Here is a 288,358-nt window from a genome sequence, read left to right as displayed (position 1 = left end):
GTCATTAACTATGGTAAGGAATACTGGAGTAAAACCGGAATGAAAGGCAGTAAGTTAGAAGTGACAGTTGAAGTCTCTTGGAAACATCCAGGAGGAAGCAATGAGAAAGCAATATACACGCAATTAAGAATTGTGGAGAAGCAAACTAGACTGGAGATGTAAGTTTTGAAGTGTTTAGCTGGCAATTGAGGGACGTAAAAATCAAAGAGATCACTTACCCTGAGAGCATGGGTAGTGATGAACATCCAAGAAATTCCAACATGGAATGATGGGACAGAGAAGAAAGAGTTTTCCAGAGAAACAGAGAAGGAATCCTCAGATACCTTGAGAAAATCTTGGAGAGTGAGGCCCTATAGTCAAGAAAAGAAAGTATTAGGAACAACAAAAAAAAAAGAATCCATGTGTCAAATGATTTGACATATCAAATGAGATGAGGACTAAAAAGAGTTTTTTAGATTTGTGATGTAGAGTTCAATAATGAATTGATGTAGGGCGCCTGGGTGGCTCAGTCGTTAAGCGTCTGCCTTCGGCTCAGGTCATGATCCCAGGGTCCTGGGATCGAGTCCCGCATCGGGCTCCCTGCTCCGCGGGAAGCCTGCTTCTCCCTCTCCCACTCCTGCTGCTTGTGTTCCCTCTCTCGCTGTATCTCTCTCTGTCAAATAAATAAAAAAAATCTTTAAAAAAAAAATAATGAATTGATGTAGAATTTCCGTGAAGTAATTTTATTTTTGTGTGTGAAATATGAACACGTGACATAGCACAGATTTTGGGAAAGTGAGTGCATGACAAAACAGAAGACCCAGATGAGGATTGAGATTATTATTTAAAATGATTCCTTTCTGCTCAATATTTTCCAGCAGTGATCACAGCCAGGGGAAATAAACAAGATGAGCAACTGGAGCAGCGCAAAATCCAGCCTCCATGTCTCTCTGGGTCACCCACTCAGAACTTCCCCATCATTGTGTAACAATTCATCATTATTACTAATTCCAGAAGCAATTACACTGCAATTCTACCAAGAAAAGGCTACTTCCCATTCTTTCTATCCCACGTTTTTTTGAAACAGCCCATTGCATAAATAATCTCTAGTCCCTGTGAAGACATTCTAAAGAAATGCTAGAGAGGACAAGTTCTTGTCTCACTCTTAACTGGCCACTGCAATTTCCAGCAACATGCACAGTGTTGCTGAAAGGAGACTCAAGGGTTAGTGGTTTCAGAAACGGGAACAGTATATATGTCTTGAAGAAATGTCAAAAAGTTCAACTTGTGTGGTCTCAGTTACAGGGAAGGTAATTTTTAACTTCTCATCAGACAAGTGGGGAGAAAAACCACCACCTGGAGCAGATGAAAGGCCCCACATAGTTGCACTGATTTGGGCCCTAAGACCAGAGCATGTGTAGAACTCCAATGGGACCTTGTAGAAATGAGAAAAGGTTTACAGATTTAACCAGGGCCCTTTGCTGAGACGTAAATTAAATCACCATGAACAGGAGTTTGAATTCTTTGTCTGCTAGGTTGAACTGGTAAGAGGAGGAAGGAGAAGCGTTGAGTTCTGTTATTTGCCACAGTCCTGGAAGATCATTCAAGCCATTTGCATCCTAAAAAGACACCTTTAAAATCTGCATGCATATTTGAGGTTTATATTTAGCTCTATGGCACTCTATATCTTACTTCTTAGCATATAAAAACATTATATTTTAGAATCTTTTGCCTGTCTACTATTTTTAATTTAGAAAAATAGTTCCACAGATTTTTTATTTTCTTTTTCTCTTCTTTGACCCCCTTTCAAAAGTTGTCCAAGCAAACATGACTTTTACCTTCTAGTCACTTTTTTACCAAAAGATTCCTACAACTTTACTCTGTGTTTATATTTTTTTAAAAGTTGGATGGAACTAGAGGGTATTATGCTAAGCAAAATTAAGTCAGTCAGAGAAAGACAATTATCATATGATCTCACTCATATGTGGAATTTAAGAAACAAAACAGAGGAGCATAGGGGAAGGGAGGGGAAAAATAAAACAAGATGAAATCAGAGAGGGAGACAAACCATAAGAGACTTAATCATAGGGAACAAACTATAGGTTTGCTGGAGGGGAGGAGGGGTAGAGGGAAAGTGTAACTGAGTGATGGGCATTAAGGAGGGCACTTGATATAATGAGCACTGGGTGTTATATACAACTGATGAATCACTGAACTTACCTCTGAAATTAATAATACACTATATATTAATTAATTGAATTAAAAAATTTTTTAAAGGTCCTTGGGGGCTTGTTTTGTTGAGGAAAAAATAAAATAATATAAAAAAATTAAAAAGTCAATAGTTTTTACTAGGATACTTTCAGATAAAAACTTCACCTTTGGGTGAGAAGATATTTATAACAGTTAACCATCTGGATAAAACAATTTTTGAAATACGTGTCAAATTTTACCTTTTCATACATAATGTATACAAAGCACAAAGTACAAAGCAATTTTACCTGGGGAAAAACTTTATCTGAATCAGGAAATATTATGGGGAAAAAGGTAATGAGCTGATTCTGAGATAAAAATACAAATACTATGTCACAGAGTAGTAACATATAAACTTATTAGTATCTATTAATAATCTAACAGAAGTTTCTTTACCAAATAAGTAGCTAATAGCAAGTGAAACTCAGGGAAGGTAAAGAAAAGCTCAGTTCTAAAAAAGTCAAGATTCTGGAATAAAATTCAGAGGAAGGTAGAAATCTGTCATCAAGATCTGTAAGGAAAATTGTGAGAGATAGAAAATATCAATAGAGGGCGCGTGGGTGGCTCAGTTGGTTAAGCGACTGCCTTCCGCTCAGGTCATGATCCTGGAGTCCCTGGATCGAGTCCCGCATCGGGCTCCCTGCTTGGCAGGGAGTCTGCTTCTCCCTCTGACCCTAACCCCTCTCATGTGCTCTCTCTCATTCTCTCTCTCTCAAATAAATAAATAAAATCTTAAAAAAAAAAGAAAATATCAATAGACATGTAGAATGTAAACCCCAGAACAAAATTATCAAAAACAAAATTTAGGGGCGCCTGGGTGGCTCAGTCGGTTAAGCTTCGGACTCTGGGTTTCAGCCCAGGTCATGATCTCAGGGTTGTGAGATCCAGCCCTAAGTCTAGCTCCATGCTCAGCAGTGAGTCTGCTTGAGATTCTCTCTCTCTTCCTCTGCCCCTCCCCCTGTGCGCTCATGCATGTGCTCTCTCTCTCTCAAATAAATAAATCTTTAAAAAACAATTTAGTTCAATGAGATCTTGCCATTTGCAACGACGTGGATGGAACTGGAGGGTATTATGTTGAGCGAAATAAGTCAAACAGAGAAAGACATGTATCATATGATCTCACTGATATGAGGAATTCTTAACTGCAGGAAACAAACTGAGGGTTGCTGGAGTGGGGGGTGGGGTGGGACGGATAGGGTGACTGGGTGATAGACAGTGGGGAGGGTATGTGCTCTGGTAAGCGCTGTGAATTGTGCAAGACTGTTGAATCTCAGATCTGTACCTATGAAACAAATAATGCAATATATGTTAAGAAAAAAAAAAAGAAGAAGAAGAAGAAGAAGGTAGCAGGAGGGGAAGAATGAAGCGGGGGAAATCGGGAGGGGTAGATGAACCATGAGAGACGATGGACTCTGAAAAACAAACTGAGGGTTCTAGAGGGGAGGGGGTGGGAGGATGGATTAGCCTGGTGGTGGATATTGAGGAGGGCACATTCTGCATGGAGCACTGGGTGTTATGCACAAACAACGAATCATGGAACACTACATCTAAAACTAATGATGTAATGTAGGGGATTAACATAAGAATAAAAAAAAAACAATTTAGTTCTACAAAACTAGTCACAGGATAGAGTTAAGAACCACTCATGTATCAGTAATTTGTTTGAGCCTGGCACATGATATTAAGCACTACATGAAAATATGTTTGCTGAATAAATTAATAAAAGAATATATTTTAGTTTCAAAGTATTTTGTTTAACATTTTTTTATACAATCTCTCATTTGAGTCTTGTTCTAAGATAAGGTCTGAGTATCCATGGAGAAAATTTTCATTTAATGGATCTGTTAGCACATTCATTCCATAACTCAGTTAATGCAGCTTGGTCTATGCCAGCAGGTGTGGTAAGTGCAAGGAATAAAATAAGCATGATCCCTACCCTGAAAGAACTTACAGTCTAATCTAGAGCTTAGCCAATTACAATGTCCTAAGATTTATTTTTTTATTTTTTTAAAGAAGTATTTATTTATTTTAGAGAGGGGGAGAAAGAATCTCAAGCAGACTCCCTGCAGAGTGTGGAGGACAACATGGGGCTGGATCCCACACCCCTGACCTCATGACCTGAGCCAAAATCAAGAGTCAGCTGTTCAGGTGCCTGGGTGGCTCAGTCGGTTAAGTGGCTGCCGTCGGCTCAGGTCATGATCCCAGGGCCCTGGGATCGAGTCCCGCATTGGGCTCCTGCTTCTCCCTCTCCCTCTGCCTACTTGTGTTCTCTATCTCTCTGTCAAATAAATAAATAAAATCTTTAAAAAAAAAAAAAGGGTCGGCTGCTCAACTGATGGAGCCACCCAGGCACCCCACAATGTCATAAGATTTATATACAAAATCGTAAGAGAGCATTTTTTAAAAAAGAAGAATCTATTAACTCTGCTCTTGGTAGTTAAGACTTCAAAACAAATTCTGGTTCAATAACGTGAGATAACCCTATTTTAAATAAAGATGTGAGTAAATAAGTAATAAAATGAAAGAAAACTAGAAAACATTTAGGTTGAGGATATTATTACATTAGAAGTTGCTCCCGGAGACCGTCCCAAATGGTGGAGTTTCACTGCATTTCCAAACGTGTCTTGAGCTTGATGCTTTGGCTTTTCAGCTGTATTATTTCATGGCCAAACTTGCACACAATAATAAGTTAATTTTCAATGCAGGCACCTATGATTTAAAGTTAAAAGGAAAAAAAAGCAGAATATAAAGTAAGTCATTTTAAAATTAGGTCCAGTAAGTAGTGAAGGAGCAGGAATGACTAAATGGGGGAAAATAGCAGTCTGACCAAGTAAGAGAGAGCACTTAGGACATAGGTCAGAGCGTGTTCCTTTGAGTATTAACACCAGAAACATAGAATCTGAGGCGGGGTAGAAGCCAGTTGTAACCATCCATCAGGCAAGACTGCAGGAATGAGGGCACTTCCCTTGGTTCATCAAAATATGCTGATGCTATACATATGCGAGAAAGCAGGATTGCCAGTTTGAGTGGGTTATAGAATAGGATATCCAGAAGAGAAAACAGACATTGCAGAAGTCTTTTTACTTCCTGAAAAATGATAAGGTCTGGAAAATGGGTATCAAAATTGGAAAGAATTAGACCTTTTCTTTTAAAATTAAGAAAAAGTCACTTTAAAAATTAGATTTTGAGGTGCTCCTGGGTGGTGCAATCAATTAAGCTGCCAACTCTAGGTTTTGGCTCAGGTCATGATCTCAGGGTCATGAAATCGAGCCCTGTATCAGGCTTCACGTTCAGCTGGTCGTCTGCTTGAGATTCTCTCTCTCCCTCTTCCTTTGCCCCTCCCAATTGTGCATGCACGCATGTGCGCTCTCTCTAAAATAAGCAAATAAATCTTTAAAAAAAAATCAGATACTGAACATGAGGAAGCAAAACATTCCCGGGGACAAAGGGGAATAGTAAATACTGAATTCTGATGTGTAACAAAGAGAAGGAAACTAAGGTTTAGTGACAATCAAGCCAATCTTGTCTGCTAATAATTGCAGACGACCCATTCTTCACTCAGGTGATGTGTTGTACAGTTGCAGGTGGGTTGCCTCATTTAATCTTGCCATTTAATTTCTTCATCTTGCAGGTAAGAATACCAAGGCTTATAAATTAAATGGCTTACCCAACTTGGTTATTGTGCAGAAGAATAAGGATTGAAACTGACATTTTGACTCCAAGCCCATTTTACTTTCCATTTAAATATATTGTCCTCAGAGTTAAAACACCTTTTTAACTCTATAAAAAATATCCCCAGGGGCGGCTGGGTGGCTCAGTCAGTTAAGCATCTGCCTTCGGCTCAGGTCGTGATCCCAGGGTCCTGGGATCGAGCCCCGCATCGGGCTCCCTGCTCAGAGGAAAGCCTGCTTCTCTCTCTCCCTCTGCCTGCCACTCTGCCTACTTGTGCTCTCTATCTCTCTGTCAAATAAATATATAAAAATCTTTTAAAAAGTTAAAATAAAAAATTTTTTAAATTAAAAAGATTCCCAAATCCTTAAAGCAAGGGGAAAGCAAATCGCACAATGACTTTCCATCATGAAGAACACAGTTCCAAAGACCAGAAACTTTCATTTAGGCTGAAAGAGTTGGAAAGGAGGGAAAATCTCCATCCCTAGCAAAACTTAAATCCTCAGGAAAGTGCCAGTATAAATGGGCAGATTATAACAAGGTGGGGTTCTGAGGCATTCGGTTTTTTTTCTTATTGTTAGTGTTCTTGGTATAAGGATGTTGTTACTTATTTTTGGTAAGACAAATCTTTTCTCTAATTCTCTCTAGAAAAGAAAAGAGCAATAAATTGAGTACCACATTAGTCTTCCTACTGAATTCCAACAGTGGTATATGAGCTCTATGTTCACCCTTGTACAATTGCCTTATATTTTGTCAGCACAGAGTTGAATGTTTTCATAAATGGATTTTTTTAGGAGTGTAATGTTCTTCCCTTTTTGAAAGCAGCTGTTTGTGAAAACCAGGAACATCACACCCAGTTATTTGCTGAAAACCTCAGCCTTTTATTCCATAATAAGAATTGGGTGAAAAAGGTACACAACACAGACATACCCCCTCCCCATGTGTTTACTATTAAATCCTTAAGTCCAAGAAATTTAAGATTTCACCTACAGACGTAGATTTTAAGGAAGCAAGTGGGTAAATACGCCAATATAAATATTCAGAGTTATTTAGCACAGCGAAACTTTGAAACAAGCATGTTTCCAGTAAGAAGAGAAAGTTGTCAGCAAAATTTAGGACATCTAGAGGTGCCTGGGTGGCTCAGCTGGTTATGCGTCCAACTCTTGATTTTGGCTCAGGTCATGATCTCGGGGTTGTGGGACTGAGCCCTGTGTCAGGCTCTGTGCTTAGTATGGAGCCTTCTTGAGATTCTCTCTCTTTCTCCCTCTGCACCTCCCTGCTCACACTCTCTAAGGAAAAAAAAAAATTAGAACATCCACTCAGTGGAATACTATGCAGCTGTTAAGAATAATATGGCACATTTTTATGTACAGACTTGCAAAATCCATGCTCTTTTATAAGTGAGAAAATCAGGATACAGAATATTATAGTATGATTACATTTTACAAATGTCTGAAAATATTTGCACACACATCTATGCATATACTAAAAGTTCTGCAGTAATCAAACAAAAATTGAATTGTCCTTTATTTATGACTCATATATATTTTATTTGTATATTAAAAGTAAAGGAGTATCTTTTAAAAATAATATGTGGCTCCCTAATTTATTTATCTCTTCAATCACTTACTTAGGAAATAGTTACTAATCATCTAGTAGATGCTAGTCCCTGAGATAGATGGTACAAATTCATAGATGAACAAGGTGCCATAAACAAGAAAATCAACAACTTCAACAGTGTGGCATAGGTTTGGGTGGTCAGTGTGTATGGGTACTTTAAGAGCATGGATAAGCATCTCTTAACATCAAAGGGGTCAAGAAAGCTCTGTCTTCTGTTAAATGCATCAATAGTAGTCATGCAGATAAGGGAGCCTGCTTGGGATTCTCTCGCTCCCTTGCCCTCTGCCCCTCCCCCCCTCACATGTACATGCTCTATCTCTTAGGGAAAAAGTTGATAAAAAGTAAAAATATGATATGTCATTTGTAGATATGTCAAATACCATATGGTTTCATTCATATGTGGCATGTAAGAAACAAAGCAAACAAGGAAAGAAAAAAAAAAAAAAGAGTGAGAGAGAGGCAAACCAAGAAACAGACTTGTACCTATAGAGAACAAACTGATGGTTACCGGAGGGGAGGTTGGTGGGAGGATGGGTGAAATAGGTGATGAGGATTAAGGAGGGCACTCATTGTCAGGAGCAGTGGAGGCTTTACAGAAGTGTGGAATGACTATATTGTAAACCTGAAACTAATATTACACTGCATGTTTACTAACTGGAATTTAAATAAAAATTCTAAAAAAAGAAAAAAATGTGTTGGAAAGATTAAAGAGACTTTACGTTGAACAAAAGTAAATCATTGTAATTATTCTGTGACAGCTTTTCTTTCTTTTTTTTTTTAAAGATTTTATTTATTTATTTGAGAGAGAGAGAGTACATGAGGTAGGGAGGGTCAGAGGGAGAAGCAGACTCCCCAGTGAGCAGGGAGCCTGATGCGGAACTCGATCCCAGGACTCTAGGATCATCACCTGAGCCAAAGGCAGCCGCTTAACTGACTGAGCCACACAGGCACCCCAGGGTGACAGCTTTTCTGATCAAGATAAATGACATCCATTACGTTGACTACCAAATAAAGAATTTGACTTAGATGTTAGAAAAGAATTGCTAGAGAACCAGCATGAACAGCCATTTAGGAAATGTGCCAATGAACTGCTGTGTAAGTCTGAATGGAGTATTTCTTGGAGCTGGTTCTGATTCAGATTCAAACTCAGTTCTAAACCTTTGTGCATAGCTCACTCCATAAAGGAAATTAAAAGAACAATCTGAAATAGGCATTGTGATCTTTCAGTTGAGCTCTCCTAATCTAAGTATTACTAGGCATTACAGGATGTAAATAGGGGAAATCCATGGGTTACCAATATGGATCCTAAATTTTCACTGTCACATGAAAGGCAGGCCTGTTGATGGCAACACCACCATTTTTCAGTTCTTTTGATAAAAATTCTTGGGGTCACCATTGATTCCTCCCTTTCTCCCACATCACACATCCAATTCTTTGGGAAATCCTATTTGTATCACTTCATTTTATTTTTTTAAAGATTTATTTATTTATTTTAGAGAGAGAGAGAGAGAGAGAGTGAGCAGGGGAGGGGTAGAGGGAGAGAATCTTCAAGCAGACTCCCAGCTGAGCGCAGAGCCCAACATGGAGCTTGATCCCATGAACCATGAGATCACAATCTGAGCCAAAACCAAGGTTGGACGCCTAACTGATTGAGCCACCCAGGTGCCCTTATTGGTATCACTTTAAAAATAGATATACATCTGTTACAATCACCCTGGTCAGAGTCCCCATCATCTCATGACTATCTTGCCTCAGGCTTCTAACTCCCTTCCCTCCTCCCAAGTATCTATTCTCAATGAGAAAACTAGGGTAAATCTTTTAATTTTAAGTCAGATGATAACATTCATTTATTCAAAATTCTCCAAAAGCTCCTTATCTCCCTCAGAGTAAGACCTGAACCACTTACAATGGTCTATAGAGGACTAACCGTCTTCCACCACTGCCACCACTCTCCTTACCTCTCTTAATTGACTTTAACTCTTTCCCTACTCTTTAGTCTCTTCCCATACTGGCCATGCTTCTGTCCCTCAAGCTCACCAAGTGTAGTCCTGCCATGGGGCAGCTGCACCTAATTGTTTCCTTTGTTTACAACATTGAATTCCTTCACCTTCTTCAAATCTCAACTGAGCTTCCTAGTGAGTCTTTCCCATAATGATTTGAAAAAGTAATTCCACTGCTGTATTTATTTTTCTTTTCGTCTATAAAATTTTTACTTTCTGTCATACAATATAATTTATTTATTTATTGGCTTATTTTTTTCCTGGGTATCAGTCTTTCACCTTCCCAACTAGCCATATATGAATATATGCTCTATATGGGGAGGGAATTCATTCTCTGATATATACCAAGCACTTAGTAAACCACTTGGTACAATTTTCGAGGGGACTAATATGAGTCAATTATGACTTTTTCTTAATCAGTTAGTGCCAGGTATTGTAATTAGTATAATTCATAACAGTCTGCCCACTGCATTGAACAACTAATGCTATTCATTGGTACTAACACTTGGTTGGGGGTGACAGGAAGAGCCATGTAGCACTGCACCTTAAACCACTTTTTAGGACATCATCAATTTAATTTTGAAATTAGTGACCTTAATCATATCCCTTTGGACCTCCTTTCAAAAGCATTTACTAAAGAACCATCATTAGTTCAGATATTTTAGGCACTGCACCCTTATAGAAATTGTCCTCCATGTAGTTAAATAAATATTTCACTAATGGATAGAATATGAATTAAATGAAGAATTGTGGGGCACCTGGGTGGCTCAGTCGTTAAGCGTCTGCCTTCGGCTCAGGTCATGATCCCAGGGTCCCGGGATCGAGCCCCGCATCGGGCTCCCTGCTCCGCAGGAAGCCTGCTTCTCCCTCTCGCACTCCCCCTGCTTGTGTTCCCTCTCTCGCTGTCTCTCTCTGTCAAATAAATAAATAAAATCTTTAAAAAAATAAATTAAATAAATGAAGAATTGTTTCTATAAAGATGGAGTATTTGGGGAAAGTGAGTTGCTAATAAGAATTTTAAAAGATTAGCAAAAATCCAGGCAAATCCCACATAAAAATTACTTGAAAAACGTGTTTAAACTGACTCTCTTTGAAATAATCTTAAACTAGTTATCTTAGACAATGCTTTATAGATGTAAGATTATTCAAGAATAAGGAGGCACAACGCCAGTCAGTAAAACCAACAGAAAAAGGAGTGACCTTGGCCTTATCAAAAGATTTGAGAATGAGTGTACATTTACATGTTTTCAATTTTATATACTCTCACACAGTTTTTATTTTCTCAACCATCTGAGAGTTAAGACATGATGTTCATTTTCTCCTAAATGGTTCCTTAAAATAGGCAACTATTTCCTGTTTCTTTGTGTATTCTAAAAATAATGGCATTCTCTTCCATAACCACAGTACAATTATGAAAATCAGGAGAAATTTATAGTGTTAAGACATTAACATGAGAATAATACTCTTATTTAATCTACAAACCTTAATTATATTTTGCTAATTTCCTTAATAATATCTTCTATAGCACAAAAAAGCCCAGATCATGTGTTGCTTTGATCATTTGGTGAAGTGATGTCTACAGGTTTCTCCACTGTATAAATTTATGATTTTTCCTTTTGTGCTTAAGTAATTTGTAGAAAAATCCTTTGAGAATATGTAAATATTCTCTTCTCCTACCTGTACCCCAAATACCACCTGGTCTACTATCCAGTATTATTTTATATAGTTACCATGTCTTTTTGATCTTCTTTAATCTGAAATAGTTCAGCAATGTTTCTCTGTCTTTGACTATATTAATAGTTTTGAAAAGTGCATGACAGTTATTTTAGAAAAGACCTCGCAGTTTGGATTTTTCTGATATTTTATCATTAACACTCAATTATGAATACATGCTATAATTTTTAAAGTCCAATCCATTTAATTGAGAGGCTCTTTCTGATAAAATTGTACTGTTTGTGTTTAATTATTTGCTAAGATTTTATTATGATTATTTTTGTCTTGTTTGTGCACTAATAAAAATTATAATAACAATGAATTCAGAAAAATCAGAGTTAGGCATTTAAAAAATTCTCCTCAGTGCATTATATCTTGGATGAAGAATGTCAATTTGTTCCACTATTGATGAGGTCAACTCTGATCCTTTGGTTAAGGCTTCTGTGTATTCTAGAGTCAAGCAAATGTACTGGGAGACCGATTTTCCACTATGAGAGTAGAGAATTATAAATATGGAATGAGAGCAGTTAGGATGAATCCTGGGCTATTGGATTAGAAATGGAGAGATCAGTATAAATTCATAGTTTTAATAGAAAAAAAGAGACATAGGTATAGGGGAATGAGAGAGAGAGAGAGTGTGTGTGTGTGCATGTGTGTGTGTGTGTGTGTCCATGTGAGTAGCTTTGAGTGTTTAGACAGCCTAAGAACAGTGACATCCTAGAAGCAATAAACTCGTGTTGAGATCTTGGTCTCTAAATACCACTCTCTACATAAAGAACCAGGACACTTTAGATAAATGGCTGATTCCAGCCTGGAGGAGAAAAGTCTGTAACTTTTTTAAAATTCCACTTACAATTTTATTTTAATTTTTATCCAGGTGACAAAAATTATTGTGGATTTAGTTATGATTATAATTTTTATTAGTGTAGAAACAACCAAAACAACATAATTACATTGAACTGTTGGTGTAAAAATTATTAAACATAAAAATACAATTTTATTAAAAACTCTTAATGAAATGAATTAGAGTTTAAAAAATTATAACATGTATTCATAATTAATGTTATATGTTACTGTAATCTATAGGACTCAGCATAAATTCTTTCATAATTTTTATAAATCAAAGTGCTGAGAAATCTTGTTCAGATAAATATGGAAATAGTAATGGAGAAAGTTTTGTTACAGCAATGCCATTTGATTTGTTGAACTCCCTTTGAGTTATGTACCAAAAAATATACAAGGAACTATCAATTATTATTAATGATGACTCAGCTAACCACTCTAATCAATATCCCTTCAATTTTATTGAAAGCAAAAAAATGGAAACATTCTAACTTTCAAATGTATTTGTCACCTATAAGTAGAGTAATTCCCTTTCTTTTTTTAAATTTTTTTTTTAAAGATTTCTATTTATTTTTTAGAGAGCGAGCGAGAAACAGCATGAGAGGGGAGAGGGTCAGAGGGAGAAGCAGGCTCCCCACTGAGCCGGGAGCCCGATGTGGGACTCGATCCCAGGACCCTGGGATCACGACCTGAGCAGAAGGCAGACACTTAACCATCTGAGCCACCCAGGCGCCCAAGTAATTCCCTTTCTAAACAAGTACCAGTATTTCATTTTGTGTTAATTGACACACTGGGGTTTACAATACCCCAGGAAAGTGCATTACAATAAAGTCAAGAGAAAAAAAGATTTTTTATCTTTCTTTTATAGAAAAAAGCAATTATGATGGGGGAGTTTGGAAAAGAGAAGTTTTAGCTAAGTACATATGAAATTGACGATCTAGACAATGATTCCCTTTATGCTATCTTTGTCAGCACAACCTTTGGAAATATCACCAAAGATACAGGTACTCCATTCTGTAAACTACTGAACTCAATCTTACATAAGGTCTTTTTTTATTTCCAACATTTTATGAAATATAAACTGCAGGAAATTTGGAATAGTGCAACTTTTGCCAACCACTGGTTAGCAAATCTCTGGGGTCTGTTACAGAAGTGAAAAAGATTCACATCAGTAAATGAGGTAACAGGATATTTCAATTTCTATTGTTGAAAAAGTTAGTGGATATTATCAAACCATTTTATACTTTAAAGGGAACAGTTTGGAAGCCTTCAAGAAATTGGAGCAAAGGACCTGTGATGGATTTGACCTGGCACATAGTTAACAATGATGAATTATGAATTATTTGGATATGGTCAAAATCATTCTAGATACCAAAAATTTTAAATTATAACCATTAGTGATTGGAAAATTTTAGCTATGGATGGCCCAATATTTTTTATAACTTGATTTAGTTCACATGAATTTAGACAAAGTAACACATGATTTTAAAATATTTCCTGGTGACTAACATAACATAATAAAAATAAATAAATATGTTGAGCACTTTTTCATGTGTCTGTTGGCCATTTGGACATCTTCTTTGGAAAAATGTCTGTTCATGTCTTCTGCCCATTTCTTGATTGGATCATTTGTTCTTTGGGTGTTGAGTTTGATGAGTTCTTTATAGATTTTGGATACTAGCCCTTTATCTGATATGTCATTTGCAAATATCTTCTCCCATTCTGTCAGTTGTCATTTGGTTTTGTTGACTATTTCTTTTGCTGTGCAAAAGCTTTTTATCTTGATGAAGTCCCAATAGTTCATTTTTGCCCTTGCTTCCCTTGCCTTTGTCAATGTTTCTAGGAAGAAGTTGCTGCGGCTGAGGTCGAAGAGGTTGTGTCACCTCACCCAGTCAGAATGGCTCAAATTAACATGTCAGGAAACGACAGATGTTGGCAGGGATGCGGAGAAAGGGGAACCCTCCTACACTGTTGGTGGGAATGCAAGCTGGTGCAGCCACTCTGGAAAACAGTATGGAGGTTCCTCAAAAAAGTTGAAAATAGAGCTGCCCTATGACCAAGTAATTGCACTACTGGGTATTTACCTCAAAGATACAAAGGTAGGGATCCGAAGGGGTATGTGCACCCCGATGTTTACAGAAGCAATGTCCACAATAGCCAAACTGTGGAAAGAGCCAAGATGTCCATCGACAGATGAATGGATAAAGAAGATTGGTATATATATACAATGGAATATTATGCAGCCATCAAAAGGAATGAGATCTTGCCATTTGCAACGATGTGGATGGAACTGGAGGGTGTTATGCTGAGCGAAATAAGTCAATCAGAGAAAGACATGTATCATATGACCTCACTGATATGAGGAATTCTTAATCTCAGGAAACAAACTGAGGGTTGCTGGAGGGGATGGATTGGGAGGGATGGCGTGGCTGGGTGATAGACATTGGGGAGGGTATGTGCTATGGTGAGCACTGTGAATTGTGCAAGACTGTTGAATCACAGATCTGTACCTCTGAAACAAATAATGCAATATATGTTAAGAAAAAAAAAAGGGGGGCGCCCAGGTGGCTCAGTTGGTTAAGCGACTGCCTTCGGCTCAGGTCTAGATCCTGGAGTCCCAGGATCGAGTCCCATATCGGGCTCCCTGCTCGGCAGGGAGTCTGCTTCTCCCTCTGACCCTCCCCCCTCTCATGTGCTTGCTCTCTCTCATTCTCTCTCTCTCAAATAAATAAATGGAATCTTTAAAAAAAAAAAAGAAGAAGATAGCAGGAGGGGAAGAATGAAGGGGGGGAATCAGAGGGGGAGAAGAACCATGAGAGACAATGGACTCTGAAAAACAAACTGAGGGTTCTAGAGGGGAGGGGGTTGGGAGGATGGGTTAGCATGGTGATGGGTATTAAAGAGGGCACGTTCTGCATGGACCACTGGGTGTTATAGGCAAACAATGAATCATGGAACACTACATCAAAAACTAATGATGTAATGTATGGGGATTAACATAACAATAAAATTAAAAATAAATAAATAAATAAAATAAAATAAAATAACAAACAAAAAAATATTTCCTGGAGAAAGGTGGTCAAAAGGTACAAACCTTCAGATATAAAATAAATAAGTACAGGGTGGGAGGATGAGTTAGCCCAGTGATGGGTATTAAGGAGGGCACGTACTGCATGGAGCACTGGGTGTTATACGAAAACAATGGATCGTGGATCACTACATCAAAAACTAATGATGTAATGTATGGTGACTAACTTAACATAATAAAATAAAATTTAAAAATAAATAAATAAATAAATAAGTACAAAGGATGTAGTGTGTGGCATGAAAATGACTGTAGCTCACTTTGCTGTACAATATATGTGAAGGTTGTTAAGAGTCCTAAGAGTTCTTGTCAGAAAGAAAAACAATTTAAAAAATGTTTCTTTTTATTGTATCTATATGAGATAGAGAATGCTAACTAAACTTACTGTGATAATCATTTCACAATATATGTAATTCAAACTATTATGTTGTGCACCTTAAACTTATAAAGTGATGTATGTCAATTATATTTCAATACAGCTGGAAAATAATATAGAAAATAAAAATATTTTCTGGATTATATTAGAAGGAAAATATTAATTTGTGAAAATATTTTATTATTTTTTGAAATCTATCATTAGACAATATTAACATTCACAACTTCTTTTGGTAATCCAAAAAATATATATTATATTAAGTGAATAAGAAATACGTATCTTGAGGCACCTGGGTAGTTCAATCGGTTAAACATCTGACTCTTGATTTTGGCACAGGTCATGATCTCAGGGTCATGAGATCAAGCCCCGTGCCTGCCTCTGTGCTCAGCAGGGAGTCTGCTGAAGATTCTCTCACTCCCTCTTCCTTTGCCCCTCCCCTGCCCTCGAGGGCTCTCTCTCCAATGAATGAATAAATCTTTAAAAAATAAAAAATGAAATATGTATCTTTATAAAGAGAATATAACCTTTGTCAGAAAAGGAGATATAAAAGGTAGTAATGATAGTGAACTACACTGAGCTCACAGTAATTTTCGAGTTTTCTGTTGTTTATAGAGAATGGCTGTCTATACCCGATTATCCTTTGTGATAGAGTGCCAGGACTCCCTTGGTTTCAGATTCTTCTGCTATTGTTTTTTAGCCTTTCTGGAAAGTTCTTCATCCCTCATATCTGATTTCCACCCCCACAAAACCCCAGAGGGCAATGTCTTCTGACTCCTTCATGCTCCTGGCCCTCGCTCAATATTGCCCTCACATTCTCAGATTATTTTCACTTAATATTTTAGCATACTGAGCAGAAATTTAAGCTACATATCTGCAAACTCATCATTTACATCGAACATATAAAGTGTGCATGTTGGCATAATATGATACATGCTTGTTGCATATGAATAATTCATTGTAAGCTTCTTATTGACTAATAGCTGGTTTTGATTCCATCATACTCTGATTTTTTCCCTCAATTCTAGAGTTGGACCTCTGATTTGCTCTGGCCTTGTGACAGACTTTGTCATGTGCCAGTTCCAATCATTTGTTTCATATGCTCTACTTAATGCTTCATTTATACTATCTTGATTACCTCTCCAAATTGTTTAATGCTTCAAGACTAGGAGTCCTTCTTTATAACCAATATGTAGGAGACAGAAGCAAGATATTGTCTTTATACTGTTTTACTATCAGCCAGAGAATGGATATTTTTATCTACTCCATGCATTGCCATGGCTAAACTATCTAATATCAGAGGTTTACAACTGGTCTCATTAGTCCCATATTGAGTCTAAATTCTTTTTCTCAACCAAGTAATATTATTAATGCCCTTACACATTTATGATCCCCCTGAAAATTATTATCCGCTTAACATTTTATTTGCTCTTTAAGCTAGTCAAACACAATCACACTTTATGTAAACAACAGCTAGTGAATTATGTGTTACAGATAATCCCACACTGACCTTTCTCCTGTTCTTGATCTTGGTCTTTCTCCAAATCTTTGCTCCAAATCTGGATGTATTTAATTCCTGGGAGCTTACTCATATTGTACTTGACATCTTCAGCTTTTCATATTTGAGTTTCCCAATGTTCTTCAGCAGAGACTTTCAACTCCTGCTTCTCACTTTTTAGAGTTCTTTGTGAGAAAGCAGTTTATACTCACAATTTGCTTTCCTTTCATCCAACTGAACTTGATACAATATGGTTTCTTTTCCACATTTTGTATTTTTTCCTTTTTAATTAACAATAACTTACCTGGTGGTGTCTAGAAAGAACTAGAAAAAACGTGTATGAACATCACACATCCTTGGTCTCAAGATATTAGAACTGCCTAGATCTATCCAGTGCTTGTAAGTATATTTCTGGTCCCACAAATTATCAAGAAGACATTAGAATAAAGTAAGAGTTTTGAACAATATGTCCAAGAGCAAACATATTAATTTGTGTAAGGGTGACGTAATCAGTTTCCTCTTTTCTCTCTTAATGTTTTTGTTATTTGTCCTGGTGTTGCGAGGTGAAATAAACTGAAAATTAGGAAGAAATTTTTAAAAACGTAGGTACTGGCCAAAGGATTTTACTTATATAAATATCAAGATCCACAGCTCAAGAGGCATCCATGTTGGAGAGGAAGAAGTAAAACTTCTACGTCACTATTTGCAGATGACATAATACTATATGTATAGAATACCCTTAATCACCAAAAAACTAGTAAAACTAATAAATGAACTCAGTAAAGTCACAGGATACAAATTAATATACAGATATGCAGAAGTAAACATGAGTGACACACATTTGTATCTTATATAGTGAATGAACAAAAAAAGTCAGCTTTATGTTATAAAGGGTTATTGGGTAGGACAAGGAGTATCAACATGGAGGAAAAGCAACTCCTGAGAAGTTAGATATTTTGTCATCCTCAGTAGGTTTCCACATGTTGTGGCCTTTATGAGGTATGAACAAACAAACATGGGAATAGAGCATGATGGCATCAAATTATAATAGGAAGAGTTGTAATGACAGCTTGCTGAAGTTAGTGAGGCTTGTAGAACATTGAAAATGTTACATTGTAATTAAAATCTGTATGGCAGGAAGTAAAGAAGGTAATTGACAGTACAGAAAAATAAATTTATAAGAGGAAGCTAAATCTGAGAAACTCTAGTAGACAATTGAGGAGAAGGACAAAAATGGTCTATAGGGGATGGAGAGTAGAAATACAACCTAGGAAATAGAGGTCTTTTCTAAGTATCAATCACAATAGATGGGATAAAAGAAAATATGTATCAAATATGTAATTGGAGTAACAAAAGGTTTCTAAAGAGAGAAAGATAATGAAATATGTAGATTAAAATGGATCATTGCATTTTGGAGAATAAATAATAAAAAGAGAATCACACATATTATTTTAGCAACATGTTTTAACTACAAGGGGAAAGATAGGTAACCTATACACTAAAGGAACAGAACAACACTGACCCTATGCTTATTTTCTGCAACAGGTGGCAATGGATATAAAATAATACACTGTTAAAATAATTATGATCCAATAATTCTACTCAATCAACTCATCTGTCATGTGCGAGGACAGCAAAATGTTTTAATTATTTAATGTCTTAAAAAATGTATACTCACACACAATGCCCAAAATTATTTCAGAAAGAAGCAACAAAAGTGACTAATTAAGAAAGATATGGGAAAGCAGAACAGGAGGAAAACAAGGGGAGACAGAAGAATATGTGTGTCAGCAGGACTACTGGGTAAGTCCTTCTGGAATCAGCGAAACTAAGTGTGAGAGGAAATGCTGAGTTTATTACTTAGGAGAATTTGTGGTTGAATTTTTCACCTCTTGCCATGCTCTTCTTCCTTCCACAGTCCTCCTTCCCTGGCTACTGTCTCTAGGGTTAGCAGGGGAAGGAGAAAGTAAGCATGAAGAGGAAGTAAATTTGGAAGGAATGAGGAAATGTAGTCAATGTGAGGACTATGACCTCTTCCTAAACAGGGAAAGGAAGTAAAAGTGGGCAACTCTGAATTACAGCAATCAAAATGAGGGTTACAGGGTGTTCACAAAGGCTTATATGATTTGGAAGGCTATGACTTTGGGTTAAAGGACTGTTAATTTTCCATGTCAGTTTTCGCTCTTAAGACTATGTTGTGGAACACTATTCAACTGACCTGACTTGAACATTACTGGTCCTTACACAGACATGGCAGAAAAGGGATTGTAGCAAGAGATGTGTAGGACATAGGGCCAAGATTAAGACCTTCAGGCTGTTCCAAGGTCTGAAGACATTATGGTGCTATTTCATATACATACTTCAAAATAAAAATATGTTAAACATTCAAACATGAGTAAGGAAGCCCAACAAGATTCTAGATTATTCCTCAACAATTACTCCTTCAATGGTTTGTTCTATATTTAGAATATGAAAAATTTCCCCCAACTGCATTAATTTGACGGTATGCTAAGCACGTGCTTAGTCTTTCTGTTAGGTAAGACTTTACTGGGATTGTAGTTTAAATACTGTGTGTGTGTGTGTGTGTGTGTGTACCTGTATCTCTCTTTCTTGATTCCTATCAGTGAAATTCACACATCCTTATTTAGCAAAACCCTGTTACTTCTTAACTTTCTTCTCTGTAGGATTTCCTTATTTTCCTAGGTCCTCACTTATGTTACTCTTTTATGTTCCATTTGATGCATCCTTTTGTCTTATGTAGTTCCCATCATCTGTCTCTCTCAAATAGGTCAGATTCCTGTTAGTTCATAACACATCTTGAATTTAGTGTATTCAGCTTGCTTACCTCTTTCTTTACTCTTCTAGACCTACAAAAACTTGATTTACCAGAAAGAGTAACTCGTTTCCTTCCTCCTCTCTCTCTAGCTTTAGACTGTTCCATATCCATGTCTCAATGAGAGAGATGACAATAAGTTGGCCTTATCCCGTATTGATGCCCCTCCATATTATTCCTGCCTTATAGAAATGCTTTTAAGGTTAAAAGAGGCAATTATTATAAAGTGTTTACCACACTAAGACAAATTAAATGAACATTAAATTGTAGCTTTGGTTTGCGACACATGGGTGGCTTAGTGGGTTAAGCGTCTGCCTTCAGTTCAGGTCATGATCCTAGGGTCCTGAGATCGAGTCCCACATTGGGCTCCTTGCTTGGCGAGGAGCCTGCTTCTCCCTCTGCCTCCTTCTCCCCCTGCTTATACTCTCTCTCACTCTCTCTGACAAATAAATAAATAAAATCTTAAAAAAAAAAAAAAGAAAGTGTAGCTTTGGTTGTGTGCCATGGAGTGAGTTGGAAAGATTGGGCTGAATATGAGCATTTTATGCCACTGATTTTGTCTTATGCCCACTGTACACATTGGTCAAATGATAAAAAAGAAAAATGCTACTTCTCTAGGGGAAGGGTTTAAAACTCACTTTTGCAACATCAGTAATGAAAAAATAGTCCAAATATTTTTTTAAAATTGAATATTTTGCTTCCTCTCTTTTCTCTTTACCTTGTTGCATAATTGGTGTCTAAAATAAAAATTTTAGAATCGTATTATTATTGCTGTTATGATCAGTAATTTTTCTTTAGGTTTTCCATTTCTCTTTCAAGGATTATTTATTTCATTGACATAGTTTTATAACCTTAGTTAAAGCAATTCTTCAGACTTAATTCCCATGGTTAGTTGTTTTCATTGCTTCTAATAATCCCTTTAATATTTTTCCTAGATTCTTTAAGATTTTTTCTTTTTTATTGTGGCAAAATATAGATAACATGAGGTGTACCATTTTAATGATTTTTTAAGGGTACAATTCAGTGCACAATTCAGTTAAGTGTCCTCACAGTGTTATGTAACCATCATCTCTATTTTGAAAAACTTTTCATCATTCCAAACAGAAACTCCGCACTATTTAAGCAGTGACTCCCAGCACCCTGCTGCCCGAGTCCCTTATAATTTCCCTTATACTTTGTCTCTATGAATTTGCCTACTCCAGGTACCTTATAGAAGTGAAATCATACAATATTGTTCTTTTATATCTGGCTTATTTTACTTAGCATGATGCTTTCAAGGCTCATCTATATCACAACTTCCTTTTTGTGACTGAATAATATTCCACCGTGTTTATATATTACAGTATTTTGACATACAGGTTTTTTAATTTAGCATTTGGTTGGACAAAGTATATCACTGGGCTTGACTTTACCTATACTTAATCTAAAGATATCATATTCTCTTACTCATATGTCAAATTTGGATTTTCATGTGTCAATCAAAGAGTTTGAGGTATTTCATTATTATGTTCCCCACTAAGTACCTTTTGTCTTGTTGCCACCATCTTTGGCTATAGCTTTGTTTGTACACTTATTTGAATATTTTTAATCAGATTCCTTTTTGTATTTAAAAGTGTAGAAACTGGGAACATTTGATACTATTGTTAAGACATGTAGGTTTCATGAAATTATAATGGAGATATACACATTGATTATACTGAAATAATGACTCTTTAGCCTCAGATGGAGATTTATTGCAATTAAACCACTTGATTCTGTGTTTGTGTGAAAGAAAATAGTTAATTTAAAGGAATTATCCCCCCCTCCCCATTTTCCCTGTTCCTTCCTTAAGAATTCTCTTTAAATAAGACATGAGCCTTGGAGAAGTAACTGTCTTGTAACCATGAGGGCAAGGTCAAGAAAATAGCATAAATTGAAATTAAATGTCTTCACACTACTGAACAACCTCATAATTCTAGATTTGTCCATTTCTACAGCTCCTATTATGTGTGAAAATTAAATGTCCTTATTAATTTAAAAAGGTGAGACAGTAGGGTATCGTGAGGGTAAAGACCACATCATTCCATTACCCCATCATTGTATATGCAGTATCTAACAATAGTAGATGGCAAACAAATATTTCTTGATAAAATGAATATACACAGAATGCTTAACATGTATTATAAAAGAGTCTGTCAAATGGGTAAAGTGTAATTATGAATTTATGAACTATAACATGTAAACTGCACATTGAAGTTTCATATTTATTTTTAAAAAATACATTGTGTAGGGAACATTCCAGTTTATGATCTGATATACAAGAAGCTTAGAAGATATCATTCTTGTCCTTACAATAAGAAAAAATTGGAAAATCAACAACTCTTCTTAAAAGTCATCAGAGAATTGAAGTCACAGGGCAAACTGCTGTCCCCAAACCTGGAGAGTCTGACAGACAGATACAGAGAATCAGAAGCAGAAGTCCAGAATCAAAACCCAGCAGTTGAAGCCAATATTAGTAGAAACACTTTAAACTGTAATTGATAAAATGCTCAAAGCTCAGTATAGACTAGTTTGAGAGTCAAAAAATCTGAGAATCATGTTTTAAAGGTGTTTTCTTGAACTTAAACTTAAGAAACCATGTAGGAATCTTACTTTAAAGATCAAAGAAAAATCATCTTGTGGTCATAGCAGGGGGAGGGCATAGATTTGCACAAAGCTCTCTATTGTCGTTCACGAAGTCTGCTCTTCAAGGGAAACTATTTTACTCAAACCTCATCTATTAGAGTTTTATTAAAGCCCAAGTGGACTAAAGAAAAAGAAATATCCAACTCTACCTCCCTTTGCCTTCCATGCTGGGGAAAGGAAATACTAATTCAAGCTCACTAAAAGACTAAAACCTTGTCATAGGACTATAGAATGCTTCCTTCCTCTCCACACCTCACCAACACATTAATAGGGCCCCTACAGAATAGCTAAAACAACTGCAAGCCTCAGGAAGCCAGGTGGCAGGGTCAGTTAAGTGTCTAACTCTTGGCTTCAGCTCAGGTCATGATCGCAGGGTGATGAGATGGAGCCCCACATCAGGCTACATGCTCAGTGCCGAGTCTGCTTAAGACTCCCCCTTCCCTTCTCCCCTCCCCACCACTATTTCTCTAGAAAGAAAGAAATATATCTTAAAAAAAAAAAACCAAACAACTGCAAGCCTCAGACCCTAGTTTAAAAGTCTAAGAAAACCCAAAGGCAACAGGGAAGACAATGATAAGGACACTAGGGGAAATCTTAGCCTCCAACACTGCACTACAGCAAACAGTAAACATGGCATAACTCCTAGCCAGATAAACTTAAAACTTTACACTAAAGGCCTATCTACTTCAGTTCCTTTTATGTGATATATCTTGTCAAGCTTTCAACAACAACAAAAATTACAAGTCACGTTAAAAAGCAAGAAGTACAGTCTGAGAGACAAAGCAAATTATCAAGCCAGATTCAGCTACGGCAGAAATTTTAGAATCATTAGACTGAGAATTGAAATAACAAGGAAAAATATGAAAGGGCTGTAATGAAAAAGTGGACAACATGCAAGAATACATGTGTAATGTAAGACATGAAAAAAAATAATTTAAGACACAGATGGAAATTCTAAGAAAAACTCAAAAGGGACTGTTAAAAATAAAAAACACTGTGACAGAAATGAAAAATGCCTTTGGTGGGTTCATCAGTACTAGATATGGCCAAGGAAAGAATCCTTGAGCTTGAAAATATGTCAATAAGAACTTCTAAAACTGAAAAAAAGAAAAACATGGAACAAAAATTTTAAAATATCTAAATAAATGGAGATGTATTTCATGTCCATGGATAGGAAAGCTCAATATTATTAAGGTATTGGTTCTTCCAAAATTGATCTATAGATTCAATGCAATCCCAAATGTCATCCCAGCAAGTTACTTTGTGGATATTGACAAACTGATTCTACAGTTTATATGAAAAATCAAAAGATCCAGAATGATCAATACAATAGTGAAGAAGAACAAAGTCAGAAATGTGCAACCTACCAAGACTGAGTTAAGAAGAAATAGACAACCTGAAAGATCAATGACAAATACAAAGATTGAATCAGTAATTAAAACCTCCCAACAACAATAAAAGCCAAGGACAAAAGCAAAAGCTTCACGGGTGAATTTTACCACATATTTAAAGAATTAATACGACTATGTCATAAACCGTTCAAACTTCCAAACTCATTTTATAAGGCCAGCATCACCCTAATACAGACAAAGACACTACAACAAAAGAAGACCACAGGGCAATATCTATAATGAACATATGTAAAAACCCTCAACAAAATACTAGCAAAACAAATTCAACAGCACACTGAAAGGATCATACAACATGACCTAGTAGAATTTATCCATAGGATGCAAGGATGGTTCAACATATGCAGATCAATCAATGTGTTGCACCACAACAACAGAATAAAAGATAAATATCACATGATCATCCTGCCAGATGCCAAAAATGCATTTGACAAAATTTAACACCCTTTTGTGATAAAAACTCCCAACAAATTAGATACAGAAAGAACTTACCTAAAACAATAAAGGTCATATTAAAAAAGCCTATATCTAACATCATAGTCAATGATGAAAAGCTAAATGCCATTAAGATCTGGAATAAAACAAGGATAATCATTCTCACCACTTCAAATCAACATACAAAAATCAGTAGTTTTTTATTCATTGACAATGAACTGTCATTAAAAGAAATTTAAAACTCCAATTTACATTAACATCAAGAAGAATAAAATGCTTAGGAATAAACTTAACAAAGGTGGTGAAAGACATGTACACTTAAAACTATAAAACTTTGATGAAAACAATTTAAACAGGTACAAATAAATGGAAAGATAGCCTGTGTTCATGAATTGGAAGAACTAACATTGTTAAAATGTCCATACTACCCAACGTCATCTACAGATTCAATGTAACCCCTACCAAAATTCCAACGGCAATTTTTACAGAAATGTCAACAAAATCCTAAAATTCATTTCAAACCAAAAAGACTCCAAATAGCCAAACCAATCTTGAGAAAGAAGAACAAAGCTGGAGGCATCATTCTTCCTGGTTTCAAAATATGTTAAAGGTACAATAATCAAAACGGTATGACACTGGCATAAAAATAGACACACAGAGCAATAGGACAGAATAAAGAGCACAGAAATAAATCAACACATTTACAGTCAACTGATTTTTGACAAGGGTGCCAAGAATACACATGGAAAAAGGTATTAGTGGTATTAGGAAATTCAATTATTGGTATAAGGAAAACTAGACATCCACGTGCAAAAGAATAAGATTGGACCCCTATCTTACACCACTCTCAAAAATTAACTCAAAATGGGGGCGGCTGAGTGGATCAGTCAATTAAGCATCTGCCTTTGGCTCAGGTCATGATCCCAAGGTCCTGGGATTGAGCCCCACATTGGGCTCCCTGCTCAGTGGGGAGCCTACTTCTCCCTCTGTCCCTACCCCTGCTCATGCTCTCTCTGTCAAATAAATACATACAATCTTTTTTTAAAAATCAACTCAAAATGAATTAAAGATTTTAAACATAAGGCCCAAACCATAAAAACTCCTGGAAGAAAGCAGAGGAAAAAAATCTTCCTGACTTTGGCCTTGGCAATATGACCAAAAACAGACAACAAAAGCAAAAATGGACAAGTGGAATTACATCAAACTAAAAAGCTTCTGCACTACATCAAAAACTAATGATGTCATGTATGGTGATTAACATAACATAATAAAAATTAATTAATTAATTAATTAAAAAATAAAAAGCTTCTGCACAAAATGAAAAGGCAACCTACACAGTGGGAGAAAACATTTGCAAGGCATATATCTGATAGAGTTATATTCAAAATATATAAGGAAGTCCTACAACTCAAGAGATTTAAAATAGACAAAAGAACTGAATAGACATTTTTCCAAAAAAGACATACAAGTGGCTGAGAGATAAATGAAAAGGTTCCCAACATTACTTATCATCAGAAAAATGCAAATGAAAACCACAATGATCAATTCATACCTGTTAGAGTGGCTATTATCAAAAAACAAAAGATAAAAAGATATGGAGGAAAGGGAACACTTGTGTACTGTTGGTGGGAATATAAATTGGTGCAACCACTGTGGAAAACAATATAAAGTTTTCTCAAAAAACTAAAAATAGAATTACTATATGATCCATTAATCTCACTTCTGGAAATATGCCCAAAAGAAATGAAGCTATCTAAATATCCATTGACCAATGAATGGATAAAGAAAATGTGGTATATTCATACAGTGGAATATTATTCAGCCTTAAATAGAGGAAATTCTATAGCAAATAATATGTTATATACTTAAAAATTTGCTGAGGGTAGATATTAAGTGTCCTTATCACAAGAAAATAATAATAATAATAAATAAAAAGGACAAAGCAAAACTTTTGGAGGGAATGGATATATTTATAGCATAGATTGTAGTGATTTTATGGGTATATGGTGTGCTGCTTTTATGGGTATGGACTTATTTCCAAACACATTAAGTTGTATACAGTAAATATGTACAACTTTTTGTATGTCAGTTGTACCTTAATAAAATGTCTTTTAAAAAGAAAAACAATAGGGCACCTGGGTGGCTCAGTTGGTTAAGCGACTGCCTTCGGCTCAGGTCATGATCCTGGAGTCCCGGGATCGAGTCCCTCATCGGGCTCCCTGCTCGGCGAGGAGCCTTCTTCTCCCTCTGACCCTCCTCCCTGTCATGCTCTCTGTCTCTCATTGTCTCTCTTGCAAATAAATAAAATCTTAAAAAAAAAAAAAAAGAAAAACAATAGATAAAATTAATGAAACAAAAATTTGGTTACTTGAGAATACCAACAAAATTAACAAATGTTCAGCCAAACTAAAGAAAAGAGAGAAGACTCAAATTACTAAAATTAGAAATGAAAGTAGGAATATTACTAATGACCTGATAGGAATAAAAATAATTAAAACAGAATGCTATGAACAACCGTACTGTAGCAAATCATATAACCCAGGTATGTCTGATCACACTAAAATCAGACAAAATTCTAGAAACACACAAACTAACAAAACTGACTAAAAAAATAAACAGAAAATTTGAATAGATTTATAACAAATAAGAGATGTAATCAGTAATCAAAACTTTTCAACAAATAAAAGGCCAAGACTGGTTGACTGCACTGGTGGATTCTATCAAACATTTAAAGAAGAATTAACACAATCTGCAGACTAGTATCTTTTATGAATGTAGATGCAAAGGTCCTTTGTAAAATACTAGCACATTGAATCTAAGAGCGTATTGAAATTATTATACATTATGGCCAAGTGGTGTTTATTCTAGGAATCTACGTGTGCTTCAAAATAAGACAGTAAATTAAAGTAGTGCATCACAACCCTATATGATGTATGACATTGATAGATTACATCTATGTGTCAACAGATGCAGAAAAAACATTTGACAAAATCTGCCACCCTTTCATGATAAAAACACTCAATCAAATATGAATGGAAGATGATGTCCTCCCCTGACAGGGTGTATTTATAAAAATCCCACAGCAAACATCATACTCAGTGGTGAAAGAACGAAAGATTTCCCCCTAAGATCAGGAACAAGTCAAGGATGTCTGCTTTCACCACTTCTATTCAACATTTTACTGGAATTTCTAGCCAGATTAATTACTCAATAAAAAAGAAATAAAGGCATCTAATCCAGAAACGAAAAAGTAAAACTCTCTCTACTTTCAGATATCATGAGTTTATATGTAGAAAATCATAATGAATACACACACACACACACACACACAAACCTGTTTGACCTAAGAAACAAATTTACAGTGTTGCGGGATACAAAATCAGCATACTAAAAGCAGACATACAGATGGCCAACAGACACCTGAACAGGTGCTTAACATTACTGATCATCAAGGAAATACAAATCAAAACTGCAATGAGATATCACCTCATACCTGTCAGAATGGCTAAAATGAATACAAGAAACAACAGGTGTTGGCAAAGATGTGGAGAAAGGGGAACCCTCTTGCACTGTTGGTGAGAATGCAAACTGTTGCAGCCACTCTGGAAAATGTTATGGAGGTTCCTCAAAAAGTTGAAAATAGAACTACCCTATGATCCAGCAATTGCACTACTAGGTATTTACCCAAAGGATATAAAAATATTGATTTGAAGGGACACATGCACCCCAATGTTTATAGCAGCATTATCTACATTAATCAAATTAGGGAAACAGCCTAAATGTCCACTAACTGATGAGTGGATAAAGAAGTTGTTACATATGCACAATGGAATATTACTCAGCCATAAAAAAGAATAAAATCCTGCCATTTGCAGCAACATTGATGGAGCTAGAGAGTATTATGCTGAGAGAAATAAGTCAGCCAGAGAAAGACAAATACCATATGATTTTAGTCACATGTGGAATTTAAGAAACAAAACAAATGAGCAAAGGGGAAAAAAAGAGAGAGAGGCAAACCAAGAAACAGATTCTTAACTATAGAGAACAAATTGATGGTTACCAGAGGGGAGGTGGGGGATGATGGGTGAAATAGGTGATGGGGATTAAGGAGTGCACTTGCTGTGATGAGCACCAGGTAATGTATGGATGTGTTGAGTCACTATATTGTACACCCAAAACTAATATTACACTGCATATTAACTAAATAGAATTTAAATAAAAATGTTTTAAAAAATCTGTTGAGTTTCTGTACATTAATACTGAAAAAATCCAAAAACAAATTAAGTAAACAATGCCATTTACATAACATCAAAAGAATGATTCCTGGAGTCAGCCTACTATAGAAAGAGATCTATTAAGTTTGTCACTTAATCTTAAATTTAATAATTTTCTGTAACTTCTCTCTATCTCCTGAGAAAATGAAAAAAAAAACATAAACAGTTAGGGTTCTTCTTTCTTCTTATTAGTTTATTGAGGAACTTCACCAAACATCTCTAATTGAAACAGTCTCCAAGGTCTTTGAAACTGACAATTATAAAGAAATAAATATACCAGGGACAACCTTAAAATATATGGTAAGATAAAGGGGAAAAAAAGGGCTTGAGATGAAAATACAAAGAAACAATAGCTTACCATTATTGTTATTGACACAAATCCCCAGAATTAGGCAGTGATCAACAATAGGGGAATTAGGATATAAAATAATCATGCCAAAATGCAGAGATTATCTCCTTGTTTTTCACTGGGAAGCTTCTGTATGACTTTCAATAGCAGAAAAATGTTGCTGATCTCCATTTGAAGATGGTGAACTAAGTAGACACTATAGAATCTTCCCTTTTGCATCAGGACTTTCAGAATGACAAGGAAATTATTTTTTAAAAATCTATAACCATGTTCAAATTAAGTGGAAACTCAGTAGACCTAGATTCATATACAATTCTTGGGGAGAGATAACATAAAGAATGATATTAAATAAAGAAATCAATCCCCCATAACATACACTTAATACCATATATAATACTACTGAAACCTATGAGTGGTAGTTCCAAGAATGCTTCAAATTTAGCACAAGAAGAAATCCAAGGGCAAATGGCAGGATAATCACATTCATAACCTAAAGTCAGATTCACAGATGGAAACTCTAGGGTGTCCAAAAGACCTTAACGTGAAAAATTATTTCAGGGTCAAGAAAAACAAAACGTCTGAAGAAACTAAATATTATGAGAGAGAGACAATAAATACAGCAAATGAAACACCTGTACTCAAGGAAACATTTTAAGAAAACATACAAGATATATAAAATAAAATTGGGGCGCCTGGGTGGCTCAGTTGGTTAAGCGACTGCCTTCGGCTCAGGTCACGATCCTGGAGTCCCGGGATCGAGTCCCGCATCGGGCTCCCTGCTCGGCAGGGAGTCTGCTTCTCCCTCTGACCCTCCCCCCTCTCATGCTCTCTCTCTCTATCTCATTCTCTCTCTCAAATAAATAATAAAATCTTTAAAAAAAGAATAAAATAAAATAAAATAACTAAAAGTAAGATATTCTAAGAGACATTAAAGGATATTTCATTAATTAAAAAAAAAACATAGATCATACAAAAATTTGCCTTGTTGAAACAGAAAAATACCTCAAAATAGTACTTGAAGGGCAAAACCAACACCTCAGAATAAAAAATTCTTGACCTGGGAGACATAAATAGATAATTGTCCCAAAGTACAGTAGATAGGGAGATAACAAAGATGAAGAATGTAAAAATAAACATGAGTTATATCCATCTAATAGGATTTATAGAAATATTAAATGAGAGAACAGAAGATAAGCAATAACAGTCATAATGACAACAGATGAGAAGTGTCCAATGAAATACTAAGAAAGCAGCAAAAAAGAACAACTACCTATACATGCTAAGATATATGGATGAATCACAAATGTATTTTGCCCATGAAAAGAAGTGAGATTCACAAGGTTGTATTTTGTATGAATCTACTTCTGTGACATTCTGGAGACAGAAAACAGAAGGCATGGCAGAAAAGGAGTTAATTACAAAGGGGCACAGGGCCATTTTTGTTGTGGTGAAACAGTTCTGTATCTTGATTTTGGTGGGGGTTATACAACTATATGCTTTTGTAAACACTTGCAGAACTATCCACTAGAAAGGGGAGAATTTTACTGTATTTTGCCTTAGTACAAGGTATTAAAAAAAAAAAGGTAAAACAATAAAGTTTTCAATAGAAAAGAGAGCATTTTCATGATATTGGAGTAAGTTGTTTTTTTTTTTTAAGATTTTATTTATTTATTTGACAGAGAGAGACACAGCGAGAGAGGGAACACAAGCAGGGGCAGTGGGAGAGGTAGAAACAGGCTTCCCGCTGAGCAGGGAGCCTGATGTGGGGCTCGATCCCAGAGCCCTGGGATCATGACCTGAGCTGAAGGCAGACGCTTAATGACTGAGCCACCCAGGTGCCCCTGGAGTAAGTTGTTTCTTAAATAGGACACACACACCACTAACTTGAAAGGAAATAAACATAAATTTCCACAATATTAAGATGAAAAACTTCTGTCCATTAAATGATACTATCAAGAGAATGGAAAGGCATCCCTCAGAGTGGGAGAAGATATTTGCAATTCACATATCTATAAAGGACTCATATCCAGAACACATAAAGGACTCCTCTAATTCAAGAAGGAAAAGACACATAACTTATTGGAGAAAAATGGGCAAAAGATTTGAACAAGCACTTCACAAAAGATAATATTCAAATAGTCAATGAGCATCATTGAGGGAAATGCAAACTAAATCTATACGCAATACAATGCTCATCATCAATGAGCATCACCAGGGAAATGCAAACTAAATCCATATGCAACACAACTACAGACCTAACCAGAATAGCTAAAATGAAAAACACCTGACAGTGCCAAGTGTTGACAAATATGCAAAGGAAACAGATTTCTCATGTTGTGGGAGTGTAACTAATATATCAAAATACAGGTACAAAATCATCATAATGGCACCACTTATAAAAGCCCCAACTTGAAAATTACCAACATTAAAATGAATCAATAAAACGTGGTATATTCACACAGAGGAATACTCTATAGCAAAGTGAAGGAAAGAACCACAACTACACTCAACAATACTATAGGTGGATCTCACAAACAATATATAAAACAACAACAAAAAATCCAGGCATGAAAGATTACATACTTTATGACTCATTTATATGCATTTCCAGAGCAAGCAGACTATATTGTTAGATATTCAGATATTGGTTGCACAATGGAGAACGGTAACTGAATGAATGTATGAAAGGGGCTTTTGGGATGTTTGTACTATTCTTTCTTGATCTGAATGACATTTACTTGAGTGTATTCATTCTGTGAAATTCATAGAACTGAATGATGTGACTTGTGTACTTATCTGATGTTAACATGACATTGAAAGTTCTATATACTGTTTGATAACGGTGTGTGCTTTTTGTATACATTTACACTTTAAAAATTAATTCAAAGTGTACTAAAAATCTACTCAAGAAACTAGAAAAATAATTTTAAGTAACCTAGAAATTTAGGGGGGGATGCTGGGAATATTTCAGTCTGAATGCATCCCATCCCCCCTCCACTATTTTTTTATTATTATTATGTTTAGTTAGCCAACATAGAGAATATCATTAGTTTTGATGTAGTGTTCAACAATTCATTAGTTGCGTATAACACCCAGTGCTCATCACAATACATGCCCTCCTTAATACCCATCACCCGGTTACCCCATCCTCCCACCTCATCCCTTCTGTTACCCTCAGTTTGTTTCCCAGAGTCCCCCTCTACTTTTAATTTCAACACGTTCCCTTCCCCTGACTCGAGCAGTAGCCAGCACCAACAATTCAGCAGGTCCTTCGCAGAACAGGGATGGCATCAGTCTCAGTGGTAATCCCCATAGGGGAAACTGACGCAAGCCTGTCACTTCTCCATGTTAGAATTTTTTCAGAGTCCCAGGGCAAGGATTAAACATAGTGTTTTCTACAGAAGGCTTGGCTTTCCAGTAACTGTGACCCCACGGATGAAGAAAAGCCCTACTGTCTGTATGGCTTGTCTCTCGGGTTCCCAAAATCTGAAGAGGAATATTGTTGGTTGGCTTTTCCAGAAGCAGATGTTGAGACAGAGTTGAGGGTGGAAAATATTTATTAAGGATTAATGTCTCTGAAAAGAAGCCGAGTGTCAGGGGTGTGAAAAACAAGATGGAATAAAGGAAGAAGTTAAACGATGATGCAGCCCCCCCAAAATCTCAGCCATCTTGGTAGGGAAGGCTGGAGCAAGTGTGGACTATTCGAGTATTGTAATAATAATTTGTTTTGAAAATGTCTTCATAGGTGGGATAGTGAATTACAGAAACCACGGAGGTCACAATAAACTTATCGGAAGAAAAGCATTCTTCACACCATCAGAATTTTATTTATTAAAGTAATTTTTATTTTTAGCATTAAAGTATATACTCAATATCACTAATCACCAAGGAAATGCAAATCAGATCAGTAATTAAAGGCAAGAACTACCTCATTCGTTTTTCTATACTCAAAATTATGTTTGATGCTCAAAATATCTGTGAATCAATAAAAATTTCAAGTGAGCAGCAGAATATAATGCAAATAAGAAATATAAGCTGCTCTCCCAGGAAAAAGGCAATCCATGCATCTTGACTAGTTAATCAGAAACCGATTTTGAAATTGGTAATGGACTTGGGAAAGTTGGCCTCAGGAAGAGCCTAAGATGGCACTAGTGAATTCAGTTAATCCAGCAGATAGGTACATCTCAGGGAGAAGTGATAAAGACTTACCTTTAAGCACTTAAATGCAGAGAGCTATGGGAGTCCTATGACAGTTGGAACTGTACTGTTGGCAGTTGGTACATAGATTATAAAAAGAAGTAAATGCCACAGAGTTTATAATGAGAGCAAACAGGATAGCTATACAGAGGATTTAATAAACTGTGAGAAGAGGTTGGGAAATGCAATGGGGTTGAGAAGAGAGATTGGTAAGGAAAAATGAGATGTTAGCAAATGAAAGAACAGGAAATATTAGTAAGTGAGTATATTTATTTTGAACACTCTTTCTTTGGAGTTGTCCAGTCACCTAAGACCATTGAGTCTCACAGAGAGCACCTAATAAGAGAACAGCAGAGATTGTATGAAAGGGCTAAAACACAGCCACTCCTTCCCCCTGATGCAACTTTGTTTTTGTCTTCCTAGATTCCAAGATGGCCGAGAGTACTAAATTTTGGGGTATGGCACCTATCATACTGAAGATGAGCAAAGACCCCCCCAACGTCTACATAGGGCGAGCACTGTGGTTCAGCATTACTTTTCTTTATATTTCAGTTGTGTATGTAGTGCAAAACACCTGGCTTGATCTGGATCAAGACTTCCAGTGCCATGGAAACATCTCCAAAGCTTGTCTGGCAGAATGCTGTGAGAATCACTTCACTAGGCCTGTGTTAGGAGTTTGGTATGTGGTTGGCTTTGCCTTTTCCTCCATCTTTCTTGTGATGGAGTTTTTTGTCTCTCAGCGTGTGCATAAACAAATCAAGATATTTAAGAAGGAATCTTCGAAAAAGGAACCCAGTGACACTGACAGCAACGCAGACCAGGTAGAGACAAAGGAAGAGGAGATTTTTGACTTGTCCCAGGAAAAGCCCCTCTTGGCAACGTATCTTGTCTACTTTCTCACACAGTTGTCCGTACAGGTGATCTTCTTCGTCATTCTCATTCACTATCACCTACCACTGATTAAAAAACCCATCCGGTGCCGTGCCCACATGTGTCATGGACCTTATGCATGTGTGCTGTTGGGGACACAGGAAAAGATGATGTCCATCATACTTCTGGCTACACTCTCAGTGGTTATCATGATGTTTTGTATTATGTTCTTCCTGTATACCATTAACACATACCTAGTCATGGGACGTAAATCTGCCTGAGAAATACAGAGGCTCTATAAAATCCTGACAGTAGCCCTGATGATCAGCACTGATGACAAAACATGGAATGATTGCAGAGGAGGCCTGTAGCAGTCTGATACCAAAAACCAAAAACAAAAAACCATACTTGATCCTTATTTCACATTCCCAGAACATTCTTATCTTAGAAAAATAAACTTGGAGATGGGCTAAGCCTGCTTCGTTCTCATCTGGGTAATCAATTTCTTTCCCAAAGGTTAAAATTGGAATAGATTTCAGGATATTTCAAAGGGAGGAATGTGAGGGCATTTCACCCTAGCTGTTTTGATATCCTGTCCACAGTGAAATTTTAAGGACTATTCTTTTCCATTTTGTTGATTAGTAATTTCAGATTAAGGTTAAGAGAATTTACATAGCAGAATTTTAGAGGGAGGGACAAAGTGCAAAATGACAGATAATCAAACATCATAGCTTCTTTAATATATTAGAATAGTAGCTACTATGGACAGTGTTCTTAATATCTTGCAGGGTTTCCTACTTGAGTGAACTTCAATGCAGATGTTTCAAGGAGGTTCATACCAAATATTTTGCCTAAGTAGAAAATATAAATGAATATGAAAAAAGGGAAATAGTATGTTCTCAGAGCTTCAAAGTAAATGATTTCGTTTCAGACACGTATTAAGGACAGGGAGAGAAAGAGAGAAAGAAAAGAAAAGCAGCAAATATATATTTTTTTCTTTTAAAAAAATTTTTTTATTAACATATAATGTATTATTTGTTTCAGAGGTACAGGTCTGTGATGCATCAGTCTTACACAATTCACAGCGCTCACCATAGCACATACCCTCCCCAATGTCCATCACCCAGCCACCCCATTCCTCCCACCCCCCTCCATTCCAGCAACCTTCAGTTTGTTTCCTGAGATTGAATCTCTTTTTTTTTTTTCTTTTTTATTTTTGAGATGAAGAGTCTCTTACGGTTTGTCTCCCTCTCTGGTTTCACCTTGTTTCATTTTTCCCTCCCTTCCCCTATGATCCTCTGTCTTGTTTCTCAAATTCTGCATATCAGTGAGATCATATGATACTAATCTTTCTCTGAGTGACTTATTTCACTTAGCATAATACCCTCTAGTTCCATCCACGTCATTGCAAATGGCAAGATTTCATTTTTTGATGGCTGCATAATATTCCATTGTAAAAATATATTTCTGTACTTGCTCAGTATCTTTTTCCCTTTGGTACTTTATTTCATTATTACCAACTACTGGCTTAGTTTCAGCAAACTGAACGAAGGTATGTAGGAGTGATAAATTTGGGGCACCGGTGGCTCAGTCGTTTAAGGATTTGCCTTGGCAAATGGAATGGGGAGTCCCCATTTGGGCTCCTTGCTCAGTGGGGAGTCTGCTTCTCCCTCTGCCTGCCACTCCCCCTGCTTGTGCACTCTCTCTCTCTCTAACAAATAAATAAATAAAATCTTTAAAAAAAAAGAAGTGATTAAATTTGAGAAGCAAATTCTTTATAGAACCATTGAAGATTCTCCATTGACAGAAGACTTAAGTAGTAAATGCAGCCACAGCATTGCTGCTAGTGGTGTATGGATACATTTGGGGGCCAGGGAAATATATGGACTTCCAATGAGTAAGGCGAATGGTTCCTGATGAACCGAGGTGGCTCACCACAAAATAAACAGCAACTTAGAAGATGAGATTAGATGATGTTGTGTGGATATATGTATTCATAGAGTCAGGCATTGACGTGTGGTACTAGGATGGCAGCCTAAGAATCCCTTTTAACATGTCTTGAACCCCATCCAGAGTCAATGAAGTGAATCGGCAGGGTTCATGTCTGGTGATTGGTGTGCCCCCTCCCCTCAAGCTCCTGTCATGATACTTATAGATTATGCTTTAGATGAGCCCAGAGGTCTATAATTTGTGACCTAGCAATACAAGACACAAGGTAAATGATCTGAATGGCCCATTTGAGATAGATCTAGAGCACATTTCTCCATAGAAATTAAAGATCTATGAAGCTATTAATTTGCTATGTATAGGCAAATTCTCCTCAGGTCTAGTATCTGTCCAATCTTCTTCATCATCACTCTCACTTTTTACTCTTACAGGATGATATCCCATTTAGATCTCAATAATAGCTGTCTAATGTTGACCCTCTCCCATTCTCCACACTGTTGCCACTTCCACGCTTTGGTTCCTCATTGTCCTAAAAAAAAGTTTAAACTCTTTGAAAATTTTTTACAAAATTCTACTTTGTTAGCTTCCTATTTAGCAATCCAATGTCATTTTTGACCACTACCTCCCAACACATCCACACTTCATGCTCCACCCAACTGTTAGAGTGCCTTATAAGGCAATGCTGTTTTTGACCTCTGAGCCTTCACACAAGCTTTACTCTCCAACTGTGATCATTTTCACAGAACTCCCATTCTCTTTGTTTACCTAACTTCCACTAATGACCTGGTTCAGTTTAGATGTCACTCCCTGCAGGAGGACTTCCTTGCTCTTCCATGTCTGAATTAAGAGATCTCATTTGCGATTCTGTGTTCTTACCTAATCATGGCACTTGTGACAATGCATTACTATTTGCCTTTATCATCGACTAAGATACAACCTTTTTGCAAGAGGGAATATGTCTAATTTCCTTTCTAATTTATACGTAAGGCTAAGACACACTGTATATGTTGAATAACTATTTGCTGATAAAATTCTTAAATGAAATATAACTGTTGTCCATATAATAAAAATAGCTTTAGAAATACTAGTATAATATGGCCACTCTGGAAAACAGTATGGAGGTTCTTCAAGAAGTTAAAAATAGAGCTACCCTATGACCCAGCAATTGCACTACTGGGTATTTACCCCAAAGATACAGATGTAGTGAAAAGAAGGGGCACATGCACCCCAATGTTCATAGCAGCAATGTCCACAATAGCCAAACTGTGGAAGGAGCCGAGATGCCCTTCAACAGATGAATGGATAAAGAAGATGTGATATATATATATATATATATACACACACACACACAATGAAATATTACTCAGCCATCAGAAAGGATGAATACCTAACATTTACATCGACATGGATGGAACTGGAGGGGATTATGCTAAGTGAAACAAGTCAATCAGGAAAAGATAATTATCATATGGTCTCACTCATATGTGGAATATAAGGAATAGTGCAGAGGACCATAGGGGAAGGGAGAGAAAACTGAATGAGAAGAAATCAGAGAGGGAGACAAACCATGAGAGACTCTGGACTCTGGGAAACAAACTAAAGGTTGTGGAAAGGGAGGTGGGTGGAGGGATGGGGTAACTGGGTGATGGGCATTAAGGAGGGCACGTGATGTGATGAGCACTTGGTGTTATACACAACTAATGAATCATTAAACACTACTTCAGAAACTAATGATGTACTATACAGTGGCTAACTGAACATAATTTAAAAAAGACTAGTTGTTATCAAAAAAATATATTTTGGAAAATCTCAAATAAAAAGAGAGATAAACCAATTTCTAGAAAATGTTATTAAAGCAAAACTTCTATTACTTTTATCAGAAAAAAAAAATGGAGGACAGCAGCCTTCCCTTATATCTCTCTGTTTGGGGAAAGGAGAATTTCCAGAATGTTCAGACTGTCCAGAATTTCCACCAGCAGGTCTTTCCCCCTTTGTGTCTTTCCTGAGAGACAGTACTGTGCTCACTAAGAGCAGAGACTACAGTTATACTGTCTGAGAACAAATCCTGACTCTGGCACTAACTGTGCGACCAGGGAAAGTTACTTAGCTTCTCCATGTCTTAGTTTTTCACCTGTAAAATCGAAACAGTAATATTCACATTGAAAGTTGGCATGAGGATTAAATTGTGTAGCATATGTAAAGACCTTAGAACAGTGTCAGACATGTAGAAGGTGTATGTAAGTGTTAATTCTTATGATACACTGTCACATGCTTATTCATACCTATAAGGGAGGCTGTGAATGGAAGTATCTGGCCTTTTTACCCACTTTCTTAGAAGGCCCATTGTTCCAGGAAAAAAAAAAAAAAAAGAAATGGGAATGACAAGCATTACAAATCTATGACATCCCAGCTCTTACATTCCTAGGAAAGATTGCTTTTAAATACTCACAGGATCAAAACTTTCTGTCTCAACCAACATGTCTGAGGGAATTACAGCCTACCATTAAAACCACTTATTTGGGCCTTCAAGCCCTCTCTAAAATACAACAGCAGAAAATATAAAAAGGAAGTCCTTGTTAATTTATAACAAAGCCATATGAACTTATGGAAGCAGAATTAGGCAGGGAGGACAGATGTGATACAGATACAAGAAACAGATATGCCTTAAGGTGACCTAACAGTGGTGATCAACCAGAGGTACTAGGGGGTGTCTAGCATGATATGGTTGAGGATATGGAATGAAACATCAGGTAAGGATGAGCAGAAAAATGACAGGGGCAGGTGTTGCTGTAACAAACTTTGGTAACGTGGTAATTGTGCTGAGCACGCTCCTGTTGCCATACTGAGACCTGGCACCCAAGATAGCATCTTCTAAAGGGGTTCCTGTTTCTATTGCTCTGATGAGAAGCTGGAGTCCATTCACTAGCGCTGTTCTCACTTTTCTCTTCTTTCACTCTCAACCAGAAATTAGGGTCCTTGAGAGGTTAATGGCCTCTGGTTCTGCACCTGCCTCCAATTATTACCGAGACAATAGGTGAAAAATATCTTTGGAATCATGCAAACCTCCAGGGGCAGGTGGACATCCTCATTAAGCCTGAGCCTTCAGAAGAGTTCTGAGCTGCGAAATTGCACTCTCTGTTGAATTATCAACAAAACCAAGGCCCCTGGCAGTACAGATTATGGCCTGGCCCAAGAGGCTGAATAAATTAGGAAAGTTAAAAAGAAGTAAAAAGTAACTCTAACAAGTTACTGCAAACAAGAAAGCTTTGCAAGGTCACTAATGTAACAAACTGAGTTCAATTAAGAGCAATAAAGATGAAAATCAAACTACAGATTTCCCAGAATATTTTATTCTAAAAGTCTTAATGATAGGCTTTTTTATTTTTTTTAAAGATTTATTTATTTATTTATTTGACAGAGAGAGACACAGCGAAAGAGGGAACACAAGCAGGGGAGTGGGAGAGGGGGAAGCAGGCTTCCCGCCAAGCAGGGAGCCTGATGCGGGGCTCGATTCCAGGACCCTGGGATCATGACCTGAGCCGAAGGCAGACGCTTAACGACTGAGCCACCCAGGCGCCCCAATTTAGGCTTTTTAAAAAAGTAACTATAGACTTTTTTTTTTTAATTTTATTCTTATGTTAATCCCCATACATTACATCATTAGTTTTAGATGAAGTGTTCCATGATTCATTGTTTGTGCACAACACCCAGTGCTCCATGCAGAATGTGCCCCCCTCAATACCCACCACCAGGCTAACCCATCCTCCCACCCCCCGCCCCTCTAGAACCCTCAGTTTGCTTCTCAGAGTCTATCGTCTCTCATGGTTCATCTACCCCTCCGATTTCCCCCGCTTCATTCTTCCCCTCCCGCTACCTTCTTCTTCTTCTTCTTTTTTTTTTTTCTTAAGATATATTGCATTATTTGTTTCAGAGGTACAGATCTGAGATTCAACAGTCTTGCACAGTTCACAGCGCTTACCAGAGCACACACCCTCCCCAGTGTCCATCACCCAGTCACCCCATCCCTCCCACCCCACCCCCCACTCCAACAACACTCAGTTTGTTTCCTGCGATTAAGAATTCCTCATATCAGTGAGATCATATGATACATGTCTTTCTCTTTTTGACTTATTTCACTCAACATAATACCCTCCAGTTCCATCCACGTCGTTGCAAATGGCAAGATCTCATTCCTTTTGATGGCTGCATAATATTCCATTGTATATATATACCACCTCTTCTTTATCCATTCATCTGTCGATGGACATCTTGGCTCTTTCCACAGTTTGGCTATTGTGGACATTGCTGCTATAAACATCGGGGTGCACGTAGCCCTTCGGATCCCTACTTCTGTATCTTTGGGGTAAATACCCAGTAGTGCAATTGCTGGATCATATGGTAGCTCTATTTTCAACTTTTTGAGGAACCTCCATACAGTTTTCCAGAGTGGCTGCACCAGCTTGCATTCCCACCAACAGTGGAGGAGGGTTCCCCTTTCTCCGTATCCCCGCCAACATCTGTCGTTTCCTGACTTGTTAATTTTAGCCATTCTGACTGGTGTGAGGTGGTATCTCATTGAGGTTTTGATTTGGATTTCCCTGATGCTGAGCGATATTGAGCACTTTTTCATGTGTCTGTTGGCCATTTGGATGTCTTCTTTGGAAAAATGTCTGTTCATGTCTTCTGCCCATTTCTTGAATGGATTCTTTGTTCTTTGGGTGTTGAGTTTGATGAGTTCTTTATAGATTTTGGATACTAGCCCTTTATCTGATATGTCATTTGCAAATATCTTCTCCCATTCTGTCAGTTGTCTTTTGGTTTTGTTGACTGTTTCCTTTGCTTTGCAAAAGCTTTTTATCTTGATGAAGTCCCAATAGTTCATTTTTGCCCTTGCTTCCCTTGTCTTTGGCGATGTTTCTAGGAAGAAGTTGCTTCGGCTGAGGTCAAAGAGGTTGCTGCCTGTGTTCTCCTTTAGGATTTTGATGGACTCCTGTCTCACATTGAGGTCTTTCAACCATTTTGAGTCTATTTTTGTGTGTGGTGTAAGGAAATGGTCCAGTTTCATTCTTCTGCATGTGGCTATCCAATTTTCCCAACACCATTTGTTGAAGAGACTGTCTTTGTTCCATTGGACATTCTTTCCTGCTTTGTCGAAGATTAGTTGACCATAGAGTTGAGGGTCCATTTCTGGGCTCTCTATTCTGTTCCATTGATCTATGTGTCTGTTTTTGTGCCAGTACCATGCTGTCTTGATGATGACAGCTTTGTAATAGAGCTTGAAGTCCGGAATTGTGATGCCGCCAGCTTTGCTTTTCTTTTTCAATATTCCTCTGGCTATGCGGGGTCTTTTCTGGTTCCATACAGATTTTAGGATTATTTGTTCCATTTCTTTGAAAAAAGTGGATGGTATTTTGATGGGGATTGCATTGAATGTGTAGATTGCTCTAGGTAGCATAGACATCTTCACAATATTTGTTCTTCCAATCCATGAGCATGGAACGTTTTTCCATTTCTTTGTGTCTTCCTCAATTTCTTTCATGAGTATTTTATAGTTTTCTGAGTACAGATCCTTTGCCTCTTGGGTTAGATTTATTCCTAGGTATCTTATGGTTTGGGGTGCCATTGTAAATGGGATCGACTCCTTAATTTCTCTTTCTTCTGTCTTGTTGTTGGTGTATAGGAATGCCACTGACTTCTGTGCATTGATTTTATATCCTGCCACTTTACTGAATTCCTGTATGAGTTCTAGCAGTTTTGGGGTGGAGTCTTTTGGATTTTCCACAGGAAGTATCATATCATCTGCAAAGAGTGAGAGTTTGACTTCTTCTTTGCCAATTTGGATGCCTTTGATTTCTTTTTGTTGTCTGATTGCTGTGGCTAGGACTTCCAATACTATGTTGAATAGCAGTGGTGATAGTGGACATCCCTGCCGCGTTCCTGACCTTAGGGGGAAAGCTCTCAGGTTTTCCCCATTGAGAATAATATTTGCTGTAGGTTTTTCATAGATGGCTTTTATAATATTGAGGTATGTACCCTCTATGCCTATACTCTGAAGACTTTTGATCAAGAAAGGATGCTGTACTTTGTCAAAAGCTTTTTCTGCATCTATTGAGAGGATCATATGATTCTTGTTCTTTCTTTTGTTAATGTATTGTATCACATTGATTGATTTGCGGATGTTGAACCAACCTTGCAGCCCAGGGATAAATCCCACTTGGTCATGGTGAATAATCCTTTTAATGTACTGTTGGATCCTATTGGCTAGTATTTTGGTGAGAATTTTTGCATCCATGTTCATCAGGGATATTGGTCTGTAATTCTCCTTTTTGATGGGGTCTTTGTCTGGTTTTGGGATCAAGGTAATGCTGGCCTCATAAAATGAGTTTGGAAGTTTTCCTTCCGTTTCTATTTTTTGGAACAGTTTCAGAAGAATAGGTATTAATTCTTCTTGAAATGTTTGGTAGAATTCCCCTGGGAAGCCATCTGGCCCTGGGCTTTTGTTTTTTGGGAGATTTTTGATGACTCCTTCAATTTCCTTAGTGGTTATAGGTCTGTTCAGGTTTTCTATTTCATCCTGGTTCAGTTTTGGTAGTTGATACATCTCTAGGAATGCATTCATCTCTTCCAGGTTATCTAATTTGCTGGCATAGAGTTGCTCATAATATGTTCTTATAATTATTTGTATTTCTTTGGTGTTGGTTGTGATCTCTCCTCTTTCATTCATGATTTTGTTGATTTGGGTCATTTCTCTTCTCTTTTTGATAAGTCTGGCCAGGGGTTTATCAATCTTGTTAATTCTTTCAAAGAACCAGCTCCTAGTTTCGTTGATCTGTTCTACTGTTCTTTTAGTTTCTATTTCATTGATTTCTGCTCTGATCTTTATTATTTCTCTTCTCCTGCTGGATTTAGGCTTTATTTGCTGTTCTTTCTCCAGCTCCTTTAGGTGTAGGGTTAGGTTGTGTACTTGAGACCTTTCTTGTTTCTTGAGAAAGGCTTGTATTGCTATATACTGTCCTCTTAGGACTGCCTTTGCTGCATCCCAAAGATTTTGAATAGTTGTGTTTTCATTTTCATTGGTTTCCATGTATTTTTTTAATTCTTCTTTAATTTCCTGGTTGACCCATTCATTTTTCAGTAGGATGCTCTTTAGCCTCCATGTATTTGAGTTCTTTCCGACTTTCCTCTTGTGATTGAGTTCTAGTTTCAAAGCATTGTGGTCTGAAAATAGGCAGGGAATGATCCCAATCTTTTGGTACCGGTTGAGACCTGATTTATGACCTAGGATGTGATCTATTCTGGAGAATGTTCCATGGACACTAGAGAAGAATGTATATTCCGTTGCTTTGGGGTGGAATGTTCTGAATATGTCTCTGAAGTCCATTTGGTCCAGTGTGTCATTTAAAGTCTTTATTTCCTTGTTGATCTTTTGCTTAGACGATCTGTCCATTTCAGTGAGGGGGGTGTTAAAGTCCCCCACTATTATTGTATTGTTGTCGATGTGTTTCTTTGCTTTTGTTATTAATTGCCTTATATAACTGGCTGCTCCCATGTTAGGGGCATAGATATTTACAATTGTTAGATCTTCTTGTTGTATAGATCCTTTAAGTATGATATAGTGTCCTTCCTCATCTCTTATTACAGTCTTTGGTTTAAAATCTAATTTGTCTGATATAAGGATTGCCACCCCAGCTTTCTTTTGGTGTCCATTAGCATGGTAAATGGTTTTCCACCCCCTCACTTTCAATCTGGGGGTGTCTTTGGTTCTAAAATGAGTCTCTTGCAGACAGCATATCGATGGGTCTTGTTTTTTAATCCAGTCTGTTAGCCTGCGTCTTTTGATTGGGGCATTTAGCCCATTTACATTCGGGGTAACTATTGAAAGATAGGAATTTAGTGCCATTGTATTGCCTGTAAGGTGACTGTTACCGTATATTGTCTGTGTTCCTTTCTGGTCTATGTTGCTTTTAGGCTCTCTCTTTGCTTAAAGGACCCCTATCAAGATTTCCTGTAGGGCTGGTTTTGTGTTTGCAAATTCCTTTAGTTTTTGTTTGTCCTGGAAGCTTTTTATCTCTCCTTCAATTTTCAATGACAGCCTAGCCGGATAGAGTATTCTTGGCTGCATATTTTTCTCATTTAGTGCTCTGAATATATCCTGCCAGTCCTTTCTGGCCTGCCAGGTCTCTGTGGATAGGTCTGTTGCCAATCTAATGTTTCTACCCTTGTAGGTTACATATTTCTTCTCCCGAGCTGCTTTCAGGATTTTCTCTTTGTCTCTGAGACTCGTAAGTTTTACTATTAGATGTCGGGGAGTTGACCTATTTTTATTGATTTTGAGAGGGGTTCTCTGTGCTTCCTGGATTTTCATCCCTGTTTCTTTCCCCAAATTAGGGAAGTTCTCTGCTATAATTTGCTCCATTATACCTTCTGGCCCTCTCTCTCTTTCTTCTTCTTCTGGGATCCCAATTATTCTAATGTTGTTTCGTCTTATGGTATCGCTTATCTCTCGAATTCTGCCCTTGTGATCCAGTAGTTGTTTATCTCTCTTTTTCTCAGCTTCTTTATTTTCCATCATTTCATCTTCTATATTACTGATTCTCTCTTCTGCCTCATTTATCCTAGCAGTTAGCGCCCCCATTTTTTATTGCACCTCATTAATAGCCTTTTTGATTTCTACGTGGTTGGATTTTAGCTCTTTTACTTCTCCAACAAGGGTTTCTCTAATAACTTCCATATTTTTTTCAAGCCCAGCTAGTATCTTTAAAGTGATGATTCTGAACTCTAGATCTGACATCGTACTAATGTCCGTATTGAGTAGGTCCCTGGCAGTCGGTACTACCTCTTGTTCTTTTTGTTGAGGTGATTTTTTCCATCTCGTCATTTTGTGCAGAGGAGAATAGATTAATGAGAGAACAAAATGCTAGCAGAGTAACCACGTCCCCAGAAAATATACTCTAAACAAATCAGAAAAGACCTGAAGCAGTGGGATAAGAAAGGGAAAGAGAGAAAAAAGAAAAAGAAAAAGATAAAGATAAAAACAAAAACAAACAAAACAAAACAACAACAACAAAAGAAAAACCAGAATGTGATCAAATATGATCTATATGGTATATAGATCAGTGCCACACACTAGATTTGGGGTGTATTTTGGTCTTTTAGAAGAAAGTACCTCCCAAAATTTTAAAGAAAGAAAAACTTATATATGTACAAAAATAAGGGTTGATATGATGAAGGGATGGAATATGACTGTAAAAATGGAAATTATAAAAAATTTTATAAAAGGAATTGATAAGAAGTTGTTTGAAAAAAGAAAGAAGAGGATTTAAAAAAAGAAAAAAGAAAAAGAGAAAAAAAAAGGGAGAGGATGTGATCAGGCAGGGGAATAGAAAACACCATATACTAGAGATTTAGGGTATATTTTAATCTGTTAGAAGAAACTATCTCAAAATTTTAAAGAGAGAACAACTTATATATATAAGCTAAAAATATGGGTAACTACTATGAAGGAATAGAATATGACCCTAAAAATGAAAAATAAAAATGTTTTTTTTTTAAAAAGGGATTGATAAGTTGTTGGTTGAAAAAGGGAAAAAGAAAAATTCAAAAAGAAATAAAAAGACAAAAAAGACAGTTAAAAAACATTAACTTTAAAAGACTAAAGAATCATGGTAAAAAAGCCGTGAATTCTATGTGCATTATTCCCCTGGCGCTGGAGTTCTGCCGTTCTCATTGATCGGTAAACTTGGTCTTGGCCGGCTGTTCTCGCTGATCTTCTGGGGAGGGGCCTGTTGCCGTGGTTCCCAAATGTCTCTGCCGGAGGCGGAATAGCCCCGCCCTTGCCCCCTCCCGGCTAAGTAATCTGCTCGGGTTTGCTCTCCGGGGCTTTTGTTCCCTGCGAGCTTTCCGTACAGCTTTGGAGGCGGAGAGTGAAAATGGCGGCCTCCCAATCTCCGCCCCGGAGGAGGAGAACTCGGGGCCCGCTCCTCAGTGAGCCCCCAGAGAAAAGCCGTCAGTCACTCCCGTCTCCCCGGTCTCCGGCCGCACTCCGTGCTCGCCCGGCCTGTGACGGCGCGTTTCTATCTCTGGCACCCGACCCCGGGTGGAGTCTCCAAACCCAGCAGATCCCTGCGGTGCACTCCCGCGCGGCTCCTCCCGGGGGAGGAAGGTGAGTCTCCCCGGATCTGCCGCTTGTTGGGTCCCTGCTGGAGGAGCAGGGGCCCAACTGTGCCGCGGATCACAGTTTATGGCCACCCCGAGCTGAGAGCCCGCGCCTGGGCTCCGCCTCTGCAGCCGGCTTCCCTGCTCCGTTACCTGGGAGCTCTGCCGCCCTCAGGCACCCCCAGTCTTTCTGTGACCCCGAGGGTCCTGAGACCACACTGTCCCGGAGGGTTCCACCCCCCGCTTAGCCACCAGAGTGACGTCCCTCAGCGGAGCAGACTTTTAAAAGTTCCCATTTTGTGCTCCGTGGTTCTATCACTTGCCAGAAGTGGCCAATGGAGGCCCCTCCCCCGCCGTCTATCCTCCCGAATATCGCGTCGGATTCACTTCTCCACACGTCCTACCTTCCAGAAAGTGGTCGCTTTTCTGATGAGAGAGTTGTTGCTCTTCTTTTCTTCGATCTCCTGTTGAGTTTGTAGGTGTTCAGAATGGTTTGATCCCTATCCAGCTGAATTCCTGAGAGGAGACGAAATCCAGGTCTCCTACTCCTCCGCCATCTTCACGCTGTGATACTATAGACTTTTTAAAGTAACATGTGAAAACAGCACAGCATTCCCATATAACCCTTTCCCAACTTTCACTGTGTTAATATCTTACACAACCATCAAATATTTATCAAAAGAAATGATGGTACATTATAATATTGGTACAATACTATCAACTAAATTCAAAACTTGAATTTCACCAGTTTTTCCATTCCTTTCTGTTTTAGGACCCAATCCAGGATTGCACCTTGGATTTAGTTTTGTCCTGTCTCTTTAGTTTCTTCTAGCCTCTAACAATTCCTAAGTTTTTCCTTGTCTCTACAATTCTCACACTTTGGAAGGGTGCCCATCCATTATTTTGTACAATGTGCCTCAGGGTGGGCTTATCTGGTGATTTCTCATTATGAGATGGAGGTTCAGCCTGTTAGGGGGGATGCCAAAAAGGCAATGTGCTTCTCAGTGCACCATATCAAGGGGCACTTGGTGCTGCTATGTATTACTGGTGATATTAACCTTAATCACTCTGCTAAGGTCAATGGCAAGCTTTTTAATCATCCTTTTTTTATAGGTGAAAAAGGAGAGGCTTACTGAGAAAAACAAGTTAGATTACACAGCATAAATGTAGGGTCTGACTCCAAAGTTTATGGACTTTCCAAAATTTATCACATTGTCCCTCTTCAGTTGGAACTATAGTGAAAATTCTCTTTTTTTTTTTACTTCTCTTCTAAGATCCCTAGGTGAGTAAAGTTGACTAAAACTCTTGCCTATTATGTGTTTCTTTTTTTTTTTTTTAAGATTTTATTTATTTATTTGACAGAGAGAGACACAGCGAGAGAGGGAACACAAGCAGGGAGAGTGGGAGAGGGAGAAGCAGGCTCTCCGTAGAGCAGGGAGCCCGATGTGGCACTCGATCCCAGGACCCTGGGATCATGACCTGAGCTGAAGGCAGTCGCTTAACCAACTGAGCCACCCAGGCGCCCCCGTTATGGGTTTCTATGTACTTTCAGAGTTCTAAAAGAAGTGAAAATATAATTCAAATAAAAACATTAGAAAATTAACATTTGTGGTCTCTCAGTGAAAAAGGATATTAAACATCAGGGTCTTGTCCTTTCTCCTGAGCCAGATTTATGTTTTCTGAAGTTCCTGGGCAAACATAATTTTGTATATTGGGCAGCAAAAACAAACAAACCAAAACAATGCTGTTGAATGTGAGTATTAATATTTTCATCACAGGAAGATTTAGACATAGGCTGAGAACAGAAGTAAACAGTTTTGAAGGAAATTTTCTTCAGAAAATCAGTAATAGTAGTAACAATGACTATATTTGACCCCAAGATTGGAAAAATAAGAATAGATTTTCCTTACTTTACCTTACTCCCATGTCTTCCCACATCAATTATATACCCGAAATAATCACTGTACCTGCTCTTAGAAATGTATCACATAGATTAGGTAAATTACTTATTCTCTTTGACTTCATATTCTATTGGAAGGAATTCTAGCCAGTGGAATTAAAATTTTATACAAAAAACTAAATGAACATATTATAGCAGGTAAACGTAAAATTGTTTTCAATTAATTTATATCTGTTTTTATATTTTCTCCTAGCCAGAATATATTTCTTACATTGAAACAAATTAATACATGATACATCATCTCACATGAAGCTTCAAACTGCTCATTGGACAAAGCTATCCGTGAGTCACTGAGTATGGGCTTTATTATGGGAAAAAAAGACTGACTAATCTCTCTCCAGAGTGTCCTGATGGTGAGAACTTGAAACTACAAAGGATATGAAAGAATGTAGCCAGTTCATTCATTAAGCCACAAATATTTTTCAAATTAATATAACAGAGTGATCATAAGCACTGAAGCCAGACTACCTGAGTTCAAACCTGGGCTTAATTTATTAGATTATTTATATTTAAAGCTATAGATTTATAGATTATTTAAATCTAATTTATTAGATTATTATATGAATTATTTAGTCTTTAGGAGGCGCCTGGGTGGCTCAGTCAGTTAAGCATCGGACTCTTGATTTTGGCTCAGGTCATGATCTTAGGGTCGTAAGACCCGCCTTGGGCTCCTCGCTCAGCGGGGAGTCTGCTTGAGATTCTCTTCCTCTGCCCCTACGCCCTCTAAAAAATTATTTAGTCTTTCTACTTCACAGTTTCCTCATTGGTAAAATGGAGATAATGGTGGTCTATATCTCATCTGTAAGTTGGGGATAACAACAGTGATCCCCTCAAGTGTTGTAATGAAGAGCAAATGAGGAAATACAAGTAAAACACACACATAGGTTATGTAGAACAGTTACAGAGTAACTGTGAATCCTACTCTGCCTAGGACACTCTTGATTATTCTTGTTGTCCTAGCATAATTATTGATAAGGCCTCCCGTTCAATCTAAAAAGAGTTCCAGGGGCGCCTGGGTGGCTCAGTTGGTTAAGCGACTGCCTTTGGCTCAGGTCATGATCCTGGAGTCCCGGGATCAAGTCCCGCATCAGGCTCCCTGCTCTGCGGGGAGTCTGCTTCTCCCTCTGACCTTCCCCCCTCTCATGTGCTCTCTTTCTCTCACTCTCTCAAATAAATGAATAAATAAAATATTTAAAAAATAAAAAAATAATAAAAAGAGTTCCAGTTTGGAAAATAAATTACATAGCCATCCTAGTTACAAAGCACATAATAAATACCATATAACAGTTATTATCAAAACTTTGTTCTGAGCGTTGGGGATGCTTAGTAGTGAACAACAACAACAATGACACAATAATTTCTGTCCTCCTGTTTTTATTCTAGTCAGGACACATAACTAACTGTCAGAATCAATAAAATAATGTTAGACGGTGATAAATGTAATGGCATTCAACAGCAACTAAACTTCTGGAAACTCCATTTAGCCCATCTTCCCAAATGTATCAGTAGGATTTTGTTTTTAAGATTTTATTTATTTTATTTTTAGAGAGAGATAGAGAGAGTGTGTGAATTGGGGGAGGGGCAGAGTGAGAGGGAGAGAATCCCAAGCAGACTCCACACTGAGTGCAGAGCCCGGCGTGAGGCTCAATCCCACAACCCTGAGATCATGACCTGAGTGGAAACCAAGATTTACATGCTTAACCAACTGCACCACCCAGGTGCCCCTATCAGTAGGATTTTTAAACTTGTCTGAATAAAGAAATATTAACTCAAAATGGGTTAAAGACTTAAATATCAGACCAGAAACCATAAAACTCCTCTAAGAAAACATAGGAGAAAAACTCCTTGACATGGGCCTTAGCTATTTTTTGGGGGGGGAAATGACACCTAAAGTGCAAACTACAAGATAAAAAATGAACAAGTGGGACACATCAAACTAAAAAGCTTCTGCACAGCAAAAGAAACAATAAAAATGAAAAGACAACCTAAGGAATGGGAAAAAAATATTTGCAAGTAATATATCTGGTAAAGGGGTTAATATCCAAAATATATAAAGAACTCATACAACTCAAGTAAAAAGAACTAATCCAGTTTAAAATGGGCAAAAGACCTGAATAGACATAAAGATATATGACCTAAAAGATATATGAGTGGCCATGAAAAAGTGTTCATGAGCACATGAAAAAGTGCTCATTGTTGCTAATCATTAGGGAAATGCAAATCCAAAGCACGGTATCACCTCTTGTCCATTAGAATGGCTGTTGTTGGGGAGGCGGGGGAGATGGTGGAGTAGGGGACCCTATTTCAGCTAGTTCCCAGAATTGAGCTGGATATCTACCAGACCACTCTGAGCACCCATGAAACCAGCCTGAGATGTAAGAAGATCTGGATCTCTACAAGCAGAATATTGCAGGCGGTTGGTTTTGAGGTATGAAGCGGGGAGCCATGATTCTGCGGGCAGATATCAGAGGATAAACAGCAGCGGGAGGGTGCCTAGCCATGGGGATCCTACACCGCCGGTGAGTGACAGCCTCATGCGCTGGGGATGGGCACAGACTCACAGACCGGTAGCGGCGGAGAAAGGACCTTAGGGCAGCCCCCCCCGGGGTGGAAACCTGGAGCGGTGGGGTCACGGGTGCAAACTGGGTGCGGCTGGCAGTTTTAGAAGTACAAAGGGCAGAGACGTGCCCCGACCTGGAGGCAGGACTGGGAGCGCTGTGGAGGGGTGCACAACCCAGGCCACTGCAGTTTATAGCAGCAGGGACAGAAATGGAGACGGTGTGGCCTGAAGGGCTCACTAAAGAACAGACTGCAGTCTCTCTGCTCTGAGGCAGAGGGTTGGAAACGGTCTCTTCTGCTCTGACTCACAGAAGAAACATGGAAAGCCGCCAGAGAAAGGCGCCAGAGAACAAAAGCCCCAAAAAACCAGTTTTCAAATGAATCATGGAACACTTCATCTAGAACTAATGATGTAATGTATGGGGATTAATATAAGAATAAAAAAAAAAAAGAAAAAAAAAAAAAACAGTTTTCACTGAGCCCTCCCCCCCCCCCACAGGGGGCAGGGCAACTCTGCCCAAACAGGGTTGCCTGAGTAACAGTGTGGCAGGCCCCTCCTGCAGAAGACAGGCTGGGAAAACAAGAGGCCAGCAACCCTAAGGTCCCTAGAAAACAGGTGCATCTTGCTTGGGTTCTGGTCAATAATTTGGATTCTATACATTCCCTCAAACACCCATCAACAGAATGACTAGGAGGAGGAGACCCCTAAATAGAAAAGACTCAGATTATGACTTATGCTGCAGATTTACAAATGGATGCAGATATAACCAAGATGTCAGAGATGGAATTCAGGCTAGCAATTGTGAAGACAATGGCTAGAATGGAGAAATCAATTAATGGCAACATAGAGTCTCTAAGGGCAGAAATAAAAGGTGAATTGGCAGAACTTAAAAATGCTATCAATGAGATCCAATCCAATCTAGATAATCTAACAGCTAGGGTAACTGAGGCAGAAGAGCGAATAAGCGACCTGGAAGATAATATAATAGATAAAAAGGGAAAAGAGGAGGCCAGGGAAAAACAACTCAGAGTCCATGAAAATAGAATCAGAGAAATAAGTGACACCATGAAGCATTCCAATGTCAGAATAATTGGAATCCTGGAGGGAGTAGAGAGAGAGAGAGGACTAGAAGATGTAATTGAGCAAATCGTAGCTGAGAACTTCCCTAATCTGGAGAATGAAACAAACATTCGAGTCCTAGAGGCAGAGAAGACCCCTCCTAAGATCAAGGAAAACAGGCCAACACCCTGGCATGTAATAGTAAAATTTGCAAATCTTAGAACCAAGGAAACCATCTTAAGGGCAGTTAGGGGGAAGAAATTCCTTACGTACAGAGGTAGGAACATCAGAATAACGTCAGACCTATCCGTAGAGACCTGGTAAGCCAGAAAGGCCTGGCAAGACATATTCAGGTACTAAATGAGAAGAACATGCAGCCAAGAATACTTTATCCGGCAAGGCTTTCATTTAGAATGGATGGAGAGATGCAGAGCTTCCACGACCGGCAGAAACTGAAAGAATATGTGACCACTAAGCTGGCCATGCAAAAAATATTAAGGGGGGTTCTATAAAAAGAGAAAGACCCCAAGAGTGATAAACAACAGAAATTTACAGGGACAATCTATAAAAACAACGTCTTCACAGGCAACATGATGACAATTAATTCATATCTTTCAATAATCACTCTCAACGTGAACTACCTAAATGCTCCCATAAAATGGCACAGGGTTGCAGATTGGATAAAAGGACAGGACCCATCCATATGCTGTCCACAAGAGACTCATTTTGAACCTAAAGATACATCCAGACTGAAAATGAAGGGACGGAGATCCATCTTCCATGCCAGTGGACCTCAAAAGAATGCTGGGGTAGCAATTCTTATATCAGACAAATTAGATTTTAAACTAAAGTCTGTAATAAGAGACACAGAAGGACACTCTATCATTCTTAAAGGGTCTATCCAACAAGAAGATCTAACAATTGTAAATATCTATGCCCCCAACATGGGAGCAGCCATCTACATAAGCCAACTGTTAACCAAAATAAAGAGTCATATTGAAAGCAGTACGTTAACTGTAGGAGATCTCAATACTCCACTCTCAGCAATGGACAGATCATCTAAGCAGAAAATCAACAAGGAAACAAGAGCTTTGAATGATACATTGGACCAGATGGGATTTGCATTTCCCTAATGATTACAGATATTTACAGAACATTCCACCCTAAAACAACAAAATACTCATTCTTCTGGAGCGCACATGGAACCTTCTCCAGAATAGATCATATACTGGGTCACAAATCAGGTCTCAACTGATATTAAAAGATTGAGATTATTCCCTGCATATTCTCAGACCACAATGCTCTAAAACTGGAACTCAATCACAAGAAAAAATTTGGCAGAAATTCAAACACTTGGAAGCTAAAGACCACTCTGCTCAAGAACGTTTGGGTCAACCAAGAATCAAAGAAGAACTTAAACAATTCATGGAAATCAATGAGAACGAAAACACATCAGTCTAAAACCTATGGGATACTGCAAAGGCGGTCCTAAGAGGGAAATACATAGCCATTCAAGCCTCACTCAAAAAAATAGAAAAATCCTGAATTCACCAACTAACTCTACACCTTAAAGAACTAGAGAAAAAGCAACAAACGATGCCTAAGCCACTCATTAGAAGAGAAATAATTAAAATTAGAGCAGAAATCAATGAATTAGAAACCAGAAACACAGTAGATCAGATCAACGAAACTAGAAGTTGGTTCTTTGAAAGAATTAATAAGATCGATAAACCACTGGCCAGACTTATCCAAAAGAAGAGAGAAAGGACCCAAATTAATAAAATTATGAATGAAAGGGGAGAGATCACGGCTAACACCAAGGAATTAGAAACAATTATTAAAAATTATTATCAACAACTATATGCCAATAAACTGAGCAATGTGGATGAAATGGAGGCCTTCCTGGAAACCTATAAGCTGCCAAGACTGAAACAGGAAGAAATGGACAACCTGAATAGGCAAATAACCAGTAACAAGATTGAAGCAGTGATCAAAAACCTCCCAAAAAACAAGAGTCCAGGGCCTGATGGATTCCCTGGGGAATTCTACCAAACATTCAAAGAAGAAATAATACCTATTCTACTGAAGCTGTTTCAAAAAATAGAAACAGAAGGAAAACTTCCAAACTCATTCTATGAGGCCAGCATTACCTTAATCCCCAAACCAGGCAAAGACCCCATCAAAAAGGAGAATTTCAGACCAATATCCCTGATGAATATGGATTCCAAAATCCTCAACAAAATCCTAGCTAATAGGATCCAACAATACATTAAAAGGATCATCCACCACGACCAAGTGGGATTTATCCCCGGGATGCAAGGGTAGTTCAACATTCACAAATCAATCAATGTGATAGAACACATTAATAAGAGGAGGGAGAAGAACCATATGGTCCTCTCAATTAATGCAGAAAAAGCATATGACAAAATACAGCATCCTTTCCTGATTAAAACTCTTCAGAGTATAGGGATAGAGGGAACATTCCTCAAGTTCATAAAATCCATCTATGAAAAACCCACAGCAAATATCATCCTCAATGGGGAAAAGCTGAGAGCCTTTCCCTTAAGATCAGGAACACGTCAAGGATGCCCACTCTCACCACTATTGTTCAACATAGTACTAGAAGTCCTAGCAAGAGCAAAAAGACAACAAAAAGAAATAAAAGGTATTCAAATTGGCAAAGAAGAAGTTAAACTCTCTCTTTTCGCAGACGACATAATACTTTATGTGGAAAACCCAAAAGACTCCACCCTCAAATTACTGGAAATCATCCAGCAATTCAGTAATGTGGCAGGATACAAAATCAATGCACAGAAATCGGTTGCTTTCTTATACACTAACAATGCAACTGTAGAAAGAGAAATTAGAGAAATGATTCCATTTACAATAGCACCAAAAACCATAAGATACCTCGGAATAAACCTAACCAAAGAAGTAAAGGATCTATACTCTAGGAACTACAAAACACTCATGAAAGAAATCGAAGAAGACACAAAAAGATGGGAAAATACTCCATGCTCATGGATCAGAAGAGTAAACATTGTTAAAATATCTATGCTAACCAGAGCAATCTATACCTTCAATGCCATCCCAATCAAAATTCCAATGACATTTTTCAAAGTGCTGGAACAAACAATCCTAAAATTTGTATGGAATCAGAAAAGACCCCAAATCACCAAGGAAATGTTGAAAAAGAAAAACAAAGCTGGGGGCATCACGTTGCCCGATTTCAATCTATATTACAAAGCTGTGATCACCAAGACAGCATGGTACTGGCACAAAAACAGACATATAGACCAATGGAACTGAATAGAGAACCCAGATATGGACCCTCAACTCTATGGTCAAATAATCTTTGACAAAGCAGGATAAAATATGCAATGGGAAAAAAAACAGTCTCTTCAATAAATGGTGCTGGGAAAATTGGACAGCCACATGCAGAAGAATGAAACTCGACCATTCTCTAACACCATTCAGAAAGATAAACTCAAAGTGGATGAAAGACCTCAATGTGAGACAGGAATCCATCAAAATCTTAGAGGAGAACATAGGCAGTAACCTCTTTGACATCAGCCACAGCAACTTCTTTCAAGATACATTTCCAAAAGCTAGTGAAACAAAAGCAAAAATGAACTTTTGGGACTTCATCAAGATAAAAAGCTTCTGCACAGCAAAGGAAACAGTCAACAAAACAAAGAGGCAACCCACAGAATGGGAGAAGATATTTGAAAATGACACTACAGATAAAGGGCTGGTATCCAAGATCTATAAAGAACTTCTCAAACTCAACACCCAAAAAACAAATAAAGTCAAAAAGTGGGCAGAAGGTATGAAAAGACACTTCTCTGAAGAAGACATACAAATGGCTTACAGACACATGAAAAAATGTTCATCATCACTAGCCATCAGGGAAATCCAAATCAAAACCACATTGAGATACCACCTTACACCAGTTAGAATGGCAAAAATGGATAGGGAAAGAAACAACAAATGTTGGAGAGGTTGTGGAGAAAGGGGAACCCTCTTACACTGTTGGAGGAATGCAAGTTGGTACAGCCACTTTGGAAAACAATGTGGAGGTGCCTCAAAAATTTAAAAATAGAGCTATCCTATGACCCAGCAATTGCACTACTGGGTATTTACCCCAAAGACACAGATGTAGTGAAAAGAAGGGCCATATGCACCCCAATGTTCAAAGCAGCAATGTCCACAATAGCCAAACTGTGGAAAGAGCTGAGATGCCCTTCAACAGATGAATGGATAAGGAAGATGTGGTCCATATATATATACAATGGAATATTACTCAGCCATCAGAAAGGATGAATACCCAACTTTTACATCAGCATGGATGGGACTGGAGGAGATTATGCTAAGTGAAATAAGTCAAGCAGAGAAAGTCAATTATCATATGGTTTCACTTATTTGTGGAACATAAGGAATAGCATGGAGGACATTAGGAGAAGGAAGGGAAAAATGGGGGGCTGGGGAATTGGAGGGAGAGATGAACCATGAGAGACTATGGACTCTGAGAAACAAACAGGGTTTTAGAGGGGAGGGGGGAGGGGGGATTGGTTAGCCCGATGATGGCTATTAAGGAGGGCACGTACTGCGTGGAGCACTGGGTGTTATACGAAAACAATGGATCGTGGATCAGTACATCAAAAACTAATGAGGTATTGTATGGTGACTAACATAACATAATAAAATTTAAAAAAATAGCAAACTTTGGGGGCGCCTGGGTGGCTCAGTTGGTTAAGCGACTGCCTTCAGCTCAGGTCATGATCCTGGAGTCCCTGGATCGAGTCCCGCATCGGGCTCCCTGCTCGGCAGGGAGTCTGCTTCTCCCTCTGACCCTCCTCCCTCTCATGCTCTCTGTCTCTCATTCTCTCTCTCTCAAATAAATAAATAAAATCTTAAAAAAAAAAATAGCAAACTTTGGGAATGTATCTTCACATCTGGCTTCTGTTAACTCTATTATTTATTTAATATGTTTCTTTTTAATAAAACACTCCTGGTTTCAATTAAAAAAAAAGAATGGCTGTTAAGATGTCCATCGACAGATGAATGGATAAAGAAGATGTGGTATATATATACAATGGAATATTATGCAGCCATCAAAAGGAATGAGATCATGCCATTTGCAACGACGTGGATGGAACTGGAGGGTATTATGTTGAGTGAAATAAGTCAAAAAGAGAAAGACATGTATCATATGATCTCACTGATATGAGGAATTCTTAATCGCAGGAAACAAACTGAGTGTTGTTGGAGTGGGGGGTGGGGTGGGAGGGATGGGGTGACTGGATGATAGACACTGGGGAGGGTATGTGCTCTGGTAAGCGCTGTGAATTGTGCAAGACTGTTGAATCTCAGATCTGTACCTCTGAAACAAATAATGCAATATATGTTAAGAAAAAAAAAGGAGAAGAAGAGGAAGAAGGTAGCGGGAGGGGAAGAATGAAGCGGGGGAAATCAGAGGGGTAGACGAACCATGAGAGACGATGGACTCTGAAAAACAAACAGGGTTCTAGAGGGGAGGGGGGTGGGAGGATGGGTTAGCCTGGTGGTGGGTATTGAGGAGGGCACATTCTGCATGGAGCACTGGGTGTTGTGCACAAACAATGAATCATGGAACACTTCATCTAAAACTAATGATGTAATGTATGGGGATTAACATAAGAATAAAAAAAAAAGGGCGCCTGGGTGGCTCAGTTGGTTAAGCGACTGCCTTCGGCTCAGGTCGTGATCCTGGAGTCCCTGGATCGAGTCCCGCATCAGGCTCCCTGCTCTGCAGGGAGTCTGCTCCTCCCTCTGACCCTCCCTCCTCTCATGTGCTCTCTGTCTCTCTCATTCTCTCTGTTTCAAATAAATAAATGAAGTCTAAAAAAAAAAAAAAAAGAATAAAAAAAAAAAGAATGGCTGTTGTCAAAAAGACAAGAGATAACAAATGCTGGCAGGATGTTGAAAAGAAGGAATCTTTGTGCACTGTTGGTGGAAGTGTAAATTGGTGCAGCCACTATGGAAACAGTATGGAGGTTCTTCAAAAAATTAAAAGTAGAACTACCCCATGATCCAGCAATTCAACTTCTGGGTATTTATCTGAAGAAATTAAAACATTAACTTGAAAAGGTATCTGCACCCCTATGTTCACGGCAGCACTATTTACAATAGCCAAGACATGGAAACAACCTAAGTGTCCCTCAAGGGCTAAATGGATAAAAAAAATGTGATACATATTATGTTTATATATATGTGTGTGTGTGTGTGTGTTTATATATGTGTGTGTGTTTATATATATGTGTGTATGTTTATATATATATGTGTGTGTGTATACACATACACTAGAATACTCTTCAGCTATGAAACAGAAGGAATTCTACTTTTTATGACAACATGGATGAACCTTGGGGGCATTATGCTAAGTGAAATAAGTCAGACAGAGAAAGACAAATACTGAATGATCTCACTTATATGTGGAATCTAAAAAGGGGGGGGAAGATATCAGAGATAGAAAAGATATAGAAAGATATAGAAAAAGATAGCAGATTTTTGGTTGTCAGAGGTTGGGGGGGGCAAAGGGGATTGGATGAAGGTGGTCAAAAGGCACAAACCTCCAGTTATAAGATAAAAATTATTAGGAACATAATGTACAACATGATGACTATAGTTAATACTGTTGTATGATATATATACAATTTTAAAAGAGTAAATTCTAAGAGTTCTCACAAGGAGAAAAATATTTTTTCTTTTTCTTTTCTTTTTTTTGTGTATTCATATGAGAAGATGGATGTTAACTGAACTTATTATGGTCATTTCACAATATATGTAAGTCAAATCATTATGCTATACACCTTAAATTTATACACTGTTGTATGTCAATTATACCTCAATAAAACTGTAAAGAAAGAAAAGTAATAGGGTTTGTAATAAGGCAAAAATTTTATTCTAGGACATGACTATTGAGTTAAAAGGAGAAGATTAGAGCAAAAGCCAAAAGTGTTATGAGTAGAGTCAGCTTGAGATCATTGCAGTAAAAGATTCCTTCTAAATGGGAGAGTTCCTGCAGTGTATAATCCAACCCCCTCACCCCAATCATCCTGTGATAGACACAATCCATTCTTCCTTTCTTCCTGACTGTTGGCCACTTAGGTAGAGGCCCCATTTTCTGGTTTCCTTTTTTTTTTTTTTTTTTAAGATTTTTATTTATTTATTTGACAGAGAGAAAGACAGTGAGAGAGGGAACACAAGCAGGGGAAGTGGGAGAGGGAGAAGCAGGCTTCCCACCCAGCAGGGATCCCAATGTGGTGCTCTATCCCAGGACCCTGGAATCACGACCCAAGCCAAAGGCAAAAGCTTAATGACTGAGCCACCCAAGCGTCCCCATTTTCTGGTTTTCTTACCTCTTAAGTGTGACCATGTGATTGACTACTTGACAATACCTGAGTGAAAGAATAAATACAATTTTGACCTTGTTTTCCTGAAAGGAAGTTACTTGTCCTGAACTTCCTTATTTTCCCTTCCTGTGGGCTGGGACCATGAACATGGCAATGACCCAGCTTTGACCATGCAGACAAGAACAATGCACTAGGGCAGGCTTTCTCAACATGGTTCCCAGAGAGTTCCCTAAAGAAAATTATTCGAACGACCATTTTCTCAATTTTCCCAAGCATGGTACGTAGCTAAGACTACTTTATGTGCATAAGAAGTAAGCTAATTAATCACACGAGATGAATGTATGGAGCATTAATTCTCTCCCAGAACAGGATGAGAGGAGATGGTGGAGCTCTGAGGTGGAGGGAACCTGAATCTTCGAATTACCTCATAGAGAAGGGCTACCTGGCCATTCAGACATGCCAAACTGGTACTCTTAAAGAGAAATAAAATTCCTATCTTAATTAGTCCCCTGTATTTATGTGTATCTTTGTTATTTCAGTGTAGAATTTATTCTCACTACCAAATATCCCTTCTCATTTCTTTTAAGAAGAATACATCTCACTGCATTGTAGTATATCGGGCTACAGCAGATTGATTCAACATGAGTTCATAGGTGGTTTGGATACTTAGGTATTTTTACCCTTAATCAATAACTGATGGATTTTGAATGATGGCTGGGGATGGACTCTGAATCTAATCTGTCCCCTAACAAACTACAGCAAGATAGACTGAGTAAATTATTTCTTTCTTTCATCCAATTCTTTCTATGCCATCACTTCCATATTTTCCTCTAATGATAGACCATGATGACACAGTTATGATATCCCAGGAACTGACTACATTCATACAGAAGGATGAAAAGGATAGAAGCCACGTGGAACATAATAGGATAAGATGGAAGGTATGATGAAGGAGTGCTTATGAGAACAGAGAGAAGAGAGAACTAGTAAAAAGAAAAACAAAAAACAGGGAGGCAAAACAGACTAAGTCTCAGAAAACAAGGTAAAAACCTGTAAGAAGATAAACTTCCAGCTTAGTAGCTGTATTCAACAGGTGGATCTATGATGTAGCAACAAAGAACCTCAAAGTGTCAGTGGTTTAAAACCATTTTAAAAATGTATTTCTTGGGGTGCCTGGGTGGCTCAGCCAGTTAAGTGGTGACTCTTGATTTTGGCTAGGGTCATGATCTCAGGGTTGTGAGACTGAGCCTCATGTCACACTCGGCTCTCTGAGGAGATTATCTCTCTTCCTCTCCTTCTGCCCCTCCCCCCTCTAAAATAAATAAATATATAAAATCTTTTTTTAAAATGTATTTCTTGCTCACACTACATACCCAGCAAGGATCAGGGGTAGGAGTAGTACGAAGCTCTACTTCACATAGTTATTCAAGGATTTAGGCTGATGGATGCTCTGTTATTAATTGGTGTCAACATCTCAACAGTGGTTCTCAGATTTTGCTACAGCCAGGTAAGTGAGTATTGAAGGGTCTCACCAGCAACTTAATCACCTTTTCTTGGGTAAATACCTAGAAGTGGAATGGCTGAGTCATTTTAAGTGTATGTCCAACTTTTTAAGAACTTACCAAATGTTTTGCAAAGTGGTTATTATTTTACATTCTCAGCCACAATACATGAAAGTTTCAGTTCCTCTACATCCTTTCCAGTATTAGTATAGTCAAACCTTTAAATTGTACATTCTAAAAGATACATAGTGATATCTCATTAAGGTTTTGATTTGTACTTCTCTAACAACTAATGGTGTAGAGTTTCTTCTCATCTGCTTCTTTACTACTTGTGTATCTTCTTTGGTGAAATACCTAGCTCAAGTCTTTTGCCATTTTTAAAAACTGCATTATAGCCTCAGGCTGGATCCCTTCTCCAGGCACTGACAGGTGGCTGTGCGAAAGACCAAGTCCTGGTCTGCAGAGAACTTTCTTCCAGGTGAACGGCCTTCACTGGATGATATATATATTTTAAAGATTTTTGAGTTCGGGGGAGTCTAGCAGACCTATAAGAACAAAAATTACTCTTCAGGAAAATAAAATAAAACAACGTATCTGCAATGTCCATTGTAGAGTCAGAAATTGCTAGACTTGCAAAGAAACAGGAAAATAGCACCCATAGGGAAATAATTCAGTTGATAAAAACTGACAAGGAGATGGCTCAAGTATTAGATTCAAAATGCAAAGACATGTCAGCAGTTATGCTAATGAAGTTTAAAGGCTTGATGGAAAATCTGGACTTAATGGTTGAAGAGAAAAGGGAATCCCTTAAAAAGGACCTAAAGGAAATTTTAGGAGTAGAAAGTAAAATACCTAAAGTGAAAAATATAAACAACTCCCAGTACCAAAAAGGAATGGCCACAAATAAAAGGTTTAGCCACACAAAAAACAGAGTTGGTAGAGAAAATAGAAGGAGCAAACTCTGAAATAGTTGAAGATACCGAAAATCTGACTTTTAAAAGAAAAGAAATAAGTGAGCTGAGTAGCAAATTAGACAAAGCTGAAAAGTACAGTATGAACCAAGGTAAGGAATTGTCCTGTGATGAATCAAAAAATGACAAAGGCATGGAAAGTGTGGGAGAAGCCATAGCAATATAGACAACACTTGGGGAGATCATAGTATCCATACAGAAGTAACATGAGAGAACCGAGAGATTGGAGAGGATGAACTGGTCAAAGAAAAAAGAGAGGAAAAAACCCCTCAGAATTTAAAGAATAAAGAGAAAATTCTAAAAACCTCCAGAGACGATGAAGGAGCAATACTTATATTGGTGGCAGAGTTTTCATCAGCAACACTGGACATTAGGAAGCAATGGAGTAACATCTTCAACATTCTGAGGGAAAATGATTTGGAACCTAAAGTTCTATGCCAAGTTAAATTAACATTTAAGTGTGATGGTGAAGTAAGGACCTTTTCAGACATGCAAAGTCTCAGCAATTTTATTAGCCAAAAACCATTTATGAATGAATTACTGAAAGATGTACTCCCACAAAAGGAAAAAATAAAGAAAGGAAGAAGGTATGGGTTTCAAGAAAAAGTGGGAAAAACTCTACTAGATTTGAAGCATGGGGCTGAGGGGGAAGCCAGTGATGGCTTGAGCTTTCTATTTGTTAAAGAAGTAAAGTGCTGAGCCAGAGGAGGTGAAGAACTTAGGGACTCAGGAAGAAGAGTCTTCAGAGCTGGAAGAAGAGGGAGAAGAAGCTTCAGAGTTGGATGAGGAAGAAGGGGCTTCAGGCCTGGAGGAGGAGGAAGAAGAGACTTCAGGGCTGGAGGAGGAGGGAGAAGAAGAGGCTTCAGTATTACGTGAGAAACAGGATTCAACCTTTCATCATCACTCTGAGGTAAATACACAATGTGGAGTTGAAGAAAAAACAAATAATGGCTTGGAGATTGTTTTAATTAAAGAGGTAGAAGATTCTGAGCCAGAGGAAGAAAAAGGTTCAGAGTGGGAAATGGAAGTAGTCTTATCATGGGAGGAAGGAGAGGACTCTGAGGTAGAAAATGTAAAGACTGCCTCCCAGATTGAGAAAAAAGAGGCCTCAGATGGACTTAAAGAAATTGCCTATGATTATTTGGCTCAGGACTTTGAGAAGAAAAATTGGTGAAATACCAGATGGTACAAAAAAAAAAACAGAATAAAAAGGAAACAGCTATGCCCAGAAACCAAGGAGTTGGGACAGTCTGTCCAACCTTGCATTTGGCCTCTCCCTCAAAATCACTAGAGATAAGTTCTAATAAGCAGAAAAGGCATTTAAGTACAAATTCAAGTACTCCATCAGGAATCACCAAATTTTTAAGGAAAACTGACAAAAAGTGACACAAAACTCTGCTAACAGATGAGAGAACATCTAAAGAAACAGACTTAGTACAAGAAACTGAAGAAAACTTTAGAAGAAATGTAATTAACAACTTTAGAGAGCTACAGGAGGAGGTTGCAAATATTAAAAATTACCTTCCAGAGGGCTTGGGAATAAAAAACTCAATATGTTCTGAATAGCAGAATAGACACACTTGAAGAGAGATGGACAATCTAGAAGACCAAATTGAAGAATTCTCTAAGGATACAATGCAAATGGCCAAACAGATAATAAATAAAGAAAGGTCAAGAGACATAGAGGATAGATCCAGAAGTTCCAATATCCGTTTGATAAAAATTCCAGAAAAAGATAATGAAGAGAATGGAGCAGAGGAAATAATTAAGGAAATCATTGAAGAAAACTTTCCAGAGCTAAAGGATTCAAGTCCTGAGGTTGTCAGTGCTTACTGAATACCTAGTAAGATTGATGAGAAGAGACTCACTTCTAGATACATCTTGGTGAAATTTGGGAATTCCAGCGATAAAGAAAAAAATCCTAAAGTCTTCCAGAAAAAGAGAAATAACCTACAGAGGAACAAGAATCAGATTGACCACAGACTTATCATTAGATACTCTAGATGCTAGAAATCAGTGGAGCTATGTCATAAAAGTTCTGCAGGCAAAAGGCTTTACACCTAGAATCCTATACCCAGCCAAATAGGCATTTGATTTTGAAGGTAAAACAAAGACATTTTTTGATACCGAAGAATTCACAGTTTGTTTCTTGCATATCCTCTTTGAAAGAACTACTGGAGGATATACTTTAGCAATCTAGGATGACTATAAACATGTACACACAATATATATTACCTTCCTCCCACAGCACGAGTCAGAAAGGAAAACGAAATTAAAATGCCTCATTTCTACCCAGGAGGATGGACTGTGAACAGTATACTTGGGCAGTAGGGGAAAGGAAGGTTACAGATACTACTTAGATGTTGGTGAAGTTAAAGGGTGTGTTAAAATTAGTGTTAATCATTGTAGCTTGTGCAAGAGTAGGCTTTCTAAACTACTGGGGAGAGGGAGAGAATCTGTCAATGTAACCATAGGGAGAGGTGGGGTGAAAGTAATAGAAAAACACAGGGAAAAAGATGACAGAATAAGTTAAATAGGGAAAATATGCAAAAGTTGAACTTTTGTCACAAGAAGGTATTCAATTTTAGATCATTTATCATGATGTGAATCTTGACTCTTTATATTAAACCTTTTTCCTTTGGAAAAAAAAAAAGACTGCATTATATTTTTACTCTTGAGTTCTGAGAGTTCTATGTATATCTAGATATATAAATTCCTTTATCAGAAATGTAATTTGGGGCGCCTGGGTGGCTCAGTCGGTTAAGTGGCTGCCTTCAGCTCAGGTCATGATCCCAGGGTCCCGGGATCGAGTCCCGCATCAGGCTCCCTGCTCTGCGGGGAGCCTGCTTCTCCCTCTCCCTCTGCCTGCTTCTCTGCCTACTTGTGTTCTCTCTCTATCTCTCTGTCAAATAAATAAATAAATAATCTTAAAAAAAAAAAAAAGTGAGCCACGCTAACACCCCCCCTCCCCCAGCCCTCGCAAAAGCTTGGAGCGTCCCAACCCCCGCTGTGTGGTCACTTTAAAAAAAAAAAAAAAGAAATGTAATTTGCAAATATTTTTCCTTAATGTATGCCTTATCTTTCACTTCCTTAATAGTGTCATTTGAAGAGCAAATATTAACTGAAATACTTCTTTGAGGCTGCTGAAATGTTGAGAATGTAAGCAATTTTGGATTGCTTATATGATGACACTAAGGTTCTTCTTAACTTTATACTCCCCTTCTCTCAGGTGATGATTGATGCTTTAATAAAAGTGCTCTTATTGGGGCGCCTGGGTGGCTCAGATGGTTAAGCGTCTGCCTTCGGCTCAGGTCATGATCCCAGGGTCCTGGGATCGAGTCCCGCATCGGGCTCCCTGCTAGGCGGGGAGCCTGCTTCTCCCTCTGCCTCTGCCTCTCTCTCTCTCTCTCTCTCTCTCTCTCTGACTCTCATGAATAAATAAATAGAACATTAAAAAAAAAAGTGCTCTTATTGCATGGACACTTAAAGTGACTTTATTATTGGACCAACCTCATGACATGAAAGAAGCTGTCATGAATCTCCTTGCTCAGGTCCTGCAAATGGGCTTAATGACAGGGTGGAGATTAGAATTATTCAGAATAAAGAGAACAATAAGAATAAAGAAGATGGAAAAATTTTGGGACAAATCAGTTGGATGACAGCATTCAGGTGGTTGATTAAAAATGGCATGAAACACTTAGCACCCAGAACTTTTTTTCTAATACCATTCTCTAACAAAATGTACAAGCGTTCCTCAGGGAAATGGGTGATTCTAGGACTGGAGCAGGACATATACAAGATGAGCACCTTATGGTGCCAGAAAGTAAGAAAATGCTCAAACACAATCATGGGCATCTGTCAAAGGACACAGTAGTCAACTGAAGAGCCCCCAGTGTCTGAAGCTAGAATGTCTTGACCAACAAAATAATGTAACATCAAACTATATCCCAAAGTAGGAAACAAATATCCATGAGTCTATGCTGATACAAATAAATGACTGAATAAATGATTCAATGTGGGAGATTGGAAAAATTTCCTATGCAGAGGAATTCCAAATCATTTATGTAGATACTTCACCTTCAAGGAGATGGAGCATAAATCCCTAAATGTGAGCCAGATATAGTGACTTATTTCCAAAGAGCACAGTATAAAAAGGGAGAAAAGAAAAGAATAACTTCACTGTGAAGAAACCTGACACTCCTCACTCAGGTGTTCAAGGTCAACATCAATAGTGATGTCTTATTGATAGTAGGTACCCTTGATATTGTGTGATGAGAACGACACTTTGCTTTTGTTGTTTTTCTCCCAAAACTCATAAACCTCGTCTCATGATGAGAAAAATATCAATCTGACCCCAATTAAAGAATATTCCACAAAACACCTGACCTGGTCAGTACTTCTCAAAACTGTCAAGGTCATCAAAACCAAGGAAAGTCTGAGAAACTGTCATAGCCAAGGATCCTGAGTGGGATCCTGGAACAGAAAAAGGGCATGAGGCAAAACTAAGAAAATTTGAATAAAGTGTGGGCTTTTGTTAATAATAATGTATCGCTATCGATCCATTACTTTTGACAAATGTGCCATATTAATGTAAGATATTGATAATGGGGGAACTGGATGTGGGACATATGGGAATTATCTATATGATCTTCATAATTCTTCTATACATCTGTATTCAAAAACAAAAAGGGCATTTTAAAAGTTATTTTAAATATCTTTTGAAATGGCATGAGAGAGTAGCTACAAAAATTTTAATGGATCACTATAAAAGATTAGGCGGTTCTCTCACCAAAATACTAGCCAATAGGATCCAACAGTACATTAAAAGGATTATTCACCATGACCAAGTGGGATTTATCCATGGGCTGCAAGGTTGGTTCAATATCCACAAATCAATCAATGTGATACAACACATTAATAAAAGAAAGACCAAGAACCATATGATCCTCTCAATAGATGCAGAAAAAGCATTTGACAAAGTACAGCATCCTTTCTTGATCAAAACTCTTTAAAGTATAGGGATAGAGGGTACATACCTCAATATCATAAAAGCCATCTATGAAAAACCCACAGCAAATATCATTCTCAATGGGGAAAAACTGAGAGCTTTCCCACTAAGGTCAGGAATGCGGCAGGGATGTGCACTATCACATAGTATTAGAAGTCCTAGCCACAGCAATCAGACAACAAAAAGAAATAAAAGGCATCCGAATTGGCAAAGAAGAAGTCAAACTCTCACTCTTTGCAGATGATATGATACTTCCTGTGGAAAATCCAAAAGACTCCACCCCAAAACTGCTAGAACTCATACAGGAATTCAGTCAAGTGGCAGGATATAAAATCAATACACAGAAATCAGTGGCATTCCTATACACCAACAACAAGGCAGAAGAAAGAGAAATTATGTAATCGATCCCATTTATAATTGCACCCAAAACCATAAGATACTTAGGAATAAATCTAACCAAAGAGGCAAAGGATCTGTACTCAGAAAACTATAAAATACTCATGAAAGAAATTGAGGAAGACACAAAGAAATGTTCATGGATTGTAAGAACAAATATTGTGAAGATGTCAATGCTACCTAGAGCAATCTACACATTTAATACAATCCCCATCAAAATACCATCCACTTTTTTCAAAGAAATGGAACAAATAATCCTAAAATTTGTATGGAACCAGAAAAGACCCCAAAGAGCCAGAGGAATGTTGAAATGAATGTTGAAAATGAAAAAGAAAAGCAAAGCTGGTGGCATCACAATCCCGGACTTCAAGGTCTATTACAAAGCTGTCATCATCAAGACAGTATGGTACTGGCACAAAAACGGACACAGAGATCAATGGAACAGAATAGAGAGCCCAGAAATAGACCCTCAACTCTATGGTCAACTAATCTTCGACAAAACAGGAAAGAATGTCCAATGGAAAAAAGTCTCTTCAACAAATGGTGTTGGGAAACTGGACCATTTCCTTACACCACACACAAAAATAGACTCAAAATGGTTGAAAGACCTCAGTGTGAGACAGGAGTCCATCAAAATCCTAAAGGAGAACATGGGCAGCAACCTCTTCGACCTCAGCCGCAGCAACTTCTTCCTAGAAACAGTGCCAAACGCAAGGGAAGCAAGGGCAAAAATGAACTATTGGGACTTCATCAAGATAAAAAGCTTTTGCACAGCAAAAGAAACAGTCAACAAAACCAAAAGACAACCGACAGAATGGGAGAAGATATTTGCAAATGACATATCAGATAAAGGGCTAGTTTCCAAAATTTATAAAGAACTTATCAAACTCAACACCCAAAGAACAAAGAATCCAATCAAGAAATGGGCAGAAGACATGAACAGACATTTTTCCAAAGAAGACATCCAAATGGCCAACAGACACATGAAAAAGTGCTCAACATCGCTCGGCATCAGGGAAATACAAATCAATAACACAATGAGATACCACCTCACACCAGTCAGAATGCCTAAAATTAACAAGTCAGGAAACGACAGATGTTGGTGAGGATGCGGAGAAAGGGGAACCCTCCTACACTGTTGGTGGGAATGCAAGCTGGTGCAGCCACTCTGGAAAACAGTATGGAGGTTCCTCAAAAAAGTTGAAAATAGAGCCGCCATCTGACCCAGCAATTGCACTACTGGTTATTTACCCCAAAGACACAAATGGAGGAATCCAAAGGGGTACTTGCATCCCGATGTTTATAGCAGCAATGTCCACAATAGCCAAACTGTGGAAAGAGCCAAGATGTCCATCGACAGATGAATGCATAAAGAAGATATGGTATATATATATACAATGGAATATTATGCAGCCATCAAAAGGAATGAAATCTTGCCATTTGCAATGATGTGGATGGAACTGGAGAGTATTATGCTGAGCAAAATAAGTCAATCAGAGAAAGATATGTTATCATATGACCTCACTGATATGAGGAATTCTTAATCTCAGGAAACAAACTGAGGGTTGCTGGAGTGGTGAGGGGTGGGAGGGATGGGGTGGCTGGGTGATAGACATTGGGGAGGGTATGTGCTATGGTGAGTGCTGTGAATTGTGTAAGACTGTTGAATCACAGACCTGTACCTCTGAAACAAATAATACATTATATGTTTAAAAAAAAAAAAAAAAGAAGATAGTAGGAAGGGAGAATGAAGGGGGGACATCGGTGGGAGAGACGAATCATGAGAGACTATGGATTCTGAGAAACAAACTGAGGGTTCTAGAGGGGAGGGGGTGGGGGGATGGGTTAGCATGGTGATGGGTATTAAAGAGGGCACGTACTGAAGGGAGCACTGGGTGTTATATGCAAACAATGAATCATGGAACACTACATCAAAAACTAATTATGTAATGTATGGTGATTAACATAATAAAATTTAAAAAAAAAAAGAAAAAAAAGATTAGGTGGTTCAACTGTCCCACCAACTCCCCAAACTGTTAAAAGGACCACAACAGATTTGTTCAATTTATCTTATCCTTGGTTTTAAAATCTAACAATTGGGCGCCTGGGTGGCTCAGTCGTTAAGCGTCTGCCTTCGGCTCAGGTCATGATCCCAGGGTCCTGGGATTGAGCCCCGCATCGGGCTCCCTGCTCTGTGGGATGCCTGCTTCTCCCTCTCCCACTCCCCCTGCTTGTGTTCCCTCTCTGGCTGTGTCTCTCTCTGTCAAATAAATAAATAAAATCTTTAAAAATAATAAAAATAAAAAAATAAAATCTAACAATTGCATGAAAAACAAAGGGGTATATAGTATCTTCAGAGCCCGTGTGAAATACAACAGTTCAAGATAAAGGAGAGGATTATGACTCTAAGTAACAGATGCGGCAGGATCTCCTGGCATGGTCACCAGCAGAAGACATGAGACCATAGGAATTGGTTTGGGTAAAATGGTCTGGGAGTGGTGAAGAAATTTTTTTGGGATTGCTGGACTCTGATGCCTGATGAACTGTCACACCTAAACCTGCCAAGGAAAACAGAAAGGTCACTGTAATTAAATTAAGAAAATAGAGTGGTGCAATTGTAGAAAGTCTGCAGGTGACAGTATGACTGAAAGTGGGAATTTATGAATGAAAGTAATTATGTTTGCTTCATCCCTCCCAGAGTGTGTTATAAAAACGGACGTGATGTCTAAATGGAGGACTTTTTCCTCACCAAACCACTGGGAAAGAGATGTACGAATTTGCTCTTCATCCTGTTTTAATTGGTCCTGCTAGATGTTTTTATTCCATTTTGTGTCTTTTATTCTAGGAAAATCTCTGTAGAAGCAGAAATGTCTACAGGTTTATAGAAAACCAGTTACTGAGAGTCAGCTCACACCCAGTGCAGAGCACATGCAGAAAGGGAAAACTCCGTGTGTATAAGAAGAGATTTTAACAAAAGGTATTTAAATACATATGTGCCAAAACAAGTTTCACCAGAGAAACTTTTTTCTTACCGACCTATGCAGATGACTGACATTCCTATAATTTCTTGAATTAGCATTTTGAGGTCTATACTAAATGGGACATACATATCTCGGTGTGTCTATAAAAGTGAAGGATATTTCAGTTCACTCAGTGGACATAAACCTGGAAAGAACATGGCATGCAATCAACTGGCTCTGATGTAAAAGCTTAGTTTAATTTAGTTTAATGTAATTTAATTCAAAGGCTTGATTTAATGAGTTCTGATTTAAAATAATGTAGAGGACTGGACCATGGAGTGTTGCTCCAAAAGGCAGGGCCTGTGCATCCATGAGGCATTAGAAGAGCATAAAACAAAGTCTCCGTCCAAGGCTAGAAAAACAAGTGCTAACAGAAAGGGAACAGTGACAAAGTGATGTATACTGCTGAAACCAACTTTAGCAACTTCATAATTACGCCTAGGGATCAGCCTCCTCAGAGAATATACTCGAGCACCTTGCTGAACACCAATGCAAGAGTTGGTACCTCCCACAGGGCCTGTTGATTTCCATGATTCTTGATGAAAACTTTTAATCACATCATTTATGTTACTCTTTTTCTTTTCTCCTTTCAACTTCAGATGAAAATTAGTCTTTCAGGAGTTTCTCCCTGTGGCTCTGCACCTGCTTTCAATTAGAATAGAGATAATGGATGAAAAATACGTTTGGGATATTCCAACCCTCTGGAGGCATCTGCCTTTGGCAAGTTGAAGACCGGGAGAGTTGTGAGTGGGAATTCTAGCCTATTCCTTCAAGCTTCAACATGCCTGAAGTTTCACGTTGCTGCCCAGAGGTTGATGCTGAAGGAAGTCAATAGATCATAAAATGCAAGGAGTTAAAAGCTAAAAATTTTGAATCACCAAGCCAAAGCCATGGACTCATGTAGTAAATTGAGTTAAAATGGTCAATCTAATGGGGGCTTAAAAAAAAAAAAAAGTAGGGAGCCTGGGTGGCTCAGATGGTTAAGCGTCTGCCTTCAGCTCAGGTCATGATCCCAGGGTCCTGGGATCGAGTCCCGCATCGGGATCTCTGCTCCTTGGGAGCCTGCTTCTCCCTCTGCCTCTCTCTCTCTCTGTCTCTCATGAATAAATAAATAAAATCTTAAAAAAAAAAAAGTAGGCAAACACTTTTAGACTAAATGATTTCATTTTGTTGACTGGTAAAGTTATTTCAAATAGCAGAACACTCTAGGTACTATTTCTGTTGATCCATTCTGGAAGCACAAGTTGACATAAAACACCAATTCTCTTTCTCTTTGAACAAGAACAAAACTATCACATGAGATAACCTATCTTGTCCCAATCCTCAAACTCTAAGTTTGAGGAAAAGCTTATTGATTGAGATTGATAACTTACTACCTGAAACTAGTAAAAACTCTCTTACACAAAACCAGGCTCGAAGAGAAACCTGTTTAGACATTATTTCTGGGCATGAACTAACTAATATGTCACAGCAAGAACAATATCCAATTGGAAAAGCAAAGCTGAAGTCCTAATGACGAGGTAAGTGCTTGCCTTAGTGATATAAGTGAGCAGCTCCATACTTTTCTCAGTGGCCAAATAACAAACATTTCACTATTAGAAAATTAAGAAAATATCTTTGGAAAGATAATGATTATTCATTTCCACTATGAAAGGAGAAGTCAGGGCATCACAAAATAACTGGACATCTTGAAAAATATTTAAAGGGACTGAAAAGAGAGAAAAAGGAAAAAGTTCACCTACTCTATAAATTGTCCTAAGTCTTTGAAACAGTTTGTGGACAAAAGAATAATTGTCTATTTTGTTATGGAAATTTGGAAATACAACTGACCTTTGAACAACGTGGATTTGAACTGCACAGGTCCACTTATATGTGGATTTCTTAAATAAATACAATACAGTACCATAAGTGTATTTTCTTTATGATTTTCTTAATCACATTCTCTTTTCTCTAGCTTACTTTATTGTAAGAATACAATACACTTATGGTACTGTATTGTATTTATTTAGGATAAAGAAGATGTGGTCCGTATATACAATGGAATATTACTCAGCCATCAGAAAGGATGAATGCCCAAATTTTACATCAACATGGATGGGACTGAAGGAGATTATGCTAAATGAAATAAGTCAAGCAGAGAAAGTCAATTATCATATGGTTTCACTTATTTGTGGAACATAAGGAATAGCATGGAGGACATTAGGAGAAGGAAGGGAAAAATGAAGGGGGGACTGGAATCGGAAGGAGAGACGAACCATGAGAGACTATGGACTCTGAGAAACAAACTGAGGGTTTTAGAGGGGAGGGGGTGGGGGGATACAAACATCTTTGTATTAAGGAGGACACATACTGCATGGAGCATTGGGTATTATATGAAAACAATGAATCTTGGATCACTATGTCAAAAACTAGTGATATATGGTGACTAACATAACATAATAAAATAAAATTAAAAAAAAATACAGTATATTATACATATAACACAAAATATGCGTTAGTGAACTGTTTATGTTACTGGTAAAGTTTTCAATCAATAGTACCCTAGTAGTAGTTAAGATTTGGGGGAGTCAAAATTATACATGGATTTTCCATTGCACAGGGGGTCGCCACCCCAACCCCTACATTGTTCAAGGGTCAACTGTATTGCTCCCATGCTCAGTGAAATTAAACTGTATTCTCAAATTTTAGAATGTGAAAAAAATTCTAGGAAAAAAATTCTGCTGTAAAGGAGTCTTTGAGTTAAAAGTTAGTAGCATTAATTATCATAACCAAAGAAAAAAATTAAAAAACAAAGAATTGTTGCAAAGCCAACTCCTTGGGTTCGAACCTGAATTCTAAGTATGTCAAGTGGAATAATGAGAACACACTTACCAAGGAATCTAGACACTTAGCTTCTTGTTAAAATTTTGCCATTATCCAGTTGACCATCTTTTTTTTTTGATGGCTTCATATATATATGTACATATATATATGATATATAATATTGTGCAAATTTAAGATGTACAACATGTTGCTTTGATACATTTTCTATACTATAATATGATTAGCATTGTGGCCAGAGCACTTCTATCCCATTTGCATAATAATCATTTCTTCTTTGTGGCTAGGACAATTAAGATCTAGACTCTTACCAAGTTTGATGATTATAATATATTATTGTCTATAATCACTGTACTGCATTCTTTTTTTTTTAAATGGGAGATGGTAGCTTTTTAAAAAAAATTTTTATTATGTTAATCATGTATTACATGTATTACATCATTAGTTTTTGATGTAGTGTTCCACGATTCAGTACTGCATTCTTAAATAAATATAATTCAATTTCCATCTTTGTAAAATATATATAATCACACCTCATAGGAATGGCACAAGCATTGAATGGGAAAAGACTTGTGAAAGTACTTAGAAGTTTCAAAATTCCGTAAAAGCATAAGACTATGATATTAGTCTCAACATTAATAATAATAATGAGATATATTGAGGCTTTACACAAATTATTTAATCCTATAGCATCCCAATAAAAAAATGTATCATTAGCCCTTTCAGTTCCTAGAAGGAACTGAGGCTTACAGTCTCTGGGCAAGACAATGTGAAATATATAGCATTATTATTTCAGAAACTAAGATGACATTGAAATATATCTTATAAAGTTATGTTTGTGATAAAGAAAATTTCTGTTCAGGAAATCAATCTAAGGGCCCCTCGGTGGCTCAGTGGGCTAAGCATCCGACTCTTGATTTCAGCCCAGGTCATGATCTCAGGGTCGTGAGATGGAGCCCTGTGTCAGGCTCTGTGCTCAGCGTGGAGGAAGGAAGGAAGGAGGGAGGGAAGGGGGAAGGAAGGAAGGAAAGAAGAAGGGAGGTAGGGAAGGAGGAAGGGAGGAAGGAAGGAAGAGAAAGAAAGAAAAAAAGAAAGAAAGAAAAAGAAAGAAAGAAAGAAAGAAAGAAAGAAAGAAAGAAAGAAAGAAAGAAAGAAAGAAGAAAGGAAGGAAGGAAGGAAGGAAGGAAGGAAGGAAGGAAGAAAGAAAGAATGAATCTCTATGCTTGAAAATAATTTGTTGATTTATTGAGGTTTTCTTGGAGTCACAAAAGTAGTACCTGCCCTTTGTTACAAGTAAAACAATATAAAAGTGAATAAAGGCAGCATTGATGATAAAAATGTTAAAAAATAACATATAGCAGTAAACTGAGGTAAACAGTGTTCTGAGAACTTATGTTAAATGAAGTAATATTCCCAACAAACTGATGAATGATAAGCACTATTTTGTAAGCAAAAATTTTATTTAACTATCAATAGAAACACAAAAAGCTTGTCACGAGGGTACAGACTGATGAATTTTCATGAAATCAACATACCTATGTAACCAATATGCAGGTAAAAACACAAAAATATCACCACCACAGACACCGTCACCATTGTGTCCTCAGATACCTCTCTCTCCCCAGGGTAACCATTTATGCCAACTCTACACTGCAGATTATTTTGGCCTGTTTTGGAATTTTATATACATGCAATCATGCTTGCTATGTAATAGTTTGTGTCTGGACTCCTACTCAACATAATTGTGACAGTCACTTTATGGTGTTTTCTGTAGTTCAAGTTCAGTCATTTTAATTTCTGTATGGTATTCCATTTGTGAATCTACTACTTTTTTTAAATGATTTTATTTATTTATTTATTTGAGAGAGAGACACAAGTCGGGGGAGAGTGACAAGCAAACTCTGCATTGAACGTGGAGCCTGACGTGGGGCTCAATCTCAGGACCCTGAGATCATGACCTGAGCCGAAATCAAGAGTCAGATGCTTCACCAACTGAGCCACCCAGGCACCCTGCTAAGAGTAGTTTTATTTTAGTTTATCCTGTTTGAGGATTTTAGAACTTCTTGAATTTATCCATAAGTTGGTTTACTTCATAATTTGGAGAAAATTCTTAGCTATTTTCTTTACAAAAATTGCTTTTCCCTGGTTTTCTCTCTTTTTCTTTCTGGAACTCGAAAGTAATGCATGTTAGACTTTTCACTATGTCTAACATGTCTCTCAAACTTCTGTTTTCTTCTTTTTTTCTCTCTGTCCTTCATTTTGGATATGTTGTATTGGTGCGGCTTCCAGTTGACTGTCCCATGTTTTCCAGTGTCTAATTTGTTCTTTTTTTTTTTTTAAAGATTTTATTTATTTGAGAGAGAGAGAATGAGAGAGAGAAAGCACATGAGAGGGGGGAGGGTCAGAGGGAGAAGCAGACTCCCCACCGAGCAGGGAGCCCGATGCGGGACTCGATCCTGGGACTCCAGGATCATGACCTGAGCCGAAGGCAGTCGCTTAACCAACTGAGCCACCCAGGCGCCCATCTAATTTGTTCTTAAAACTAGCCCTTGAGTTCCTTGTTTGAGGTATGGTGTTCTTCCAGTACTAGAATTTCTATCTCTCCAGGGAAATGTTTTCAATGTCCCCCTCTTTTCTTCGATTTACTTAACTAGATCATGTGTATTTTATTTTATTTTAAAGATTTTATTTATTTATTTGACAGAGAGAGACACAGCGAGAGAGGGAACACAAGCAGGGGGAGTGGGAGAGGGAGAAGCAGGCCTCCCATGGAGCAGGGAGCCCAATGCGGGGCTCAATCCCAGGACCCTGTGATCATGACCTGAGCAGAAGACAGACACTTAATGACTGAGCCACCCACGCACCCCAATCATGCGTATTTTAAAGTTTTTATCTGTTAATGCCAATATTCTGATCACCTGTGGATTGGCTGTGTTTATTGGACCTTTTATCTTGGTTTGCAGTCATTTCAGTCGTATAAAAACTAGAGAGGCTCCATATCACATCTTTTTCTCTGGTAGGCAGAATAGAGTGAGGTTAGAACACTTCAATCTTAACAAGATGCTGAGCTGAGTGTAGGTTTCATTTTTGCTAAGGAACAGCCTACATCTATTCACCCTGTTCCTGAGATAGTCCTCCAGGGTTTTCAACATAGATTATGTTCTCTAGAGACCTCTTTGGTGGGCTCTAGAATCAAACCTTTGTCTCTTTAACATCACTAGGCTACAAAAACTCTGTTCTGCTTTTCAGAAGTCTTTGGCTTAGTTTACAGTATCTTGCCCTGGCAAGGTTCAGAATTTGCCAAATATTTTAAGGAGGAAACTGGCTGTAGACACAGACACTATTATACTCAGGTTTTTTTTTTGAAAGATCTTATTTATTTTTGAGAGAGAGAGAGAGCACGAGTTGGGGGGCGGGGTTGGGCAGAGGGAGAAACAGACTCCCTGCTGAGCAGGGATCCTGATGCAGGACTTGATCCCAGGACCCTGGGATCAAGACCTGAGCCAAAGGCAGCTGCTTAACTGACTGAGCCACCCAGGCACCCTATTATACTTGTTTTATAGATGGAGATGTTAAGGCACAGAGAGGTTAGGTTACTGGAAAAGTCACACATGTTAGTTAATGGCTGAACTGGGATTCAAATTTAGAGAGTTTGGCTCAAGATATTAATTATTATCCTCTTCCCTATCTTAACCACATAAAATAACAAATATTAACATAAGTTATGAGTGATTCTTTCAATGTGCTAACAGCAACATACTTCTTTTTTTCAAATTTATTACAGTTGAATTATCTTTACCTTCAACTTGCATTTTTTGGAATGAACAATATAGCATGGACATCCATCCTGGCCAATACTCTTCTGAAAGTGTGCAGAGATGAGCTAAACACAATATTTAAGGTATGCTCTTTCTTTCAAAGTAGAGAAGAAGACAATAATCATTTTAATTGGTCCTTTGACTCTTTATGTTTAATAGTAAGATTGTAACTTTTTTGTTTTATTTTATATTGTTTTGTTTGGTAGGGTGAAAAAACCATAGTTATTCTTGAGCTTTTTCCTAACCTCAAATCCCTAAATCTCTCAGAAAGGATCACGTATACAACTGATCTTCATTACTCATGTATATGTAAATTCACTTATTTGCTAAAATGTACTTGCACACTTAAAATCAATACTTTGTGAGACATTCATGGTCCTTCATGGACATGCACAGAGTGACAATTTGAGTTGCCTGAGGCATGTGTTCCCAACAGAGGGCAAGAAAGCCAATGCTCTGCCTTCTTGTTTCCCCTCCCATACACTGAACAAATGTCCTTTTCATGGTACGTTTAGGGCAATGGGTTTTTTGTGTGTGTTTTTGTGCTTTTCTGTTGATGAGGTCACAGTCTAAAATGCTCCCCATAGGGGCACCTGGGTGAAGGGCACCTCAGTCGGTTAAGCAACTGCCTTCAGCTCAGGTCATGATCCCAGAGTCCTGGGATCCAGACCCATGCTGGGCTCCCCGCTTAGCCGGGGAGCCTGCTTCTCTCTCTCCCTCTGCTGCTCCCCCTGCTTGTGCTCTCTCTCTCTCTCCTCTCTCTCTATCTGTCAAATAAATAAATAAAATATTTAAAAATAAAATAATAAAATAAAATAAAATGCTCCCCACATACGGTGCTGATGTTGATGTGCTGTCTATTGTTCATGAGTACAGGAAGGCTGTGATGTGCCTAATGGAGAAAGTACGTGTGTTTGATAAATTTCCTTCAGTCATGAGTTATGGTGCTGTTGGCCGTTAGTGAATCGTATAATGTTAATGAACCAACAAAGTATATTTAATACAGTGTCTTTAAACAGAAAATACATAAAACAGATGTACTGATCAGTTGACAAAAAAAAAAAAAATTGTGACCAGAGGTTCACAGACACCTAACTTATATTTTTCTGAGACCAATGGTTCAATATTCACTGATTCCGTGTTCTTAGTGACTTTACACTATATAAGTACCATGAATAAACTACGCGCACACACACACACACACACACGTTCTATCTCCAAATTAATGATGTTATTTTCCCAACAGAAAGTAAAAAAGCTGGATTAAAGGTAAATTTTTTTCTTGGAAATCTATATCCTAGAATAGAGAGTAAGTTGAAAGTTTACTTAATGTGAATTTCTATGTTATAATTTAATGTTAACATAGAAATATGTCATGGCATTTCCTAATAAGCACCCTGAATTCCAAAGAAATGAAGAAATGATTTGGCAGCAATCTAGAGCCACAAGGGGGCATCATTACCTCAGGAATGAGACTTGATACACCAAATAATTTATAAGAAAATATTTTCCCCGCATTTAGAATTTATCCTCTTCTCATCGTTTACTTTATCCTGTTCAATCACACAGCATTCATAATTCTTAAAACATTAGTTGGCACATGGTAGCCATGCAATAAATACTGACTCAGTGAAAAATTCATCGGTTCAGAATTATATAGAGTTAAAAATATTGAAGCAATGTGAAGAATTACTTTGGTCTATGAAATTTAGATTTCCTATTTCTTGTCTCCATAAGCGGATAAGAAATGCAGCTCAACAAGACAAATGTGAAAGGGAAATGGAGCTATTTCATGACAAATTGGGGCCTTAGTGACCTTGTGAGAAAGGAGATCTCCACTTTAAGACACCACGACCCTATAATACTGGGTTTCATCGACATCATCAGACAGACCCCTGTCCAAAAAAATCACAGCAAAATTTACTCTGGCAGGAAAGCTCATGCAACCAACAAAATCTAGAAAATTGAGAGGTTGCCAGGTTGCATTCATCAGTCAAATTCAATTTTTCATGCCCATTTAACAAGAGTGTGCAAAAGCACATTTTATAGCCAGGGAGGTCGATTTTCTAAATGTTGCCCTGCCAGGGTTTGATCTGGACTGCTAGAGTTATCCTTAACTACTACTTTCCCTGATAATTCATACCAACCCACCAGCACTCCTCCTGGTTTATCCTTCAAAATATATCTGGAATTTTAAGACTTCTGATTATCTTGGGTGCCTGGGTGGCTCAGTTGTTAAGCGTCTGCCTTCGGCTCAGGTCATGATCCCGGGGTCCTGGAATCGAGCCTCACATCGGGCTCCCTGCTCAGCGGGAAACCTGCTTCTCCCTCTCCCACTCCCCTTGCTTGTGTTCCTGCTCTCGCTATCTCTCTCTCTGTCAAATAAATAAATAAAAATCTTTAAAAAAAAAAAAAAAAGACTTCTGATCATCTTTGCCACCTGGGCCGAAGATGCCATCACCTCTCATCAAGATTATAATTATTAGTAGTAATATAACAGATTTCCCTGATTTGTCTTTTTTTCCCCTCAATGCAGTAGCTGAAGTGATCTTGTGAAAAGGTAACTCACAATAAAACACTGCTCTTTGCAAAAGTTCCAGTGGCTTTTTACCTAAGTCAGAGTAACGCCAGAGAGAATCCTTAAAACAGAGGACAAGGCCCTCAGAGATCCTGCCCTCAGTGACCATGACCTTTTTGACCTCATTCCTCGCTGCTCTGCCCCTCACCAGTTCACTTCCTGCCTCTTACTCTTGCTCTAACCTGCTGGATTTGCTCCTGATTTGAGCCTGGTTCTTGTTATTCCCTCTGCCTCTTCCCCAAATACCTTCATGGCTTGCTTTCCCATTTCTTTCAAGTGCTGGTCGATTATCTCCTTCGCAGTGAGGCTTTCCTTGACCTGTTTAAAATCTCAACTCTCTTCTAGAAAGAATTTCCTGTCTCCTTTCCTGCTTTATTTTTCCCCCATATTATTTATCATCTTCTAATATACTACATATTTTACTTAAAATTTTCATGATGCTCTTGTTTCTCCACTTACTAGAAAATATCTACCATACAGGCAAGGATTTTTGTCTGCTTTGTCACTTCAGTATTCCTAGAACCTGGAATAATACCTGGATCAATAAATACTTGTTGAAAGAATAAATGATAACTCTCAGCTGTGTGTGTGTGTGTGTGTGTATTAATGTGGGTAAGAACCCATTTCAGAATCCCTTCGCATATCCCCAATGAAGTCTTTTCTGTTAGAATGTAAACTACATAAGTGTAGGTACTTTATTTTTTCACCCTTAAACTCTCTTATTTTTAAGCAGAATAACACAACAACAAAACTCCACATGTGTTCGGTTGTTTCTGCAACTAAGCCAGGGCAGACTACTGTGGAGTGGTACATCCAGAAAAATACCAGGACCTAGGCACCCATGCGTTTTCAGTGAATAGACAAAAGCTAATATTTAGCAGATGAAACTCATGCTGTGAAAAGTCTGGTTGAAGATAAAAGACCGCAGATGTCCCAGTTTCCTCTTTGTATGAATTTGGGAAACACGGGAAGGACTAGATCATTCTTAGAGGATGTTGACATTTCATAATTATATTGAATAATTGGCTTGAGGTAGGAACCCTGGAGCACCCCTCCCACCATGATGTGTCTCAAGTTCTTCTCCATTTATGAGTCCGCCTACAGAACAAAATAAAAACTATGCTTTTTTTTTTTACCCTAAAGAGTTTATTTTTTTGGTATGTTATCCTTGAACATTAATATGGAACTCAATCCCATTCTATAGTGTTAGTGCTGAGTAAAGATGTTTTCAAAACTCTTAAGGAGGACAGTGTAAGATTTGTATGACTGGGCTGCCAGAGACATGACCAGGGAAGAACCTCCTTTAAAATATAGTGATAAAATAAAAAACTAATGATGTAATGTATGGTGATTAACATAACATAATGAAATAAATAAATAAATAAATAAATTCCTAAAAATAAATAAATAAATAAAATATAGTGATAAGAACTAAAGGAATTATAAAGATGAAAAAGAGTTCAATGTTGGCCCCCCACGCCCCGGGGTAGGTATGAAATAAGACTCATTTTCTAAATTATCAGAGGAAAAATATTTTAACGGAAATAATTTGGAATTATTTATCTATATTATTATTTTCCATTATAGAAGGAGATGGATAGCATAGATATTTATGGTAATAATCTTGTCTCAGAAATATTTAAGGGAGACAATGCCCCTTCATAAAGCCTTGTCAAGTGAAAAGAAAGTGTGATTTGGGTCCAGATGTTTTATTTTTCATGCTAGTAGCAGATTCAGTATTTTCACAGATGTGAGTCTGCGAAACGATCATGATGAAACCATTACACTGTATAATTGTTTAGCTGTTCCAGTTATTTTTCTTCTTCTCTAATGGCCTATCATGTGCTTTCCTCCCAAATAAAATCTGGGCATCTGGGAGAAACCGCAGCATGCTGTGTTTGCTCATGTTTACCTTTGAGATTATTTTTCTTGACCGATTGTGGATTTTCTAAATGTTTTATGTAAACTTAAAATTGGGTAATAAAGTGGTAAAACAAACCAACAACAAAAAACACAACACAGTGGGTTGGACAATTGTTCCACATCAAACATTGAATTGTTGGGTGGCAGTTTGTCGAAACAAAAGACTCAAGTGTTCAGGTCTTGGCGTTACAGAAGAAAAGCAGACGTGCCGTTGGTGTAAAGCAAGTTCATTTACTTTTTAAATTCTGTTCACACCTGAAGATTTAATTTCTGCTCATTCTTAAAATGTTTAAAATATTGTATGATTTTCCCAAATTTATACTTTGCTTTTTATTCTCAGTGTGTGCATATTCACAAATTGTATTTTAAAAAAAAAATGTGTTCTCTGCAATCAACTGCCTGTCTGTGTATTAGACAGGGTCCTCCAGGGAACCCTGAGATTTATTATAAGGAATCGGTTCATGCAGTTATGGAGGCTGAGAAGTCTGACAATCTTCCATCTGCAATCTGGAGACCCAGGAAAGCTGGTGGTGTCCAAGTCCAAAGGTCTGAGAATCAGGGGAGCTGATGGTATTAAGTCTCAGTCAAGGGCAGGAGAAGAACAATGTCTCAGCTCAAGCGATCAGGCAGAAAAGGGCCACCTTCTCCATTCCTCTGCCTTTTGTTCTATTCAAGTCCTCAACAGATTGGATAATGTCCACCCACATTGGCGAAGGCAATCTGCTTTGCTACAACCACTGATTCAAAGTCTAATGTCACTGGGAAAAACTCTCACAGACACACCCAGAAATAATGTTTCGCTAAATATCTGGGTACTCCCTGAGGCAGTCAAGTTGACACATAAAATGAACTATCACACTCTGTTTATACTCACATTTACACAATACTACTATTTAGATTCCTGGTGCTTATGACTGTAATATCATCCTGGCATGTGTCTCTTTTCTCCTTGTCCCCTCCAGACTATTCAGAGAGACTTTTTTTTTTTATTTTTTTATTCTTATATTATCCCCATACATTACATTATTAGTTTTAGATGTAGTGTTCCATGATTCATTGTTTGTGCATAACACCCAGTGCGAGACTTTTTTTTTTAACTTAAGTCAGATTATACCACTTTTTTTGCTCAAAACCCTGTAATTGTTCCTCATTTCGGGGTGACAAAGTCAGTCCTTAAAATTGCCTTCAAGTCTCCAGGCGATCTAGCCACCTAGCTTCCTCCTCTCCTCCCCCACCTTCCCTTACTCTACGCCCCCTCTGTGGCCTCTTTGGTATGATCCATATCCCCCTTACTCCTGCTTACTGTGACCTTTGTTGGTCCCTCTGCTGGTAATGCTCTTCCCAATATATTCACACAGCTGATTTCCCAACAACATTCTCCCATTGATTTCAAAATCCGTTGATGATTCCTGACTGAAACAATTGTTAAAATTAGAGATTGATGCAAAGCCATGATTTGATAATTCTGTCATTTCTTGCATATTTATTACCTGGCATTCTTCCATGAAGAAGAGCCCCCATATTTTGAGTAATGTTATGGACTCTGGATTCTGTTTTTAATTTAATGTTTTATAATTCATTATTGGCTTTTTTTGTGCTTAAATTTCCCCAAATCTGGCCAGTTCAAATCTCTTTGAGTTGATTCCCTTGCCCATTTGTTAAGTCTCCATCAGTTATTGAACACTGCTTTGCTTTCTGCACAAAAAAAAGATGGACTAGGCTTTGCCCTGTACCTTCCCTGTATCAGACCTACAATCATCCATTTCTCCAAGAACCTCCAGTTCACTTAAGTGAGAAATGGTGCCTGCGGGGCGCCTGGGTGGCTCAGTTGGTTGGGCGACTGCCTTCGGCTCGGGTCATGATCCTGGAGTCCCTGGATCGAGTCCCGCATCGGGCTCCCTGCTTGGCAGGGAGTCTGCTTCTCCCTCTGACCCTCCCCCCTCTCATGTGCCCTCTCTCTCTCTCTCTCATTCTCTCTCTCAGATAAATAAATAAAATCTAAAAAAAAAAAAAAAAGAAAGAAATGGTGCCTAAGAGCCACTATCTAAGGTTTAAATGTTCTTGCCGTCGGGTGTCACTGGTTTGTCTTTATTCTTTCTTTTTTAAAAGACTTTATTTATTTATTTGACACAGAGAGAGAGAGAGAGAGAGCACAAGCAGGGGAAGCTGCAGGCAGAGGGAGAAGGAGAAGAAGGCTCCTTGTTGAGTAGGGAGCCTGCCGTGGGGCTCGATCCCAGGACCCTGAGATCATGACCTGAGCTGAAGGCAGATGCTTAACCAACTGAGCCACCCAGGCGCCCCTTTTTTCTTTATTCTTAAAAGCTCTTTATATTAGTTTTATATCTATGCTATATTTTGCAAATATTTCTCTTATTTTCTCATTTGTCTTTTTGTCACTGCATATAATGTTTTTATAGGTTGTGTAGTATCTGGATTTTGAGATGTATTTAGTCACAGTTAAGTTCTCAGACTTGGGTTATATAAAACTTCATCTGTGTATTCTTGTATTTGTATGGTTTTATTTTTTTATATTTAGATTTCTTCTGTATTTGGAAACTATTCTAGTATTTGACATAGGGACCCAATTTCATTATTTTTCCAAATGCCTAGTTAGTTGTTCCCATTTTATTTATTTAAAAGTCCATTTGGGGGGCGCCTGGGTGGCTCAGTTGGTTAAGCGGCTGCCTTCGGCTCAGGTCATGATCCTGGAGTCCCGGGATCGAGTCCCATATCGGGCTCCCTGCTTGACGGGGAGTCTGCTTCTCCCTCTGACCCTCCCCCCTCTCATGCTCTCTGTCTCTCATGCTCTCTCTTGCAAATAAATAAAATCTTAAAAAAAAAAAAAGTCCATTTGGGGATGGTGCTTTTATATTTTTAAGTACTTGTATTAATTTCTGAATTTGTGTTGATTCCATTTGTCTGTGTGTCTCCTTTTGTGCCCATACCACAGTTTTTAAATACGGAGGCTTTATAATGTGCTTTCATATCTGAAGACTATTTCCCATTTATGGCTCTTTTCTTTTCTACTCAGTGTTCTGTACATTTTTTAAATATCATGTGTATTCTAGTATGTTTTTTGCAATACGAATTGCAGAGGTGTTTTTTTTTTTTTGCTTAAAGAAAAAAATTATGCTATTTATGTTGGGACTGTGCTAAATTTCTACGTTAATTTAAGGAAAACTGACATCCGGGTGCCTGGATGTCTCAGTCAGTTAAGAGTCTGGCTTCCACTCAGGTCATGACCTCAAGGTCCTGAGATCAAGCCCTACGTGGGGCTCCCTGCTCAGTGGTGAGTCCGCTTCTCCCTCTCCTTCTGCCCTTCCTGCCTCGACCATAACCCCTGCTTGTGTGCTCTCTCTCAAATAAAGAGATAAAATCTTAAAAAAAAAAACCTCCCTGAAACAAATAATACATTATATGTTAATAAAAAAAATTTTTTTAATTGACATCCACAAACAAGGGATATCATTCCACTTGTTCTCATCCTCTTTCAGAAGTGTGCTAACGTCTTTCTCATATGGTTTTTTCACATATCTCGTTATGTTTATTTCCAGGAATTGTATCTTATCTGTTGCTATTATAAATAGAGTTTTCTCTTCTCCCTGGTTATGTTTGTATACACATTGATTTTGTACGCTCCTTTTCTATTCTACTGTCTTCCTAAACTTATTTCACTGTTTGCATCCTTGATTCTCTTAGATGTTTCAGGTTTATTACCATATCACCTGCCAATAGAGATAGTTTTGCATCTTCTTTTCCATTTACTAGTTTTCCAGTTATTTTCATTTTAAAAAAATTGCACTGGCCCATAGTTCCAATATAATACTAAGTAGTAATGGAAATAAGTGAGCCTTCTTGCCTTGTTCTTGACCTTAGTGGGAATGTCATAGTGTCTCCCCACTAAGTTAGAAGCTGACTTTAGGGATAACCAGGTTATACTTTTCCAAGTGTTTGTATGAAGAATGGATATTAAATTTTGTCAAGATCCTTAAATGCTGAAGGCAATTTATGAAAATAAATAACTTTTCTCTTTAATGAAAAACAGAAAATAGAGTTTAAGGGACATTGAAAAATATAAAATGGAGTTTAAGAGGCATAGAAAAAGACTATTATATATCCGTAAGGGGAGGAGATAGAGACTAGGGGAGACAAAATACTTTTTTAAATGTCTGAGAATTTTCCTAAAATAGTAAAAGTTACTCTACGTATTTAGAAAGACCAGAATATCCCAGACATGATTAAAAAAGAAATCCAACACTTAGTCATGTCATTGTGAAATTGTTGAATTCCAAAGAAAAGTGGAAGTAAAATGACAATTCCATTATGAATCAGGGAATTATAAGATAAGACAAAATGAAATACCACTTCACAATCTCAAAATGACAAAATTAACAGCCTGACAATGACCAAAGGTTGGTAAAAATGTAGAGCAGTAGGAGCTTATGGAAACAGCTGTTGAAAGTTCATATTTAGAATTTAGAAATCGAATTTTAAAAAACAATTTGATATTTCCTAGCAAGGAAATACCCTATGACACAGAAATTCCACTTCTAGAGAAATAGTACCCATACAAACAGATTTGTACAAGAATAGAAGAAACAGCATCATTTGCAATAGAAAAAAAAAGGGAAATAGTCCAAATAGCTGTTTTGAAGAGAATTTACTAGTTTATATTATATTCTTACACAGCGAGATACAATATGCTGCTGGGACAAAAAATGAAATAAAACTATATCACATATGACTAGGTTATAAATCCTTAAAACAGGCTTTTGAAATATAGCAAGTTACAGAAGAATATGTACAATATGATACATTTATATAAAGTTGAAAAGCAGCCAAAATTCAACAAGATATTATTTGGGGATGGAAAGCTATTTTCAAACAAAGCAAGGAAATGATGAACACAAAATTTAGAGTAGAGTTTCCCTCGAGAGAACTGCAGGGGGCAGAATGTGGTCGAGGAAAGAACATCCAGGGACCTTCATAGGTACTGCTAAAACTTCTTTTTTTTTTTTAAGATTTTATTTATGTATTTGAGAGAGGGAGACAGAGAGAGCACAAGTTGCGGGGAGGGGCAGAGGGAGAGGGGGAAGCAGTCTCCCCACTGAGCAAGGAGCCCATGAGGGGCTCGATCCCAGGACCCTGGGATCGTGACCTGGTTTGAAATACGTATTTGATAATGGGAGGCCTGGTTGGCTCAGTGGGTTAAGTGTCTGCCTCAGGCTCAGGTCATGATCCCAGGGTCCTGGGATCAAGGCTCCCTGCTCAGTGGAGAGCCTGCTTCTCCCTCTGCCTGCCACTCTCCCTGCTTGTGTGCTCTCTCTCTCTCTGTCAAATAAATAAATAAAATCTAAAAAAAAGAAAGAAAGAAACACATATTTGATAAATATTCACTTAAACACTTGGTTAGGCTCCTGCAAGACACTCAAATTTATACCATTTATTTATTTATTTATTATGTTATGTTAGTCACCATACAATACATCATTAGTTTTTGATGTACTGATCCACGATCCATTGTTTTCGTATAACACCCAGTGCTCCATGCAGTACATGCCCTCCTTAATACCCATCACCGGGCTAACCAATCCCCCCTCCCCTCTAAAACCCCGTTTGTTTCTCAGAGTCCATAGTCTCTCATGGTTCATCTCTCCCTCCAATCCCCCCCTCCATTTTTCCCTTCTTTCTCCTAATGTCCTCTATGCTATTCCTTATGTTCCACAAATAAGTGAAACCATATGATAATTGACTTTCTCTGCTTGACTTATTTCACTTAGCATAATCTCCTCCAGTCCTATCCATGTTGATGTAAAAGTTGGGTATTCATCCTTTCTGATGGCTGAGTAATATTCCATTGTATATATGGACCACATCCTCTTTATCCATTCATCTATTGAAGGGCATCTTGGCTCTTTCCACAGGTTGGCTATTGCAGACATTGCTGCTTTGAACATTGGGGTGCATATGGCCCTTCTTTTCACTACATCTGTGTCTTTGGGGTAAATACCCAGTAGTGCAATTGCTGGGTCATAGGATAGCTCTATTTTTAAATTTTTTTTTTTTAAAGATTTTATTTATTTATTTGAGACAGAACGAGAGAGAGAAAGAGAGCACATGAGAGGGGGGAGGGTCAGAGGGAGAAGCAGGTTCCCTGCTGAGCAGGGAGCCCGATGCGGGACTCGATCCAGGGACTCCAGGATCATGACCCGAGCCGAAGGCAGTCGCTTAACCAACTGAGCCACCCAGGCGCCCCTATTTTTAAATTTTTGAGGAACCTCCACACTGCTTTCCAAAGTGGCTGTACCAACTTGCATTCCTCCAACAGTGTAAGAGGGTTCCCCTTTCTCCACAACCTCTCCAACATTTGTTGTTTCTTTCCCTGTCCATTTCTGCCATTCTAACTGGTGTAAGGTGGTATCTCAATGTGGTTTTGATTTGGATTTCCCTGATGGCTAGTGATGATGAACATTTTTTCATGTGTCTGTAAGCCATTTGTATGTCTTCTTCAGAGAAGTGTCTTTTCATAACTTCTGCCCACTTTTTGACTTGATTATTTGTTTTTTGGGTGTTGAGTTTGAGAAGTTCTTTACAGATTTTGGATACCAGCCCTTTATCTATAGTGTCATTTGCAAAAATCTTCTCCCATTCTGTGGGTTGCCTCTTTGTTTTGTTGACTGTTTCCTTTGCTGTGCAGAAGCTTTTTAGTTTGATGAAGTCCCAAAAGTTCATTTTTGCTTTTGTTTCACTAGCTTTTGGAGATGTATCTTGAAAGAAGTTGCTGTGGCCGATGTCAAAGAGGTTACTGCCTATGTTCTCCTCTAGGATTTGGATGGATTCCTGTCTCACATTGAGGTCTTTCACCCACTTTGAGTTTATCTTTGTGTATGGTGTTAGAGAATGGTCGAGTTTCATTCTTCTGCATGTGGCTGTCCAATTTTCCCAGCACCATTTATTGAAGAGACTGTCTTTTTTCCATTGCATGTTTTCCCTGCTTTGTCAAAGATTATTTGACCGTAGAGTTGAGGGTCCATATCTGGGTTCTCTATTCTGTTCCATTGGTCTATATGTCTGTTTTTGTGCCAGTACCATGCTGTCTTGGTGATCACTGCTTTGTAATATAGCTTGAAATCGGGCAACGTGATGTCCCCAGCTTTGTTTTTCTTTTTCAACATTTCCTTGGTGATTCGGGGTATTTTCTGATTCCATACAAATTTTAGGATTGTTTGTTCCAGCACTTTGAAAAATGTCATTGGAATTTTGATCGGGATGGCGTTGAAGGTATAGATTGCTCTGGGTAGCATAGATATTTTAACAATGTTTACTCTTCCGATCCATGAGCATGGAATGTTTTTCCATCTTTTTGTGTCTTCTTCAATTTCTTTCATGAGTGTTCTGCAGTTCCTAGAGTATAGATCCTTTACCTTTTTGGTTAAATTTCTACCATTTATATGGAAATGTTCCTGAAGACATTTATTCCTTCTATCAATTCCTTACAATTCAGTGCTTGATATGCAACACCAACACAGAAAGATTTGCTCTAGAAAACGTGGCCTTACATTGTCATAATTGTGATCTTCCATTTTTTTAAAACTAAGCTTATCCCTTTTTAAGCTGTAAGTTCCAGTGAATGGATGCATAATGTAGCTGTAGAAACTTTCCAACACAACTTCTACAACACAATCTTTTCCATTATCATCAGGTAATAAACTGTGAGTATAACTTGCCTTATTCACATCAAAGCAGATTCTAATGGAATATTCCTTCCCTTTCCTACAAATTCATGGCCAAATAGAAGCAACTCAGTTCAATATAGCCAAAATGGTAAACCTATCTTAATTTTAGTTAGAAATCTATTTTGTGGGGCACCTGGTGGCTTAGTCAGTTGAGCATCTGACTCTTGATTTCAGCTCAGGTCATGATCTCAGGATCGTGAGATCAAGACCTGTGCTGAGCTCCCTATTCAGTGGGGAGTTTGCTTGAGATTCTCTCTCTCCCTCTGCCCCCGCCAACACACACTCGCTCTTTCTCTAAAAAATATATCTAAATCTTTTTAAAAAATAAATCTATTTTGTTACAGAAAGAAAAAAGATAGGTGACAATTGAGAATGGAGTCAAGCTAAGAATACCTTTAATTCAAAGTTCCTTACTCTTACAGTTGTACTGTGTTCAATATTTTGTGCCAACACAATTCCTCTCAAGCTCCAGAATTTTGAATGACATATAACTCCCACTCTAAAAAGCAAAACAAAACTAAACAAAAACTAAAGAACTTTTACCTGATGCAGCAATTTCTGAGCATCAGCTATTTCCAATGCTTTTATTACTTGGGGCATGGCTGCCATGCCTCAGCAGGGACCCTGACCACCATAGCAGACTCCAGCTTAAGCTCCTAGAAATCAGGTCTGTGCCAATTGTCTCTATGTACACGCAGATGATGACCTGGCAATTGAGGAGAGCTAAATGAGGAGGACCAGTGTACTCCCTTCCCAGTCCACTTGGCTGTTTGCCTTTAAACACTTGTATGATGGATTGATCTCTTACTGGATAATCAGAAATGGTCTGTGCAGAAGAATTCCCTTGCCAGAAAAAAATAAAAAACTGAAAAACTACATCTCCCAGAGAGAACTGTTCTATAGTTCATCCAGGTGCTTTTAATTACAGTTGTTAATCTTACATTCCTGGATCAAAATCTCATTTCTTGATTCACATCTAACCCCTTACACATCTCACTACTGGAAAATATAGTTTAAGAAATTGTAAGGGATATCAGTGGGGAGGAGAGGAAAGAGAAAATATCTGAAAGTTCTGAGTATATTCAAAAGCAACCCTCTCCCATAAAGGACGATCTGTCTCTCAGTCAGTCAAGTTTCCCCACTTCCATGTTAGTGGGATCACCAATAAGCACTGTTTCCCTCAGTGTTCTCCCTAATCTTGGATCCATATGTCACCTGGGCGTATGGAAGCCATTTAGACTGCTTAAAGCTCAAATTTCATCTTGTTTTGGGTTTATGAATAGTTTAATGAGGGACAACTAGACATCGCTAGCTTTCTACCACCAGAACTTAAAATGCCTTAAAATTGAATTTTTATTGAAATAAAAAGATAGCTAACAGAAAGGAAGCATATTTTTGAGCACCCATTATATTTTCACATGGATGATTTTATTTAATTGTCACCCTAACCGTTGTTCACCTGCTACATGTTGCTTAAAGATGAGAAAAATGTGATTCAAAGAAATGTTAATTGGATATAATGGAAGTCAGAGTCAGCCAGTAGGGGTGTTGAAATTGAATGTTGCTCTCTCTGACCCCAGAGCTTTTTTTGCCATGGCTTGCTGCCCACAGCGATGACAGTGTCACCTGATTAAAAAGCAATTGCCATTGTTTTGATGAAATGCATTTATTTCATGCCACACTTTGGAAACTTTATTTCCATATTATTGTTCATTTTGTGTCAATGGTGCCACTTAAACACTAATTCCTTTTGCTTTGGGGGAGGAAAATATTCAAGTAATGTTTTCCTTGAATTCCTACCTGATCTTAGTAGGATCACATGGCACTTGGGAAGAAATATACAACCCAATAAACCAGCCCTGGAAGCCAAGATTGAAAAGGTTTCCAAGGCCGCCATGACTTTGCGTTTGGTGTTCAGATAGGTGGGTATGAAAGCAATCCACACACTATGGAAAATCAGCATGCTGAATGTGATTGGTTGGGGCTTATTGAAACTGTCTGGTAGCCTTATAGCCAGAAAAGCAATAGTCAAGCTCAGAAGTGCTAGAAAGCCCAAGTTATCCAGAACACAGTAGAAGGCAGTGGTGGATCCCTTGCTACACTGAAGGCTGATTTTACCAAATTGATTGTGTGTCAATGTTAGGGAAAGAGGGAGAAGTTCCCAGCCAGATAATGCAGATATGTACTTGAATGAGGGAGCCACTATAGACTATAGCAATTGAGAATTGGGTCACCAACTATATTTGGAGTGTTTCCTGGTTTTATGGCTTTGAAGGCCACAACCACAATGAAGGTGTTTGCTAAAACAGCAGAAATGACTACAGAAAATATGACTCCAAAGAACGTTTATCTCAAGACAAAGGTGACCAGGAGAGGCCAACCAGTACAAGTCAAAGGCAGAAGAAGCAAAATATTAAGGAAACAATGAGGATAGAACTGAGATTTCAGTTATTTTCTCTGACAATGGGTGTGTCTCCATACTGGATGAACAGTCCTAAAATCAGAGTAGTGAGGACATAAAAACCAATGGCCAGAAGACCAGAACAGCTCCTAGAAGATTTTCATGGGAGGAAAAAAAAAAAGTCATAATTTTGGGGAGACATGATTTCTCTGTTTATTTGGATGTGGGTCTTCAGGACACCTGATACTTCATACACATCTGAAAGGGATGCAGTCTGATTTAATATAGCCAATCAGCCATTCCCCAAATATGTGTACAACAAATATATCTTGAACAGAACCATATTTGAATTCTGAGGTAAATATACCCAATTACATTCATGAGACCATAACACTGAAGGAAAAAAAAAAAAAAAAGACCTTCTTTAACAGGAGAGAAATGATCTATTACATGCTTGAATCCAAAATATCCAGAAAGAGTGAGTTGAATTACACAATAAGAGAGCAAGAATTTAGAAAGTAAAGTGACGTTGAGGGAAAAACACAGACCATATAAAAAAATGTATTTGATAATGTATGAAAGGAAGAGGGAATACGTTCCAAGGATTCTGGGCTTTAATTACAGAAAACCTAGGAAATAAAGAGTACTAATATTCATTGAGTATCTTTACTATGGTACGTGCTTTCTTGAAAGTTGTAATTTGGTTATGATAGCAGTTTTACAACAGATTTACCATGATTTGGTGCTTACAGTAAAAAATAACAATGAGAAGAAGAAACTTTAGAGGTAAATGTTTTGAAGAAATTGCAAAACAAGCATAATAAAGTATGAAGTTTCATCCATTAAGGCTTGACCTCATTCACTCTGAAGAACAATTATATATGGCACAATTTATATTAGAAAAACAATTACAAATTCAAATGCGGGTTTGCACTCCTCAAAAATTTTACCAAAACTATTGAAAAATATTGGTCATTTTTACGCTGTTAATCTCTCTTCCAAAAGAGTGATATAAACCAGTTGTTTTTAGGAACAAGGACTTCTTTATGATCATTATAAAAACTTACTGGGTTTGGCATCCACTTCCACTCATTTTCCTCTTGTTTTTTTTATGTCCTTTTTAAACATGAATACTAAGCACTTGAGATACCAAGAGAAAGAACACAAGCAATCTAACTTCCAGTTAGGGGATTGGAGAAGCAGGAGTATTAACCACGTTATTACAGGTGTATGTGGAAATGTTTTAAAAAGCCTACTGAAATGATAAGCTGCTAATGAACAGCCTGTGGGCTATAATAAGTCTGAACTTCCTTTTAAAAGATGTGTGGAGAGCTCTTGTTGGGCTTAAATTATAGAAATAATATCAGATTTGCATTTTTGTAAGATCTTCATACCACCCCCACTGCTCGTGGGTTATTAAGGAGATGGAATATCCATTCAGTGTCATTTTTTTGCCCAGTCTTACGTATCATGACATTTGAAATGTGACCCCCAATCACTATTCGATGAGACTCAGTTTCTTCAATCCCCTAATGGTAACAGCCTGGTTTGCTTGGCAGCAGAGGGAAGCCTGGGTTAGGCCAGATGCAGTGTCCACACAAACCAGAGCATAGTTAGAACCCTCATTCAGCGGAAGGGGGCCAATATAATCAATTTGCCAGTCCCTCACCAGCTGGGAACACTGGTGAATGACCCCCAGCTTCTTCTGGCAGTTGCCTTGGACCTTGTTTAGAACACACAGGACATGCTGTTACTGCATTAACCAAGTCACTGTCCTTCAAGGGCAGTCCAACACTCCCGGCAATACACCATTCTGGGTGACATGATGGCATTGTGATGGCCGCTCTTTCCGTGCATCCCATCTACTATATCTACTGGAGCATCAGTAGCTGAGGTTCACACCCGAGCTAAGGTCTCAGCTTCCTGACTGCCAGGGGGTGTCAGTGCTTTCTGAGCTGGGATATGAAAAACCGTGAGGGCCACTCGGGCTTTTGCAGATGGACCCAAATGTCTTTCCACATATCCTGACCCCATCAGGGCTTATTCATAATCATTCATGCCTTGGCTTCCCATTGTCCAAGCCATAGGGTTAATCCCTTTAGAGCAGCACAACTATCAGGGAAAAGCGTTAAGAGCCAGAGCACACGGTGATCACCACTGAGACTGCTCTGAGCTCAGCCCATGGGCTGCTACAGTTCGTTCTTGTTTCCATGCAGATAGTGTCCATCATCGGGTTGAATAGTGAGAGCAGTCCACGTGGGCGGACTTCCTGGACTAGACCTGTCTGTATCCCAGTCATGGGCAAGAATTTCCTTTGCCCCCTCTTTGCAGGCTACAGGGGCTGCCATAGAAATGGGGGGGCATCTGGAGGATCAACATACTCCACAAGACCTCATAGCACCCACCTTTCTAGAAACAATGGGCTGGTGGACAGGGTGCTCCTCTACTACAAAGAGACACGTCACTCATTCAAAGCAGGAGTTTAAGCCACGGCTGAGGTGGGTCAATGGAACATATTCTCAACCCACCCCTTAACAGGCAGAGAAGTTCTCACCACGATCTGCTGTTCCCTCGTGAGAGCTCTCCCTGGAGGAACACTGTGTACATCGTTAGGAGCTGCTGCTCCATGCTCCATGGGAGTATGTTGGGTCTCTGCCCCCTTCCAGAGCTGAGACCAAAATCCGAGGGGCACTCTCCCCTTCTGTTGACTCTGCCACAGTGCCTGGCCCATGGCCCCCGGAGTCACAGACACATCTAACTCAAATGCTAGCCCTGCTTGGGAGATGCCCAGAGATTTAACATGCCTCTCTAGCACTTATGCTTTCCCGAAGGCAGTTTATGTCTCCGATTCCCAGTCGCACCTGTGCCCTTTCTTCACCAGGTGACATAAAGGATGGAGGGACTGTGCCAGGTGGGGACTAAAAGTCCTCCATAGCCCCGAAATCCCTACAAAGCCTTGCACCTCTTTCACGTTCTTAGGGGTTGGATAGGCTGACTTTTATCAGTCAGAGCTTCTGGGACAACATGGTGTCACCAGCTGGACCCCAAAACCTGGCCTTTACTGCCCACGTGCTTCTACTCACTGACCGTTGTCCCACATTTTACCTTAAGCTCTTTTTTCCAGTTTATCTCTTCACTCAGGCAAATGGAAACCAAAACCACCCCTCAAGTGAAGTTACTGCCCCAACAAGACATCCAGCCAGCCCAAACCACCCAGACCAGTGACTGCCCACTCATGCCTCGCAGATGGACCACGGAGTGACCTCTGGAATGACTGACAATTACCTTTACTTCATCATAATACTGAAATCTCCACCCAAGGAGGACCACAAGCCTCATTTACATAACATACGTCTGTATAGGCATGTCTCCATAAGGTGCATGCACGGCCTTATGCCCGTCTCTACATACGGTGACAAGGCTTCCCTATCTAAATATTCATCTGAACCCTAAATAAAAGGAACCCATTCACCCTTGCTTAGGGGGCCATGGGTTTGGAAGTTATTCCCTGTGATCTCATTTACTGCAAATAAAGTTTCCTTTGTGCAACAGCTCGCCTGGTGTATCTGTGACTCACCAAGGAGCAAACTCACAATGGTTCGGTTATAATGGGTCTTATACCCAACCAGGAGACCTGCAGAAGCTTTACAGTGGGGCCTGAGCCTTGAATTTTCTGTGGGTTCCCCACCCATACTCTTCCTTGAAGAAAACGCCCCAATTTAAAAATTATTTTAAGTGAAATTCTTGATATTTGACTTTATATACAAATTTAACAGCTTTTTCAAAACCATTATTGTAGCATTTTATTCTTGATAATATATGTAGATTTGTATTTCATCACACTGAAAGAAATTTCAAAAATAAATCATGTAGAGATTTTTAAATTCAATTTATATGTCCGCTGCTTGATTAAACTTAAATATGTAAACATTCACAATGAATCCAAATGCACGCAAAGGTTGTAGTAAAAATTATTTAACTAATATTAAATAGTTATTAAAAAGGTCTTTTTTAAAAAAATTTTTTATGGGCTCAAATTGTGCCTTGATTTCTTATATCTTAATGCATGGAGAAATGTCCTTCAACCTCTCCATCTTGGCTCAATTTACTCATCATTAAAATGAGATTAATAACAAGACCTCATTATTGATTGTTGTGATCATTGAATGAGATTTGTGTAAACAGCTTAACCCAGTGAGTGACATATAGTAAGTAACAAATGATTAGTACTGTTAGATGGTAGCTGTGGAGGTATTTCTTACACCACTGTTCCTTTTTCCTACTTGAATTACTATGATAATACCCTCACAGACAGGTACCTTCTATCCCATCCACATTGCTGATGCTCAGTTAAATATTTGGGAAGATGTTATGTAAGGGTACAAACATGCAGCTAATAGAGAAATAACCCCTGAAGACTTAATGCCAAGCATGGAGATTATAGTCAACCATATTACATTATAAAATAAACTTCCAAGTTGCAAAGAGACCAGATCTTACTTCTATGCAAAAGAAATAATAATTATATGATGTGATAGAGGCGTTAGCTAATGCTACAGTGGTAATCATACTGTAATATGTAACTGTATCAAACCAACGTGTTGTATGCCTTCAATTTATACAATGTTATATGTAAATTATAGCTCAATAAAAAGTTATGAATTGTTTAATTCACACATGAAATTACAAGTATGTAGAGAATGTATGTTTTCCTTTGCTCCACTTTGTAAATTCAGAGAAAAGGCAGTCAAAATTCCATGATTGCTCTTTAAATCCAGGGTTTGTGGCCTTTTTTTTTTTTTTTTTAAGATTTTATTTATTTATTTGACAGAGACAGAGAGAGCAGGAACACAAGCAGGGGGAGTGGGAGAGGGAGAAGCAGGCTTCCTGCTGAGCCGGGAGCCTGATGTGGGACTCGATCCCAGGACCCTGGGATCATGACCTGAGCCGAAGGCAGTTGCTTAACCAACTGAGCCACCCAGGCGCCCGGTTTGTGGCCTTTTGATGGCAGACCTTGTAAAGGCAACTTTATTTTCTCAACTGCCTTTGCGAGAAAACGTACTCGCTAGTAAGGAGGCAGGCAAGAAATAGGAAAAAACAGCACCAACCGCTGATATGAGGATCTGAGTCTTACACCTTGTTCTGCCACTCCATATTACATGATCTCCAGCAAATAATCTCTCCTATTTGGGACACAGTGTCTTGTTTGTGATGAATGTATTAAATTAGATCACTAATACTCTGGTTTCTCTTCAGATCGCATTAAATTAGATCACTGCGTTGAGCTCTAACGTTCTTCTCCATTCCCTTTCTCTTTGCAAATATCATAGAGCTCACAGAGCAAATCTTCTCAAACATTAAAGGCCACTGTTGATTAGAAACTGAGGGAAAAAATGATGATTAAATTCGTGATAGGAAATAACACTTTCCTTTATTGAGATACATGAGAAGCACAAGGGCAGCATTATCAACATATCAAAGGTAGTTCTATGGGGAGGTTCTATTGCCAGAGGAAAGAGATTTGATTTTCAGCTGCCAAAATGCAGTGGGAGCTGACTGAAGCCTAAAGCAGGATTTTTAGAACCAAAAGCAGTAACATCAAATTGGGACGAGCCTGGGTAAAAAGCAGATGAATAACTGGTTCTTGTCCCACAAACAGATTTCATTAGGACTTCAATGAAAGCTGCTTGCTTCCTTCTTGTGCTTTACATGTTATTCCTGGGACTTAGCTCATCTCTGACTGAGTCCTCAATAGACCTGTAGCTCCCTCTTCCCAATCTGCTCCAAACAGATCCGAACTGGAAGGGAGAGGAGGCTACAGCCAAACCTGAGGGCTTAAGACCTGCAAGTCAAGTAATTCCCTAAGGAATGTGCATTCTGATCTAATCATCATCACAGCCACCATTTCAAATGGTTATATCCTTACCATCTCTGTTGTAAAGCTCTCTATTTGTAAATTATAAAAATAAAAAAAATAAATAAATAGGAAAATTGGTAATAACTACAAATATTTTAAAAGAGTGCAGGGGCACTGGGTGGCTTAGTTGGTAAGTGTCTGACTCGGTTATGGCTCAGGTCATGATCTCAGGGTCCTGGGATGGAGCCCCGTGTTGGGCTCTGTGCTCAGCAGGGAGTCTGCTTCATATTCTCTCTCTCCCTCTCCCTGGCCCTCCTGCTCGTGCTATCTCTTTCTCTCTGTCTCTAAAATAAATATATAAATCTCAAAAAAAAAAAAAGTGTACAGTGTCTGGATAGCTTTAATAAAATTATTCACCAAAATTTAAATAATATGCTTCACATACATTTATAAAATTTGAGATAATAATACAAATGTAACAGAAATTAATTATAGCATAATTTTAGTCTTTGCAGAATACCTCTGTTAGATGTAATAAACTTTAAAAAATGAGATAAATCATTTGTTTTGTTATTTAACTTCCATTTAGGCTACAAGGCTTTTAAGTTAAATTCTACATGGGAATTTTTTACATCTTACACAGATGAATTAACAGCAGAATATAAATTTTGCCACCTTGAAACTTCGTAAGGGAGAAAAATTCCAAAATCTTACTTAACAAAATTCATAGAAAATCATATTTGATACAGAAAGAAATTCTTATTGTTGATTAGGAGTAGCAAATAAGAAGGGATTCGAGAAGAGTAAGATATTCAAAAATATCTTGTTCTCTATTCTCCTACAGTGAAGAGGAAATTTGTATCCTATAAAAAAATAGCAGCGTACGGATCACAAGAGTCAGGTACCAGCTGCTCTGTCGAGTAATTAATGCTCCCAAATGTAATGGCGTTGTGTTATACTTCTCTAATAAGGCTTTAATATTTAATTGCAATGAAAATTGCCTTCAGGGGCGCCTGGGTGGCTCAGTTGTTAGGCGTCTGCCTTCCGCTCAGGTCATGATCCCAGGGTCCTGGGATCGAGTCCCGCATCGGGCTCCCTGCTCAGCCGGAAGCCTGCTTCTCCCTCTCCCACTCCCCCTGCTTGTGTTCCCTCCCTCGCTGTGTCTCTCTCTGTCAAATAAATAAATAAAAATCTTTAAAAATATATAAAAAATATAAAAAAAGAAAAAGAAAATTGCCTTCAGACAAAATTTTATATTTATGGTTATAGCCCAGAATGTTATTCTATGATGAAAGCTCAAGCCAAATAATGATTTTTAACATTTGGCATGTATCATTGAGCCAAATAGCGTGCCCCTGTAAATATGTATAAAGGTAGCCATTACCTCATGTGTTAGAGGAAGGAAAAACTAGAAATTATTTGTGCCCGTTTATAAATTGCAGAAAAGTTTAAACAATAGAGTTAAGAAGATAGATACCCGAATACACTGATGAATATAAAAGTAGTTTTTAACACATAAAAGTATTGCAGGTATGATCTTATTTGACTAAAAATGAATAAGCAATATCTTACATAGACTCGACCTACATAAGCTTGGAAAATGTCTCAGGGTATATACAAGAAATCATTAAGCATGGTTGACTTTAAATCTTTTTCTATTATCTATCTGAGTGAGAGAGAGCGAGCACAAGCAGGGGGAATGGCAGGCTCCCCACTGAGCAAGGAGCCTGATGTGGGACTTGTCCTAGGATCATGACCTGAGCTGAAGACAGACACTTAACTGAGCCACCCAAGTGCCCCAAGCATGGTTGACTTTAGAAGAGTGCACTTAGGACAGATGGGAGGGTCTTTTATTTGCCACATTCTTCTCATATTGTTAACCATAAAAATATTACTTTTATAATTTGGTGATAAAATTATAATCACTTACAAAAGTGATAAAACAAAGAATAAAAACCTATACATATTTTGACTGATATTAAGATATTAATTTGTTGGTTACTAATATTAGTTAATTGCATGTTCATAAAATTATTAATATATAATCATTTATTGATATTAGTTATTACTGATTGATCATAGCAAATTATTGACTGTAGTCATTATGATTCATCATTTAATAATTCACTTAACTCATCCACTAGATCATCTCTTTTTACTGGTCAAAAACTAATGCTGATAAGATCCATGTTAGAGATGCAAATATTTTATGATATATACATGTAGAATTTTAAAATTTTGTTTAATAAATCTATATAACTATAAAATAGAGGATGCAGAGGAAATTGAGCAATACATTGAAACAATAAAAAGTCCCATTGAAAACAAGGATATTTTCTAAGATATGAAGTCCGTGAGTCATTGGTGTGGGGATTACCAGGTCATATATATATATATATATATATATATATATATATATATATAACTAATGCCTCCTGTCACTTGTGAATTTTAATCAGTAGAGACCAGTTTGATCTTGTTCTTAAGTACTTTTAAGGAAGGGAGTGGAACACTACTACATCTAACTAACCTTCCAGAGAAACATGATATTTTCATGTCTAACTGAAATTGCTTCTTCTGACATTCAAATTTACTTCTCCTAAAATAGGCCCTAATATAAAACAAAAATCCCTAAATAATTTAGAAGAATAGAATGAAACTACTTGCTGAGTCTCGAAGGCTCCAGAAGCTGTTTTGACATGAGGAATGGAGCTGAATTTCAAAGTAGTCATACCACGTGAGGTTCAACTGGGGCAGACCTGTGAGATTGCTTAGTGTTGAACACTTTGATAGAAGAGATACAAACCCACAATGCAACATGCACAACACGAGAGAAATCCAGAAGGTTCAAGAGAAGCAAGCAAAGGAGGAAGAAAAAAACATAAAATAGGAAAAGGAATTCACATGGCTAAGTTGTAATGCATATACTATATGCCCAGCTCTGCGCCAAGTGTGAAGATTTGGAGTCTGTCCCCTTACCAGTTAACAAATGTGTGGTGGCAAGGACTGAAAGTGAAATTAGAAGTGCAGAGGAGGGCCCCACAAATGTCAAGGGCAGACTGAAGGATGAGTGAGGCCTGGAAGAAAGCAGAGAAATTTTATCCACCAAAATTTTTCCACCAGTATTTTTCAGCCCCTGATGTGTCTGCACGCTCAGCCCATTTCTGTTGATATTTAACCACTTCACCATTTCCCCCATTTAGTTGTTTTGGGAAGTGAGGAGACAGACTTGTCAACTTGTCACCCGGTAAAATCCCTTGTCCTCCTTATGCAAGAAAGGAAACCCTGACTGAAACACAGAGCCACAAGACACATTAATATTATGATGTCTTAGGGTTGCACTTCCTAAAAAAACAGAAAAAGATTCGTTTTCCTTGAATCTTACCAACAAAATACTCCTGGACTCAGAAACTGACAAGAGGAGAGAGAGAGGGAAAGAGGGAGAAAGAGAGAGAGGGAGAGAATGAATTCATCCCAACCATCTACATCACAAGGCACAGGTAACATTTACAATTCTCGCTTTCTTTCATAGATCTTTCTTTTGGGAGACATGATAAATATTTTGAGGGACAGGACAATAGAAAAGTCTCCACTAGAACAAAAGAAGGGAGACAGAGACAGTACACAAGAGAGGAAGCTGAGGCAGTGGTTAGGGACCATATGTTGTACTGAGGATCACTGGGCTGGATTCCAGGGAGGTGAATCAGACTGCTCTGCCAACCCTTTCCCTGTGTCGTGTTGGGCAAATCACCTCACTTCTCTGGAACCCACTTTCCTGTCTGTAAAATGTGTATCAGGAGGGAGGGGGAGAAGAGCTACTAGAGCTTGGCCAACGTTTTATCTGAATTGATTTACAGAGGGTTTGGGAAATGAAACACCGAAAAGAGGAGAGCAGGAGAGAGACAAGAAAAATAGAGGGGGCAAGAGGGAGAGAGGGGAAGACAAAGATAGGAAAAGAAGGGGAAAAACCTGGGAGACTTAGGAAGGAAATATTGCCCATCTGTCTCAGTTCATGAATCTTAAGATTAGCAATGGCTTATTCTAGTGGTTCTGAAAGATGGTTTCCAGACCAACAGCTTCAGCAGCTTCTGGGAACTTGCTGGCTCAGTACCGGGTCTAATGAGTTGTTAACTCTAGAGGTGAGGCGCCATTATCTGTGTTTCAACACACCATCCAAATGATTCTGATGCGTGCTGAAGTTTGAAAATTGCTCTATATAGAACAGTGCAAGTGGGAAGGAAATAAGTGGTTGAATAAGAATTTCTTTTGTATCTTGCTAGGGGAAGATTGACCATGTTTGCGTATTTCTTTCTACAGAGAAAAGATGCTTGTCTTCCCAAGTGCTCTTATGGACTGTTGCTGGGGTCTCCATGCTACTGCTCAGCGCCTGTTTTATCACCAGATGTGTTGGTGAGTTCGAAAGGTCAAGTTTAATCTCCCTGGTGAATATTAGGAGTAAAATCTTTCTTGTTGCCTGTGGGTTGTCTTCCCCCCAAAAGGGTATTTCTGTTCCACTTTCTTCCCTATTTATCTCCAGGTTATTGCTCAACTAGAACCCCAACTAGTACAGAACAGTTAACAAATTTCAGCGACCTCTGACACATTTCTAATGATAGACACTTTTCATCTCCTTGGTGGCCTTGAGCCCTCCCCTTTATACTCCTATCAATAGGGTAAACTTCTCCATGGGATCCTAGCCAGAGGCATGAAAAATCACTTTTTGGAAGAAAGGTAGGGAGGGTTGGCATAAGAGAAAGTGAAAACGCATTTGTTTTCTCTGAGCCTTTGGACCTGAAATAAAGTACATTCATCTTCATAAATCAGGAAAACCATGAAATGTGAATTCCCTCTTCTTTCTTTGAATAAGTAAATCTTGGTGCCTCTCTGTGTAGAAGGACAAATAGAAAAAAAAGAAAGAAAGAAAAGAAAAGAAAAAGAAACCATGATGATTATTGGTACTTTTGTTATAAATACAAAAATGATAAGATTTATTTTTTATCAAGAGTAATGAATATTAACTCTGCCCCTTTCTTTACAGTGACATATCGTGTCTTTCAACTCTGTGATGAGAATAAGTTCCAGCTACATGAGGCGTTCATGGACTTCTCCTGCTCCAATGATGGATCGGGTATAATAGTCCTCAAATTTATACATTTATACATTTATACATCAACAGTTTTTTTTAAAGATTTTATTCATTTATTTCAGAGAGAGAGAGACAGAGAGTGCAAGCATGAACGTCAGGGAGGAGCAGAGGGAGAAGCAGACTTCCCGCTGAGTAGAGAGCCTGATGCGGGGCTCCATCCCAGGACCCTGGGATCATGACCTGAGCCAGAGGCAGATGCTTAAACAACTGAGCCACCCAGAAGCCCTTATATCCACACTTTTTTTTTTTTTTTTTTGGCTTCTAGATTGATTTGGGGACAAGTAAAGTAGTTGGATGATGTTCTGTTTTTCAAAAACGAAATGTAAAATCTTGCCTGTACTATATGAGAATGCTGAGGAATTGGTAAGAAGACAGTTTTAGAACTTTGAAAATGCAATTAGCATTGAGACAGGAAATCTTGGGGACATTATAGAAAACTTTTAGAATAAATTTGAGATATGTCTTAACAGAAAATCTAGAAGTGGAAGGTATTATCTCCAGGAATGCATTTTCTCTCCATTCTTCACTTGCTTCCAAATGAGGTGAAGGAGAAAAAAATATATAGAATAGGGAATTTGGAAATATTTCAGAAATATACTCCCTACGCTCTTCTATATATAGTCTTGTTCCAAGTCTTAGCAAAATGCTACATGATGCTCCTCTGGGCTAGGACACTCATGGAAACTTCTCTCCTCCTAGGTTCAGTCAAAAATTGCTGTCCATCGGACTGGGTACATTTTCAATCTAGCTGCTACTTCTTTTCTACTAACACCATGTCCTGGGCATCAAGTTTAAAAAACTGCTCCAACATGGGAGCCCATCTGGTTGTTATCAACACGCAGGAGGAGCAGGTAGTTGGAGTGCAGCCTCCTCTGGTGTCAATGTGACCTTCTTCACAGGATCTATCCCTTTCTCCATACGTGTATACAGTGTTTGGACCACAGTTACTATTTGTTAAATGAATGTATTGAAACGCATACTGTTCCTACTATTTTTGTAAGTCGATACTTACTCTATTTTCATCACTAGAAGAGCCTTAAAAAAAGGGAATTTTCATGTTCAGTTTCTTTATTAGGAAGACAGGGCAGGGGCAGGGGGAAGGGCTGGGAGTTCATTTTAGAATGGCTATTAGATTGATGAGCATATCACATGATTATGTCAGATATGTCAAAGATGCGTCCACTATCTTTAAGCTGTGATGAATAATGTTTCATGCTGGATATATACAGTAGATTTTGCTACAAATAACAGTAGATAAACTTTGAATGAGTTATTGAGAACCTCCTTGTCTGTTAAAGATTTGATTCTACAGTAGGTATATTTTTACCACAATAAAAAAAAATGAGGAGATAATCCTCCATGATCTTACACTTTCAGAGCCACTTATCTATTATCTGTAGTAAATGTCCTACTTTATCTTTTAATAACAATTACCGTCAACATTTGTTCAAAATTGGAATAATTGATCTCCTTTTTTTTTTTTATCGTGTTGCTTCCATAGGAATTCCTTTACTTTGCGAAACCTAAAAGGAGAGAGTTCTTTATTGGACTGACAGACCAGGTGAATGAGGGTCAGTGGCAATGGGTAGATGGAACACCTTTGTCAGAAACTCTGAGGTAATTTCCTTCTTGCAGGAGAATTTTAACACTGTCTCAAATCCCAGAGTTAGACCATTGTTGCATGGAGTTCTCAGAACCTCCTTCTGTTCCATGAGATATCTTCAGGTCAAACTTTGGTGATAACGACATGCAAGAAGATAGACGAAGGAAGCATGAGGATCTAGTGCTCCCACTTCTGAGACTATTTGATTAAAGGGGAAATAACAGATGAAAAGAAGGAGAGGGTTAGAATTAAAGACTAATTCATTGGAAATGCTGCAGAGACAGAGTGAAATTCAGAGTCTTATGCCCCAAACTAGTAAATGAGACAAAAATAGTGATTTGAAAAGCAGATTTATGGAGTGTCTCTTTTCTCCTTAATAATGACCTTACATCATTAGAGCACAGCACTTCGGAGTTTTCAAAGTTTTTATCTCATTCATTATTTCATTTTACCTAAATTACACCTTTCTGAGATACATTGATATTATTAATCTTCACTTAGCATTTAAGGAAACTAAAGGTCAGGAAGGTTAATGTCAGTTCTAAGAGTACAGGCCAGATGCGCTGAGACTTTAGAAAGTTGCTTCACTACAGCACTGTACCACCACTGAGGTATGTACCTAAGTGAATACAAACTCAGTGTGGAATATAAGGAACCAAACTTAAGATGAGATATGAGTGCAAAGGAAATAGACCCACCGAATATCAATAGCTACTCCTTATGGGTGGACAACCATGAGGGAGCATGACAGAATAGAATGTCAGGAATATCCAGTTCAGCTTCACTCCTCATAAACTCTATGACTTAGACAAATGGTTTAGCTTTTCTGGGATTCCTTTTCCTTATCAATAAAATGGAGATTATAGGGGCGCCTGGGTGGCTCAGTCAGTTAAGTGTCTGCCTTCAGCTCGAGTTGTGATCTCGGGGTCCTGGGATCAGGCTCCAAGTGGGGCTCCCTGCTCAGCAGGGAGTCTGCTTCTCCCTCTCCCTCTGCCTCTCCCCCTGCTTGTGCGCTTCCTCTCTCTCTGCCAAATCAATAAAATCTTTAAAAAAATCAATAAAATAATAAAATAAAATGGAGATTATAATGCCTAACTAACAAAACTGTTGTGAAGTTATACAACACAAATATCATTTGCCTAGCATAGTAGATGACTTGACTTCTTCTAGCTGGGATTTTAAATCTCCTGCATTATTCTCTTTCAGCTTCTGGGATGTCGGGGAGCCCAATAATATAGTGACAGTGGAGGACTGTGCCACCATCCGAGACTCTTCAAATCCCAGGAAAAATTGGAATGATGTGCCTTGTTTCTTCAATATGTTTCGGATTTGTGAACTGCCAGAAATAAATGTCTCAAGCAACAAAAAAATTCTCTAAGAGCAGAAAGCACAACTTAAATGCATAAATATGGAGACACAAGAGCATGAACACAACTCCAACCTGAGAGAACTGTGTGCCGCATTTAATGAGGACTCCATAGGGACTTCGGGAGGACTTTGTTGCTTTCGCTACCAATAAAAATAAGTCGTTTCAAATGTTATAATTTGTGATACTGATTGATGTGCTTGTTTCTCCATATTGGTCTCAGGATTTCTCAAAACTTACCAAGCAATTCTCGAACTAATGCCAGGAAAAGAAAATTATGCTCCTTTGGGCACATTTGCTTCATTTGTGAATACTGATGTGAAAATAGAGGGACATAGAGCAAGTACAGAGCCCAGCAAGAAGAGGATTTTCAAAGTGACTTTGAACAATCCCCTGAATTCAGGCTTTGGTCAATTCTTTTTCTTTCTGCCTCCTGAAAAGCCTGCCTTGTCTTCTTGATTGCTTACCACCCATTTTTACCCCTGCCCGAGCAGGTATCCTCACTATGTTTTCCTGTACAAGAGTAAGAAACGCCCTCAAGTCATGAAACTTATTCCTGCTCCAAAGACATGTGGACTTCCTGGGTAAAGGCCTTGACTGTGTCTCGCTAGGAAAAGGCCATGCTAAGCTTCAGCTCCAAACAGACTATTATTCAGTCCGTTCATCCCAAGAACTCCCTTTCCTCTTTATTCTCTTCCACTGAATAACTGAATCTCACCTGAGTTTGTGGCTATTGTTCAGCTAGGGTCCAACAGTCAAATTGTTCTAGGAGAACATTCAGCTTGACAATTTCCTATCTCAAGCCTATCCACTATTTGCCTGATATTTTTTTCAGTACTGATAAGGTTATTCAAGAATATTTAAATAACATAGCACCTTTAATAACCATGTTTCTTGCACACAGCACCATAAAGAGACCCTCAAAATTCATATATTGGAATGAATGTGTAATCATGAAATGGGAAAATTCAACTGAATAAGTGAATATAATGTATTATCTTTCCCTACAAATGTTTATTCCTCTTAGGTATAAGGGATCACATGTGGTTTTGAAACCAATATGCCTTTAAACCAAAAGTCATTCAACCAAAAAGTAATCCAGTACATATATCTTCTACTTTCTAATTCTCTTTTTTCAAATTATAAACATCAATGAAAGACATATGGAAATGCTTTTGTTCACCATTGTTTCTCTGTTGTTGGCTATAATTTGATATTTTAAATTTTATTTTAATATTGAAAGATATATGAAATTAGTATACATTATCACCATGTATTTATAATTTGTAATGCAATTAACTTTATCTTCAAAGTTTGGCAAGAAAAGAAACAATCACTCAGGGTTTAGTGGTTAAAGATCAACAGAACCCAAGTTATTTATCTGGAAAATTCTGAGGGGTAGATCATCTGGTTGAAACTATCTTAAAATATATTTTACAATAGGACCTACAAAAATACTTAGGCATCAGAAAAGACAGAAAGTTCCAAAAAATAAAAGAGTATAATCATCTGTAGTCCCAAGACTGTATTCCCAAAGTAAACCACTGTTAAGATGTAAATATTACCATTTGGGCCCTAAATATTTTAAAGAAAAACCATTCTAATACATTTGGTGAAAATGATACATGCTCATTATCAAAAGTTTTTATTTGTATGTTATTATGAATATGTAAATATTATTCACAGCTGAATCTTGTACTGTATCATGATTATATATTATATTATATACATTCTTAAACACATTTTGCTTTTTGTATAGCTAATATTGGCAGCATTTTTTATTTATCTAGTTTTCTATGTACTGATTAATAATGCATCCCTTAACTATGCAGAATTGTACATCACATCTCAATGCATTCAAATACATCTTATCAGTCCCATATTTTCAAGAAGAAAAGAAATCCTCTTGGAACTGTCTTCCTTTTCTGATCTGAACTGGGATTGTTCTCACGGTTTCTTTCACAGCCATTATTTTGTTGATTTTTATTATATAAAGGAAATATTTTGTCACTTAAAGGTTATTTCAGATTATGATATACCGATATAATGAAACACTATTTAGTTATTTGGAACAAGGTATAAAACATTTCCCAAACTATATTTTTAAGTAAAAAATGTAAGATGATTACCCCAAAGAACAAATAATCCAATTAAAAAATGGGCAGAAGACATGAACAGACATTACTCCAGAGAAGACATCCAGATGGCCAATAGACACATGAAAAGATGCTCAACATCACTCATCATCAGGGAAACACAAATCAAAACTACAGGGAGATATCACCTCACACCTGCCAGAAAGGCTAAAATCAAAAACACAAAAAACAACAAGTGTTGGCAAGGATGTGAAGAAGGAATCCTCTTGCACTGTTGGTGGGAATGCAAACTGATGCAGCCACTGTGGAAAACAATATGGAGGTTCCTCAAAAGTTAAAAATAGAACTACCATACGATCCAGTAATCACACTACTGGGTATTTACCCAAAGAATACAAAAACACTAATTCAAAGGGATACATGCACCCAGATGTTTATTGCAGCATTACCTACAATAGCTTAACTATGGAAGCAGCCCAAGTGTCCATCAATTGATGAATAGATAAAGAATATGTGCTATATATACAACAGAATATTATTCAGCCATAAAAAAGGATGAAATCTTGCCATTTGCCCAAGTGGATGAAGCTAGAGTGTATTATGCTAAATGAAGTAAGTCACTCAGAGAAAGACAAATACCACATGATTTCACATATGTGGAATACAAGAAACAAAACAAATGAGCAAAGGAAAAAAAGAGAAAGAGAGACAAACCAAGAAACAGACTTTTAATTATAGAGAACAAACTGATGGTTACCAGAGGAGAGGTGGTAGGGAAAGGGGGAAAGAAGGGATGGGGATAAAAGAGTACACTTATGATGAAAAACAGACAAAACCCCTGAGATTCATGGGGGAAAAAATTGCAAGATGTTTAAGACAATGTAGATAATGTTTCTATTAGTGTAAAAAAAGGTAGGTTATATATGTATATACATTTATATAACACATATTTAAACATATACAGAAATACATATAAGAAACGACAATCATATTTTTTCTGAAGAGGCATTCAAGGGACTGGAGTTCAGGGTGGAAGATTTAACTTATACTTTCATTTATATTTTTCCTGTTTGCCTTTTTAACACATATATATCTTACTTTTTCAAAGACAAAACCAGAATTTAAATTTTTTAAGTGTTTCAAACTTCTAGGACTACCACAATGTCCTAATAAATTTTGCAGTTATTTTTATGAAATTACTGTCAGCTGTCTTAAAGAAATTATGAAGAATAGGAGAAGTGCCATGAGAGTTGGGAACAGATTGAAAGGGGCTGAGGGGAGAAACAGGGAGACCAGTCAGAGGCTACTGCAATAATCCAGGTAAGAAAGGTGGTCTGTGGTGGTCACCATAGAGGTAATAAAAAATAATCAGACTGCAAGAAATAGATTAGGGAGTGCCTGGGTGGCTCAGTCGGTTGAGCATCTGACTCTTGATTTCAGCTCAGGTCATGATCTCAGGGTTGTGAGATTGAGCCCCATGTTGGGCCCCATGTCAGGCTCCAGGCTTGGTGGGGAATCTGCTTGAGATTCTCTCTCTCCCTCTGACCCTCCTCCCTCTCTCTCTCTCTCTCTCTCTCAAATAAATAAATAAATCTTAAAAAAAGAAAAAAACACAAACATTTAGAGGGTTTGTCATAACTGGGGCTAAAAGAATGGCATACCACTACCAGTTGGAATACCCTGCGTTTGAATCTTAAGAGCTAAAAATCTGAGCAGAGGAAAACAATGACTAAGAGATTGCATCATTTGAGCCATTGTGTTCGGTATGTAATCGATGCATACCAACCGAAAAAGAAGTACTCTGATATACTGTCGAGAAAGGAAAGTTAATGAAAACGGATTCTCACAGAAAAGATGATTCCTGCCACCATACCACACAAAAACACATTATCTTGAATGAAGAGAACAAAAATAAATAAGGCCATCATAACTGAAAATGTTTTATTTTCTCAGCAGGTTTTCTCTGTCCCAACGGTGTGGGTACATTCTTCCCTAGTCTAATTAGTTCTTCTTTTCTGTCGCCATACAAGGACTCCTTTGGAGGTTTCTAGTTGAATGCTGCTCCAGGTAATTTACAAATCCTTTTTGTCTCAAAGTTACAAGGAAAATCATTCCAGGCCCATTTGCCTTGAACATTAACAAGGACAACACAATTTTCTTCCTGATTGTTCGGTTCACCCTTATGCCATAATCTGAAATGAAAGAAAAAATATATATATATAAATATATATTTATATTTGTGTGTGTGTGCGTGTGTGTGTGTGTGTGTGTGTGTGTGTGTAGGTTGGGGGACATGCAGAGAAAATGCCTCTGGTGAAAAATTTGGAGCTGCATTGTCTAATAGAAGTATCATAGTATATTAGTATAGAGATTACTCAACACATAATGTTCTTTTCTGAGTAAGCATTTCTACATCAGTATATTCCAGCCCAAATGAATTCTGCTTGCTATCTTCTCACCTTTGCCTATAAAGCTCTTTCACCCCAGTCAACATACTCACAAATTATGTGGGTTAAATGGTGTTTTGTCCACCAAGGACCACCGGCCTTCATGGTTCTTAAGTCCCAAGAAATAGGAAAATCGTTGATCCAAAAATTGAATAATAAAATTCTGCATAAAAATGTAAATTTTTATAAGTATATTTGCATTTATCATTTAATAGCTATTATATTAGGAAAAGAGAGAAAAGGTCAGATAGATTATTAGCTAAGCACAAAAGCATTGTCATCAGACAGATCTGCTTTCAAATCCTGCCTCTGCCAAGATTTCTCATCTTCAAAAGGACAACTCTACTACCTCACAGAGTTACTGTGAAGAGTAAGGGAGATCATACTTGCAAATCACTTAGCACAATGTTTAATAGGATCAGATTTTTAAAAACTTTTGTTTTTAAAATTGCCTTCTTTAATTGCATGTGTATTAAATTAAGTTCCATTTTATTCAAAGAGTTGGTGAACCTATAGATTGCAAAGCCATGGGAACAGAATCCTCTGGGAAACCCCTCTAACTAAGAAAAGAGTTGAATATGAGTTATGGTACATATATAGAAGTATATTACATGAGGAAATACATTTGTTTTTAAAGAACCGAATTAAGCTTAAGAATTTTTTTTTACTTAGAATTACAACCGCACAACTGAATTATTTTTCCTATGCTTTCTCCTGAGAAGTTATTTCAGTCCTGCTTAACCATTCATTTATTCACTTAATCACCAAACATTTATCAAGACCTATCCAGTGTGCCTAGCACTATGCAGGACTTTGGAGATGCAAAGATTAGGAGAGCACAGCTGCAGCCCTCTATAAAGCAGAGTCATCGGCAAAGACAGGGCAGTGAACAGATAACCTCACTACAGTGATGTAAGTGCCATGATCACACAGTGCGGAAAATATCATGGGAGTATCTCCAAATTAGAACAGGGAGGCTGGAGTAGGGAAGGTAGTCAGGGTAGTTTTCTGGAGGAAATAACATGTGAATCAAATCTGGAAAGACCAGAAGTGGGCCAGATGAAGAAAAATGAGGGAGGAAGATAAAACAGATGAAGCAAAGGCACAGAGGCAGAGCAGAGCAATTCCTCTTTCTCTGCAAAGAGATTCAAACCAGCAGAGAGATGGATGGGAGCCTCCCAACATACCAACTCAGCTTCTGTGCTGATGGTGGCCAGATGAGCCCCCATGCTCGTGCAGTTCCTTTTGCTCTCAGCCCATGTCTTGTTGTCATTAAGAGGAAAATAGCAGTTGGACTGGAAGGCTCTCCAGCCAAAAGGACAGCAATTCCAGGTGCTCCCTCATGAGAAAATTGAAATGAAAGTCAGTTACAAAGGAGCATTTCATCTGTAACAGATTGCATAGCTATTCTGCTAACTATCCAGTTAACATTTTTTGGAAATAATACCAGGATTACCAAAATCATTCTGTTCCCCTTTTTTAAAAATCCTGAAAATTACATTTCTAAATATTTCTGAGCAAAAGTATCTGAATCACATAGTGACTATACGAAAATTACAAGATATTCTCTCAGAAGACAACATCATTTTTCAATGTCCTTACATGTATTTACTTCCATATTTGAAGTGCTTCTAGGACAAAGCCTTTCGCAGGAAATTTTATCTAAAGGGGGTAGAGAACCTACTAGAACTCTCAAGCATTTCCCCATCCTCCCAAAGGATGGGGGATTTTACAAATTCTAGCTTAATAAGAGACAAAGTCACTTCAGCAAAGCTGTATATTCTAGGAGGAAACAGTCCTTAAGATATGGCTGAATTAAAAGAAAATGGAATTAAATTAATGTTATATTTTGGATGCCAAAAATGGATCCTAAATGTGTTGTTATATTCTCCAGTTATTCAACTGATTACAGTCATGAGAAATCTATTTCTTTTATTGATGTTCACTCTTACACCAGATACTCTTGTTGTTTTAATCTCTCCTGGTTTACTACTGATTACTTTAAATCAGATTATGAACCTAAATGGAAATGGAAGTAAGAAAGAAATTCTCCTATGCCCTTTTCTTTTTTTTTAGATTTTATTTATTTGTGAGACAGAGAATGAGAGACAGAGAGCATGAGAGGGAGGAGGGTCAGAGGGAGAAGCAGACTCCCCGCCGAGCAGGGAGCCCGACGCGGGACTCGATCCCGGGTCTCCAGGATCATGACCTGAGCCAAAGGCAGTCGCCCAACCAACTGAGCCACCCAGGCGCCCCTATGCCCTTTTCTATCTACCTGTCAATTTTGACTTCTCTCTGGTGCATGTCAGCTTCGTGTGGTACTCTGGTAACTTGAACACTCTTGTGTCTCTCCTGCAGCGTAGAATGTTGTGATGAGTCACTGTCAAAAGGGAAAAGAGTTAGTTTTCTTTTCCTATATGATCACTTAATTAGGGAAATAGGAGCTGATCATTCTGGTCCTTCTCTTCCCCTAAGAGTTAAGGTAAGTAACTCCTATTCTTACTACCCAGTTCCTTTGTTCCAGCTCCAGGTGAATAGGTTGAAAAGAGTTGTCAAAAACTAACATTTTTATTATCATATTATCCATTTTGTGCTTTATGGGAGTAGTTCTGCAAACCTTTATGTATATATGCTTTTAAGCATATTTTTCCATCAGAATCTGTGTAAGAGTGGAGATTTTTAGTAAACATTGTGATAGTTCTGCCAAGTTTTATGAGCCATATACATTTATTTATCTTTTAAATATTTTTACTTCGAGGGGCACCTGGGTGGCTCAGTTGGTTGTCTAACTCTTGATTTTGGCTCAGGTCATGGTCTCAGTGTTGTGAGATCAAACCCCATGTTGGGCTCTGCGCTGGGCATTGAGCCTGCTTAAGATATTCTCTCTCTCTCCCCCACTGCCCCTTGCCTACCCCGTTTGCACTCTCTCTCCCCCTTTCTCTCTCTCAAATAAATAAATAAATAAATAAATAAATAAATAAATATTTTTACTTTGAAACATAACCAAGTGCAAAGAAGTGAAAAACACAAATGTACAGTTAATCAAATTATTGTAAAGTGAAAACTCCAGGTAACAACAATCTGGCTTAAGAAACACAACATTGCCAACACCCCAGGTGGCCTTCACATCCCAAATACAACCCACTTCCTCTCTCTTAAAGGTAACTATGCCATGGATTTTGAAGTAATCACTTTGTGCTTTGCTTCACAATTTTACCACTTGATAACATATCCCTATACCATACAGATCAGATTTGCCTGCTTTGAACTTTTATATAAATAGAATGATAAAATATGCATTATTTTGGTTCTGTCTTTTGCTTAGTGTTATTTCTTAATGCACTAAAATGTATTTATATATTTTTCTTCTGGTCGACATTTGTATTGCTTCCAGTGTTTGACTATTATGAACTATACCATTCTGAGCATTTTTGATCATGCATCCTAGAGCACATAAGCATGCATTCTGTAGGCTATATGCCTGAGTGGAATTGCTGGTAATGGAATATACATAGTGCCAACTATGATAGTGGCAAAGTTTTCCAAAGTGGTTGTACTGCTCTATGCTCCCACTAGCAGCAATTCTTTGGAGGTCCAGTTGCTCCACATCATCATCAATATCTAATAGTGCCAGACTTTTTAATTATTGCCATCCTGGTATGTTTGCAATGGTATCTCATTGGGAGTTGAATTTTCATTTCCCTGAAAACTAATGAGCTTGACATTTTTTGTGTGTTCATTAAACATTTCAATTTTTCTTTCCTATAGTGCCTATTCAAAATTTTCCTATTTTCCTGCTGTATTGTCAGGATTTTTTTCCTACTGATTTGAAAGAATTGTTTATATATACCGTACATTAATTTTTTTATCAATTATATGCATTACAAACACCTATGGCTGTTTTCTTTCTTTGTATTTTTGTTGTACACTAATTCTTGCTTTAATATAGTATAATTGGTCAATATTTTCTTCATTGGCTAGCACATTTTATGACTTAAGAAATCATTCCCTGCCTTGAGGATATGAATATATTCTCCATTTATTTTCTAAAAAGCATTATTGATTTGCTTTTCACATTTGGCCAAGAATCCACATCAGGTTGGTTTTGTCTATGATATACAGGAGACTGATTTCATTTTTTGAATAAGGATAATCAGTGGTGCTCTAGCACATTAATTGAACAAAGTTGTCCTTTCCCTGTGACTGCAGTACCCCCTTCTGTTTTATATAAAGAGTTCATACATGCAGGATCTGTAACTAAGCCCTCTATTCCTTTCCTCTGGTCTATTTGTCTGTACTTGCACCTAAACTGTATTACTGTAATTATAATAACTTTATACAAGGTCTTGCTATTAGAAAGAACAAACCTTTCAACTGTTCTTCTTTTCAAAGCCAGACTATGGTCCATCTGAAAGTTGCGTTTTTGCTGGTTATTCTTTACTGATAAGATACAGCCCTTTGTAATCTCAGTCAAAAATGGGGAATGATTTACTACAGCCACCAACCTTCATATGTATAGAAAAGGGTTTAACTTCCATGTGTCATTCCCTGACACAAGACAGCACCATCAAAGAATAGAAGGTTAAAAATGTAGCTCTGGATTTTAAATTCAAGACCCTGAAAAGCAATATGGATTGAAATGTTGGGGGTGGGGGGGATCAAAATAACAAAAAGCTTAGAGGAACTTTATGAATGTTTGGGGAAATTCGTGAGTTCCATTTCAGCTAATAACTTACCCAAACAGTCTGCAATAAAACAAGCACTGAGAAGTGAGATGAAAAAAACAGCAATGGCCCACGGGATCAGCTGGTAATGCTGGCCTCCTACTAGGACAAAAGGAAAGATAAATACATTGTCTTCTCTGCCAGAACAACTAGGGAAGATATTCTACTGAGAAGCAAGCTAAATACGAGATCATCCACAATATTTTAGATCTAGAGGAGAGCTTAAAGATTTCCTCCTGAATAAATCAGTTTTAGAGCTTACAGATAAAAACATACATACATACATACATTAAAATGTAAACTTTTTTTTGAAGGGAAAGGCTTTTTATAAGACAGAAAACCCAAAAATCATAAAAAATTGATAATTTGGGTCCATAAATATTAAAACATCCATATAACACAAATAATGTTAAAACACAAGGGACATATGAAAGAAAATTTTGTCACAATATTAATGTCTAGACTGTACAGAGAATTTCAAAAATCAATTTGAAAACTGAGCAAAAGTTTGACCAGGAAATCTGCTGAAAATTTAGTTTGCTGAAATTATAAATGACCATTAAACAAAAAAGTATGATCAAAGAAATGTAAACTAAAATATTATGGTATAATTTTCACATATGAGCTTTTTAAAAGAAAATAGAAAATATGTAGTATCAGCAAGACTGAGAAGAAATAAACTCTTTTGGTGAGGAAACACATGCATATGCTAAACTATAAATTAGAAAGCCTTTAGACAGACCAAATTAGTAGCACTTATCAATTTTTAAATGCATCACATTTGCCACAACAATTTCAATTCTAGAGTTTTATCATATAGAAATAATTGAACTTATTTATATGGAAGAATATTCATTGCAGTACTTTTGGAAATAGAAAAAAAAACCCACCAGAGATCAATACTTGCATGTGTATTATTAATAGTACAGATTCTAAATGATGGTGAATCTTTATGATGGAATTCTTCACGGCGATTCAAATAATCCTATATATCAGTATGTATTGACAGAAAAAGTCTCCAAGACATATTGTTATATAAAAAGTTGTGTTTCAGGACCAGTGTACATTATGGTCCCATTGAAGTTTGCCATGGTGGAGCGATGAGGTGAAGCAAAACATTAATTTTAAAATTATATTTTACTGCATTTGTTCTATTTCTCAAAAATATTGCTTAATATTCTTGTAATACAAATACATTGTGACCCTTAAGTACAGCATAAAATGGGATAAAGTCAGAGCCTCAGGTAAACTGTGAGCCTTAGTCAGTGTGTTTTGTCTATCTTCCTTCTTCCTCTTGCCTTTAAAAGAAGCTTCCCAAATTACTCTCTTTCTTTCCATCTTATTTTTCTTTTGTATAATTTATCTCTTCTCTTGGCCCAATTTATGTTTCACAAAGAAGTTTCTCTTACCCAACATACTTGAATCTATCTATGACCTTCCTCTTCACCAAAGTCATTGTCATTTCCTTTAACTCCTCATCATCATCATCTTCAATTTTCACAACTGCAACTATCATTAATTCATATTTTTAAATCTTAGTCATAATTACATTTACCTCTTTAAAACTGAGAGGAGAGAATGTACTCACATTTATTTTGAGGTTCTTCTCGCCCCATTGTGGGTTAACTCTCTTGCTGTCCAGTGGTTGGCAGAATGAGAAGCCTCTTCTATTTTTGCCCCAAGTGTGTATTTCCGTGGGTAAGGAGTATACCTTCAGAAATACTTGAGATTGAATATTAATCTTACTTATTCTGGTAAGATCAGAAAGTTCCCCATATAAAAGACAAGTCAAAAGAAGAAGTCTTTTCAAAGACAAGTCTCCTTTGATTCACTCTGGGAGACAGAGCAAAGACAAAAGGAAATTGGGAAAGCAACACCCAAAACAACCAGTAGAAATTTCCATTAAGTACGTTGCAATCACTAGATTAGTGTGTCATGTGAAATTTCTCAATTTGTTTTTATTCATTGAAACAAAAAGTTTAGCAATGCCCTAAAAGAATAATCATTAGGCTTAATAAAAATTTAACAAACATTCCTTCATCTTTCTTCCTTCCTCTTTTTTTTTTTTCTTTTGGATGTTATATTTTCAAAGGCAGTTACATGCTTGAGGTAAATTCTGCCTTAAAAAGTTCTCTGAGCTGACTAAGCTGTGTGCAAGATGGCAAAAGACAATGTGAGCAATGAGCTAAAGCTTTTTTTTTTTTTAAGATTTTATTTATTTATTTGAGAGGGAGAGTGAGAGGGAGAAGCAGACTCCCTGCTGAGCAGGGAGCCCAATGCGGGGCTCGATCCCAGGACCCCAAGATCATGACCTGAGCCGAAGGCAGATGCTTAACTGACTGAGCCAAACACCCCTGAGCTAAAGCTTTTAATGTACACAATGTATGTATATTGTATGTAAAGAAACAATAACTTCTGTTTTGGGGTTGAGAAAGGGATGGTGGAGCTGTTGATTAAATCCTCAAATCTTCCTAGATGAAAGAAAATAAGTTTATTAAGGCAAAGGAAAAGGAAATGTAACATTCTGTGATAAAGACATCATCAGGGTCCCTGACTTCTTTTACAGTGCTATCATGGACTGAATGTTTGTGTCCCCCACCCATGTTGGCATCGTGATCTCAAATGTTCCAACCTCTAGAACTGTGAGATATAAATCCCCGTTGTTTAAGCCACCAATCTATGGTATTTTGTTACAGCAGCCTGAGATCACAAAAACAAGTACCTAGCAGCTTAGAGATCCTTCTTAAATTCTAGCTTCCAAAATATGGCCCTTCACCTGCCTTTTTCCTTAAGCTACAATATTACTTTAAGTATATATACATATACACATATATACATATACACACATATATATACATATATATTTAGTGATCTTGAATGAAATACTACTTTGCTATGTAAAGCTGGAAGTGGGAGGAAGTAAAATTATAAATTTGACAACACATATATTTTTCAACACTGTCACAGTCAAAAGTATTCCCACAGCAATAATAGTCTCTACCCACAAACTCTCAAAGCAACCCTAGAAACTACATCTTTGTCTAAAGTAATATGTGTTCTTTATTAAAAGAATCTAGGAGTCTTAGAGGATATACAAATCCCACCTAGAACAGAAAAAAATAAACCACACCTGGCATATTCTGTGTTCCCAGAAAACAAACATGATTTCAAACACATGAGAGAAACTGTGCTCTAGAAAGTTTCCTGAGCCAAATGAAAAGATGTATCCAAGAGATAGTTAAGATCACAAAAAGACAGGGGCGCCGGGTGGCTCAGTTGGTAAAGTAAGTGTCTGACTCTTGATTTCAGCTCAGGTCATGATTTCAGGGTTGTGGGACTGAGCCCCACACTGGGCTCCATGCCCAGCAGGGAGCCTGCTGAGATTCTCTCTCTCCCTCTGCCTCCATGTGCTTTCTCTCTCTAAAATAAATAAATACATATTTTTAAAAAAATAGCTATAGCTTCAACAACTTGTTAATGGATGGAGACACAATAAAAATGTAAATGTTGACATCAAAAATGTACAAAGAGGGAGAATAAAAGATGGAGTTTTGGCATGCAAGCAAAGTTAAATTTTTATCAGCATAAAATAGAATGTTATATCTACAAGATGTTTTATGTAAACCTCATGGGAATCACAAAGTAGAAATCTAAAATAGATACACTAAGATAAAGAGAAAGGAAACAAAGCATACCACTACAGAAAATCATTGATTGCAAAGGAAGGCATAAAGAAAGCAAAAAAAAAAAAAAAATGGAACCATGAAACGCCAGAAAACAATAAGATGGCGTTAGTAAGTTCTTGCCTATCAATAATTACTCTAATTGTTAATGGATTGAATTCTCTAATCAAAGGCATAGAGTGGCCAGATGGTTAAAAAAAACAAGATCCAACTATACACTGACTACAAGAGACTCACCTCAGCTGTAAACATATACAGAGATTCAAAGTGAAGGGATAGCAAAAGATACTCTATGCAAGCAAAAACAAAACAAAAATCTATCCTAAAATAAGACAATATAAACTTTAAGCCCAAAATGGTAACAAAAGACAAAGATAGTTATTATGTAATGGTAAAAGGTCAATACATCAAGAAAATAAAACAAACAAATATATATGTACACAACATCAGAACATCTATAATATTTCAAGAAAATATAAACAGACCTAAAGAGAGAAATAGAAAATAATACAATAATAGTAGGGGATCTCAATTCTTTGCTTTCAACAACAAATAAATCACTGAGACAGAAAATCAGTAAGGAAACAATGGACTTGAAACAAACTTTAGACCAAATGAACCCAACAGACATATCCAAAACATTCCATCAAACAGCAGTAGAATATACATTCTTAAGTGCAAATGGAATATTTTTCAGGATCAATCACATGATAGTCACAAAACAAGTTTAGCAAATTTAGGAAGACTGAAATAAAAAAAAGAAGAAGACTGAAATCATACCAAGTATGTTTTCCAAACACAATGAAACTAGAAATCAATAACAAGAAGAAAGCTAGAAAAAACATAAATATATGGAGATTAAACAACATGCTCCTGAATGGGTCAACAAAGAAATCAAAAGGGAGGGGCACCTAGGTGGCTCAGTTGATTAAGTGACTCTTGATTTCAGCTCAGGTCATGATCTCAGGCTTATGAGATCGAGCCTGGTGTTAGGTCCCAAGCCGGGAGTGGAACCTGCTTAAGATTCTTTCTCTCCCTCTCCCTCTGCCCACCTACCCAACAAGTTTCATGCACACATGTGTGCACATGCTTTCTCTCTCTCATTCTCTAAAAAAAAAGAGGAAAGAAAAAAATATCTTTAAACCACTGAGAATGAAAGCACAACATATCAAAACATATGGGAGACTGCAAAAGCAGTTCTTTTTTTTAAAGATTTTATTTATTTATTTGAGAGAGAGTGAGAGAGAGAGAGAGAGAGAGCACAAGCAGGGGGAGGGGCAGAGGGAGAAGCAGAATCCCCACTGAGCAGGGAGACCGATGCATGGCTCAATCCCTGGATCTTGGGATCATGACCTGAGCCAAAGGTAGACACTCAACGAACTGAGCTACCCAGGTGCCCCTAAAGGCAGTTCTAGGAGGGAAGTTTATAGTGATTCCAGACTACCTCAAGAAACAAAAAATAGCTCAAATACCTCACTTTACACCTCAAGGAACTGGTAAAAGAACAAACCAAGCCCAAATTAGCAGAAAGGAATTAACAAAGACCAGATAAATACATGAAATAAAAACTGAGCAGGGGCACCTGGGAGACTCAGTAGGTTAAGTCTGACTCTTGATCTCAGCTCAGGTCTTGATCTCAAGGTCATGAGTTTGAGCCCCACATTGGGCTTCATGACCAAAAATATAAAAGGTCATTGAAACTGAGAGCTGACATTTTTAGAAGATTAAAAAAAAAAATCAACAAACTTTTAGCTAGCGTAACACAGAAATGCAGAGAGTACTCAAATAAATGAAACCAGAAATTAAAGAGATGACACTGTAGCCAATACCACAGAAATACAAAGGATCATGAGAGACTACTATGAAAAATATACACCAACAAACCAGATAAACTGGAAGAAATAAATTCCTAGAAACATGGAGTCCACGAAGACTGAAACATGAAGAAATGAGGGCACAGGCATGGCTCAGTCGGTTGGGCATCTGCCTTCGGCTCAGGTCATGATCCCAGGATCCTGGGATTGAGGCCCGCATCGGGCTCCCTGCTCAGCAGGGAGCCTACTTCTTCCTCTACCTCTGCCCCTCCTGTCTGCTCATGCTCTCTCTCTCTCAAATAAATAAAATCTTAAAAAAAAAAAAAAAGAAACATGAAGAAATAGAAAATCTGAACAGACCAATTTCAAGTAAAGAGATTGAATCAGTAATCAAAAATCTCTCAAAATAGAAAAGCCAAGGACCAGATGGTTTCACTGGTGAATTCTTCCAAACATTTAAAGAATTAATGGTAATCCTGAAACTTTTCCAAAAAATTGAAAAGGAGGAAATACTCCCAAACTCATTTTATGAGGATAGCATTACTCTGATACCACAGCCAGATAAGGATACTACAAGAAAAGAAAATTACAGACCATTATCCCTGATGAATATAGATACAAAAATATTCCACAAAATATAGCAAACCAAATTCAACAGCACATTAAAAAAATCATTCACCATGATTAAATGGCAATAATACCTGGGATATAAGGATGGTTCAACATATGCAAATCAATAAATGTAATATACCATATTAATAGGATAAAAGATAAAAATCATATGATCATCTCAATAGATGCAGAAAAAGCATTTGACAAAGTACAACATCCTTTTATTATAAAAATACTCAAAAATTAAGTATAGAAGGAACATTCCTCAACACAATAAAGGCCATATATGACAAAACCACAGCTAACATCATACTCAATGGTGAATAGTTGAAAGTTCTTTCTCTAAGATCAGAAACAAGACAAAGGTGCCCACTCTCACCACTTCTATTCAGCATAGCACTAGAAGCCTTAGCCAGAGCACTCAGGGAAGAAAAAGAAATCAAAGGCATCCAAACAGAAAAGGAAGAGGTAAAATTGCTTTTGTCTGCATATATGATCCCATATACAAAAAATCCTAAGAACTCCATCAAAAAACTTCTAGAACTAATCAACATATTAAATAAAGTTGCAAGATACAATTATCACACAGAAAATCATTTTGTTTCTATAGACCACCAACAAAACATCTGAAAAAGAAATAAAGAAAACAATTCCATTCACAATAGCATCAGAAACACTACAATAATTAGGAATAAATCTAACTAAGGACATAAAATAACTGCACTGAAAACTATAAGACTTTGATAAAAAAATAATAATAAGGAGGACACAAACAAATGGAAAGATACCCTGTATTCAAGGATCAGGAGAATTAGTATTGTTAAAATGTCTATACTACCCAAAACCATCTATAGATTCAACGCAATCCTTATCAAAATCCCAATTATATTTTCCACAAAAATTAAAAAAATAAAATAAAATTTGTATGGCACAACAAAAGACTCTAAATAGCCAAAGCAACACTGAGAAAAAAGAACAAAACTGGAGCATAACACTTCCTGGTTTCAAATTATACTACAAAGCTATAGTAATGAAAACAGTGTGGTACTGCATAAAAATAGACACATAGATCAGTGAAGCAGAATTGGAAGCCCAGAAACTCCTGCATATATGGTCAACTAATATTTGACAAGGGAGCCAAGAATACTCAGTGGACACAGAATAGTCCCTTCAAAATGGTGTTGGGAAAAGTGGATAACCACAAGTGGAAGAATGTGGTTCTTACTCTTATCTTACACCACTAATAAAAATGAACTCATAATGGATTAAAGACTTTAAGACCTGAAACTATAAAACTCCTAGGAAAAAACCTAGAGATAAAACTCCTTGACATTGGTGTCAGCAATGATTTCCTGGGTATGAGAGCAAAAGCACAAGCAGCAAAAGCAAAGATAAATAAGTGGGACTACCTCAAATTTAAAAGCTTTTCTGCTCAGGTGCCTGGGTGGCTCAGTTGGTTAAGCAACTGCCTTCAGCTCAGGTCATGATCCCAGGGTCCTGGGATCAAGTCTTGCATCTGGCTCCCTGCAGGGAGCTGGCTTCTCCCTCTCCCTCTGCCTGCTATTGCCCCTGTTTGTGTTCTGTCAAAATAAATAAATAAAATCTTTAAAAATAATAATAATAATAAAAGCTTTCAACTTTTTTAAAAAACTTTTTTTCCAGATGTGCAAAAACACTTATTAATAAAATGAAAAGGTAACCTACAGAATGGAAGAAAACATTTACAAAACACATATCTGATAAGGAATTAACATCTAAAAAATATAAAGAATTAATACAACTCAATAGCAAAAAAACCCTAACAACTCAATTTAAACAGAGGCAGAGGAACTGAATAATCTCCAAAAACATACAGAGAGCCAAGAGGCACATGAAAAGGTCCTCGACATCACTAATTATCAGGGAAATGCAAATCAAAAGCACAGTGGGAAAAAAAAGCACAATGAGATATCACCTCACACCTGTTAAAATTAAGGTTCTATTAAGAAGAAAAGAGGGGCGCCTGGGTGGCTCAGTTGTTAAGCGTCTGCCTTTGGCTCAGGTCATGATCTCAGGGTCCTGGGATCGAGCCCCACATCAGGCTCTCTGCTCAGCGGGAAGCCTGCTTCTCCCTCTCCCACTCCCCCTGCTTGTGTTCCCTCTCTCGCTGTGTCTCTCTCTGTCGAATAAATAAATAAAATCTTTAAAAAAAAAAAAAAAGAAGAAAAGAGATAGCAACTGTTAACAAGGAGAAAAGGGAACCCTAGTGCACTGTTGGTAAGAATGCAAATTGGTACAGCCCCTATGGAAAAGTGTGGAGGTTCCTCAAAAAATTATAAATAGACCTACCATATGATCCAGTAATACCAATTCTGGTTTCTTATATATTAGAATATTGTAGGGATATCTGCACTACTATATTCATTATTCACAATAGCCGAATGGATAAGGAAGATATGGTATAAGTATACAATGGAATATTATTCAAACATGAGAAAGAAGTAAATCCTGCCATTTGAAACCATTTGGTTGGAAATTGAGGGCATTAAGTTAAGTGAAATAAGTCAGGCAGAGAAAGATAAATACTGTATGATATCACTTATGTGTGGAATCAAAAAATGACAAATTAAGGAAGAGAGAGAGTAGTGGTTACTAAGGGTTGAGGAATGGGGAAAATGGGGACATATTGGTCAAATGGTACAAACTTCCAGGTATGAGATTAACAGTCTAATGTACGGCATGGTGATATTAGCTGATAATATTGTATATACTTGAATGTTCTAAAATATAGATTTTAAACATTTTTGCCACACAAAAGAAATGGCAAATATGTGACAGGATGGAGGTGGTCGCTAATACTACAGTGGTAATCATTTTGCTATTTATAAATGCATCCAATCAATACATTGTATACCTTAAAATTACATAATGTTATATGCCAACTGTATCTCAGTAAAACTGAGTGGAAAATGTTGCATCCATACAACAGAATACTATTTGGCAATAAAAAGGAATGAAATACTGCTAAATGCTACAATATGGATGAATCTCAAAAACATTATGCTAAGTGAAAGGAGTCAATCACAAAAGACCACATATTGTGTGATTCCATTTACATGAAGTGTCCAGAATAGGCAAATTCATAAATATGGAAAGTAGATTAGTGGTTGCCTAGGGCAGGGGGTGGTGGTATAGATTTTGGAGTAATAACTAAGTGGTGTGAGGTGGGTTTTTTTCAGGTAATGATATCGTCTAAAATTGATTGTGATGAAATTTGCACCAATCTGTGAATATGCAAAAAAAAGCCATTGATCTGTGTGCTTTAAGTGACTGAATTATATAGTATGTAAACTATATCTCTCCTAGAGACCTATAAACTACCAAAACTGAACCAGGAAGAAATGGAAAACCTGAACAGACCCATAACCAGTAAAGAAATTGAAGCAGTAATAAAAAATCTCCCAACAGGGGCACCTGGGTGGCTCAGTTGGTTAAGCGACTGCCTTCGGCTCAGGTCATGATCCTGGAGTCCCGGGATCGAGTCCCGCATCGGGCTCCCTGCTCGGCAGGGAGTCTGCTTCTCCCTCTGACCCTCCTCCCTCTCATTCTCTCTCTGTCTCAAATAAATAAATAAAATCTTAAAAAAAAAAAAATCTCCCAACAAACAAGAGCGCAGGGCCAGGTGGCTTCCCAGGGGAATTCTACCAAACATTTAAAGAAGAATTAATACCTATTCTTCTGAAACTGTTCCAAAAAAATAGAAATGGAAGGAAAACTTCCAAACTCGTTTTATGAGGCCAGCATTACCTTGATCCCAAAACCAGACAAAGACCCCATCAAAAAGGAGAATTATATCTCTTGTTGAGTTCGTAGGTGTTCAGGACCCCGAATAGCCAGAGGAATGTTGAAAAAGAAAAGCAAAGCTGGTGGCATCACAATTCTGGACTTCAAGCTCTATTACAAAGCTGTCATCATCAAGACTGTATGGTACTGGTACAAAAACAGACACAGAGATCAATGGAACAGAATAGAGAGCCCAGAAATGGACCCTCAACTCTATGGTCAACTAATCTTTGACAAAGCAGGAAAGAATGTCCAATGGAAAAAAGACAGTCTCTTCAACAAATGGTGTTGGGAAAATTGGATAGCCACATGCAGAAGAAAGAAACTGGACCATTTCCTTACACCACACACAAAAATAGACTCAAAATAGTTGAAAGACCTAAATGTGAGACAGGAATCCATCAAAATTCTTGAGGAGAACACAGGCAGCAACCTCTTCAACCTCAGCTGCAGCAACTTCTTCCTAAACACATCGCCAAAGGCAAGGGAAGCAAGGGCAAAAATGAACTATTGGGACTTCATCAAGATAAAAAGCTTTTGCACAGCAAAAGAAACAGTCAACAAAACCAAAAGACAACTGACAGAATGGGAGAAGATATTTGCAAATGACATATCAGATAAAGGGCTAGTATCCAAAATCTATAAAAAAACTTATCAAACTCAACACCCAAGGAACAAATAATCCAATCAAGAAATGGGCAGAGACATGACCAGACATTTCTGCAAAGAAGACACCCAAATGGCCAACAGACACATGAAAAACTGTTCAACATCACTCAGCATTGGGGAAATACAAATCAAAACCTCAATGAGATACCACCTCACACCAGCCAGAATGGCTAAAATTAACAAGTCAGGAAATGACAGATGTTGGCGAGGATGCGGAGAAAGGGGACCCTCCTACACTGTTGGTGGGAATGCAAGCTGGTGCAGCCACTCTAGAAAACAGTATGGAGGTTCCTCAAAAAGTTGAAAATAGAGCTACCCTATGACCCAGCAATTGCATTACTGGGTATTTACCCTAAAGATACAAATGTAGTGATCTGAAGGGGCCTATTCACCTGGATGTTTATAGCAGCAATGTCCACAATTGCCAAACTATGGAAAGAGCCCAGATGTCCATCAACAGATGAATGGATAAAGAAGATTGGTATATATATACAATGGAATATTATGCAGCCATCAAAGAAAACCTCCCCAAATCTTGCCATTTGCAATGACATGGATGAAACTAGAGGGTATTATGCTAAGCGAAATAAGTCAATCAGAGAAAGATATGTATCATATGACCTCACTGATATGAGGAATTTGAGAAACAAGATAGAGGATCATAGGGGAAGGAAGGAAAAAATGAAACAAGATGAAACCAGAGAGGGAGACAAACCATAAGAGACTCTTAATCTCAGGAAACAAACTGAGGGTTGCTGGAGTGGTAGGGGGTGGGGGGATGGGGTGGCTGGGTGATAGACATTGGGGAGGGTATGTGCTATGGTGAGCACCATGAATTGTGTAAGACTGATGAATTACAGACCTGTACCTCTGAAACAAATAATACATTATATGTTAAAAAAAAAAAAAAGAAGAAGAAGAAGAAGAAGATAGTAGGAAGGGAAAAATGAAGGGGGTGGAAATCAGAGGGGGAGACGAATTCATGCAACCAACATAGGATCACCTAAATATATAAGGCAAATATTAACAGGCCTGGAGGGAGAAATAGACAGCAGTACAATAATAGTAGGAGACTTCAATGCCCCACTTTCAACAACAGATTGATCACCCAGACAGAAGATCAATAAAGAAACATTGGACTTAAACGACACATGGACCTAACACACATGTACCAAACACTCCATCCAAGAGCAGCATGATACACACTCTTCCTAAGTGTACATGGAACATTCTCTAGCAGAGATCACATGTTAGGCTACAAAACAAGTCTTAATAAATTTAAGTAGATTGAAATCATATTAAGCATCTTTTCTGACCACAATGGTATAAATCTAGAAATCAAGTGCAAGAAAAAACCTGAAAAATTCACAAATATATGAGGTTAAACAACATGCTCCTATATGCATACATACTATTCATTGAGTCACTCTATGTCTTTTGATTAGGGAATGTAGTCCATTTCATTTAAAGAAATCTTCAATAATCATATGGTTTCACTTATTTGTGGAACATAAGGAATAGCATGGAGGAAATTAGGAGAAGGAAGGGAAAAACGAAGTGGGGGGAATTGGAGGGGGAGACGAACCATGAGAGACTATGGACTCCAAGAAAAAAACTGAGGGTTTTAGAGGGGTGGGGTGGGGGGATGGGTGAGCCCATACGGTGATGGGTATTAAGGAGGGCATGTACTGCATGGAGCACTGGACGTTATATCCAGTGAGTCATGGAACACTACATCAAAAACTAATGATGTACTGTATGGTGACTAACATAACATAATTAAAAAAAAACCTCACTGATTAAAAAATAAATAAATAAATACCTTTGGGGGAATGTTTAAAAAAAAGGAATCATTATTATTATTTGATTATGGCATACTTCACACACCATAAAATAATATTTTAACCTTGGGTCAAAAAAGAAATTTAAAAAAAGAAATCAAACTAGAAATCAAAATATGTCTTGAACCAAATGAAAATGGAAATATAAAAAGAAATACAACATAGAAAAACTCATGGGATGCAACAAAAGCAGTTTTAATAGAGAAGTTCATAACAATAAACACCTATATGATAAAAAATATTATTTCTTTGAAGTAAAAACAAGAATAAAAAAGGGCAAACATCCTTTAAAAAAGTGGTATGAAGGGGCACATGGGTGGCTCAGTCAGTTGTGTCCAACTCTTGTTTTCAGCTCAGGTCATGATCTCAGGGTCCTGAGATTGAGCCCCATATCCGGCTTTGTGCTTAGCGGGGAGTCTGCTTGGGATTTTCTCTCTCCCTCTCCCTCTGCCCCTCCCCCTGCTTGCACTCTAAATAAATAAATAAATTCTTTTTTTTAAGTGATATGAAAATCAAATCAGGCTACTAAATTCATTAAGATGTTGGTCAGACAACCCTTCCAAATAAGCAAACCATGTGTGGCAACCAGGCCCAGAAATGGAGAGGAGTCTATGGAATGCAAGCCTAAGAGTTTGTTAGAGTGAGGGATCCAGAATAATCTGCTATTCAAAACTTCACAGTGCATTATTGCAAAGCCTGTTAGTTGAGAAAATTCTGAGCTGTGCATTCTTTTGGGTTGTGCAATCCCCTCCACACTATGGGTTTTGGTTTTTGCCATTTTCACTTTAATGGCTTTTGTCAGCCTGTCCCACAGTATCTCACAGATGAATTATTGCTCTAGAGTGAAAGAAACATTTCAACCTCAAATCTTGCATCAAAACTTAGCAAAGAAGTAATTCTTTGCATTCAAAGTGTTTGGACTCATCCTGATGATGGAACCTGAAAAAGATATATAGGAAATAAACATAACAGGGAAATTCCTGATGAAGAAACCAAGGCCAGGAAGGTGATGAAAATAAAAATGAATCAGTTGATTGGTAGCAAATATTTGGAAAGTATCTACTATGTGCTAAGCACTTTGTAGTTTCTGGGAATACAAGAGGGAACATTGTTTTTCACCAATTCCACAGTGTATCTATTATGTACCAGGGACTTTTCTAGGCACTGGGGAAAAGGCCATGGGCAAAATAAATCCAAATTATCCATCCCCCTAATGCTGACACTGTATTAGGGAAAAACAGATTTTCAACAAATGCTTATATATTTAATGAATACTACCCAGAAAGAATTAGTGGATAATAATGAAGAAAAATGGGAGCATACAACCCAGACTGGGGCTGGAGTAGGGTTGCAGAGGAAGGAAAGAAGGCATCTGGAGGAAGGGATGACTTAGAAGATGAGTAAGCATTGTTTGTCCCACCACATCCCACAAGTGCCGGGAGATTTAGGGACAATATGAGGTTGCATAATTAGTAAATGAGTCACTAATTAGATGAAACAGGGTCCCTTTCAAATGTGACAGAGACTCAGTATTTTACAAGAAATTTCTCTCATTTTTTGTTCTAAAATAATGTTATGAAAAGCAAATACATAAAAATGACAAACTAATGCTCATAGCCTCAAAGTATTTTAAAAGATTGAGCATCAAGAAAGGGCCCTAAACTCTTCCAGAGAGAAAAAAATACAGATCTCCTCAAAAGAAAGAAATAAAGTTGATCTTTGATTTTTTACCATTTTAAATGGGTACTAGAAATAAGGAAATTACACCTTCCTAGGTCACCAGGTCTATGTTTTCTCACTTCAGGGAAGGTATGTGGTACAGGGCCAAAAAGAAAAAGTTCCTGGTAATGAACAATATCCCTTTCTCCCCTTTGTTTTTCAGAAGATGGTGATACTTGGAGTGATTCATCTAAAGGGCAAATAAAGAGATAGAAGGGAGATTTCCAAAGACTTAGATGTGAACAGGGACACCTGGGTGGCTCAGATGGTTAAGCATCTGCCTTTGGCTCAGGTCATGATCCCAGGGTCCTGGGATGGAGCCCCACATCGGGCTCTGTGCTCAGCAGGGAGCCTGCTTCTCCCTCTCCCTCTGCCTGCCTGTCTGCCTACTTGTGATCTCTCTCTCTCTGTGTCAAATAAATACATAAAATCTTTAAAAAAAAAAAAAAAGACTTAGATGTGAACAAAAGTTGTCACATTCCAGTAACCTTAAGGAATTGTACTCTGCATCCTGACAGAGATCCCCAAAGTGGATAGACTTCAGAGAAGAAAAGCTTTAGTTCACTGAGAGAAACCGGACTGTTGTCACAGAAAATCTGATGCCATCCGCTACCCAGATCCCACACAGACTTAAACAATGGTACAAGCAGTGGTGACCACAATGCACTGAAGATTAAGAGTCCCTCTCTTTTTTACTGGACAACACATAGGCTTCCTGGATCCTCCTGCAATTGCAGTGAGGGGAGAGGAGCCCCAAGATGACTGAGACTGAGTTTCCTAACCAGCTGGCATACCAGAATTTCAGAATCAGATTTATTTTTACTTAAAAATGTGAAATTATTTGCACATTTAAGTTTGTAGACAAAAAGTTATGCCCACAGCAACAAAGAGAAAGGCACAGTGTATAAGAAACAGTAGATCTGACCAGAAGAGCCAGGAAGGGAAGTCCTTGGATGGCCACTGTGAATAGCAATGGGTCCAGTACAGGGCAGCAGAAGGAGGGTTCTGAGAAAACCAGATTAAAGCTGAATGCCATGTAAGAGGCACACTAATTGGAAGGGTTGAAAAATAAGAGCATAACAGAAGCAGGATATACAAGAAAAAGCAATTAGCAATACCAGGGGAAAAAGCTATATGACAAAGTAGAGTCTAATTAGGAAGCAAATTAAAATGTAACTTGAGTTAAAATAACTTATAGAATCCATTTGACCTTATTGGAAGGAGCAATCTTCTCTAAATAAATCAAAATTGAGACATGGGACCTATACATAATCTTAGCCCATCTTTTGGCCCAAAAGATTCATGATCATGTAAGTTTGTTGACTAGAATTAGCCTCTGTACAAAACATGGACACTTGATCATGACTGTAGTATACAATGTGAATGCCAACAACCTTGACAAGGTAAAATTAAAAATGTGACTGACAGGGGCACCTGTGTGGGTCAGTCGGTTGAATGTCCAACTCTTGGTTTCAGCTCAAATCATGATCTCAGTGTTGTGAGATCAAGCCCCATGACGGGCTCTTGTGCTCAGCAGGGAGTCTGCTTGAGAATCTTTCCCTCTCCTTCTGTGCCTCCCTCCATCCGTGCTCTCTCTCTCTCTCTCAAATAAATAAATAAATAAATAAATAAATAAATAAATAAATCTTTTTTTAAAAAAACTAACCAATAAATTAATAACTGAAAGTAATAATCATCATTCAATCTTCAAAATTTGAAGAAAAAGTGAAAATAGAAGGAAAGTAAAAAAGAATTAGGGGAGCAAGGAGTACTAGATTATAATGTTCAAAAATAGAGATATTTAGAGTCATGGAAAACATCACCAGAAAAGGAAAAAGAAAGAAAGAAAGAAGGAAAGAAAGAAAAGAAAGAAAAGGATACAGCTAAAACAATTTACCTGTGCATAGTAGGGTTAGGGTAGGAAAGGATGATGTGAGAGACTATTGCTTTTCACCATGAACTCTTTTATACTATTTGAATTATCATCTTGCGCATACTTTATTTGACGATAGACCTTTATGATTGCAGAGTTTGCATTCTTTCTGCTATTCCATACTACCCAAATTGGCAAGAGTATATAAGTTAGTTCAAGAGATTAGAGTATTATAATGGCAAAAGCTAACTAACCTCTCTGAGTGCATTAGAGCACAGGAATAAGAATGAGGAATCAGGGGCGCCTGGGTGGCTCAGTTGGTTAAGCGACTGCCTTTGGCTCAGGTCATGATCCTGGAGTCCCGGAATCGAGTCCCGCATCGGGCTCCCTGCTCGGCGGGGAGTCTGCTTCTCCCTCTCCCACTCCCCGTTTGTGTTCCCTCTCTCACTGTGTCTTTCTCTGTCAAATAAATAAAATCTTAAAAAAAAAAAAAAAAAAAAAAGAACGAGGAATCAGTTATACAGTGACCAGAAAGCATGTCTAACTCAGCCATGGTTGCAGATATTGTCAATCTCTGAGGAAGCCAAACTCTGGAGTCATGACTCAGGTGCAAGAGAATGTTCAAGCCAATGGTCGTAGCTGAAATCAGACAAGTATGAGCACTGAGAGTCTTGATAATACATGCTTTTAGGTTTGGAGAACAGTTAGGGGAGAGGGTTAGAAAGGATAAGATTGAGAGTCAATTAAATTTTTAGCTCAGGGCCCAAAATTCAGCAGAAACCCAGAGTCGTGGGCATTAAAAACTGAGGCAGAAACCTAATCATATTTAATGGATCCAAAAAATGGGTGTATTTGCAGAGAGTATGAGGATAGGGTAGAGAATTTCAAAATTCATATACAATGCATGTACCTCGCATAGTATATATCAGGTCTATCAACAGCAAAATTAATTTCAAGCCTACAAATTAGAGGAGTTGATGTCTTTTGTGATTTCTCAGGTTAACTCAAAAACTAAGCAAGACTGTGTGTAGGAGGTTGACATTGGTGGATGCAGCTGGAAAGCCTGGAGAAGAAAGTGGCTGACAAGTATGGATGATGTGTAGACTGATTCCTAACAAGGTGGCTATACAGGTTTTCTTTGATTCATTATCCAGATATTTTGTTGGACCTTTAGTGTGTCCCCCTACCACACCCACACACTTCTGACATAGTATGTCAAAACTTAGAGTTTATAATCCCTAAGGACAAAATTCTAGCTTTTCTTTATCCCATCCTCAATGAGGGGATCATAATAAAATTATGCAAATTATTTTAAGGAACTTTGAAAACTAGCATTGACCATACCAGTGTAAGTTAAATACTGTATGAGTAGTCACCATCATTATTATTACCACGCAGGAAAATAGTTTCTCTTGCACAAATGTTCTTAAACTGAAATCATGCAAATGAGACCAAAAAGCCCTTAATGATTGTAGTAAAGGCAGGATCACTCAAGTTATTGGAAGCAAAAAGCCAAGCAAGAGTAATGTTTGAAATTCATGAATTGAAGTAATGCTATAAAATTTCAAATTAGCAGGTCAATGGCATACTCAAGCCATTGGTCAGCTCTCTATGTCTTCTAGAAAGAAGGAATACACTTCCCACAGATTGGAAAAGAGGTACATATGTACCTCATTGAAAGTAGAGGACAACAGGTGTCCACTACTAACTAATGAGCTTCATTTTAATGACTGTCACTAAAGCAAGCACAAGATATTTTGAAATTAGCTTCTAAAGAGCATTCATCATGATTTAGAAAATGTAAATGAAGGCATCTTAGTATTCGGTTTTGATGAAGATAGCCATTGTAAACACGGGAGTCAAACAAATTTGGCTTGTTTTACAGACTTCGGTTATGACAGCTCAAAAACCATGTGCTTTTCACATTAATGAAGAAGATGAGCTATATCCACAGTTTCCAAAGCTGGAAATACCTCAGGGATTTCTCAAACAATTAAGTATTTTATAAAAACAAAATAATGATTTCGGCTGTTTGAGAAAGGTTTTGAATACTTCATTTAAACATTGGTCAAAAAAAAGCTAATACAAGTAACCCAAGCAATACACCTGGGGGAATATGAGTGCCAGCTACACTAGCTGTAACCTTGGAGCATTATTTAAAACATACATCTAAAGCATCAATAGTTAATACTTGTTGATATGCCGGGCACTCGTCTAAGCACTGAACAGAAATTAACTTGCTTACTCTCCATACAATCAAGTAAGTACTATCATTTCCCCCTTTACAAATAACATATCTAAGTCTTTGAAAAGTTAAAAACTTGCCTGAGCTCCTGCATAGAGTATTCTAGAGCTGGAATTCAGATGTAGGTAATATGGCACTCCAGCCCATACGGTTAACCACTGGGTTATAGTCCTCTGAGAAAAGAAAAACATTCTATCGGATAAAAAGCCACTAACAGAATAAATACTAGCTGACATAATTTTTTAAAAAAGACTAAAAAGAAATAAAAACATGTTTAGTATGAAGAGCAGACTGGAATACACTGGGGAAAAAAAAGAGTCCATGCAAGAGGCAGAGAAAGGAAAGATGTATACCAACAATAATGGTGAAGAAACCAACATGGGCAAACAGGATGGAAAACACAGCAACAATCCAATGACTCAATAGGAACCCACAGCTTCCTCTTTGGTTCAGCAAGTAAAGAGCCCTAATCTGGGAAAATATGTTTCTCAGAGGTCAGACAGGCCAGAACAAACCAGAAATGGTTATGAGTGAATATGTCCAGACCAACATTAAAGCTTTGCTTTTCTTCCCACAAACGCTGTGGACACAATCTCGAGGCCAGACTGTAGTCAAAGACATTAACCAAAGAACTTTCTTCAAGTTGTGTAGACAGCATCCATACTTCCAGGCTACTGACTACTATGTACAGAAGATGAAATCCACAAGAAACAGAGATTAGACACTTACTCCTATATTTCTTTTATAGTCAAGGGCATACTTAATTTTCATTTTAAGGTTATAGCTGCTCCCCCAAACCACCATATATTTAGACTGCATCCCAATCCTTCCCAGATTGTCATCTTCCTACTTTTTATTGTCTGTATACCCTGTTTATTATTTATGTTAAGTTTTTTCATTTGCCAATAATAGAAGCCTACTAAAAACTGCTAAAGAAAAAATAAATGTATAAGATGGCTGCTCATGCATTTCACAGAATCCAAGAAGGAGATGAACAACCAGGCTTCCATAAGTGTGAACCAAGGTAGCTTGGGAAATCACAGACACAAATGTACTTGGATCTTAAACCTAGGGCCCTGCCATCAACAAGGTTTGATTCTTAAAACCAGTCCCTATGTCTCTCAGCTCAAATTCAGAATCCCTGAGAGAGAAAATTGGATTTTATAGCCTAGACCAAGTATAGCCAGAGGAAGAGAGAGTCAGGTAATCACAAATGTGATTACTAAGGTCTCTGTGGACAAAGCCCAAAAGAAACGAGGAGGATAGCCCTGAACTTCCTATTTCATTCCAGTGTTTCCCCTTATGCAAATATCTTCTTAGAAAATATGCACAACTGACAATTAGCTCATTTATTTGGCTGTAGGATACATTGGTCAGATTTTTGAGATGACATAAAGTGGAGGGGAAACATTAATCTTTGTGTGACCAGAGTCAGGTATCAAAATCCCAAACGGTTAGATAGGTAGGCCAAAAGTCACAAGAAGCAACTGAACATGAATGAATATTAAAAATCTGTATTTGTGTCCAGAGATGTTTTGGTAAGTGGTGCTTTGGGAAAACATTCTCAGCACACCGGAGACTCTGCCACCACGTCTGTCCACAATTGGGTTGACTTCATCTCTGCTTCACAAGTGCCATGGAGATAAAGATGATAAAATATGTAAAATCATCAAGCAGGAAATTATATAAAAAGTATAAGGCAGAAAATTATTTGCATTATTCGATAAACACATACGTTATATTTACATATTCAGAATCTATTCTTTCCTGTAAAAGACAAGACTAACTAGATAACTGGAAAGGCGCACCTTAACCTCTTGCGTACCCATGTTATTAGCCAACTGGCCAAAGGACAACAGAAAATCTTTTAGGGAGTAATTAAACACTGGACCACACATCTCCTTAATTTACAGCAATTTTATCTTAGAATGTTATTGCAGAGTGGTCCAATTTTAACTTTATAATTAACTTCAATTTAGAAAAAACCTCTACATTACAACTACAAACAACAAATGGTGTGAAAACAAAAAAAAATCTTAACAAAACACATTTCCTACGTGTACTCACCGTGGCGTTATGTTATAGGTACCTCCAAAGCTTCAGACTGGATCACTTTGCACCAAAGACAATTAAAATGTTTAGATAATTAAGGATTCTTGGTTTAATCAAGTTATGTCTTTCTCCTTATAAATTTTGTTTTATAATTGATAACAAAGAACAAAATCAGTGATTTGCACCCTAAATAGTCCCTTTTAAACCTCATAGGTACCAACTAAATTACAGAAATACTCAATTTTAGAAAGCAAAAAACCAAAATTGGATTTTAAAAAAATTGCTTCATTCATGGAAAGCCAATAAAATGGGGATTATTTCAGGGAACACTAAACATTTCTCTACAAAATTCAAAAGCACAGGTTTGGGGAAATATTATTTCATTTACTTAGCAAAAAGTTTTAAGTCCCAGCTATAAGACAGGCACTGAGGATACGTAGTCACAGCCATCAAAGGTCATCTGTTCAACATAAAAATTATTCCACTTGGAATCACTGCATTTCATAATCTCTGACCAGGAGCAGGGCCAGGCTTTTTTATCCATTTTGAATTTATTTCTGTGTATGGTGTAAGAAAGTGGTCCAGTTTCATTCTTCTGCATGTGGCTGTCCAGTTTTCCCAACACCGTTTGTTGAAGAGACTGCCTTTTTTCCATTGTGTATTCTTTCCTGCTTTGTTGAAGATCAGTTGACCATATTGTGGAAGGTCAATTTCTGGGTTCTCTGGTTCGTGTCAGCACTATTATCTTGATGATTACAGCTTTGTAATACATCTTGAAGCCTAGAATTGTGATGCTCCCAACTTTTGTTTCCTTTTTCAACATTACTTTGGCTATTCATGGTCTTTTCTGGTTCCGTACAAACTTTAGAATTGTTTGCTTCAGCTCTGTGAAAAATGCTGGTGGTATTTTGATAGGGATTGCATCGAATGTGTAGATTGCTTTGGGTAGCATAGATATTTTAACAATATTTGTTCTTCCCATCCATGAGCATGGAATGTTTTTCCATTTCATTGTGTCTTCCTCAATTTCTTTCATAATTATTCTATAGTTCTCAGAGTACAGATCTTTTACCTCTTTGGTTCGGTTTATTCCTAGGTATCTTACGATTTTTGGTGCAGTTGTAAACGGGATCAATTCCTTGATTTCTCTTTCTTCTGCTTCATTGATAGTGTACAAAAATGCAACTGACTTCTGTGCATTGATTTTATATCCTGCCACTTTGCTGAATTCCTGTATCAGTTCTAGCAATTTTGGGTGGAGCCTTTTGGGTTTTCTACACAGATTATCAAGTGGTCTGCAAAGAGTGATAGTTTGTCTTCTTCTTTGCCGATTTGGATGCTTTTATTTTTTATTTCTTCTTGTTGTCTCATTGCTGAGGCTAGGACTTCTAGTACTATGCTGAACACCAGTGGTGAGAGTGGACATCCTACTGTGTTCCTGACCTTAGAGGAAAAGCTCTCAGTTTTTCCCCCTTGAAGATGATATTCCCTGTGGGTCTTTCATATATGTCCTTTATGATGTTGAGGTATGTTCCTTCTATTCCTACATTGTGGAGGGTTTTTATCAAGAAAGAATGCTGTATTTTTTTCAAATGCTTTTTCTGCATCTATTGAGAGGATTGTATGGTTCTTATCCTTTCTTTTATTAATGTGGTGTATCATGTTGATTGCTTTGTGGATGTTGAACCACCCCTGCAGCCCAGGAATAAATCCTACTTAGTTGTGGTGAATAATCTTTAAAGTGTACTGTTGGATCCTATTGGCTAGTATCTTGTTGAGAATTTTTGCATGTGTGTTCACCAGGGATAATGGTCTGTAATTCTCCTTTTTAGTGGGGTCTTTGGTTTTGGGATCAAGGTAATGCTGGCCTCATAGAATGAGTTTGGAAGTTTTCCTTCCATTTCTATTTTTTGGAACAGTTTCAGAAGAATAGGTATTAATTCTTCTTTATTTCAAAGAGAGAAATAATACTCATCTATTTATTCATTTTAGAAATATAGGTTGAGTTCTTATTTTTGCAAGGCAGAGCACGATCTTAATTTTATAGAATTAAGCCCTGATATTTCTATTTGAGACATCTCTATTTCAGATATACATCTCTTTATCTCTATTGATCTCTATTTCCTATTTCATAGGAAACTCAAACTTAGAATGTTCGAAAGTGAGCTCTTGGTTTCCCATCTAAAATAGGCTCGTGCTGCCGGTTTCTTCATATCCAGAAAATTAAAAAAAAAAAAAATTAAGGCTAAATTGAAATCTTGTCATTCCTCAACTCAAAAGCCTTCACTGGCTTTCTATCTTGCCCAGAATAACATTTAAAAATCCTTATCATCTACAAGGTATCACATGTTCTAGCCTATCTACCTCACCGATCTTCTCCCTGCAAATGCACATCCATTCATACTGGCCTCTTACTTTACACAGTCTCAAAATTCAGAGTCTTTATCTTCAAGATGACTTAGCCTGGACCCTCCTCTCGGATATCTGCCTGGCTCAGTTTTTCTCTTCTGTGAGGTTGTTGCCCAAATGTCACCTTCACAGAGAGGCTTCCCTAATCACCTATACTAATCAGTATCCCACCATCACCCTCTATTTCCTTATCCTGTTTTTATGTTTCTCCAAAGCACTTATCATATGATATATGATGTATTTGTTTATTTACTGCTTCTTCCCATTAGAATATAATATATATGTGAACAGGAACTTTGTTTTTTACTACTTTATCCCTATCCAGGAGAAAATTTGCACATAATAGGTTTGCAATATATGTTCTCTGAATGAGTATTAAATGAGGCATTAGGTTAAATATAGTTTGTATCAACAATGCTTATTTGTTTTATGAATTACACATTTAATTCTGTATTGCCATACAAGCTTGAGTATCTAACCTCTGAAGCCTACATCAGTGTTTCCTGAACAGATATATCACAAAATACTATTGTAGCAGTTACTTATAAGTACCACAAAAAAAATTAGTTGGAAAAATCCTGCATATCCTCCAATATCCCATTTTGAAGATTCACAGTGCATCTTGTCCCATAAAGTCCTCAGATTCTTATATAAGTTAATCTTAAAGTTGAATAAAACACTATTCTGAAATTAATTTGAGTTGTGAACACTTTTTTTTTGGTATACCCATGTGATAACTACATCCTATAGAGATGTCTTCAACAAACCACCAATGCTTTAGTCCTAAGGCCTGGGTTAGGCCATCAGTTTCCCAAGCAGTGAGGACTCACAGTTACTCTGGTGAGTTCAGCTCTGAGCCCCACTGATGGTTACAGTGGTTCAAGTACCAATCTATCCCATTCCGAATTAATTAGGAAATTCATAAAGAAGAGTCAAGCAATCATCTTAGTAAATAAGCTAAAATTGTGGGAAAAAAATGACAACCACATCATTTATACTGCAGATATGTAGGCACAAATCTACCTTTAAAATTTGCCCACTTCCTCTCACCGGCAAGTAATCTGGTTTCTTTTAAATGAAATGTATCCCTGTTCATTATATTCCAGATTGCCATGTAGGGAATTGAAGTCATATTCTACTTTTAGCCATCTCCTTTATGCTCAGAAAACAAATGATGTTAACCGAAGACTCTGTACAATTCTGAATGTCACTTGTAGTCAGAGAATGTATGACTCAGAGAAACCACACTTCCTTAAAAGAAGTTTCTAATCATCTTGATTTATTTAAAACCCTCAGCCTCCATTCAAATAACAGATTTAAGTCTTAGCCTAATGTTCCTTTCACTGGAATATTTCTGAAAACAATTTTCTAGATGTGATAGCTCAGTTCCCCACAGTGAATGAATGTTTACAGGATTTTTATATGCTAACTGCATAGTTCACACCATTTCTGCTCTCTTGTGTTATAAAAGAGAACAGCTGGTGAACAGCTGTATAAGATAGCAGGCATCATAAAATTAGGACTGGTGCTCAGGCTAGGGCCTGAAGATAGACAAGAATCTCCTGGAAATATTGGGCAAGTCACACACTTGGGCATTATTTTTTTTCTTAATAGTAAAATATGCTGACAATGATACACATTTCATAAAGCTGTGACTTTGAAATGCAATAATGCATGGAAAGATCTTAGTATTCTAGAAAACACTCATTAGGTGTCCAGTTTCACACTCACTTTGGTATCTAATATCTATTATGTCATCTCCTGAGGCAGGAAGAATCACATTTTGACAGGTTTTCCCAGAAATAAGCCAAAAAAAAAAAAAAAAAACCAAAAACAAAAACACCTTAACACCAAACACCACCACCATCTTCACCCCAGCTTCCTGCAAATTGGAACTGTAACAACTCTCTGCAACTTGAACAGTCTCTGTGAATTTCAGGACTGAGCTGGAGACAGGAACTGAAACCATCCTTTCCCTAGGGAATAAAGGAGCATTCACTAGCATTGGTCACCTAGAGATGGTACCTCCATTTTGGTTTTCACTAGCCCCAAGCTGAATGGCTGCATGGCATCAAGAACAAAGGATTATATAGAACAATAGGAACACCTCAATTGTGACAGTCTAAAGTAATTTTTTGAGGAACTACAGGAAATGAAAATAAAGTATTTTTAAATGCTCCAGAAAAAAGTATTTGGTATTATACCTGCTGATGGCCTCTTTGCAGTCATAGAAAACCATTCCCACGCATGAATGATAAAGCAATTGTTTTCAGAAAGCAATTAAGGGACCACCATTGCGGATAAGCTTAGTATTAGAAAGAAAAATGTGAAGAAAGAATATGCTTATGCTAATAAATATGCTTATGCTAATAAAAATACATTTGCATCACAACTTTACAGCAAAGTCAGTCCTGAATTTGAGTTAAAAGTATGTATCCAGGGGGCGCCTGGGTGGCTCAGTCGTTAGGCGTCTGCCTTCAGCTCAGGTCATGATCTTGGGGTCCTGGGATCGAGTCCCGCGTCGGGCTCCCTACTCCACGGGAAGCCTGCTTCTCCCTCTCCACTCCCCCTGCTTATGTTCCCTCTCTCGCTGTGTCTCTGTCTGTCAAATAAATAAATAAAATCTTTTAAAAAAAAAGTATGTATCCAGGTATGTATCCAGGACCCTGTGGACAGCGGTGCAAGGGGACCCAGCACTCTCCGACCGGGGGTATAGCTCCATGAATAACTTAAATAACCCCCCACATTGGACTATCTGGAACAGGAGCGGGCTCAGCTCATGCAAGAAAAGGGACAGTTACAGCCCTTGAGAAGTGCGTACTTGAGCTTCCTGGAAAAAGAAGAGGACTGGTAAAGGGAGGCCAGGTTCGTGCTGAAAGAATTTGATGCTCTAACGCGAAAGACAGAGCGTCTACGGCAGCCTGCTCCTCCCTGGGGCAGGCTGCTGGAAATGGAGAACTTACTGGTCCGAGTATGCAGCCACCGACCTGCAGATGCAGCTGCCCTGACCGACACATTTCAGCACGATACGTATTGTGGCGATGCTTCCAGGCACCAACACGCGCCAGAATGGGAGACTCATGAATCTCAAATACTGGGAACTGATTGTTGCACCGGAGAAGTGGAAGAGAGGGGAGAAAGCCACGCTAGAGAAGCAGGGCAGGGGTGAAGCACGTCTGCAGCGACACTGCGGCGTTCTGGGGTGTCTACCCTCGCTCCTTTCCTTCTGCCACGTGCAAGGGCGGCCACCTTGCAGCACAGCGTTCTGCTCCCGCCACCCTCTGGGCGGGATGCAGGGTTCCTTCCTTGACCCTCTTCAGCTACTAAAGATGCAGTTTCTTGGGAGGATTTTTTTTTTTTTTTTTTTAAGCCGTAATGTTCTATTAGGCCGAACAGCACAACCTCATATCTTAGCTGTAGGGGAAGACTGTTTTTAAGGAAGTCAGCTGTAGTATTGATCCTCGCTGGAAGTAGTTTTCTGTTTTTATCGTTCCCTAAATAAATTCTGTTTTCTCCTCAAATTACTTCTCTCTCTCCTACAATTATATTTAGAAGCTGACAGGTAATGGATAGAACTGCCTAATGATGATAACAGAAAATAGCAATATTATCGAGGTTTCATGCTGGTGTGAGGGTCTCTCTCACAAAGGGAAAGAAAGTGTTTCTTGTATCCAGTTAATACCTTGGTATGTGTTTGGGATTTGGCTTGTGTCTGTATTTAGTAAGCACATATTATTTATTAGCAATGACCCATAATAAAAAATACTTCCCATTCTAAAAGCAAAAAAAAAAAAAAAAGTATGTATCCATAAAATATTTATTTTAAAAAACTTCTTCCAGCTGAGCAGTGACCATCCTTAGCACTGTGACTGTGGTCTTGAAATGATATTTTCCACTAAGAGAAAGCTGAGTTTCTCATAAAAATGGACGATTTTATGTCTGGGGGAAGGAATGTAGAGGATGAGCCTGGAACCATTCCAAATAGCAAGGAAATTATCAAATACTTCTAGGGTCATGTCAAAAATACTCAGAAGTCAACTTAAAGAGTCTTTCTCTGGTTAAAAGTGATATTATTTGAGCTTTAATATGAAGAATTCTAATGGATTGACACCCATCAAATATCTTTAAATCCATGAGTTTATAATGGTATTATTAAGAACTAACTGAACTACCTTCTGAGAGTTGCAGAGAACAAATTCATGAATGTTGATAATCAGTAAGTAAGTTGAAAGAATCAGGTATATATCCCGCATTTCTCAGATGAAATGTTATAGGTACAAGAATAAAGAGGGGAAAAAATCTCTTAATAAAAGTATCCCAGCTGATAAATGACAAATAAATTATACACCTACAATATCAGCATCTTGGAACTCAGTGCATTTATGGATCTAGTCATCAAATACCCACCAGTGGCTACTCGCATCACAAGAAGAGAAAATTGTGTGATAGAGTTATGCAGCTTCTGGGTAATGAAATTCTTACTAATGAAAAGAAAATAAGTCATAAGATTATTCATTTTGAATAGAATTATGGCTTTTGAAAGGGTTCATAGTATAATAAAAGCTAGAAATAAATTATGTATTAAGAAAAATTACCATAATTTAAGAATATCAAAGATAGAAGGAGTATTTTTAAAAATTCCAGAGAAAAAGAACAAATTTCCTACAAAGGAAGAAAAATCTGATTTACTTCATGTTTCCCAATAGTAACATTGGATGCAAGAAGACAATGGAGTAATATTTTTTATCTATTTTTTAAAAAGTATTTGGAATCTAAAATTTATATCCAGCCAAACAGTCTTTTCTATACAAGAACACTATATAAATATTCTACCCAAATAAATCTATCACTGAAAATATAAGTGATAAGCCCTTAAACATATAAGTAAATGCAGGCAAGTGCTCCCAAAGAAACAAGAAGGGAGAATCAAACATTTTAATAAAATTTATTGTTTTATAAAATGACCTAAGACCTTTAGTGAAGTTTATTGTTGTCTCAGAAAAAGCTAAGACCAAAGAAATTTTTAAAGGAATGTATATCTGTAACAATCTAAAAGCTTAATTAGAGACAATAGCAACGTGGAGCCTGGGGACGAAAAACATTAAGAATGTACTAACATTGGGGCGCCTGGGTGGCTAAGTTGGTTAAGCAACTGCCTTCGGCTCAGGTCATGATCCTGGAGTCCCTGGATCGAGTCCCGCATCGGGCTCTCTGCTCAGCAGGGAGTCTGCTTCTCCCTCTGACCATCCCCCCTCTCATGTGCTCTCTCTCATTCTCTCTCTCTCAAATAAATAAATAAAATCTTTAAAAAAAGAAAAGAAAAGAAAAGAAAAGAAATCTTTAAAAAAAAAAAAGAATGTGCTAACATTGCATGTCTTTTTAAGGAGAAATATAAGGACATTGGTAAGTGTGTGAGTTATTACTTATGTTTGTCAAATATTCTAGTTTTACTATCTTCTGATCATATGGGATGATTTTACTTCTCAGTCCCTGAAGTTAAGTGGAGTCTTATGGCTCCTTCTGGCCAATAATATGTGACACGTGTCACTTTTAGGTCAAAGAATTTAATACCAATGAGAGACCCTCCAGACCTGTCTTTCCCCAACAGTCATTGCCATTATTCCACATAGTGCCTGCTTCATCTGTTTTGGCTGCCAAGCAAGGAGAATTGTAACGTAGAACCTAGCAAACTAGAAATTGTTATGTGGCATGAGAAAGAAACATTTTGGTTTGTTTTGGTATAATTGTTTTTCATAGTATAATATACTCTATCCTGACTAACACAATGTCTAAGAAATTAATAAGGGCAATAATCACAAGCATGAATCTGAGGTTAAGAGTAACCACCGTAAGCCAAAAATAAAATGTAACTTTTTAAAATAAGAAAATATTTTGATTAACCTAATGAAAAGCAGGAAGCAATTTTTAAAAAGAAATAAAATTGAAAAAGAGTACACTGAAAATCTGAAACAAGATAAGAATGATAACTCAGTATAAAATTATCTCAATAAATATAAATGGGTCGAACAAACTATTTAAAAAAAAAAAAAAAACAGATGGGCGCCTGGGTGGCTCAGTTGGTTAAGCGACTGCCTTTGGCTCAGGTCATGATCCTGGAGTCCCTGGATCGAGTCCTGCATCGGGCTCCCTGCTCGGCAGGGAGTCTGCTTCTCCCTCTGACCCTCCCAACCCTCCCCCCTCTCATGTGCTCTCTCTCTCTGTCTCTCTCTCTCAAATAAATAAATAAAATCTTTAAAAAAAAAAAAAAAAAAACCAGAGACCAGGGCACCTGGGTGGCTCAGTCATTAAGTGTCTGCCTTGGGCTCAGGTCATGATCCCAGGGTCCTGGGATCGAGCCCTGCATCAGGCTCCCTGCTCAGCAGGAAGCCTGCTTCTACCTCTCCTGCTCCCCCTGCTTGTGTTCCCTCTCGCTATACCTCTCTCTGTCAAATAAATAAAATCTTTAAAAATAACAGAGACCAAAAAACAAACAAACAAACAAAGAAATCTTCAAGTTGGATCAAAGGCTGTTGTCTACGAGAGACATGTAAAACAAGGAGAAACATTAAAAAATGTTGAAAGAATGAAATGAAATGAAATAAAAAATGAAAGAAAAAAGATAAAAGAAAAAGATTCTGGCAGTATGAACAAACGAAAGCTTGACTATCAATCTGAAGTTCTAATAAAATAGAATTCAATGCAAAATAATATTATAACTGATGAAGAAGAATGTTATATATTGTTGAAAGGAGCCATAGAAGAAGGTTTAATCATAATAGTGGAGAGAGAGAGAGATTCAAAATATATGAAAGAACAACTGACAGACATAGAGGGAGAAACAGGTAAATCAAAATTTGTAGTTGGAGATATTAGCACATTTTTCTGAACTGGTAGATTAAGCACACTAAAATTAAGCAGAGACATCAAATATCTAACCAATCCAAGTAATAAGCTTAAAATATTAAGCCATTCTTATTCACGCACAGCAAAGAATTCTCTTTTTTTACTTCTGTAGGTTTTTTTGTAATTTAATAGACATTATTTTTTAGAGAAGTTTTAGTTTCACAACTAAATTGAGTGAAAATACAGAGTTCCCACATATTCCCTCCAGAAGCATACACACAGCCTTCCCCACCATGAACACCCCACACTAGTGTGGTATATTTATTAAAATCAATGAACCAACACTGAAATATTTTTATCAATCAATGTCTATAGTTTATATTAGGGTTCGCTCTTTGTGTTATACATTCTAAAGGGTTTTGACAAATGCATAATGATATGTATCAACCATTATAAGATGTAATAGTTTTCACTGCCTTAAAAATCTTCAGTGCTCCATTTATTCATCCCTCCCTCCCCTCTGAAACCATGGCAACCACTGATCTTTTTACTCTCTTCAAAGTTTTGCTTTTTGCAGAATTTCATATAGTTGGAATCATATAGTATGTCTTCTAGGATTGGCTTCTTTCACTGAGTAGTATGACTAGGTTTTCTCCATCTCCTCTTATAACTTGATAGCTCATTTCTTTTTAGCTCTAAATAATATCCTAAATAATATTCCATTGTCTGGCTATTTATCCATTTCATACTGAAAGGGCATCTTGGCTGCTTTCAGGCTTTGGTGAGTATGAACAAAACTGCTATCAACATTTGTGTGCAGGTTTTTGTGTTCACATAGGTATAAGTGCCTGACAGTTTGGTTTTGGTTTTCGTTTTTATGGTAATGCAAATGTCTGACTTAAGCTTTTAACTGAAAAGATGGCTATGTCAAATAAACACATTGCCAACAACATAACTAGATAAAGAGCCAGACCTTCTGTTGGCCACAGTGTCAGGAGTTCCACAGGTGAAATCTAAAATTGGCCCCCATACACAGAAGGCAAGGAGAGACTGAAGAAAGAGGCTGACCACTCCAGATTGGGAGTGGCAGTTTTAAGAAGCAAGGGAACTTACATATGAGGTTTGTCTTGGTTGACTAAAGACAAGTAGACCACCACACTTGTCCGCCAGAATTTTAAAGTTTATATAAAGGGCTTAGTGAGATTCAATCACACAACCACGTCTTCAGCCTGTCCAGATAGTCTCAAAAACTCATTACTCTCTCAAAACTACATCCTTAAAATGATTCCCAGTACAGACCAGGAGGCAGAACATACACCCCAAGAACAAGAGAGGGAATGAGAATTTCTAATTACTTGGGTCAAGCTCACAGGGTAACCAGTGGTCACATCCTTTTGATTGCCTCCTCCAATATTGCCCCCCACTCCCTGAAATTTCATTTTAGAGATCTTTGGTTGACTTAGATAACAGACCATTTGGTTGCTTGTTTATCCTTTTCTATGTTTTAAATACCACTCTTATGTTTGTTTTAAATTCACCAATAAAGAGGTTAACTCACAAAACTCTAGGACCTTCTCACCTAGGCCTACTCCCCAATAAAAGCAGAACTCCAGGTTATTCACTCTCTCTCTCTCTACCCCTGACTTTACTGTGTGGCCCCAGGCATGCTGGTACCCTCCAGGACTTGTGAGTATTAAATCTAATGTTGTTGTTGTTGTTGTTTTTCCCCAAAGTTTCCTGATGGTTATTGCTGAGGGCATCTTGCAATCGTAAGGACCACAAAAGCTGGTCCAGACAACATTGGTTCCAAACGGTGAGATGTCTGTGTGGATTTGCAGTGGGCCCGTGTGAACTCTCCAGGCATGTCTAGCTGATAGCATCACTTATTGATAGGCTGAGACCAACACAAAACGGGGTAAATAGACAAAAATTACTGAAAATGACTCAGATGTATAATTTGAGCACCTGGGTATATACTGAATCCATTTACTTAAGTGGGGAGCACTAAAAGAGGCCGTTTTTTGGTAAAATCTAGGGCCTCCTTTCAACATTTTAAATTCTTACTAAAGATCTCCAAGTGAAACAGCAGGACCTACTTACTTGGAACTCAGAACAGAGTTCAAACTAAATGGAAATTTAAACATTAGAACAGGAAGTCTGATTACACATCACAAAGCAGTGTCTTCCAATAGTATTGCATTTCACAAGCAAGTCATAAAAAAAAAAACCCTTGCCAGGGGTGTCTGACTGGCTCAGTTGTTGGAGAATGCAACTCTTGATCTCAAGGTCATGAGTTTGAGCCCCATAATGGGCAAAGAGCCTACTTAAAAACAACAACAACAACAACAAAACACCCTTGTCAAATTTCCATTATGTAAAGCTTTGACGAATCACGGGGAAAAGAGGAAGAGGATTAGTTCCCTTACACTTCAGCATGTGTTTGTTAGTCTACAAACTTGTACGTTTTTACAAACCACCAGAACACAAACCTTACTCCTGTTCTCCTACATTTATTCTGTCTCATGTGTTTTAAAATTAAAATCTGCCAGCATGACTCTGACCATTTAACGGCAACTCTCGTCAATCCTCCTAAATATATTCACTCTTCTCTGTGTCCAATCTTAAGAAGGAAAACTTTGCTATCTCAGAGTTTGCTAATATTTGTTTATTTTACTTATTTATAGGTTTGTGTATTTTTTCAATGTCCATCCTGTTAAATTGTAAGAGCTACAGTTTATTTATTTATTTATTTTTTAAGTAAGCTTTGTACCCAATGTAGGGCTTGAACTCATAACTCCAAGATCAAGAGTCCCATGCTCTACAGACTGAACCAGCCAGGTACCCCAGAGTTATAGTTTAAAGCAGGAACTGTTATGGGGCACCTGGGTGGCTCAGTTGGAGACCAGGAGACAGAACATACACCCCAAGAACAGGAGTGGGAATGAGGATTACCAATTGCGTGGGTCCAGCTCACAGGGCAACCGGTGGTCACCGGTGGTCACATCATTTTGCCCACCTCCTCCAATAAAGAAAGAAAAACTTTTCTCCAACAAAGAAATAAAAATCTTCACCAATGGGATCCCAGGTGATGGAGCAGCCCAGAGTCCCTGCTGCTATGTCTCTTTCCCAAGACTGGAGTTGTCCTCAGTGATGACACTTGCCCTCAGGGGCCCCAGTCGCAGCTATGCCCCCATTCTCCAGGATCAGGATGACACAGCACCTTGCTATATGCAGACCAGAGCTGCTGCTGCTCCACCTGCTGGGTACCAAGGCATGCTTTCACTGCCATTATGAGTGTGAGCTGCAGGGTTCTGACCCCACCCTGGGGTTCCAGTTCTCCGCTCTAACCAGTCATTGCCAGGACTGAACAGTCATTTCTCTGCCACCCATCCCCTGCCTTCTGACATGTCCCCAATGGGCCACCACCAGGGATGTGTTGCTGCTGTCCTGTTACTGCCCTGGGAAAAGAGCTGGACGTTGACCCAGCATGCCCAGGCTGTGCTGAACAAACTAGAAGTTCAACAAAGAAATAAAAATCGTTAAAAAAAACAAACAAATTCTGGAGGTGAAGCATACAATGAATAAAAGCAGAAATACAAGTGAGCTTCAACAGCAGCCTCAATCAGGCAAAAGGAAGAATCAGAGAACCTGAAGACGGATTTCTTGATATTATCCAGAGGAGAAGAAGAAATCAGAATGAAAGAGAGAAAAGAAACCCATGTTAATTATGGACCTCATAAAGAAATCATATTCACATTATGGGAGTTCCACAAGGAAAAGATAAGGAGAAGTGGACAGAAAATTTATTTAAAGAAATAATGACTATAGGGGGCGCCTGGGTGGCTCAGTTGGTTAAGCGACTGCCTTCGGCTCAGGTCATGATCCCGGAGTCCCGGGATCGAGTCCCGCATCAGGCTCCCTGCTCGGTGGGGAGTCTGCTTCTCCCTCTGATCCTCCCCCATCTCATGCTCTCTCTCTCTGTCTCATTCTCTCTCTCAAATAAATAAATAAAATCTTAAAAAAAAAATACTAAAAAAAAAAAAAGAAAGAATGACTATAAACTACTCAAATCTGGGGACACATATGGACATTCAGGTACAAAAAGCTCGAAGATATCCAAACAGATTCAGCCCAGAGATCTTCACTGAGACACATAATCAAGCTCTCAAAAATCAAAGAAAGAGAATTTTGAAAGCAGCAAGGGAAAAAAGGCTCATTGCATACTTCCCAGTATCCCAATAAGGTTATTAACAGATTTGTCTCAAGAAACCTTGCAAGCCAGGAAAGACTGGGATAATATATTCAAATGCTGGAGAAAAAAACAAACAAACAAACCCTTTCAGCCCAGGATATTTTATTGATGAAGAGGAGATACAGTATTTCCCAGACAAGCAAAAGCTGAGGGAATTTATCACCACTAGATATGCCTTATGAGAAATACCACAAAGAGTTTTTCAAGCTAGGGGCACCTGGGTGGCTCAGATGGTTAAGCGTCTGCCTTCAGCTCAGGTCATGATCCCAGGGTCCTGGGATCGAGCCCCACATCGGGCTCCTGGCTCAGCGAGGAGCCTGCTTCTCCCTCTCCCTCTGCCTCTCTCCCCTGCTCATGCTTTCTCTCTCTCTCTCTCTGTATCTCTGTGTCTCAAATGAATAAACAAAATCTTTAAAAAAGAAAAAAAGAGTTTTTCAAGCTAAAATGACAGGATGCTAATTAGCACCATGAAAACATATGGAAATATAATATTCACTGGTAAAGGTAAAGATATGGTCAAATTCAAAATATTCTAATATTGCAATGGTGGTGGGTAAATCACTTTGAACTATAGCTATTAGATTAAAGACAAAAATGTTCATAGCTACACTATTTTGTTAATGGATACACAATATAAAAAGATAGACATTGGGACACCAAGAACATAAATTGCAAGGGGGCAAATAAATGTATAGAACTTTTTTATAAAATTGAAGCTAAATTGTTATCAGATCAAGGCATATTGTTATAACTATAAGATGTATTATGAAAGCCACATAATAATCACAAAGCAAAAGCCTATAATAGATACACAAATGATGAAGACAAAGAATCAAAGTATACCATTACAAAAAAATATTCCACTCAAAAGAAAAACAGCAAGAAAGGAAGAACAAAGGAACTACAAAATAATCAGTAAGCAATTAATAAAATGGTAATAGTAAGTCCTTTCTGATCAATAATTACTCTAAATGTAAGTGGTTAGGGGCGCCTAGGTGGTTCAGTTGGTTAAGCATTTGCCTTTGGCTCAGATCATGATCCCAGGGTCCTGGATCAAGCCCTACGTAATTTTCATACCACTTGCCATACCAGGGAGCCCGCTTCTCCCTCTGCTCCCCTGCCCCTGCTCTCTCTCTCTATCTCAAATAAATAAATAAAATACTTTTTAAAAATAAAAAATAAAATAAAGGTAAGTGGTTAAATTCTCCAATTAAAAGACATAGAGTAGCTAGATAGATTTAAAAAACAAAAAACAAGACCCAACTATATGCTGCCTACAAGAGACTAACAAGCTTTAAGGACACCTATAGCCTGAAAGTAAAGGGATGTAAAAAAATCGTTCCATGCAAATGGTAACCCCAAGAGAGCAGAGTAGCTATACTTTTATATAAAACAAAATATGTGTTAAGTCAAAAATGTAACAAGAGACAAAAAAAGTTGTTATAGATGATTAAGGGATCAATTCTTTAAGAAGATACACCAATTACCAGTTGTATGCACCCAATATTGGAGTGCCTAAATAGATTACACAATTATAAATTATCTGAAGGCAAAAATAGACAGCAATGTAATAATTGTAGGAATTTTAATACCCTACTTTCAAAATTGAATAGATCATCCAGACAAAAACTCAACAAGGAAATAATTAATTTAAACTAAGATTCTGACTGATTTCACTTCTGGTCACCAATTTCAATTCTGTATGAAATTCCAAAATGGGGAGGTGAGTCCCACACCAAAAAGCAATTCTCCAACACCAGCAGAGTGTCCTAAAACCAAACTCAATTCTAATACTATCTACCTGGAGATAGTGTCAGATCTCACTGCCCTCCCTCCCGCCCCCAGCCCCAACCCAAACTTCAAATGCAAGTTGTTAAGTCCAGGTTCTCACCTCTGCTTCTGAGTGACTGGCTATAGATCTGAGGTTCCCATGACCCCCTCTTTGGACTTGATTAATTTGCTAGAGGGGCTCAGAGAACTCAGAGAAACATTTTGCTTACTAGATTACCAGTTTATTATGAAAGTATAGCTCAAAAATAGACAGAAGAGATGCATGCATAGGGCAAGGTATGGGGAAAGTTCCAACTTTCTAATCACATGGTTGCTTTTCCTTGCAACCAGTCTTCATCATTAGGTGCTTTCCAAAAATCACCTCTTAAATATACCAAAAGACACCTATCTCATTTTCATCACTTAGGAAATTTCAAGAGTTTTCGTAGAAAGAGACCAAATATATACTTCTTATTGTAAATCACATCACCATTATACTTCAGATGAAATGGGCCTAAAGACATATACAGAACATTTCATTCAAAATCATCAGAATACACATTCTTGTCAAGTGCACATGGAATATTCTCCAGGATAGATCAAATGTTAGGTCACAAAACCAAGTTTTAACAAATTTGAGAAAATTGAAATCATATCAAGTTATCTTTTCCAACCACAGTGGTACGAAAATAACAGGAAGAAAGCAAGAGAATTTATAAATATGTGGAAATTAAACAACACACTCTGGAACAACTAACGGGTCAAAGAAGACATCAAAAGGGAAATCAAAAACTATCTGTGGACAAAGAAAAATGAAAACACAATAAATCAAAACTTACAGAATGCAGCAAAAACAGTTTCAAGAGGAAAGTTTATAATGAAAAATTCCTGCTTTTCCCTCTGCCTGCCGCTCCCCCTGCTTGTGTTCTCTCTCTCTCTCTCTCTCACACACACACAAATAAATAAAAAATAAAATATTTTTTTGAAAAATCTCAAATAAACAACCTAACCTTACACGTAAGGAACTAGAAAGAAACTAAGCCTAAGTTAGCAGAAGTAAGGAAATAAAGATTATAGCAGAAATAAACTAAATAGAGACTAGAAAGTCAACAGAAAAAATAAGTAAAACAAAGAGTTGTTTTTTTGAGAAGATAAAGTTGACATTACCAAAAAAAAGATGACTAAACTTATGATTAAAAGAAGATACATTACAACTGACACCACAGAAATAGAAAGGATCATATGAAACTACCCAGAATAATTATAACCAAAAGTTAGATAACTTAGAAGAAATTGATAAATTCCTAAAACACACAACTCATAAGACTGAATCATGAAGTGATAGAAGATCTTAACAGACCAATATTAAGCAAGGAGATTTGATCGTCAATTTAAAATCTTCCAACAAATAAAAGCCTAGAACCAGATGGCCTCACAGGTGAAATCTACCAAATATTTGAAGAGTTAATACTAATCCTTCTCAAACTCTTCCAAAAAATTAAAGCCAAAGGAACACTTCCAAACTCATGTTATGAGGGCAGCATTACCCTGATACCAAAGCTAGATAAGGACACTGAAAGAAAACAAAATTATAGGCTAATATCCTTGCTAAACATAGATGCAGACATCATCAAAATACTATCAAACCAAATTCAAGAGCACATTAAAAGGATTATAAACTATGATCAAGTGGGACTCATCCTTGAGGTGCAAAACTGTTTAAACATACACAAATCAATAAATGTAACTAACACATTACAGAATAAAAGAAAAAATCATATGATTATTTCAATCATGTAAGAAAAAACATTTGACAAAATTCAGCATGCTATCTTGATAAAAACTCTCAAGAAATTAGGTATAGAAGAAATTTTCCTCCACACAATAAAGGCCATGTATGACAAGCCCAAAGCTAGCATCACACTTAATGGTGAAAAGTTGAAAGCCTTTCCTCCAAGATCAGAAACAAGACAAGAATGCCCACTCTTACCAGTTCTACTCAACATAGTACTAAAACTCCCAGCTAGAGTAATAGGCACTAACAATAATAAAAAATAAATAAAATAAAAGGCAATCCAATCAGAAAGGAAGAAGTAAAATCATCTCTCTTTGCAGATGACATGATCCTATATATGGAAAACCCTAAAGACTCCACCAAAAAATTGTTAGAACTAATAAATGAATTTAATAAAGTTCAGGATACAAAATCAACATACAAAAATCAGTTGCATTTCTATACACTAACAACAAACTATCTGAAAAAATTAAGAAAGAAATCTTATATACAATAATGTCAAAAACAATAAAACTTAGGAAGAAGTTTAACCAAAGAGGTAAAAGACCTACACTGCAAACTGTAAGATCTTGATGACAGAAAATGAAAAAAAAAAAAATAATAAATAAATGTAAAGATATACTGTGTTCTTGGATAGGAAGAATTAATATTGTTAATGATCCCAAAATGATTACAGCCTATACTACCCCAAATGAGCTACAGCTTCAATCATCTCTCTATTGAAATTTCAATGGCATTTTTTAAAAGATCTATTTATTTATTTGAGAGAGAGAGCAGAGGGAGGGGTAAATGTGGAGGGAGAGAATCCTCAAGCAGACTCCCCACAGAGAGCCAACATGGGGCTTGATCCCAGGATCCCGAGATCATGACCTGAGCTGAGTTGGATACTTAACTGACTGAGCCACCAAGGTGCCCCTTCAATGGAATTTTTCAAAGAAACAGAATAAACCATCCTAAAACATGTATAAAGCTACCAAAAAAAAGCCAAAGTAATCCTGAGAAACAAGAAAAAAGTTGGAGACATCACACTTCCTGATTTCTAGCTATATTACAAACTGTAGCTAAAAACAGTATGGTACTGGCAGAAAAACAGGAACATAAACCAGTAGAACAGAGTAGAGAGCCCAGATATAGGCCCATACATATATGGTTACCTAATATTTGACAAGGGTGCCAAGAACACACAATGGAGAAAAAAATATCCACATGCACAAAGGTGAAACTGGCCCTCTATGTTGCACACTCACAGCATTAACTTGGAATAGATCAAAGATTTACGTATAAGACCTGAAACCATATAACCCCTAAAGGAAAACAGGGAAAAAGATCCTTGACATTGGTCTTGGCAATGATTTTTTTGGATAAGACAGGAAAGCACAGGCAACAAAAGCCAAAATAAACAAGTGGGACTACATCAAACTAAAGAGCTTTGAACAGCAAAGGAAACAATTAATAAAATGAAAAGGCAACCTACAGAATGAGAGAAAATATTTGCAAAACATTTATCTGAAAAGGGGATAATATCCAAAATACATAAAGAACTGATACAACTCAGTATCAAAAAAGCAAATTTAAAAATGGGCAAAGGATCTGAATAGACACTTTTTCAAAGAACACATAAAAAGGCCAATTATCATCAGTTACCAGGGAAATGCAAATCAAAACTATAGTGAGATATCACCTGATACCTGTGAAGATGGCTATTATTAAAAAGACAAGTAATAACAACAATTGGCAAGGATGTGGAGAAAAGGGGACCCTTGTACACTCTTGGTGGGGATGTAAATTGGTATGGCCTTTATGGAAAACAGTATGGCAAAAAATTAAATATTGAACTACTCTATGATCCAGCAATCCCACTCCTAAGTATATATTTATAAGAATTGAAATCAGTGTCTCAAGAAGATATCTGCACACCCACATTTATTGCAGCATTACTCATAATTGCCAAGATATGGAAACAACCTAAATATCCTTCATTGGGTAAAAGGATAAAGAAAACATGGTATATATACAATGAAATATTATTCAACCATGAAAAAGGAACTCTTGCCATGAGCAACACATGGATAAATCTGAAGGGCATTAGTGAACTAAGTGAAAGAGGCCAGACAGAGAAAGATAAATACTGTCTGGTATCACTTATTATCACTTATATGTGGAATTCTTTTTAAAAGCCAATTTTATTGGAACAGAGAATAGGGCACCTGGGTGGCTCAGTTGGTTAAGCATCTGCCTTCAGCTCGTCATGATCCCAGGATCTTTGGATTGAGCCCCGTGTCGGGCTCTCTTCTTGGTGGGGAGTCTGCTCCTCCCTCTCCCTCTGCCACTCCCCCTGCTTGTTTGGTCTGTCTCTCTCTCTCTGTGTCAAATAAATAATAAAAATCTTTTTAAAAAGAATAAAAAACAAGCAGAGAATAGATTGGTGATTGCAGAGGCTGGAGGGAAGGCAAATTAGGTGATATAGTACAAATTTTCAGTTATAAGTTCTGAAGTCTAATGTACAGTTGGTGACTATAGTTACTAATTCAGTATTGTATGCTAAAAGGTTGCTAAGAGTAGATCTTAAACATTCTTATCACACACCCTTAAAAGGGTTCACCACATGTGGTGATGGGTGTGTGAATTATCTTGGCCTTGGTAATCATTCCACAATGTATATGTATATCAAAACATCACATTGTACTCTTTAAATATATACAATTATATTTGTCAGTTATTCCTCAATAATTTTTTTTAAGAAAAGAATCCAAATTGGGAAAATAGCCAGAACCAGGCAAAGTTACTAAAAATGGTAGTCAATTAATTTTTTAAAGGCTTATTTTAGCATTTTAAGAGCCCTCATAAGGTCAAGAAGGAAAATAAAACATGTAATCTATATTTTGAATTTTATTTGATAAAAGTGGAGAAAACTACAGTAGAAATTGATATATTAAAAGGGTAAGAAAGAAAGCTATTTTGAGGGACACTTGTTTAAAAAGCTGTATTGGAAGTAATGAAGAGATGTCTCCATTTCTATTTTTTTATAAATTTTTTTAAAAGATTTTATTTATTTGAGAAAGAGAGAGCACGAGTCAGCGGGGGAAGAGTGGCAGAGGGAGAAGGAGAAGCAAACTCCCCGCTAAGCAGGGAGCCCAACCTGGGACTCAATCCCAGGATCCCAAGATCATGACCTGAGCCAAAGGCAGACACTTAACCAACTGAACTACCCAGGCACCCTAGATGTCTCCATTTCAAGCAAGAATTTACACAATAAACTACAAGGAAACAGCTCCCGAAGGGTGGAATGGAAATGAGAGAGATACTCTGAGGCTTCTCCTGGGACCACCAGCTCTTCCTTCTGTCATATCTGCAAAATAAAAGCAGAAAGCCACAATCTTCTCAATCTAATGGTTCAGGAAACCAGTTTCCTAGAAGTCTGGAGCATGGAAAGAGATGACTAACAACCTAAGATTAATAATAATGGGCAAAATGTAAGCTAGAAGAATCCTAGAAACACCTTCTGAACAAATGGCCAAATATAAACTTTGGCAATACTGAGAAGTCCATACTGCCTATTTTCCTATTCTCTTTCTTTTTGAATGGCATTCTCCCTTTACTGCCCTAACTTTCCCCAAGCTTTACTATTTTTTCCAATTTTTCATCTCCCAGAATTATGGGGTTTTTTTAATCTTCCTAATTGCTCATAAGGCTCAGTTGTTTCTCTAAATTCATCTTTTCCTAACATATTATCATGCTCTGATCTCTACTACAGTACTAAGATGTGAATGTTTGTTCATACACTGAAGATATATAAATGAATTACCTTCGTATCATATACATGCTTGTCTTTTGAAAGATCTAACATGGTAATTAAATAGAGAAACGTAATGGGAAACACCAGGTAAATGATTTTAACATATTTGGAGAAATCCTTAACATTTTTTTATTTTTGAATGTTCTTTTGCTTGCATTTTTCTGAATATAAAGGAAAAGCTTTTAAATTTTGGGGGGACTTTAGCTCTTACTTCTTTTGAGGTGAATTTTATATCTGAAGTTTCCTAGCCTTTAAGAGTACAATGACTAAGGTCCAATCTTTCTGAATAAATCCAGGTTTCCTGGATAAAAACGTCAGAGAAACAGACATAAGAGGTTCCTGGTATGCCTTATGAGCACAGTGTTTCTAGAAGAGTAACCTCAGAAGTGAGGTTGTGGGTGGAAGTGAGAACTTACTTTCTTTTTCACTTCAGTGAGGGGGTAGAAGTAAAACCAAGAATGGAGGATTAGGAAATGATGTTGATTCCAAGAGTGATGTTCTATAAGTAAGCAAACAAGTGAAAGAATTATACAATTAGATAATCTTAGTACTGTACCCATGAAGTAAATGTCTTAGGAGGAAACATAAGTCATTTCACTCTAGGAAGATAAGCAACAGCTCAATTTTACAGATATGAATTAGAGTTTAAGGAAGGAAATAATAAATAGCATGGGATCCATGAATATTTTATAGTGTGGGACATGCTTGTAAAAATAGAATCCTTGAAGTTTCAAGAACCTTAGAAGATTGTTAATCAGTATTCATGAGTCAAGGTTAAGGTGAAGCACACATTGGAAAAATATTTCATGATTTTCTTGGCTAAATAACAGTAGAATTTCCAAAACAAGAAAGGGTGACATAAGAGTTTTGGAATGTCAGAGGCAGGTTCCCTGTCTTCAATACCAATAACTCAGTGAGGCTCTCTAAATCATCCTTACCCCAAATCATCGATCAAAGCACATTCTTTTTTTTTAAATTTTTTTATTTTTATAAGCAAACAATGAATCATGGAATGCTACATCAAAAACTAATGATGTACTGTATGGTGACTAATATAACATAATAAAAATAAATAAATAAATAAATTCAATTAATTAACATATAATGTATTATTGGTTTCAGAGGTACAGGCCTGTGATCCATTAGTCTTATATAACACCCAGTGTCATTACATCACATGCACTTCTTAATGTACATCACCCAGTTACCCCATCCTTCCACTCCCCTCCCCTCCAGCAACCCTGTTGGTTTCTTATGATTAAGAGTGTCTTGGGGTGCCTGGGTGGCTCAGTCATTAAGCGTCGGCCTTAGGCTCAGGTCATGATCTCAGGGTCCTGGGATCGAGCCCCACATCGGGCTCCCTGCTCAGTGGGAAGCCTGCTTCTCCCTCTCCCACTCCCCCTGCTTGTGTTCCCTCTCTCACTGTGCCTCTCTCTGTCAAATAAATAAATAAAATCTTTAAAAAAAAAAAAAAAAGAGTGTCTCATGGTTTGTCTCCTTCTCTGGTTTCATCTTGTTTCATTTTTTCCTCTCTTCCCCTATGATCCCCAGTTTTGTTTCTTAAATTCCACATATCAGTGATATCATATGATAATTGTCTTTGTCTGATTGACTTCTTTCACTTAGCATAATACACTCTAGTTCCATCCACGTCATTGCAAATGGCTAGATTTGGGTTTTTTATGGCTGCATAATGTTCCATTGTGTGTGTGTATATATATATATATATACCACATCTTCTTTATCCATTCATCTGTCGATGGACATCTGGGCTCTTTTCATAGTTTGGCTATTGTGGACATTGCTCCTATAAACATTGGGGTGCAGGTGCCCCTTCGGATCTCTACCTTTGTATCTTTGGAGTAAATACCCAGTAGTGCAATTGCTGAGTCATAGGGTAGCTCTATTTTCAACTTTTTGAGGAACCTCCATACTGTTTTCCAGAGTGGCTGCACCAGCTTGCATTTCCATCAAAGCACATTCTCAAGGAAGTAGTATTAAATATACAGAGACTTGAATAATATGAGATTTTGTTTTCTTGATGGGACTTTTCAAATGGAAGAAGAGTTACTGATAAAATGAAAACTCAGGAACAAGCTAGAAATAGTACAAATTCCTTCAGGGTTCAGTGAGATCAATAGTTTATTCAGGAAAAAGGAAGAGTAGATTCTGCAATGTCACTATCAGTTTTCAGGTCCTCCTGGTAATGGAGGATGCAATAAACCAAAGGCTTGAGAATAATTTAAGGTCCAAACAAAAGAGCAAAGACATCTACCACATCAAGTCATGTAAGTATTAGACCAACTGATAGTTCCATTTTGCAACTTGCTCACCTATTCTTCATGCCCTTTTATTTTTTATTTTCTATTTTCAAGTGTACTTGACACACAATGTTACATTAGTTTCAGGTATAGATTTGCCCTCTGAGTGCTGAGGAGAAGGGAAAAACTAAAAACAGGGGGGATGCTAAAGTGAAAATAAATTAAAATAAATAACAACATAAAAACATGAGCAAGGTGCCAAATTAATATAAAGCAAGAGCAGACCAGGATGTGTCCTAGGTCACAAGTGGAGACAGCAGAGGATCTTTGGACTATGACCAGGTACAAGTACAAAAACAAAAGATCACAAGAGAAAATCCTAGACAGACTGGCAGATTTAGAGGGAAAATGTATACATTGTTCAAACAATGAATAGTGTTCCTTGTGACTTGACCGCCTTCAAAAGGGTAAGTTCTTTCCCAGTGTATACCCCTGCTGCTCCTAAAGTATAATCTATGAACCAATAAATTAAATTACCCAGAGTTTCTCTTCTCAGAAAACATCTATGGATTCCTCAATAAAGATGTGTGCCTGCTAATTAGAGGAAAGATTAAATTTTCTTTTTTTTTTTTTTTAAGATTTTTTATTTATTTATCTGAGAGAGAGAATGGGAGACAGAGAGCATGAGAGGGGGAGGATCAGAAGGAGAAGCAGACTCCCCGCTGAGCAGGGAGTCCGATGCGGGACTCGATCCCAGGACTCCAGGATCATGACCTGAGCCGAAGGCAGTTGCTTAACCAACTGAGCCACCCAGGCGCCCCAAGATTAAATTTTCTTGCTCAAGAGTTTGAATTGACAATAACAAGTGGAGTCTGAAACTGCATCTAGAAAATCTTCTTGTATCATAAATTAGATACTAAGAAATATGCAGAAAGTATGAATTTCTGTTCAAACAGTTGTATAATAAACATTAAATCTTTTTTTCTGAATCAATTTATTTTTACTGTTTATCCACATGCCATTGGACTAGACTGGAAGAAATGTGACCTTGGTTATGTTGAGATTCTCCTCTGCCACAGAAGACATATCAAGTCTCCTCTAGTGGGTCAGAGCTGAAGGCAATCAAGACCCATCAGATTCAAGAAAAACTTTTACCTCTCCCTTAATTGCCCAGAAGAATTTAGATAGAGGGCCTTGTCCAGAAAAAGAACTATCACCAGTGATAACTACAAAGAATATGGGTTAGGTATGAAAAACTGAGGTTGTGAGGGGAACTTGGTGAGGCCTGGAGATCAAATTCCTCTCTGTGTGCCACTGTCTCTTCATGGCATGGCAAACATTTGCTCTTCCCATCCTGTGAATTGTCTTCTTCCCTTTTGAAGTACCAGACCCTTAGCACCTTCCCCTTAGCTCAGAATGACATGTAAGCTTCAATTGCCTGACTGCTGGTGGGTCCTATATTTTTATGGGGCTGCCATACGTACATAATTAAATTTGTTTTCCTCCTGTTAATCTGGCCTATATTAATTTATTAGACCAGCCAAAGAACTAAGAAGGGTAAAGGAAATTTTTTCTCCCAAACAATATTCAGGGGCAAACCAAGGGGAGCCAGGTGCATGCCCTTCATCCATTTCTCCACTAGTCATCATCTCTACCCACATGAACTCTCTGAGGCCCATTGGTTCTCAGCTCCTTTTGTTACATTATTTATTTGTTACCTCCTTTTAACACACTCCCTTTTTTCTCAGAACCTCTATTTTAATTTCTACTTTCTCCAAAATCCCTATAATTTCCTAAAGGTTATGATTTGGAAAACAAATGCTAGTAAGTCTAGTAAGCTACTGCTTCTTCAGCTCTGACACTTACTTTCCTTGTTGCACTGCATTATAAAATCAGCTTGCTGCCTGAATAAGAAGGAAGCAAAAATTCCCAAAAAAGGAACGTATATTTTGATCTCTGATGAGGTATTTTTCGCTATTCTCCCACTTTGACCATTCTTTTAATCAGTAATACTTGTGTTGTCCATAATTAAGAGTTCACTATAACTCAAGATAACCACCATAACTTGGGGTGCCTGGGTGGTGCGGTTGATTGAGTGTCTGACTCTTGATTTTGGCTCAGGACATGGTCTCAGGGTCATGGGATCGAGCCCCATGTCAGGCTCTGTGCTTGCTTGGGATTCTCTCTCTCTCCCTCATCCTCCACTCCTCCTCCTGCTTGTGCACACCTGCACTCCCACTCTCTCACAAAAATAAAAAATAAAAAATAACCACCAGGAGTCTGGTCCCTGGCCAAAAAATCTATGTGTAAGCTGGCAGTTTAATTTTCTTGTCAGCTCTGCTGAGCCTGTGACAACACTCAAGCTAAAATTCAAAGGAAGTATATTAGTTCCCTAATGCTGCTATAATGAATTAACACAAACTCTGTGACTTAAATCAATATAAATTTATTATCATATGGTTCTAAAGATCTGAAGTATAGAATGAGTTGGCAGGGCTGTATTCCTTTTGGAGCTCTAGAGATGAATCCATTTCCTTGCCTTTTCCAGCTTCTAGAAACCATGTACATTCCTTGATTCATGGTCCCTGCCTCCATCTCCAAAGCAAGTGGTATATTTTCAAATCTCTCTCTCTCTCTAACTCTGACCCCTGCTTTTGTCATCATATCTCCTTCCCTGACTCTGATCCCTCTCCTTTTCTCTTGTAAGGTCCCTTTTGAGTCCATTAGGCCCACCCAGATAATCCAGAATAATCTATCTCAAAATCCTTAATTTATTAATATCTGTAAAACCCCTTATCCTATTGAATATAACATATTCATTAGGTTTCTGGGCTTAGGGTGTGAACATCTTTGGGGGCCCATTATTCAGTCCACTATAGGAAGGTTCAAAATATTTTCTTGTTCCAGTAAAATATTAGATATATAGACTTCCATATCCAGTCACTTACAGACTTGATAAATTAGACCAACCCTTTTGAGGAAGACAACTATAAAAAGCTAAATGAAATGTCTTTTTAAAATATCTTTACAACATCAATGGCTTTGTCAAAGATTAATTGACCATTTAGTTGTGGGTTTATTTCTGGGTTTTCTATGCTGTTCCATTGATCTATGTGTCTATTTTTGTGCCAGCACCATACTGTCTTTATCACTACAGCTTTGTAATATGACTTGAAGTCCAGAATTGTGATACCTCCAGCTTTGCTTTTCTTTTTTTAAGGTTGCTTTGGCTAGTCAGGGTGTTTTGTGGTTCCATACAAATTTTAGGATTGTTTGTTTTAGCTCTGTGAAAAATGTTGTTGGTATTTTGATAGGGATTGGATTAAATCTATAGATTGCTTTGGGTAGCATAGACATTTTAATAATATTTGTTCTTCCAATCCATGAGCTTGGAATGTCTTTCCTTTTCTTTGAGTCATCTTCAATTTCATCAATGTGAGTTTTTGGGGTTTTTTTAAGATTTATTTGTTTTAGAGAGAGAGAGCATGCACAAGCAGTGGGGAGAGGCAAAGGGAGAGGAAGAGAGAGAATCTCAAGCAGATACCCTGCTGAGCACAGAGCCTGACACAGAGCTTGATCCTACAACCCTGAGATCATGACCTGAGCCAAAATCAAGAGTCAGACACTTAACTGACTGAGCCACCCAGGTGCCCTTCATCAATGTTTTATCGTTTTCAGAGTATAGGTCTTTCACCTCTTTAGATAGGTTTATTCCTAGATATCTTGTTTTTGGTGCAATTGTAAATGGGATTGATCCCTTAATTTCTCTTTCTGCTGCTTCATTATTGGTGTTTAGAAATGCAACAGATTTCTGTATGTTGATTTTGTATCCTGCGACTTTACTGAATTTGTGCATCAGTTCTAGCAATTTTTTGGCGGAGTCTTTGAGGTTTTCCATAGAGAGTATCATGTCATCTGCAAATAGCGAAAGTTTTACTTCTTCCTTGCCAATTTGGATGCCTTTTATTTCTTCTTATTGTCTGATTGCTGTGGCTAGGTCTCCCAGGACTATGTTAAATATTTAACAGTGGTAAAAGTGGACGTCCCTGTCTTGTTCCTGATCTTTGGGGAAAAGTTCTTAGTTTTTCCCCACTGAGAATGATATTCGCTGTGGGCTTTTCATATATGACCGTTATTAAGTTGAGGTATGTTCCCTCTAAACCTACTTTGTTGGGGTTTTTTTTAAAGATTTTATTTATTTGAGAGAGAGAGTGAGAGAGAGAGAGAGAGAGCACACAAGAGGGGAGAGTGGGAAAGGGAGAAGCAGACTCCCTGCTGAGCAGGTAGCCCGACGCGGGACTCGATCCCGGGACTCCAGGATCATGACCTGAGCCGAAGGCAGTCGCTTAACCAACTGAGCCACCCAAGCGCCCTAAACCTACTTTGTTGAGGACTTTTATCATGAATGGATGTTGTACTTTGTCCAATGCTTTTTCTGCAACCTTTGAAAGGATCATATGGTTCTTCTCCTTTTTTTTATTAATGTGGCATATCACATTGATTGGTTTGTGAATATTGAACTTCCCTTGCAACCCAGGAATAAGTCCTACTTAATCATGGTGACTTTTTTTTTTTTTGTATGTATTGTTGGTTCAGTTTGCTAGTATTTTTTTGAGAATTTTTGCATCTGTATTCATCAGGGACATTGGCCTGTAGTTCTCTTTTTTAGTGGAGTCTTTAGCTAGTTTTGGTATCAGGGTAATGCTGGCCTCTTAGAATGAGTTCCTTTTCTATTTTTTGGAATAGTTTAAGAATAGGTATTAACTATTCTTTAAATGTTTGGTAGAATTCACCTGTGAAGCCATCTGGTCCAGGACTTTTGTTTGTTAGGAACTTTGTGATTAGTGATTCAATTTCTTTGCTGGTTATTGGTCTATTCAAATTTTCTATTTCTTCCTGTTTCAATTTTGGTAGTTTCTGTTTCTAGGAATTTATCCATTTCTTCCAGGTTGTCCAATTTGCTGGCATCTAGTTTTTCATATTCTCTTATATTGTTTGTATTTCTGTGGTGTTGGTTGTTATTTCTCCTCTCCCATTTGTGATTTTATTTATTTGGGTCCTTTCTCTTTTCTTTTTAATATAAAGCAGGAAAGACTATACAATGGGAAATAGCCTCTTCAACAAATGGTGTGGGGGAAACTGGACAATTAACATGAAAAAGAATGAAACTGGACCACTTTCTTACACCATACACAAAAATAAATTCAAAATGGATTAAAGACCTAAATGTGAGACAGGAAACCATAAAAATCCTAGAGAAGTGGAGTAACCTCCTTGACATCAGCCATAACAACTTCTTTCTAGATATGTTTCCTGAGGCAAGGGAAACAAAAGCAAAAATAAACTATTAGGACTTCATCGAGGTAAAAAGTTTCTGCACAATGAAGGAAACAATCAACAAAACTAAAAGGCAACCTACGAAATGGGAGAAGGTATTTACAAATGACATATCTGATAAAGAGTTAGTATTCAAAATGCATAAAGAACTTATAAAACTCAACACCCAAAAAATGAATAATCCAATTTAAGAATGGGCAGAAGACATGAATAGACACTTTTTCAAAGAAGACATTCAGAGGCCAACAGACACATGAAAAGATAGTCAATATCACTCATCATCAGGGAAATACAAATCAAAACTGCAATGAGATACCACCTCACACCTGTCAGGGAATGGTTAAAATCAAAAACACAAGAAACAACAGGGGTTGGCAAGGATGTGGAGAAAGGGGAACCCTTTTACACTGCTAGTGGGAATGCAAACTGGTACAGCCACTTTGGAAAACAGTATGGAGGGTCCTCAAAAAGTTAAAAAAAGAACTATCCTATGATCCAGCAATTGCACTACTAGGTATTTACCCAAAGAATACAAAAATACTAACTCAAAGGGAAATCTCTACCCCAATGTTTATAGCAGCATTATCTATGATAGCCAAATCATGGAAACAGCCCAAATGTCCATCAACTGGTTAGTAGATAAAGGAGATGTGGTGTATATATATAATGGAATATTACTCAGCCATAAAAAAGAATGAAATCTTGCCATTTGCAACAACATGGGAGGAGCTAGAGAGTATAATGCTAAGTAAAATAAGTCAGAGAAAGACAAATACCATATGATTTCACTCACATGTAGAATTTAAGAAACAAAACAAATGAGCAAAGGGAAAAGAGAGAGAGAGGCAAACCCAGAAGCAGATTCTGAACTATAGAGAACAAACTGATGGTTACCAGAGGGGAGGTAGATGGGGGATGGGTTAAATAGGTGATGGGGAGTAAAGAGTACACTTGTTATTATGAGCACCGGGTGTTGCACAGAAGTGCTGAATCACTGTATTGTATACCTGAAACTAATATTACACTGTATGTTAACTAACTGGAATTTAAATAGAAACTAAAAAGAAAAATCAATGACTAACAAGCACATGAAAAGATGCTAATCATTAGAAAAATAAAAAAAGAAAGAAGGAAGGAAGGAAGGCTAAAAGATACCCAAATTAGAAAGGAAGAAGTGAAATTGTCTCTGTTTGCAGATGCTATAATCTTATATATAGAAAATCTTAAAGATTCCACCAAGAAGGGGCGCCTGGGTGGCTCGGTCGTTAAGCGTCTGCCTTCGGCTCAGGTCATGATCCTAGGGTCCTGGGATCGAGCCCCACATCGGGCTCCCCGCTGAGCAGGGAGCCTGCTTCTCCCTCTCCCACTCCACCTGCTTGTGTTCCCTCTCTCGCTGTCTCTCTCTCTGTCAAATAATAAATAAAATCTTAAAAAAAAGATTCCACCAAGAAATTGTTAGAATTAATAAATTCAGTAAGTTGCAGAATACAAAAATCAGCTGTGTTTTTAACAATAAACTACCTGGAAAAGAAATTAAAAACAATTCCATTACAATGGCATAATAAATACTCTACATAATAGTAATAATAAAAAACTTAGGAATAAATTTATCCAAGGAGATGAAAACTCTGTACATTGAAAACTATAATACATTGATGAAAGAAACTGGGAAAGACACCAATAAATGAAAACATATCCCATGTTCATGTTTTGGAAGACTTAATATTGTTAATATGTCCATACTACCCAAAGCCATCTGTAGATTCAATGTAATCTCTATTAAATACCTATACATTTCCCACAGAAATAGAAAATTTGTATAGAATCCTAGAATTTGTATAGAATCATAAAACACCCCAAATAGCTAAAGCAATCCTGAGAAAGAACAAAGTTGGAATCATCACCCATCTTGATTTCAAACTATATTACAAATCTATAATAATCAAAACAATATGATATTGGCATAAAAACAGAAACATAGACCAGCAGAACAGAATAGACAGCCCAAAAATAAACCTATGCACATACCATACAATAAATATTTAGCAGGGGAGCCAAGAATACTCAAAGGGTAGTCTCTTCAATAAATGGTAAACTGGATAATCACATGCAAAATTGGAAAAATTGGGGAAAAAATTGGAAAAACTGGATAATCACATGGAAAAGAATAAAATGGACCACTGTGTTATTCCACTTACAAAAACTAACTCAAAATGGATTTAAAATTTGTATGTAAGTCTGAAACAAACTTCTAGAAAAAAAACATAGAGGAAAATCTCCTTGACATTGGTCTTGGCAATGATTTTTTTTGGATATGACACCAAAAGCATAGGCAACAAAAGCAAAAATTTAAGTGGGACCACATCAGAGTTAGAAGTTCTGCACAGTAAAAGAAACAATCAACAAAATGAAAAGGCAACCTATGGAATGGGAAAAAATATTGGCAAACCAGCTACAGATAAGGGGTTAATATCCAAACTATATAAGGAACTTCTACAACTCAACAACAAAATTAAATTAAATTAAATAATTTAAATCCAATTAAAAATGGGCAAAGGACCTTAATAGACATTTTTCCAAAGAAGACATATAAATGGCCAATAGGTATGGAAAGATGCTCAAAATCACTAATCATTAAGAAAATGCAAATCAGGAGCACCTGGGTGACTCAGTCCTTAAGTGTCTGCCTTCGGCTCGGGTCATAATCTCAGGGTCCTGGGATCGAGCCCCGCATCAGGCTCCCTGCTCGGCGGGAACCCTGTTTCTCCATCTCCCACTCCCCCTGCTTGTGTTCCCTCTCTCGCTGTGTCTCTCTGTCAAATAAATAAAGTCTTTTAAAAAAAGAAAAGAAAATGCAAGTCAAAACCACAATGAGATAATCACCTTACATCTGTTAGGATTGCTAATCTCAAAAGATACCAAAAGAAAATAAATGCTAATATCAAAAGATAATAAATGCTGTCAAGAATGTGGAGAGAAAGGGCTGTTGATAAGAATGTAAATTGGAAGAGCCACTATGGAAAACAATATGGAGGTTCCTCAAAAGATTGAAAATAAAACTTACATATGATCCAGCAATGCCTCTTAATGAGTATATATCTGAAAGAAAACACTATTTTGAAGAGATATCTGCAACCCCATGTTTATTGCAGCATTATTTACAATAACCAGGACATGAAGACAACCTGTCTATAAATGGATGAATGAATAAAAATAGTGTGGGATATATACAATGTAATATTCAGCCATAAAAATGAAGCAAATGCTGCATTGTGACAACATGGATGGACATTAAGGGCACTAAGCTAAGTGAAATAAGTTAGAGAAAAACAAATACTGCATGATTTACTCACACATAGAATCTGAAAAAGCCAAACTTATAGAATGAGTAAGTCACAGGAATAAAAGACTCAACATAAGGAATATACTCAATGGTATTAAATAGTACTGTATGGTGACAGATGGTAGCTACACTTGTGCTGAGAATAACATAATATATAAACGTGTCAAATCACTATGTTGTATACCTGAAACTAATGTAATATTGTGTGTCAACTGTACTCAAAAAGTAAATTAATTAAATTAAAAAGCCACTCATACAAATAGACTTTAATAGTGGTTCAGGTGCTGGGGTGTAGTGGAAATGGGAAAATGTTAGGCAAAAAGTACCAACTTCTAGTTATAAGATGAATATAAGTCCTGGGATGTAATGTACAGCATGGTGACTATAGTTAACAACACTGTATTGTATACCTCAAGTTGGTAAGAGAGTAGAACTTAAATACTCTGGCCACACACACACACACACACACACACACACAATGGTAATTATAAGAGTTGATGGATTTGTTAACTAACCTTTTGAGGTAATCATTTCACAATACATACATATATCAAGTTATCGCATTGCACACCTTAAACTCATGCAATATTATATGGCAATCATATCTCTTTAAAGCTGGAAAAACACTGTTGGAACTAATACACAAGGTCAGGAAAGTTGTAGGATACAAAATCGACCTCAAAAGTCAGTTGCATGTCTATACACTAACAATGAACAATATAAAAAGAAAATTAAGAAAGCAATCTCATTTACAGCAGCACCAAAAGAATAAAGTACTTAGGAATAAATTTAACCAAGAAAGTGAAAAACTTGTAATTGGAAAACTACAAAACATTTCTGAAAGGAATCAAAGAAGACACAATTTAAATGGAAAGACATTCCATGTTTATAGATGGGAAGGCTTAATATTAAAGCTGTTAAGCCTTAATATTAAAAGTTAAAATGCCCGGGGCGCCTGGGTGGCTCAGTTGGTTAAGCGACTGCCTTCGGCTCAGGTCATGATCCTGGAGTCCCGGAATCGAGTCCCGCATCGGGCTCCCTGCTCGGAGGGGAGTCTGCTTCTCCCTCTCCCACTCCCCCTGCTTGTGTTCCCTCTCTCGCTGTGTCTTTCTCTGTCAAATAAATAAATAAAATCTTAAAAAAAAAAAAAAAAAGAACTGCAAAAAAATAAAAAATAAAAAAAATAAAAGTTAAAATGCCCATACTACCCAAAGCAATTTACACAGTCAATGTCATTCCTGTCAAAAAAACTTTTTTTCAGAAAAAAATACTAAAATTCAGATGGTATCTCAAGGGATCCAGGATAGTCAAAACGATCTTGGGAAAAAAAGGAACAAATTTGAAGGCCTCACACTTCCTGATTTTAAAACATGTTACAAAGCTGTGGCTCTCAAAGCAGTATAGTACCAGCACAATGACAGACGTATACACCAATGGAACAGAATAGACAGTCCCAAAATAAACTTTTGAGTATACGGTCAGATGATCTTTAATCAGTTTCAAAAACTATACAATGGGTAAAGGATAATCTTTTCATCAAACGGTGTTAGGAAAACTGGATATCCACATGCAAAAGAATGAAGCTAAACTACCTGACACCATATACAAAAGCTAATTCAACACAGAAGAACAACTTGGGTGATAAGAACGTGTGTTCATCAGTCTGCTAGTCCATGGGTCCCGCCCTGACTCATACAGCTTTCAGTCATGACTTGCTGCAACGTGCAGATAGGAAATCCCCCCAAACTTCCAGGCCCCTGCCCTTGGGGATAGCACCTTCAAAGAGGTGAAGCTTTCTGGACTAGAGGGAAACACTTGGTCCTCTTTTTCTACCTGCATGGCTTTACCTTTGTCTGCCCCCCAGAGATCATCACTTTCAGCAAGCACGCTGAAGACTTCCACAAGCTGGGTTGTGAGGCGCTGGTCTCTGTCAACTCTCAGTTCACTCATCTGGCTCAGATCAACAGTCCCCAGAAGGAAGGAGGCTTGCCCCCAACATCCCCCTGCTGGTCAATGTAACCAGAAGCTTGTCCCAAGATTATGGCATGCTGAAGGAAGATGGAGGCATCGCCTACAGGGGCCTCTTTATCACCAACGGCAAGGGTATCCTTCTCTAGATCACTGTCAATGATTTGTCTATGGGGGTGCTCCATGGACAAAGCTCTGTAGCTGGACCAGGGCTTCAAGTACATGGATGAACATGAGGAAGTCTGTCCCACTGGCTCGAAGCCAGGCAGTGACACAATCAAGACCAGTGTGGGCCAATGAATACTTCTCCAAATACAACTAGGCTAGCAGAGAGGTGGAAAGCTTGGGTTCTTGGCCCCAACCTGTGCCCCTACAGGGATAACCCATGCTGACCCAGGAAAGGCCAGACCTGCCCCTTCAAATTCCATAGTCCCTGACCCTGGAGAGCAAGGCCAAGGCCTTCTCATTCTCCCAGCTGAGAGCTGATGAATGGTGACCCCCTCCCTGGAGCCCACCTAGCTAGAGTCCTAGAGGTGACCAATAAAATATTAGGACAGGAAAAAAAAGGGGAAGAATGACTTAATGTAAGACAGAATACTGTAAATATCATAAAGAAAAAGCGTTATAACATTGGAGTTGGCAATGATTTCTTGGATATAACACCAAAAGCACAACAAAGAAAAGGCAACAAAGAAAAAAACACAAATGTAAGTATATCAAACTTAAAAACTTCTGTGCATCAATGGAAATAATCAACAGAGTGAAAAGGCAACCCATGGAATGAGAGAAAATATTTGCAAATCATATATCTGATAAGGAGTTAATATCTAGAATATATTAAAAACACATACAACTCAATAACAAAAAACCAAATATCCCAAATTTAAAAATGGGCAAAGGGGGGGCACCTGGGTGGATCAGTCAGTTTAGCGTCCCAACTCTTGATTTCATCTCAGGTCATGATCTCAGGGTTGTGGGATCGACCCTGTGTCATGCTCTGCACTGGGCGTGGAGCCTGCTTAAGATTCTCTCACTCCCTCTCCTTCAGCCTCTTCCCTCCCCTGGACGGATGGAAGGAAGGAAGGAAGGAAGGAAGGAAGGAAGGAAGGAAGGAAGGAAAGAAAGAGAGAAAGAGGAAAGAAAGAAAGAAAAGAAAAGAAAAGAAAGAAAGAAAGAAAGAAAGAAAGAAAGAAAGAAAGAAAGAAAGAAAGAAAGAAAGAAAGAAAGAAAGAAAGAGGAAAGGGGGAAAGGAGACAGGGAGGGAGAGAGGGAAGGAAGGAAGGAAGGAAGAAGGAAGGAAGGAAGGAAAGAAAAAGTCATTGATGGCATTTAAAAAAAAAGGGCAAAGGACTTGAATAGACATTTCTTTAAAGAGAGTATACAAATGACCAGCAACTATATGAACAGATCCTTTTGTTTATTATTTTTTATTGTAATTCCAGTATAGTTAACATACAGTGTTATATTAGTTTCAGATGCACAATATAGTGACTCAACAATTCCATGCATTACTCAGTGCTCATCATATAAGTGTACACTTAACCCCCTGCACCTATTTCACCCATCCACCTATCCCCCTCCCTCTGGTAACCATCAGTTTGTTCTCTATATTAAGAGTCTGATTATTGGTTTGTCTCTCTCTCTTTCTCTCTTTTTCTCTTTGCTGGTCTATTTTGCTTCTTAAATTCCACATATGAATGAAATCATATGGTATTTGTCTTTCTCTGAATGACTTATTTCACTTAGCATCATAATACTCTCTAGCAAAAGTGGAATTTTGTCATTGCAAATGACAAAATTTCTTCCTTTTTGTGGCTGAATAATATTCCATTTTATATATATACCACATCTTCTTTATCCATTCATCTATTGATGGACACTTGGACTGTTTCCGTATCTTGGCTATTGTAAACAATGCTGCAATAAACATAAGGTTGCACATACCCTTTCAAGTTAGTGTTTTCATATTCTTTGGGTAAATACCCAATAGTGCAATTACTGGATCTTATGGTAGTTCTATTTTTAATTGTTGAGGAATCTCCAATCTGTTTTCCACAATGGTTGCATCACTTCGCATTCCTACCAACAGTGCATGAGGGTATATGAACAGATTCATAATATTGCTAATTATTAGAGAAATGCAAATCAAAGCTATAATGGAATTATAATAATCTTATACCCATTAGGATGGTTGCTATCAAAAGAAAAAAAAAACAAGTGTTGTCAAGAATGTGGAGAAACTGGAATACTGTACATTCTTTTTTTTATTTTTTTTAAGATTTTATTTATTTATTTGAGACAGAGAGAATGAGAGAGAGAGAGCACATGAGAGGGGGGAGGGTCAGAGGCAGAAGCAGACTCCCCGCTGAGCAGGGAGCCTGATGCGGGACTCGATCTCGGGACTCCAGGATCATGACCTGAGCCGAAGGCAGTCGCTTAACCAACTGAGCCACCCAGGCGCCCGAATACTGTACATTCTTTGTGAGAGTGTAAAATAGTACAGTCACTATGTAAAACAGTGTGTCATTCTTCAAATAAATTAAAATTAGAATTACTATATGATCCAGAAATCCAACTTCCAATGTAACTGAAAGCAATTCTCATAGAGACATTTGCACACCCGTGTTCACTGTAGCATTAGTCATAAAAACCAAGAGGTAAAAGCATCCCAAATGTCCAACACTTGAATGGATAAATGATATGCAATATATGTACAATGGAATATTATTCAGCCTTAAAAAGGAAGAGAATCCTGTTACTGCTACAACATAAATGAACTTTGAGGACATTATGTTAAGTGAAATAAGCCAGTCACAAAAAGACAAATACTGCACAGTTCCACTTATACTCATTCAAGCAGAGAATAGCAGGCATGGTGATTGCCAGGGACTGTAGGGAGGGGGTAATGTGTAGTCGTTGTATAGAGTTTCAATTTTCCAAGATGAAAAAGTTGTAGAGATCTTTTTGCAACAATGTGAATATGGATAACACTACTGAACTGTACATTTAAAAACAGTTCAGGGCTGCCTGGGTGGCTCAGTCGGTTAAGCATCTGACTTTTGATTTCAGCTCAGGTCTTGATCTCAAGGTTGTGAGTTCAAGCCCCTCTTTGGGCTCCATGCCAAACAAACAAACAAAAAACAGTTCAGATGGTAAATTCTGTATTTTCTTCCACAACTAAAAAAAATTTTAATGCAAAATAAAGAAAAGTACCTACTGCTTCTGTGTTGATCACCACCAAGTGAGCACCCATTGCAACATAGCTCTGCTGACTCTTTGACCAAAAATTCTGTTCAGTAGAATGAAGTCGCAGCTGGAACCAAATGATTTCCAAGTACTTGGGGAACATGCCCAGACATTTCCTGTGTTTCATGAAAGAGAAGGATGAGTGCAAGATGGCATAAATAAGATTAAAGAGGTATTTTTTATACACAAAATTCCAAGAATCTGCATTTGTTTTCTAGAGATGGGTTTCTTATCTCATGTATTTACTGTTTCCCTGAATTATATAATTTGGGGCCATAGATTTGCTTTTAAATAAACATTCTTTAGCATTAAGTCTTCAATATTTACTAAGGTTTACTTGCATAATTGTTCTAGATTATCTGCAAAGAAAAATCATTATCAAGTTTTTTTCCCGATTTTCAAATCCTTTATACATTAGAAACACCAATGTCTCTCTGAATTTCAAATGACTAATACAAGTGAATAATTTTAGCATATATCTATATATATACCTAAATAATAAGTCATTTAGATTTGTTGGGGTTTGAATGTTTTTAAAGCTATTTTAATATATCTGGTCTTCTTGGGCTTAATCTTTTGATCCATATTGCTAAGATTCAGCTGTGTTATTGTATGTAGGTCTACTTTATTTATTTTTTATGTTGTTATATCATTACATATTAAGTGATGAGAAACAATGTGTAGACTTTTTTATCTTTTATAACATTATGAGTTGAATAAAATAGATAGACCATATCTGTTTCATTTTAATATTAGCTGCTTTTAGAAGTCTATCTCAATTATGTATTCTGTTCATTATTAAAGATTGCTTTTCGGGCGCCTGGGTGGCTCAGTTGGTTAAGCGACTGCCTTCGGCTCAGGTCATGATCCTGGAGTCCCGGGATCGAATCCCGCATCGGGCTCCCTGCTTGGTAGGGAGTCTGCCTCTCCCTCCTCCCTCTCATGCTCTCTGTCTCTCATTCTCTCACTCTCAAATAAATAAATAAAATCTTAAAAAAAAAAAAAAAAAAAGATTGCTTTTCATAAAACTCCTCAAATCATTAAATCATTTTAATTTAAAAAGTCGAATTTGATGAACCGTTTTGGTGGTGGGGATTGTCTTTGTCAAATTATGTCCTGCAGACATTTTTCATATGATGAATATGCTAAATCTCCAGCTCTGAGGTTGACAAAAATATTGAAAGCTGTGATGAATAGAAGCACTTGTTGGGGCGCCTGGGTGGCTCAGTCGGTTAAGCGGCTGCCTTCGGCTCAGGTTATGATCCCAGAGTCCTGGGATCGAGCCCCTCATCGGGCTCCCTGCTCAGCGGGAAGCCTGCTTCTCCCTCTCCCACTCCCCCTGCTTGTGTTCCCTCTCTCACTGTCTCTCTCTCTCTGTCAAATAAATAAATAAAATCTTTAAAAAAAAAGAAGCACTTGTCAAAAAGGTACACTCACATTAATATTTTATTTTCCCAATTGTTCTGAGAATGGGCTCATCAAGGTACTTTGTAAGCATTAAAAAACAAGGGTAATTAATAGTCATTTGATAAGACTTACCGAAACCTTTTATACCGTACCTCCTCAAAATTGAGAAAACAAATGACTACTGACTGAGAAATAAAAAACCATTTGCAAATTATTCTATTTGTTATTCTTTACCTTCAATAACACTGAAGAATAATCTAATCAAATTCTCCATTAACACATCATTACAAATAATTTTTGATAACAGAATACTGTATGATTTTTGGCAAATAACTCTGAAAAAGTTCAAAAACGTGATAGTCTAACAAATCACCTTCTATTCCTATCTACTTATTTATATCAGTAAGATTTATCAGTATGTGTCACTAAATTAAAAAATAGGAATAGAATTGATGTTAAATTCTCATTGTAGTAATATTAGGATACATCTGATTGCATTTTGTAAAGTCCCATTCATCTCATTAAAAGATGAGTTTCTAACAGTTTTACTTTATTGGTAATAATTTATCAAAATTTGTAATAAAGATGTGATGTTTTGAATATTATAACCTCATAATTGTAATTATAAGTCAATCCAGAAGAAATTTTATAACATGTAAAGTCTAATACTCCCCAGGAAATAAAAATATTGGACATATATTACATATTTTAGAAAACTGAAGAAGTATGATATAAAGTATGATATAGTTGAAGAGAGAAAAAGAATAATGTTGAACACTACATCAAAAATAAAATAAAATAAGGGGCACCTGGGTGGCTCAGTCTGCCTTAGGCTCAGGTCATGATCACCAGGTCTTGGGATGGAGCCCAGCATCAGGCTCCCTGCTCAGCGGGGAGCCTGCTTCTCCCTCTCCCTCTGCCTGCCACTCCCCCTGCTTGTGCACGCGCTCTCTCTCTCTCACTCTTGCTCTCTCAAATGAATAAATAAAAAAATATTTTAAAAAAATAAATCTTTAAAAAAATAAATAAAATAAAAATTTAAAAAAGAATAATGTAAAACATCCAACTGTTAAAGAATACATGTTCATATTTTTATGAATGATGGTAGTAGGGATAACACTTCTGTAATAGTATTTAAATACTAGAAGATAGACTTTAAGAAGAGATGTAAGAGTTTTTTAAATGTCAATATTTATAATATTTCATAACTTAAAGCCTTTATAACAAAGGCTTTTGTTCCTATAACATGAATGTGATGAAAAACTTCAGATGTCCAAATAAATGTTATAAGGAGGCACATTGTCTTTCAAAATTCTTATTGGGGATTGGCAAGCAAAACAGTTTGAAAACCATTGGTCTAGGTAGAGCACAGGCCTACTGAAGAAACGGACTTTATCCAGACATCTGAACATCTCAACACTCTGACTGAGACTGTGGGAAACAAATTGGAGAAGATACATCGTGGCTATCAATTATTTTTTAACTATAATCTAAGTGGAAATTTTGTGTTTAGACTTTTATTTTTCCTTTTCATTGTAACAAGAATTTGAGAAGATACTATTGAAATTTGAGCACTTTTACTTGCTGACATGTTATTATAGAAAATAATTTTATCATGTAAACTTGACTCATGTAATTTGAATTAGTTGCATTGAACGGCCTCATTGGACATAAATAATAAATAATATTAGGTTGGATATACTTAAGGAGTAAATTTGCAGTCTCTTATGCCACACAAATGTCAATATCCATCTCTGTCTCATTCATTTCAGAGCATTCCAAAAGCAAAGGCTAAAGCGTCCACTGCTGCTTCCAAGAGGCATTCTTTAAAACTCCAGTTATGGGGCACCTGGGTGGCTCAGTTGGTTAAGTGGCTGGCTTCGGCTCAGGTCATGATCCCGGGGTCCTGGGATCGAGCCCTACATCGGGCTCCCTGCTCAGCGGGAAGCCTGCTTCTCCCTCTCCCTCTGCCTGCCTCTCTGCCTACTTGTGCTCTCTATCTCTCTGTCAAATAAACAAATAAAATCTTAAAAAAATAAATAAATAAAACTCCAGTTGTGGGAGTGCCTACAAAGGGTGGGAGGAAGACTATCCTGATAGAATTATGTTTTCCTCTCCAGAAGGGCCAGCTCCACAATTGTTGACAAAAGAATCCCAATGTGACAAGAGAACCAGAGGTCAGGGAGAGAAAGAAAATCATCCCTCACCACCCCATACACAATGTTCTTGTCAAATACCAAAAAAGGGAAAATTCCAACATCTCACAGAAATACAAAGAAACATCTGCCCTCTTTACGCCTTAAAGGTTTCTGCATAGAAGCAGGGGATCAGATTATTTAGTTCTTAAAGAAGCAAGAGTCTGAAATCTATTTGGATTTTTTTTCTTGGAAGGAGTAAGGCCGTAAAGACTACTACCAACATGCACTTGGCCTTTCTTTGGCTTTTTTCACTAGGTATAGTGTGAGGCAGGCAATGATTCTGAATTCAACTGTCACTAACTCTTCACATATGAAGTTACCAGGACTATATTTTAGAGTGAGGGCAGTCTCATCCTGAGCCATGTTCTAAGATCCAAGCTGACCAGTAATAAAGCTGATTCTTGGAATGGAGAAGGCTATTATTGAGAACTTTAGCTATCAAAAAGAGGATTTTATCCACTTGATAAGGATGAACATTAATGTGAAACAAGAACTGTTATGAATAGGGGTGCCTGGGTGGCTCAGTCAGCTAAGCCGTCTGCCTTCAGCTCACATCATGATCCCAGGTTCCTGGGACCAAGCCCCACATAGGGGTCCCAGCTCAGCGGGGAGTCTGCTTCTCCCTCTCCCTCTGCCCCTCGCCCCCCAGTAATGCTCTCTCTCAAATAAATAAATAAAACTTCTAAAAAAAAGAAATTAATAACTGTTATGAATAACTTCTAGTGTTGCCTTGAGCAAATTTCATGGTGTATGTTGGTAGCATTTATTGAGATCAAGAAGTCTGGAGGAAAAATTGTTTTGAGGGTGAATCTAAAGTCTGATATGAACATGTAAGTGTAGAAATATCTTAAAGCAGAGATTTTATTTAAAAAAAAAAGAATAAACCAATGTTGAGCTCAACCCTGTCCTCTCTCTGAGAAAAGGGGAAGTCTGGTTAGGCATTGCAACACCTTACCTGCCATGCTTGTCCCTTCACTGAAGCCGGTTAATATTATGTATGTAGTTCAGACAGCCTTTTGTCAGTTTTGCCATATGTAAAATGATAAGTCACTGTGAAGGAAGAAGGATTAGTATTCATGTTTTGGGGTTTTTTTTTTACTATAGAGCCTCATGCTTTATATATCTGTACCAAGCTGGCTTGCTTCCAACCACCACCAACTCTTCTCTCTAGGCAAGCTCAATAAAGACCATGCTGAATTATTACCTATTTGTATTCATTAATCATGTTCACTTATATGCCCGTAACATTTATCTCTCCCCATTGAAATTTAAGTTCTATATTCCAGGGCAGATTTTATCTGTTTTCCACGTCAATCAATCTCAAACACCTAGAACAGTGATGCTCACGAAGTAATCAATAGATATTTGTTGACTCACTGGCTGTCTGTTTCTCCTTAATTTTAATAATCCTGAAGCAAGCTTGCAGATCATTTTGATATTTTCCAAAATTTCTGACTGTTGATAGCTACAGATAAACATATAGGGTAAATAACTACCAAGAGGAACCTTTAAACATTTAGACATTTTAAATATCTCAGATAAACATTAACTTTTATGTTCAAGGGTGTGCACTTTAAGCAAGACCTGTTCTCTCTCAGGTGCTGCCATAATTCTTCACTTACTCTTTCTTGTCCTTCTACTAATGAAGCTCAATACTGTCAAAACTTTCTATCTTGGAGTCCTCAATATCTGCTTCCTTTTAATGAAATAACTATTCCTAAGCCTCCTTCTCTTTTGCACTTGGCCATGAAAAGTAAAGCAGGCTTTAACTTAGGTGATAATTCTGTTTTAATAAAGACTGTGTGGGGAAAAAAAAGACTTTGAGATTGATTTAGATCTCAGAAGGAACTTCAAACATGGCCCATTTGACATAGGAAGTCATTTTCACTCCCTCCCAGACTATTTGATACTATTTTTAATAACCTTATCAGCAAATAGAAAACCAAACTGTAGCTTAGAGAGCAAAAAGATCTTTATAACTTCTCACAAAATGAACTTGAAGTACTTATTTGGGGGTAATTGAATAGGGAAAAAATATTTTATTCCCTTATATCTTCAATATTTCATTTGAAAACTTTTTCTTCTCATACTGGGAAACACTCCCACATGAAAATCAAAGAGCCTAATCTCTATTATGATTATAAAAGTAATTATAGTTGCACTCTCAAAATAGGATTTTTGTGCCTGCAGAACACGTGATCACTAGGGAACCCAGTAGCAGAAGACAGTGTCTTAGAGGGTGTCTACAACTAACACACATTCATATGTGAGGTCATGATGGAGAAAGTGCTAATAAAACCAGGTGGAGTAAATCTGGAAGCAGAGTCAATTATCAAAAGATGGAAAAAGAGGAGGGACAGGAGGAGGAGGAAAAATCAAAAATGGTATTCCAAGTCAGAGATACATATTAATGGGGTAAAAGAGAACATATCCTAGGAAATCTTAATAGAACATGATAGGAAAAGGAATCAAGAGATATGACACCCAATGAAGAACTTTACCCACACAGCTCGCAATGAAACAAGCACAGAGGAGTGCTATGGAAATCATAGCAACATACCAGGATCTCACTTGGGACCGCCATACTGATTTCTCTGTCAGATCAGCAAGAAAAATGCAGTTATCAGGGGACCAGGAAGTGAAAATTCCTAAGAAGCTTAGAGCAATGAAGAAACCAGATGAAGAATCTGAGTAATTAAAAACCTAAAACAAGAGGAGAGCTTAGAAACTCCCTCAGAATAAATAAACAGGTGCTGCCTCTATAGTCCTAAACAATCTGGGCAAAACTCACCCTCAGACACCTGTAATTTCCATTTCCTTATTCTTTCTTCTTAAATAATATATTAATGCATTAAGTCCCTGTTTTGCCAAAAACATCACTTTGTCTCCCTCTTCCTATACCACTGTATTAATATTTGGTTTTTTACTCTTTCAAGTGCTTCTGGCTCTGAGGAATTTTTCTTTCTTTCAGCTTCCCATGACTCTTATTGTGGTGTCCAATCTTTTTCCCATCAATCTGTTGTCTACCCCTTCTCTCCAGGTGACTTTTATCATCTCATCATACACTTCTACCTTCTTCTCTGTAACTGAGAAAAGGAATGCTCACCTCTTCCTTAAGGTTGCCCTTCTCATACCATTATGTGGGCTCCCTGTACTCAGAAGGTGTCTCAGACTCTTTCTCAGAAGATGTCAACTAGAGCTCTGCTTCATTCAAAGAGATCAAAGACAAACTGCTAAACACTCCTATAAGGCTAAGATACATAAACCATACCTTGAAGGGGAAGCTGTGGTTTGGACTAAAGTTTCTAGTGATTTAAAAATACTGGGAAAAATAAAAGAGGAAATTGGGGGGCATCCGGGTGGCTCAGTCATTAAGCGTCTGCCTTCAGCTCAGGTCATGATCCCAGGGTCCTGGGATCAAGCCCTGCGTCAGGCTCCCTACTCAACAAGGAGCCTGCTTCTCCCTCTCCCTCTGTCCCTGCTTTTGTTCCTTCTCTCGCAGTGTCTCTCTCTGTCAAATAAATAAATAAAATCTTTTAAAAAAAATTTAAAAAACAGGAAATTGAGACACATATCCAAAACTGTCCATTCTAACTTTGACAAGAGCATTCAGATCGTGTGTTCAATTCCTGACATAAAATTTCTCTCTCTGGGCACCTGGGTGGCTCAGTTGGTTAAGCGACTGCCTTCGGCTCAGGTCGTGATCCTGGAGTCCCGGGATCGAGTCCCGCATCGGGCTCCCTGCTCGGCAGGGAGTCTGCTTCTCCCTCTGACCCTCCCCCCTCTCATGCTCTATCTCATTCTCTCTCTCAAATAAATAAATAAAATCTTTAAAAAAAAATTTCTCTCTCTGATTCCTAGTTATTCTGGCATGCAAAATAAAAAATTTCATATGCCCTAAGAGCAATTTATTTGTAGGTCTTAAGTACTCACAAGTCAACCTTTATGTTGGATTTTAGGGAAAGCTTAATCCATGTATTGAACAGTGTCTTAGGAAGTAAGCAGAAGTCCTGACTGACTAGATATGGCTTCAATAATAAGGGTAATATAGAAATTACATAAAGGTCCACAGACATTGTTCAGGAATATGATTGCAAAATGGAAGATTCTGGACTCCATCTGCAAAAGCAATGAAACATTCTTATTGCATCAAGACCAATATTGGGCATAGTTTAGTAATCTTTTATTATCTCCCTCATTAGGAAAGGGGGAGCTTGAAAGGGGTGTAACATCAAAGACAGGCTTCATTAATTCCTTATAATTACTCAAGGGCTTGGGGATCCTTCATAACATACAGTCTCTAGAATGTAGATCTTTCTCTTTATTAATATCATGAATATCTCCACATTCTCAAGTGAGCAATCTTGAATATGAAAACAAACAAGCAAACAAACAAAAAAACCCTGCTATGGATAGGTGCATATTGAACTTAACAAGCTTTTAAAGTGATGGAATAGTTATAGCTAATGATAAAATAGATATTGAGAACCCTAGAAAATTTTCCCTGGTGTTGGTTAGAGATACAACAAGTCATAAGGGGAAAAGGAGAAGTGGTTATAAAACATCTCCATCTGCTTCCAGTTCCCCTCAGAGATAAAGAAACATAAACCCAACGACTAACTCACTTGATGGTCCAAAGAAAACAGTTCTTGTAAACTATATATATATATACATATATATATATATATATATATGAAAATCAATTTAAAGACCTATTTTCTTCTTTTCCCATCCCCAATGTATGCTCCCCAAGTCACTTTTTGCTCTTGACCATTGGCAACCCTGTGCTCTTTGTCCTGTATACATTTCTAGATTACAGTAGCAAGCTTTGAATAGAGTGCTGAGATGGTAGAAGCAAAAGCAAAAAGGAGTAGTACATCAAAATAAAATATAAGACAAAAATTGATAGGGAGAAAGGGAGATTGGATCAAAAGCAGACTTGTGGTAGGTTCAGGTCAGATGTACAGATAAATGCAGCTTATTTCAGTCTAATAAGGGAGTAAAGCAAAAACTAGCAATGGAAAAGATAATAACTTACACAGATTAAAAATAAAATCACATACTATTAGAGTCAAAGTACATATTGTTTTTTCAGCTTGAAATCTTTTAAAGGGGACATCAGAAGTGAATCAGCAATTTGAACCAAATCCCTTTTCAAGAAAGCAGCACTGGGTTGCCCTTTTGAAAATTATTGTCCATGATTTAACTAAGTAGACCCAGTTTGATTCTCTTGTTTAAGAACTTAAAGACAATTAAATCAATAGTTGGTGGCAAGCATTACCTTCTAAGAGATACTTAGATATTCTTCCAAACAACTGTGTAGAGGATATTTTTGGTATACAGACTCACATGTACAAGATATATAGCATCTCATTATTTTCAATTTATGAGATTATTATTGTTGTTTCTTATTACCACTGGCAGATAAGAAATTTCCTGTAAGTCATTCTTGGGATGATCCTTTGGGATTATATCAAGATGCTGGGGATTACCTGATTCCAAGAAATTTGGGGAAGAATGGCTGATCACTGTTCATGGATCCAGACAGGTTATGTGCCTCAAGTCTTCAGTGCCATGATAGCTCCCCAATGCTTTGAAGCCAACTTTCTCTGGCTAGTTTTTGTTGTTGTTGTTGTTGTTACAAGGGTTGGTCTACAACAAAATAATTCTCCATTACTAGAAGTGGAACGGTTTATTTGGGTAACCTTAAATGATTTTATTTTTCTTTAGCCCTTATAAGAGGACTATAGTAGTGAAATTAACATGTTGGGAAACTGAAATCAACCCAGATAAATAATGAAACTCTTCTAGGTCACTAACCCGTTTGAAATTCTGATAAAAACTTCAGATCCATTTAAAGAATTTTTTTCACAAATGCAGGAACAAAAATTATATATTTTTATATATTTTTATTGAAAACTAATTTCCCTTGGCCAACAGACACATCAAAAGATGTTCAACACTACTAATTATCAGTGAAACGCAAATCAAAACCACAATGAGATACCACCTTACACCTATCAGAATGGCTAGAATCAAAGAGAGAAGAAATAACATGTTTGCGAGGATGTGGAGAAAAGGGAACCCTTGTACACTATTGGTGGAAATGTAAACTGCTACAGACACTGTGGAAAAAAGTATGGCAGTTTCTCAAAAAATTAAAAACAGATATACCACATGATCCAGTAATTCCACTACTGGGTATTTAGCCAAAGAAAACAAAATACTGATTTGAAGGGATATATGTACCCCTATGTTTACTGCAGCATCATTTACAATAGCCAAATTATGGAAGCAGCCCAAGTGTCCATCAATAGGCAAATGAACAAGGAAAATGTGGTGTGTACACACACACACACACACACACACACACACACAGGAAAATTATACAGCCATAAAAAATGAGTTCATGCCATTTGAGGCAACATGGATGAATCTAGAAGGTATTATGCTAAGTGAAATAAATCAGACTGAGAAAGGCAAATACTATATGATTCCACTCAAATGGAATCTGAAACAAACAAAAATCACTGAACCATGCTCTAAAAATGTTAGCTTCTTCCTTTAGACTATTGCATCTCAATAAAGTTTGGTCACTAAAAATAATATACTGTTTTATATCAGTCAAGACTTAATTAGGAAATTTATTACCTTTAATTATTAAAAAGTCAGAGTAGAATATGCTTCAGGAATAGTTGATTCAGTGGCTCAACAATACCCATAAGAAACCAGATTCTTGGGGCGCCTGGGTGGCTCAGTTGGTTAAGCGACTGCCTTCGGCTCAGGTCATGATCCTGGAGTCCCTGGATCGAGTCCCGCATCGGGCTCCCTGCTCAGCAGGGAGTCTGCTTCTCCCTATGCCCTCTTCCCTCTCGTGCTCTCTGTCTCTCATTCTCTCTCTCTCAAATAAATAAAAATAAAAATCTTTAAAAAAAAAAAAAAAGAAACCAGATTCTTTCCATTGCCCTACTCTTCTATCCATGGTGTTCCTGTCATCCTAAAGCTAGTTCCCCTCATAGTGATAGAATGACCATCAGTAGCAGGCAGGACTACATATTTCTCTGTTCCTATTCTTTGGGAGAGGGAGATTAGCTTCCTGATTCATCGGAGAACAAGGAGAGGTGATTCACTGGCAAACATGCAATTTGTGCCTATTCCTAAACCAACCAACCACTAGGATGATGTTTTGATTGCCTTGGACTAACCAGTATCCACTCTCAGAGCTGAAAGGTCACAAGGTACCTGGGCTGCATGAAAGAAAGTGACTCTCTAAATAACATCAAAGTTTTGTTTCTAAGGAAGAAGGTATAAATAGACCAATAATATGCACCACAGTAAAATACTGGTTCTTTATTATATAGTTTCGTTTGCAACAATTTTAACTGATGTAGAGCATTTCATTTTGTAGAGAGAATGTGATTAATCAAATATTTATACTGAACATTTGGCTTAATACAGTTGGATTACTACATTATTTCTTCCATCCTTGAGTCACTGAATTCATCTTTGACAAAGTAGGTACCATGGATGATTTCTATATTGGCAAAGACAAAACTTAATTTATGTTTCAGTATTATCATCAAGACAAAATTAACATTAACAAACCCTGAAGAGTTGTCATGTGTCAGCAGATTCCCACCTTCAGAGAACTCATCCAGGCTGATCATTTTCGCTCCGATGGGCAGAAGTATTTTCCCTGGTACTAAAGATTCCACTGCTACTGCCTCCTATTCCATTTACTAAGTGGCAGGTTGACTAAAAGGGCTTTAAGTGTTGGTAGATTTATTTGTTTATATGTTTGTTTTTAATAGCAACCATAAAGATGAATATAGGGCCTAAAATTCTAAGTATATTTCACTCATAGGCTTAAATATATCTGCTTAATAAACCAACATAAACACACTTTCTTCAAATAGTTTTGTCTGTAGTCTCTATTTTTCTTTTACCTCAAAGAGAACAATTACCTAAACTTTAATCAACATTTTAAAATCCACTTTCTAGAACACTGGTCTGAAAACAATTTTTGTTTGGTCGTACTTAGTATTTGAAAAAAAGGAGTGCTCAGCTGGATAAGCATCTGACTCTTGATTTCAGCTCAGGTCATGATCTCAGGGTCATGAGATCAAGCCCCACGCTGGGCTCTGTGCACTCATCGTGGAGTCTGCTTGAGATTCTCTCTCCCTTTCCTTCTGCCCCTCCCCCTGCTCATACTCTCTAAATAAATAAATAATTGGAAAAATTGTATATGCACACTTAATATCAAATATTTAAGAACCGCACACCTATGATGTAATATAATATGCCTACTACGCAAGAATAAGAAATTGTATAAAAAATAAACACTTATTTTGCATTTTATTTACTAATGATAAAATTAATCTATTCTCACTTTATAACTGTCAATCTTTTTAGAGACAGCAATGTGATTATGTTTCATTATTTTGCAGAATCTGATTCAAAACTAATATAATTCAAAGGTGTTCCAGGTATACATTGCTGAATAATAAACCACCCCAAAACTTAGTGGCTTAAAGCAACAATCTTATTTTTCACAATTCTGTCCATTCATTTGAAATCAGCTAGATGCCTCTTCATTTTTTTTTTTGAAGGTCACTAACTTTATTGATTTAAAAAACTTCACAAGGACATTGACTATTCTACCAAAAAAGGAACCAAATAGCATAAAACAGACCAGTGGGGGCAGGGGGTGAAGGAAGGGCCAGGAATCCACTCAGAAAAGCTGGTAATTGTTGACACGAAACTGGCAGGGCAAGAAGGGAGATGCATGCAAGAGCGAGAATTTCAAAAAAGTTGAAATGGTGAGGGGAGAGAACTCCCAAAGACCTTGAAGTACATCAGAAGTGAATACAACAACAGCAATGTCTTCCTTTGTAGAGGACAGGGGAGGAGTCCCCATGTGGCTGCAAACTCTGGAGACTCAATACTGGGGCTAGGGACTGGAGGCTCCCCAAGAGAGCCTCACAAGAAGGCGTCGTACCACTCTCGAAGGCACCCGAAGCAGTCCCTGGACTGCTTGGCATTGGCACCACATGTGTCCTTCAGCCATTCCCGGAAGAGATCTTCATCTTTCTTTAGCACCAGAAACTGGCCAAGGACCACATAGGCCTTGTCAAAGCCCCTTCCCTCCAGCTTCTTGCCCAAGACTTCACCAATCCCGGCCAGGCTCCCCACTGGCTTTTCCCCCATGGGCTCTGCCACGAAGTCTCGGTGCTTTTGGGAGGTTGTCATCTTGATCAGCTTAATCGACAGCTCCGGCTCCTTCCTTTAACAGCTCCTCCCACCACCCAGCTCGCCTCTTCATTTTCATATCACTCCTTAAACACAAATCTTACACAAACTCTATTACCCCACAATCTTGATTTAGTGGTGCTTTATGGAAAATTAAAGAAAATAGGATCTGAATCACATTCATAAAATGTAAGGTGGAGGTTAAAGTCCCAGCAGTAACTAATGTCACCAATTCTCCCTTGCACTTCAGTTCAAGCACACCCTCTATTCTGACAATCAAAAGCATTAGTAAAGTGGTTCTTTTTGCCCTTCACTCCAACCCCATATTATTGAAATAATAGTGGGAAAAGCTCTTTGTAAGTAAGGCTTCCCTAGAATTCTTCCAGAATTGCAAGTAAGTTGCTCTCTGAAGAATAAACTGGTAAATTCTACATACAATGGATAAGATCAGATCTGTATAAAAATAACTCATTTTTAGATACAGTCAGGAAATGAGTGGCAAATGTAATTACTCCGTTGCATCAAGATAATCAGGGCATAATCTCAAGAGGTCACACTGCGATAGCCATGGCTAGAATCAGCTTTATTATGATCAATTATAATTAGCATATGAAAGCAATGAATAACAGGCTTTACTGTAAATATGTAAAAATAAATGTGTTATACATTGTAGTATAAATAAAATGGTCAGTAAGAACTTCAGTGAAAAGAGGAACAAGAATAAACCAGGAGCCATTCTGAGTGGCAATCTACACACAGAAACTATAAAACTGAAGCAAAGAAAAAAAGTAGGGATTATAAATCTATGTCAACTCACTAGTAATAACTTCTAATTCTAAATCTCTAATGTTCAATTTCTGATTTCCCTTCAACTGTACACTGATGTTAAATGACAGTCTAAGACTGAACAGAGAATGTTAAGAACCCCAAATAGTCTACTGGGACAAAGCTGGAACTTAACTTCCATTGATGTGTATCATATTCCAACTGTCACATAATATGCTTCAGTTAAAGGTAATAAATATGTCTGAGAGGAATGGAAAGTAACAGGATTATTTCGCTTTTGACCAACCTCATGAAAAAAAAAAATCCAGACAGATGGAGGAACCCCATCATATAATTATATCAATATCTAACTCCTTAGCAAAATATCTAACTCCTCTAACAAAAATTTGGAAAGGATGCTCATGCTTCCTCCATGTGTCTGCAAAAGAGCTCTCCAGTATGGTTTCTACACATGGAGAAGGCACAAATGAATGAATGTGTATACTGATTCTATCATAAATGGAATAGGTGACAAGCCTACTGAAAAATGCTATGAAAATTCCTTACACAAGACTTACACATGAATAAAAAGAGCAAGTTAGCTATCTCTGTAATAGTGGATACCAATTCAACTACATGTTCATGCAGAATGTTCCCATTCATAAGTAGATCTTCATCACCTTGCACATCGACTTGTGATGTCCATTACAAGGAACAGTGTTCCAGCCCCATTTTCTTGTTAGATAACGAAAATGTAGCTTAACACAACCCTCATCAAGATTCCTGGGTTCACCCGAGTGCCAAAATCTGAAAGGGAAAAAATGGATGAGGTTGTTTCTTCAAACAGTGCTTTGAAAAGGGCAAGGGAGGGGGCTGGGGCTGAACCGTGTGGAAGTCAAGGTCAGATATGCCCAAATCATTCCTTCTCCAATTTTCATGCAGTTTCTCCTCTACCTGAAGCCCTGGCATTTCCTCAAAAACTGACATCACCCAGTATTGTGTCATCTTATTGCATTAAACATTCTCCTAACAGATAGCCCTTCTATTTGTCCATCATTATGTCCTGTTCCCAAGGGACTGCCAGTCCATAATCTCCCTTAAATGATGGAAAAGAAAGATTTCATCCCAGTCCCAAGTATCATTATAGTTGTTTCCTTTTTTTATATATATATTGCTTTTGGAGTCCAAAGAACTAGTTAAAACCGCTAAATCTGCTAAGATTCTTGTTATCTTAGATATGTAATTTAATTTCCCTGATTTCCATATCTAAAAAATAGAGACTAGGGCGCCTGGGTGGCTCAGTTGGTTAAGCGACTGCCTTCGGCTCAGGTCATGATCCTGGAGTCCCGGGATCGAGTCCCACATCGGGCTCCCTGCTCGGTGGGGGGTCTGCTTCGTCCTCTGACCCTATCCCCTCTCATGTGCTCTCTCTCTCTCATTCTCTCTCTAATAAATAAATTCTTTAAAAAAATAAATAAATAAAAAATAAAAAATAGAGACTAGAGTCATATTCCTGTATGTTTCACACAGTGATAGGAGGATCAAAGGTGGTATTGTACTAAAATGCACTGAAGTATTTAAGAGTTTTAAAAAAGACCTACGTAAATATGAGATATTGTAACTATCAGAAGTTAGCTCATTTGCTTTATGAGAAATATTAAATCAATAATCGGCCATGATCTTAATTGACATAAATTTTTGTTATATTTAGAGATATAATGTAGTAATTAAAAGTACAGACTTCGGTGTCAAATAGAGCTGGATTTGAGGATCATTTGTTGCCAATGCTAGATAATCTTTGCTGAGTTATCTAAACTCTCTAAACTCAATTTCCTCACCTCTACAGTGGGAAAAATAATACTGTGTGCTTCATAGAGTTCCTGTGATGATTAAATGAGATAACAAATAAAATTATTTAACGCAAGAGTTAAAAGAAGAGTAAGCTATTTTATTTTCATAGCTGATAGTTGTAACACTCTAAAATCCCTGCATGATCCAGGGCTCAGGATTCCTTTATCTAATTCTGTACTCACGTGACACTTTCATTGTATGGTGTTTGATCAACCCATTTCCAATCTCTTTTTCCCTTTGGGTCTGACAGCCCTATATAATAAGCAGAATATGTATCCAGGTTCTGGAAGATAAAATCCTAAAGGAAGAAAAGAGTTATAGCCTTTAGAGTATTCAGGTAGAACGGAGTTCTTTACAGCCTTAGGGAGAAGAGAAGAAAAGGAAAGGATCCAGGAAGAGCGACAGGGGGGCCCTCCCCAGAAGCTGAAGTCTTCTCCGGCTGAACAGTGCAGGATCAAAGAGATCACTTGTGAGCATGATGCTTGGCTCAGTCTGCTCAGGCTGCTATAACAAAATACCACAGACCAGGTAGCTTATAAACAACAAGTTTCTTTCTCACAGTTCTGGAGGTTGGAAATTCCAGATCGGGGTACTAGCATGTTCAGGTGAAGGCCAGCTTTTTCTCCCTGTGTCTTCACATGGTAGAAGGGGCGAGGCAGCTGGGTGGGGTCTCTTTTATAAGAATACAAATCCCATTCATCAAGGTTCCACCCTCAGTATCTAAGCACGTCTCAAAGGCCCCACCACCAAATACCGTCATCTTTGGGGGTTAGGATTTCACCATATGAAGTTTGGGGGAGACATAAACATTCAGAATACAGCAATGTTCAACACAAATGGAAGCAATTTCTATCCAGGATCATAATGAATTCTCATCTCAGATTCACTTCCCCCTTTCACTAAGAGGTGGTATTCTTCAAAGTCATGCATGAAAAATTTTTTTGCAGATTCAATCATTTTCCTTTCATAACTTCTTTAACTTCATTCCTGATTGTTGACGTGATTCTTCATGATTGAACTTTGTTTCTCTATTGCTATAATACCCCTTTCTCAGTGAAACAGTTAATAATTTATAAAATATTTACAGGTTGAAATAATAAACTGATATTCAGCCTAAAACATTTTCGTTCTTCAACTCGAACCCCACATATGATACTTTAAATGCCCCAACTTATTTTGGGAGAGATTAGTTTTATGGAAACAGGAAGAAGGTGTAGCATGTGAAGGCTTAGGTAGCCTTTCTTATCAGTTTTACTAAAAGCCTTCTGCCATAACACCAATATTCCAAAACAGTGAAAAACCTCCTTAGACAAGGGGCGCCTGGGTGGCTCAGTCGGTTAAGCATCTGCCTTCGGCTCAGGTCATGATCCCAGGGTCTTGGGATCGAGCCCCGCATTGGGCTCCCTGCTCGGCGGAGAGCCTGCTTCTCCTTCTCCCTCTGCCTGCAGCTCTGCCTACTTGTGCTCTCTCTCTATCTCTCTGTCAAATAAATAAATAAAATCTTTAAAAAAAAAAAACAAACAAAAAACCTCCTTAGACAAGAGAGGTATACAAAAACTAGGCAGGACTCCTGACTCCATCATCTATTAGAAAGTACCTGTTAGGTGCGCCTGGGTGGCTCAGATGGTTAAGCGTTTGCCTTCGGCTCAGGTCATGATCTCCGGGTCCTGGGATCAAGTCCCGCATCGGGCTCTCTGCTCCTTGGGAGCCTGCTTCTCCCTCTGCCTCTCTCTCTCTCTCTCATGAATAAATAAATAAAATCTTTAAAAAAAAAAAAAAAAGAAAGTACCTGTTCGTCCTTGGTGTTTATCACCAGCAGGTGAGCCTTCATTTCTGAGCAGTTCCTCTCACTCTCAGTCCAATTTCTTATTGTAGTAGAAATAAAGTAGCAGTTGGAACTAAATGACTTCCAAGCCTTTGGGCAGCAGCTCCAATCTTTCTCTGTATTGACAGAAGGCCACAGATGTCCAATAAAAAAGAAAAAGTTTAAGTTTGTTGTATTACAAAATTCAGGACCCAGGAAGACCTCAAGGAAACTGGAACTTGCATCTTCACCCAGAAGTGGCAAGGAGCCCACCAATCAGGTGTCAAGGAGATCAAGTCTACCTATCTCAGGCAGTAACAAGGTAGGGTCCCATCTCCCTTGCCAGAGTGGTGTCAGAAAAAGCCAGGTAAAACAGAGGGTTTAAAGAAGATCCAGACTCTTAGATATTACACAATAATATCTAGGTTTCAATGGAAAATTACCCATTATACCATGAATTACAAGTTCTCAAAATTAATTAAAAAAAAATTTTTATTAACATATAATGTATTATTTGTTTCAGGGGTACAGGTCTGTGATTCATCAGTCTTACACAATTCACAGAGCTCACCATAGTACATATCCTCCCCAGTGTCCATCACCCAGCCACCCCATCCCTCCCACCTGCCTCCACTCCAGCAACCCTCAGTTTGTTTCCTGAGATTAAGAGTCTCTTATGGTTTGTGTCCCTCTCTGGTTTTGGCTCGTTTCATTTTTCCCCCCCTTCCCCTATGATCCTCTGTCTTGTTTCTCAAATTCCTCATATCAGTGAGATCATATGACACTTGTCTTTCTCTGACTTATTTCGCTTAGCATAATACCCCCTAGTTCCATCCACATCATTGCAAATGGCAAGATTTCATTTTTTGATGGCTGCATAATATTCCAGTGTGTGTGTGTGTGTGTGTGTGTGTGTGTGTATCACATCTTCTTTATCCGTTCATCTGTTGATGGACATCTAGGCTCTTTCCATAGCTTGGCTATTGTGGGCATTGCTGCTATAAACATTGGGGTGCATGTGCCCCTTTGGATCACTGCATTTTTATCTTTGGGGTAAATACCCAGTAGTGCAATTTCTGGGTCATAGGGTAGCTCTGCTTTCAACTTCAAAATTAATTTTTAAAAAAGAAAATAAATACATGCCAATATCAAGATAAAAGAAATATTAGAATTATCTGACAAAGTTTTTTTTTTTAATTTTTTTTAACATTTTATTTATTTATTTGAGAGTGACAGAGATAGTAAAAGAGCACGAGTGGGGAAGAGAGGGAGAAGCAGGCTCCCCGCTGAGCAGGGAGCCCAATGCAGGACTTGATCCCAGGACCCTGGGATCATGACCTGAGCTGAAGGCAGACACTTAACTGACTGAGCCACCCAGGCACCCCTCTGACAAAAATTTTAAAGAAACCATAATAAAGATGCTTCAACAAGAAAGTACAAAGATGTTTGAACCAAATGGAAAAAAAGAATACCTCAGAAAAGAAATAGAAAATTTCAGCCAACAAATTAGAGATATAAATGAGAACCAAATGGAATTTTATAATTGAAAAATATAATAGGGCGCCTGGGTGGCTCAGTTGGTCAAGCGACTGCCTTCGGCTCAGGTCATGATCCTGGAGTCCCGGGATCGAGTCCCGCATCGGGCTCCCTGCTCGGCAGGGAGTCTGCTTCTCCCTCTGACCCTCCTCCCTCTCATGCTCTCTGTCTCTCATTCTCTCTGTCTCAAATAAATAAATAAAATCTTTAAAAAAAAAAAAAAAGAAAAGAAAAATATAATAAAAATAAAAAGCTCAGTGGATGTGCTCATCAGCAGAATGGAGAGGACAGAAAAAACAGTGAATTGAAAGAATAATAGAAATTACTCAAACAACAGAGACAAAATAGACTAAAAAAATAAATAGACTTCCAGTTTCCAGTCTGGCATGCAAGAAGGTCGAAATTGCCATTCCATCCTAACAAGTAAAAAGATGAACAAACTGCAAATCAACAACTCTTCACAGGCTAAGACACTGCTCTCAAAATTACGCAGACAGACAAATACAGAGGATCACAACTTACTGAAGCAAAAATCCAGGAGCCAAAACTTCTGTGGGAACAAATCCCAGGGAAGGGAAACCTGAACTGTAATTGTTGAATTGCTGGAAGCTCAATGTGGAAAATCTGAGAGAGAAAAACTCCAGGGTAATCCAGTCAATGGTGGGGAAGGAGGGAAAAACTTGCAGAGTTTTACCTTCTGGAGCTCTACCACGTTTATCTGAGAAAATTCCCCTTGGGCTTCTGGCAAGGGGAGGGGCACAGCTGCAATTCTGAAACATACCAAAGCATTCTGTTCTTTTTAATGAAGTCTACCCTCAGGAAAAACTATGTAACCAGAGCCTAACCCGCTGTAGTTTTATCAGAGCCTGGTTAGGGAAAGGGAAAATACCCACTCTAGCCATCCTGTTCCACTTTAAGGGAAGTAATTAGAAGAGCTGAGAAGCACTTTAAATTCAAAGTCTAGAGGCAAAGACTCACTAAAAGAATGAGACAAAATTATAGGACTACAGAATGCTTCCCCTTCACCACGCCATACTGCCACATTACTAAAGGTCTATTTACAGCAGTTCCTTTTACTCAGTACATCACATCCAGCTAACAAGAAAAAATTACCAAGCATACTAAAAAACAAACAACATCCCACCCCACCCCCCAGTTTGAAGAGATAAAGCAGGCATCAGAACCGACTCAGATGTAGCAGGGATGTTGGAATTCTCAGACCAAAAATTTAAAGCGATTACTATGTTAAGGGCTGTAACGAACAAAGTAGACAGCATGCAAGAAGAGATGAGCTATGTAAGCAGAGAGACAGAAATTCTAAGAACCAAAAAGAAACATGAAAGATCAAAAATGCTGTAACAGAAATGAAGAATGTCTTTAGTGAGCTCATTATTAGACTGGACACAGCTGAGTAAAAAATCTGAGCATGAGGGTATCTCAATAGAAGCCTCCAAAACTAAAAAGAGGAAAAGAACATGGGGGGTAGGGAAGGAGGGGGGAATAAACAGAATATCCAAGAAATGTGGAGCAGCTACAAAAGGTGTAACATATGCATAATGGGAATAGCAGAAGAAGAATAAAAAGAGAACAGAACACAAGAAATACTGAAACAATAACATTTGAGAATTTCCTCCAAATTAATGACAGATACCAAACCACAGATTCAAAAAGCTCACAGAACACCAAGCAGGATAAATGCCAAAGAAAACTACATCTAGACATATCATATTCAAACTACAGAATATCAAAGATAAAGAAAAATCCTATGGAAGTGTTGAATCACTATATTGTACACCTGAAACTAATATTACATGGTATGTTAACTGGAATGTATATAAAAACTTTTAAAAATTTAAAAAATAAATAATTTTAAAAAATTTTAAAAAGCCAGAGGGGGGAAAAACACCTCCTTAGAGAAGCAAAGATAAGAATTACATCAGACTTCTCTAAAACCACAGAAACAAGAAGAGAATGGAGTGAAACATTTAAAGTGCTGAGAGAAAAAAACTATCACCCTAATTCTGTACCCTGCAAAATTAACCATCAAAGGTGAAGAAGAAATAGGGACTTCTCTGGAAAAACAAAAATTGAGGGAATTTGATGCCAGTAGAAACTGACTTATAAGCAATGTTAAAAGAACTTCTTAGAGAGAAGGAAAATAATATAGGTCAGAAACATGGACCTATACAAAGAAAGTAAGAGTATCAAAAAGAGGAATAAGTGAAGGTAAAATAAAAACATATTTTTATATTCTTAATTGATCTATATTCTTAATTATCTTTTGTTTGTTCAAAATAATAATGGAGGGGGGGCGCCTGGGTGGCTCAGTTGGTTGAGCGACTGCCTTCGGCTCAGGTCACGATCCTGGAGTCCCGGGATCGAGTCCCGCATCGGGCTCCCTGCTCGGCGGGGAGTCTGCTTCTCCCTCTGACCCTCCCCCCTCTCATGCTCTCTCTATCTCGTTCTCTCTCTCAAATAAATAAATAAAATCTTAAAAAAAAAAATAATAATAATAATAATAATAATGGAGGGGGCATCTGGGTGGCTCAGTCATTAAGTGTCTGCCTTTGGTTCAGGTCATGATCCCAGGGTCCTGGGATCAAGCCCCACATCAGGCTCCCTGCTCAGAGGGAAGCCTGCTTCTCCCTCTCCCACTCCCCCTGCTTGTGTTCCCGCTCTCACTGTCTCTCTCTCTCTGTCAAATGAATAAATAAAATCTTTAAAAATAATAATAATAATAATAATGGCAACCACGTATTCGATTATGTATGCTAATGTGTAAGTGAAATAAATGGGAGCAATAATACAAGAGACAGGAGGAAGGAATTAGAATTATTTTGTTATTTTAAGATACTCTCACTGTACACAAAGATGTATAGTTATTTGAAAGTGAACTTGGATTAGTTGTATAAGTATATTGCAAACTTTAGGGCAGCCAATAAAAAAGGAGTATAACTGATATGTTAAGAATGCAATGAAAACGGAATCACATCAAATTCTCAAAACCACAAAAGAGAGAATAAGAGTGAATGAAAGATAAAAAAGGAACAAAGAACAAGGGCAAGATATAGACAACAATAACAAATATGATAGATATTGATAAAAACCATATCAATAATAAAAGATAAAAAAGATAAAGATAAAAAGGATAAAAGATAAAAAGGAACAAAGAACAAGGGCAAGATATAGAAAAAAATTACAAATATGATAGATATTGATAAAAACCATATCAATAATCACTTCGGGTGTCAGTGGTCTAAATGCACCAATTAAAACACGAAGATTGTCAGAATGGATCAAAATACCAGACTCACTATACGTTGTATACAAGAAATCCACATTAAAACTTCAGAAGGAGGGACACCTAGATGGCTCAGGTTAAGCGTCTGCCTTCGGCTCAGGTCATGATCCCAGGGTCCTGGGATTGAGTCCCACATCAGGCCCCCTGCTCAGTAGGGAGTCTGCTTCTCCCTCTACCCCTCTGCCCCCTGCTCGTGCTTTCCCTCTCTCTCTCTCAAATAAATAAATACAATCTTTAAAAAAAAGGTCCACATAATAGTTAAAATGGCAAAATGTAATAATAGAGAGAGAATATTAAAAGCAGAAAGAGAAAAGAAAACTGACATACAAGGGAAAATCCCATAAGGCTATCAGCTGGCTTTTCAGCAGAAATTTTGCTGGCCAGAAGAAAACAGCATGATATATTCAAAGTGCTAAAAAGAAAAATACCTATGACCAAAGAATACTCTACCCAAGAATACTCAATCATTCAGAATTGAAAGAGAGATAGTTTCCCAGACAAACTGAGTTAAAGTAATTCATCACCACTAAACCAGCCTTACTAGAAATGTTAAAGGGACTTTCTTAAGTGGAAAGAAAAGGCCACAATTACAAGTAAGAAAATTATGAAAGGAAAAAATTTCACTGGTAAAAGCAAACATATAGCAAAGATTTAATTAATCACCTATGGGGCACCTGGGTGGCTCAGATGGTTAAGTGTCTGCCTTCAGCTCAGGTCATGATCCCAGGGTCCTGGGATCGAGCCCCACATCGGGCTCCTGGCTCAGCAAGGAGCCTGCTTCTCCCTCTCCCTCTGCCTCTCTCCCTGCTCATGCTTTCTCTATCTCTGTGTCTCAAGTGAATAAATAAAATCTTAAAAAAAATTTTAATTAATCACCTATAAAGCCAGCATGGAGGTTAAAACAAAAAGCAGTAAAATCAATTGTATCTATGAAAATCAATCAAGGGACACACAAAATTTAAAAATGCAAGATGTAACCTCATATACATAAAATGTAAAGGAGGGAGTAAAAATTTAGTACTTTCAGAATGTGTTTGAACTTAAGCAACCATCAACTTAATATAGACTGCTATACAAATAGGATGCTATATATGAACCTAATAGTAACTACAAACCAAAAACCTGTAATGGATACACAAAAAACGAAGAGAAAGAAATCCAAGCATGACACTAAAGAAAGTCATCAAACTACAAGGAAAGAGAGCAAGAGAAGAAGAAAGGAACAGAGAACTACAAAAACAACCAGAAAACAATTAACAAAATGGCAAAAAGCACATACCTACCAATAATTACTTTAATTTGGGGTTTTGGGGTTTTTTTAAAAAAAGATTTTATTTATTCAAGAGAGAGAGTGAGAGAGAGAGCGCATGAGTGGGGGGGAGGGGCAGAGGGAGAGGGAGAAGCAGGCTGCTCCCTGAGTGGGGAGCCCAATGTGGGGTTCAATCCCAGGACCCCGGGATCACAACCAGAGCCAAAGGCAGATGCTTAATTGACTGAGCCACCCAGGCGCCCCAATAATTACTTTAAATGTAAAAATGGGCTAAATGCTCCAATCAAAAGACATGGAGTAACTGACTGGATTAAAAACAAGATCCATCCATAGGCTACCTGTAAGAGACTCACTTGAGACCTAAAGAAACATACACACTGAGAGTAAAGGGATGGAAAAAGGTATTCCATGCAAATGAAAAAGAAGAAAAAGAACAGCGTAGCAAAGCTTGTATCAGACAAGACAGACTTGAAAACAAGTAGCAGGAGACAAAGAAGGGTATACTTCTATCATTACATAATGATAAAGGGACCAATCCAACAAGAGAACATAACGGTTAGAAATATTTATGCACCCAACATAGGAGCACCTAAATACATAAAGCAAATATTAACAGACATAAAGGTAGAAATTGAGAGTAATACAATAATAGCAGGGGTCTTGAAAACAAGGAAATAGAAGTCTTAAATGACATTAGACCAGATTGATCTGGCAGATATATACAGAACATTCCATCCAAAAACAGCAGAACACACATTCTCTTCAAGTGCACATAAAGCATTCTCCAGGATAGATCACATGGCCACAGAACAAGATTCAGTAAATTTCAGAAGACTGAAATCATATCAAGCACTTTTTCCAACCACAACAGTATAATACTAAAGATCAATTACAAGAAAAAAACTGGGAAAAAAGAACATGTGAAAGCTAAACAACATGCTGCTAAACAATGAAGGGACCAACCAAGAAATCAAAGAGGAAATTTAAAAATGCAAGAAAACATAACAGTCCAAGATCTTTGGGATGCAGCAAAAGCAGTTCTAAGAGGGAAATATATAATGATACGGGACTATCTCAAGAAACAAGAAAAATCTAAAGTAAACAACCTAAACTTAGATCTAAAGGAACTACAAAAAGAAGAACAAATAAAACCCAAAGCTAACAGAAGGAAGGAAACAGAGACTAAAAAAAATAGAAAAGATCAATAAAACCAAGAGCTGGTTCTTTGAAAAGATAAACAAAATTGATAAACCTTTAGCCAGACTTATCAAGAAAAAGAGAGAGGACTCAAATAAAATCAGAAATAAAGGAGAAGAAATAACTGCCACAACAGAAATACAAAGAATTATAAGTGAATGTTATGAAAAACTGAAGACCAACGAACTGGACAATACAGAAGAAATAGATAGGTTCCTAGAAACATACTACCTTCCAAAACTGAACCAGGAAGAAATTGAAAATTTGAACAGACCAATTATTAATAACAGAATTGAACTGGTAACCAAAAACCTCCCCCAAAAAAAAAGTCCAGGACCAGATGGCTTTACAGGTGAACTCCACCAAACATTTTTTCTTTAATAAAGATTTTATTTATTTATTTGATAGAGAGAGACACAGCAAGAGAAGGAACCCAAGCAGGGGGAGTGGGAGAGGGAGAAGCAGGCTTCCTGCAGAGCAGGGAGCCCGATGTGGGGCTCGATCCCAGGACCCTGGGATCATGACCTGAGCCAAAGGCAGACGCTTAACGACTGAGCCACCCAGGTGCCCAAAATTTATTTTTTTTTTAAAGATTTTTATTTATTTATTTGCCAGAGAGAGAGAGAGAGCACAAGCAGGGGGAGCGGCAGGCAGAGGGAGAAGCAGACTCTCCCACTGAGCAGGGAGCCCAACACAGGACTCGATCCCAGGACCCTTAAGGCAGACACTTAACCAACTGAGCCACCCAGGCGCCCCTGAGCTGAAGGCAGACACTTAATTGACTGAGCCACCCAGGCGCCCCTCCACCAAACAGTTAAAGAAAAATTATTATCTATTCTTCCAAACCATTCCAAAAAACAGAAGAGGAAGGAAAACTTCCAAATTTGCCCTACAAGGCCCTGACACCAAAACCAGACAAAGACACTAAAAACAAAACAAGAACAAAAAAAAAAAACCACTATAGGCCAGTATCTCTGATGAACATAGATGCAAAATTCCTCAACAGAATATTAGCAAACTGATTTCAACAAATTAAAGGGATCATTTACCACAGTCAAGTGGGATTTATTCCAGGAAAGCAAGGGTGATACATGATGTTAATAAAGAGGAAGGGTAAAAGCCATATGATCATCTTAACAGATACAGGAAAGGTATTTGACAAAATACAACATCTGTTCATGACAAAACTCTCATCAAAGTGGGTTTACAGGGAATGTACCTCAACATAATGAAGGCCAAATATGACAAACCCACAGCTAACAACATTAATCAATGATGAAAAACTGAAAACTTTTCCTATAAGATCAGGAACAAGATGAGGATGTCCACTCTCACCACTTTTATTCAACATAGTACTGGAAGTTCTAGCTGCAGCAATCAGACAGAAAAAAGAAATGAAAAGCATCCAGGTTAGTAAGGAAGAAGTAAAACTGTCACTATGTGCAGTTGACACGATACTACATACAAAAAATCCTAAGGACCACCAAAAAACTATTAGAACCAATAAATAAATTCATTAAAGTTGTAGGATACAAAATCAATATATTGTATTATATATATCTGTTGCATTTCCACACACTAATAACAAAATATTAGAAAGAAAATTTAAGAAAACAATTCCATTTACATTTGCACCAAAAAGAGTAAATTACCTAGGAATAAATTTAAAAAGGTAGAAGACCTATACTCTGAAAACCATAAGACACTGATGAAAGAAAATGAAGAGGACACAAATGCAAAGATATACTACGCACATGACTCGGAAGAATTAATATTGTTAAAATGTCCATACTACCCAAAGCAATCTACAGATTCAATGTAATCCCCATCAAAATAACAACAGCATTTTCCACAAAACTAGAACAAATAATCCTAAAATTGTATGGAACCACAAAAGACCTGGAATAACCAAAACAATCTTGAGAAAGAAGAACAAAGCTGGGGGCACCTGAGTGGCTCAGTTGGTTAAGCATCCACCTTCGGCTCAGGTCATGATCCTAGGATCCAGGGATCGAGTCCCGCATTAGGCTCCCTGCTCATTGGGGAGCCTGTTTCTCCCTCTCTCTCTGCTGCTCCCTCTGCCATTCCCCCCTGCTTGTGTTCTCTCACTCTCACTCAAATAAATAAATAAAATCTTTAAAACAACAACAACAACAACAACAAAGCTGGAGGTATCACGATTTCACATTTCCAGATACACTACAACACTATTATAATAAGAACAGTATGGTACTGGCACAAAAACAGACCCATAGGTCAAGGGAACAGAACAGAAAGCGCAGAAATAAACCCACAGTTATATGGTCAATTAATCTACGACAAAGGAGGCAAAAATATACAGAGAAAAAAATACAATCTTTTCAATAAATGGTGTGGGGAATACTGGACAGCAACATGCGAAAGAATAAAACTAGACTGCTTTCTTACACCATACATGAAAATAAATGGATAGGGACGCCTGGGTGGCTCAGTCGGTTAAGCCTCTGCCTTTGGCTCAGGTCATGATCCCAGGGTCCTGGGATCGAGTCCCACATCGAGCTCCTTGCTCAGCAAGGAGCCTGCTTCTCCCTCTGCCTGCCTCTGTCTCTCTCTCTCTCTGATAAATAAATACAATCTTAAAATATATATATATTTTAAAAAAAAGAAAATAAATGGATAAAGACCTAAATGTGAGAACTAAAACCATAGAACTCCTAAAAGAAAAAATAGGGATGGTAATCCCTTAGCAACATATTTATGGATATATCTCCTCTGGCAACGGAAACAAAAGCAAAAATGAAATACTGGGACTATACTGAAATAAAAAAGCTTTTCACAGCAAAGGAAACCGTAAACAAAACAAAAAGGCAACCTAGTGAATGGGAAAGGATATTTGCAAATGATATATCCAATAAGGGGTTGACATCCAAAATATATAAAGAACTTATACAAATCAACACCCAAAGAAACAAATAATCCTACTAGAAATGGGCAGAGGACCTGAACAGACATTTTTCCAAAGACATACAATGACCAACAGACACATGAAAAGATGTTCAACATCATTAATCATCAGGGAAATGCAAATCAAAACTATAGTCAGATATTACTCACACCAGCCAGATAGGGTCACATCAAAAAGACAAGAAATAACAAGTGTTGGCTAGGAGGTGGGAAAAAAGGGAACCCTCATGCACTGTTAGGAATGTCAATTGGTATAACCACTATGGAAAACAGTATGGAGGTTCCTCAAAAAATTAAAAATAAAAATATCATATGATCCAGTAATTCCACTACTGAGTACTGACACTCCCCAAAAAACAAAAACATTAAACCGAAAAGATAAATGCACCTCTATGTTTATTGCATCATTGTTTACAGTAGCCAAGATATAGAAGCAACCTTAGTGTCCCATTGATAGATGAATGGATAAAAAAGATGTGGTATTTATATACAGTGGAACATTATTCAGTCATGAGAAAGAGGGAAATCCTACTGTTTGTGACAACATGGATGGACTGTAATTGCAGAGTATTATGCTAAGTGAAATAAGTCATATAGAGAAAGACAAATACCATATAATTTCACTTTGTGGAATCTAAAAAACAAAAGAAATGAACAAACCAAAAAACAAAAAACAAACAGACTCTCAAATACAGAGAACAAGCTGATGGTTGCCAGATGGGAAGTTGCGGGGAATGGGTGAAATAGATGAAGGGCATTAAGAAGTACAAACTTCCACTTATATTCTTTTTTTTTTGGAGAGGGGGAGGGGCAGAGGAAGGGGGAGACAATCTTAAGCAGGCTCCCACAATCGAGCCCAACACTGGGCTCGATCTCACAACCCTGAAATCACGATCTGAGTGGAAATCAAAAGTTGGACACTTAACTGACTGAGCCACCCAGGTGTCCCCAAACTTTATGATAAAATAAATAAGTCATAAGTTATGGAGATGAAAAGTACAGCATAGGGAACATAGTCAATAATATTAATAACACTGTATGGTGATAGATAGTGATTATATTTACCAAGGTAAACATTAATTAACATATAGAATTGTCAAATCAATATATTGTACCCCTGAAACTAATATAACATTGTATGTTAATTATACATCAATAAAAAAATTAAATGATAAAATTAAATAATCTAGAGTAAAAAGACTACCAACTGTAACTCCAATGATAAGACATCTGGAAAAGGCAAAACTATATAGGCAGTCAAAATTTCAGTGGTTACTAAGAGTCTGGAAAGGAGAGTAGAGCACAGGAGATTTTTATGTAAAAATGCATAACACTATGTATTTGTCAAAATCCACATAACTTTACATAGTTATTGCATGCAAATTTTATTTAATTTTATTTATTTTATTTATTTATTCATGAGAGACAGAGAGAGAGGCAGAGGCAGAGGGAGAAGCAGGCTGCCCACGGACTAGGGAGCCCAATACAGGACTCAATCCCAGGACCCTGGGATCATGACCTGAGCTTAACCAACTGAGCCACCCAGGCGCCCTGCATGCAAATTTTAAAAGTTCATTTAGGAAGTCCAGGGGTCCATGAAAGAATGAAGACTGTGACAAGAGAATCTAACTATATTACAAGTGTTGGAAACAACCACACTAGGGGTGGGTAGGATGACTGCAATAACTTTGGAAATGGAATGGATTAAAGACAAAAGAAACTGCACATATTCTATTCTATTTGATAAAGATATTAGATATTTAGATTAAATATTAGATAAAGATATTATCTTTATTAAAGATTATCTCTATTAGATAAAGGTTCTACTCTATTTGATAAAGATTCTATTCTAGTTGATAAAGTTGTTTCCCATGGTGGTTTGAGTTTACAACTCTGATACTGCTATATGTGTTAACTGGAATCGAATAATTATGTAAATGTACTGAGCAGATGATGGGAACCAGATTTCTCTCTGTTGGAGTGGTCATTAAAGATAACAAGGGGGAGTAGGCTAGAATGATGCAATGTAATCAATGAAAGTTTTAGACACCAGTAAAAACTGATGTGTACCTTATTACAGATATACATAGTTACAGTACAAATATTTATCAATATATGTACATGCACAGGTTAGTACACACATATATATTTCCTTGTTCTGTGAACTGAGGGGGCCTAAAAGAAATAACACCTCAGTAGCAATGAGCATACCTAGTATCCAAATATTAGTTTCTTTTTTTTTTATTTTTTATTGTTATGTTAATCACCATACATTACATCATTAGTTTTTGATGTTGTGTTCCATGATTCATTGTTTGTGCATAACACCCAGTGCTCCACGCAGAACGTGCCCTCTTTAATACCCATCACCAGGCTAACCCATTCTCCCACCCCCCTCCCCTCTAGAACCCTCAGTTTGTTTTTCAGAGTCCATCGTCTCTCATGGTTCGTCTCCCCCTCCGATTTCCCCCCCTTCATTCTTCCCCTCCTGCTATCTTCTTCTTTTTTTTTTTTTTAACATATAATGTATTTTTTGTTTCAGAGGTACAGATCTGTGATTCAACAGTCTTGCACAATTCACAGCACTTACCATAGCACATACCCTCCCCAGTGTCTATCACCCAGCCATCCCATCCCTCCCACCCCAACCCCCACTCTAGCAACCCTCAGTTTGTTTCCTGAGAATAAGAATTCCTCACAAATATTAGTTTCTAATACCATTCTTCAGTAACAGGAGCCATGGCTCCACAGAAAAATAGCTGATTCTAAGACTGAGACAGGAAATATACAATATAAGCCCAGAGAATATTACAGTCACAGAAAGTAAGGAAGTGCTCAAAAACAAAGCATAACATCACACTGATGGGGGCAAGTCTAAGGGCCACAGGAACGAATTGAAAGAACTCCCAGTGGCAAAGGCAGAACAATTTGAGCAACAAAATAAATATAGTATTGGACTACAACCCAAAGTATAAGATAAATATCCATGAATACATGCTGATATAGATAGATGACTGAATAAATTAATAAACAGGATAGAAGAAACAAATACCACATACACAAGAATTTCCAATAAATTACATAGAAACTTGTTTTGAACTGAATTGTGTTCCCCAAAAATTCATGTCACTCAATGTGACTACAGTGGTAGACTTTAAGGAAGTAATAAAGGTTAAATGAGGTTATAAAAAAAGTAGGGCCTTAATCCAATAGGACTTGGGTTCTTTATTTTTTTTTTTTTAAGATTTTATTTATTTATTTGCTGGAGAGAGAGAGAGAGCACAAGCACTGAGTAGCAGGCGGAGTGAGAGGGAGAAGCAGATCCCCATTGAGCAGGGAGCCCAATGTGGGGCTCGATCCCAGGACCCTGAGATCATGACTGAGCTGAAGGCAGATGCTTGACTGAGCCACCCAGGTGCCCCAGGACTTGTGTTCTTCTAAGAAGAGGAAGAGACACCAGAAAGCTCTCCCTCCCCATTCACACAGAGAATTGCCTATGTGAGGACACAACAAGAAGGTGGCTGTCTACAAGCCAAGAAGAAAGGCCTCACCAGAAACCAACTCTTATGTCACCTGGGACTTTTGGCCTCCATTACTGTGAGAAAATAAATTTGTTGTTTAGACCGCCCAGTCTGTGATATTTTGTTACGGCAGCCAAGCAGGCTAATACGGATTTTGGCACCAAAGTGGAATGTAACAAATACCTAAAAATGTGAAAGCGGCTTCGGAACTGGATGATGGGTAGAGGCTAGAAGAGTTTTGAGGTGCCTGCTAGTAAAAGCCTAGGTTGCCTTGAAAGAGCTGCTGGTAGAAATATGTATGTTAAAGGTAATCCTGGTGAGGACTTAGAAAGAAAAGAGAGCTGTAGAGAAAGCTCCTATCATCTCAAAGAATATACATATCCTATAATAAAAAGAATGTTGGTAGAAATATGAACATTAAAGGCGCTTCTGGTAAGGTCTCAGATGGAAATGAGAAGTATGTTATTGGAAACTGGAGGAAAGGCAATTCTTGTTATAAAATAGCAAAGAATTTGGTGTGTTGTGTTTAATGTTTTGTGAAAGACAGAACTTATAAACTTGGATATTTAGCAGAGGAGATTTCTAAGCAAAGTGTTAAAGCTGTGGTCTGATTTCTCTTTACTGCTTATAGTAAATTGCAAGAGGAAAGAGATAAATTGAAGAAAGTGTTAAACAAAAAGGAACCAGAATTTGAAGATTTGGAAAATTCTCAGCCTATCCATAATATAAAAACTGAGAAAGTGTGTTTGGAGAGAACACCAAGGATGTGGCTGGACAATCATTCCATAAAGAGATTACCCATGCATTTAAACAGCCAGCTCCACAATGAAGACTATTTCATTGTACAGATAAAGATATGCATATAAGAATTTTAGGTCTTATGTATTTCTACACTTAAAGCTTAAAATGACCATGAGACTCAACTTCTTAGTATGATCCACCTGTGAATCTTATTGGAAATATTGACTTGGTGTCCTTATATAGTATAGTCAACCACTGAATTATAGGCACATTAATTTTTACCTTCCATGGTCCAATTTTCTTTCATACATTCCAATTCTGTGTGAGTTCTTTTGTAGTCTTTTTTTCAAGAAGCTGAGAATATTTTTGAAAAAAAAACTGAAAAAAAAAAAAAAAGGCCATTCATTTACCTGGTAGTGTTATGACTTTGCCTTCTATTGTTACTTTCTTAGATTCTATTTTATAGCCAGCAAAATCTACAAATGCCCAATTGTTTGAGAAGGATCCTGACTACAGAAAAGATGTCTCATCCCCCCACATTCAATGTAATCCTAATTCTACTGATTTTGAAACCATAGATTTCCCCAGGAACAGCTGAAAGATCAGTAGTTGAAAGAGGACATGATAGTTCCATTAGAATGACTGCAAAGGGATTTATCCATATTTTCCTTCAATACTAAATGCAAAGGCTAAGCCTTGGAGGTGGAAAAATGGAGGAAAAACAAACACTTCTATCTGAGGATGTACACAGCATAGGTCTTTGTGGGGGAAATGAGCTAATTCTGAGGAGTTCTGGGTTACCTACAGAGTAAGAATTTTTTTTTTAATCCAACATTAATCAGGAGGAATAGGCATTATTTTCTTCATCTTCTTTCCTTTACTCTATCTACTCCTAAATGGCTCTTATTCCTCACCACACCAATATACTCACAACTTAAAAATAACTTACCTCTCCCTCTAGAAAGTGAATTTTCTCTTTCTTTCCTCCTTATCTCCCATTTGCTCCTTGACCCACCACATACTGGCTTCACTACTTCTTATGCCTTTTAAAAATTTGACAAATTCTTAAAGCCAAAGATACAAGGAAATCCACTTATTTGCTAAATTGGCTTTTACATCTTACAGTCTTGGGCAGGACATTTCTCTCCCAGAACATTTCTTCCCTCTCTTTTTGTTCACCAGCTCATCTCAAAATACGTCTCTGCACTCAAAAACCCCTGGCCTTATAAACACTAATAGGCAAATACAGCTTTGTCTTCATTTACCACAACTATCTAGGGTAGAAATGGTGCCTAACAGATGTCTCTCTAAACACAAACACATGTACACACATGTACTCTTCAATTTCTCTAAGGAGTGGAGTCCATTATTTTTATAAACTAAATTCAAATAAATAACAAAATTCCTAACAGATTCCCATTAATTGTGTCCCTCCCCACCAACCCCAAAGAAAACCTCTTTTCCAGATTTCTGGATATACCCATCATTAAATGTATCTAATGGATGTCATCTCTTTATGTAAGACAGACATTCCTCATAGATTCAGATGGGTACTTACTGATAAAAGTGATAAAAAATGAGATTGCCAATAGCAGCAGAAGTACCAGCAATGAGGCAAAAAGTAGCTTGGGAAAACTGGGGTTACTTTTGTGTGGGCTGGTCTTCTCTTTGGGAGCTGAAGGAGAAATCAAATGAGGTTCATCAGTAATAAATTCTGGCTCTTACTTCCCTTCTCCTTCTCCCTTTTCTTGGATGACATAGTATTGCCAACGATACGACATTTGAAATAATATGAAAATAGGAAAAAAAATAATAATGTTCATTGTAGAAACTTCAGAAAATATATAAAAGTACAGTATCCATTGAGATAACTATTGCTAATGTTTTGGTATATATCCTCCCAGTAATTTTTCAAAGTGTATATACATACATACATACATACATACACACATACATTTTTCCACAGGATTGACATACCATATATACTGGTTTCTGACCTACTACATTCTTATATACTATACCATGAACATTTTTCATACAAGTATATTTTCTTCTTTAACACTCTCTATTATGGTGACATAGTATTTCATTACATATGTAAATAATCTTCCAGATTGTTCCCAACTTTAACTACTTTAAATAATGCCATAGCACATAAATCTTTATTATAGTCATTCCCTCATCACATTCTTAAAATACGGTCAGAACTTTTTAGTCACTATTTAATGGTTAAGTCACTATTTCATTATTTTCTCAATGGGTAGTATCAAAAAGACAAGAAATAACAGTGTCGGTGAGGATATGGAGAAAAGGGAACCCTCACGCACTGTTAGCGGGAATGTAAACTGGTGCAGCCACTGTGGAAACCAGTATGGAGGTTCCTCAAAAAATTAAAAATAGAAATATCATATGATCTATTAACTTCACTACTGGATATTTACCCAAAGAAAACAAAGACACTAAATCAAAAAGATATATGCACTCCTATGTTCACTGCAGCATTATTTACAGTAGCTAAGATAGGAAAGCAACCTAAGTGTCCACCCATCCATGAATGGATAAAGAAAATGTGATATTTATATACAATAGAATATTATTCCACCATAAAAAAAGAAGGAACTCTTGTCATTTGTGATAACACAGATGAGCCTTGAGGACATTATGCTAAGTGAAATAAGTCAGAGAAATCAAATACCATATGATCTCACTGATCTGTGGAATCCAAAAAACAAAACAAAGCAAAATTCAGATACAGAGAACAACAGATCAGTGATGGCCAGAGGGGGGGTGGGTTATGAGTGAAGGGGATTAAGAGGTACAAACTTCCAGTTATAAAATAAAGAAGTTGTGGTTGTAATGGATAGCATGTTTACTATAGTTAATGCTATAGATTATTACAGTATTATCAACTATTAAGTATTATTACATACTTGAAAGTTGCTAAGAGATTAACTCTTAAAAGGTCTCATCACTAGAAAAAAAAAATTGGGTAACTGTTTATGGTGATGAATGTTAACTAGACTTACTTTAGTGATCATTTCACAAATATATACAAAAACCAGGGGTGCCTGGGTGGCTCAGTCGTTAAGCGTCTGCCTTCAGCTCAGGTCATGATCCCAGAGTCCTGGGATCGAGCCCCGCATCGGGCTCCCTGCTCAGCCGGAAGCCTGCTTCTCCCTCTTCTACTCCCCCTGTTTGTGTTCCCTCTCTCACTGTCTCTCTCTCTCTGTCAAATAAATAAATATTTTTTAAAAATCAAATCATTACACTGTACACCTGAAACTAAGACAGCAGTCCCCTCCATTACCCACAGTTTCGCTTTACATGATTTCAGTTACCTGTGGTCAACTGTGGTCTGGAGGCAGATGATCCTAACACTAGGTAGGTCACAATGCCTATGTCACTCACCTCACATCATCTCATCACATAAGAATTTTATCATCTCACATTATCACAAGAAAAAGAAAGGTGAATACAGTTCAATATTCTGAGAGAGACACCATATTCATATAACTTTTATAGTATATGGTTATAATTATTCTGTTTTATTAGTAGTTATTGCTGTTAATCTCTTACTGCGCCTAATTTAAACTTTTATCATAAGTATATATGCATAGGAAAAAAACACAGTATATAGGGTTTAGTACTATGCACTGTCCAGGCATTCACTGGGGATCTTGGACCATATTTCCCACAGATAAGGGGGATACTATATAATGTTATTTGTCAATCATACCTCCATAAAGAAATAAAAAGAATTGTTTTCTCAAAGTTATGAAGTATTGACAAGTGGGGTATGCAATAGATTTTCTGAATGCAGGGCAATTTCCCTTGTAATGTTAGAGACTCTCTTTGTAACTTTCTCTTCTTTCATATGCAATGGTCTTTGGTTCCACTTTAGTCCGGTACTAACAAACACACCCACAACATTCTCTACTCAAACTCTTCCCCTCTAACTGAGCCTGCTAATTCATCAATAGTCCCTGCATTTGGGTTGATGGTTTCAAGACCTGTACCCAATCTCTTGACTGTGTCTCACTCAGCTTCAGAAAGTACAGAACAACTTCTCAGCATAATTAGCACTCTCCTTAGCTCAGGACTGTAGAGGATTTGTCACACCTCAATTTTGTTAGAGTATAACTGTACACCCCCTTAATGCTTATCTTCAGGCAACTCAATCTTCTGAGAATCCAATGTGTCCCAACTGCGGCCAGAGAAGCAGCAACTAACATTACCTATGCTTCATTTATAGCATTCTCTCTTCATCCTTCATCTCATCATAAACTCTGACCACCAGAAAATGCTTCTTACCTGCAGGAGGCCATGATTTGGTGCTTGAGGACTTGGGATTCATTTTTGAAACTCAATTCAGCATAAGTGGTCTCTGAAGTCATATTGAGAAATCTGTTCTGTTCAAAAAATCCTTTTAACCTCTTCCTTAAAACATCTTAAAATGAAACCCAAACATGGTGGCAACTTGTCATACTTCCTATCAAGAACAGGAGCCCTTGATAGGCAAATAACCCTAAGAGGAATCTCATGAAAATTAAAAACCTCAGAGAGAAGCCCAATCCCCAGGACCAACACAGTGAGAATCACAGCATTTAAACTAAGGTCAGCAAGTGTAATAAAAGTAGGAACTTAGGAACTCAAAGGGTAAATTAAAAAAAAAAACAGGAAGTAAACAAATGGAAACTAAGCAATTGAGAAATCTTTTCTGAGACTTGTATTATCTGAACTCACCAGCAAGAATGAAATTCAAATATTTGTGTACATCTATATGCAAACATAATTATTTCTAGACCAAGCTGGGCATATACTCATTCATGCTGTATTCTCTTCATCATTTGTAGCTGATCAGGCACCTTTTGGGTACCACATTCTGAGAGGATCACTGACAAAAAACTCACATGTTAGCCTCTCCACTTTCAGTCAGTATCTTCTAAAGTAGTAGGGAAGTCAAAGCTTATCATATGTCTTCTGAAGCTGCTCCTCAGTGCTGTTTTTCCCTGTTCTTAACTAACTCCCGCATGGATCTCCATTCATTTTGCTACAGTCACTTCCAGCCCTCCTGAAAGCAGCTCTCTCTGCTGGATGTTAATGGAGTAGGCCAGCCTTTACACCACCCATCTCTATCCCTTTAATCCCCACACCACCGCAACAAGACGATATAGGTCAATGTGACTATTTTTTAACAAGTTAGGATAATTTAATGGAATCACAAATTAGGAGATAACTCAGTCACAAATATGACTTTTTCTAAAGGACAAGAGGAAAGCACTCGAAAAATTGAATCCTTCATATAGAATCTTCCCAGACATGCTCTTAGCTCACACCCTAGATTCAGCTCTCTCCAAATGATCCTCCTTCTTTTAATCTCCCCCACCAAACTTCTCCATCACCTGCATAACACACACACTAACCTCATTTATTTCCATATCAAGGTATGTTGAAAACCATGCATTCACACTAATAACCTCTAATTCCAATCCAACACTAAAGAGTTCATTCTAGTTTTCTCCCTTCCACATTTCTAACTCCCTTCTGTTACAGTAAGAAACCTGCTTCCATTGTCTTTGACTACTTTTTTTTATTTGAGTAATCCCCTGAATTTAGTCAATTTTCTGTCTTTGTCATTCCCTGACAAAGATGCTCTTCTCTCCCTGATTGGGCTCTGACTTCCCAACCCAGGCCACCATTATTGTTGGAGCCCTTATCCTGCTTGGGTGTTCTTGCAGAGCTAGCCAAACCCCATGGACATCATCTTGCTCAAGTGTGACACCCTATGCTAGGCCACCTTCCATAGGAAATCCCCCCTTACTCTGCCTAGACTCTGACTGCTGATGCTGGCTCCCTAACCCTCACCTGTAATCCATCCTTATCCCACTTAGGTTCTAAAACCCTACACAAGATCCCCCTGGATGCGTGGAAGCTCTCCTTACCCCTCCTGGGCTCGGAGTCCCCACCCTGGGCTACCCTCCCACATGGACAACTTCCTTACCCTGTTCAGCCTCTAAAACCCACACCAGGTCTACCCTCTGCATGTACACTTTCTTCACTCTGTTTGGACCATGAAACCCCATGCCAGGTCTCCCACCTCCCAGGAAGGATCATCCTGCTTAAGGTCCCTGCACCGGGCTACCCCACCACATAGATGTCCTCTTCACCTTTCTAACACTGGCACCCCAGACCAGGCTGCTTCTGATACCCTCCCTATACCAGGCTATTACCATGTGTGGACACTCTCCTCACTACAGAGTGTGGTTCCCCATGCCGGAAATACTCTCCCACTCCGGCAGAGATGTTCTCTGGACTCTTTTGGACTCCCACACCACTCTCAAGCCAACCTCCTGACTATCACCCTTCTCACCCTGCCTGAGTTCTGACATCCTGCACCAGGCCACTGTTGCTCCCCCATCCCACCCTACATCAGACACCTACCTTGTTCTGCTCTACCTAAGATTTCATTTAGGACTGAACTGTTTGGTAAGGAAAGGGAAAAGGGTATGAAAAAAGGTAAGATGGGGAAGGGCTGATTCTTGCAAATTTTCTAGCAAATAACTACTAGACCTAACAAGTACTTGCACACTTGCATGTGTGCACGCATACATCCTCCTCCCAAGAATAACCGTTGATTATCAGAGACTTAACAATCTAAGTTTGTAAAGAAAAGACAAAATATGTTCCTAAAGGTATCTCTCTTTCCCTGGAGTAAATTACATTATAACTGGATTACACTATATCACAAACAACCCCAAAATCTGAATGGCTTACAACGACAAACAATTGTATCTCACTCACACTGCATGTGATCTTATGGTCTGCATAAGGTTCATTGTAACTCTGCTTGGCTCTTCTCTTAGTATTTTCTCATTCTGGAACCTAGGTTCCTAGAGCAGCTCCTGATAAGCTGAAACATGCAGAAACATTCCAATCCTCTATTCAGATAAGGTATACATGATATCCACTATGATCCCATTGGCCAATGGAAGTCGCCTGGACTGGATATGAATAGGGCAGGGAAATACATTCTACCTACAAGGAGACATGTCAAGGGCAGCAGAATATCACAGACTGTGTGGCTTAAACAACAATCTATTTTTCAGTTCTAGCAGCTGGTAAGTCTAAGATCAAGATGCCAGCAGATTTACTATCTGGTGAGAAACCCCCTTCCTAATTCATAGATGGCTGTCTTCTCACTACGTCCTCACTTGGCAGAAGTGGTGGGGGAACTCCCTGGGGTCTCTTGTATAAGGACACTGATCCCATTCATGAGAGTTCTACCCTCGTGACCTGTCACCTGCAAAAGGCCCCACCTCCTAACACCATCACATCAGGAATTAGGATTTCAACATATGAATTTTCAGGAGACCCATTCAGTCTGTAGCACTGTTTAAATAATTTAGCCAAGGGATCTCTAGAGCAGTGATCTCTAAAATGGGGCACAATACCCCAGGGCACAGAAATAAAATACTAGAACATCTATTAATAGGTATTTAAAATGTTAAGTAAAATAAGCTTTATTACTATCATACGGGCTCAGTGTTGGTTGCATGTCATGTGTGGTACAGGGTCTATCACGAGGAAAGAGTGGAGGTTCCACAACTCTTAAGTTGATGGTGTACCTTCACTTGTTCATTCACTCTCTGTATGTTCCATCATATTATAGTTTAAATATCTGTGCAATTAATAATTTGGCTGGCCTTTGTACCCCATTCCTGGGAGGCAGCCTCTAAATCCTTAGAATTTCCTGAGTAATATGAATGTCTTTGTTATTCACAGTGGGCCCTGACAGTTTATGCTAATGTAGTCACTCTTAGTGAGCCCCTAGTTTGTGCTGACAAGGTGATTCAAGATAGGGACTGACCAAGCCAGAAAGACCAACCATGGGATTAGAGGGCTGGGGCTTTGAGCCAGGAGAAATCAGCCCAGACCAGGGAGGGATGGAGACTGAGTTCAGCCTTGTGGCAAATGACTCAATCAAGCATGCCTATGTAACAAACTCCAATAAAAACTCTGAGCACTGAAGCTCAGGCGAGCTCCTCTGGCTGGTAATACTATGTGTATTGTCATACATTAATGTGCATCCACAGGGACAACGAAAGCTTCATCTTTGGGACCCTCTCAGATCTCGCCCTATGCATTTCTCCCTTAGGACAGTTCTGATTTTTATATCCTTTTGCTATAATGAAAGTATGGCTGGCACTTTCCTGAGTCCAGTGAGTTGTTCTAGCAAATTATCAAACCTGAGGGAGTCATGGGAACCCCCAAATTTGCACAAAGTTGATCAGAAGTAAGGGAAGCCCTGAAATTCCCCAAACTTGTGGCTAGTATCTGAAACGAGGGCAGTCTTGTGGAGGACTATGACCTTAATCTATGAAATCTGGCCTAACTCCAGGCAGTTGGTATCATAAATCATTACAATACCTCAAAATGACTAGTTTCATAAGATATTAAATACTTGTGATTTTTTTTTTAACAAGATGGGAAGTGACCATCTTGTTCACTTTGGCAAATTACTTAAAAGAATTGGGAAACTTAATTATTGCTATGCTTAAAAAACAAAAAAAAGACAAGTGTTCTAATTCTGCTCACTTTTCCAGTGCTATGAAATAGCTTACAGTGCTATGCTTTAGCAGATGTTAAGGCACACGAGTATGCATGTGCGCACACACACACAATTAACCTGGGCTTTCAAGGTAAAGGTGATTTTTAACAGTAAGTGAGAAGACAACTACTTTATAAAAGAAACTTATGGAAAGAGCGGTTGGAAAACTGATGATGAGGAAAAAGTATTTCCATCATGCTGTGATTTTCCTTTTGCCAAAAATTATATAAGGATATGACTTATCCATCTTCCTTTTTGAAATCTTCAAAATGGATGGTTTTAGTGGGTTTTGAACTCATTTATTAAGGAGTTTAAAATACAACACTCGGGGCACCTGGGTGACTCAGTCACTAGGCGTCTGCCTTCGGCTCAGGTCATGGTCCCAGGGTCCTGGGATCGAGCCCCACATCGGGCTCCCTGCTCTGCGGGAAGCCTGCCTCTCCCTCTCCCACTCCCCCTGCTTGTGTTCCCTCTCTCGCTGTCTTTCTCTGTCAAATAAATAAATAAAATCTTTAAAAAAATAAAATGTAACACTCGTAAGTTTGTAAGGCTAGATTAATATCATGAAAGAAGATAACTACTAGGTGGTTTTAACAAAAAGATTTATAAAGAGAATTGAAAAATGAGAATCATAACTTCTTAAGTACAGCTAATAATATTCTTCCCATTTGAGCCATGTCATTATGAGGTATGTTTTACAACTGATAGCTATTAAAAGCAAGAACTGAAATAAACCAAACTTATAACTAATCCGATATTTTGTTCTCCTAATAAGTAACATTAAATTTAAAATTGTTTCAAAATGTTATTTACTTTGCCTTTACCATATCCTTTTTATTTTTATTATAATATTCATAGTGGACTTATTTGTGAGAATATCAGTTATCTGTATAAACAACTATCTTAAATCTTAGTAGCTTAACACTACAACCATTAATTTAGCTCAAATTCCTGAGTTTGGCAAATTGGGCTGGGCTCAGCTGGATAGTTCTGGTCTGAGTCAGGTGTGGCTGATCTCAGCTCAGCCTGTTCATGTATCTATGGTCAGATAGCATATTGACAGGGACTTATCTAAGAGGGGCCCAACTGAGACAGCTTATATCTGTTCCATGTGGTCTCTCATCCTCCAGTAGACCAAGCAGGGTTCCAAGAGCAGCGAGAGAGCAAGTCCAATGCACACATATGTTTCAAATCCCTGCTTGCATCACAGTATGTAGTCCTTCACTGGCCAAAGCATTTCATAGTCAAGCCCAGAGTCAGTGCAGATGCTACAAGACAAATACTACAAGAAGGTGTGGTCAAATTAGGGTTATTGCTACAATCAGTCTCTCTCAGAGGGCTGAATAAATCTGGATCACAAGATGAAGTACCCATTCTCATTGGGATTTCTCCTGGTTTGATGCTCACGTAAGTGCTCTGGCTGAGACAGTGATGGTGATAGGTCCTAAGACCTATACTATCCTTTGTTCCAGGACAGCAAAGAAAGAGACTCAGAAATACTCCCTGATATGTGGTACTAAGGACACTCAGATGGGTCAAAAAGAGGTGTCAGTGGGCTGGTCTGTGAGAGACACCTGGGTAAATACAAAGAAAGACACCAAAAAGGGGTGAAATGCAATCAATGAATGGAGACTAGAGGGCCCTGTCTGAGGGGCCATCACAACCTGGAGCTGGGGCAAAGACAGTGCACACAAAAAGCACACAATTCATTTACCAACCACTTTTAAAAACTGGAAGTCCACAAAGTACGGCAGGCAAACAACAGAGCATCAACAGCTCTACATATGACCAGCAACTGATAGGCCCTCAAACTGGCTAGACTGAATAATCAATTATTGGAAAGCACTGGTGTTCAGTGAAAAGAACTAAGAAAACCTGGACTGACATATTTTTCTTCTTCTGACTCTACCTTTAAAAAGAAGGGTAAGTTAATACCAGTTTTTGGAAAAATAAAATTGTTGGTTTCCCACTGCAGGTTTATGATGCTTCCATCAAATCTATACAAAGAATAATAATCAAGACTCCTAAGGCTTCTAAACATAGTTCATAGGATACCATAGCCATATAACAGCAATCCTTGGGCTGATTCCAGTCTATGAAGAAGTTCTTAGTACCAATCACTCTATAAAGACCATCTTCACCCTTGCCCTTCCTGGTAATGTTACTGTTTATTTACTTATTGTTATGACTCAACCTGGGTTTCCTCCCCCTTAAAAGCAACCAGCCCTGGGGCACCTGGGTGGCTTAGTCGTTAAGCGTCTGCCTTCGGCTCAGGTCATGATCCCAGGGTCCTGGGATTGAGCCCCGCATCGGGCTCCCTGCTGGGCGGGGAGTCTGCTTCTCCCTCTGACCCTCCCCCATCTCATACGCTCTCTCTCTCCATTCTCACGCTCTCAAATAAATAAATAAAATCTTTAAAAAAAAAAAAAGAAAAAGGATTACAGTAACAACACATTTGCGTTTACTATGTCCTGCACTATGATGAATACATTGTTTTCATCATCTCAATATTAAAAATAATACTGAAAAATATGCACTGTCACTCCCCCTTTGACCAATGAGAAAACTGAGAGTTTAAGAAGTTATTTAATTGGCCCAAGGCCACAGAGCCAATAAAATTAGACCTTTAATTTTAATCCAGGCCTGCTGAATTCCTAAATTCATTTGTATTCTAAAAGGTTACCTTTCAAAGAGTATTCTACCCAAGCAGAAACTGGATAACTATCATTCAAAGAAGTTATGGTGTTTTCTGCAAAACTGTCATTAAATTTCTTTTGAATCCAAGGTTCTGATTTCTTGGAACCTGTAAGAATTAAGGATTTTGATTAAAAAAAGATGGAGTTTGGGCACCTGGGTGGCTCAGTTGGTTAAGCGACTGCCTTTGGCTCAGGTCATGATCCTGGAGTCCCGGGATCAAGTCCCACATCGGGCTCCCTGCTCAGCAGGGGGTCTGCTTCTCCCTCTGACCCTCCCCCCCAATGCTCTCTCTATCTCATTCTCTCTCTCAAATAAATAAATAAAAATCTTTAAAAAAAAAAAAAAAAGATGGAGTTTATGTGGTGGCTTTTAAATGGAAAGAAATGCATGTCTCCATAATGAGCACTGGGTGTTATATGCAACTGATGAATCACTAAACTCTACCTCTGAAACTAAAAAATTAATAATAAATTAAATTAAATTAAAAAATTAAAAAACTTTTTTAAAAGAAATGTGTCTCCAGGGGCACCTGGGTGGCTCAGTCCTTGGGCGTCTGCCTTCGGCTTGGGTCATGATCCCAGGGTCCTGGGATCGAGCCCCACATCAGGCTCCCAGCTTGGTGGGAGGCCTGCTTCTCCCTCTCCCTCTCCCCCTGCTTGTGTTTCCTCTCTCGCTATGTCTCTCTCTGTCAAATGCATAAATAAAAAAAAAATCTTATTAAAAAAAAAAGCATCTTACACCATGATCAGGTGGGATTCATCACTGGATGCAAATCAGGAACTGTGATATACCATATTAATAAAATGAAAGACAAAAAAATTACATGAGGAGCTGTGATATACCATATTAATAAAATGAAAGACAAAAAAATTACATGAACATCTCAATAGATCTAGAAAAAGCATTTAACGGGGAGCCTGGGTGGCTCAGTGGGTTGAGTGTCTGCCTTCGGCTCAGATCATGATCCTGGGGTCCTGGGATTGAGTCCCACATTGGGCTCTCTGCTCAGCGGGGAGCCTGCTTCTCCCTCACACTCTCCCTCTGTGCTTTCTCTCTCTCTTTCTCAAAAAAATAAAATCTTTAAAGAAAAAAAAAGAAAAAGCATTTGACAAAATACAACATCCTTTCATTATAAAAACTCTCAGCAAATTGGTTACAGAAGAAATATACCTCGGCATGATAAAGGCCATATATGACAAGCCCACAGATAACATATTCACAATAGTGCAAAGCTGAAAGCTTTCCCTCTAAGATCAGGAATAAGAAAAGGAATCCCACTCACCATTCCTATTAAACACAGTCCTGGAAGTCCAAGCTAAAGCAATGAGGCAGGAAAAAGAAATAAAAGTCATCCAAATCAAAAAGGAAAACTGTCTCTGCAGATGATATGATCTTATAAAAAATCCTAAAGACTTCATTTAAAAAAAACTGTTAGAATTAATAAACCAATTCAGTGAAGCTGCAGGTTACAAAATAAACATACAAAAATCAGTTGTATTTCTATATACTAACAATGAAACCACTGAAAAAGTAATAAAGAAAATAATCCCATTCACAATAGCATCAAAAACAAAACACTTTAGGAATAAATTCAACCAAGAAGGTGAAATTTCTACACATCAAACACTGCAACTTTGATAAAAGAAACTGAAAACAAAAAAATGGAAAGATATCCTGTGTTCATCAATTGAAAGAATAAATATATTTTTTGAAGATTTTATTTATTTATTTGACAGAGAGAGACACAGCAAGAGAGGGAACACAAGCAGGGGGAGTGGGAGAGGGAGAAGCAGGCTCCCCGCCAAGCAGGGAGCCCGACGCAGACTCGATCCCGGAACCCTGGTGCAGGGCTGGATCCCAGGACCCTGGCGCGGGGCTCAATCCCAGAACCCTGGGATCATGACCTGAGCTGAAGGCAGACGCCTAATGACTGAGCCACCCAGGTACCCCTGAAAGAAAAAATATTGTTAAAATGTCCATATTATCCAAGCCACCTATGGATTCAATGTAATCTCTATCAAAATTCCAACGGCATCTTCCACAGAAATAGAAAAAACAATCCTAAAATTTGTATGGAACCACAAAAGTATACTCCAAAGTAATAGCCAAAGCAATCATGAGGAAAAAAAGGACAAAGCCAGAGGCATCATACTTCCTGATTTTAAACTACTCTACAAAACTATAGATTTTAAAACAGTATAGTAATGGCATAAAAATAGACATATACACCAATGGGAACATAATAGAGAGCCCAAAAATAAACCCCTGCATTTATCTGACCAGGCGCCAAGAACACTCAATGAGAAAAGGACAGTGACTTCAACAAAGTGTTCCGAAAACTGATTACCACATGCAGAAAAATGAAATTGGACCCCTATCTTACAGCACTCTTGAAAATCAATTCAAAATTGGTTAAAGACTTAAATGTAAGACCTGACACAGTAAAACTTCTCTAAGAAAACATAGGGAAAAAGCTCCCTGACATTGGTCTTGGCAATGATTTTCTAGATACGACCTCAAGAGCAGGAGCAACAGTAAAAATCAGTAAGTAGAACTATATCAAACTAAAAAGCTTCTGTACAACAAGAGAAACATTTTTAAAAAATGAAGATGGGGTGCCTGGGTGGCTCAGTCGGTTAAGCATCTGCCTTTCGCTCAGGTCTTGATCTTGGGGTCCTGGGATCAAGCACCATGTCAGGCTCCCTGCTCAGCGGGGAGTCTGCTTCTGCTTCTCCCTCTCCCTCTGCCCCTCGCCCCCCACCCCAACTCCTGCTCTCTCTCAAAAAATAAAATATTAAAAAAAAAAAAATGAAGACAACCTATGGAATGGGAAAAAATATTTACGAACCATGTTTGAGAAGGAATTAATATCCAAAATATATAATAAACTCCAACAACTCAGTAACGAAAATACAATGGAATTAAAAATGGGCAGAGGAACTACATACATTTTTCCAAAGAAGACATAAAATGGCCGTCAGCTCTTTTTTTCTTTCATTTACAAAAGGTAGGTTATGTTTATTTAGAGTCACAAGCCGTCAACTGTGACTCAAGACCACAAAGATACCATTACTACTTTACTCTATTCCAAGCCCTAGGGTAGGGCCTAGACTGGCAGGAGTGATGCTTGGGGCTCATTCACATGAAACAATGCTCAACATCAGTCATCATCAGGGAAACACAAATCAAAACCACAATGAAATATCAACTCACGACTTCTAGAATGGCTGTTGTCAAGATGACAAGAGATAACAAGTGGCAAGGATGTGGAGAAAAGGGAACGCTTGTACACCTTGATGGAAAGATAAATTAGTACAGTACTACTGAAAACAGTAGGGAGGTCCCTCAAAACACTAAAAAGAAAACTACCATATGATCCAGCAATTGCACTTCAAGGTATACGTCCAAAAGTAATGAAAATAGGATATCAAAGGCATATAAGCACTCCCATGTTTACTGCAGCATTATTCACAAAGGCCAAAATATAGAAACAACTTGTGTCCATTTATGATAAAAAAGACAAGATGTATATATGTGTATATGCAACAATGTAGATGGACCTTGAAGGGCAATGCTAAATGAAGTAAGTCAGACAGAAAAAGACAAATATTGTATGTTATTACTTACATATGAAATTGAAAAAAGCCAAACTCATAGAAACTAAGAGTAGAGTGGAGATTACCAGGGGCTACGGGGTGGGGGTTGGGGAGAGGGGGTTTAAGGGTACAAACCTGAAACCAGTAGATACGTCAGTCCTGGAGATCTAATGCAAAGCAAGGTGATTAAAGACAATACTGCATTATGAACTTCAAAGAGGTTGAGAGACTAGATCTTAATTGTTCTCACCAGAAAAAAGCAATAATAAATTTGTGATGTAATAGAAGTGTTAGCTAACAGGGGCACCTGGGTGGCTCAGTTTGTTAAGCAACTGACTCTTGGTTTCAGCTCAAGTCATGATCTCAGGTCCTGAGATGAAGCCCTGCACCAGGCTCCACACTCAGCACAGAGTCTGCTCAAGATTCCTTGCCCCCCGCAAACCTCCTCCCCTGCCAGCCATGAGCTTTCTCTTTCTAAAATAAATAAATAAAATCTTTTTTAAAAAAAGGTGTTAGAATCACAACAGTGGTAATCATATTGCAATACATAAATGTATCAAATTAACATGTTGTATACCCAAACTAGTGTAATGTTATGTTATGTCAATTATATCTCAATAAAAATTTAATTTTCTTTTAAAAAAAAGAAAGGAATTGAGTGCCTGGGTGGCTCAGTTGGTTGAGCGACTGCCTTCAGCTCAGGTCATGATCCTGGAGTCCCAGGATCGAGTCCCGCATCCGGCTCCCTGCTCAGCAGGGAGTCTGCTTCTCCCTCTGACCCTCCCCCCTCTCATGTGCTCTCTCTCTCTCTCAAATAAATAAATAAAATCTTTAAAAAAAATAAATAAAAATTTAAAAAAATAAAAAAAGAAAGGAACTCACACCATTCTGCTCTTACATTTACCATTTCATTGCACATCCTGATACCCAGAATTAGAATAGCCACCAAGCGGCAGTAGTAGTACTGTGTGCCAGACCCTGTCCTGAGCACTTTAAAATTTTAATTTTATTGTCACAATAACCCAATAAGGTAGGAACTATTATCCTCATACTGCACATGAGGAAACTAAGGCAAACAAAGGTTAAGTAACTTGTCCAAAGTTAAAAAGCCAGTAAGTGGCAAAGCAAAATTTTGTACCACGGCAATCTGTTCCCTCCCAAATCCATGCTCATAACCACTACTATACTTTACTACCTATTAATCATCTATTTTGATGGGGAGGTCATTAAAATTAGTAAGTATATTCCCCATTCAAATATTTATTTAAGTATTAAAGTCTAAAGAAAATCTTATTCTCCACTTCATTTCCTGCCTACCTAAACAGCAATTTTTCTACATTCTCAACAAACTTTGCATCAAATGCATGTTTATACTCCATAGATGTGTCCCTTGAGTCTTTCTTCTATGTCTTTCTTTTTAAACACCTTCCCTGTCACCAGGCTGTCTGGGCAGTATTTCCTACAGTTGTGCTAGAGTTGCTAGAGGGAGCTCGCCCTCTAGTGGTCCCATGCTGATATGCAGCCAGATCAAGCATTCGCAGAAAGTGCTCCAAGGCCTTCTTTCCTATTACAGTTTCAGTGGCAGAGCACACATAAAAAAAAGAAAATATTGGGGCGCCTGGGTGGCTCAGTCGGTTAAGCATCTGCCTTCGGCTCAGGTCATGACCCCAGAGTCCTGGGATCGAGCCCCACATCGGGCTCCCTGCTCCGCGGGAAGCCTACTTCTCCATCTCCCACTCGCCCTGCTTGTGTTCCCTCCCTCGCTGTGTCTCTCTCTGTCAAATAAATATTTAAAAAAAAAAAAAAAAAAGAAAGAAAGAAAATATTAAAAAGCAATTAATCCACAATGGGTCTTAATGCATTACTGTATTTAATGGAGGGGATGACACTATCCCCAGACTGATAAGGCAGAACATGAGGTCACTGCGGACAATTATTTTACTCCCAGCTCCAATATAGGCAATTCAAGCATAGCAGAGCTTTTTAAAAAACATACTACCCCTGTATCTTGTTATCTTTCAAAAGGGGACTGAAAATGATTATTAAAAAATCTGAAATAAGGGCGCCTGGGTGGCTCAGTTGGTTAAGCGACTGCCTTCGGCTCAGGTCATGATCTTGGGAGTCCCAGGATCGAGTCCCGCATCGGACTCCCTGCTCAGCGGGGAGTCTGCTTCTCCCTCTGATCCTCCCCCCTCTCATGCTCTCTCTCTGTCTCATTCTCTCTCTCAAATAAATAAATCAAATCTTAAAAAGAAAAAAAAATCTGAAATAAATGCCAAACCATAAAATTTCTGTGAAAACTATCACAAGGCCATTTATATCCTCCAGGCTTAAGGAACCTGGAAGTAAAGATAATAAATCACTCTCTTCGTTTTTCCTTTCTCAACAGAATATGTGCTTGATGGGCAGCTCCTGAGTAGGAGTCCTCTAGTCACAAACCATATATATTCTCTTCATGTACAGTTCAGAGGCAATAACAGAAGTGGATTTTTTAGAAGCTAGAAAATAACTAAAACATAACCAAAGTACAATGTAATCTTAGACAGTTATAATAATCAAAATGAGACAATAAGCTACCAAACCTACCCACAGCTGTGTTTTACGATATCATTTTTCTTTTCCCAGGTCATAGGGAAAGTACCAAGTAAAATTTTTCTTTATCACTGCTTTTCCGATCCCTAATACTGACGGACTCGGGAGCACATAAATGAGATTTTCTCCAACTATGACAAAGCATATAAGGAATACTTACATCATGTAGCGAGGAACAACCCTGAGAATGAGTAAAAGAAGGAAAACACTCAACTTACTGATTTCTAGTCCTTCTTCACTGAAATCACTGTTTATTCAACAAGTGAATATCAGCTATATAGAAAGGTATACAGGAAGTACAGTGAAAAGATAAAAATGCAGACATGGTCTTTATATTCAAAGAGTTTACAAACTAGTAAGAAAGAGAGTTTCGACAGCAACCCAAACAAAACAAAGGAGATCATTTTTCAGACTGGGAGGATAGGTGACATTTCATGAAGTAGTATTTACATTAGCTTTATGATTGGAAAGGATTTCAACAGGCAGGAAGGTATTCTAGGCAGAGGGAATTTTAGCAAGCATTCAGTGCTCATGGTGCTAATGGCATCTGAAGAATGACTAGTACCCTAGTTCCAGTAGCATACTGTGAGTGGAAGGGAAGACAGAGTTGAGGATGAAATGGTACTATGGACTTTATTCTGTAAGCAAAGGAAAATCGTTGAAGACAATGAACTGGGGAAGAAAGGGCATAAGCAGGGCTCGGTTTAGGAAGATGATTCTGGTGGTAACAGGTAAGCTGAATTGGAGCTGGAGGAAAAGAAAGCTAGAGGCAAGCCAACTGCCTAGAAGGTTATCAGAACGGAGGAAGTGGAGCAATAAAAGTTCACACTACAACTGTGAAGACAGATACAAATGTATAACTGCGGGGATTGAGCTTAAAAAAAAAAAAAAAAAAAAAAAAGATTGTCCACATTCCTCCCCAAATAAAACCTGAGGTTTAAGATACACTTCTATCAATGACAGTGACTCACCACCTCGGTAATGGTAAGAAAGGCCATGGGTGGGAAAGCCATGTAGGCCCTATTCTAGGAAAGCAAATGGAGATGCATCAGAACCTCTGGAGGGAACGGCATGTTACTTTAAAGAAAAAAGAAAAAAAAAAAAGGCAAGCACATGTATCATTCTGATTCACCTTCTGTGAAAATCACTGAATGAGAACTCCAAGATCTTCTGGTTTCCAAAGTCTGTGACACTGACTTTAGTTTCATCTCTTACACTGATTCCCCTCATTTAAGCTGCTTATAGTTCTGGGATGTGAGAGGTGGCCTAGATCATAAAGACAATCTGAAGCAAATGAAATGAACTATACCAGCAAATAAATAATTCCTATAAATCATCTCTATTAGGAGTGCTCTGTGGGTTTAGAACCATGAAGACAGAAGTATAAACTGAACTTAAAAGCCCTATTTCTTGAAAAAGAGTAACAGACATGAAAATGTCTGTTTATTACCTACTGGCCCATTTATATTGGGTCAGTTAAATTAAAAAGGCACTGAAGTAGGCAAATTAAAAGATAAAGGAGACACTACCTTTTTCCACATTTTTAATTACCATTATTGCACCAATACAGCATATGCTTTATATACATTTATTTTAAATTTCATTTTCAATTTTCCAGCAATTCAAATACATAATATATTATCATCTTGAGAATACAAAGAACACAACATGGAAGAAGATTGAGAAAATAGGTTCCCAGGAGTTAGTCACTAGTGATTCTATAGAACTTTCCATTTAGTGTTTTCTATTGGAATTTTAAAAATGTCCTGCCATGGCTCTGTAAGAATAGAGCTGCCTGGAACAGGAGGCAATGAAAAAAATGGACCCAAAGTTTAAAAGAGTCAGGAAGGAAATACAGGAGAGAGAATATATTTTGAAACTAAATGTAAGACTCCCTTCAGCCAGAGTGTACACATCCAAAGAAGTGCTAAGGGAAGAAATGATATCCTCCCATTTCATCCTCAAAATTGCCCATTAACAAACAAAACAGGTAGTGCCCATTCACCTAAGAAAGGGAACTCTCTTCACAGCATCATAAAAGGAATGGTGGGGTAGAGGGAAGGGAAAGTGGTGGGAGAGCAACTTGCTTCTGAGATACCCCAGGTGACGGTTTATCAAGGTCATCACGTGGGCAAAACTATCACAGCTAGCGTGCCAGGGACTCTCCGACTTCCTCCATACATGACGATGTAGGTAATAGCAGCTTTCTAGTGAAGAGCTCGATGGACTGAAAAATAAATGTTTATGGAAAGGGGCCAGATACCCAGGCAGCAAGGCAATGTGGGTACTGAAAGAGAGTTACGTGCTTTCAACCCTTCTGCTCTACATATCCTGTTAAAAACTCTAAACCCTTCAACTTCAGGTCAAGTAATGGGGCAAATACAAAGTAATGCCACACTTCAAATGCAGCAGATAGACGGAGCTGCAAGAAGGTAAACGCTTCTCTACAACGTAACTTGGGAAACACGGCCCCCTGAACCTCCTTCATCCAAGAGACACCCACTGGTCAAAGTTGTTGCACTATTCAGCAAACAAAAGAACAGTGAAAGTGCCACCAACAAAACCCTCTGAGCATAGGAAGAAACATGTAAACACATGAGAGGGTGACGGAGCTGCACCTGGCACAGGATGTTCACTGAACAGGATAAGCCTGAAGGAGGATCTATAACACAGACCCAGGAAACAGGTCTTTCTTCATACCTATCCCTATCAAAACTCTGAATTTGTAAACACTGAAGTCAGCCAGTCCATTTTTAGGGTCTTAGGTTAATGGAAAAGGAAATTTCAAGGTTTCTGTTTCCCCTGAAATTGTTAAGTAGGGCACACGGGGTCATGAGATGATTTGGAAATAAACTAAAGAATTGAAAAGACAGAGAAAAATTTTACAGATGGTAGAGTTCATTTCCCCCGCAAAGAGACCTGGCCTTCTGAGCCCTGCATAGTCAGCCACAAGTATGGTAAGACCCATTATTCCCTGCCTTAATAGTGAACAGGAGATAAGAGATACTTTCTTGGCTGTACAGCAAGTAACAACACAGGGGAGTGATATAAACCAGCTTGAATGCAATGGTGAAGCTATGAAAAAGATTGTCCAGTAATTTTGATTCTGGGGAGAGAAGGGGTTCCTAGCTTCCCTCACAGATTGGTGCCCTCAAGGTCATTTTTTTTCTTCAAGTCTGTCCTTAATGGCCTGCCAATGCTATTCAGAACTGGACCCAGTTGGATGGCTGTGGTGCCTGGTTTGGAACAGAGCTGCAAGACAGGAGAACAGAGAGAAAGCCAAAGGAATTAGGATAGCTACTCCATTCTTCACGTAATAGCTTCCAAGAAACTGCTACCCAGAATTTCTGAAACTATACCTCACTAGAAATTCTAATTATCAAGGCGTGAAATATCCCACTCAAACTTCATCCTACAGCTTTCTTACCCCACCATCCCCAGCACTCCTCTACTTCCTTACCTAGAATTCCTGCCAGAGACTCTGTATGACCTGCAAATGCCCTGCTTTCCCAGTTCAAGATTTCATTTGACTGTAACACATCCTCTGTACCCTGATTGAGAGTATGGTGGTTTCACTAGGCTCATACCTGGATGCAGTGCTAAAGTCTCCCCACAAGTCACTGCTTGCAGAACCTGGAGCCGGTGCTGGTGCCGTGACAGGAGCAGGAGAATCCAAATCTAAAAGGATATCTGAATACACAGTAAAGAGATGAGAAAAGAAAAGGGAAAACATAATAAAGATCTGAGAAATAAAAGCTTAGGGGTGCCTGGGTGGCTCAGTCATTAAGCGTCCGCCTTCAGCTCAGTCATGATCCCAGGGTCCTGGGATCGAGCCCCGCATCGGGCTCCCTGCTCAGAGGGAAGCCTGCTTCTCCCTCTCCCTCTGCCTACCGCTCCCCCTGCTTGTGCTCTGTCAAATAAATAAAATCTTTAAAAAAAAAGAGAGAGAGAGAGAGAAACTATTAATATACACAACTTGGATGAATCTCAAGGGAAGTATGCTGAGTGGAAAAAGCCAATCCCCAAAAGTTATGTACTCTGTGATTCCATTTATATAACATTCATGAAATGACAAAATTACAGAGATGGAGAAGAAATTAGTGATTGTCTAAGGTTAGTGAGCGGGTGTGGGGCAGGATGCAGGAGGTAGGTGTGGTTATAAACGGATGACATGAGGGATCCTTGTACTGATGGAGCTGTTCTGTATCCTGACCATGGTGATGGATCCAGGAACCTACACATGATAAAAGTGCATAGAACTAAAAACACATGTATACATACAAATGAGAACACGTAAATCTGGTGAAATCTAAATAAGATCAGTAGGTAGTATTGATGTCAGTTTCCTGGTGATATTTGACTTTGGTTTTGCAAATGTTACCATTTAGGGGAACTGAGTAAAGGGTATACAGGATTTCTTTGTGTTATTTTTTTACAACTGCATGTGAAGCTACCATTACCTTAAAATAAAAAGTTTAATTCAAAAAAATTTTAGACATTATCCCCAGTGCCTTCTGGAGACACTTATGAGAAGAAGTAGGTTATAACCATTTTTACCTCAAAATTCCAGAAAGAGAAACTTCACTCTTAGCAATCAATGGTAAGAATGCTCTGCATCCCTGCAATATAAGTTAAAACTACAGATTCTAATATCTGCTTCTCTAACTTTGGGAAAGCTCCTTTCCGAGTTCTAATGTTCTCATTTTGAAACGGAAATAACTCTGTTTTCCCCATCAGATAGTATAGAAGAGTGAAAATATATTCACAAACCCAGATGCTGTCTAATTTTCTCCCAACTGCCTTTGTGAAGAAACAGAGAAGATTAAAAGAAATAGCATTTACTGAATGGCTACAACGTCCCATGGACTGTGCTAGGTGGTGTCACATCATTTCTCCTTTACAATCCTGGGGTAATTCTAAGTCTCCATTTTACAGATAAGGATATTGAGACAGGGGTGCCTGGGTGGCTCAGTCCATTAAGCATCTGCCTTTGGCTCAGGTCATGATCCCAGGGTCCTGGGATGGAGCCCTGTGTCGAGCTCCCTGCTCAGCGGGAGGCCTGCTTCTCCGTCTCCCACCCCCCCGCTTGTGTTCCCTCTCTCGTTGTCTCTCTATCAAATAAATAAAAATAAAATCTTTAAAAAAAAAAAAAAAGATATAAAATAGCAGAGCTATGACCAAAATCTTACTCCATCTGACTCTCAGGCCTACTAGCATCTAACCAAGGTACAATGAAGAAAATAGTCTTTTTAATATCTACTCATTTTCTGACAAAGAACCTACCAAATACCATGACTCTCAGTTCACTAGAAAAGCTTTAATTCCTTACTAGAGGCTGCCAGAACCACCTTGTCAGCACAAGTGCCATTTCATAGCAAAAACATCAACACACTCCTTTGCAAACAGGTGCTACCCAATCAAAACCTAAGATATGATGATTTCTCAAAGTTAAAAGTAATAGAGAGAGATTTACCTGCATCACTACCTCCATGGTTAGATTTTGGAATGGGTGGTGGAGTGACATGATTGCTGATGGGAACGGAGGTTGGTGGGGGAATAGTGACTTTGCCTCCAGGTGGGGGTGGGAGCAAGCTTAGGCCCCCAGCCCCTGTAGTCTTGGGCTTAGAAGCACCTCCTTTCTTAGTTGTAATGTTCTACAATGAGAAAACAGAGAAGAGAAAGAAAAAGTCACAAGCTTATTATAAAAATACAGGGAGTGGGGGGAAGAAATCATACTCACCCCAATACTCAACTTGATGGTCTGTCCTTCCTTGAAGCCCAGATCCAACTTAGGACGATTGTCCATGTCCTGAGATTCTTTGGAAATCTCAGATTCCTGCTTTACCCACCTTCAGTAAAAGAGTAAATTATCTTAATTTGGGATTACCTAAAAGCAGAGTCCGACACACAAATCCGAGTGTAACTAACTTATATGAAACAAGATTCCAGAAAGCAGAGTGAGGAAACATGAAGAATGAGGAAGGAAAGGAAGAAAAGCCATGAAAGAGGGCAACAGGGTTCAACGGTACTGAGGAGCCACCCAGAATACATATTTAACTTGTCCCTCCAAAGGAGGGCATTTAGCTGCCAATCCCCATCCTCCATGGTTGAGGGCTACCCCTGAGGGAGTGTAATTAATTCCTCAGTCCTTCCAGGCTGCTTCCTTATGCCAACGGAGTGGAATTCCACAATTTCAGAGTTCTGAGGCAGAAAAGCTGAGTTATGCCTATGCCTGCCCCTGAAGTAGGAAGTTGACATTGTGCACAGTGCTATGCACCACAGCTGTGCCAAAACCAGGCAGGCGGAAGAAATGTTGAAACAGACATAAAACATGTCAGCTATACAAAGTAACAAAACTGGCACACAACTCCCCACGTAGCTCCCATACAGTCCTGCTATTATTATATGCCTCCCTCAGCCACTTAAAATCAAGTGCCAATTCCCCAGAGACATAAGCAAAAGCATCTCAAGACACTGTACAAGGGACCAAAAACATGTTCCAGGTTTTAAGGAAAGGTCAAAGCAGATACAAATATAATGTAAGGAAACAGCAAATGGGAAGATTCAAATTCATAATGAACTCTTTTACCAAATACAGAAACCAGGAGGTAAAAGAGATAAGTGTCCATTCAACTGAAAAGGAGCACTTCCAAAACCTTTTAACCAGGTAACTAAAGGACAAGTTTCACTCACTTGAAGTGATCTTGCAAGGAGACGTTAAAGTCAAAGGCATCACCCCGATCTGTGAAGCCAATGCCAATGAAAGCACTACGCCCTGTGAAAAAGACAGCAATACTCAGAATAGGAAGTGTCCCTTAGGGAAAATTCCACCCAGTGAAAATTAACAGTCACCTTAACTAAATCAAGTCGTGAACATAAAACATCTTCTCACAACCCAGGGGTCCAAAAACTACATACAGCCAAATGTATGCCATCGCCTGTCTTTATAAGTAACATTTTACTTGAACACAGCTACACCAATTTGTTTACATATTATCAATGGCTGCTTTCATACTACATCAGCAGAATTAAGTGGTTACAATAGAGAACAAAAATCTAAAATATTTACGATCTGTGTCCAAACAGAGAAAGTTTAACCACCTCTGATATAGACTATGGAGAAAAGATAGACTGCCCTAGACATAGATGATTTGAGACAGTCCCACCAAAACCCACCACAAACAATGAATGAATGGGCAATATGTGTTAATTCTTTGGTTAGCTAGACATTTTGATTATTTACATCTACCTATTAATTACCATGTCTTGAACTTGCGTTCATATCTATTACAAATAACATGTTAGTCCTTGTCCTTTAGCAACTATAGTTAACTATGGAGAAGGGAGAGGAAAAATTTAGTAAACTGAAGTAAGATAAATGCAATTAGGACACACTTTCATTGAAGTGCATTTACCTATTTTCCTAATATCATCCCATTCAAAATCCCAGACTCCTTACCAGTACCATCCTGGATCCGGATTACAAAGTAGCGGCTGGAATCTGTCACTGTCTCCACAGCAATACCAGGATATTGTTCTACCGGTGCCTGAGCAAAGAGCTCCCCTGACAGGTAAGAAAAGACTTCTTTGAGCAAAGGAAGCAAAAATCTAAAACTCCAGTTAACAAATATTTCCATTCCAGTCCCCAATTTAAATGTACTTATAAAAATGCACCAAACTAATACTCTTAATATGTTAAAGAGTCAGCAGCAGATTACCTGACACTTTATCCTCAAGTTTGATATAAGCGATCTTCCCTTTTGAAGTGATTCGGAGGCGACCAGTCCAATCAGGCTGGTCTAATTTCCAGTCAGATGCCCTAGGATAGGAAAATAGGAAGTCTCAGGTCCATATCTTTAATTACTAAAAACCTACACAGAATCATTTGCCATATTCCTGTTTTGCTGTCCTGGTTGCTTATTCCTTCTACCTATTAAATAATCAATAAGAATAACTCATGATCCCCTCTACATAGATGTCTCATTATTACATATAGCCCAAAGCAAACAAATCCTTACTACGTAAGGATTATCCAATAAGCATCAAGAAAAACACGTAAAGTACAAATACAAGCAATTTAAAAAAATTCTCATGATACTATTTCCATACTGCAGACAATAATTTATATAATAGTGGGGCACCTGGGTGGCTCAGTCATTAGGCGTCTGCCTTCAGCTCGGGTCATGATCCCAAGGTCCTGGAATAGAGCCCCACGTCAGGCTCCCTGCTTGGCAGGGGGCCTTCTTCTCCCTCTCCCACTCCCCCTGCTTGTGTTCCCTTTCTCAGTGTCTCTCTCTGTCAAATAAATAAATAAAATCTTTTCAAAAAATAATAATAATAATTTATATAATAGTATTTGACTGATCAGGTAACAACAAAGTCTACTAAATGAATTATACTAGGTAACAGAAGCCGTCCCAAATCCCTAAACGTATCATCATCTTTCACTGAATTCAACCAATATTTACCGTGTGTATTAAGTCACAGGCACTGTTCTAGATGCTTGGGATACAACAGTGAATGAACAAAACGAAGACTTCTACCCTCATGAGGTTTACATTATCATAGAAAACAGATAATAAAAAATAAACATAAAAAATAAGTAAAATAATTAGTATCTCAGAAGATGATAAGTGCTAAAATAAAAAGGAAATGCAGAGGCAGAAAAGGGAAATTGGGAGGGTAGTGGGAGAGTAAACAGGTTGCAACATTCAAGAAGGTGGTTGGGGAGACCTTATTAACAAGGTGAAATGTAAGCAAAAATGTGAAGGAAGGAAGTTCCTCATGCAGATATTGGAGGAAGGAGGTGATTCCAGGATTGGAACACTTAGTGCAAAGGTGCTAAGGTGGGGTTGTGTCTGGAATGTTTGCCCTCAAAGGAAGCCACTGCAGTAAGAATAAAATAAAGAGATGAAGTGGGAGAGATAACAGAAAGCCAAATTTTACAGGTCTTGTAAGAATTTTGGCTTTGACTCTGAGTGAAGGAGAAGCCATTACAGGTTTTAAGCAGAGGTGAAATATGATCTTCCTTTTATTTTATTTGTTTTAAGAGAGTAGTTTTTTTTTAAAGACTTATTTATTTATTTGAGAGAGAGAAAGAGAGGGGGGGAAGAGAATCTCAAGTAGAGACTCCCCACTGAGCGTGGAGCCGGACACAGGGCTTGATCCCATGACCCTGAGATGATCATGAACTGAGTCAAAATGAAGAGCTGGATGCTTAACCTACTGAGCCACCCAGGCGTCCCAATCTCCCTTTTATTTTAAAAGGATTACTTTATTGTGTGCAGAAGCAATGTAGGGATGTAAGTACTGAAGCATGGGGATTAGTTAAGAGACTACTGCAGTAATCCAGGAGTCATGATGGTGACTAGGAACAGAGAGCAGCAGAAGTGGCTAGATTCTGGATATATTTATTTAAAGTAAATAAGCAGGATTTTCTAATGGATTTAATGTGAAGTCAAGGATGACTCTGAAGATTTTAGCCTGAGCAAAGGAGCTGCCAATACATGACACAGAAAGGCTATAGGTAGAGCATGTCTGGGAAGAAAGATCAGGAGTCCAGTTTTGAATATGTAGAGTTTGAGATGTCAAATAGATTTTCAAGCAAAGCTATAGAGAAGGCATTTGAATATGAGTCTGGAGTTTAGGAAAGACATGTGGGCTAGAGATAGCGACATCCATGGAAACATTACAAAATACTGAATACTTATAATCTGTATGATAAATGAATTTGAATGAAATCTAAGATGTTATTTAAATATGACCAATTTTACAAAGCACTGCCTTGTGATTTTGTTTTGTCAGCATGTGGAAAAGAGAGGGTAAAGTAAAAGTTATTAATAACTCATCCTGGGACACCTGGCTGGCTCAGTTAGTAGAGCATGTGACTCTCGATTTCAGGGTTGTGAGTTTGAGGCCCACGTTGGGTGCAGAGATTACTTAAAAATAAAATGGTAAAATGGTAAAAACAAAACAAAATTCATCCCTTAGAAACCTGAAAATGAATACTTGCAAGTTAGAAAGGTAACAATAAGGTATATCCAAACAAGAATAAGTTTAAGGAGAGGGTAAGCAAAAGGTGGAAAAGAGAAAAATGAAAATAAGCACAGGTTTTGAACAAGATTTATAAGACAAATCTTTGTCATGTCCTCCCCTCTTGATGCCCTGCCTCAAAGAAGCTCAAGTACTTGAATCTGATCCAGACTATAATGCTCTACAGGTCCCTGTATTTTAATTTTTTTTTAAATGAGTAATTACTTCTGTTATGCCACCATAAGCTAAACATAGTGTATCGAATATGTTAGGAACAAGCCTACTAGATGTGTTTCCTGGGACAGGTTCCTTGTCTTATTTATCTTGTATGTCTAGTGGCCAATATTTAACAAATTCTCAGTAAGCGAATGGATATTCCCAGCAGCAATTTCCCTCAGCCCTGAGCCTTAGTTCCTTTCCTGCTCCCAAAACCTAGCCTGAGGAACTCTTGGTTTCGCTGGTCTTCTGAACAGACTTCACAAATTTTCACTTACCTCAGTAATAAATCCTTACAGCAACCATACGGAATAGGCATGAAAAGCCTATCATCTCTGTCTCTCTAAGTGAAGAACAGTAACATAGTAAGTAATGATGCCTAACTTTGAAGTCCAGCATTCTCATCACATTAAAACAGACTATTGAGTTTATTATTGATTAAGCTGAGGAGGAGGGCAGTGATGAATATAAAAACGGTTTTAGAGGTTGGGAAACTATTTCTTAATCATTTATAACTTTCTCATCGACCTAAATTGTCAGTGAAAGCCTGAGAAGCGGGCACCTGGGTGGCTCAGTTGGTTAAGCGACTGCCTTCGGCTCAGGTCATGACCCTGGAGTCCCAGGATCGAGTCCCGCATCGGGCTCCCTGCTCAGCAAGGAGGCTGCTTCTCCCTCTGACCCTCCCCCCCTCTCATGTGCTCTCTCTCTCAAATAAATAAATAAATAAATAAATAAATAAATAAATAAATAAATAGCTAAGGTTTAAAAAAAAAAAAAAAAAGAAAGTCTGAGAAGCAAGAGCTCACCATAGGTGAATCAAAGTCATTCATTCCCTCTAATCTTATTAGTCACTCAAACCAAGTATTCTTTCTGCTTCCTAAAAAGCCCATTTTTTCCTTTAATGGCAGCCTAAAGAAGAATCATGCTCATAATATAAAATGGGTTCTGTAAACAAGAAGATTAGACAGACAAAAAGACATAAAAGTAATATTTATTAAGCATCTATTACGTGCCAAGCATTATGCCCATTCTTATGAAAATTAAGTGAGAGGATATTGCAAGATAAGTAGTAGTATATCCATTTCTACAAATGAGGAAACCACAGTTCAAAAGAGTTAAGTGTCGGGGTGCCTGGGTTGGCCCAGTTGGTTAAGCATCTGTCTTTGGCTCGGGTCATGATCCCAAGGTCCTGGGATCTAGCCCCGCATCGGGCTCCCCGCTCAGTGGAGAGTCTGCTTCTCCCTCTCCCTCTACTGCTCCCCCTGCTTGTGTGCTCTCTCGTTCTCTCTCTCTAGAATAAATAAAATCTTTAAAAAACAAAAAGAGTTTAGTGTCTTGCCAAAAACAAATAAATGGGAATCTTGATGCAAACTTAGTGCAGCTCTCTTCATTCACTATAGTAAAAGTGGCTAATGAAAAAAATGCCTTTTGGAGGATAAGAAATGTCAATAATAAGCATGGAAACCATAGATAACAAGAAAAAGAGGAAAATTAAAAAAATGTTTTGATGGCTCAGTGCAATTAACTGACATAAGGATAAAAGGCTATGGATAAACTAGAAAGTGAAGGTAGAGAATGCAGGTGAGAGAAGGAAGGTCTTTAAAAAAAAACCTTAAAGTAGAAGAAAAAGAAGAGAACCCCACTCTATCGTGTATCAAATCCTTTAGGAAGGCTTTACTACTAAAGTTGGAAGTCATGAGCTATTTCACCTATTTCAATGCTAACTTACATGATTAAGTGTAATCTACAAATTTCTTCCACGTTTACAGAGTGCCCACTATGTGCCAGGCACTGTACTAGACCCTGGTACTATAAAATTAGAAAAGAAACAAGCTGTTCACAGATAGTCTAGAGAAACAGATGGAGCAATCAATTACAATACAGAAGGAAGAGCACTCACTATGATAGAGATAAGCATAGGTGCTATGGAAGCACACACAGAACATACCAAAGCCAGAATGGAAGGGTCAAGGGGGCTTCCCAAGGAAGGTGATGTCTCAGCTGAGTCATACATATTATAACCTGTAACCACCATCAAAAAGCATGTAGATTCCTATTCATGGTCAATTTGGAGTCTGACTGAAAGCCTGGAATTAGGACTACCTCTTTGCGGAAAGGTACAACCCACAGGGTCTAATGCACAAGTCAGCAAGTACAAAGATACTGATTCATGATGAATGAACCTGCTGTAAGGAGGCAAAATAATGGACACAGGAGGAGGACAAAAGCCAAAATAATTATAAATGCCAAGAGGAAAATCATGATGGTGATGTGGATCAGAGAACAATAAGAACAGTATCTTATATATTTATATGCTGCTTTACTGTTTCCTAAATTCTTTCACATTTATTATATTATTTCATTTAACCCTCCAAAAACTTCTGTGAGGTACATAACTAGAGCAGGCTTTATTATCATTAACTTTTTTTTTTTCCTATTTCACAGATGAGAAAAACTAAGGCTTGGAAAGGTTAAGAGATTTGTCCCAAATCATGTAACTGTTAAGTTGTCAGGGATCATACTCATATTTCTTAACATGTAACCCGGTTAACATGTTAACTCTTTCCACTACATGACTTCATGAACTCCTACAGCATCCTCAGAACCTCACCATCATTGGATTACAAGGCGGTTAGCTGGCCCTACAGAGAAAATGCTGCATTAACTCTGGAGAAAAAAAGCTACGGGAGAGGTTAAGAAGGGAGGGGGGTAAGGAAAATAGAATATACTATGTAATCATCAAGAAAATGTACTGAAAAAAAAAAAAAACCAGAATAGACACCGACTGGAAAACCTATAATCATAACCTTTGCCCACTAGCAAAAGAACTGAAAGGAAAACCAAATGGTGGATGATATTTGGTAGCAAGACTGACAACAGCACAGAAGATAAACTGTATCACCTGAATGGCCAACACAATGACTACTCACAAAAGCGCACGGGGTACTGGAAACGTGTACGAGAGGGAGGACGGGAGGGGGTTTCGACAAGGGCGACAAACTGAAGGACGCAGGAAAAGAACGAACCAAAGGTGACTGGCAATGGAGCAGGCACGACTGGATGTGGATGATGGGGAGCAGATGGGTAACCCAGAGGGGCCCAAGGGAGGAGGGGGGGGTGGGTGCAGACGGTAATTTTTTTTTTTAAAGCGGCGGAAACCAGGATGTCATTCCACAGTGGGGAAAGAACAGGACGGCAGGGCGATAACAACCCAGGTAGGGAGGTTAGCAAGGTGACAACCCAGAGGTGGCAGTGGCAAGGGACTCGCAGCGTGCTACCTGAGGAGGAGACTGTCATCCCCGACCCGGTATGCGTGTGCTGCAGTGTATCGGGGTTAGTACCTGTAACCGCGGTTGGAGGCCCGTGGAGGAATCCGGTAAACGCTAACGTCTGGCTTCACACACAAAACAGACTCGTACTCCAACTCGGTCGCCATCTTGGCTCTGCACTCCGCGCCACCAGGGGCGGGGCGTAGGAACGGGGGCGGACGTAGAAGGTGGGAAGTTGGGCTGCGCGCAACTTCCGCTTACGCTACTTCCGCGCGATTTTAGTTTGGTTCTTGAGATTAACCTCCGGAGGTACGGGTCGGAGAAGCCATATTGAAACCTGGAAATCGTGAAGCTGCGCAGTTCGCCATCTTGGGTAATGGCAAAACGGCCTTTCCAGTGCGTGACCCACGTTATAGAAATCTCCATTCCCGAAAGGTGATTAGGGAAAGCTCCATCTTGCCCGCAGTGCTTGGGGAGCAGGAGGACCGCCTTAAAATCTGGAGAATGCTTTTCTGACAAGAACCACTTTTTAACCATAGTTTCCCGGCAGGAAAGGGGTATCTGCCTGTTGGTAATCCCGAACCGGGTACCTACAGTAAATATATGACCCAGCAGTAGGCATGGTGGATTTTAATCCTCCAGCGTCTAAATTTAAAAAATGCCCAGCCTGATTAGTTGCCTAATAGCACCTTTTAATCTTGGATTTTACAGAACAGCACCTGTTGAAATAGTTTGCCTCACTTTCAGTGTGCATTCTGGTTATCTTTTTTGAAAATGTGAACATCTTAAACTCTTAAATGGCACCAACTCAATTACTGATCAATTCGGGAAGCCTGGGGCACCTGGGTGGCGCAGTCGTTAAGCGTCTGCCTTCAGCTCAGGTCATGATCCCGGGGGTCCTTGGATTGAGCCCCGTGGGGGGCTCCCTGCTCAGCGGGAAGCCTGCTTCTCTCTCTGCCACTTCCCCTGCTTGTGTTCCCTCTGTCTCTGTATCTCTGTCAAATAAATATATAAAATCTTTAAAAAAAAAAATTCAATACGACTAATGAGCTATTATTTAATGACCACTATTTGCTCCAAATCCTATTGTAATGATAAATCCTATTGAACTCTTTCCATAAATATGTTCTTTGTACACTTCGCATGTAAATTTGCCACAACACTATCACTTTGAACCAATTTAATTAGCAGGGATAGAAGATGTCAAAACCAAGTTACGAACTGAAGTCTGTATGACTACAATGGCAGTGGTCTCCGCCCCTTCATTATATTGACTGGTTGAAAACCTGTCTTTAATAATAGTCTACCTGGCAAAGTGATAATCTTAAAATTAAAGACTTACGATATATATCCCTGGCAAGGATGTGGGAAATAAGCTACTCTCATACACTAATACCAGGAGAGTCCATTAATACAACGTTTTGAAGGGAAACTTAGCAGAATTGATCAAAATATTGTATATAACTTTAAATTTAGTAAAACCACTAATAGGTATCTTAGAGACTTTTTTTAAAAGATTTTATTTATTTATTTGACAGAGAGAGGCACAGCGAGGGAGGGAACACAAGCAGGGGAGTGGGAGAGGGAGAAGCAGGCTTCCCGCCGAGCAGGGAGCCCGATGCGGGGCTCGATCCGAGAACCGTCGGATCATGACCTGAGCCGAAGGCAGGCGCTTAACGACTGAGCCACCCAGGCCCCTCTTAGAGACGTTATTGTTTTTAGATTTTATTTATTTATTTTGGGAGAGGGAAGAGGAGAGAGAGAGAGCACACGAGGGGAGGGGAGGGGAGGAGCAGACGAAGAAGGAGAGAATCTCAAGCAAACTCCACCCTGAGACGGGAGTCGGACACCTCGCTCCAGCTCACCACCTGAGATCATGACCTGAAAAGAGACTCTTACCCAGCTGAGCCACCTAGGCGCCCCTACAGACATTCTTATATACACAGTAAAGTAGGTACAATATTTATTACAGCATTGTTTGTAATAGTAATATGAAACAACATGAACATCTATCAATAGAAAATATATATTAAAATATATATAACATGGGATGCCTGGGTGGCTCAGTCAGTTAAGCATTTGCCTTCAGCTCAGGTCATGATCCCAGGGTCCTGGGATCCAGTCCCACATTGGGCTTCCTGCTCAGCAGGGACTCAGCTTCTCCCTCTACCCCTCCCCCCTGCTTGTGTGTGTGCTCACTCTCTCTCACACACTCTCTCTCTCAAATAAATAAATAAAATCTTTAAAAATATAACATAAAAAATTTTTTAAATATACCTTGATATAATGGCATGATAAGAAAAGATCCATGCTAAAAAAACAAAAAGAAAGCCAATAAACTTTCACTTAAAATTTCAGTAATCCTCAACTACTTCTGGTTCCAGAATTGTCCGTGTTCTTCATACTCTTCACACCTTTACATGCATTAAACCTTCTATCTTGAACAATTTCCTCTAGCCTGTCAATTTGACAAACTGATACATTCACATATGTGCTCAAATAATACCTCCTCTGTGACTTCACCAGGTACTTTTTTTTAATTCCAATGTAGTTAACATACAGTGTAATATTAGTTTCAGATGTACAATATAGTGATTCAACACTTCCATACGTCACCTGGTGCTCATCACAGCAAGTGCACTCCTTAATCCCAATCACACATTTATCCCATCAACCCCCACCCCCAATAACCATCAGTTCATTCTCTATAGTTCAGAATCTGTTTCTGGGTTTGCCTCTCTCTCTCTTTTTTCCCTTTGTTCATTTGTTTTGTTTCTTAAATTCCACATATGAGTGAAATTTACCCACAGTAAAAACACATTTTAGATTAGAACCCAATGCACACATATATACTTGAAACAAAGTTTTCCCAAAATGATAACCCTATTAAACATGATAAGAGTTTATAATTTTTACTGTTCTGTTCTATTTTGTTATTGTTCTCAATCCACAAAACTGATTTCAATACCTAGTAGGACATCTTGACTCACTTGCTCACTATTTTACAGGTTAAAGAAAAAGTAATGAAGAGAGACCAAGAATGTTTCTGATAATTAGATCATATACTAAGATTATTATGTACATTGTACTCTGCCTTTTGAAAGAGTCATCTTACAAACTCTCCACTGGCTGTACGATAAAGTCTAATTTTCTTAGCTAGATGATTCTTCATAATCTTGCCCCAACCTTTCTTTTCAGGCTCACATAGAGCCACTTTTCTCACACCATCTTCCTTTCACTCCCAGTGTCTTCTCTAACTTAATCACATTGCTGCAATTTTCCAAACCCACCATCTTTGTTCATATTTGCACAGACTGAAATTCCCTTCCCATTCATTCCTTGGTAAAATGCCTTCAGATGTAATTTAAATATCAATTTATCTGAGAAGTTTTTCTCAACTTCCCTAAACCCTGCTCTATTCTCCCACAGCATTATTTATACTTACGTTTTAATTCTCATCACATTGTATTCAACTGTTTATAGGTACAAAGGCAAGAAACATGTTTGTGTTTACCCAATATCCATCACAGTTCAGAATGTAGTAAGAACACCATACTTTTTTGAATGATTGTTTCTGTCCATTTTTACTGGGATAATTTGTTCTTTCCCAATCAAAAATTGCTAAATGTCTTGGCTGGAAGTCACCTCTGCCCACCAGTAGGGGGTATCAGCTACACAATTCAAAAATTCCGGACTGGAGACTAGATTAACTGTCCCAGAAATCAGGCTAATTTCCTCCTATGTGTGATTTTCCAAGTATATGTGATTTAACCAAGTTCAACAAAAGCACTTTTGTTAGAAATGACAGACACCTCATCCATCTCAAATTTTGATTACTTTTAGATATATTTTAAACATGAAAATAAAAGTCAAGGTTTCTTGACTTTTTTCCACCAGTAACATATTTTTCAGCTCTTTATTCTTTGCGCACATACAAAAAGCTATTTATCACAGGGTTTTCAATTCTGATTTACCTTTGCTCAGGGTACTGTTATCTTTCATGACATCGTACTTGTTAAAGTATAAATGTTCTAAGTCCTAGGGTGGCTACAAATGCAGTGATAAAAGTTGTAATGAGATTTCAATCAGTTTATAAATCTTCCTTACTTAGAATGGACCTAGTAACCTTGTGGTTGATATCTTGCACTTTACATATGACAGACTTGAATCCCAGACTTATTAAATCATTTGTCCAAAGACACAGTTGGTGATGAAGTCAGGATTGGAAACTCATATCTCATGATTTACAGATTAACATTCTCTTCACCACACCAAACTATTTCATACAAGAAGCACCCAAGATACTGGTACAAAAATAGTAAACTCGTGGAGTTTTGTACGCATATCCATTTTTTTCACTTAATATAAACCATAAAGATAACTTAACAAGTACACAAAAATAAATAGGATATTTACTGCAGAATTTTTGTAATTAGAAAATGGAAATAATCTAAATGTCCATCAATCTGGAATTGATCCATTCATAAGTAAATAAATTATGGTACATCTATCAATGAAGTACTATGCACCTATTAAACATTGAGATTGATCTATATGCTCAGTTATGAAAAGGTAAATTAATAAGTGAAAAACAGCAAGGTACAAAAAAAGTGTAATATTCCATCATTTCTATAAAAAATAAATATAAGGGGTGCCTGGCTGTTTCAGTCAGTAGAGCATGCGACTCTTGATCTTGAGATCATGAGTTCAAGCCCCATGTTGGGTCTAGAGCTTACTTTTTAAAATAATAAATAAATAAATAATATCTAGACTTGATAGGCATAAAATAATTATGAACTATAGCTAAGATACTTAACAGGGGCTATTATTTCTGGGAAATGGAAAGGGTAAAGAAAGAGAAACTCTTTTTCATCTTATACCCTTCTTTATGCTACTGTTGTAATAATTGTAATAGTAAATCAAGACCTATGCATCTAAAATTTCAATACATGAAAATGAAACTACATGTTGCTTATGAAGTCATACATATGTAATAAAAGTATAAAAGCAATTAGGGGGAGAAAGTGGTTATCTCTGGGGAAAGAGAGAGCTAAAAGATTTGGGGAAGGAGTATATATCATTTAAAAGTATCTGAAGTAGGGCGCCTGGGTGGCTCAGTTGGTTAAGCAACTGCCTTTGGCTCAGGTCATGATCCCAGAGTCCTGGGATCAAGTCCCACATTGGGCTCCCTGCTCAGCAGGGAGCCTGCTTCTCCCTCTGACCCTCTCCCCTCTCATGCTGTTTCTCTGTCTCTCTCTCTTTCTCTCAAATAAATAAATAAATAAAATCTTTAAAAAAAAAGTATCTGAAGTAAATACAGCATAATAGTAAAACCTTAATAAAGCTGATGAGTCACAACTTGAAAAAGCTGATGCTAATTCTATTTTTTATATACTTACTTGCCTGTTTTAAATATGTCATCATAATAAAATAAAGAATGGGAACCCAAGAGGTGAAAATTTTAAAGTAAATAATGAAAAAATAACCTGGTAAATTACTGAGTGATGTAAGTGAGCTGCAGAATTATATGTATAATTTAAAGTGAGTATGCACAATGCTCACACACACACTCACACACGCACACTTCACATATACTTACATGTACATAGAAAAACTTTGAAAAGGATACATTTAATAGCAATCACTTCTTGGGAAATGCACTTGGGAAAAGGAGAGGTAGAGAAAGAATTTTTACTTTTGTTTTAAACATGTCTGCATTTAATTAATTGAATTAAAATTTTTTTAAAATGTCTGCATTTGATTTTTGCAATGAGCACATATTAGTTGTATAATTCAAAAATGAACATTTTTAAAAGTTAGAAACACTGTACTGGTTTTACAATAATTTCATGATGTTTTAGTTAAATAGTAAATAAAGTCAATCACTGACCTAAATCTACATCTTCCTACCCCTTGCTTCCCAATGTGGTCCTACAGCTACTGGGTCAGGCTAAACTGGCCTGGTTTGTGAATTTGACAATCTCTAAATCTGAGAGGTCATGAATTCTAACTTTGTCCAATTGATTTACTCTGTATCCCCAACACATAAGACATGCCTGGCACATGATGTGTTCAATCAATATCTACAGTTAGAATGATGATGACCTAGAGGCCTAAGGGGGGAAAAAGCCGAGCAAGTCCTAGAATTACAGAATTTAAGATCAAAGCCACCTTAGCATTCGTGGAGAAAATTCTCCTGGGTTCTACAACCCTGAATAACAAAGGATATGTCTCACTTGAATATGCTCACTTGAAGTTCCATATGAGAACTCTTGAGTTAGGATTCTTTTTTCTGACTTAAGAAAAATACCTTTTCTTAAGAACACCTTCTTCCTAGGTGTTCAGGTTTTAACAGCTACAAAACATGGATAATGATTTGGTCCCAGGGAGTTTTGCAGCAATAACTCATCCTTTGAGAATCCCCACTCCATCTCAAGGACATGAGGCATGTGGCAGGTGTGGGATGTAATTAGGAAAAGGATCAGACACTACAGCTAAGTATGTCTGATTTTCCTCCCAACTCTGTCATCTCATACTGCACCACCAAATGTAAATCCAACAGAAGCAATTTCTAATCCCTACTAGAGTTACTAGAGTCTGTAGATGATTTTCTAAGGAAATACTTGATTTCCAGAGTAATCTCCTTATTTAGTGAAGAGTTTTGGAAGACATTTCTCATGACACAGTCAGAAATTTTTTAAATTGGTCCATATCCAATGTTGGCAAGGATGTGGGGCAATGGAACTGGTGGGAATTTGGCTGTTTCCAGTAAAGTTGAATGTGGCCATACCAGAAATTCTCCACTGAAGTAAGCAACTCCTGCATATGTTCACTAGGTGCAAACATAAAACCAGGGGCTGGATGTTATTAGGAAAAATGCACAAGAATATTATTGCAACATTGTTTACCATTTATGACAGCAAGACATTGGAAATAAATGTCCATCATTAGACCAAATCAACTGGAGTATATTTGTATAATAGAATAATGAACATGAATAAACTACTTGCTATGTGCAGCAAAAGGGTTAGATCGCAAAAACATAATGTTGATTGGGGGGGAAAGTAAGTTAACAAAAGAAATAACAAGATTGTCCATTTGGGCAATATTCAAAAATGAACAAATCTAAAATTGTATGGTTTTGGGAAATACATTTAGGTGGCAAAACCATTTTCAAAATGAAAAGAAATGATAAACACAAAATTCCCAACTGTGGATATTGAGGGCCAGGGGGGAGGAAGAAGATTAGGGTGGGCAAAGGGGGTGCTTGAGTGATACTGGTTGCATTCTACTTTTAAAACTGGATGAAAAGAATTGGATGATAAATTCATGGTAGTCATTTCATTATTATTTAAAATGTACATATATATTGGACACCTGGGTGGCTCAGTCAGTTAAGCGCCTGCCTTCAGCTCAGGTCACGATCTCAGGGTCCTGGAATCGAGCCCCGCATTAGGCTCTCTGCTCAGTGGGGAGTCTCCTTCTCCCTCTCACTCTCCTTCTCTCTCTCTCTCAAATAAATAAAGAAAATCTTAAAAATAAAATAAAATAAAATGTACATGTTCATGGTAGTCGTATGTACATGTTTGGTACAGACTCTTCCAAATGTATTATATACCTCACAATACATTTAAAAGGTGATACATGGGGCGCCTGGGTGGCTCAGTTGGTTGAGCGACTGCCTTCGGCTCAGGTCATGATCCTGGAGTCCTGGGATCGAGTCCCACATCGGGCTCCCAGCTCAGCGGGGAGCCTGCTTCTCCCTCTGACCCTCTCCCCTCTCATGCTGTTTCTCTGTCTCTCTCTCCTTCTCTCAAATAAATAAATAAAAAATCTTTAAAAGGTGATACATGAAGCAGCTAAGTTGTTAGTTATTGATTTCAACAATAAATGTTCTGTATAACAACAATAATGGTGTTAACTGATATATAGCACCTTTAAAATTACAAAACACCTGGGTGGGTCAGTTGGTTAAACGTAGGATTCTTGATTTCAGCGCCTGTCATAATCGCAAGGTTGTGAATGGAGCCCTGGGTTGGGCTCCTCGCTCAGCAGGGAGTCTGCTTGAGGATTCTCTCCCTCTCCTTCTACCCCTCCCCCTGCTCACATGCTCTCTCTCTCTAAAATAAATAAATCTTTTCTAAAAATTACAAAATGCTTTCACATACACTATCTCATTTATTTCTCACCACAGTCTTGGCTGGTCTGTAGTATTATCCCCATTTTCAACAAAAATATGCTGAGATATGAAAAGATCTATTGATTTGTTCATTTAATAATTAAATGTCAGGAAGAGAACACCTTACATTTCTGATACCAACACAATAGCTGCCTATAATTTATATTTAAATGTTTGCATGTATTAGTAATACTATGTGTATGGTTGAATTATAGTAATGACTAACAATTATTGAATACTGAGTACTATTCTACATACTTATGTGCATTATATCATGAATCCTCACAACACGTAGGTACTATTATTACCCTGCTTCTTTTACAGGTGAAGAAACTGACAAAGTGTGATTAACTAACTTGTCTACTGTCACAACTGGTAAACATAGATCTAAATGTCTCCAAGACCAGGTCCTTAACCAGCATGCAACTCCGCCTCTGTAATTTTTTTTTTTTAAAGATAGAGAAAGAGACAGGGAAGGGAGGGGCAGAAGGAGAGGGAGAAAGAGAATCTTAAGCAGGCTCCATGCTGAGCATGAGCCCAATGCAGGGCTTGATCTCACAACCCTGAGATCACAACCTGAGCCGAAATCAAGAGTCAGATGCTCAACCAACTGAGCCACCCAGGCGCCCCTGCCTCAGTAAGTTTTTCTTCTCCCTTCAACCTCTCCATCCAGTTAATGGGCAGAATATGCAAGACTTTTAGCAATTCCAGTAGATCCTCATTATTCATGAATTCTGTATTTGTGAATTAGCCTATTTGCCTAAATTTATTTGTAACCCCAAGATCAATATTCCCCAAACTTTCTACAGTCATTCTTGGACACACAGAGTGGCAGAAAATTTGACTCACTGGAAATGCACATATACAGCTGAGATTAAACAAGGTAGTGTTGTACCTTCTTGTTTCACCTCTCATACTTTATTTTTTTTAGATTTTATTTTTATTTGAGAGAGAGTGAGAGAGCAAGTACAAGCCGGGGGGTGGGGGGCGGTGCAGGGAGTGGGCAGAGGGAGAGGGAGAAGCAGGCTCCCCACCCAGCAGGGAGCCCAAAGCCGGGTTTTTATTTATTTATTTGACGCAGAGAGAGACAGCGAGGGAACACAAGCAGGGGGAGACCGAGAGGGAGAAGCAGGCTTCCCGCTGAGCAGGGAGCCCGATGCGGGGCTCGATCCCAGGACCCTGAGATCATGATCTGAGCTGAAGGCAGACACTTAACTGACTGAGCCACCCAGGTGTCCCTCACCTCTCATATTTTAAACAAGTGCCCTTTGCAGTCAATGTAGTGCCAAGATTTTTGCATTTTTATGCTTTTTCTTGGTGATTTTTCTGTTTAAAATGGCCCCCAAGCAGAGTGCCTGGGTGGCTCCGTTGGTTAAATGTCTGCCTTCGGCTCAGGTCATGATCCCAGGGTCCTGGAATCGAGTCCCACATCAGGCTCCCTGCTCAGCAATGAGTCTGCTTCTCCCTCTGCCACTTCCCTCTACTTTTGTGCACGTGCTCTATCTCTCTCTCAAACATAAATAAATAAAATCTTAAAAAAAATAAATAAAATGAAATGGCCCCCAAGCATAGTGCAGAGGTGCTGTGTTATGTTCCTAAGTGCAAGAAGTCTGTGATGTGCCTTACAAAGAAAATATGCATGTTAGTCCCTCATGGGGCTCCCTGCTCGGCGGGGAGTCTCCTTCTCCCTCTGACCCTCTCCCATCTCATGCTCTCTCTCTCAAGTAAATAAATAAAATCTTTTAAAACAACAAAAAAAGAAACACATATAAAACAAGTTTATACAGTTGACCCTTGAACGACATGAGTTTGAACTGCTCAGGTCCACTTATAGTGGGTTTGGGTTTTTTTATAAATATAGTACAGTACTATAAATTTATTTTCTCATTCTTTTGATTTTCTTTTTAATATTTTATTTATTTGAGAGAGAGAGAAGGAGCAGGGGGAGCAGCAGAGGGAGAGGGAGAAGCAGATTCCCGCTGAGCAGGGAGTTGGATGACATGGGGCTCAATCCTGGGACTCCAGGATCATGACCTGAGCTGAAGGCAGATGCTTAACCGACTGAACCACTCAGGTGCCCCAACCGTATGATGTTCTTAATAACATTTTCTTTTCTCTAGCTTACTTTATTGTAAGAATACAGCATATAATACATATAACATACAAAATGTGTGTTAATCCACTATTATTGATAAGGCTTCTGGTCAATGGTAGACTATTCACAGTTAAGTTTAGGGGAAATCAAATGTTATATGTGAATTTTTGACTTTGTGGAGGGTCAGCACTCCTAACTCCCTTGGTGTTCGAGGGTCAACTGTACAGTGATCAGTTGACCAAAACACTACGACCAAATGGCAGAACCTAAATCTGTATTTACCCTAGCAGCAATGGTTCAGTACCTGCCAATTCAGTGTTCTTGGTGACTTTGTGGAGCATAAACTACCATGAATACTGAGAGAATAGAGCATTCATGCGGGAGCAAGTTGTCTAAGAGGATAGGCTTTGGAGGCTAGCTGTCTGGTTCTAACTTTGCCTTTTACATAGTGGTGTGAACATGGATAACTCGTTAGCCTCTTTGCAACTCAGTGTCCCTTTTGACAATGAGATACTAATGTTAGTACCTATCTCATCACTGGGGAGTTGGGAGAGCTAAATAACATGCAACCAATGAAGTGCTTAACACAGTGTCTGGTAGATAAGCTCTCAGTGTGTAAGTTATTACTATTATTGATACGAATTTACATTTGAAACAAGAGTTACCATGTTCATTTAGGTAAAGATAAGCACTGACACATGGATTTCAGTATTGCAGAAGCTACACAACAGAGAACATAGTTACTAAAATGGAGTAACCAGGGCGCCTGGATGGCTTAGTCATTAAGCGTCTGCCTTCGGCTCAGGTCATGATCCCGGGGTCCTGGGATCAAGCCCGGCATCGGGCTCCCTGCTCTGCGGGAAGCCTGCTTCTCCCTCTCCCTCTCCCCCTGCTTGTGTTCCCTCTCTCGCTGTCTCTCTCTGTGTCAAATAAATAAATAAAATATTTTTAAAAAATAAAAAAAGTAGGGGCGCCTGGGTGGCTCAGTCATTAAGTGTCTGCCGTCGGCTCAGGTCATGATCCCAGGGTCCTGGGATAGAGCCCCGCATTGAGCTCCCTGCTCCGAGGGAAGCCTGCTTCTCCCTCTCCCACTCCCCCTGCTTGTGTTTCCTCTCTCACTGTCTCTCTCCCTCTGTCAAATAAATAAAATAAATTCTTTAAAAATAAAATAAAATAAAATAAAATAATAAAATAAATAAAATGGAGTTACCATTCTACCACCATTTTTCCCTCAGTGGCTGGCAAATGTGGCAAATAGGGCACCCAGGTGGCTCAGTCGGTTGGGCATCTGCCTTCGGCTCAGGTCATGATCCCAGGGTCCTGGGATTGAGCCCCACATCGGGCTCCCTGCTCTGCAGGGAGTCTGCTTCTCCCTCTCACGCTCCCCCTGCTTGTGCTCTCTCTCCTTCTGTCAAATAAATAAATAAAATCTTTAAAAATAAATAAAATAAATTTTTAAAAATGTGGCAAATATATAAGGAACATCTCATCTGAAATGACCACGTGAGATATTGTGATTTATAATAAGAAATATATATCTTGATCTCCGCCCCCAGTTCTTTACACAGAGCTTCTAAAACCCTTGTAAATTCTTACTCTCTCTCATTCTCTGTCAAATAAATAAATAAAATCTTAAAAAAAATAAATTATAAAAAAAAAAAAAGGGGGCGCCTGGGTGGCTCAGTTGGTTAAGCAACTGCCTTCGGCTCAGGTCATGATCCTGGAGTCCCGGGATCGAGTCCCGCATCGGGCTCCCTGCTCGGCAGGGAGTCTGCTTCTCCCTCTGACCCTCCCCCCTCTCATGTGCTCTCTCTCATTCTCTGTCAAATAAATAAATAAAATCTTTAAAAAAAAATAAATTATAAAACCCTTGTAAATTCTTAAGTGATAAGAGCATTAGGAACATTTGTTCTGTATATTTGGTCTCTGAACCGGACTCCTGACACAGGGGTCCTGAAATTCTTGTAATCTCCTGGGTGACAGGAGTCTCTTTTGTCTTATGAGGCAGCTCTGGGTAGGCTCCCAGATGGCTCCTGGATGAGGGTTCTGGAGAGACAAAGTCATGATTCGAAGCTTGAAATTTTCAGCCCCATCCCCCATTCTCTTGAGAAGGTAGAAGAGTAGGAAAAGGAGTTAGTGATTGATCACGCCTGTGTGCAGAGAATGCCATAAAAATCCCCAAAGCAGGAGATTCGAAGAGCTTCCAGGCTGATGAGCACAACCCCACTGGGAGAGTAACCCATCCCACCGCATCAGGGGCAAAATTCCTGCACTGCCGCACTTCATAGGGCCCTCACCTATGTATCTCTTCATCTAGGTGTACATATGTATCCTTTCTTGTGTCCTTTAATAAACTGGTAAACATAGGTAAGTGTTTCCCTGAGTTCTGTGAGCCACTCTAGTAAACAATGCAACCCAAGGGGGAGGAGGTCATGGGAACCTCCAATTTGTAGCCACAAGGCACAAAGGTTGTGAGTAACCTGGGGACCTACCACTTGCCATTAGCCCCTGAAGTGAAGAGCAGTCCTGTGGGACTCAGCCCTTAATCTGTGGGATGAAACACTAGCTCTGGGAAGATAGTGTGGAATTGAGTTATACCGACACCAGCTAGTCTCACAGAATTGCTTGATGCGGGAAGAAAAAAAAAAAGAAAAGCCCACAGGTGTGGTAACCAGAAGTGTCAGAAGTGAAATGTCAGCTGTATGAAGGAGGTACACAGAAGAGGGAGAGGGTTTTGGGGTTTTTTTTTCCCTACCAGAGGGGAACACTAGGTGGTTTCCCAACACAGTAGCACCATCTTCTGTTGCCTTTCAGTGAAAATGAAATAGGGAAAAAAAGAGGAAGAAGAAAAGAAACAGAGAAGACATTTTCTTTTTTTTTTTTTAATTATTATGTTCAATTAGCCAACATATAGTACACCATTAGTTTTTGATGTGGTGTTCAACAGTTCATCAGTTGAGTGTAACACCCAGTGCTCATCACAACGCATGCCCTCCCTGAAGCCCAACAGCATTTTCTAAATAAAGCACAAGTAGGATAACTAACCTACAAAATCCACCAAAATTTACTCAAAAATTATGTAGACTTACATTTATGAGAACTATCTGTTCCTCAATAGTCCCCACCAAAAAACGTTCCTATGGCTTCTCATCAGATTAGATAAGCACAAACCGAAAGCTTGTCCCCTTGTCCACTTTCAGTTTCACGGAATGAGAGCTCCAAAGGGTGTTCATGAAAAATGTGCCTGGACTCTGTTTCCTCCCCCTTCAATCTCCCTCCCTTGGCTATCCTAGGTACATACTATAATAGAAAAATAATAACCAGGGGCACCTGGGTGGCTCAGTCATTAAGCGTCTGCCTTCTGCTCAGGTCATGATCCCAGGGTCCTGGGATCAAGCCCCGCATCGGGCTCCCTGCTCTGCGGGGGGCCTGCTTCTCCCTCTCTCACTCCCACTGCTTGTGTTCCCTCCCTCACTGTGTCTCTCTCTGTCAAATAAATAAATAAAATCTTAAAAAATAATAATAATAATAACCAATAAATCAATAGAAGAAACATTTACTTTTCTTTAAACCACTCAGATCTGAATGATTTATCATGCCAAATTTGACTGACTTCTTTCAAGATCCAGGCATACATGCATCAGATACTTGCCATTTTGATGGGCTTAACAGTTTTTTGCTTTGTTTTATTTACTGTTCAACTGAATTGCTTCCCTTTCTGGGTGACTTTGTTCTTCAATTTGTATTCCTTCTTGGTTCTACTATAACTATGCATAATTAGGCAGTTATGCAAGAGGAAGAAGGGAGTACATCTAATCTACATTCCTGGAGGGCCACGGGTTACGATTTGATTTGACAGAAAGGACATGACTTAACAATGGGAAAAGAACATTCCGTAAGTTATTTGTTACATGTCCAAGATGGGAGAATGGTTGTGATATAATAGGCAAAACTGGAAGCCACATAATTTTTTGGCATATTAATTGCTAACATTTATTGAGTCCTTATGTGCCAACACTCTTTCAAGTACTTGGCATGTATTTATTAACTCCTAACAATCCTACAGAGTACAGTGAATATTCCTCCGAATCAGTCATTGCCCAGCCAGGAAAATAGAAACCATTGTAGGTACGTCAAACAGGGTATTTAATATAAGGACTTGGGTACACAAGTGTTGGAAGGGCTAGAGGAATAAAAGGGAAGGAGATGATATTACTGCAGGAGGCTGCTTCCCTAGAATTGGAGAAGCATGTCACCTAGAACGGGCAAGGATGCACTTGTCTTTAAGGCTGAGGGTTCCTGTTGCTGCATCACAGGCATCTGGGAACTCACAGGCCTGTGGAACCAGTAATCCTGCCAGAGCCCACAGGGGCCAGCAGCTGCCTCAGCCACCGGCCCGTCTCCTTCGCAGGAGTCTCCACAGTTATCTTCTGCTACAGGAGCCAGAAGCTAAAGGACTCCCTTTTCAATCAATCTCTTTCTGTGTGTGTGTGTGTGTGTGCACGCATGTATAATATATTTATATCTATATATACTATATATAGATATATAGTTTTAATGTTTAGTCTATTTTACAGTTTTTGTTCTTTTTACTTTTAAAATAGATTTGCGGGCCGCCTGGTGGCTCAGTCGGTGAAGCCTCCGACTCTAGATTTCAGCTCAGGTCCTGATCTCAGTCAGTGGAGCATGCGGCCCTTGATCTCCTGGTTGTGAGTTTGAGTTCGAGCCCCACGTTGGGCTTAGAGATTACTTAATAAATAAATTAAATAAACAAAACAGCTTTGCAATCTTTGTGAACAAACTAAGTTCCAGAATCAAATGCAATGGTTCCCTTTACTTTTCACCGTCCAATAGCACATGAGCATGCCCCTCTGGCAGAGTCCACTTGGAATTCCACTGGAGAGAAGGTCTAGGACATGTGGTGCCCAGGCTTCCAATAGAGAGATAATAAGGAAGGATGGGAATGGGCTTAAGTTCAATAGATAAGATCCAACACAATCCCCGTTTTGCAGGTGAGGAAATGAAAACACAGGGTTTAAATAATTTCTGTACAATCCCACAATGAAGTGGTAGAGCTGGGATTCAAACTCAGTTTTCATCAAAGTCCTTAAGGGCAGAAATTTTTGTTGCATATTTATTTTTAATTCTCTCAGACAAAGCAGGTTAGAGATTCTATGATTCTGAAGTTTTTAATTTGGCCAGGTGACTACAAATTGCCATCACTGAAAATGTAGAATTAATCAGTAGCTCATAAAGCTCATGACTGACTTTGTAATATATATTCAAAATTTCTTTCTAGAGCATCTAATCTTTGCTTAGACGTTTATAATTTAGATATTCAAAAAGAACAAAACATGGGGGCCTGGGTGGTTCAGTCAGTTAAGCCACTGAATCTTGATTCCGGCTCAGGTCATGATCTCAGGGTCCTGAAATCAAGCCCTGGGTTGGGCTCTGTGCTCAGTGGAGAGTCTGCTTGTCCCTCTCCCTCTGCCCCTTCTTCTGCTCATGCTCAATCTCTCAATCTCTCAAATAAATAAAATGTTAAAGAAAAACAAGGAACAAAACAGAAGATAACCACATAAATCTCACCAAATTTTCAACATTACACCACAAAACAGCTAGTACTTTATAAGAAGGGACAGAAGTCATCCAGAAGCAGGAGTACTATTTACAAGATGTTTTCAATAATTTCCTTCCTGATCTGAAATCTAAAGATCACAGCTGGAAGTTCTCTACCTGGTTTAATTGCTTTATAATCTTTAGAAGGACAGGAGCCAGTGAAACTGAATCCACTTGAGAAACAACCTTAAAGACTCTTAATTCCTTGAATTATATTCAAAAGTCAACAAACTTTTCAACTACATATTCATTCATTCATTCATTCATTCATTCATTCATTCATGCCCTAAACATGTGTTATACCAAGAATGTAGCAGGCACTGGACATAGAAACAAAGTCATGACCTCATAGGGCAGAGAAACAGATAAAATATTATTTTTTCTGCACCACCAGGGCCTGTAAAATTTCCACCCATCTTTAAAGCCTAGCTCAAGTGCTACCTCTTCAGTGCATCTGTTTGCCTTTGTAAGAATTATATTGTAAGAAGTAGCCTTTCTCTCTTCCATGTTTCTGGACACATTGGGAACCTTCCAGCAGCCCTTATTATTTTTTTTTACCAGATAAAAAATTTTCTTTTTTTTATAGAAAGATTTTTAAAAATATTTTTTATTAACATATAATGTATTATTTGTTTCAGGGGTACAGGTCTGTGATTCATCAGTCTTACACAATTCACAGCGTTCACCATAGCACATACCCTCCCCAATGTCCATCACCCAGCCACCCCATCCTGCCCAGCCCCTCCACTCCAGCAACCCTCAGTTTGTTTCCTGAGATTGAGTCTGTTATGGTTTATCTCCCTCTCTGGTTTCGTCTTGTGTCATTTTTTCCTCTCTTCCCCTATGATCCTCTGCCTTGTTTCTCAAATTCCACATATGAGGGAGATCATATGATATTGTCTTTCTCTGAATGACTTATTTCACTTAGCATAATACCCTCTAGTTCCATCCATATGGTTGCATATAGCAAGATTTCACTTTTTGACAGCTGCATAATATTCCATGGTATATATATATACCACATCTTCTTTATCCATTCATCTGTCGACGGACATCTAAGCTCTTTCCATAGTTTGGCTATTGTGGACATTGCTGCTATAAACATTGGGGTGCACATGCCTTTCAGATCACTACATGTGTATCTTTGGGGTAAATACCCAGTAGCGCAATCGCTGGGTCATAGGGTAGCTCTATTTTCAACTTTTTGAGGAACCTCCATACTATTTTCCAGAGTGACCCAGCAGCCCTTATTATGTTATAATGATGTACATTTCTCATTTCTTCTGTATCTCCTACAGCACAAAGCGTAGTGTCTGTAGTAGGAGTAGAGTACATGTTTATGATACTGAACTTAATGATAAAGACCTTATCTTTTGCAAGCGGAAAAGATGTTCTCACCACTGTTAGTGGAAGTATAAATTGATGGAATCTCTTTAGTAGGAAATTATATATCTTTCAAAAATGTAAATGCACATACTCTTAGATTTAGCAATTTAACTCTAGGAACCTATTCTACAGAAATATTCATAGATGTGTAAAATACAAAAGTACTCATGGGAGCATTGCTTGTAACTGCTTTAAAAGTTGATAAAAACAGAGCACCTGGGTGACTCAGTCATTGAGCGTCTGACTCTTCATTTCAGCTCAGGTCATGATCTCAGGGTCGTGAGATCGAGCCCTGCATAGGGCTCTGCGCTCAGCAGCTAGTCTGCTTGAGATTCTCTCTCCCTCTCCCTTCCCCTCTGCCCCTCTCTCTCTCTAAAATAAATGAATCTTTAAAAAAAAATTGATAAAAACAGACTATCCATCAACAGAGGAATAATTGATTAAATGGCATAATATGGAGCAATTTAAAAAGTATGATGTGAACTACTATGTCCTGATATGAAAAGATAACTAGAAAAAGCATAAGACAACATGTGGAATGAAATTGCATTTATATTTATGAAAGAGATTACCTCCAGGGAGTAAAAATAGGATAGCTAGGTGTTCTGGAAATTTTAGTGTTCATTTTAGTCCTTCTATATTTAAGTTTTTTTTTAACATGGGAGTGAATTATTTTATGTATATATGTAGATATATATAAAATGTGGATATACGCACACATGATAATACTATCTTTTGTATGCTTAGTATTTGTGCTTTCTGAATACCTTCATTATTCCATGTTTCCAAATACTAGATAAAAAAACAGGACATAATTAATAGAATTATATGCACTAACATGGAAATATGTTCTGACATATTGTTAAAGAAAAAAAGCAGGTCATAAAATCACATGTAAATTATAATCCCATTTTTGTTTGAAACTACCTTTTTAAAAGATATGTGTTATACTTAGAACAAATTTACAAAGAATGAATGCTAACCTATTAAGACTAGTTACTTCCAGGCAGTGGAATTTGAAATAAAAATTTTCATTCTTTTACCCTTTATACTTTTGTATTATTTCAATTAATCTTTCTTATATGTACTACTCCTGTCATTAGATAACAATGGACATCAATCAGTCAATCAATCACTCTCAACTCTTGTCATTTTTCTGGCGTCTTTCTGCCTTAAAAAATAGTTCATGGTGATTTCTCTGCAAACAAGAGAAGGAGCAGATATTGTTTGGACAATAAGTTGATTAATATGGACTGAAGCCTTTACCCCAGGCAACAGTGTTCAAATACATTTGACCCACGTGAATTTTATTTCATATGCATATGTGGAAAAGAATAATGTGAGTGAGAATTCTTTAAGAGGTATACTTCAAGCAGCAATCATTGCTTCAATCTTCTACACTCCTTCCTGATGAAACAATCTAATTGATTGACTATTCTGCCCATCCCCAATACCTGAAGCATTCTCCCACAGACCTGCCTCTCATTTTGCTCCACTTAAAAACTCTAAACAGGGGGCGCCTGGGTAGCTCAGATGGTTGAGCGTCTGCCTTCGGCTCAGGTCATGATCCCAGCGTCCTGGGATCGAGTCCTGCATCGGGCTCCCTGCTCCTTGGGAGCCTGCTTCTCCCTCTGCCTCTCTCTCTCTCTCTGTCTCTCATGAATAAATAAATAAAATCTTAAAACAAAACAAAACAAAACAAAAACTCTAAACAGCATGTTAGCTTCTCTTATCTATAGAAGTCTTTAAGCACCTGCTCAAGGGCGCCTGGGTGGCTCAGTCGGTTAAGTGTCCAACTCTTGGTTCCAGCTGAGGTCAAGATCTCAGGGTCATGAGATTGAGACCTGTGTCAGGCTCCATGCTGAGCATGGAGTCTGCTTGGGATTCTCTCTCTCCCTCTGCCCCTCCCCCTGTTCAAGCTCGCTCTCTCTCTCCAATGAAATAAATAAATAAAATCTTTTTAAAAAGGGGCGCCTGGGTGGCTCGGTTGTTAAGCATCTACCTTTGACTCCTGTCATGATCCCAGGGTCCTGGGTCGGGCTCCCTGCTCAGCAGGGAGCCTGTGTCTCCCTCTCCCTCTGCCTGCCGCTTCCCCTGCTTGTGCTCTCTCGTGCTCTCTCTGTCAAATAAATAAATAAATAAAATCTTTTAAAAATAATTAAATAGGGCGCCTGGGTGGCTCAGTCGGTTAAGCAACTGCCTTCAGCTCAGGTCATGATCCTGGAGTCCCGGGATCGAGTCCCACATCGGGCTCCCTGCTCTGCGGGGAGCCTGCTTCTCCCTCTCCCCCTCCCCCTGCTTGTGTTCCCTCTCTCGCTGTGTCTCTCTCTGTCAAATAAATAAATAAAATCTTTAAAAATAATAATAATAATAATAAATAAATAAAAATATTTTTTAAAAATTTAAATCTTTAAAAAAAAAATTCTTTAAGGACCTGCCCAGATCTTACTTCTACCTTAAGACTGTCTTAGTTTGCCTCAGGCTAAATGTAGCCTTCCCTGTTATGTTCTATTTTACTTCTTTTTTTTTTTTTAAGATTTTATTTATTTATTTGACAGAGAGAGGGACAGCGAGAGCAGGAACACAAGCAGGGCGAGTGGGAGAGGGAGAAGCAGACTCCCTGCTGAGCAGAGAGCCCGATGCGGGGCTCGATCCCAGGACGCTGGGATCTCTACTATTTTACTTCTATTGGTAGTTCTGCCATTGTAGTCTCAGTTGTATCATAGGCGTTTTTTTTGTGGGTGTAGGGGTGCATACTCCTACTGTATTGTGAATCTCTCAACATTAGAATATAGCTTAATTAATCTGATTCTCGTATGGCATGTTTCTTTACATATAGTAAGCATTTAAGAGATGCTGTTTGAGATTCTTACCTGGGATTGTGCAGGTCATGCATCCCAGCCACTCAGCACCTCCACCCTCACATTACATAGGGTCATTTGTGTGCATTTCTAAAATGCAAGCAAAAACCTATCAAGTGTGAAGCTTATGTACGGAAGTACTCTCTCCTTAGCCATAGTCTGTGTCCTGCAGAAAACATCCGAGAATTATGCCCTCCCACTTCTGCTTTTTTTACTTTTCTTATCTGAAACACTGAGGAGTGACTCACTTCAAAACTCATCCTGTGAAGTCAGATAGCAGTCAAAAGCGTGGAGTTTCATCTATCATCATCAGAAACGAAGAAAGAGGGAAGAGAAAGCGTTCAGCAGATTTCCTAAAGATACTTCATAACTTGATTGTGGGTAAGTGTGAGAACCACACAGGATTTGTGGGGACCTCCAGACTGGTGCTGAGGTCTTCGGCTACTGTCTCAGGTTTTTGGTAAGAAAACCTACATCCACCTGATAACTCGTGCTACTTCTGCTTATTACCGATAATGGTTTGAGGGTCATTATCTCCTCTTCCCCATATTCCTTCCCCAACTTTTATTTCTTTTGTTTTATCCCCACATCCACCTTTCTTTTTCTAAATATCCCACATTCTATTTATCTTCATTCTTCATATTTTCATTCTAGAACTAACTGAATTTTCATGCCATTTTTTCTCTCTTAAATTGACTATGTTTCTTTCTGAACTTTGATTCCAGCTTTTCACAATAGTTTCGCTTTTCAAATCAGTTGCCTTTATGTATATATATTTTTTCTCATTCCATTTTCCTCTTTTTTTTTCTTTTATTCTTTTGCTTATTCCTTATTGTTACTGACTCTGTTGCCCTATCGTTAGTATTTGATTCTGGAATCTACTTTCTTTTCCTGTTATAATTGAACTTTCCTATCGTTAGTATTTGATTCTGGAATCTACTTTCTTTTCCTGTTATAATTGAACTTTAGTTTCAGGATTTTCTTTTTTTTTAAACTTTTTTTTTTTTTTAAAGATTTTATTTATTTATTTGAGAGAGAGAATGAGAGAGAGAGAGAGAGAGAGAGCGGCAGAGGGAGAAGCAGACTCCCTGCTGAGCAGGGAGCCCGATGTGGGACTCGATCCCGGGACTCCAGGATCATGACCTGAGCCGAAGGCAGTCGCTTAACCAACTGAGCCACCCAGGCGCCCTCAGGATTTTCTTTATCCTTTTAATTACTTTTGGCCAATTTAGTATTGAAAACTAAAAAAGGAAGAAGAGAGAAAAGAAAGAAAGAAAGAAAGAAAGGATTCTACCAATCTTAAATGTAGAGGTATCTTTCAGCCAAAACACTTGGAGAAATATAAAAAGTGATCTTGTTCATTCTGAAAGGGTTTTAAGACTGATTCATACATACTTCCATTTCAAGACAGATGATATGTGATATTTAAAATATAGCTCACACCAATGACTCTATTTATATTGGAATTTTACTCTTTTCAATCTTTTTTTAAAAGATTTATTTATTTATTTTAGAGAGAAGGAGAGAGAGCACAAGGTGGGGTGGGCAGAGGCACAGGGAGAGAATCTCCAGCAGACTCTGTGCTGAGAACAGAGCCCAACCCGGGGCTCAATCCTAAGACCCTAAGATCATGACCTGAGCCAAAATCAGAGTCAGTCACTTAACAGACTGAGCCACCCAAGCACCCCTCTTTCCAGTCTTTATTACTTCAGTCTGTACAGTTCTCCGTATTCTTTCCCTTTATTAACAATACCAAAGCCTGGGGGCACCCGGGTGGCTCAGTCATTAAGCATCTGCCTTCGGCTCAGGTCATCATTCCAGGGTCCTGGGATGGAGCCCCGCATCGGGCTCCCTGCTCCGCGGGAAGCCTGCTTCTCCCTCTCCCACTCCCCCTGCTTGTGTTCCCTCTCTCACTGTGCCTCTCTCTGTCAGATAAATAAATAAAATCTTTAAAAAAATTACCAAAGCCTTTTTAGTTCTGTGATTCTTCGTAGTAGAAAGAGTATTGGCATGACAGACATTGGACTTAAGATCTTAGAACCCTCCTACTTGTGAATATGTCCCTAATTTGCTGAGTTTCCATGTCAAAAACTGTAAAATAAAACTAGAGACAAGGAGAGATAATTGCTATGTTTCCTTTTAGTCCTAGCTTCTCTGATCTATCCTTCCCTCCATATTTTATGGATCTCCACATGACTACATGTATTGGAGCAGGACAGGGGATCAGGGTGGCTGCCGTGCACAGCAAAGAAAGGATCCTGATAGGACTTGAATATTCGAGTGAATAAGGCTACAGAGAAGGAGAAGGAGCCACTTCTTCTTTTTTATTATTTTGTTGACTCAGTTATTTTAACTTCTGCTAATCATGTAAGACCCTACGACAGCATTTGGTTAGCTCAGCAGAACTAATTCCAAGTCACGAAAATATTTTGGGACTCTAGGAAAGGAAACACAAAATGCTATTACAGCCAGTAAGCATTGGAAACTGGAAAACAAAAGAGAAGTTAGAAGAGACAGCATCTTTAATGGATTAAATGGACAAGAAAAAGAATTTTAAAATTAGTTGAAAACTAAACCCCCCAAATGAACATCCATCCACTGAAGTAATCTTTGATCTTTATGTCATATAGGGCATTGTGCTAACTTCAGTAGAACAAGCACTTAAGAACAAGACTCATTTTTACTATCATGAAATTTAAGGCCAGAATAATAGATAAAACAGCCATGATAATAATTATAATACAAGACAAAATGCATCACTGCACAGAGAATATGAAAGGAGGTTCAACACATATACAAATTTAAGAGGTTAAAGAACTAATTTCCGATTGAGATTATAAGAAGAGATTTCAAGGAAGAATAATATTTGAGCTTGTTTTGAAGAATGGCTAGGATTTCAAGAGGCAGAGATTAAGGATGCAGGACAAAGGAGGTTAAGGTGAAGGACGTAATTCCAGACAGAAGTAAACAGCATTAGCCAGAATAGTGAATTGTTCAAGAAAGTTATAAGGTAGGGTGCATTTACGGGAGTCTTTGGAATTAGGGGAGGGTAATGTCACAGAGGCCAAGAACATGTAGTGGTGGATGCAGACAGCGAGAACGATGTTTGGATTTGTTAGTTAGAGGTAATTTTAGCGCTGTGATGGGGCAGAAGACAAATTACAAGGGGTTAAAACATTACAAATTACAAAGGGTAAAAAGTGAGTGGTGAGAACAACAGACCCTGAAACAAGCTAGCATCCTTGAAAAAGACAAACTATGCTAAAGAGAGAGAGAGAGAGAGAGACTTAAGAAACATAACGTTCCCATGCAAAGTGTGATCCTAGACTGGCTATAACTGTGGACAAATCAGCTATAGAAGATGTTTTGGGGACGGCTGGAAAAAAAACTAGATGAAGACTGAGTATTCCTTAAGGTACGGTCTTACTGCATAATGTGGAGACTAGCTGAGAAAGGAAAGCAGTTTATACAACAATATCCATGCCAGTTCATAGCAGCATTATTCCCAAGAGCTAAAAGATGAAAGCAATTCAGATGTCCATCAAAAGATGAGTGGATAAACAAAATGTGGTGTTTACATACAATGGAATATTATTTAGCCTTAAAAAGGAAAGACATTCTGACATATGCTACAACATGGATGAGCCTTGCGAACATTATGCTGAATGAAATAAGCCAGACACCAGAAGACAAATGTATGATTTCCATTTATATGAGATGTCTAGAGTAGTCAAATACATAGTAACAGAAAGTAGCATGGTGGTTTGTCAGGGGCTGAGGGAAGAGGGAAGTGGGGAGCTGTTGTCTAATAGAATTAGAGTTTCAGTTCTACAAGGTGAAAAAGTGGTAGAGATTAATTGTACAATAATGTGAATATACTTAACACTGCTGAACTTTACACTTAAAAAATGGTTAGAATGGTAAATTTTGTGTTATGTGTATTTTACCATAATTAAAGAATTTTTAAATATGCACAGAATAATCAAATTTTGTGACATTTTGATCAAGAAAAACATGCATGCATATATACACATATGTATATATATGAATATATGTGTATATATTTATGAATAACACTGAAAAAACAAACAAGAAAGAAATGATGGGTGATGAGGGACTCAATGCTGAGAGGGTAAACAACTCTTGAGAAATCTGAAAGCAAAAGGAAAAGATGAGGTTGTATGTAAAGATATAACTGGGGGCGCCTAGGTGGCTCAGTCAGGCTTCTTGCTCAGGGCAAGCCTGTTTCTCCCTCTGCCTGCCACTCCCCCTGTTTGTGCACATGCGCTCTCTCTCTCTGTCAAATAAATAAATAATCTTTAAAACCAAACCAAAACAAACCAAATAAGCTAAATGGACAAACAATAACTTCTAGACCAGAGGTTCCCAGCTTTAGATCCATGAAAGGGTTTTATGAAGCTCCATCACCACTCAAATGGTATGTAAGATTTTAAGTTTACATATTCTCGTTTCTATGAGGGCAGAAGGTCCATCCATTCCCTCCACCAGATTTTCAAATGACTCACTACACAAAAAAAGGTGTAGACTCAGTTATGTCTTTATTTTCTTTAAAAAAGATTTTATTTATTTGAAAGAGACAGAGATAGCGAGAGAGAGCATGAGCAAGGAGGAGAGGAAGAGGCAGACTCCCTGTTGAGCAGGGAGCTCGATGTGGGGCTGGATCCCAGGACCCCGGGATCATGACCCAAGCCAAAAGCAGACCTTAACCAACTGAGCCACCCAGGCGCCCCACTTATTTGTTTTTAATAGGGAGCACCGGGTGAGGAAAGGAACCAGTGCAGACTGAGACACTGGAAGTGCAAGAAAGAGGAGATATATACACTGATAGGGACTTCCAAATGAAATTATGATTTCGATACACATTTAAAATGATATGGCAGATTTTAACAATCACAGAATGTTTCTGTGTGGTCCATTGTGAAGTGAAGGAATACAAACTAAAACAGGGGCCTTTGGGGGCGCCTTGGGTGGCTCAGTCGGTTAAGCATCTGCCTTCAGCTTGGGTCATGATCCCGGGGTCCTGGGGTCAAATCCCGCCTCGGGCTCCCTGCTTGACAGAGAGTCTGCTTCTCCCTCTTCCTCTACCCCTGCCTGTGCTTGCTCTCTCTCTCTCTGACAAATAAATAAATAAAATCTATAAAAACAAACAAACAAACAGGGGCCTTTCTAGTTCTACAGAGGGTTATAATTCTAAGGATATGCTTTTTTAAAAAAAAAAGATAGTTTTAATATTTTTGTTTATATTTTTATAGAAGTTTAGCAATGGAGCCTTTCTCTGCTGATAACAATTCAACTGACCTACCCTCACAGCCCTGGTATGAACCCCAAGTCATTCTCTCCATGATCATTCTCAGCCTCACTTTCTTATTGGGAGTGCCAGGCAATGGCCTAGTGCTGTGGGTGGCTGGCCTAAAGATGCAGCGGACAGTGAACACGGTTTGGTTTCTCCATCTCACACTGGCGGACTTCCTCTGCTGCCTCTCCTTGCCCTTCTCCCTGGCTCACTTGGCTCTCCAAGGACACTGGCCCTATGGCTGGCTCCTATGCAAGCTCATCCCCTCCATCATCCTCCTCAACATGTTTGCCAGCGTCTTCCTGCTGACTGCCATTAGCCTGGATCGTTGTCTCTTGGTCCTCAAGCCAATCTGGTGCCAGAATCACCGCAATGTGGGGACAGCCTCTGCTATCTGTGGATGTATATGGGTGGTGGCTTTTGTAATGTGTACACCTGTGTTCATGTACCGAGAAACATTCGCTGTAGACAACTATTATATGTGTGGCTACAATTTTGGTCTCGACAGCTCATTAGGTTATTCAGACTTCACCACTGATCTCCTGGAAAATGGGTCTCTTGACAACTCCATTGTTCAGATGCCTGGAGAAATGGATGATAGATTAGAGTCTTTCTCTTTACAAACAAATGATCTTCCTTGGACAGCCACCACTATCCTCTATTCTCAAACATTTCAAAGACCTTCTGGAGAGTCACTCCCTATGGATTCAGCTAAATTATTTAGTCAACATCCATATTATAATTTATTTAAACCTCCTGATGGGGTCTCATCTATAATCCCCAGTGGGTTTCCCATTGAAGATCACAGAATTGACCCACCAGATAACTCTGATACTTTTCTCTCTACTGATGTAGAGCTTTACTCTGGTATTTCCACCAATTACTTATACGCATACGAGCTATCCCAAGATTTCCAGGATGAATATTTAGGCCAGTTTTCATATGACAATCAAGTACAAACACCCCTGATGGCAATAACCATCACTAGGCTAGTGGTGGGTTTCCTTCTGCCCTTTATTGTTATGGTGACCTGTTATGGCCTCATTATCTTCCGAATGCGACGGGGCCGCTTCACCAAGACTCGGATCAAAACCTTGCGAGTGGCCATGGCTGTGGTGGTTGTCTTCTGTGTCTGCTGGGCTCCATACCACGTTGTTGGAGTCCTATCATTGTTTTTTGGCCCAGAAACTCCCTTTGGAGAAGCTCTGCTGCCTTGGGACCACGTGTCCATTGCTCTAGCATCTGCCAATAGTTGCTTTAATCCCTTCCTCTATGCCCTCCTAGGAAGAGATTTCAGGAAGAAAGCAAAGCAGTCCATGAAGGGCATTCTGGAGGCAGCTTTCAGTGAAGACCTCACGCACTCTACCAGCTGTCCCCAAAGCAAAGTCTTTTTGGAAAGAAACAGCATCAGTACAACTGTGTGACGATATGGAGCAGTTGACCCAAGCTGAGGTTCTTAGGTATTCACCCAGTGCAACATGTTTCTAGAACAACGAGGGATATCATGAGCAGGAGATTTCAGAAATCATCCAGAATCAATCCATAGGTTCTCAAAGTATGGTCCAAGACTAGTGGCATCAGTGTCACCTGGTAACGTGTTAGAATCACCTAGAAACTTGCTGAATCAGAATCTCTGGGGGTGGGCCCCAGCAAGTGTCTTAACAAACACTCTTGTTTCTAATAAATGCTAAATTAGAGAATCATTGTATAGTCTATTTTTATCCCAAACTAAGCCAATGAGATCAATGAGAACCTAGTCTGTTTTAGAATGATTTTTCCATCAGGAATTTTTTTCTTTAGTATTGTACAAATCCCCTCCCAGATTCAATTTAAAACCATTTCATCTAGTCTCACCTGAGTGGAAAATGATCATTTCTTTATGGCTTTGTGGTGGTGGTGGTGATGTTTTTCAATGAAAAGAAGGTGCAAAAAGAAAAAGTCAATGAAAACAAGCCGTTATGAGACTGAGCCTGGAGCAGAGTACAACGTCAGATGCCTGCTATGTGTAGTACTCCTGGATACAGGACATGGGAATTCCAAGTTTCCATTATTACAACTAAAGAGGCATCTACTGTGTAAAGATGGGCTGCTAAGGCATCTGAAATCTTACTCCTAAAATGGCATGTAAACTGCGGTTTGGGGAGTTTTCTATTTGTTTACTCGATCTGCCTATTGATAGAACCATCTCTTGTCCATTCCCTTTCCTAAGCTCCTTTATTCCCTTATTCCTCCCCTGCCTCTAAATCGTCTTCCATATTAGACTTTGTGCATCTAATAACCTCTAATTTCGTAAGATTCAAATTGTTCCTCTCCTCTTGCTTGAAACTAATATTCCCTAAGACACTCACTTCCAATGAGAAGAGAAAGAGGGTGGAGGATGGAGCAGTAATCCTTGAATTCACTGCATAGTGACTGAGTACCCTCCAGGAATACCATCCAACTTTGTAAAGCATGGCTACACGTATGTATCATTCACCAGGTATATCTTTGGGTTTTGAAAATTAATTTTTATCTTTCCGAAAGTAATATAGATGCATGTAGTTTAAAGAGAACCCAAGGCTTATAATGAAATATAAGACGTTTCCTGCCCCTCTCTGCCCGACCAATCTCTCCTCCCACTCCCATCTCCCAGAAATAACACTTGCAACAATTTTAGACATTTCTTCTAATATTTACCACGATGAGTCATGTGCTTATGCAGCTAATTTTCATATACATGATAAAATCACTTCTTGTCTTGAAAGATGAATTTATCCACATTCATATTTTTTGCTTATCCATCATCCTAATATTCATTAATCATCATACTTCAATTTGGTTATGACCACACACTTTCTTCTATTCTATGGATCCATTCTAACCATACATATAACTTTCCTTCCATCTTTTCATTTAAAAAAAAAAAATTATTTAACTCTAACATGTTCTCATTTGTCTGTGTATATAAACTTTATTGTGTTAAACTTCTAAAATCTCAGGTTTGTTTGTACTACAATATAGCCTCACCTAAGCGGAATATAATTATTTAATCTAAAAAAAAAAGAGAGAGAATGAGAAGTTTTAGATTTGCAAGTCACGATTATCTGTTCAGTGATTGAGGTGAGGCTCTAGATTACAAATAAGTAATAAAGTACTATGTAGAAAAATTGCAAATCACTGGGAAGTCTTTCAATTGTGAGGTAACAATGTCTGACATGATGTAAAATTTGCAGTGCCACCTTCCAATGTAATCTTCTTATATATTTGATATGAATAAATGTTTTCTTTCTTGTGCTTCCTTGCAAGACTGAGATTCATGGATCCTCTTAATTGTTTGACATTCAGAATATGTCATAATCTCTAAATATAGAGCAAATTAATCTCATAGTGGGTAGCTGGAGGCTTGCTAGAATGGCAATTAGCTAGGCTCTTGGAAGTCCCAACATATCTCACAAGACCCTGGGTGTAAGTCCCAAACTCCTACACTTAGTGTACAGGATATTAGGATGAATGGCATAGTTATAAAGGTTCAATGTTGCTATATCTGGATTCCCTTTGAGATCTCCATCCCTGGGAAATGTATTCTGAAAAAAAAAATCCTACAATTGGAATTCCCTCATTTCTTATGAAAAACTCTGGTAAGTACCTGTGAGTATTCACAGGAAGTCCCAGATGGAGATCCAACTCCTCCTGAAATTGTAGTATCTCCAGTCCTTGAAATACCCCAGAACACAGGCAAAGTGGTCTAGGCCATACACGGAGCTACAAGGGATGACTGCCTCTCCCAACAATATTTCACTATATTTAATAGCATTTGGAAAAAAAGCAATGTTAAATGCATGTTTTTAAATTCTTCTTTACCATCAACCTTACAAAACAATTTCAAGACCAACTAATCGGACCCAGGGGTGGGAGGCAGAGAAGGGGTACAAGGCCAATTGAAGACAAATGCTTCCCCTTTTCTGCCTTCCTACCCTGGCAAAAAGAAATTTGAGACCAGCCCCAGTAAGATAAAACCATAAACATTCTTCTTCCTTTTTTTTTTTTATTAAGAAAGCATGCAAAACACAACAACAACAACTTGTGAGATCATACATCCCCTTGCCAGCCTGCACCAATGTAAAGCATTATGGGTGGTACGAAGGACTCACCAAACCGGAAACCTGGGGTCGAAGAGCGGAAAGCAAGGATGAGTGGATCTACACCACGTAACTGCTCTATCTGTCCCTCTCCTCCTATTTCTCCCTCATTTCCTCTTGTAGGCAGTGAGCTCCTGCAGTTTTGCACACATCACCCAATACGACGACAACTATACGTCGAGCCCAGCAATGCTGGACCAACAAGAAAAAGTAGTATTCTTTCCATTTCATGGAGGGGAAGGGAAACTGAGGCCCAAAGAGGGTCAGCTTTGTCCTGTGCCATTTAGCAAGGCTGAGTGTAATGGAAGGGAGCTAAAATCCCAGGAAGCCTGATGGCCAATCTCCAGCCCGAGCCCCAAACTTCAGTTACTCCGGCTGCCCACCAGAGTCTTCATGAGACTAGTTTTCAGAAGACATAGATGAATTATAAACAAGGGACATTTACATGTACAATTTAGTCTACCCTTGCAAATCCTGTATGGATCTGAGTAGAAAAGGGGTTTAGAAAAGAGAAGTGATCATTTGTAAAGGGGGAATCTTGGGGAGAAGAAATGGGAAGTGTGTAGGAGGCACCTTGACTGGTAGGAATCAGGAAGAGATGCCTAGAATAAGGACACAGGGCAAAGGCATGTTGCCACCCTCTAAGAGAAATTCTCCTTTCCCCAATGGGAAATATTATGTCATACTTCAACCCCACTGACTGCCCAATGGGGGATTCAAGCCACTCATACCCCCATTTCTTACAAAGAACTTCACAGAAATAAAGTGCTCTTTAGTTAACCGCCCTTTCTTGCCCCTTTGCTTCAGCCTTCTTCAACAAACTCTTATATATAACCCCCTTACAAAGAAAGGAAGGGGTGGATGAGGTGAAAAGCAGAAGAGCAGAAAGCTAGATCTCCTGGAAATCATGGGTAAATAAAAGAATATGAACGAAAAGCAGAAATCACGGAGAGAGTGGCCTTGTCCATTCCTTACATTTTGTCCTGTAGCTTTCAGAGAGTGAACATTCAGTGAAATAAAAACAGAAGTAAAATTGTTCTTCCCTCTCATAACTAATATTCAACAATTAACATTAAACATACACTAAGTACTTTGCAGCAGTAACTCATGGCCACTCCTCCTTAAAAGAGAGAAGTTGTCCCTGTACCTTTTTCTGGGGGTTCTCCCTTGGCCCTCGTAAACCCTCCTCTCTAGATTATTCACTGCCATCTACCAATTTCCTTCACGCCTCAAAAGCCAAATGGCAAAAGCTTCAGCCCCAATGATCTGAATTCCAAGAGAAGCATTTGCCTACACAATTAAATAAATGAAATATCCCCTACCCAAGTGTATGCCAGCTCCTTTTCCCTTTCCCCACCCTCCTACTACCACCAATGCTATAGGTTTGGTTCTGCTATGGTCAGTGGGAAAGAGGTTCCCATCTTGTCCTAGGACGTGATAAAACTAAAAGAGTGATAATGGCTTACTTTTCTTTCTTGAGATCCATAAAACGGGGGAAGAAGATAAAAGGGGAGGAAGAGTTGAGCCAACAACTGAAGGAGAACAAAATAATATTTGCCGAATGGGAAAGGGGGACTGAAGGATAATTTGTAAATACAAATACGAGCCACAGTTAATTTCCAGAGAAAATTATGTTTAAAAACTCAAAAGGGTTAAATTGAAACCATCTCCTAAAAGCTGAACCTATGCTGAATAGGTGTCCTCATCCCTACCACAGAAGCAGAGTTCTGGCTAAGACCAACACTATCTCCAATAGACTAAGGGCAAGGAATAAGCCAATGGAAGTTTCTAGTAGCACATAGAGACTGTTTTATATTCCATTGCCCCTCTACAGTACTTGACTCCACCCAACCCAGACCTCTCATTCCACTAGGATTTTATGGTCACCCTCCTGCACCACCACCATCACTCTTACCCTAGATGGGGAGTGAGGATCGGCAGAGGTAAGGATTGAAGATATAAAGGGACAAGGAAGAGCTCAGAGGACAAAATTAGCACCATTGAGTAAAACCTGCAAATTCATGGCTGCCAAGCAATGTTTTAGATCCCTTTTACTTGAGAATGTGGCTTCTCTAGTACTGGACTGAACTGACAGGAACAGAAAACAATTTAGGGTCAAAAGGTGAGATTGGCATTGAGTTTCTCAAGGAAAAAGGTAAATCAAAGTCTGAAACCTTGCTCTGCCACCATCAAGGCCTCACCTTCCGGCCAGATGGTTTTAAATTAGCAAGGGGTGGACACGGTCCATGGAGGAGGGGCAGAAGACTGGGGACAGCATAGAACCAATAATAATAATAACAATAATAATAATAATACCATAATAAGAATAATAATAAAAGAATTCGGAAAAAAACAAGAAGGAAGAGGAAGAAGGAGGCAGGAAAGGGGGGGTTATCTTCGGCAGCATCTTGCGGTGGCTCCTCTGACAGAGCAAGAAAAAAAGAGGCTATATAAGTATATACAGCAAGGAGGAAGGGGTGGGCCAGGGCCGTTCTCGCCCCACTGCCAGACTTCGCTGCCCAGCCTCGGGCTCAGGGCTGCTCTCCATGATGCCCTAAGTGATCAAGTCCCAGTCGAAGTCATCAGGGATCTCCTCGTTGGTGCCCGGAGGGGGAACCGGTGGCCGAGGGACCATATGGTGTGCTGTCAGGAAGAGAGAAAGAAATTAAAAGGACAGTGGTTGGGAAGTTATTCCACCGATCTAGATAGGCAGTGCTCAGCCCCAAATAATACCGTGAGGAAGGGCTGATGAAACCATAGTCCTTATCAGCCCAGGGTTGTTTTTGTTGCTGGCTGCCACTTCAGTGGGGTCTCAGGAAATAAACCAGAGTAAACAGAGCTCGCATGGCAATTTAACACTATGCAGCCACTAAGAATTATACTTATGAAGACCATGTAATAATGAAAAAAAACATATACAACGTACTATTATATGAAATCACAGTAGAGAAATTTGTAGATGTATTACATGGATAAGGAATAGACAGACAAAGAGTCTGATGTCACCCAAAAAATTCAAAACACTTGTGGTTAGGCAGGATAATAATAGCAATTTTTCTAAAATGTATTTAAAAGCAAATGATCTGTTCATTTTATACTATCTATGGCAAGTTAGGGTCTTCCTCCAACTTCCCGCACCCCCATCAGAGGTAGTTCAATCCCAGACCCCTGATATAGGAGTCAGGTGACAGGAAAGCAGACATGGGCACAAAGCAGGTATGTCTGTATAACATGTTCATTGTATCTGCCTGAGCATATCTTCCATCTAGATTCCAAAGCTGGACATAAATGTTCTACATCTTTGGTCTATTTGCATGCTCTTACTTCCCTTTTTTTTTTTTTTTTTTAAAGATTTTATTTATCCATTTGAGAGAGAGAGAGGGGGACAGAGACCACAAACAGGGGGAGAGGCAGAGGGAGAGGGAGAAGCAGACTCCCCGCTGAGCGCAGAGCCCGATGTGGGGCTTGACCCTAGGACCCCGAGATGACCTGAGCCAAAGTCAGACATTCAACCGACTAAGCCACCCAAGCACCCCTGCTTTAACTTCCTTTTATTATTGCAGGCACAAGTTATGCTCAAAGTAGATCAGCCTTCTTTAGGCTCCCATGACATGTATCTCCCTGGCAAGGGGCCCACCCTCCAGGCTTAGGAACCATGAAGGTTCACGCACTCCCAGCAGGGGCAAGCAAAAGGGAAGAGAATGCAGGCTCAGAGCCAGAGGAAAGCAAAAACAACTTGTCAGGGGAGAGAGTCTTGGGTTGTTGGAGAAACAAGCTTCCTGGCTCTTACCTGGGCGATTGTATCCTGCTGAGTCCTGGGTGGGGATTGGGTACATTGGTGATGGGCCAGGGTAGAGGTGGGGGGCTTGTGGGTGCACATAAGAGTTCACTGCCAAAGCAAGATAAGAGTTACTTGAGTATACCTCATTCTACTCAATAAAGTGGGGCCCAACATAGAGGGGGAAAGAAGTACTCTTTCTCCCCTTAAAGTCGCCTCCCTTCCTTGCTCTCTTCTGTAGCTTCAGCAGAAGCTATCAGTCCTCACCACTTAGGGCAAAAAGAGATCCTAATGGTCCCTAGAATTGTGAAATATCATGGCTAGTCGAAGGATGACTAATACAGAAACATAATCATTGAATCGCTCTCATTTCACTGGTTTAAAGATAGTGTAACTGTAAAGAATCACGACCCCATCTGATATGATCCAGGTAGGGATTACTGCGACACACATCTGGAATGGGCACTTTCTCCTCCCTTTTCGTAAGTAATTCTGATCTCCCAAATTAAGGTGGAAAAGGGACTCATACAGTTTTTCAGTATAGGACTTGACTGATACACTAGATGTTCAGCCAACATAGCAGACAAACCAGTCCCGCTGCTCAGTCTGGGTCACTGCTCATCAGATGACTTTTCTCAGTTCTCTTCTGCCCTTTCCTCCCCCTCTCTTTTCGTCAGAGCCTCCACCTCCTTGGCAACTTGCTCGGTTCGCTACCTTGGTTCATGGCTGGCTCTTGTTTACCACTGGTAAGGGCACAGGAGTCAGCAATACGGGCAGAGGCTGGTGGCCGGTGGGAGCCCCCTTGGGGGGGCACGTGACCAGTCTGGGTAAGGAAGTGGTTGAGAGAGTCACACAGATTGGCAATGTGATGCTGGTCGAGGCTCCAGTTCTTCTGCTCTGCCTGTCGCAGACTCTCCATCAGTTCTACAAACAGAGAAGCAAGAAGTGCTACCCTTTACAGGGGTCCCAAAGCCCCTCCGGTCTCTACCCCCCCTCACTGCTCCCACCACATCATAAATCAACATCACTGACTAGATTCATTGCCAATAACAAGTGACATCTCCTAGAGCTCTACGTGTTCAAACTCTTCTTCTGTTGGTTCCTTCCTAAATTCTTATTACAATTTCCATCTTGCTGGCAAAGAAAACAAAATTTCAAAGGGAGTGAGTGACTTAGCCAGTAAATGGTGACAGAACTACAAAGTAGCGGCCCAGGTCTCTGAATTCCTGAGAGCCTTCCCACTCCAGGGACAGAACAGGGTAGGATAAAACACTGTCATATTTTGAGTGAGTTAAGGCAAAGTTAATTAAAATTAATCTGACAATAACACTGGCATCATCCGCCTTGTGAAATATGGAGGGAAAACCATGGAATCCTCCGTCCTCAAACTTCACCAAACCAACCCCTTCTGATGCTGGTTTCTAGTGGGCTTCCCACTCACAATGTCCTCCTTTTCCCTCGGGTCATCTTCCTCTCATCACTCACCTGAGAACTGTGACTGCTCAATGCTGGACCAGTTGAGCCGATTCACCATCTTAAAGCTTTCCTTTAAGGAGTCGATATTGGAGCACCAGTCAGGAGGAAAGGCTATAAAGAGGTGGGGAGAGTGGATAATAAAAAGGGTGAAGTGTAAGCCAGCAGCCAACTAACGGCCGACTGACTGCGTGCAAGCTTATCAATTACATTACCAGGAGAATCCTAAAATCTCCCTCCCGGGAGATGGAGGACTAGTAAAGCTATGGATGCTTTAGGGAGCCGCAGCCTAGCTCCTAGGCAGGAGAATATGTAAAGCAATGGCAGGTGGTCCAAGAATTCCATAACACAGAGCTCCAAGTAGCAGCTTCCGCTGGCTCAGAGGAGCTCTGCTGGGGGGCCGAGGCTAGACGCCCACTGTTAACTGCCTAACCAACTGCATCTCCAGGCCCCAGTCAGAACAAGCGGGTCAGGGCGCCCTCCTTACTCACCGAAGCCGGTACTGTTGATAGGAGCCTGGCCCTGCGCCTGCTGCTGAGTCGGCGGCGGCGGCGGCGGCGGCGGCGGCGGCGGCTGCTGGGCAGGGTGGGGGTGGGGATGGTGCTGATGTGGGTGGTAGCCTCCGTGCTGCAGTGGGGGTGGGTGCATGGCCATCACGGAGGGAGGCCCATAGCCTTCGGGCCCAGCCGGCTTCCCCCCGGCTGGGGTACAACCATCCGGGCTTGGGGTGTGCAGTGGAGGCGCACCCCCTACAGCGGAGGGTCCCTGGGCGGGGGCCGGCTGCTGCGGCGGCTGCTGGGGCGGCGGCTGCTGGGGGGGCGGCGGCTGCTGGGGCGGCGGCGGCGGCGGCGGCTGCTGGTACATGTAGTAGTTGTTAGAGGGCGGCATGTCCCCCAGGAGAGACGAGAAGCCTGCAGGGCGGGAGGAGGCAGCCAAGTGAATTGGCAGTGCATTCTTTTTTTCCTTCCTTCCTTCCTTTTTTCCTTCCTTCCTTCCTTCCTCCCTCCCTCCTTCCTTCTTTGATATATTTATTTATTTGAAAGAGAGAGAGCATGGCCAGCAAGGGGAGGAGCAGAGAGCCTCAAGCTGACTCCGCGATGAGCATGGAGCCCACCACAAGGCTCCATCCCAGGGCCCTAAGATCATGACCTGAGTGGAAAACCAAGAGTCAGACGCTTAACCGACTGACCTTACTGGACACCGCAGTGCATTTTTCACTAAACAGGACTTCCACAGGGTTGAGATGGGAGGCTTTTGGGGGAAAAAACCCAGACTTCAAAGGGTAAGGGTGTTCTGAGAAGGCAAGGATCCTCTCAGCTCCCTCTGCCTCCCAAGACTCCCCCACCTCTGTAGATACAACAGACAGATGGAGGGCCTTGACAGTGGGGCAAGTGCTCAAATTTTAGCAAAAAGGTCAGCATGTACCTTTTTATGCTATTCCTCAGGGATCTGGGGGTAGGCCTGGAATCACAATGTCAAAAGCAGTCAGATTATCAGGGGAAGTTTAAAAAGTAAATTACAGGGGCGCCTGGGTGGCTCAGTCAGTTGAGTGTCTGCCTTCAGCTCAGGTCATGATCCCAGGGTGCTGGGATCCAGCCCCACATTGGGCTCCCTGCTCAGCAGGGAGCCTGCTTCTCCCTCTCTCCCCTGCTCATGCTCTCTCTCTCTCTCAAATAAATAAATAAAAGGTAAATTACAAATAAAATAAAGCCATTGGGCACCTACTCTCCTTGCTTCCTGTGTCTACACTCTTCTGCTGTTACCACCTTCTTGGATTCACTACCAACAAATGGAGTTGGGTGAGGCATAGAGTAAGAATGGATGAATTTCTCACACACACTGGGCAGGGAAGAGCTAGAGACTGAGACTAGGTAGGGGCTTTCAGCCACCATTAAACTTGAGTGAACACTTGAATCCTCACTCAATCTAATTTTTCACTTTGTCTCTGAGAGCCCCTGCCTCCTCCCCACTTCTGATCTACCAATCCCAACTTGGACTCATTCGTCAAGCAAAGGCTACAATCTTGGAGCATAACTCCAGATCTAAATCCCCCAAGATATAAAAGAAGAAATCCATGGCAGTTAATATAAATTTTCCAAAAGGTGGCTTCTAATCATTTTTCATCATCCCATTCATCCCCTGTGGCCTGTACAAGGTGACTACACAGAAGAGGCTCTGATGTCCCACCCGAAGTCGACCCCCACCTCTAATTTCTTTAACAACAGAAACAAACAGGAGTTGCAGAGGGCTGGACCAGAGGATCTCTTAAGGAGCCTTCCAATAAGAACTTTAGATTACTCTCACACAGTAATCTGGGAAATTTGAGTATGGACAAAATATAAACTGATATTAAGGAAGTATTATTAATTGTGTTAAGAGTAATAATGGCAGTGGATAACCAAATCTTTATCATTAAGACTGCACACTGAAGTAGTATCTATAGGTGGGATGACATGCCTGGGAATTGCATTAAATTACTCCAGTTAAAAAAAAAAAAAAAAAAAAGCTGGGTGGTAAATGAAACAAGCTGAACAGAATATTGGTACCTGTTAAAATTGCGCCGTCTTAAAAGTTGGAAACCTGAGGGTTTATTATACTATTTTCTCTATTTATGCATCTGTTTGAGATTTCTTCTAACAAAAATCAACACGGGGCACCTGGGTGGCTTAGGTGGTTGAGCGTCTGACTCTTGATTTCAGCTCAGGTCATGATCTCATGATCTCAGGGTGGTGAGATAGAGCCTCAAGGTGGGCTCTGCTATTGGTGGGGAGTCTTTTTGAAGATCCTCCCTCTCTGCCCCCTACCACCCGCTCGCTCTCTCTTTCAAATAAATAAATACATCCTTTTTTTTTAATAAAAATCAACATAAATATAAATATGCTAAAAAATTGTCTCACAATGAAGCAGATTCTGAGGGAAAGGAAACACTGCTGTCCCCTAGTGGCCATCCTCTAAATGACCTGCTTGCTGCCATCAAGTCACTGCCCTTAGTTCTAGAAGGGGGATCCCTCCAACTCACTTTCTGAAACTAATAACCCAGCCTGCCTCTCGAAACCGCTGTCCGTCAGAACTAAGCCAGAAGAGCTTGACTCCAAACAATTTTGGTTTCTGAGATGCTTCCCCTGACCAGTGATCAACCTCTCCTCGTGTGAAAAATAAGACAGAAGGGAGAGAAGAGAATGTTACCACCCTTTCAGGAGTATAAGGACATTCATGCCCCCATCCCAACTGCAGGCTCACCATGCTGAGAGGAGGAAGAGGATTTCTCCAGCATGGATTTGTAGAGGTTGCGAAAGGACCAGCTTAGATCCTGAAAATTGATCTCTGAGTAGGAGAATTTGAAGTCATGGTTGGTGTTATACAGGGGAGGAGGACCCTCGGCGCTTTCTCGGCTTGGAACCCCTGCTGCCACCGCTCCACCATCCACAGATCCCGTGCCCTGCAAAAAGGAGTAAGAGAGAGACTCGACCCATGTGCTAAATCAGGAACACAGCCCTTTCATGCTCACCAAGCTCTCTGGCTTGTCTTCATCCTCTCCTAACTTGTCAATGAGTGAACATCATTTCCCCCCCGTCTGTCTCATTTACTCCTATGGGGATGTACCTTGAGCCTTTTTCCCACACTCCGTCCATCTTCCATTCTCATAACCTTTTTGGCTCCCTTTCTCTTCTCGCCACTTTTCTTCCATCTGATCCTTCTCAAAGTTCTGTTACGTCTCTCTCTCAGCTTCCCTCTTCTGCTTTCCCCTTCTTTCCCAATTTATCGGCCTACTACATCACAGGTACTCAATACAGAATTTTGAACTGGCAGATCTATGAATCTGTTCAGCCACCCACCCACCTGTCCGTCCATCCGTCCGTCCCTGTGCACCCTGACACCTCTACTTCTCACCTGGCTGTAGCTGGTGATAGATGTGGGGCTCTGAAGGGACATCTGAGGATTCCCCTCGGAAGGCAGTGAGGCTTCTCCACCCCCTGGAACGCCTCCCCGTGGGCTCTTGCTTGCCTCCTGTTCTGGTGAGTCTTGGGATAGCTGAGGGTTGTAAAAGAACAGAAATCTAGAAGCAGAAACTAAACATCCTCCCGAGACCCATGGTTTTACCTCATCCTTTGCCCCAAACACAGGAAAGGACCAAAACTACAGGACAGGATGTGGACTGAGCAGCTGCCTCAGAAACGGCATCTCCCCGTGAAGTGGGGACTTACATCATCATCTGGAGGGTGTCTTCTCTTTCGGGAGATGTCAGGGCAGGTGTCAATTGTCCAATAAGAGCCCTGGAAGGAGAACCCATCCCGATAGAAAACAAAATCATTATATATGGAAATTCCCACCTCTGGAAAAGTAGATACGTGGGAGGATTTTCACCAAAAAAAAAAAAAATAACTGGAGAATTGGGGCGCCTGGGTGGCTCAGTTGGTTGGGCGACTGCCTTCGGCTCAGGTCATGATCCTGGAGTCCCGGGGTCGAGTCCCGCATCGGGCTCCCTGCTTGGCAGGGAGTCTGCTTCTCCCTCTGACCCTCCTCCCTGTCACGCTGTCTCTCATTCTCTCTCTCTCAAATAAATAAATAAAATCTTAAAAAAAAAAAAAAAAAAAAGAAAAATAACTGGAGAATCACACAGAATCCTGAGGGTACTGGCTATTTTTGAGGAGTAAATTTGTCCTAAAAGTTCAATGAGTATGTCAGAGGTATGACCTGTGGTCCAAACACAGGCCTCGATTGTTCTGGTATCTAGTTCAAAGAGCTGGAAATGCCCAGACACAACCCTCCCCTTCTGTGTAATCTGAGGCAAGGCTCTCTCCTGAACTCCAGCGTCCATGTCTATCGAATGAAGAAATTGATTTATCTCTTTTCCCTTTTGAAGATAAAAGTCATGGGATTTTTGTACAGAAAAGTTCCTACAAAGGTTATTTAGCCTACCTTTCACATCTAGAAAGAGTGCCACACATAAGAAAGGGGGCATGAAAGTCAACTCTACCATAAATAATTCTATTTAAAAAAAAAAAGATTTCACAATCTCTCTTAGTCACTCATACTAGTGGGGGCCCACAAGCGTGATAGCCAAGCTCTTCCTTTGAGAAAAAATAAAGCTGCTTCTCTAATTAACATGATTTCCTCTTCTGGGTAATTAAAACAGCCACAGGACTCTAGGCTGTCAACTACTCCTCTCTCCTTCCTGCCCCCTCTTTCAATGCTTACAGGAGCGTCTCACCTTCCCAGGGTCATCCCGAGGTCTAGGCACCTTCCGGAAACACTTGTTGAGAGAAAGGTTGTGCCGAATTGAATTCTAGGGAAGCAGAGAAGCAAGTTAGCTTTGAGCATTGTGTAAAGCAGAAAATTTTCCAACAGGGCACAGAGGGACACAAAAGGACATAACATACAATAAAGTTCAAGTGTCAGGCAAACTTAGCACCTCTTAACTACACTGACGGAGGAACTTACCTAGCAGATAGCAAGAGCGCTGAGATCAGAAAATGCAGAAATTAAATTGATGGGAGGTAATGCCTATAAATTTGACTACCAGGTGCTTCTTGTATACACACACACACACACACAAAAACTATATAATCTTTCTGGTTATATAGTTTTCCAATCTTTCCACCCAAATGACAACAGGCATATAAATACCTCAAAATCACATCTGCCCAGTGTCTTAATTTATTCACATCTCCCGTAAACGAATAATACTTTAAGACAGTTTATATAAATAAAACAAAATATAAATTAGGAGCAAAACAAAGGCACAAATTCACCTTTGTTTTCTCAACAGCCCACAGGAATGTTACATTGGGAGGAAAGAAATAATGTTGCGTATGTATGTCGGATGAGGTTGGGGGTTGTGGTAGTTAGCAGGGACATATTCATGAAGGAAAAGCTCAATGCTTCTAGTAGTCTCCAGCTCATCATCTGGTTTGTATGTCAACTGGTGATTTACAGAGCGAAAGAACTACATTAAATCCCCACTCCAACTCAACAATTGGCCAATGGGTTACTGCTCCAAAGGATGGAGAACATCAGTCTTCCTTCTTTGGTTAGAAGAGGAGTTTCCTTCTTCCTTTATTGCCAGCCAAACAACTTATCCTCTTTCTACTTGCTTGGTGGATGAGCTGTTGGTGAAGGACCTTGTTATTATGATTATATTGGTATACAATTTTTCAAAAGATGAGGACTATGTGCAATGAAGCTTTGGAAATCTGATGAGACTCCTACCTCTAGGTAGGAAGAGGCAATGCCATGCCTTGCACAGTGACTTGAACATAGCAGAGTGGCAATAAGTATTTGTGAAATGAATGAATCTCCTTTTTGAGGACTCAGAAGGTAAGAGGGTATGATGAACAACAGCATCCTGCCATCCTCATAACTACACTTAGTGGCTTGATATCACTGAAGTTTCCCTGATATACCTTATGAAAGTTGTTCCACTCTGAAAGAGAGTAGGGGATGGGAGATATAAGATTTTAAGTTCACACATCTCTGAAACAGGTCAGAGTGAACCAGACCAGGTTATAGGAAGAAGCAAGAGTAGAGCAAAAGGCTGTCAACGGCTAAAAACAAGCCCAGGTTATAGAAGCCATCCCACCTTCCAGCCAATGCCAGCATTCTTGTAGTAGGGGAAGTTATCACAGATCCAGCGGTAAATCTCACTGAGGGTCATCTTCTTGGCTGGAGAGGAGTTGATGGCATAGGTGATGAGGGTGGCATAGCTGTACCGTGGCTTGCCATCCTGGTGCACAGCTGCCTCATCTTTGCTCAGGGTGGCATTTGGATCTGTGGGTGAGCCTGGGGGACACTTGCGGCTGCCGCCTGGAGGCCCAGCCTGAGAGGCACTCCCAAGCTTCTCGATGGTAGCTCGAAGGGTCAGCTGGGGCAGCCAGTCTATGGAGGTAAGGCTACTCTCCAGGTCAGAAGCCATGGTACTTCTGGGTTCTGCAGAGAAGAGAACAAAGGGGAGAGGAAAATAGAACAGACGAGTGTCATAGCTGGGTACTAGTGGCAAATAATATTCAAATCTTAGTGCTTTAAGGGAAGTAGAGTTTCTTCCCATTATAATTCCCATGGGAGACTGTCACAGGACAGCCGTCAACCAAGTGTTCCCAAAGCCCCCAAACAATGTATCACCAGTCATCTACCAGATGACAGACCGGTACTCACCCTACATCTTAATGTAGAACATAGCCAACAGGACTCTCCCTTCAGTCAGGACTAAAAGAGAAGTCAAACCCCCCACCCAACTGAGCTATTCCCTCAATCCTCCTTACTTAAAGCCCTACCACATAATATTTTAAACTATATAATTAATATACCAGGTAAAATCAGCCAAAGTCTACTCTCCAATTAGGTGACGCTTGTTTTATTTACATACAACATCCACAGACAGCACAAGTGAACATGTGAAGAAAAACAGTCTGAGTAAACACAAATATACACCAACAAAGCACACACCAACACTTTTACAGATGTTTCATATTAGATGCATTTGAGCACGCACCCTTTTTATCCCATATATGTGCACGTGAGGCATATTCGATTTACCCTAAGCATCAATTACAAATGACAACCAGCAAAGGACAGACGCAAGACACACACATCAACAGTGGCCCCCATACCCAGAGATCACAATGAGATACATGTACATTACCAGCAGAGCACAAAGTCACACACAGAGGTAACAGATCTGAGTTACAGCTGCCCTCACACCTTTAAAGCTTCCCCTGGCAAGCTCCCGCCCACAGACACCAACACCAGGAAGAAGTCCTCGCAAAGACCTCCCACCTCTGGGCTCGCTGGGCTCGCTGGGCTTCACTAAGCCGGGGAGGGCGGGGGGGGGGGGGAGGGACGACACCCAGCTGTGTGCACACCGGTAACAATCATAGCCTGGCTAAAAATAGCCACTCCGGGGCTAAGAGCTGGCTCCCCTTCTCCCGCCCTCCTCCTCTCTCCTTCCTTCCCAGCCAGGCACGCAGGCTCGCTGCCCCTCCATGCAAACTCCTGGCGCTGCCAAACCGCCCACGCCTGATGTTTGCACACCCTGCTGCCACCCACACAGCCTGGGCGCTCTTGCTGGCAGAGACGTGTAGCCAGAGTGACGTGGTGGTGGGGGAAGGTGAAGAACGCCCGGTGCTGTCTGTTACTGCAGGGTCTAGAAGGGCTGGCAGGAAGCGCTTGGTAGCCATTTGACGCTCCCTGAGAGCCCATGCCGGCAAGCCCCTAAGCACTCACTGCTTGGCAGGTTTGTGCCTGCTCAGCCGGGAGCGTCCAGCCAGTATTTCCTTCTCGAACCCCCGCTGACCGTCCCACCAGGGCATTTCTCGGGAGGAGCCAGGGCTAGCATGCCTCAGAATTCAGAATCCTGGACAGAAACACATCGCGGATGTCATTCCTAAATCCGCACCCAGATAATATGCACAAGCGTTATGGATTCAACTACACACAAATCCACATCCTTTGCAGTTAAAAGCCCAATCCCAGATATGACTGCCTACCCCTCTCTCCTGACTCCCAACACATCTTGCAGGCTGTCAGCTCACTCTGTCGCCGGTAGCGGGGACTCTCCTCCCCTTGAGATTTACCCTTTCTCCTAAGGGTCAGCCTTCTCACTCATGTGCCTCTCGCCCAAGGTCCCCGCCCACACAATCTTGGCATGTACACACATGTACCCTGCACGGTGCTCCTCACCAGCAGCACGCCCACTCCACAAGGCTGAAGGAAACACCTTAGTGCCTCAGGGCCTGAGCGGCAGGAGACCCAACTGAAACCCAAGAATTGCTTGCTTGACAGGAGAAAGGGAAAAAAAAAAAAAAAAAAGCTATGTTTATAAATAGCATCATGAAGGGGTTTCCCCTTTATCCTCAGCTTCTCTCCCCACCACCCTTCTTTACAGCCCACCACTACCATCTTGCCTTATAATATCATGGAAACTTGGAAGCTAATAGGGCCATTTAATCATTCCAGAAAGCCTCAGACCTCCTAGCACATTACTAAGTCAAAATGCCACAGCATCTGGGGGCTTTGGGCAATAATTGGTCCTATAGCTGGGTTATCCCAGCCAAGCAGCAACTTTTTTTTTTTTTTAAAGATTTTATTTATTTATTTGACAGAGAGAGACACAGTGAGAGAGGGAACACAAGCAGGGGGAGTGGGAGAGGGAGAAGCAGAGTTTCCGCCAAGCAGGGAGCCCGATGCGGGGCTCGATCCCAGGACCCTGGGATCATGACCTGAGCCGAAGGCAGGCGCTTAATGACTGAGCCACCCAGGCGCCCCTGAGCAGTAACTTGACAATAAGCAGGTTCTCAGTGACCAGGGTTCTCCTGGGTCCTCCCCAGAAGGGGAGGTCTATAAAGAATTCCCTATTATCTCCTGCTAAAGGTCCCTAGGAAACCTCATCTTAAGAACACAGAAGCCTTCCATGGACACTTCATCTGAAACTCTCCCAACACTGGACAGGGACATGAGAGTAGATTTCAAGTGGTTTACAGAACCCATTTGGCACATGCCAATTGCTGTGAATTCCGAAAAGAGAAGCACTCTCAGCCTTTGCTAGTTGTTCTATGCTCTTCCTATCCTTACCCCAGCACCAGGTTAGGAGAGCTTAAATTTAACCTTTCTCCAGCACCCTCCCGGTCAGCCCTCCAGATACCACCCGGCACTCAAAATACATCCTCATCTTACCAGCTACAAGAAGCTCGCAGCAGAAGGTCCTTCTGATCTTTCGGCACCATTCTCCCTTTACCCATCCCACTTCCTCACCCCCGTCACTTCCCCATTCTTGAAGGGCAGCCCAGTGCATAGAACCTCAGAGATGAGGTCCCTCAGTTCTATTCCCAACCTTGACACTGACTCACTAAATGTCCCTAGCCACCCCCTGCTCCCTGAAGTCTTGATGCCTCAGTTTCCCCCTTCAATAAAAGGGATGAAGTCATAAATACTGCCAAAGCTTCATCCCCGGAGGGAAGTGAATGAAGCTTACTTAATGAGCTCGTGGCTGCCACACATTCCATGCTCCCCAAAATAATGGCACGAGGCTAATGTCCAGGGCTATTATTAGAAAGGCAAACAAGAGGTACTTCCATTTCTCAGTCCAACCAACCTAGTTACCCAGACATCTCCCTCCAGGTGGGCCTCGTGCCACTGGGCTTGGGCAGAACCTGAGTCAGGCCACATTCTTCTCTGCGTGCTGGAAGACTGAAAGGAAATACCCATAGAAACTGGGAAAGGCAGCCAAAGGGCAGGCTCCATCACATCCACAGGACATCTAATGAAGACTATAGTACTGGGACAAAGGCGGAGAAAAACAGAAAGACATTCTGTTGGAGTGGACGACTGATCCTGGATGAGATGTGTGAGATCCAAAATAACAGGCACGGTTTTCTTCCCACTTTATTTGAAAGGCCAGGTATTGTTCTCTGTATGGTGCCAAGGTCAGGTACTATGGAGTGATAACTTCCTGCTCTGGACAGAATGCCAAAACTAATAGAGCAGTGGTTAAGTTTACCACATTACCAATCACCAGTCAGGCCGCCTGGGTTTCAATCCTGGCTCCACTACTTACTGGCTGTGCAAGCTCGGGCAAGTTACTTAACCTCTCTGTGCTGTAGTTTCTTCATCTATAAAATACAGATGATAACTGTACCTGCACAGGGTTGTTGTGAGGATTGCCTTGAGTTAATATTTTTAAGGCGTTTAGTAAGCGTTAGGTAAGTGTAGCTATTATTATTTTTGAATGGGGAAAAACAGAGAATATTAGAAATGAGAAAGCAGACCGTGGAGGTAAGACTGGAAACAGCAAGCCTGCAATGGTTTACATCACAAAACCTGAACTGAGTTTGCAATAGCTTTCGGGATGTCAGAATCTCCAACTTTTACTTTGGGGATAGTGTCGCCCCACTGCTGACCAATGCCAGGACCAAGTAGATGCCAAAGATGAAGGAACGAGGGGATATCATCTCTTATTTTTCAGCAGGGACCAGGTCTAGTCATAAGACATGATCTGGAAAACAGCACTCTCTAAAGCATAGTTAATCCAACCCAACAGCCATCTGCTTCTAGCGGATTCCACAGAGGCAAGGAGAATTAGGGAAACTCCGTCCCAGCAGGGTCAGTTACACTGTGTGGTGGGGGGTCCACCTGGAGCCACTGTGATACAGTTCACTCTGAGCCACTCAACAAGTTGCATTCCAGCATCTGGGAAAGTACTTTGGGAGAAATGGGTTGCTATTAGACCAAAGTCGGCTCTTTTCACAAAGTGGGGGAGGGAGTTCTAGAGGTAAGAGCCAAGGATCCTCATGCTTTTGAGACCAGAGATACCAGAAATGAAACTCTCTTGCTAGTTCTAGAAGTGGCCCCAGCCTGACACTGAGCTGCCCTGCCACAAGAAATGACTTTCATGCAGCCATCCGTGAGGGTTCCCACTGGCCAGGGCAGGCCAAGCCCTTCCTCCAAGCAGGGCAGCCTTACCAGCACCCTCTCCAGGTCCTCGTGCAGGGGCACCCGCTTCTAGAGGCCTACCAGAAACATAGGATTCTGGGTAACTGGAGGCTTAGTCTGAAAAGCACGGATGTAACAGTCTCCACACACATACCCACTCAAAACAGAGATAAGCCACATTCACCTGAATAAAGAAACATATGCACACCGCTCTCTAGCACAGTGTGCAGACCTGGATCATAACCCTGTCTCACATACCACCACTAACAGGTAGTTTCCAGGACCAAGTGGACGTACATAGGGCCTCAGGCAGCCCACCATGGCCCAGACAGAGAAAGAAGAAGGAAACATAAAAACCCACGAAAGATGAAGCCTCCCACTTGGTTCTGCTGTGAGGTGCACACAGATGAGAATGTACTGATGGCAAGGCAGGAAGGCAGGCACCCTGCTGGTGATCCCAGGTGGAAAGACACGCTGCTTCAACACACACAGCCCGGCCTCAGCTACAAGGATTTCGGGCACCTTTCTCCTGCCTTTTCTGACGATTCTGGGCTTTGAGGATTCCTGCTCCTTATCTCACGAAAGAAAACTTAAATACAAGATTCCAGAGACACAGAACTGAACAAGAGACGAAGAGAAAAGATGAAACCATTAGGTGCTTCTCTGAAAGAAAATTCATCACAGGTCAAATCTCCCCAGGGGGCGGGGGGGGGGGGGCGTCAGCTTATTTCGATGGAAGATTGGAAGGAGGCTGAGCAGCAACACCCCTCTCTCTTCCTATCTAGGATCTGCTTTTTCCTGAGGAACTGTCCATGGAGGACAGGAGCTGTGGACAGGAGCTGTGTAGGGCATGAGGGCAGTGGTACCGGGCCAGCATTAGGGAACCACTTCAACCCAGGAGTTAGCCTTCCCCTACACCCTTTCTTCTTGCCTTGGGACAGGTGGGATTTCCATTTTCCCTTTGGATTTTACTGATAGAGCCATGCTTCCATCCAGGAATGGGTATGCCACGAGAGGAGGCCTCCTGGTGTCTGAGGAAGGGTGGGTGGGGACAGACTGATTTTCCTATCAAGGAGACAGTAATCACAGTGGGTTGGAGAGAACAGCTCTGGTGGACATTAAGCTGACATAGGCTTACAAGATAAGAAAAGGTAGTATCATTAGAAGCCCTAGACAAGTCTAGGCCATGAAATGCCACGATGACTTTAGTGAAGTAAAAAAGCCCAAGAATGGAGAACACTATGGGAGTCTGGCTGGGATGTGTCCCATCATTATTACACAGTATGGATGGAGTTCTGAAAATGCAGGCGTTTGCTGATATTCCCTTGCCCTCAGCATGAAAACATACATGTCCCTAGGGACTTCAAATGAATCCCAGCCATCTAGTCCCCAAACACTAAGAAACCCATTTCTCAGAGCTTCTGCAGCAAGATATTAAGTTTGAATCCAGGAGCTTCCTCAGAACACATTCCCCAGAGGATTCTCTGAGTTATTACTCTACCTTCCCCAGTGATGAAACCCAAGAGCCACCATCTCAGCCCCTACACCCACTAGTACCTAAAGAGGACAGAGAAGGTGAAAGAAAGCACTAACCTGTCTCCAAGCTTCCCCCAGCAAAGGGAGGGAACCACCTGGTACTGGAGTTTGGGGTTGGAGGGACTCCCCTCTTCAAAGGCAGATGAAGAGTCTCATCCTCAGTGGCTCTTCCAGTACTTGGCTGAGCATCCCAAGCTGGGGTGGGGAACTGGGTCCCCTGAGGATGAGGAGCGTTGGGAGGAGGAGGAGGGGGAGGAGGAGAAGGAGGCCCTACCTGGGGAAGGTGGCACACCCCCCACACCCTGCCTGTAACCCTGGGGAGGAGGGGAGGAGCCTCTCCCAACCAGGAGTTGTCTCCTCCCCCTTGGGGGAGTCCCCCTCCCCCCCAAACTGGATCTTTCGGGAGTGGAGGGCTCTTTCTGTCTGCTGGAGATCTGAGCGGAGGGACTCTGCCCTGTTCCACTGTCTAGGTACAAGGAAGTTGAGAGGAGAGTTCTTCCCCTCTCCTGAAAGGCTGAAAGCCGACTCCTCTTCTTTCCCTGGAGCGTCCTCTGCTTCTGAATGTAAGGACTCCTCTCCCCTGTGAGTACTGGATAGGATGGAGGGCGCCTACTCCATAGGCATTTCCCCCTTTCTCTTAGCCTCAAAAAGTCCTGAACTGCTCAGAGTGTGCGTTTGGAGGGGTGGAGGCACGCTGGGGCGGTCTCACTCTGTCTGCTTCCTTTAGTAAGATCACCCCTTTCTACTTCTGGAGCTCTATTCCCGGGCCAGGATGGGGGTTTTCCTCGCCTCTAGGAGAGACTCTCCCCTACAGGGGTCTCTTCTTCCCCTCGCCCGAGTGGTAAGGGTCTCCTCTCCAGCGGGGAGAGAGGCTGCTCCCGTCCCCGCTCCCGCCTCCGCTCCGGGGGTGCCCCGAGGGTGGGGTTTTCCTACTCCCCGCTCTCCCTGAGCTGGCCTGGGCAGCAGGGTCCGGGAGGCCGCGGCTCCCGACTCCCGTCCCCGGCTACTGTGGCGGCAGCGCCTCCTCTAGTCCAGTCCCGTCCGGTCCGCTCGCTTCGGCGCGTGAGGCCCCCGGCGCTGCCACCTCTCGGGCTCCGGCCAGTCCGGGCTCCCGGGGAGCCAGGAGGCGGACGGGCAGTGTCAGGGCTCGGCTCGGGCTCGGGCTCGGCTCGGCTCCGCTGCAGGCCCCGGCTCCTCCCCGGCCTCCGCGCCGCGCTCCGCGCCCCTCCCCTCCCCCGCCCGCCCGGCCGCCGCCGCCGCCGCCGCCTCCCGGCGCGGGTTAAGGAGGAGCGGGCGGCGCCGAGCCGCGGGCCGGGCCGCCGGGGGGCGCGGCGCCGGGAGAGCCGCGCGGCCCGCAGCCGGGGCACGCGCCGCCGCTCGCTCACCTGCAGCCGTCGGGCCGCCCGGCCGCGAGCCGCTCGCGGGCGGCGCGGGACGGCAAGCCCCCCGTGCTCTCTATCGGGACGGTCCCCCGGTCACGCCCGACACTGTCAGCCGCGATTTCACGCGCGCATTCTGGGGTGTCCTATACACGACAGACCCGAGGTGTTTTCTCCGGAACGTCTTTGATGGGTTTCGCGTTCCCCGGAGAGAGTGTATAAAGGGTTATGGCGTTGGGACCGAGTTAATCTGTTATCCTGACATCATCCTGGAGTTCAGTAAATGCCTGTTGAAGGAGTGGATGTGTAAAGAGATAAAGGAGCATGTAACCGGGAAAACTCTAGACTAAACTCTGTATAAACTTGTGCAAGGCCCCTTTTCTGTGGAATCGTAGCGAGGAGGGGACCTTGATGGTCGCCCTGACTACCCACCAGGGCTGTTGCAAGGACCACATGAGATAATTTATGTGAAAATGCTTTTTAAACTGTACAGTATACAAAGGATGTGAAACGTGACTTCTCGTTCAGTTCACTTGACAATCTTGTAACATACCTTATCCTGAGTGACACACAGTAAAGAATGTTATTCTCTGCCCCTTCCAGAATAACCCCCATCCAGAGACAGAAAATGCCACCAGGGAGCCCACCTCTACTTTTCCTCCTCCAGTCTGGAAATTCTTATCTATTTCATCCTCAGACCTGTCAAACTTTTCTCAAACTATTCTACTTTCTATCATATAAAATAATATGAAAGCAAAAAATATCATCCATGAAACATTTCAATTGCTCAAGAAAAAAGACTCTGTATTCAAGATTACAGCTTGATGACTACATTTCACATTTAGATAGTAAAGTCTTTTATCTTCTGGCTAAATGTATGATACTTTATTTAAGTTATACATATATAAAATTACATTATATTTACAGTGTGCCAGGCATTGAGCTAAGAACTCTGCATGTTACCACATTTAATTCTTCTAGCAATCCCATAAGATACTGCTCTTACAAAACCTATTTTACAGATGAGCAAACTGACTTAGAGATTATGACTGTGTCTAAATTCACATGATTAGTAAGTAGCAAAATCAGCACTTAAACTAACAAATCCAAGTAACTCCAAAGACCCAACTCTTAACTTCTATTCCATTGCCCTGAACTGTCAGAATTAAAAACCATCCTTAAACTTACTGTAATAGAGATGTATGGGGACAGATGGTAGCTACATTTGTGATGAACGTAGCATAATGGATAAACTTGTCCAATCACTATGGTTGTACACCTGAAACTAATGTAACATTGTGTGCAACTATATTCAAATAAAAAAGAAAATAGATGGCATTTCCTTTACATAAATAGAAAGCAGAAAGGTCAATTGGTTGTGATCTATCTAATAATCACAAACATGTATATATGAAAAAAAATCCTTAAACTTAAAAGAAGTGAAGCCCAGTTGAGGCTTTTCTTTCACCCCACCCTTCCACTATCCAGATTTAAAGCTGAATTTTCCCCCCTTTGAAATATTAACTTGTTCTCCCACACACAGATAATTTGGCATCAAATGCTTCTTGCTACGTGTTAGATATTTTGTTATGTTTCATTTGTCAATCATTTTTGACATTTTTGTATGTATGTGGAATTTGGGGGGCAGGGTAGAGAGGTAGTACTGAAAATGGGAAAGCTAGGGAAGGATTAGACCCTCTTTTCCTGGAAATTTAGAAAAAATAAATGCTCAAGAAATTATTTGATATATGCAAGATATTTGCTGCATTATTTATAACTGTAGAAAATGAGAAAATTTGCTTAAATAACCATAACGGTAACAGTTAAATAAGTAATGGTATGTCTATATAATGGAGAGTTGATTTTCCTTTTATATCTTCTTTACCATTTAGATATTTTGCAATAGGTGTGCATTGTTTTAAAAGAACCAATTTTTTTTCATATATCTGAATATATTCCAGTGAGAAAGTCCTGTTTAAAAAGTTTGTATAATATAGGGGCACCTGGGTGGCTCAGTGGTTAAGCGTCTGCCTTCAGCTCAGGTCATGATCCCAGGGTCCTGGGATCGAGCCCCGCGTGGGGCTCCCTGCTCAGCGGGAACACTGCTTCTCCCTCCCTCTGTCCCTGCTTTTGTTCCTTCTCTCGCTGTGTCTCTCTTTGTCAAATAAATAAAATCTTTAAAAAAAACAAAAGTTTGTATAACATAATCATGTAATTGCTTTTTAAAATATATACTTATGTGTATGTATATATTTGAGTACACACACACACAAGTGGATATACACCAAAGATGTGAGCTTGAAGATAATTTACCTCATTTTCTACTATATTTATAATTAGTGTTCATATGGGTTTTGCTTATGTAATTTTTAAATTAAAAGAAAAAACTGATAAATAAGCCTGCGTTTGTTTTGTTTTTGCCCTAAGACAGGGGGAAGCACTTGCATTCATTCTCTGAATACTTTGCATTAAGAAGGGAGATATGGAGCAGCATAAAAATATAGTCACTGAGGGGCACCTGACTGGCTCAATCACTAGAGCATGCCACTTTTGATCTTGAGGTCGTGAGTTTGAGCCCCATGTTGGGTGTAGAGCTCACAAACATATAGATCTAGAGAAAGAGAGAGAGGGGGGTCACTGAAACATGCAAGAAACCAAAATGTAAGGATTCACCCTTTTCTAAAATTAGAACATATTACATAATTCACCAGTGTTAGTCTACCTTGAGCAAAACGCTTCTTCCTACTATTGGTGACTAATATGTCACGATACAATTTTGGAAGCATTTATTAAAGACTTACGTATTATATAAAACACAGTGAATATGATTTGTGTATCCAAATCCCAGCTTTGGTGCTTAATAACTGAGAACTTAAATCACTTAACTGTTCTGTTTCCTCATCAGTAGTAAAATGGGGATATTAATAGTACCCACTTCACAGTATTGTGGAAAAACTATGTGACTTCATGCATGTAATGCATTTAGATAAGTGCACAGAGAAAAAGAGCCTGAAGCTTGAAAGAGGCTTAAGAATCATACCAAGCAAATGTAATGTATATGGACCAAGAGACATATCCATCAAATATAATATGTGGACATTTGCGGGGGGGGGGGGGAATCCTGATTTGAACAAAGCAACTGGAAAAGATATTACAAAGCAATCAGTAAAATTTCAATCTTGACTCTGGTGATATCAAAGAATTATTGTTATATTAGATGTGTTAATGGTATTGTGTTATTATTTAAGGATCTTTATCTTTTAAAAATGCATACTACAGTATTTAATCCTGAAATGCCTGAAATCCCCTTCAAAATAATCAAGTGACAGGGGAAAGAGGTATAGATGATAAAAGATCGACCAAGTGTTGTTTATTATAACATGTTTTGTTTTTTTTAATACTATTCTCAGGGCTCCAGGCTGAGTCAGTGGAGCATATGATTCTTGATCTGGGGGTGGTGAGTTCGAGCCCCACCTTGGATGTAGAGGTGCTTAAAAATAAAATCTTTTAAAAATAAATAAATAAAATGCTATTCTCTCTACATTTGTATGTGTTTGAAACTACAAAATAGTTTTTTAAGGGGCGCCTGCCTGGCTCAGTCAGTAGAGCATGGGACTCTTGATCTTGGGGTCCTGAGTTAAAGCCCCACGTTAGGGGTAGAGTTTACTTAAAAAATAGTGTTTAAAAAAAAAGCTAGAAGGGGCGCCTGGGTGGCTCAGTCGTTAAGCGTCTGCCTTCGGCTCAGGTCATGATCCCAGGGTCCTGGGAAACAGCCCCACATCATTGGGCTCCCTGCTCTGCGGGAAGCCTGCTTCTCCCTCTCCCACTCTCGCTCTCTCTCTGTCAAAATAAATAAATAAAATCTTTTTTAAAAAATTAAAATTAAAAATTGCTAGAAGATAGTAAGGATTATGTGTTTACTATTTATTATTACATAATTTGTATTTACAATACTGTATTATCTATGTTTGCTTACACTTTTCAGATTACAATGTTTTCAATACGGCTATGTCTTAGTACTGACACTAAACCTCGGAAGTAGGTATTATTATCCCCATTTTACAAATGAGAAGATTTAACTAGAGCCAAGACCGCAAGGCTGTGCAACATACCACCTCCACTCTTCCAGTCTTCCAGGGGACCTGCTGGTAAAAGGTGTAGGAAGTAACCCACAGCCATTAGGCACAGGATTTTTGCTTCCCTTCGTGGCTGCAGTCAGATCTAGTGGGTAGGGAATAAATGAACATACTAATGATTCATTTGGAAATATTTATTAGACAAAATTTGAGCTCACGTTTGCAATTCAGAAGAAATTCTAGCTGCTACTTTAAAGGGTATCTAGGAATAACAGAATAGAACACAGCAGAGATTAAATCATAAAAGAAAAATTCCATGGTACGTTTTTCCTCCCCATGACTTTATTATTTTGTTTCTACTTTAACTTTATATCCTCTACCTAACCTGTTTGTTCTCCCTAAAACTAAGTCTAGAGCTAAAGTTAGGGG

General features: G+C 38.8%; 7 protein-coding genes and 2 pseudogenes across 10 annotated transcripts; 3 read left to right on the top strand and 6 right to left on the bottom strand.

Moving 5' to 3' along the window:
• Positions 1-100,383: 100,383 nt before the first annotated feature.
• LOC123841489 (C-type lectin domain family 4 member E-like) lies at positions 100,384-105,459 on the top strand. The gene is made up of 6 exons (XM_045871077.3): positions 100,384-100,666; positions 101,484-101,576; positions 102,205-102,294; positions 103,012-103,163; positions 103,814-103,929; positions 105,122-105,459. Exons 1-6 carry the CDS (start codon positions 100,630-100,632, stop codon positions 105,291-105,293), a joined length of 660 nt encoding a protein of 219 aa, XP_045727033.1. The 5' UTR covers positions 100,384-100,629; the 3' UTR covers positions 105,294-105,459.
• Positions 105,460-108,014: 2,555 nt separating this feature from the next.
• LOC123841477 (C-type lectin domain family 4 member D-like) lies at positions 108,015-171,993 on the bottom strand. Of its 3 annotated transcripts, none has more exons than XM_064591618.1 (8): positions 171,870-171,993; positions 130,836-131,058; positions 116,137-116,270; positions 114,561-114,647; positions 112,100-112,204; positions 111,012-111,159; positions 109,878-109,987; positions 108,015-109,569 (listed from the first exon to the last, which is right to left on the bottom strand). In XM_064591618.1, coding segments are annotated over exons 3-8 (597 nt in total). In that variant the 5' UTR covers positions 116,139-116,270; positions 130,836-131,058; positions 171,870-171,993; the 3' UTR covers positions 108,015-109,424. The 3 variants fall into 3 exon arrangements, with proteins under 3 accessions (XP_064447688.1, XP_064447689.1, XP_064447687.1); XM_064591617.1 differs by having other exon boundaries at positions 108,066-109,569; positions 111,012-111,163; positions 114,561-114,650; XM_064591619.1 differs by lacking the exon at positions 112,100-112,204 and having other exon boundaries at positions 108,016-109,569; positions 111,012-111,163; positions 114,561-114,650.
• On the top strand, positions 168,392-168,974 carry LOC123840166 (peroxiredoxin-2-like; annotated as a pseudogene).
• Positions 170,013-183,170, bottom strand: LOC135364292 (C-type lectin domain family 6 member A-like; annotated as a pseudogene).
• LOC123843998 (barrier-to-autointegration factor-like) lies at positions 181,173-184,758 on the bottom strand. The gene has a single exon (XM_045873919.3). It carries the CDS (start codon positions 184,750-184,752, stop codon positions 184,483-184,485), a length of 270 nt encoding a protein of 89 aa, XP_045729875.1. The 5' UTR covers positions 184,753-184,758; the 3' UTR covers positions 181,173-184,482.
• Positions 184,759-186,176: 1,418 nt separating this feature from the next.
• On the bottom strand, positions 186,177-215,114 carry LOC123843999 (C-type lectin domain family 4 member A-like; the record flags this gene model as incomplete). Its single annotated transcript, XM_054506359.2, is given in 7 exon segments — positions 186,177-186,324; positions 187,551-187,666; positions 189,158-189,309; positions 203,964-204,008; positions 204,011-204,058; positions 205,240-205,356; positions 214,973-215,114. Coding segments are annotated over 7 exon segments (768 nt in total), but the record flags the coding sequence as incomplete, so codon positions are not given.
• A 7,634-nt stretch (positions 215,115-222,748) lies between these two features.
• NECAP1 (NECAP endocytosis associated 1) lies at positions 222,749-234,917 on the bottom strand. The gene is made up of 8 exons (XM_045873916.3): positions 234,764-234,917; positions 228,893-228,993; positions 228,634-228,738; positions 227,868-227,949; positions 226,915-227,023; positions 226,648-226,828; positions 224,762-224,864; positions 222,749-224,426 (listed from the first exon to the last, which is right to left on the bottom strand). Exons 1-8 carry the CDS (start codon positions 234,856-234,858, stop codon positions 224,378-224,380), a joined length of 825 nt encoding a protein of 274 aa, XP_045729872.1. The 5' UTR covers positions 234,859-234,917; the 3' UTR covers positions 222,749-224,377.
• Positions 234,918-255,092: 20,175 nt separating this feature from the next.
• Positions 255,093-263,030, top strand: C3AR1 (complement C3a receptor 1). The gene is made up of 2 exons (XM_045873914.3): positions 255,093-255,212; positions 260,105-263,030. The coding sequence occupies exon 2, from the start codon at positions 260,115-260,117 to the stop codon at positions 261,567-261,569; it is 1,455 nt and encodes a 484-aa protein (XP_045729870.1). The 5' UTR covers positions 255,093-255,212; positions 260,105-260,114; the 3' UTR covers positions 261,570-263,030.
• A 1,122-nt stretch (positions 263,031-264,152) lies between these two features.
• FOXJ2 (forkhead box J2) lies at positions 264,153-283,713 on the bottom strand. 2 transcript variants are annotated; one of them, XM_045873911.3, is made up of 11 exons: positions 282,532-283,713; positions 276,095-276,441; positions 274,727-274,801; positions 273,720-273,788; positions 273,406-273,546; positions 272,755-272,953; positions 270,006-270,425; positions 269,527-269,628; positions 268,756-268,965; positions 268,054-268,152; positions 264,153-266,906 (listed from the first exon to the last, which is right to left on the bottom strand). In XM_045873911.3, exons 2-11 carry the CDS (start codon positions 276,425-276,427, stop codon positions 266,818-266,820), a joined length of 1,737 nt encoding a protein of 578 aa, XP_045729867.1. In that variant the 5' UTR covers positions 276,428-276,441; positions 282,532-283,713; the 3' UTR covers positions 264,153-266,817. The 2 variants fall into 2 exon arrangements, with proteins under 2 accessions (XP_045729867.1, XP_064447685.1); XM_064591615.1 differs by lacking the exon at positions 282,532-283,713 and adding an exon at positions 277,735-277,864.
• Positions 283,714-288,358: the final 4,645 nt, after the last annotated feature.

Source organism: Mirounga angustirostris, unplaced genomic scaffold (assembly GCF_029215605.1).
Source record: "Mirounga angustirostris isolate CCGP_5_RB_7025 unplaced genomic scaffold, mMirAng1.0.hap1 SCAF_5, whole genome shotgun sequence".
NCBI classification, from domain to species: domain Eukaryota; kingdom Metazoa; phylum Chordata; class Mammalia; order Carnivora; family Phocidae; genus Mirounga; species Mirounga angustirostris.
This window is presented reverse-complemented; position numbering and strand designations above follow the sequence as displayed.

What these genes read in the sequence shown, in the direction of transcription:
- LOC123841489 (XM_045871077.3), top strand. Translation starts at nt 100,630, where the DNA reads ATGAATTCATCCCAACCATCTACATCACAAGGCACAG. An exon ending in ATCTACATCACAAGGCACAG is followed by an intron (nt 100,667 to 101,483) that starts GTAACATTTACA and finishes TTCTTTCTACAG; the next exon opens with AGAAAAGATGCTTGTCTTCC. An exon ending in CCTTTGTCAGAAACTCTGAG is followed by an intron (nt 103,930 to 105,121) that starts GTAATTTCCTTC and finishes ATTCTCTTTCAG; the next exon opens with CTTCTGGGATGTCGGGGAGC.
- LOC123841477 (XM_064591617.1), bottom strand. Translation starts at nt 116,164, where the DNA reads ATGGGGCGAGAAGAACCTCAAAATAAAT. An exon ending in TCAGCACAGAAGCTGAGTTG is followed by an intron (nt 109,988 to 111,011) that starts GTATGTTGGGAG and finishes ATTTTTATGCAG; the next exon opens with AATTTTATTATTCAATTTTT. An exon ending in CCATTTAACCCACATAATTT is followed by an intron (nt 109,570 to 109,877) that starts GTGAGTATGTTG and finishes CTTTCATTTCAG; the next exon opens with ATTATGGCATAAGGGTGAAC.
- LOC123843998 (XM_045873919.3), bottom strand. Translation starts at nt 184,752, where the DNA reads ATGACAACCTCCCAAAAGCACCGAGACTTCGTGGCAGAGCCCATGGGG.
- NECAP1 (XM_045873916.3), bottom strand. Translation starts at nt 234,858, where the DNA reads ATGGCGACCGAGTTGGAGTACGAGTCTGTTTTGTGTGTGAAGCCAGAC. An exon ending in CCATGGAGGTAGTGATGCAG is followed by an intron (nt 224,865 to 226,647) that starts GTAAATCTCTCT and finishes CTGTGTATTCAG; the next exon opens with ATATCCTTTTAGATTTGGAT. An exon ending in GACTTTAGCACTGCATCCAG is followed by an intron (nt 224,427 to 224,761) that starts GTATGAGCCTAG and finishes CCTGTCTTGCAG; the next exon opens with CTCTGTTCCAAACCAGGCAC.
- C3AR1 (XM_045873914.3), top strand. Translation starts at nt 260,115, where the DNA reads ATGGAGCCTTTCTCTGCTGATAACAATTCAACTGACCTACCCTCACAG.
- FOXJ2 (XM_045873911.3), bottom strand. Translation starts at nt 276,427, where the DNA reads ATGGCTTCTGACCTGGAGAGTAGCCTTACCTCCATAGACTGGCTGCCC. An exon ending in ATGCTGGCATTGGCTGGAAG is followed by an intron (nt 274,802 to 276,094) that starts GTGGGATGGCTT and finishes CTGCTTCCCTAG; the next exon opens with AATTCAATTCGGCACAACCT. An exon ending in AGCAGGATACAATCGCCCAG is followed by an intron (nt 266,907 to 268,053) that starts GTAAGAGCCAGG and finishes TCTTCCTGACAG; the next exon opens with CACACCATATGGTCCCTCGG.